The sequence below is a fragment of the Glandiceps talaboti genome, chromosome 22 (genome assembly GCF_964340395.1).
Source record: "Glandiceps talaboti chromosome 22, keGlaTala1.1, whole genome shotgun sequence".
NCBI classification, from domain to species: domain Eukaryota; kingdom Metazoa; phylum Hemichordata; class Enteropneusta; family Spengelidae; genus Glandiceps; species Glandiceps talaboti.
In genome coordinates, this window is record NC_135570.1 from 10,298,084 (window position 1) to 10,586,441 (window position 288,358).

The 288,358-nt window shown below is 35.2% G+C and overlaps 8 protein-coding genes across 16 annotated transcripts in view; 5 read left to right on the forward strand and 3 right to left on the reverse strand.

Moving 5' to 3' along the window:
• Nucleotides 1-780: 780 nt before the first annotated feature.
• On the reverse strand, nucleotides 781-42,350 carry LOC144452001 (uncharacterized). Its single transcript, XM_078142972.1, has 15 exons — nucleotides 42,117-42,350; nucleotides 34,246-34,364; nucleotides 26,608-26,713; nucleotides 25,178-25,317; nucleotides 23,760-23,884; nucleotides 19,743-19,824; nucleotides 19,017-19,149; nucleotides 16,378-16,481; nucleotides 14,741-14,832; nucleotides 13,817-13,989; nucleotides 12,673-13,462; nucleotides 11,853-11,941; nucleotides 10,772-10,867; nucleotides 6,254-7,321; nucleotides 781-3,087 (listed from the first exon to the last, which is right to left on the reverse strand). Exons 1-15 carry the CDS (start codon nucleotides 42,208-42,210, stop codon nucleotides 2,468-2,470), a joined length of 3,831 nt encoding a protein of 1,276 aa, XP_077999098.1. The 5' UTR covers nucleotides 42,211-42,350; the 3' UTR covers nucleotides 781-2,467.
• Nucleotides 42,351-42,693: 343 nt separating this feature from the next.
• Nucleotides 42,694-54,135, forward strand: LOC144452114 (set1/Ash2 histone methyltransferase complex subunit ASH2-like). The gene is made up of 14 exons (XM_078143134.1): nucleotides 42,694-42,703; nucleotides 43,843-44,343; nucleotides 45,260-45,349; nucleotides 46,044-46,132; nucleotides 46,791-46,978; nucleotides 47,931-48,020; nucleotides 48,583-48,688; nucleotides 48,959-49,052; nucleotides 49,425-49,636; nucleotides 50,643-50,810; nucleotides 51,367-51,560; nucleotides 52,484-52,576; nucleotides 53,055-53,153; nucleotides 53,875-54,135. The coding sequence occupies exons 2-14, from the start codon at nucleotides 43,847-43,849 to the stop codon at nucleotides 54,055-54,057; spliced, it is 2,103 nt and encodes a 700-aa protein (XP_077999260.1). The 5' UTR covers nucleotides 42,694-42,703; nucleotides 43,843-43,846; the 3' UTR covers nucleotides 54,058-54,135.
• A 1,293-nt stretch (nucleotides 54,136-55,428) lies between these two features.
• Nucleotides 55,429-72,195, forward strand: LOC144451955 (uncharacterized). 2 transcript variants are annotated; one of them, XM_078142880.1, is made up of 10 exons: nucleotides 55,429-55,480; nucleotides 61,425-61,499; nucleotides 63,427-63,559; nucleotides 64,110-64,279; nucleotides 65,107-65,212; nucleotides 65,670-65,840; nucleotides 67,047-67,082; nucleotides 69,150-69,264; nucleotides 70,794-70,880; nucleotides 71,294-72,195. In XM_078142880.1, the coding sequence occupies exons 1-10, from the start codon at nucleotides 55,440-55,442 to the stop codon at nucleotides 71,416-71,418; spliced, it is 1,059 nt and encodes a 352-aa protein (XP_077999006.1). In that variant the 5' UTR covers nucleotides 55,429-55,439; the 3' UTR covers nucleotides 71,419-72,195. The 2 variants fall into 2 exon arrangements, with proteins under 2 accessions (XP_077999006.1, XP_077999007.1); XM_078142881.1 differs by lacking the exon at nucleotides 55,429-55,480 and adding an exon at nucleotides 57,955-58,061.
• Nucleotides 72,196-74,828: 2,633 nt separating this feature from the next.
• LOC144451931 (uncharacterized) lies at nucleotides 74,829-113,719 on the forward strand. 2 transcript variants are annotated; one of them, XM_078142843.1, is made up of 17 exons: nucleotides 74,829-74,992; nucleotides 75,625-76,403; nucleotides 93,059-93,113; nucleotides 93,762-93,891; nucleotides 94,655-94,726; nucleotides 95,292-96,238; nucleotides 98,752-98,867; nucleotides 100,273-100,394; nucleotides 101,224-101,296; nucleotides 102,390-102,620; nucleotides 103,108-103,201; nucleotides 103,531-103,677; nucleotides 105,587-105,671; nucleotides 106,491-106,653; nucleotides 107,316-107,489; nucleotides 108,162-108,303; nucleotides 109,336-113,719. In XM_078142843.1, exons 2-17 carry the CDS (start codon nucleotides 75,792-75,794, stop codon nucleotides 112,311-112,313), a joined length of 6,141 nt encoding a protein of 2,046 aa, XP_077998969.1. In that variant the 5' UTR covers nucleotides 74,829-74,992; nucleotides 75,625-75,791; the 3' UTR covers nucleotides 112,314-113,719. The 2 variants fall into 2 exon arrangements, with proteins under 2 accessions (XP_077998969.1, XP_077998970.1); XM_078142844.1 differs by having other exon boundaries at nucleotides 95,292-95,380.
• Nucleotides 113,720-119,896: 6,177 nt separating this feature from the next.
• LOC144452245 (paladin-like) lies at nucleotides 119,897-171,614 on the forward strand. The gene is made up of 19 exons (XM_078143298.1): nucleotides 119,897-120,003; nucleotides 138,358-138,624; nucleotides 138,830-139,009; nucleotides 140,346-140,513; nucleotides 152,563-152,802; nucleotides 158,299-158,444; nucleotides 158,929-159,040; nucleotides 160,010-160,114; nucleotides 160,602-160,697; nucleotides 161,439-161,573; nucleotides 162,821-162,937; nucleotides 163,448-163,627; nucleotides 166,258-166,311; nucleotides 167,434-167,583; nucleotides 168,114-168,263; nucleotides 168,486-168,566; nucleotides 168,821-168,961; nucleotides 169,713-169,868; nucleotides 171,340-171,614. The coding sequence occupies exons 2-19, from the start codon at nucleotides 138,367-138,369 to the stop codon at nucleotides 171,490-171,492; spliced, it is 2,622 nt and encodes an 873-aa protein (XP_077999424.1). The 5' UTR covers nucleotides 119,897-120,003; nucleotides 138,358-138,366; the 3' UTR covers nucleotides 171,493-171,614.
• A 9,100-nt stretch (nucleotides 171,615-180,714) lies between these two features.
• LOC144452246 (uncharacterized) lies at nucleotides 180,715-198,261 on the reverse strand. Of its 2 annotated transcripts, none has more exons than XM_078143299.1 (8): nucleotides 198,094-198,261; nucleotides 190,883-190,984; nucleotides 190,126-190,593; nucleotides 188,494-188,558; nucleotides 186,408-186,565; nucleotides 184,604-184,636; nucleotides 183,898-184,033; nucleotides 180,715-183,370 (listed from the first exon to the last, which is right to left on the reverse strand). In XM_078143299.1, the coding sequence occupies exons 2-7, from the start codon at nucleotides 190,955-190,957 to the stop codon at nucleotides 183,906-183,908; spliced, it is 927 nt and encodes a 308-aa protein (XP_077999425.1). In that variant the 5' UTR covers nucleotides 190,958-190,984; nucleotides 198,094-198,261; the 3' UTR covers nucleotides 180,715-183,370; nucleotides 183,898-183,905. The 2 variants fall into 2 exon arrangements, with proteins under 2 accessions (XP_077999425.1, XP_077999426.1); XM_078143300.1 differs by having other exon boundaries at nucleotides 190,567-190,593; nucleotides 198,094-198,256.
• A 6,665-nt stretch (nucleotides 198,262-204,926) lies between these two features.
• LOC144452563 (uncharacterized) lies at nucleotides 204,927-222,154 on the forward strand. Of its 2 annotated transcripts, none has more exons than XM_078143672.1 (4): nucleotides 204,927-205,137; nucleotides 209,793-209,905; nucleotides 220,141-220,235; nucleotides 221,558-222,154. In XM_078143672.1, exons 2-4 carry the CDS (start codon nucleotides 209,824-209,826, stop codon nucleotides 221,699-221,701), a joined length of 321 nt encoding a protein of 106 aa, XP_077999798.1. In that variant the 5' UTR covers nucleotides 204,927-205,137; nucleotides 209,793-209,823; the 3' UTR covers nucleotides 221,702-222,154. The 2 variants fall into 2 exon arrangements, with proteins under 2 accessions (XP_077999798.1, XP_077999799.1); XM_078143673.1 differs by lacking the exon at nucleotides 204,927-205,137 and adding an exon at nucleotides 207,499-207,645.
• LOC144452562 (zinc finger MIZ domain-containing protein 1-like) overlaps nucleotides 217,939-288,358 on the reverse strand; it is a 127,907-nt gene continuing 57,487 nt past the window's right edge. Inside the window, exons 3-22 of one of the 5 annotated variants that reach the window (XM_078143667.1) lie at nucleotides 282,144-282,272; nucleotides 281,294-281,407; nucleotides 278,341-278,446; nucleotides 239,255-239,390; nucleotides 238,079-238,203; nucleotides 236,262-236,409; nucleotides 234,930-234,968; nucleotides 234,158-234,377; nucleotides 231,576-231,761; nucleotides 230,544-230,813; nucleotides 229,218-229,395; nucleotides 228,570-228,708; nucleotides 228,113-228,323; nucleotides 227,603-227,708; nucleotides 226,992-227,217; nucleotides 226,487-226,641; nucleotides 225,980-226,117; nucleotides 224,353-224,678; nucleotides 223,537-224,007; nucleotides 217,939-222,118 (exon numbers count right to left, since the gene is read on the reverse strand). In XM_078143667.1, coding sequence (XP_077999793.1) covers nucleotides 222,002-222,118; nucleotides 223,537-224,007; nucleotides 224,353-224,678; nucleotides 225,980-226,117; nucleotides 226,487-226,641; nucleotides 226,992-227,217; nucleotides 227,603-227,708; nucleotides 228,113-228,323; nucleotides 228,570-228,708; nucleotides 229,218-229,395; nucleotides 230,544-230,813; nucleotides 231,576-231,761; nucleotides 234,158-234,377; nucleotides 234,930-234,968; nucleotides 236,262-236,409; nucleotides 238,079-238,203; nucleotides 239,255-239,390; nucleotides 278,341-278,446; nucleotides 281,294-281,407; nucleotides 282,144-282,239 — 3,507 coding nt within the window. In that variant the 5' untranslated portion in view covers nucleotides 282,240-282,272 and the 3' untranslated portion in view covers nucleotides 217,939-222,001. Of the gene's footprint in view, nucleotides 222,119-223,536; nucleotides 224,008-224,352; nucleotides 224,679-225,979; nucleotides 226,118-226,486; nucleotides 226,642-226,991; nucleotides 227,218-227,602; nucleotides 227,709-228,112; nucleotides 228,324-228,569; nucleotides 228,709-229,217; nucleotides 229,396-230,543; nucleotides 230,814-231,575; nucleotides 231,762-234,157; nucleotides 234,378-234,929; nucleotides 234,969-236,261; nucleotides 236,410-238,078; nucleotides 238,204-239,254; nucleotides 239,391-247,621; nucleotides 247,752-262,458; nucleotides 262,662-269,582; nucleotides 269,716-278,340; nucleotides 278,447-281,293; nucleotides 281,408-282,143; nucleotides 282,273-288,358 lie in introns of those variants that run through there. The other 4 variants (XM_078143669.1, XM_078143671.1, XM_078143668.1 and 1 more) reach the window with 4 other exon arrangements.

Sequence of the window (288,358 nt, forward strand, 5' to 3'; positions counted from 1 at the left end):
GAACCAGACAGACTCTAGTCTAGCACTGAACCAGACAGACTCTAACCTAGCTCAGCACTGAACCAGACAGACTCTAACCTAGCCTAGCACTGAACCAGACTGTAGCCTAGCACTGAACCAGACAGACTGTAGCCTAGCACTAAACCAGACAGACTGTAGCCTAGCACTGAACCAGACAGACTCTAGCCTAGCACTGAATCAGAGACTCTAGTCTAGCACTGAATCAGACAGACTGTAGTACTGAACCAGACAGACTCTAGTCTAGCACTGAACCAGACAGACTCTAACCTAGCTCAGCACTGAACCAGACAGACTCTAGCCTAGCACTGAATCAGACAGACTCTAGTCTAGCACTGAACCAGACAGACTCTAGCCTAGCCCAGCACTGAACCAGACTCTAGCCTAGTACTGAACCAGACAGACTCTAGCCTAGCACGGAACCAGACAGACTGTAGCCTAGCACGGAACCAGACAGACTCTAGCCTAGCATGGAACCAGACTCTAGCCTAGAACTGAACCAGACTCTAGCCTAGAACTGAACCAGACAGACTCTAACCTAGCCCAGCACTGAACCAGACAGACTCTAGCCTAGTACGGAACCAGACAGACTCTAGCCTAGCAAGGAACCAGACAGACTCTAGCCTAGCATGGAACCAGACAGACTTTAACCCAGCACTGAACCAGACTCTAACCCAGCTATGTACACGTATGTATGTATGTATGTATGTATGTATGTATGTATGTATGTATGTATGTATGTATGTATGTATGTACATATACAGTATATACATTTTGTATATATAATGTACTTTTCTTGCCTGTCTGGTTGCCAGTCTGTCTGACACTATCTCAGCACAAAGCAATGTAAAATTTAACTAAAGAAACAAGTTTGAGCGACAGAATGTAACTATGTATACATGGTAGTACACTACAATGAATAACAGAGGGAAGTTTTGTTCTAAAAGTTTTAGCAAGAACAAATCCCGACTAACAACTTATTGCTACAGAGTTTTTAACATCAAAATGATCTGCAATTCTTGACTCTAAAGCATTTTTGGTAATTTCATCACAACTGGATTTAGATATCCTTAGAAATCTACTTATTAGTTGGTCTATACAGTTTTTGAATTTTATTTACAATACACATTATCAACATATTGACTCATCACAATAAGTCCATTTGGCAATTTGCATGTCATGTGATCAAACAAACCAATCGTGTGATTGCTTGGATGCATACATTAAGAATGTGACATCACAGATACTGCAGTTGTCATAGGTTACCTGTATCCACGGGTAACCAATCAAATAGTGTATCTGCAAATATCAAAGTTACACAAACATTTTGCACAAATACAGCAAATTATTAGTGCCAAAATGACTACATAGAATTTACATTTTTACACATCTAAGGCTTGTTAGTTGACAATCAAGAAACATGTATTTCAACTCCAGGTTCAGTGGTCTGAAAGACTACAATATTTGTCAGCTGTAAACTTGTGTAATCACTTGGTACAAACATGTGTTTAGCTTATGATTACAGAAGTGTTAACACCAATGAATCTGACTTACAAAGGTTATAACACACAAGCAGTTCAAATTTCTTAACTATGGAATATGTCATTCTGATGAGGCTCATCGACCAAGACAGATCATACTGCCACCTAGTGGGTCAGCTGTAACTATGGAATTTGTCATTCTGATGAGGATCGTCAACCAAGACAGATCATACTGCCACCTAGTGGTCAGCTGTAACTACGGAATTTGTCATTCTGATGAGGATCGTCAACCAAAGACAGACTGAAAGCTCAATGCTAAAATACTTTGAACTGCTTGAGGGTTATAACCTGTATAAATCATTTTATCTACCAAGTTGATGAACTTTTTTGGTCAACAATGAATCTTTCTTTTTCACTGAGATGATAATTCTGAATTACACAATGGTCTCATCAGTACAACCTCCCACATCTTTGTCAAATGGAACAGTCCTGTACTGACAACAATAGGACTGTTCCATATGTTCACAAATATAGGGGTTGGAATGGATCTTGATATTGCCATGTGTCAATCAAGTGAAGTCCTATTGGGTGATATTGCAGGATGCCAACAATTTGAACATATTGTAACATGCTAACCATTACTCCCCCAACACCTTTACAGTAAACAGAGCAGCCTATGAGATGCACACCTAGCATGATAGGAAATGATAAAAGTTTAAATGACCAACAAGATTGAAAAAAGAAAAATTATTTACAGTTTTTGTACATACATACATGCAGACTCCCTTCTGGCAATGTTAAATTGCATCTATTACTTTAGTAGTACCACTGTGACAGTATATCATTTTGTTTATTCTAAAAAAGCATGCAAAATCCTCAAGTTGATTTTTTAAGTTGTAAATTTTAGTTCATAAAATGTGTGAATTGATAGGGCAACGAACGTTTCCACAAATTGTCTACAAAATATCTCATTTCTTTCTCGGCACTGGACCTCTTTTTGCTAAATCAAAGGGTTTGACATCTGGGGTAGGAGGAAGTGTTCTACGTGTTCTTGTCCCAGTTGTGGTTTTCTTGGTGTGATGGGCTCCTGCTGGGTGACGTTTCATTGCATTCTTACGTTGAAATCTGTAGGTACCTGGGTTGCTATGGTTACCTGGTACATTGATTTGGTATGGAACGTTTTCATCTGATGGCACAAATGGTGTCAGACCAAAGGCATCGGTATCTAGCACTCCACGGTTTTCAATCACTTCACCGCTACCAGTACTATACACTTGACAAGATCCAGCATTGCTTGCACCACCAGCATCACTAAAATCTAGACTTATTGCACTTTGTTGGGGTTTTCCTTTCTTTGCTTCTGAGGCTGAAGGATTGTATATTTCAGATTCAAGTTCATCATAGTGTTGGGGTTTTTGTTGTTGACTTGGACTAGACTTTGAGCTGCCAGAATCAGAGCTTGCTGAACTCTTCAGACTACCACGTGATGTATTACTGCCACTACGTTTTCTTTGTCTTGTTGTTGTTGTATGTCTAATTCCCCCTACAGTACTAACTACATGCAATCTTCTAGAGACACTAGGATTTCCTGAAACAAAAATTACACATATATTGAAATCATATGAATAACAGCTACAGCTGGAATGTGTATAACATTTCTGTAAATACATACATCACCTTTTTATCTGTGTATTATCACCTTGGATATGAAACCCAATCTATTAATTTGATATTTAGGTGTACTTCAGAGCAGTGTGCCCTCTAATGATAGCCAAATTTTATTGTTGTGAGTCAAAATGAAAAAAAAATGGCATTTCTTGTGAGTCATTACATAGTTATAGTAAGAGATAGAGAAACATCAAATTTTGGTGCGTCGCTCAAGAAATTGTGTGCATCAGTGATGTGTACCTTACTTTTTGTATTTTTTTACATGTAAAGATATTTTAAAGATATTTTAACACAATGAAAAATGTTTGCAAGCTATTGGTATCACTTCAGCTCAAATACATTTTATCATGAAAATAATCAAACATTTATATTACTTGAGCTGATAATGGTGAGAATACTTTTCATGTTAAACCATAGACAGTGGAAAAGGAAAGGTTTCCTTTCTACTGCCCATGGTTAAACTCTACTGATTGCTTGTGAGGGTTATAATATCAAAAGTTCCTTAATTCCCAAAATGAAAACATATTGCTGACATCTTTAGTTGTCTACCTAAGAAGACAAGATATTTATGCAACAATAAGGATGAGGATTTGGTATTTATTTTTAATTTTTAATTTATAAAACAATTTTAATAATATCTTCCTACATGAAAAATCAATGTGAAACAACATATACCAAGTCTGTGTTTGTAACTAAATAAATTGCAAAAGATTAATAAATGTGTAAAAAGTTTGATATTGTACATACAATAGCAAACTTTTTACAATGTTTTTTTGGCCTTTTTGCAATTTACTGAGTTACAAACAAGGACTTGCCCTATGTTGTTTCACATTGATTTTTCATGTAGGAAGCCATGATAAAATTGTTTTATAAATTAAAAATCAAAAATAAATACCAAATCCTCATTGATATGGTCACTTTAAGCAACTAATCTTTCTGATTTCTTCTGTGGCTGAACAAGCATAAGTTTTTACTACTTATGTGAAAGGACATTGTGGACACTTGCTAATTTTTATAGTGAATTGGTGTGATCAGAGATGGTAATGGAAAGGAATGCTATAACACCTCAACTGTGGGTAGAGTGAGTAAACTCAGGTATACAAAGGCTTTATACACCTCATACCTGGGTACTTTGAGAAATGAAGGGTTAATTACCACAAATGATTTTTAAAACACTGAATAGCTATTTTGGTTGTCATGCAACAATTAACACAAAACTTCACAACAGTCAATCCTGGAATTCTAGCATGGCATACAATATAGCAGCATGGCATACATAGCAGCATGCTATCCATCAAAGGTTCAAGGTCAAACAACTTTACACTTTCGTTGGTTCTTGTTTAGTTTCTTAAAGCTCCAGTAGCTGTAACTTAAAAACTATTTTTATCATAATTCTTGTCCTTACTTTCATCCTATGGTATATTCAACTTTATGAAGTATCCCAGTAATCAAAACTAACCCGTATCAACAAAATTCCAAATATATGGACAAACTGCCATCTAATCTAATATTGTTTACACATGGACATCAAGCCAGTGAACATAGCACCATTAATCATTAGATAGGTTATTCAGCTATTACAATTGAAATGTTTCCAGTAATGTTTTTTAGCATAATTTTTGAGTCAAAAAATCATGAAAATAGTCCAAAGTTACAGCTACTAGGGTTTTCATTTCAATTCATTGTAAGTCATTCTAGTTTGTACATGCTACTTGCATAACTTTCACTAGTTAGTGGGTAAAAAATATAAATGGTACGGTAGAATTATTAAGGTGATTTTTTTTGTCTGAAAATAATATATAATTGATAACATGTAACCTCTCATGACAGATTAAAGCTCTGTCAGCAGCCAGCATAATAATGAGTATGGTATGCTTCAGGAAGTAGACTAACTGTACATAATATGCCATGGTCCAGTTATCAGAGATAAAAGAATTTTTTAGTATGGCCACTGGGGGCACTGTTCAGAACACATGGCCTAGAAGTAAAGGTGAGTACTCAATAGTGTCGTTTGAACTTTATCTTTTCCAAGTGAATATGTCATATTTGAATAACATACAAATGATTTGAAATAGAAAGTGTAAAATCATGGACCTAGTTCCTTTATTAGATGACCTGGGATATCATGCATGATTGGTGATCTTATTCATGGCTGTTCTGTGACCATCACCTCGCACAGAAATTGATTTTAGTCAGAGAAACATGGCCAAAGAAAATCACACAATATGTATATGTGCAAGCACTTGTACGTATAATGCATAATCATGTTTATACATGTATGTATGTGTGTGTGTGTATCTATGTATGTGCATGTGTCTGTATGTATGTATGTATGTATGTATGTATGTATGTATGTATGTATGTATGTATGTATGTATGTATGTATGTATGTACATACGTAGGTACGTATGTAATGTATGTATGTATGTATGTATGTATGTATGTATGTATGTATGTACATACGTAGGTACGTATGTAATGTATGTATGTATGTATGTATGTACATACGTAGGTACGTACGTACGTATGTAATGTATGTATGTAATGTATGTATGTATGTATGTATGTATGTATGTATGTATGTATGTACATACGTAGGTACGTACGTACGTATGTAATGTATGTATGTGTGTGTGTGTGTGTAGGAAGGAGAAGGCGTTTTTATTTCAAAATGTCAAACACAGGGTTCAACTTGACGTGAGTTTTACTAAATTGTGAAACTGAATTTGATTGGTGAAATGAAACCATAAACTTAACTGATATCAAATTATAACCAAAATGTAGATCTCAACATAAATTATATACTGGCAATCCTTTTTTTTTAAAGTTGCAAAACAAAACCATGCAAGAACCCAAAATAGATAGACACAGAGTTTGGACTGTGTAGATAAGGAACCCAAAACAGAACAAAGACACTGCAGATTTGTGTGCAGAGGGTATAGTTAGTATGCAATGGTACAATTCCAGGATAACATTGACAAATGACCATATACAGGACTACTCACTGTTACAAACCAGCACAGTACATCATGGAAGTGAATAAGGATGTTGCAGCAATACCTTTTGGAGGGTGAGGTTAGACGAACCTGAATCCTTTTGACCTGGCCTTACAGCCACGCCTATTTCTGGTTTATCCACCAACTCTTTGAATGGCACAGCACCAAACAAATCTGGTTGGCTACCACTGTTCTCACTTTGCGCTTTCATTTTTTGGCCACTGAACATGTCCACTTCAGTTGGTGAGATTGGTGGAGTGGGATTTGCCATCGCCATTGCTTGATCCTGGGACTGTTGCTGTTCTTGGATAGGAGATGTCTTAGATTCACTTTTAGTTTTGGTTCCTTTATTCATTTGTTTACCAGGGAAAGGAGCTTGGGCAAAAACGTCCACAGAACTGTCAGAACTAGAATGTCTGTGTTGTTTTTGTTGTTTGTTGGTGTATGTGACATCACTGTCTTTATTTGGGGGAGGGGACATGGGAGGAGTAAGAGTGCAACTGGTTGTAGAGTTCTGACTAACTGCTATGCTATGCTGTGGTTTCTTTAAATGAAATGGAGCCTTTTGGAATGGATCATCCTCACTACTAGTTGAATGTCTCATGTGGCGCCCAGGAGTCAAGTGATCTTCAGTAGGAATGCTTGATGACAATAACTCCTCGTTGTCCTCATCCTGTAGCGCGTGAAACTCATTATCTAAATCGGAATCGCTACTTCGTCCATCGTCACTGAAATCAGATTCCTCTCCATCCTCCTTTGCATACTGATGTCTATTGTCACTAACCATGTATCGAACTCGTCTCTTAGCATCCAGGATTTCATCATCAAAACCTAAATATGCAAACTGTTCAGCTCCTGTGTGTTGTGTCTCCCTAGACTTAGCACCATGTTCGGCATGACCAGTGACACGTGTAAATGCTGAACGGTTTTTGCTGCGTGCACCGATAGCATCAAATTCCAGGTTATCAAAGTCATCTACTGGTAATGGTATATCAGTTGATGTCTCACTTTGCTGACTCTCACACTGTAAATGTGAATCACTGTGTGTCCCGACAAAGGGAGTGGTTCCAAATAAATCAGAACTTGCACTGACTGGGGTTCCAAATAAATCAGAACTTGCGCTGACTGGGGGCGCTGTATTGGTACCGGGTTTGGATCCTGTCAAATAAAACAGAAAGTAATGAGACTGGCAACACATACAACAGTAGTTTCACATGCTTTCTACAGAACTATCCAGGTCCTATACTGACAAATTAACACCTCCTCCCCCACATAACCCCCCCCCCCCCCCCGAATAGTTTCTCATATTCCACTATTTAGTGGTTTAAGGTTTTCAAGTCAGAATTGCTTAACTCATGACAATTTCTGTACTGCAGCTACTGCCACATATCACCTACTGTGTACACACACATGTGCAACTTATTAACCTTCATTGTGACTTCACTGCATTAAGAATACCCATAGACACTAATTTGGGGTCAAAGGTGACTCGGATGACAATGCACATCCTTGGCAGTGGCTACTTGTGTAAATATAACACAGACAGTTTCAACTGTGCATTATGGGAGATTACATGAGAGGAAATTAGCATTCAAATATTCCTGTTTCATTTCTAAGTTCAATTTGTTGGGTTCTCTCAAGCCATCTTATCCCTTGTAAAACCCATTATACAAATAATGGACTATTCCATGACAACCAAGACAGAGGTATGGAAGTTCATCAGTGAGGCAGAACAGCAAATACTTTTCAGCAACATACAAGTATAGCATGCTTAAGTTTAATCATGCATTATTCAAAATCTAAACAAAGCTGCAAAAAATGGCAAAAAAATGATGAACAACATACATAACTATTTATTACAAAATTATGAGGTGTCAAGTGCTAATAAGGGGAGTTAGGTATTCTTTCATATTTAAGGTATGAACCATAGCTGGGAATACAAATGGTGTACACACAAGAAGCCCTACAGAGTTGTTCTCAATTTATTTTTTTTTAGTGAGTGGTTAACCATTTTAGAATTTCGTAGTTCACATGATTGTTAGTGGTCAATATTTTAGTTATTACCAATGTTTATTCATTTTATGAACAGTTCTCTCTCCATTTTGTCTTTGAGTATGTATAGAATCTTTGTCATGGAAATTTCCGTAATATCTGAACTAATATTTCCTGTCGCTAGTTTTCTCTACAAAAAAGATTATTATGAATCCAATATATGCATCACCAAACTACACTCATACTTTTTCAAACAGCAGTAGAGTCATGCCTTGAAAACAATATGTAGTCGATATGGACCACTGTAAATTGAATTTAGGAGTCCAAATCGAAATTCTGTGTTAATATCAGTGTCACTGCTAAATTGAAACCCTGTACCTGTACATATACATACAAGTAGACATCATTTTGTGATGGAGGCTAAAAATGTAGTCTTGTTATTTCAATGGCAAATACTAAGTGAATCTCCTTGAAATGTGGCTGTGGAAAACAGACATTTAACTTGATATTTCGTTTTGGATTGATGTGGAGTTATGAAATTCTTGGTACATATCATTGGGTAATACTAATACTCCCTGAAATGTGGCTCTGAAAAATACATTTAATCTGATATTTCATTTTGAATTGATTTCAAGGCTATGAAATTCTTGGTATAATGTTGATGTTATGAGTTGACATGGAGCTCATGAAACTCTAGGTAAAGATCAATGGAAAAGTTGTTTTGTAATGGTAGCTGAGTTTTGTCTGCAGACTTACCAACTAGTCTAGAGGCTATCCGAGGCTTTGAATCTCGTCTCATGACATGGTGAAGAGATATCTTAAGATTGTAAGCCACAGACAGCCTCTAGACTAGTTACTAACAAACTGTTATAGAGATATTGTGATTGATATGAGAATACTGTATGTCTCCAGTATTAACACTTGGTGCTATAAATTAAAAACTCATACATGCAACTAGTAGATAGCCTTGAACCAGGCTTGACTTCATTTCATAAACTACAAGCAAATGACAGCATTTTGTGTACTCTTTGCTTTCATCCCTTTTACTTCGGAATATTATCAATGGTAAATATCTTGACCTAAATTTGGTACTTTTCAACATTTTTAACGACAACTTCTTATGTCTGCTTCTGCTTTGAACTCTTTGGCAACAAGCTGTTATTAGGACACCCGTACTTAATCTTTCTCATCGTAACACCTTAAAAAAGATGGGTTGGACAGTGGATTTTTAAAAAATGTATGACTATGTACATGTTGGTGATACTTTCAAGTCATAATCATATTTTAACAGTCTGAACACTTAGAAATGAAAATTAAAGCCAGAAGGAAACTTTGAACAATATATTTCATTTAAAAGTTTCCAAAATTTCAGTAGTAAATAAATAATTTTCAATCAGGTATAATGTACTAGTGGGGTCGTCATCATATACAATCAGAGAAGTTATGATTTTTTCTAATCCTGCCATGTCCCTCACCAGGGTTAAGAAATATGGGGAGAAACCTAGAGTTAAGTATGACCACCCTTATAGTTGACTGTGCATTATAAATCTAACCTAAATACATATTCTATTCTTTGCTTCGCCTTGATTTTGCTTTGTTACAACAATCAGTCGTACAAAGAATGTATCTCGAACTTTGAAGTACATCTTAGTTCTTGATTAATGTTCTCCAAAGTTACACTGTGCCCCTGGGTGCTAGAATTTATCATGCGATTACAAAGTGACATTGGATACATACTATAACCCTGGGCTAATGGTATTTTCAATACTCATTACTCAAAGTGATGTACACAGCTATCGGAAATGTCAAAACTCTCGAGTACAAAAAATTATTAATGAGATCTACCGGTGCATGTTTTTTCCTTCTTTATCTTTTCCACATCTGTTTCCTATTTTAAGCTGTGTTTAACATTTGATGATTCTGTTTAGGGTGGTTGTTAAGCTGATTAAAATCTGATGTAGTGAATATGGCGCAATATCTTTATTTACCTCCGTTTCATACATTTATTGTTGTTTGTTCTGTGAGTGTGTACCTTTTTCCTACATCTGACACAATACCATAGGAGTTCATGTTCAAATTCTGTGTATTGAGTAATCCATTCAACCAATGAGAATGCATCTGAAGTTAAAAACTTACAGGTACATTACTTCAGAACACTCTGTTTGAACAGAGCTTCAGTGCAGAGAGCAGATAACAGTGTTGTTGTTATGGTGAATTTGTTCATTTTACAACTTCAATCCTGGAGTGTTAACTGTAAAGCATATTTTGATTGCCTATGCGTACGTGCAAGATTTGAACATGAACTCCTATGGTATTGGGTCAGATGTAGGAAGAGGCTCACTCACAGAATGACAAAACGACTATAAATGAACAACATAAAGGTAAATAAAGAAATCAAGCCATACTCAATACATCAGTTTTTAATCAGATTGGACTTTTGTAAAAGTCTAAATTTTAGACTATTCTGGCTGGCAGCTAACTTATAAATTTTTTACAATTTCTTGGATATTTGAGAGATGAAGTCAAGCACTTTGCAATGAGAGTAAAATACAGAGAGAGAGAGATAGAGTAAGTGAGTAAGTAAGTAAGTAAGTAAGTGTTAATATGAGATCTCACCAGTACTGAGACTACGGGGTCTCATGTCATTAGATTCTAATATGGCTGCCTTTACAACATCACTATTTGCACCACTGCCATGACGATTACGATTACCTAATCAAAGTACATACAATACTAAATAGTATTAGACCCAATTAAACTAAATACATTCAATCTCAGGTGCTCCTGCATTTGTGTTCACATCACATATGTGTTTACTGTTATGACTGAGAGAAGAGTGCATAGAATCATTATGGTATAGGTTAGAATAGATGTAGATGATAGTGGAAACTTTTTGGGCAATAACGTATCATTCACGATCAATGAATTCATCGTTTATCTCAATGACTGGACCATAGATCTACATATAGATCTATGCCTGGCTAATAATAACTTTCAGCTTTGTTCACTGTTTCATGAAATGGTACAGAAAATACATAATGACATGACGTTTTAATACTTTCTTTGTAGGAATAGCAACTGCAAAATTAACATGCAAGCAACAACCAAATCACTCAATACATGCTGAGTTTTGCTATTTGATTCAACATACATTCATTGCTACATGGTCTTGTCACAGACCCAACTGAGGGATGAATACAAGACACATTACTGACCTGACCTGACCTGACAAGGATAAACCTAGCGGTATTACATATGATATCTAACAATGACATGTGTAAAACTGTACATTGGGTGATTGTGGACGTCCCAAAATATCAATATATGAGTTGTCATACATTCCTCTATTGATTTTGCACTTTTCTAGCAAATTTCAATATACAAAATTTTCTATGTTGCTACAATATCTGCACTTGGTTTCTCCATTGTGTAGTGTAAGTGGAAAAATTTAATGATAAGTACTCACACACCAACCCTAATTTCATTTTTTAAGACTCGGCCTAAACTAGTGATAGACAATGATGCCGTAGCACAAATGCCTACTGTAAGCTAGGAGTCAGTTATGCAATAAAGTGAAAATTTTGCAATGAAATGACAAATTTGTTGGGGGAGATTACGGTAAAGAAAACAGACTGGTTGAGACAACATGGAAAGTCGATAAATTACTATTTAACAAAGATGTGAGTACACTACTTACCTTCTGACGAGAATGGTACTGCTCCAAACATATCTGTTGATGTATGGGGTGTGTTAGATCGACTGCTATTGCTACTTGTACTACCACCACTAACACCTGTTTAGTAAGTAGACAAGATATAGGACGTGTTATTTAGGTATCATTCATAGCTATGGAGTAGGTAGACAAGAAGTAGGACATGTTAGAATGAATTAATTATGGGTAACTACCATTTATACCTAATAGTTACAGAGAAAACAGCGTGTTTAGTAGATGAGCTACTATCTACATATTACTATTACCATTACTGACACAGTGTGAGCAGAGGATATGTAAGAATGAATGAATTACTGGTAGCCACCATTTACACCTATATAGTAGACACAGAGAAAACAGTGTGTTTATTAGATCAACTGTATTGTATCATTACTACATTGTACTTCAACTATCACTAAAAACATGTTTTATAGCAGGTATCTGTAGGAACAAACATGTTTTAGTACATATTGATAAAGTCACTAATGTGTTTTCAGACTATGCAGAAGGCAGGGAAAAATCTGGACGAGTATAGTAGTATGTTACTATATCATTTTATCATGTTTTTTGTTTTTTTAACAAGGGAACAAAGTAGTGTACAAATGTAACAATGAAATCACAAAATTATTCATCATCACAGTGGTCAATGCATCACATAATTTGCGTGTGAATTAAATTGTATATTATGCAAATTAGTTTATTGTGTTTTCCTCAGTGACAAGCATATTGTTTGACATGCTTAAATTGATCTGGGGAGAACACCACAGCATCCGAATGGAAAAGTGAGAAACAGTATAGAAATCACTTACTTGTTGGTGGTTTCCTGAGTGCATCAAATTCCATATCTACAAACTTGTCTTCTGTCATTCGACTAAAATCATCCTTATCACCAAATGGATTCCACTGTGACATATCAGACAATGGAGGCTGGGGACTTGTAACCGGGGACTGTCCTGGTGACGAGTTTGATGACTTTTGCTCTGGTGCTAAAAATTTTCCATCAGCCCTTGTACGATTAATAATATTCTGTTGTTGACCTATGGGGTTGAGATCACTTTGATTTCTACGCTGTTGTAAGCTTGGTGATCCTGGTGGTGTAACAGACACTAATGTATCAGTGGGTGGGTTAGCAGGCTGGCGAGATTGCTGCTGTTGTGCCATAGCTAGTAAGTTCTGTTGATGTTGTTGCTGCTGCTGCTGTTGTAAATGTTGCTGTTGCTGCATCATAGCATATTGTTTAGCTGATACTGGTGTTTTCATCTGATCTTGTTGCTGTTGATACTGCATCTGTTGCATATACTGCTGTTGTTGAAGATACTGCTGCTGCTGCTGCTGTTGTTGTTGTTGTTGTTGTTGGAGATATTGTTGTTGCCGTATATATTGTTGTTGTTGGTACTGTTGTTGCATATATTGTTGTTGTTGCTGGTATAAGGCCTGCTGCTGCTGTTGTTGTTGCTGCTGTTGATACAATGCTTGCTGTTGCTGCAGTTGTTGTTGCTGCTGCAGTTGCTGCTGCTGTAACTGCTGTTGTTGCTGCTGAAGTTGTTGCTGTTGCTGCTGTGCAAGGGCTTGTTGTTGCATCTGTGCAGCGGCAGCTATGTGTACAAAATAAAAGTGAGAATTTTTTGCTCCAATTTGCCATGACTAACTATTTTTATTTATTTATATATTCATTGGCAAAATGAGTGAGTGTAAAACTAGTCTAAGTGATTCAATATAAATATACATTTGTACTGTTAAACAGTGCTAGAAACTTGTATGAAAACAAAGTAATACTATGGATTTTAAAGTAAAAACAAATCCATGATAAAATGTCAATATTTTCATCATTTCTGTTTACTTTAGCTTTAAAAACATCAGGACTGAAAAAGTTGCTATTTCCTCCCCCTTTTTTGGTGGGGTTGGAGGTGGTAAGTAGGTACACTAAAGATTAATTGACAGCAAAATACCTGAGCTCTGTGTCTTGGCCTGTGTGATAGTAGCCTTGGGTCTATCTCTGGGTGTAGCTGTTGTAGAAGTTGGTAGTTGAAGTCCACTCTTTGGTGTCATATTACCCTGTCCAACTTTAGGCCGTTGTCTTGGAGTCACAGATGTACTAGTGTCAACAGTTGTAATTGCAGCCCTGGTATAATACAAATAAAATATACACATTTAGATATAAATCATATTATTTGTATGAATCATAAGTAATCACATTTTTATAGATGTTTGGCAATTTATAAGGTACTTGTAACCATGCTTACAGCACTTGTTGAAGTACACAAATCGTTTTATGATCTGTTCTCAGTATAAAGACTGATAAGCTGGTACATCTGCTAAAAAAGATAATATCTTACAACATATCTGGCGTTAAATTTGATATAACAGACAAGACCTGGTGTTACATTTGATATAACAGACAAGACCTGGTGTTAAATTCTGAAGGCTGAGGCTACTTTGATTTATACTGCAGTACTACTATGTGTCACTTCTGCAACAAATGTCATGGATATTATCTTTTTGCAGACCTGATGGTACTATATGAAAAGAACTGAAAGCTAGTCAGAGTTGTATTTTGTTAAAATAATCCAGTTTCCTTGTTTCTATTTATAATCTTATATCAGTTGTTTCAGTATTGATTGAATATACATATGCTAATAATAACTATATTAAATAGAGCTTGTATATTCATTTGTAGTGGTTGTATTCTAAGTTGTTCTTCAATTCAGCATCGTCAACTCTCATTTTGAAGTAAAACGTGCAAAGTTCTAAGCTTTGCCTCAATACTTACTTAACGTTGGCGTTGAGCAGTTGAACAGACACGAGTCATTTCAACTTAAAACAGTAGCAGCAAGTAGTTCTATGTCAATATTACAATGTTATTAACTAATTACCTGGCCTTCTCTCGTTGTCTTTGTTGATGTTGACGGAATTCATTTTCTGTCATAGCTTCTGGTAGCTTGCTTATGTCTGGTACAGTTGAATTCTGTAAAAATAATAGTCAAAATGAAGGTAGTATTTTGATATATTGAAGGGAGAAGTCCGGTCAGACTTATTTCTACTTTAGTACACTTACATTGATTGTTGCTATCAACTTACAGGAAAAGTCCAGTCAGACTTATTTTGTCTTTAGTACACTTACATTGATTACTGCTATCAACTTACAGGAAAAGTCCAGTCAGACTTATTTCTACTTTAGCAGGCCTCGAAATTCGGTTTTTTTCCCACCTGCCCATTGGGCAGGTGGTTGAAAATTTTACCTGCCCAACCAAAATTTTACCTGCCCAATTCACCTTTCACTAATTTTGTTACTAGTCCTTTAGATCAAGTCTTCTACGGTAAGTACCACTATTGAGCCACCTGTCTAATGCCCTGATCGCAACATAGCCTCACTCTCTGGCCCATCCAATACAATACGTAGTAACGCATCTAATGAGTCGATACTCAGTGAACTGCGCCAATCGTTCTCTTCTCTTTTCAACCATCTATATTCTTTCTCCCATTCTTCACGGAATTTTCGCTTTCTTTTCCTTTCATCCTGCTTCCAAAACGTTGTTGATTTGCTATCTCCGTCATCATCATCTTTGTGTGACTTTTCAGTCTCTTTCGATGTACTTGGTATTGCCACTAAATTATCACTCTCCATACGCAACTTCCCAGCTTTCTCGCCGTCACCACCCTCACTTTCTTTTCTTTCTTGCTGCTTCTTCTTTTCATTTGGAGTATCATTGTTTGAAGACTTCGTAAATCCAAACTTTAATAAGCTCATGTTTATTCAACAGCTTTCATTTAATAGTATACGTAATGTTACTTCGAGGTCAGGGCCCGCTGAGGTAAATACTACTTCATGAACACATGACATGGCTGGTCACATGAGTGAAACACATGGTTGCTATTGATATGCAAATCAAACCAATACGTGCCTATGACGCGAATGTCCATATATGGAGAGGTTGAAAGGTCATTGCATTCTGGCATTAGGCAATGCGGAAATGAAGAAACTTAGGTTTGACCGAAACAAGCTAAGTTACAAGAGACAAATCGACAAAAAATAAAACCCCAAAACGATTGCGGTAACAATTATTGACCAAATTAGAATAAGCAGTTTATAATAAAGTATTCCAAAAAAAAGCGCCGGCCCAACTGGGCAGGTGTGCATAAATTTTACCGGCCCAGCACCACTTTTCACCTGCCCAGGGCCGCTGGGCCGGCGGGAATTTCGAGCCCTGTTTAGTACACTTACATTGATTACTGCTATCAACTTACAGGAAAAGTCCAGTCAGACTTATTTCTGTCTTTAGTACACTTGTAGTGATTACTGCTATCAACTTAAATATGAGTTTGAGTGATGAAGTACAAAATAATGTAGTGCCTCGGTAACTTACTCAACTTTGAAATCTAATAAAGAAGCCCTACTGCATATGATATGCATTCAGCCATTATGGTGATTTCTGATTTCCGTTCATAACACCACCACATACAAACGTATGTCTAGAGTACTGACAGAGACTGTAATGACTAGACTACTTACATGGAGATTTGGTACGGCTGTTTCTTTCCTTACAATCTTAAATGCAACACAGGAAACCTGATATATATCAGGCCGTACATCAGTTTCAACCTCTAACATGTATCCTGTAAACAAATACAAAAGAAAGTAAACACATGATTTGTCTAGTACAACTAGAAACCTTTTGGTTTTACTTTTAATATTGTCATATCAAAGTACCATTAGATCTAACCTGAAAATGTGCAAGCAAAAGTAGCTGTAACAGATCAGTATTTTCGGTTAATTTTCCCCACTGGATATTATAAATATACTAGACTTTACTAAAATAAAGAAAGTTTAATCTTTCTGATTCACTGAATTGCAAATCATTGATAGCATTGTGTACAGTAGTCTGTAAGGTATGCTGTGATTGGGCACCTTCACACATTGATCAACCCCTTCAACAGTGGCTTGGTGTCTGTATGTAAACAGTCACAAATCAGGTACTGATCCCATTGCCTTTTTTGTCAACAACAGTTCATCGTTTGATGACAAGGTGATATGACAGAACCCAATGACACATGACTGCAAGTGTGGCGTACTTGGGGATATTAGCGCAAGTGCTTGCAGTGTTCTCTGTGGTTTTACTTTCATGAGAGTAACAAGTGAAAGTGCAGCAGGAACCACAGGAGTGCAAACACCACTGTGTATACCTATACTGGCACTCAGGTGGTATGGGGTGCAAATACCCCTGATACTGCATGTAGTTCTGTTATGTTTATCCAAAACAGCAAATTTCTGTAAAATCATAATGCGATTTCTTGTGCCAGGGAATGAGTGCACCCACATTTACATACAGATATGCAATAATGTTTTCAGTATTGAAGTGCTCTGCAAACACCACTAGTGTGTGCACCGGTTCAATCACTGATACATACACAATACATGTTTCTACGTGTACAACCATAATAAATTGAATATAAAAACAAACATTATGGAAAATGTTCCAGTTACAGGTACTAGGACTTTAAGTTTAAACATCCAATCAGAAAGAGTAAAAAACATCTTATGACAAAATAATGTACATGTATATTTAATATTATGCTCTGCCTACACACAATAACAATATTGAACCTTAGTTTATGCCTTCAATGACAAAATGTTCTACAGAGACACAGTAAATGCTATCTAGAGGAAAACGTTGTCCCAAAGGCATAGGAAATGTTATCAACAATTCTGCCTACAGCAGTCATGGGAATTGCTGTATTATTTATAGATAGCAAAAACATCGAATGAAATCTATAACCAGATTACTCAGACTTTTTTCTGCAACGCAAGATTTACTGCATGGAGTGCATAAAACACAGATAATCAGTCTAGACCTTAATTTTGACCTGGGCTTGGGTTTGAAATGTAATTCTTAGTTTAACCTACAAGTTGACAGGCATAGTAAGCACACACGGTAAATCCTCTACAGATCAGATAAAGTTTTGATCTATAGATTACATTCTACTTTTAGACTTGGTTTAAGTATTGTTACCGCTATGCCTTGTATACACAACCATGAAAGGGTATAATGCAGACTTTATAGAAACCAAGAGCTTGTAGCACTAAGAATGGTAAGTAGAGATAGGGCAGAGCTACACTTATTTCTTTGGACTTTTTACCTCTCATCAAATTTTGACACGAAATGTACACAAGATTACATATGCAAAGTCTATCGAGGATTTGGAACCTATTAGTCTAACAATTTCAATGAAAGTGATGATGATTATCATTACTAATTGAAAGGAGATGATTGAAAGACCTAAGAAGACCAAAGAAATATAAAATTTGATTTAAAATTAGATATTCTTGATTTTGGTGAGAAATGTTTAAGATTAGTTGATCTTTGACTAAACCTCCTGTTAATTCTGAACACAGGAAACACAAGTCACATTGAGGTAAAAAATATTACAGACAAGTTGACCTTTGACTTAAGCCTTCCTTGGCTACTTTTGAATACAGGAAAGTCGGTTTGCAAGTCTGACCTAAATCAGTCAGGTCATGGTCTATTAATATCATATCAGTACAACAGCCAGGAAACAGACAGTTTAAAGATGTTGGTAACACTGATTGAACCATATCATAATACATATATGATGTATGTTTCAGCAATTAGTTGGGGAAAAACCTGGGGGCTCAGAAGAATTTATTTTAGAAATCTTTCATCCCGTCATTGTTAAGCTTTTACCTATGGATTTACATGTTTGAATTGAGACTTGGCCATATTTGGTAATATTCAAAATTCTCCCCAATGTTATTTTTGACAGTCGCTTATTGGGAAATTTTATTCCACACATAATGTATATCTTGTTTTATCCTCATAGGTATTATGAGCTGGTGTCACGTGTCAGAAATAAATTTCAAGGATTTTAAAATGGACGTGTGTGTGTGTGTGTGTGCGCGCACGTGCATGCATGTGCGTGAGTGTACATGTGTATGCACCCATGTGCCCATACATGGGCATATGTACTATTACTGGGGGAAAATTTAGCTGTATAATATTGCTAAATGTTCATAAACTTGGTATTAAATGTGCCTCCGATCTTAAAACAAATTTCCTTGCACATCTCAGTTCCTGTACATCAGAGCAAGACTTAATACTTCTGATAAATTAACATCAAACCACAGTTACTTACGTATAAGTTGGTGTACTTCTTTTGAATACCTAGAGTCATCTGGGATAGTAAAATTACCACTTTGAATTGCTAGAGCACTCTCCCCAAACGGCAGTGTAAAGTAACATAGCTTATATAAGAGACAACCTAAAGCCTGTCAAAGGACAACAAAAATCATGATATTAGCAAGTAAATTTACTACAATCCCGGTAGACTATTCATTAAAATTTCTTAATCACAAAATAAATCATTAGTTCTGACTAATACCTAAATTTAATTTCTTTAATTTTCATTAAAGCAAATTTCCAATGAAACGTATGCAAAGATACAGATAAATATTTCATTCTGAAAAGAACATGTAATCCCATAGAGGCAGTCTGCTCCAAGATCTATGATAAACCCCTTGATTCAGTCACTGAAAATTTGACCGTCTGTGACTGTGGGCTATCATTAAAGAATTTCAATACAGTAAGGCATGGAATACAACGACCACTTTTCTGAATACTGGCTGGAGATTTGGATAAGAAGGAGGGGCAGTGACACCCTCCCTTCCCCAACCCCCACCCCTATCCACATCTAGAATGTACAGGGCTCTTCAGATAGTATTTTGCAAGTTGACACTGATTGAAGTCGTTTGGAAACATAAAGTTGTGTTCTTTACCTTGTTTGTGTAATACCACTTGAAATATGAAATCAGGATAGCTGAGTGTACATTTACACTGAATGGTAGATGTAGACATTACTTACCCATATATCAGACTTTGTTGTTATTTGTTTTCCACTATAAACATCTATCATTTCTGGAGCTCGATAAGATAATGTGGTATATCTATAGTAAAAAAAAGTTCAAAAATATATCAATCACATGGAATTGTAATAATTTTGTTGGTCTCAAATGTTATATTTGAGATTTAAAAGAAATATCATTGTATAGAGATGGTGTACTTAGTCTAATGCTATCCATGGCATTGAATCTTAAGATCTCTCTTTTTTTCGATAGCATGGGTAGATCTAGACTATGTTATAATTGATGAACTTAAAGTGTAAATCAGACTTCTTGTTTTGTAGTATCTGGGCTCACTAAAGGTGGGGTAATAATCATTGGTGATGTTTTAGTACCTGGAATAGAAGTTTCTTAAAAAAACTCCTTTTCTGTGAGATCACATACTTATCTGTCACTCAATGTAACTAGACTCAACTCATTGTCTTTTCTGATATTAGGCAACAAAAATTAAAGTCTCATCTACCCCTCTCACAACCTACTAGATAGTCTGTAAGGTATGCCTTGACGGGGCACCCTCACACATTGGTCAGCACCTCCCACTGCCGGTGAGGGCAGAATAGCATGGCATATCTTACAGTCTACCCACAAGACTACATTCTTAATACTCAGCTGGAAGTACAACTTTGAAGTGGTTGTTTCACATAAGTACCAAAGGATGCTTGACAAATAATCTGGCCTTAAGTAGTATCATGATGGTTGTTAGAGTGGCCAGCTCAGAATCAGTAAGTTCTCAGATTGAGCCTAACTACTTCCGTTTGTTTCTGAATGGATGAAGACCAATCAATGTATTATGTCTACTTCTACACCACACAGCAATCTACGCACTTATAAAATAGCATTTAAAATATAATTCTAGCCAATGAATACCATGGCATTGCATACTTTACTTCATCATATTGTGAAAATAAGTATCTATTTAAGGATGAGATGCAGGTTCGTTGGTGAATTTTGGCCTTTTTTTTTTTTTTGCTCATTATGAAGCTTCATGGTATGTGCCATCATTTGGTTAAAAGATTTTTTGAAAATCGTTCATTTTTTCCATTAATAAATTTGAAATGAAAAAACTCTAACGCTATATGTGTTTTATATGGTTTCATTCCTGAATGTTTATGTACAAAGATTTGCATACATAAAGAAGATTGACAGGAACGTTGATTACAGAAGTGTCTTTTCATATGCAAATGAGCCATAGCTGGTAGGCATCTGTGCAATGACTGACGTGACATTATCTCTTAGCTGTGTTGTTGTACAAAACCAATAAAACTCGGTAAATTTGGTTATAACCAATAAAAAGTAAAAAAATACCTCCTTTGAACCTGGACTTATGCACGTTGACTTTGACCAGTGCATCGGCTAAAAACGTTACAGTGAAGCGGCCTACACTGCACTACAGCCGCACAGTCGCTTGTAAACTGTTACTCCTTTCCTAAATGGTACTTACAAGTTACATACAACACGTAGGGGGAGAGGGGGGGTATGACATTGCTACCGATTTCATAAGAATATCGCCAATCCCCATAATAACGTCATTGTTCTGTATTAGGACCGTTATAGACAAGAATAAAACCATTTAGGAAAGGAATAACAGTTTACAAGCGACTGTGACTACACTAGTCTACAGCCTTCAAGTGTACCCGACGCGACGGCGATGTATTAGATGACGGTTTTCAAGTACCATGCATGTAAAAAAAAAACATACAAATCTCGAATATCTAACAGTATTGCAGGCTAATTGTTTTAGCCGATCGAAAAAAATTGATGTTTACAAAAATAAAACGATTCAACACGTTGGCGCATCGAAAATGAACCACGCTATCTTCGAGACTTGAGAGTTCACGTCAGATGCGTGACATTGCATCGGCGATTTCCGGGTATTACATTTCTGTTTCTGTAAGATTCACAGAACGTGGCCGTAGACTAGCTTTGAACTTTCGCGTTGGTGGATTTTGACAACGTCCTCTTCACATACTATATTATATTATTAGGGTTAAGGTCCTATAAATTGAGTGTGGCAACCACACTCTAACGATCGGCTTATCACGGCTCGATCCTTCGTGAACTTTCGAGACACGTCGACACCGAGTCACATGTACTGTAGTAGTATACGTGCGTTGCGTTGTTTATTTGCGTCTACGATGACGCTGTCTGAACGTAAACGGCAAAGAATTTGGCACCGAGCGATCCTCAAGGCTATTAAAGTTATAAAACGGAGATTTTGAAGGTACAAGTAGTTTAAATAAATGAGGTAATGTCTACTACGACTCCGAGTATCATAAAACGTCACTCGCAGTGGAAGAAAAACTGTTGACGTGAGTTCAAGTACCATTATTTATACCGTAGTTTTGTAACACTCCTTACAATTTGTATAACATTCCCGATGTCGTACGGTGTCGTGGTGTGGAAATTTGATTTCAGGGAAAGGATTAACTTTTTTTATTGTGTGTCTTCAACGAAACACCAACAATGTAGCAATGCCTAATACATGAGCAGGAATATGGAACGTAGCCCATATTCGAATCAAAACACGAACACCAACTGCGTAGAGCAAGAGCTTCGAATCCAAACCAGAAAGTATACTCGAGAACGGCACGCGTACCGTATTAAAAGATTAAACCAAAGTCTCCACCCGTAGATGAATAATAGATGACTTGACACCTTTATCGCGGGAAACAAACACGTTTCTATCTGTAGCATTTCATGACCCTCCTAAAATACCCGATTTTCTTCATGTCTGTAGCAAAGCAACGTACACAACCAAATGGCAAGGATTGAGTAACATATTTGCAAGTCACAGAAAACAGCTGTTGCAATGTCTGTCGAATTTGAAAGCTTTTGTCGGGCGGAAGGAGTCCAATTGTGTTAATTAGCATTTTTCTACGTTCTTTATTTTGTATACTGTGTGAAGTTCAAAGCTATTTAACTTTGCGTCAGAACGTCCCAGCTGCGTCAAATTTGGAGACAATACTCGGAGACAGTGTGTCGAAAAAACGTTCCTCCGGATTGTTTAGTTTTTGAGGGAATCAAGAGATATTGCGTTGAGAAGTGTGAAAAGCGGTAATTTATGCAAAAAACACAAAAATACAACTTTGGATGATTATAACAAGACAATGAGGGACAAAATAAAAAATCCGGAGGAACGTTTTTTTGTTTATGTACATAGCTTTCATTTGAAGTCGAAAAGAGGACTATATTCAACTGTTTGTAAAAGTTAAATAGCTTTAAGTGAAAATCGTCAAAAAACACAGTTTTTGGGTACAGATCAATAATATGGTTAAAAATGTAAAAAATCACCACAGAAACCACAACTTCATACAAAGACTCGACATAATTAATGAAAAAAATGGTATATTTATCTTGTCTTTACTGTGAAATGTGATGGAGGAAAAATGAGCTAACGAACCTGCATCTCAACCTTAATATTGATTAACTAGTTATTTTTCTTTAATTTATTCATTTACTCTAAGCCACACTTGTTGATTTTCACTTTCATTTTCTGTTGTGCACACAGTGGCAAAACCTTTAACATGTTGAAGGTGGCCAGTCATAGAAGATGACTGCAGGGTTCGAAATTAACTTTTCTATGGCAGTCCTAGTGGGCTACCAATTTCAGAAATTGGTAGCCCAAGAATGGTGACCACTAGTCCCATATTCCTGAACTGAAAACAGAGTTCCTCTATTGGAAATATGTTTGTAATCAAAATACTTTCATGTCCATAAATCTTCCATCCTTTAAATCATTGCATAATCAGTGGTAGCCTGAGTGGGCTACCAGCTGCAAATTATGGTAGCCCCTAATACAAGAATTGGTAGTCTATGGACACAGGACTACTGTTAATTTTGAGACCCAGCAGACCTGACTGGCATTTGCTTTCTATTCCATTCAGTTTTTACCTAGCCTGGAATCCATGTGGCTTGAATTCCAGGCTAGGTTTTACCCACTATATGAGTTATGGGCAGGAAGATAACAACAGAAGACTAACTTTTCAATTTCTTCTTTGCACTTTGCTGCTCCTTGTGTGAGTGGGTTAAGTACTTTGTGAGTTGCACTACCAAAATCACATAACATATAATTATTACTTTCTGTGTGCAGTAAAATATTCTCTATCTGTAAGGAAAAAATAAGAAAAATGTATAAGTTTGATATAATCAATACAGGATGCAGAACAAGAATAGTTTTCTTTCATAGATAGACAAACAAAATGTATGCAGTGGTATGTGTAACTTCTAAACACAGCATCACTACTAGTATAGTAATAATTGTATTTTAAAGGTTAGATCAGCTGATGTCTGTAAAACTGAACTGTTGTGATGCCCTGCCTTGTGACATATTGTCTAATCAGATTTTATCTTTGACATCACTGAAAAAAATATCTGGTACATGTATGGTTGAATTTTGATTTGATCATAGATTTGAGGAGAGATGCACAGATATCCTGAACTTAAAAGTACTTTTGACTATATATGATGACAGATGACAAATTTGCAAATAGTATTTTCAAATAAATGCATTCATAACTATTAGATAATCATTGTTCATAGCAAATAAACTGACTTCAGCCATGTTCATCTCTTGGATAATTAATAATTCAATATTCACAACAGGAAATCTACTCACTATAGTACATACATGTAAGTTTAGAAATCTATTGCCAATGATTACATTACTTCCTGTCAGGATTTACACAATGTGTTAGCAAACTGTCCTTGAGACACTTCTGTGGACAGGTGTGTCTTCTAAGTTCTACTCAGATGATATAATTTATTTTACTGTAGTGTTTAGAAAGGATGTGATATGCATATCAGTGTAATTGTTTGGTTAGTCTAGATGTTATCCATGGCTTTTAAATCTCTTCTCACGTCTAGCCCAATGAGGTCCGGAGATGAATGAAGCCACCCACACAGTCATTAATATTGTGTCTTTGTTAATCAATCACAGAATTCTGCCCAAAAGGTTGATGTTTATTGGGGGCTGTTACTAAATGTCCAAACATGGTAAATTTGTCATATCAGACATTACTTTGGTCTAGTCCCTATACTAGTTCGGATGCCAATGTGGTCTCTGTTAAACTAGTGAAGGTGTAAATCGCACCGTTACTGTATAGGGACTAGACTATCCCTATATGTAATCGTAACAATTTATATCTCCACTTGCACCACATTGGCATCCAGACCATCATTACTTATACACTGTTCACATCATTCTAACAACTTGGAGGTTTACTCATGAACATGATTATGGCCATGGGGTGTCACGAGATTGTGAGATTTGAAACCATTGACAGTCTCTAGACTACTGATTGGTTTGTCGAGTTATTCAGTCTATTTGTCACAGTGGGCCTTTAAATATGTTATTGAAATATATGCCCTTGATCTGGTATATGGTCTTGATGTTACTTACCTTTAAGTCTCTATGTATGATAGGAGTTTGACAATGATGTAGTCTAGATACAGCTTCACATACATCACAAAATATACGTAGAATTTCTCCTTCTGTGAATCCTACATTCAGCCTCTCATTCATTAATTGAATCACACTCACTGAAAATAAAAATATATACAAAACATTCATCCTGGACTAAAATTGTTTGAACTAAATTTTATAAAATAACGCTAAAGAGACTGGACTGAAAGATTCTTTATTGTGGGTACATCACCCTCGATAATTAAATTGTTAATGAATATCATAAAGTACATCCCAAGTTTTAAGAAATGATGTCATCTCAATCTTATCTTATTACTTTTACAAGGTCTACATACTAGAAGTCTTTCTTGCCAAGCTATAGTGTTTAACTTTAAAGGACCATGTTTCAATCCCGGGTCATCACATTTGTGTTATCTTATAAGAATATTACATTAGTCTAGTTCCTATACAGTATCGTTACGATTTATACCTTCACTCATGGAAACCACAGTTGGCATCCAGACTAGAATTACATGGCTTCATTCTTTTGTTATGGGCCAACTTTTTCTATATCTCTGCCAGATGACTGTTTTTCACACCTAGATTTAATCCATAACGTGAACTGGGCCTTTCACTTTAAGAAAACATGTCAGACTCAAAATGTTCCCATATATCTTAAAGGCCAAGGTTTCAATCCCAGGTTCTCACATTAGTGTTCTCTTATCACTGGAGGTATAAGGATTACATAGGATTATTCTTTTGTTCTGGACCAACTTTTTCTACACCTCTACTAGACATATGTTTTTCAGACTAAAATGTTGAATTCTAATCTGAAGTGGGCCTGTAAAGCTTGAAGTAGTTGTGACTAAAACTAATTTTCTCATAATTATTTTTTCTTGTGTTTGACTATAATCTATATGAAGCATATATGGTTATAAATCTAGAGGCTGTGCATAGCTTTGAATCTCTAATCTCTGGGGTGAAGTGAGATCTTTGAAGTCAAGGATAGCCTGTGGACTAGTATGGCTCAAAAACTATAATTCCCACAATTTTGTATTTCATTGAGATGCAATGTGGTTCAGACCATGTATGGATGCCATGCAGTGTTCACACAGGCATGTCAAGCCAACTTGTACACAGTACTAACAATCAATAGGTAATCTTATAAGGATGCATGTATTTTTCGATCGGTGAAAAAACGTTCTTTATAATCTCATTAGGAGGATAGAAGTTTCCAGTAAGAATTGATGCATTTTTTCAATAATCAAAAGAAGAAAATAGTGAAACATTATCGATGTAATCTAGATACAGCTTTCACATCAATTTTTTAAAATCCATACAACAATGTATGAAATGTATCTCTCCAGGCAATAGAGATTAGGTACTCCCTTGTCAGTTATTACCTTCGAAATGAAATATCTACTTACCTCTACACATTTCCATTAATATGAGTACTTCAAAGACATCACTACTAGTTCTGGTGATACTAGAATCTACATATGGTATTATATTCTTGTGTCCTGTCAGAGACGACTGCAAAAAAATGGGGAGAAAATTTCAGTTAGACAAATTTCCTACAATTCATGGATTGTTGGGTTCAGATTTACAATACTAATTTCTAGTCACTGAGTCAGCTTTTATTAACAACGGAATTCTCAGGCTCATGATGCTTACCAGATGCAAGGATAAAATAAAAAATACTAGATTTACAAAAAAAATGTAAACTCTTAAAAAATTCAGATTTTACATGTAAATTAATTTTGAATTTAATTAAAGTTGGAATTTCATTTTTTAGCAGGCACATTTGGCTTTATTTATGGGTATTTATCCTTGTTTGTTAAAAATAAAACTGTATTTGTGGCCTAGTTCTCCGGGATAGCATCCTCTGGTGTGAAACTAGGTCAGACATATATAGCTATTTTGTAGTAATTTATCATGTTCAAAGAAACAAGACTACGTAGCCTTCATTAAGCTGTATATTATTATTCTTGACATGATCATAATGCATCATAATTTGTGACAATTATGTTAAGATTTTGTTATACAATGGAGTTTCACTAAATTCCATTATGCAATATAGATACATAGTGCTCTCTCAAGTAGAATATTGTTATGAGAGCTCAGAGACCTGTATTGTAATACAACCTTCTGTACATTGCAATTAGCAATTATATACAAGGACAGAATGAATATTAGATTTTGTGGCTGTGTTGCTACCATTTTTGCAAAGAAATGAAGGGTTTTGAAGTATGATTTCCATTTAATTAAGACTCAGAGGGTACTCTGCAATTATAAGAGGGCTTGGCTTTGAAGATCTCTCTAGTCTAGAGTCTATCCCTCGCTTCAAAGATCTCTCTAGTCTAGGTGCTATCCATGGATAGTGGGGAAGATTCGATGCTATGGATAGCCTCTCGACTACTTTGTTCAGGGAAGAACTCTGGATGTTATCATTTTATTACAATATATTTACATCAATCATACTGTCACATTATAATATCATGTAAACATTTGTTTATCTTGTTTTTCTTATCCTACTAGAGAATCATAATACAGAGTATGGTGGCAATTTCTATTTCGGCTTTATACTAAGATAGACACAAACTAAAATTATTTTTGTTCGATGTGATAGATGACACAAGTTATGATAGTATTAATGTCTTTGTTGTGTAGATACATCAAGCCTGTAATCAAGATAGTGTAAACACTGGAAGTCCCAAACAATGTACATTGCAAGATCATGAAGTTAAAAGAGATGCCACCCATTGGGAACAAAATCAAACTAATGACCAATAGCTTATAATAAATATAATAAATAAACATGTTGCAACATTAGTTTCAGTTTGTGGCTAGCTTTAATAGTGAGCTGAAACCTCAACTGCTAATGTCATAACAAGACAGGCTGACACATACATAACAAACTTCTGATCAATGGTTGCATTTTGAAACCCATAAACACACATCAATAAATCAATTTAACCAATATTTACTTTGATGAACAAAGAAATATATAAAAAATAACACCACTTTATTTTACTGTAAGTGTTAGAATATTGATCTACTGTAAATTATATTTTGATGAAGTGATACACATAGCGGTTAGAAGTAATTGAAATTAATTGTAAATTGTATTTAAAGCTATAAATACAGTTAGAGTGTGAACACTTCCAAAGAAAGGACACAATCTGATATACAAATTGTACAACCTTTGCTACATTTTCTAATCCTGAAATATAATATATAATATTTGACCTAAAACATGACACCTTTCAATTCCCCCAGGATAGTTGCAGTAGCATGTGATGACAATATTACTAAGACTTCAAATCAATTGATATGAAAATGTATACACCTTTTTATAGGCCAATTAACGTGTAAGAAAACATTCAAAATTGCACAATATGAACACTCCAAGGTATTTTTTTTTCAATATTAATTTATATTATAATGTGGTACATGTAGAGATGTTGGCCTAGGTAGCACAATTGGAAATGTATCTGGCCAGTGATTGGAGGGTTCTTGGTTCAAGTCCTGGCTCTGGCCATCTTTTCGCAATCTAGTTTGCTACATTTGGCAACTAGGACAACTGGGCGTGTGTTTGCATATGGTATCTGCAGTATTGTACTTGTGGTTTGGGTTGGGTTCCAAAAGTTGAGAAGGGAAGAGAGTGCAGTAGAGTCAGTGGACATTGGCCTGGGTAGCAAGGTTTGTAGTGTGACTGTCTAGTGATCGGAGGGTCCCAGGTTCAAATCCCAGCTCACACCAACTTTTCGACCTCTCATTTACTATAATAACAATATATTCTGCATATGGCACCATGGTACCAGTTTTTACAATACTCTGCAGATCAATTGACATACATACACCTTTTTGTAAGACAAGTGATATATAAAGCATTCCAAATTGGATAATATAAACACTCCATGCCATTTTAAATATTCTATTCATTTACAAATAACATTAATTCTTCATTTGCATATGGGGCCAGTTTTTACAGAACTGTAAACCGTTTACAAACACCTTTTGACAGGACAGGAACCGAGAAAAAATTACTATTTACAAAAAAAGATAATGCTAGCATTATGGGGTACTTTTCTCAATATCTATAATAACATGTATAGATAATATTGAGCACAGATAATAACAAAATATGTTTTTTAAATTAAATATTCCAGACATGCCATTAAGCTGTAACATTATGTAATTTCATCACAATGGGTTAGATATGAATTGATTGAACAACTGTAAATTCAATTACTGACTACACTGACAAGTGGAGAAAATGTATTACATGGTTGTGACACTTGGTAAATAAATCAATAGTCAAGTATAGTGATAAAATAATCAAATTTAGGTATCACAACAACTGATTCAATACACTATTTCATCATACATCTTTCAAATCTTCTTTTCCATGGATCTGTTTCCTTGGTTACCATGAATGCTGTGCAATATTTTAATTTCACTGATGTGGAAAATTCTGTTTTTGCACTAGTCTGTTTCCTATTAGACATAGCCCTAATACCGGGGTACTGAGAATTGTCATATATCTATTAATATTTATGGAATCTGTGGAATAAAATTGCAGTAGAAATAATTGACCAAACTTTTCAGTGGATATGATATAGCATTTTTCTTCATGTATTTTGATTCACTTTTCTTTGATTTCTTAAATTGCTACTATTGTTACTGCATGAGTAGTCTGTTTACGACACTGTTTAGATACATCGTTAGCTCTCGTATTCTCCAAGAATACAAGGGCTAGGAGGTACAATGATTGTGAGCTAACAATGTATATCAAGAGCACCATAAACAGGCTGGTTATTGAGACATTTTATCATCAAATTAGAATTCTACAGACAATCCCCCTTCTTGGTGTGATGTTGACAAATCAAACAGCAAGTTCCAGGTCAAATTTACATCTACTTAAATCAAGCCAAACCTTAGAACAACCTTGGCGAATATGACTCAAAATACCATGTCAATTTTATAAATGAAGACACCATGCTCTGGGGTAGTAAACATAGGAGCAATCAAAGACAACCATTATTATCTAATCAGTGATTTTCACATCAATGACATCCAAGTCTCTGCACTGTCAATGATAAGTAAGTCACTAGTGTATGGTATTCCACTGGATGTAATGTTCATTGACTGACTCTAAATTGAGCCTAATTAGTAAAGACTTCATTTGTGAAGCATCATGACAAACTGTCGATATGCAAGGAAATGCCATTCTCACAAGCCAGAACACATTTTTCCACTGACGCAACCTTTGCACAGGGCGTCTGTTAAGCACTGCCATAAAAAGGCTTGTGGTTTACGATGATTTGAAATCCACAATACTTATTCTTTGAAGTATAGGATAGAGGATATTTTAGCAAAATCTTCATTTTAGGAGATCTCCTGTAGGTGTCCTAAGTCAGGATGGTTTACTGTCAGGAGATCTCCTGTAAATGTCCTAAAATCAGAAAAGTTTCAGGACACCTTTGCATTTACATGGAAATCAAACCATCCTGACTCATAGGATTTGGGATAGTTTTTCGTGACAGTAAATACTGACTTCACCTACAGAGAACAACGCTCTCTGAGGCAGTAATCAAAGAATATGATTGAACACAGGCAGATTAATATCTACAATCATCTGAGATTGACATCAGTGTCAGCTATTAAACCTAAAAAATCATCTTATATACTTTCACTTTCATCAAAGGCTGTGGGTACATGTAATGTTTTGTAGGAAACGATATCCACCCTTGATTTAATTTCAGTTTTAACTAAATCTAATTATCAAGGGATTATTTTGAGTTCAAGTAATCTATGAAGTTCAACAATAAGACAACAAAACCACAATTTTATTCAGTTAATGTACAAATAGAGTTTTATCAGAGATCAATCTATCAACATTGATGTAACAAATTAAAAAGTTCAGTAGTGAGAAAGTAATCACAAGAAATGATGGAACAAACAGAGATTGGTATCTATAATCACAATCTGATTAAAATCTGATGTAGGAATAGGCTTGAGTACTTTATTTATCTCTACTTCCTTTGTACACTCTTATTTGTTTGTGATTATTTTGTCCATGAAGTGAGTGCCAATCCATCCACTCCGAAAAAAAAAAAAAATTGAAAAACAAACAAAAATATAAAGGAAATTGAGGTAAATAAAGCAAGTCCATTCCCACATCAGAATTTAATTAGATTGCTCTAATCAGAGATTAAAATTTAGCACAATCTGGTTCATTCTATAATTACTAAGGGAGTGTTTTAAAAAGACTTCCTACTGTTTTAAAAGGTATTAGTATGAGACATCAAATTTGATTTTTTTCCTGTGGCATTATTAATGTCACTTCATATTCATTTCAGTGCTTTTAGAATTTTGATTGATTGCACTTTCCATTAGCACAGTTTTTGCTGGATATCATAAAATTATGTACATGTACATTCTAAATGATGATATATTTTCAATGGGATTTATGTAATATTAAATTCTGACTCGTTCTCTTTGTACCAACCAATCTATTTTCACTAAAACAGATGTACTGCATTTATAGCCATAGTCTAGATGCTATACCTAGCTGTTGACGTTCTCTATCCTCTCCATGGGTGGAGATGATTGTAGTGATCACCCACATATAGAAAACTAAACTAATTTGGCCAGCCATACCAAAATAACCCTACAAGGTAAACATGTTTATACATGCATTTGGTATTCATTTAACTAGATGCATAATTTACCATTTATGTTAACTATTAGCTATATACCAACATACTAGTATTGAGCATTCATTTTAATTTTAAATGACCATTGCTTGAATAATGCATATTATTGCCATGACTTATTGCCCAAAAACTCTGACTCAGGCTTGGATGTTTACTCTGCAGGGTAACAGTTGAACAAATTTATGATATTTTTGTTAATACTTAATCTGTAAAAATCCTTCGGCGATCACCCGGAACAATACAAACGACACAAAATGATGGAAATAGATGTACATAAAGACACTTTACATGTAAAGTTTCACCACATCAGATTTTTAATTATCAGATTGGTTAATACTGTACGATGAACTTCATAACAGATTAATCTACCTTTCAAAGTCAGCATTGATATCAAAATTTTGTCCACCATGTACTCTGAACTGAGTCTATACATTGAGACATATTTAGCTTGGTACAAACATATGATATATACAACAATGACTTCCTTGAAATGGCCATATGGTTCCAAACTATAACATATTTTCCTGACTACCGGTAATCCTCTTTCTCCCAAGGAGGTGTTATTTGTAAACAAGTAATTACTATTTTAGCCTGGAATCCATGCGAATGGGGATTTTGAATTCATTATTTCAAAATCAAAATCAATATCAAAATTAAAAATTAAAAATTCCTATTGGCCTGGTTTCTATTGCTATTTGGGATAAAGAGGATTACATTGTAATATTCTTTGTAGTTTGGATGCCAACATGGTGTGAATGGAGGTGTAAATCATAATGATACTGTATAGGAACTAGACTACATTCTTTGTACATTGTGAGGACTGCTATATACATGTAAGACTTCCAAATGATATACCTATATTGGATTAGCATTAGATGTTTGCTGAGAAAACAGTTGTATGGCAATTTGATTAAAAAAGTTGGTTCTGAATAAATTAATGAACCTATCTTTAATTATCCTAATGGCTTCCCTGATTGCACAAGATACATATTGCACTAGTGTATGTGAGATCATGGCAATAGAAAGCATTCTACCTCCATGGTGAGATTCATACATTGGGTCTGTTTCACAAACTAATCATTACTAATACTTCTGCTGTTACCTAGTTTTGAATAGTCAACAAAAATACAGCAAAATAAAAGAAAATCTCAAAGGTTAATAATTTACATAACTGTGACAGAGAGTCCCATGTATCTTCACTTTGCTATTTTAGTACAACTGTACAAATTGTTATTCTTATGCTAACAAATACTGTGACGTTTTGAGAACCTGCTAGTCACATATCAACACTAAACATAATATCATAATTGTTGCCATGGAAACTGAATAGAAACTGTTTGCACTCTTTAAGTGTCTTGTCATTGAATAATCAAATTAATAGATATTGAATCAATCCACAAGGATTCACAGACAGGAAGTGGCAAGTCACATGTCAAAGGTCAGTAACCTCACATGACATATTGCATTGAATGACCTAAAGACGATGAGCATGTGCTCAGAATCAGATTGGAGGCCAGCTTGTCACCGAGACATTCTACTAGATTAAATTGATGTGTTTGCTTGTAGGCATGGGTTCCAACAATGTCAGCCTACCTGTAGACTTGAAAGACTATCATTACTACACTACCTGCTATCCTATTAACTGACATTTTATTTTTTTTTTAAATTTGTTCACTGGGAGGACAAGCAAAAATTCAAAATATTAAAATGTCATCAGTTATGATAGCGGAATAGTGTAGAAGTAGGTAGTCCTTCAAGTCTACAGGTAGGCTACAACAATATATCATTCTGTAACACCGCCTTGTAGAAAGATTTTAATTTTAATTAAGTGTATATATATAATGACAATTTTATAGTGGGCATGAAGTCAGCCCATTTCCTGTAGTCTAAATGATAGTATTACTTGTTTGACGAGTTTTAATGGATGTCTAATTTTCCATATCTGAGACTACATGAGGCTGAATCTGAGGCTCAATATAAAACTCTCCTCAGATTGGCCTCCAATCTAAATCTGATTCTGAGACCAACTTCAAATACATGCAAAGGCTAGAAGCTAGGTGTACTCTGTAACAACAGAGTGAGTTTATATGCAGGCAGGTGGAAATATAGAACAGTAATTTACAGTAATTATGTTGACCTAATTCTGGTAAGTTACTCACACCTAATGGCTCACTATATCTATACAACATAACATGTTAATCACTTCTATAATCAGCTGATATCTTTCAACCATCCATCATACAACTTAAATGCCCTAAAAGCCGATCATATATTAAAACTCATTCTATCAATCAATACAGTATTTGAATCTTTTGAGTCTATGAAAAAGAGGAAAAGACTTACCATAATCTTAATTTCTCTCTGACAAATCTGTAAATCATGTTCTTCATTGACATACATTCTCTTCAAGGCATACTTCCTACCCGATACACCTTTGACAAGGAAAACGATGGCAAATCCACCTAAAGAAGATGATAATTATATAAAGACAGGATTGATCAGTACTAGTACTATTCAAAATATCCTTCAGATATTCTACAAGTTTCAGGTTTCTAATTATCATAAATGTTTAGTATAAAATTGTATTCACTAGAAAGGATTGTGTGCTCAGTGACAGTTTCACAATGACCACTTCCATACTGACTGACGATTAGAATTTAGTGTTTTGCAAAGGCTAGGGAGATTCGTTATGGGAGCAGAGGGAATCTGGTAAAAAATTCATAGATTTCTACAACTACATTGTACATTTGAAGTACCACAAATTTAGAAAGGAAAACAACCTTGGAGACTTTACCTACATGTCTTGCATTAAGAGGACTTCCCTCACAGTGACTGCCTATTAGGCTAGGTGACTGACAACATATACTTTTATTTTGACATGTTGTAAAGTGATTTCAAATGTACATTTCATCTTGTCTGACAGGAGGCTTTAACAAAGCATTCGTCCATGCAATATTTCGATAGGATATTTTGGAATATTCAGTTTCACACAACATCCTATGTGGGTGAAGAGATGATTCGATACCAAGGGTAGATATTTATTCTAGACTATATACAAAACATGTATACAACCTGGCCTGCCATACATTGTAATAGGCTTGCTTTGTATGTTAGATGATATCAGATTAGAAGCCAATGCATGTGAACTCTATGGTTTAGTGTAGGAACCATATATCTGAATTCAATATGTTGGCCTGGACACACATGCAACATTTCATCCTCTAGCACTGATTGCATGCAATAGATACCCCCACCCTATGAGTAATCACAGCTTTGTCCAGATAAAGAATACTAAACATAACTCTGTGTGGTAATCACCACTAATTTGATACTTCCTAATTTGGAAACCATGTTGATATGTTGCTTTGGACTAAGAGTCCATCTTTTCACCAAGGTTGTGTTCTTCAAATGAGATACCCTACACTCACTTCATTTCAAAAGGTCAATGTCATTCTACATGTAAATGTACTACATACATACATGTACCATTAGGGCAGAGCGACACGACATTTCTTAGTCTAATATGTACCATGATTCTGACAGATACATGCATCATGTACATAAATAAACCTTATACATTTGTTGATTTTCTTCATAAGATTTCAGTAATGTACAACACACTTGAATGGAATGCTAGAAATAAATTCACATACATTTCATTCAGCAATGCTCAAGACAAATTTTACAACATATATATATATATATATATATATATATATATATATATATATATATATATATATATATATATATATATATATATATATATATATATATATATATATATATATATATATATATATATATATATATATATATATATATACACCACTGCTTTTTGTTTTGATTTCTGGTCTTTTCATTTGATCTCTAGGGTTCACAACTTTATATAAAGTAACAACCTAGTCTAGTGCTACCCATGGCATCAAATCTTAAAATCTCCCTTTGGGGTGATGAGATGATTCCATACCACAGGTTGATCTACACGATATAAAACCTGGTCTGCCATAGTTATTTTGTGCATATCCAATGTAAAATAAGCCTTACATTTGTAATTTTGTTAGAGATAATGATTTACTTGTAATATCATACACCCTGAACAGTAGTGAATCACCAGTGGGTAAATGTATTTTGCAGCTGTACACATATTATGATACAATAAAATCGATTTTTGTGTCGGCATCCTAAAATCAGCAGTCCAAGCCAATGCTATTATAATTTCAAATTATTACTGCACTACTTATTGATAAATTTGACCTCTACAATATCTAATTATTGGTATTTTAATAACTTTCAGAAAATATATTTGATTGTCTGATTGAAATACTACTCCAGTTACAGGAAGTGCAGCTTTAACATTTTTATCAAATTTTGCAAATTGAGTTGAGAAGAAGTCTTTTAGTTGTCTCCTCATGAAACAAATCTTTTGAAAACTGACATTTGATTCCCATTAATATGAAATACTTTTGAAAGGTACGATAACCTGCTGAATGACTGGACTAAATCTCTTGGGTCATCATTGAAAGAAAAGTCCAGTCAGACTGTCTGAAATACAGTTAGTATTGATTACTGCGAGATGATTTTGGGTGATGACGTAGTGCCTCAGTAACTAATGATGATTTCAACAGATTTAATTCTACAGATGTTGTTATTCAGTTCAATAGATGTAATTCTATAATTGATGTGATTGACATTCTTCAGATACAGTGTATGTTGTGTTCATCTTTTTGTAAATACTTTATAGAGTAGAAACTATCAAATCAATATAAATTCCTTCATCTCAATTTGAAAACTTGTAAAAAAAAATTCTACTGCGCTTGACATGTTTTCAGCCATTTTGGGGATTCCTGGCATCAAGAATGCCTTTAGTTTGTAAGGTACGCTGTGACGGAATGGAACATCACAACGTATCTTACAGTCTAGACTACCCTAATCCCTTTCTCTTGACACCCCTGGCTTATATTTGTTAGTGTACAACTACAGGTAATAATGCGATAAAGAAACTTTCATATCTGCACAATTCTGAGTATGATTATGAAATTATTATAAACTTATTCTTATGATTCAATGAAAAATTTGATACACAAGTAATAACTACCATCAGGAGCCAATGACATTTAAAATAAGTCATACAATCACTCTGAGACCAAAGTTTGTATTTTGATCACGCTAATATATGTCCTTGCTATGTACTTACTGTGGTCAAGTCATTGACTGGTGATTTCACACTGTGCATGTAAATATAAAGCCTTGGACTGTATCCATTGCAACACACTCTAAGTCTCTCCATGGAGTACACAGGCAGGAAAATATAAGGTTTCACAGAAGATAGTGACATGACCCTGATCTGAAGGGAATCGGTTTAGCTGCAGTGCTCTCACATTCATACACTATAGTTAATGCTGAATATGACTTATTGGTTTACATAGCATTGCCATATTGTATACTGAACCAATAAAGATTATTGGTATAAACTGCAGTGCTTTCAGAATCATAATATACTGTTATACATGTACATATATTCTAGAGTCAGTGTGAAAAGTGACTTACAAATAATCATGTCATTATTGAGTAGTGACTGAATAAAGAGTGCCTGTAAAATTACAATTGAAAGGAAAAGACATGCATACAAGTACTTGAATGTGAATAAACTCAAGTTCATAATAATGTCTTTCTGATGTAATTAATTTGACTGTTAGATACTGTAATGTCATGAAATGTCATATACAGGAGAATTTCTGTCATTCTATTTTTTGAAACCTAGCAACCCACATACTAATATCTGTAATAGTGTTCCTACATCAAACATACTAATTGCATTGTCTGTTGTTTACATGTACTGATAAAGACCATGGTTCTAATGATTTAGGGATTAAATTTCATGTTCTAAAATGCTACAACAAAGTGCCTGGAATACATTGTAAACTGAAATGTGTGGATATATGTAAACTGAAATGTGTGGATATGCATGTTACACAAATGTAAAAGTAACTTGGTTAGTCAGTCTTACATGTCTTGTCTGGTGTAAGTTGTGATGGAACTGAGACTTGAGGACAGCATCTGACATCATTAAGTTAATATTTAACATAATTATATTTGTGCAAACAAGATTGGAAACAGGTCATACCTGGCTGAATATGTACATGTACTTGACAAACTGGCGATTTCAGTGTAACCTCAGCCAGAATGCAAAGCTGGAGTATTGTCGCTAACCCAATTTATATTAGTTGTATATTGCATTACTCTAAGAATATTTAGAAAGAGGATATGACTTGATACATACTAGACAGACTGACGAGTGTTTAAAAAAAAAAAAAAATCTTTACTCTTCCAAATAAATTCAGAAATTTGTTGAATGGTCACCTCAGAGCAGTACACTGGTGCCCTGGTATTATTGAATCAGGAGGAAACTGGAGTACCTGGGGAAAACCTGCATTGTTCGACAGCGTCTAACTGGGCCAGGCTGACGATGGGCGGGTTTGAATTCAGACTGTAGACGGTCAGAGGTGTAAAAGCTACATGTAACCACTCCACCAACAACCCAAGCTTTGAGTAGATTTTAATTTTAAAAAATCTTTAGCAAAAATTTCCAGGACTGAGGTTTACGATATCACATATGACAAGCAGCATGTTCTTCAAGAATTGTCAAGTTAACATTGGTAACTGAAAGGAGAAAATAAATCTGGTGAAATCTGTACACTTGACTTGCATAAAATATTAAATTTGACTAGACCAACTGAAATGCAAGATCAAAAGCACAGAATTATTTTACAAGTTTTGTTATTTGTTATTGCAATGGTTTTAATAATATCCATATCCAAGCTGTAAATAATGGTACAACTGAATGCCACACCCCCTAAAACACATCCCATCCTGACACTGGTACAATGTACGCCATGTGAATGATGTCATCTTTGATAAGTTGCCAATGCTGTAGTAACACAATGTGTGTCTATTTAATGTTACATAAAACACACAGATAAGATCAGCACTTTTCACATTGAATTCTTCACCACACCCAATACATGTACATGCCATAGTGTTTAATTCTGACCTTGGAAATGATTGACTTTGGGGCAATTCTATGCAATGATGAACAGTGTGACCATGAACCACACAGTTAGGGTTAGAATGTGCAGCTATAATATATTTGTCTTACTTAAGTTCAGACTGTCAAAGACATTTTAGAAAACTTTCAACTTTTGTGTTCATCTGTACACATCCTAGTCTGGATGCCAACATGGTATCAAATCATATCTAATGTCTTTAGATTCAATGAAGGATAGCACTAGACTACACACATCAATGTGTATGTTTTGTCAATCCATGTTAAATACACTGCCTTGAAACCATACCCTTGTTCTGATACTATCTTTCCTACAGCTATAAGATATGACAAATGTATCTCCCTAATCGTCATGGGTGCCTGGTCAACAAATGGCATTTAATACATTTCCATTACTTACATTTAGATTGTGTCAATATTATTGATTCTAAATACAATGCAATTATCAACAGTGAGTTTTACTTTTACAGACATCATTCAGATTTTCAATAGAGAGAGAGAATGATATGAATTGTAAATATATATATACTCTACCCCCACTTTCTCCAAATTCAATATACACGGGATTGTACATGTAAGTCTTGTTATTTTGTATAGGGCTACACCCACTGTATCTATTTATCTATGTTAGAACCTTCAGCAAACAATACTGATAAATAATGTTACTTTTACATTTTAAGGTCATAGACTATCAGATCAGTGTTGTGAGAGGCTCAAAGGATTTTCTTTACCATCACTTAAAATCAAATAAGTTACATTTTGTGACTTGTAGGAATTAGTAATATCACCTGAGTGATGGAGAGAGAGGTGATCAGACTTCACGATTTCTATGATGGTTTTCCAACCACTTCATATGCATAAATATTGTAATTTGTATAAATACTATGTTATTATGTTCCAAGGTCAATTAAAATGAATTTCAACATTTCAATTATAGAACGGGTGTTTTTCTTTGCATTTTAAATTTTATACGTCATGTTTTAAATTATGATGATCTTACTCTGTGGTAGTTCCTTCTAACTAGTACATAATCCAAAGCAGGAAACAACCTTTTTGGCTGTAATTTGATCGTGATATGTTCTTGCCTATATACATGTAGTACGCATGAATTAACTGTTGTTGTTTTTTTCAAGTCCAAACATCAGATAATATATTTATCTCTTCCTAAACAATGTTTTCCCAAGAATCCACTACTCTATACAAGCCTTAGGGGAAATCCTGGAATACCATCAACATCATGCATTGCAATGAACTTCAGTTACAACAAGTACACAAACATTATAAAAGGACAATTATAAAAATAGAATGGCTAGGCAAAATGGAACGAAACAACTACAAACTATGGTCTGTGGTAAAGATATACATTATAGTAGGGTTGGAGACCATCATACAGAAATATTGCATTGATCTTGGCTGATTGTGTTTTAATATGAGATAAGGGTGGTGAGTGTCTAAAATCTACCTGGGTTCCCCATCAAAATTATGATAAGATGATATGCGAGCTGTACTATATATATATATCCCAATTCCTACTGGAGTTCCAACCCCTTTGCAAAAACACTGTCTGTAGACTGTACTCTGCTGAAGATCTTTGTAAAATTAATTTATTACATACATAAGCTTCACAACTGTAGTTACTGATATATACCCAGATACTGTACAAGACAACATCATAATGTCTTTCCTGGTTTTATCATCAACAGGTGTTCTAACATAACATTTAAATTGAGCTCCTACTTGTTGTTTTCATATATCTCCTTTTACAATGACAGATGTTCATGCAAACTACCTTGATTTCACAGCTGTTGGGTCTTTTCATTTGCTGAACCTAGGGGTTATGACCTCAGATACAATAAGAATTTTAAGGTCATCTTTCCTGATTCTTGAAGATCCTTTTGTTCATTCACAGTCCTTATCAAACACATATTCTATCATCTTTAATTGATTGTTTCCATATTATATATTAAATTAAAAGTATCGATTGGGTTATTTTTTTTAAAGTGTTTCAATACATGAATGTAAAAATCAAATATACAGTAGACTGCACATCTGTGATTTCTACTCAACTTTTGAAAAATCATTACTAACTCACTTTTGATAATTGACCAAAAAAAATGTTACCAGATGTAGAAAATGATCAGAAAAGGCTGGCAATTTTTGTTTATGTGCATAAAGAAAAGGTAGATGTGTGTTGATCAAATGTACCAAGATGACAGAAAATACAAAAAAAATATGAAATAAACCACCTTATGAAAGTATTCATAGATCTTGGAGAGTTCCCTCCGAGATCTATGACATATTACACCAAATTGAACTTCATAACTTGTATGCTGTGCATTTCAATGTTTTTTCATTCATTGCTGTGAGCATTACATATGCTATTGTCATCCTTTTCTTCAAACCTTCTACAACATCATATCTATCATAATCTATGACTTTGATCCAATCCTTTCATTGATCATACCAAAGTTTTCTCTACATGTACATGTATGACCACATAGTGGCAGATCTAAGCTGTCCTTTCCACTCTTACTTGTTTTGTTAAATGGAATAATGAAAGATCATCTAACCTTGAATCAAGACAATGGTATACCGTATACAATAGGTTAAGGGTTGTGAGAATAATAGTGTCTGTTAATTAACTGTTTTCCTCTTTGAGTGACAAACAAGTAGTGTTTACCCTCCTATAACGGTAATGATTTCACACCTATGGGTTTTTAGAAACATGTGAGTCAATCATACATGTGATTCACGGATTATAGTCTCAAAAGCATAGTTTTGCACAACAACTGTACCAACCGACAACCCTCCCAATTTACAAGGGAATGACGCATGTTGTTGTGCTCTGCATTGATAGATCTAGATAACGTTCACAGCTGTTTCGTGCTCAAGAAGAATTTATAGAAGGGTGGGTTACAAACGTATACTATAGATCTCGTTGTATGAAAAGAAGATGCCTCGAGCTCCAAACATGAATTTCATATTAGATCTGGTCGATTGATACGTGAAGTCACTGGTGATCAAATAATTTTGATCGCATCGCGCATACTCTATTTGTGGTAAAAGAATCGCACACCGTAAAGATAATTAACATCTACAATTGTTCATCATGCAGATTTTGAACACATCAAAATTTTGTACACTATACCTTCTGCGATCGTGTCATCCACCGTAACTTGGTGTCGGCCCACCGTGAATACACGACCGACGAAACTAGAACCAGATGAAAACAACTTCTTCATCGTTCACTGCAACAAACTGGCACACGGGTAAAAATACTGCAATTGACACTCGCGATCAAAGTTGTTAAAGAAAATTCATTACACGAGTACAGCCTAGACGGGTTCTGCCGAAACCGGCTAAATTTTAACGGGAATCACAGTTCAGACTTCCGATCGTCCGAAAATGGCGGAAATGTACCACAATGCACCACCTCAGATGATATCATTGCAGGAAGTAGTGAGTGAAATCAAATTATAAAATTGGAGCTCTTTAATGTTTGGTATTACATTATATCTTCGATGTTTTTATGGAATTGAATATTTGATATTTCAATTTCTGTAAAATTTAAGTATAATTTTCTGCATCAATTATTTTAAATGTTCCTAATACGATAAATTTTAACAATATGTAGTAGTTAATCAGGACCTAGTTCGGGCTGCTTATATCACGTTGGTGGCGAGAAAGTGAGACTTCTCGCGATATTTTATCCAAGATGGCGGAAGACAAAGCGAGGTAGGTTTGAAATGTTACAAACTCATAAATATATTGCCATTCTGCTGGCAAAGTTGTGATCAATGTACAAAACCCTAATAGTGAAAGTGTGTTTTACTGGCTTGTAAATGAATTTGCATCTTCAACACCAAGTTATTTTGTTTGAAATATAACATGTATGGGTATTACCACAACATAACGCGTGTACTACTACTGCTGTGTTTTGGGTCATTGAATGATGACAGCTGACCGAATGGCGAATACTCCACATGTGATGATAGACGAAAGGATATATTATTAAGAAAAGTCTTGCAAATGGAAATTAATTATGCACATTTTTGTCTAATTCTGTGGCTGTCATAAAAACTCTACAAAAATATGAACTCACATTTTACGGGAGGCATCTGTGATGATACGAGGAGAAAGTGGGGCGTGTACACAGTCACTTGTGAGCTAATAATATTGTATTCAAGGATGATCATAATACAAAATAATGACGTGATTAGGGATTTACGAATATGTCAAAGATACTATCACCAGTGTCTGTTATTAAATATTTAATAAAGTTTTTATTTGTATTATGACCATCCTTGAATAGACTATTAGCTCACAAGCGACTGTGAGTGTGTAGTAGTCTCGATCTACCCATGGTATTATAGTCTTGTCCTATACCTGTTACAGTTGTCTCCTTAAAAAGAACAACTACGCGTATAGTAACTTGACTAGTGCATCTCTTTAAGAGAGATCTTGAGATTCGATGCCACGGATAGTGGTCTCTAAACTAGACGTGTAGTGCTATTGATGTATGAGTTGAAAATCTGCTAGCCTCACAATGATCAACTTGACAGCAACCCCCCCCCCCCCCTCAATCATTTTCAGTTCATCATAGTTTCATTTTTTCCATTGAGCAGAAACAAATGGACAAATGCAATCACAAGTAAATTTATATACAGTGTATGAAGTTGATACAAAAAATACAATAGTTACATTATGTGTAGAGACACTAATTGCAATCTGGCTGAAAATCCAAAATACAAAGATGTAATAAAATGTCTTTTTGACATGAGACAGATCTAGATAACTTGCTGTATATCCTGTTTTCTTGCAACTTGGGCTTTAATTGTGTAATGTCACCTCAACATGTTAACTCTCTGTTCCAGTGAAATGCCAACAGAAGACGTGGCAGCGAAGGAAGACAAAATGGAGGTAGATGAACCATCAACTCAAAGCGATGTGAAAAAGGAGGATGAAAAAATAGAAACATCTGATACACAAACATCAATAACAGATACACCAACAACTGTGAGTACAGATACCACAACCACTGATGTGACAATGACAACTACCACCACAACAACCACTGTAACATCAAGTGATGTACCTGAAGCTAAGCCAAGTTCTGTCATTGAATCAGAGACAGTGACATCAACAACACCAGAAGGAGAAACAGCAACACAGTCAGAAAGTGCAGCAACAGATACTGTTGAGTCAACCACATCAACAACTACACCTGCATTAGCATCAACAGTTTCAACAACATCTACTACAGCAACAGCATCATTATCCAAGTCTTCATCAGCATCATCCCTAAGTCCATCAGAAAATGCCCCAGGCATAGAAGAGTTACAAAAACAGTTGTTGAATACACAAACTACCTATGGGTATGTAATTAGATATCAGTCTTCATTTAACCAAGGAAATACGATTGACTTAAGGGGTCTTGTCACTTTGCAAAGTGATGTGACAAAGCCCCTAGGTCACAGTAATTTTCCAACTGAAGGTAGAAAACTATTGTGGAATGTTATAATTGTAACTGACCTTGCACAAACATAGTTCATGAAAAACCAGAAACATTGTTAATGGCAACTTTGAACGGTTTGACTCGTACTTCAAACAGAGCAGAATGGAATACACCACCTCACTTTCTAGAACAACCAGGGCATACATGTACATCCCCCTATTTGATTCGAACACATTCAACTAGACTTTTGAGTTGTGTGCTGGTAATTGTTACAATTTACTACATGTATATACAATGTACTGTCTTGCACTCATAACCATCACAGTGTATTTCATATACTGCAGCTTTGATTCAAGTCTATATTGCTATCTCACCATTTTATAGTTTTCTTTCCAAATTCCAAATTGATGTCCTTTCTTTTAGGTTAATGTGAGAGAGAGAGAACCTTTCTGTAGACATAATGTTCCATTCTTAATACTTTTTGGAAAGTATTGACTACAGAATTGCAACACAATGCAATAGAATGAGTCACTTGGTGGAAAGCTTTAAAAAATGTGTATGTCAAGTTTGTACATCCCATCGCATCCATCATTTACAATGGCTATTGTTGATCTCAATATGCAGTGTTTTTGCTAAGGTTGGGGAACCCCTGTAACAGAAAGGGGGAATATGGTAAAACTGGCAGAGTTTCCAATACATTGTATATCATTTTGGTGGGGAACCCCAGTAAAACGATAGAGGAGTACTCAGGTAGATTTTACATGCTTACTACACTTAAACAAAAACACTGGTATGGTAATATTAGGTTTGACAATATCTTTCCTTTCAATTTACAGGAGTTATGAGCATACCCTAGCTGGCATTGAAGTCCAGTGTGCTCATTGTTTGAAGTGGTTCCCAGAAAGTAAACTTGAATGTGATCTTGGGTAAGTGCCCTATCAAAACTATCTCATGGACAAACTCTTTTAAAAACTAATGTTTAGCTGCTATGGGCATAAACACCTGACATGGTCAGCCAGTATGAATTTGGAAAAACAAACTTATGTCTCTCAAGTGAGCTGTAACAATCCTACTGAAGTAACCATGTTCTTTCATTAAAAGGAAAAGATAACAAACAAATTCATGACTCCTAAGTGCTTATTACCTTTAGATAAATAGTCATGACTATTCAGCATGCATCTAATACATATGGAAGTCTGTTAAGTCCCATGATGCAACAGTGGGTCATTGTGAGAACAATAGAGGTGACAAAATGTTTCAAATTGGAGTTTCTTGGTAATCCAGCAAAATTTATGTGATGTGAAATCATGAAAATATTCTCCAGAACCCAAAGTTTATTGAAATATATTATTTCCTGATGTGGCATTCCCCTTTACAACAAGCTTACATGTGATACATAATGCCTGCATAATGCCAACAAAAGATTCAATTTATGGATAACATAATATGTTTTTCTCATCTTCCACCTCCACCTCATATATAGTTTTATCAACCTTGCAATTTCACTCTTCTGGCCAGCAATCCTTATCTAATCTTATTGACTGATAAAATTTATTGTTTAGTTGTTGCAGAAAGTAAATGTCTTTTATGACGGATGTTTGTTGTTGTTTATTTTTACAGGAAGTGTGTGCCATTCATGACCAACTATGTATTCTACTGTCGATTCTGTAGTGTAAGCAGAGCTGAGATTTTCTCAAAGAAACAAGCCAGTAAGTTTGAATAACATGTATCATTGTACGTACATGAACCAGTATTAAAACACATCCATTCCATTACAATGCAGTATTTCCATTCAGTGTGAAATAACATAGATCTAGTCCTTGTTTGTAACTCAATACATTGCAAAAAGCTGAAAAAATATGTAAAAGTTTGTTGTTGTACGTACAATAACAACAATTTTACACATTTATTAACCGTTTGCAATTTATTGGGTTACAAACACAGACTTTGTCTATGGTGTTTCATATTGATTTTCAAGTTGGAAGCCATGTTAAAATTGTTTTATGAATAAAAAATCTAAAATAAATACCAAATCCTCATCCATATGGCCACTTTAAAATTTTAAAGTCAAAAACCACTTGGAAGATTAGTTTGATATTTGATGGGGATTTTGCTTTCAGTCTCTAGTTATGAAATTGCCTAGCAACTATGACCATGCCCATAGCAACAGCCAAATGATGTATATTGCAAAAGCGACATGAATTGGTAGACAAGGTGATAAACAATGATAAAATGATCATGTATGCTTAGCAACAAGACCACACCCATAGCGATGACGGAATAGTTCTGATGGTAAACACTTCAAAAATTAATATAATTTGTACAGTTGTGCTACAATGCCATGGGCACTATTTTTGTATTTGTCAGGTTTTAGTCAGATGTGCCAAACTGCCATTGCCAACCTTGTGGTACAACATCGGAATGACAACCCACCAAAGACTATGTTTTCCAAAGACAAAGAAATCATTCCATTCCTGGAGAAAAACTGGGAAATTTTAACAACTATGCCCAGAAGAGTGAGACAAACATGGCACATTACAATGGTGAAAACAATGGTAGGTCAATGTTACTTGTGTACCATATTATTTATGAGACAAACATGACACATTACAATGGTGAAAACAACGGTAGGTCAACGTTATCATTTGTACCATATAATTTATATGAGACAAACATGGCACATTACAATGGTGAAAACAATGGTAGGTCAATGTTACTTGTGTACCATATTATTTATGAGACAAACATGACACATTACAATGGTGAAAACAACGGTAGGTCAATGTTATCATTTGTACCATATTATTTATGAGACAAACATGACACATTACAATGGTGAAAACAATGGTAGGTCAACATTATCATTTGTACCATATAATTTGTATGAGACCAACATGACACATTTGAACATGCACAAGCCAAATACGCCATATACCGGTTACTGAAGTTCCAGCCATTTCAAGAGGGTGTACCTGATTTGGCAAAGTGAGGGATAAAATTTGTGTCATGGCCACTGGTTACATGAAGCAGTGAATGAAATGTGTGTGAAACAACTCTGAAAATCCACAACAAAGTATTACAGTTGTGGTTAGGCATGTTTAGATTACTGGTAGTCGATAATAAAATAATATTGTGTGAAAAATATAGAGAATCAGTGTGTGGTAACTTCATGTCGACTGTCTTTATGTGTCAGTGTGTGGGATGTGTGTATGCGTGTGTAGCATATATGTAGTGAGACCCGAGAGAGTGACAGAGAGATATCAATGCTGAATAACTAAATCATTGGGTGATCAAGGTCTGTAGTAGACGGATCGAAATGTTGCATTTGTGTCCAATTTACCATTCCAAAGTATCTATATTGTACTGTCCTTTTGATTCTTGGAACCATGAACAATATATTCACCATAGCATGTATGTATTTCTGTACACATATACACATTCGTTTTTGTTTGATGATTATTTTGTGATTATACAGACAATTATAGACATTCTGTTATTTCATTTCAGATCAAAGACAGTGATGTATTTCTGTGCAAGGAAAGACCAGATGATATGGCAGATGAAAGTGATTATCCGTTGTTTGGTTTGGTAGACCAGGTAAGTAATCTTACCACATCAATGTAAGTTCACTTACCATGTTATTGTAAGTGATTTGTAGTCACTGAAAATTAGAGTAAGTAGTTAGATATTTTCATGTGTTGTATGACTGGACACAAAGATGAAACAAAAAAATGAAAAAGCTCACACCTCACTTACAAGTCATACTATGACAGAACCTCATTACACTTGAGTTCAAGTGTGGTGTACTTGGGGTATTTGCATGAATGGTTGTCGAGTTCTCTGTGGTTGTACTTTCATGAGCATAGCAGGTGAAAGTGCAGCAGAAAACATTGCAAGCACTCATGCAAATACTCCTGAGTACCCACACGGGCACTCAAGTGGCACAGGGTTCTGTTATCATTATATATGTTTATATGAAACAACAAATTTCCATAAAAATGACAATATATATCGTGTAGAACAACGAGCATGTCCTCATTTGCATATCATTTGCATGCAGGACTTGAGGAATTGTTATTATCAACAGATATCATTCTCTCGAACTCAACTCAACTCAACTCAACTCAGATGAACTAAACTCAACTTTTGTATCTTTCAGAACTTGGCAAACATAGTCCCACATTATGATTCCAATTTGAAACTGTCCAGTAGTTACAAGGGAGTTGAAAATGGCCAGAAATTATCATCTACTGTATCAACAAATGGTAAGACTACTAAGTTTAAAGTGGAATTAAATGGTAAATTTCTAATTTTGTTTCATTTCATTTCTTAAGGAAAGGTGCACAACGTAAAGATGCAACGTGTTTTTTGTCCCATGCTAATGTATTTCACAGCTCTAATGACTTTATGATAGTTCTGTTAATCAGATTGATATAAATACGATGTCTATGTACATTGCAGGTAACACATATAAATACTATGTCTATGCACATTGCAGGTAACACATATAAATACTATGTCTATGCACATTGCAGGTAACACAACATCCACTGTTAGTAAAAGTAGAGGTGCTAAAAGGAAAGCATTGGATAGCAGTACAACTGGTGCAGTCTCAAAGAAGTCAAGAGGGTAAGTTGGTCAGCTTGGTTTAACCATGTCTGTCTGTCTGTCTGTCTGTCTGTCTGTCTGTCTGTCTGTCTGTCTGTCTGTCCTTTCTAGCTAGCAAATTGTGTGAATGAATGTGTGTGCTTGCCTTCTTTGTGTGTGTGTGTGTGTGTGCGCGTGCTTACATGCTTGCTTTTGTATCTGTGAATGTGTGTGTGTGTGTGTGTGTGTGTGTGTGTGTGTGTGTGTGTGTGTGTGTGTGTGTGTGTGTGTGTGTTACCACAGTAGGGCTAGACTAGAACATATCTGGCTATGACATTGATTGACACCAAGTATGGCCTTATTTAGACCAAAAGGAATGCTGACTTTACAGTGTATGTATTGTTGTATTCACAGTGATCTAAGTTCATCACAAAGATTACCAGCCCATGGTTACCCATTAGAACATCCTTTCAATAAAGATGGTTATCGCTATGTGTTAACAGAACCAGATCCACATGCACCCAGTGCTGCCTTTGATTTAGATCAATGGGCAGGAAAACCTATCCCAGCCCACCTGTACAGAACTGCATTGTCATCAGAAGTATTACTGGCACTGCATGACAGAGGTAAGTATTGATGCAAGTTTATCTGTGTGTAGGTAGATGGTAAGATACACTGTGTCACTCCCCCCCTCACTGGCCTCCTTTGCAGTTGACCAATGTGTGAGGGCGCCCTGTCATGGCATACCTTACAGATTACTGTGCAGGTAACTGTATCAAACATTGAAATCGGAACTATTGAAACACTACAAACAGTTGAACTTGGTGGAAGCGAAACAAGCTTATGTCCATCCATACCTGTGGAGGAAAGCTTCGGTTTTGTTTTCACAATATTTTAACAGTGTAGACTAGTGTTTCAATAATGTAAAATTCCATGTTGAAGAACTGCATTGTTATGCAAAGTGTATTGGTGCTGCCTGACTAAAGCAAGATTGATGAAGCGTTCAACTTCAGTTATGCAATGTTCAACTTCGAACTTACTACAGATACTTTGATATGTAATACTTGCCATGCATAATCCAAGAAATGTTGGTTATAGAGACTGCATGTTGGTCATTCAAAGAGAACCTTCTTTCAAAGTTGAGTGTTGGGATATGTAACAATACTTCTCTTGTTATTATAGTGACCGAGTAAGTACCAGGGTATTTGAAATAAAAAGATTTCAATCTAGGACTTTGTATCTACAAATGTGATGTACCCTTGAACAAGACTTAACTATAACTGTATTTGGACAGTAAACAGAGACATAGACTTTCTCAACTAAATAAATACATACACAGTGTTTCAGAAAGTGACATAGCCTGAGTGATCCAGGCATTCCTTCAGCTTATATAATTTGGTAGTGAGTGGTTACAGAAGCAGATCAACGGCTGGACTCTTCAGACTAAAATAGACATTATAGCTGAATAAATAAATCATTGTGATATCAGGGTCTGTATAAGCCAGATTGAAACGTCACATTCGTTTCTAAGTTACCGTTCCACAGTAAATACATTGTATATTTTATTGTCATATTGATTCTTGCAACATGATATATTTTTCATATAAGTGTCTTTCTTCTGTCATTGTGTAGCTCCACAGTTGAAGATATCTGATGATCGTCTAGCAGTGACTGGTGACAAAGGTTATTGTATGGTTAGAGCTACACATGGTGTATCAAGGGGGTCTTGGTACTGGGAGGCAACTGTAGAAGAACTACCTACAGAGGCTTCATGTCGGATTGGATGGGCACAGAGTCTGGGTAAGATACAAACTATTTTGAATATCATAATAACCTACTTGGTAGTTCTACATACTAGAAGGAATGCCTTCTTTAGATTTTATAAAATATTATGAGTAACACTGAAGTAAAGCACTTTCTGTATGTGCTACACTCGTTTATAGCATTCATATTACGAGTAACACTTGAGTAATGCACTTTCTGTATGTGCTGCACTCATTTATAGCATTCATATCAAGTATAAAAATATACTGTTTCAATTGGTTTATTTACAAGCCTAGCATGTGGCCTTTCTAATGTGGTCAATTAGCAAATGAAACAGTATACTTTTGCACTTGATATGGATGCTTTAAATGGTTGTGGTACATACAGAAAGTGCTTGACTTTGGTGTTATGGTTGTAATAGTATGGATTCAGTTTTTGCACTATGCCTTTGGTGCTATTTTTACTTTCTATGAAATAGGAAAATTTCACATACCCTTAGGCTGTGCTGAATTTTAACTACATTGTATCTTTGGACAGGAAATTTACAAGCTTCCTTAAGATAAAGTTTTATGTTCTTTTTTCCTTGAAACAGGAAACTTACAAGCACCCTTGGGATATGATAAATTTGGCTACTCCTGGAGGAGTAAAAAAGGAACCAAGTTCCATCAGAGTAAAGGCAAACATTTCAGTGATGAATTTGGAGTGGGAGATACAGTTGGATTTTACATTGATCTCCCAGATATTGAAGAGGCTAACAAACTACTACCTGTAACATGCAAGGATAAGGTACATGTAACTTTAAAAGTTGTTGTCACAATGTATTGATTGATGATGTGATGAGTGGGCAGTTGCTGTGGACTAAATACTTCTTACCAATTCAAATGGGGTTCAAGCCCAGTCATGGTGTGATTGCTGGTGGATGAGCGATTAGCTTATACGCCTCCTACCACTGCAGTCTGGGCTCAAACTCACCTGATGCTGGTTGAATTTACTAAAAAATTATCCAGGTCTGTATGTAACAAGGGTGATGCTCAGTTTGACTCTACTGAATACCACAGATTGTTGTCTCCCCCCCATGATACACCAGTTCCTCCAGCTTTAATAGTAGGGCACTAGGGTGCTGCTTAAGTGGTGACCATTGAACAATTTTTTTAATTTATTTACCTGGAGAAAACCTGGGTTCTTTGACAGGGTCAAAGTGAGCATCACCCTTCTTACATACAGATTTGGTTAAATTATCAATCAAACGTAGCTGGCACCAGGAGGGTTTGCGCCCAGACTGCAATAGTGAAAGGAAGTTAACCACTCAGCCACCCAACAACCCATAGTGTGTAGTATGTAGTATGTGACTTGGTCTAATTCTCATTGGTATTCCAGTCTTTGTTCCCAACAGTGAAGACAGACACTCTCTGTAGTGTTAGGGTTTATTTGATGAATTATTACTGTGCATTGTGTTTTTATCTAGTCTGATTTTGATTCTGTTCAGAGACAATTCCAATTATTCTCCTTATCTGTCCCAATAACACTGAACCCATGAGGGATTGCCCTCACTGACTTCTTGGGAGATAAGTGTTTATATACTTAAAGAACTACTCAGTATAAAAAAAGATAACAATCATTATATTTGCTACAAATATAAAATCATTCATCTTTCATCAATAGTTTTATAACTGCTTACTTAACTTCTGTTTTGTTTTCTCCTTTTACAGGCATTAATCAAATTCAAAAGTCATTTATATTTTGAAGTGAAAGATTTTGTGCAGGAAACAGAAAAAGGTTTACAGACAACAAATGGTAGTAAGGTAAGACTAATATCTAAAAATACAGAGTCCTACTTGAGACATTTTTTATCAAAATAAATACATATACAGTGTTTCGTCATATTTCAAAAGTGTTTTACCATCCTTGAGCTTTAGTAATCTTTGAATGACAACATTATAATAATACTTTCACATGAAGAGAAATGGTTGATGACAATGTACACGTTTGTATGTTACGTTAAATATAAACATGTCAGAGTATGTCTTGATGTTGAAGACGTGCATTTTATATGCAGATATTATGCAAATCGTGACACAAATTGTTATTGATATGTAAACATCTGCATTGTATATATTCTCCTCACAGATGTTTTAAGAGAAAATTGTTTATTTTCTTGTAGATTCTTTTGTATTTTCCTGTTGTTACAGTGTAAATGATATATCTTTTAAATACAAGAACAGTATAGATTCTCTGTGTAGGTAATATTTGACAAGAATACTGTACTTAATCTCCTTGCAGATAATGTTTTACAAGAATGGTGTTCCTCAGGGTACATCATATGAAGACATCTATGAAGGCATTTATTACCCAGCCATTTCACTTTACAAGAATGCCACAGTATGTATTTTTATTATATCTCCGTTCTCCGGTCATCGGGATGGGCTGAAGTGTCCAGATGGATGTTCTGTTGAGAGTGAAACTGAACATCAAATACACTTTTTTTTGTACTTGTATTTAACTTTTATAATAGATGTTGTGGAATGAAATCTATACAGGTACTAAGGAGATTGTAGATAAAAGTTAAAAGTATTCTGATAGCACTCTAAGATCAATGGCCCACTTCAGATTATTACAATCTAGGTGTGAAAACCGGTTGTTTGGCAGAAAAAGTTTGCTCAGAACAAAAGACTGATCCCATGTAATCCTAATTGAAACTTAGCACCTTTAATTGTGTGGATAAATTACATTATCGTTTGGTGGCATACCAATAAATCTCCTCCAGATTTCAGTGAATGAAATGAAAGTGAGAGTTAGATATATCACAGCAGTGGAATTATACAGAGTAGATTGTAAAGTATAATGTTATTGTTAAATTTATGTTCTACCAACCAAGTGTTCATCAGACCCCTCCCCCTACCCGCACCCTCTTAAAGGCATAGCTCAGTTATAGATTAATGTTTAGGTATGGAAAAGAGTTATCTGGCCAGGTATGTAGCAAAAAATGTTTAATTAGCCGGGTAAAATATGAAAAGTAAGTGGTAATATCGAGGAATGTGACTCATAAATCTACCCATTGTTGTTGTATCAAAATAAGTAGTTATTTCTCCCTTTATTTCAGGTGTCTGTAAACTTTGGTCCAGATTTCAAGTACCCACCTAAAGATCTTGCCAATGAATACAGACCAATGCAGAGTGTGGCATCAGAGTCAATGGTAGAACATACACTAGCTGATATACTTTACCATGTAGATCATGAACAGGAATACATTGATGCTGCAACCGCTGCAGCATATTACATCTAACATTCACACCAATGGCTCAACTGTTGCAGCATATTATATCTAACATTCATACCAATCGCTCAATTGCTTACATTCATATCAATCCGGCAGTTTCAGGAAGTTATGTCTCAGATTCAACTTCCTCTACAAATATCTCTGTTGTTTAGATTTTGATTGAGCCAGACTCGTCTTGGAATATTTTGTTGTCTTGCAAACTATCTCTAAATCATACTAAACTCTATATTGTTGTAAAATGTGTGATATGATAAACAGATATTATTCAAGTTTTTTATTTGAGATTCAGATTTGGAAATTCTCAAATCAATTGTAAAATAAAAGTGCAAGTTTTGTAGACTAACATTTTTCTATAAGAGTTGTGTTGAAAATAGTCATTTATGTGACTGAGAGGGCGCTGTCTAATTGTGGCAGATTTCATGGTATGCAATGCAAGTATGAATGAGTGTTGTGATTATACCTAATGTGATTAAAATTTTATGTAAAAATAGTCTTAATTGATATATATACCTCTGTTTCCTTTGTATATTGTCATTTGTTTTCGATTTTGCTGTTTCATCCTTTTGGGTTAAGGCAATTGAGCCTATTCCCGGGGCCTTTTCCTACATCAGAGTTTAATCAGATTGGTTTAAAACCCCCAGGGGTGTGTGCCAAGTGTGTAAAACAAAACAGGCAAAGTACTATGTAATTTTGACTTGACTAGCTTTATAGCTTTATTGCTTTTAAATGGAGTACTGTATGTATTGGAAGATAAATTTGTAATGCGACAACAGTGGACAGACTTTTGACAAGCCTACTGATTGCCGTGGTATTTGATGATGACATTACTTTGGTGTCTAGTTGGGAAATGGCTCAAAGCAAAATGATCGCAAAACAGGTGTGTGATTTTGGCCCAAAAAATGTCATTTTTGGTCAAAAAAATTACACAAAAAATAGATTGGTCTGAAATTTGGTGAGAACATTGTTAGGGGCGTTTAGATTAAGGATCAGTCATGACATGATGATCTCATCAGTGGTATGCAAATTTGGTCTAAAAATGTGTCTTTTTTGGTCAAAAATTTTTATTTCCAAAACGACTCCTTTTTCAGTGCAAACATTGATGATATTAAAATTTGTAAATACATGTACCTAATAATGCCATCTTGAATAGAATATTAGCTCACAAGTGACTGTGGCTTAGGCCTAGGAAATATTGTAATAACAATTCAAAGTGCCACAATTAAAAAGGGCAAATTTAAAGCTTGTGTATCAAATTCTGGTATTCAATTTAAAATATGACATGGAGGTGAGATCGTCTAGTCAAGCCCGGGATTTATCCATAGGGGATTCGTTTTGAACAGCGCCCTCACGACTATTTGGTTGTGGTATGCTCTCTTTTTTTCGTCAAGATGGCTGAACCAGAAGCTAAGAAGTCGAAGACGGATATAAGGTAAAAAAATTCAATAAGTTGTCCATCATGCATGCAATTAATATCATTGTTTGTAACTCCAAATCAAAATTTATTCCGTTTAGTGAGGAATTTCATATCGGAAGGCCTGAAAGTGGTTATCATTGTCAGTCCAGTTCGGTGTGAACACGTGGTATGGCATAGTGACTTGTGTATTGTACAAAGCAATGTGACAGTTCGCTCACCGTTACATAATATGTAATGCACACACGTGGTTGGTAGTGAAATTTTCAGATAGTCCCCAGGACAACAATCACTACTATCGCTATATTTTGCATTTGTTCATGAGTTAGGTTACAACATGTTGTACGGTGTTTCCTAAACTTTATACACGTCTCTCTGAACTTCCTGTACCTCCATAATTCTACAAGTACAATACCCCTTTCTTCACCCTAATCCTGCTTGATTCTACGATCACCATCTTCTCCACGACTCGTAGTGATCGTAACGCATGTAGGCTAAGGAAACTAGACTCTCTCTGACAATGTCCCTTTCATGCAGTCCAATGCTTTAGCCCAGGGCATTTATGACATAGCCAGAATCGCGACCCGTACCGTACATCGTTTGCAACACATGAATTATGATCTGATGTGTGCATGCAAGCTGTACACAGTACAGGGTCTTTGATAAACATACCTAATAGAGGCTTTCCATTGGGTGTGAATCCGGAAGATCTATCTTCATATAATACCCTTATAAATACAGATTTTCACATTTTGGTTTGATCTTCAGATTCAAACCCAACAGATACTGTTGTGCTAGATTATTCCTGTGGAAAGAATTTATGGGAATAGTGGCCACATTCCTAAACTGTAATGACATTGTTGAAGACCTCCATTGTCATGATTGTCTGAAATAACTTGTGTGTATATACTAGGGAGTCCAATTACAGGGCACTCCGGCTCTAAATTAGTTCTGTCTAAGGAAAGTTCAAAAAATAAATAAAACAAAACAATAAATAAATAAATAAATATATACTGACAAGCATCAACAAGAGAGTAATCATTATCAACAGCAAGAATTACTATATCACGTATGTGTGACTATTTGGTATATAGGAAAACATATAGTAATTCTTGTTGTTGATGATTTGTAATTACTCTCTTGTTGATGCTTGTCAGTATTTATTTATTTATTTATTGTGTGTTTGTTTGATTGTTTGTTTGTTTGTTTGTTTTCATAAACATAACTAACTGAGCCTGAGACTAAGTCAGAGTGCCCTGTGGTCCACTGCATGCTTTTTGCATTGCAGGCTAATGTGTGTGTACAGTGATGTCATACGTATTAAAGTTGCTGTGTTAAAACTATATTGATGTAAATGTAGTGAGTTCCATCATAGACCCTACACGAAATGTAGGGTCTGTGGTTCTATAGTTTATACATGTATAATAGTAGTAGGGTTTGAAAAATAAATATACAATGGTGTAACATAGGGTAACCCAGATAACAGTGATTGGCAATTATTTTAGGGTAACCATGGTAACAGATTGGGAATGATATTAGGTTTACCGTAACAATGATTTGGAATAGTTAAGGAATGAAACTTTAGTCAAAATCACCATATGAACTAGAGTAGAATTTATCATTCAAAATGTCAACTTTGACTTTATCGTTGTAACTCCAAAATAAACATGTATTTTTAACCAACCGAATGTAAGTTGTAATATATGTATTAGACTAAAAGTATACTTTTCTTATTTCTTATCAGATTTGTTTGAATGCAATTTTGTTAACTTTATTGTCCTTCCACTATGTATATGTATATTGATTCATTTGTAAATCACTTTGTTCAAATAATTAGTATTTTTTGTGTGTTGATAATTTTTTGTGAAATACTTTTATGTGTAAACGTCATGTAAGCAAATTTATTTGTTTATTTTTTGTAGCTTTGTATACAAACCATTGTAATTCAAATTCACTGCAAAAACATGCAGTAGGTAATTATATAATAATGACATGGGCTGATCATATCCTCTCAAGGCATTGCTTGGGATGTTATATAATGGTTGATATCCAGTATTTGCTAACAGTTTAAGTCACACAACAGTTGTTAAAATCTGCAGTGAATCAATGTCTTAGTATTCCATAGAGTTGAGAGGTTGAACAAAATGCTGAAGTTTATTTTTCTGCAATGTGTCCATAACCTTGAGTGTATGTATGCACTGACTTTGGGAGTGCCCAGCATTGAGTCCAATTATTTCAACTTCAGGTCTTTATTTTTATCTCTACACAGCCTGATGGCACAAAGTAATCATCCGGACTAGTGTCTCAATATCAATACTCAATCTCATAGAAATGTCATCTTAAAATTGATATTTCTAGGGAAATTTAGAATTACCCATCTGATTTATAGTCTGAAACCCCTCTGATATAATGGAAGTTCCCACATGTCATGTGACCAACTTAGTATAAATACCCACCTTATTCATTCAATGTGTCCATTTGCACCTGACTCCTGTCACTGAACACTAGCCTACTCACTGAGGTCAAAGTTTATCACCAAGATCATAGGTCAATTAACTTTACTACTGCATCACTAAAATATTGATAAAATGGCAGTCAGGTAAGCAGCATGTGTTATTTATTTATTTGTGTAATTTTATATGTAATATTGCACCTGATGTATATTATATACACAACTTGGCAATCAGCTGGACACAAATATTTATTGATGATTTAGCTCGAAAAGTTGACGCGAAACGTTCCATATATTTAGTGAATAAGCAGATGAGTGTGATATTATATCCAGTGGCTTTGCATAGCAATATGGTACAAATAATCTGTGGTAACATATTGTTACGTACATACTTGAATTACAAAAATATGTACAAACTAGGGGTAAATGAAAAATACAGTTGATGAAATGTATCCAAATATATATTTATAGCTAAACTAATGTGTAAGGTAAAGGACAGGAATAGGGTTGAACCCTCTAACATTATCCAGATTTGTATGTCACCTACATAATGCCATTGTTCTACATTTCATTGTTCTACGAGCTACACATTGATATACTTTACGTTGGGCAAAGCATATTTGGAAACATTTTTTTTTTTTTAAAGTTGAATTTTTCAATGCTTATAAATTGAGGGGATTTGTAATTATCATTTTATTGTCAATTTTATTTATTTATTTTTTATTGGAGTGAAAATACACATGTTTGCTTAGATATTTGTACATTCTTTCAAAATTTGTGAGTAAAAAGTTAGATGTAAATGAGAAAAAGTAGAACTGAATATTTCAAATTTCATGTAGTTTGAAAAATATTGAATTTGAAGTTGTTCTCATTGATAAGGGATTCCCCCCAAAATTCAGTAAAGGAGTAAAGGTAAATTCTTTGACATGTCAAGTACTTCATAGCGGCAGCCTGGGCTGAGAATTCATGTAGACAGGTGTTTTGAATTTGTTATTATTACAGATGAGGGAAAACAAAATCCTCAACTCACCTGGATTCTACGCTACTCAGTACTTCAGATTTTGCCTCAGTTTGTGTTAGCTAGTTCTCAGTTTGTGTTACCTAGTTAGTTTTGCCTCAGTTTATGTTGGCTAGTTCATTTTGCATCAGTTTGTATCAGTTATCATTAGTTTTGCAATTGTTTTGGCGGTGATTAGTCATTTTACCTTAGTTTTTGTTAATTAATGTTCAGGCATAGAATGAGGCATAGCCAGTGGACACTCCCCTCTCTATGAATGACATAGGCTCAGACCACTAATATCTGAGCATTAGGTAACTACTAACATATATCAGCTAACAGGGGTGTTTTATCGTGAAAGGATCAAGGTATTGCCTGTATACATATTGGTGAAGTTAAAGTATAAATTTAGTGGTGGTACCATGGGATTGTTTACTATCACTGTGTACCGGCTTTTCTGGAGACCTTTTGTGAATGTGGGTTTATTTGAATGGAGTAGGGGAGGAATGAATATCCAAATTGGTGTTATCCAAAAGGTTAAAGGTCACACTGGCCATTGTATACTTCCATGCTGGTATTTAGCATTACTTGTATTGGCATGTCCTTGGCTTGATTGACTACTCACAGGTGTATGATAAGCTTGAATAAATGTTTGGTGAATTAGAAATAGTTTTATTGGTGCAGACTAACGGAATGAATCAGAAGCTGAATAAGAACGAGTAAATTTTAAGTTATAATATTTTTAAATATCTGCAAACCTGGAAAACGTTTATCAAGGACATAATTAAATTTTCACCGAAATAACAGTGTGGTCAATATTAAGATAGCATAGGACACAATAATATGAGAGTTTTATTGTCAGCAGTGATAAAACATGAAAATAGTGTGGAAGTACAGTACATACGATCAAAATGAAGAATATTTCATGTTTCAGACTGTTTTGTCAAACACCTTGTTGAAACATGATTTACTTTTATATCAAAGACTGTCCCATTGTCATGTTATGAGAGACTGTTATTGTCTTAGTTATTGTTCACTAAGTATATATTCATGGTTATTGTGTGTAGATCAATGGATCATTTCCTGTTTCATTATCAGTTCTTGATCTGAATGGGTCACTGTATAGCTATAAAACTTTTACATATTTAGTCCATAGACTATTAGAGGGTCTAATTATTGCCTGTGCCAATGCATACATACACCATTGACTTGGATTATTACAGGAAAGAATAATGTATGAAGTGTGAAGTTAACACCATGGCCCACTAGAATGGCTGCCAGTCTGGGGAACTCAAGTAAATTTTTACCACAAATTACCACTCAAAGCAGAAATACCAGTAGTAAAACCAGTAGTTAAAAACAACTGTGGAAATCTGATAAATTTTACATACAGTTGTGACAAATACAGTGTCACCATGTACTGCATATTCAGCAAGCCATTTACATACCATTCGTGTATTCTTAACTAGTATTGTTGTAATACAGCATAGGTCACACATGCCACTATGAAAAACCAGACATCGTTAAAATGGTTGGATTATACACTGTACTTGTGATAGATAAAACATTGACAACCCAGACAGGATTGACAAAAACAGTGGGTTTTAATTGTCCTATATTAATGTGTGAGCATAATGAAACTTTGTTTTAAAAAATGAATGAATATTTTGTCATATTGAATGGTATAACATGTTCAGATAGGGTATCTTTGCTTTGGGACATTGTATCATGGGAGTCAGCAGAAATAAGATATTCAAGTTGCACAGTGAATATTCGTAAGTGATGATTTACACTGAGGGGTATGCACTCAGGACTCATGAATATTCAGTGTGCAGCTTGAATATATATATTTCTACTGACTCCCAAGATGCAATAGCCCATAGCAGAGATACCCTTAATGGCACAAGATCAACTTGATGTTTCTCTGAAATTGCAAGTAATTGTATTTGATGTAAAATCATGAAATGACTCTCCAGAACCCGTAGTTTCTGAAAATGTCTTATTTCCTGGAGGGTGCATCGGTGTTCCCCACAAAGACAAGATGATCAAATACTATAATTATATGTACATGTTCATTAATATGGTATTGTTGATTCATTACTTTCCAAAGTCCCATTGTTTGTTTATATGTCATTGTGTCTGCTTTATGTGGAAGCAATTAGTCTGCAAGGTACGCCATGACAGGGCGCCCTCACACATCGATCAACCGATGGAGCTAAACAACACATCTTTTAGTCTAGATAGCAATGTGTACATGTACATACACGTATTACTAAATCTAGCATCAAACCAGCAATTGAGATTAATCAACACTATTTTGAGCTTCCCATTTGAAAGGATAGAAATATGTGTTTGTCATCAGAGTTGCCTGTCATTTGTGCCTTAAAGTCCCATATGATGCAGGCATAATGCAAAACCTGGAGGTCCGTTTACAGCCACTTGTACTTATATTTACAAAAATTACAGAAGTATGGAATTCAGCATTAAAGATTGCATTTTTTTATGTCTTGTAGTGAAGGAGTTCTTCTAGGTCTTGGAAACCCATTGTTGGATCTATCAACAACATGTGATAAAGATTTCCTTGATAAGTAAGTGCATTCATGATATACCTACCAAACACGTTATAAGTACAAAAGTAATTCTGTTTATGATATTTAATTTCATGATATTGAAATTACCTTTTGAAATTTCAATATTTCTAATATAATTATTTCATGTAAGTTGATTAAACATTCATTCCGTTTCAACAAAATATTATTTACTTCACCAGGGAGACTTTAAATTTGTAGAATATTTCAAATATTTTTCTTTGTTCAGGTGACAAAAATGAGTGACATAAAGGGCATTGTCATTACGAGTCAAAGACGAGTTAGGACACAGCCTATATGTCACATGTCTAACTGAATAGAGGAAAATATTAGAAAGTGATGATTATACCTGTGTGGACTTAGTTAATGAAAAATTTTCTAAAATGGTGACAATTTTGATGAATAGTTTGACCCATATTTCCAGTACCGAATCATTGCTTGTCGTATCATTGAGTGACATTAATATAAATCCTACATTTGTTTGAATGCGTACAACTTGGCTGCCATTTTGTTTTTAATAGTTATTGTTGTGCTTTAATGAAATGTTTATAATTTGTAGGAATTATACCCACGTCATTTGATGATATGACAACCAGTATTTATGATATTGACATGGAAATATCAATAAAATTATTCAAAATTATCATTAAACAAGTTTGTACAGGTATAATAATTACTGTATATTTTCCTTAATTCTGCTAGTTGCAGGATACAACCTAATTTCCAAACTTTTCACTTTGTCTTTCTCTGATGCTTGGGATACTTCGATTATGGCTAACATGTCTAATTTACAGCTAAAACAGGTAGTGTTTGCCAGAAGACTATATGTATAATCTACATTAGCGATCAAAGTTGATCATTTTGTAAGTTTAGGTTGTTGATTTACTTGATAGATAACAACACTTTTACTACTGAAGACAACATGGTTGTTACTGAGGAAAGTTTCATTGATAGATAACAACACTTTTACTACTGAAGACAACATGGTTGTTACTGAGGAAAGTTTCATTGATAGATAACAACACTTTTACTACTGAAGACAACATGGTTGTTACTGAGGAAAGTTTCATTGATAGATAACAACACTTTTACTACTGAACACAGTATGGTTTGTTATTGAGGAAAGTTTCATTGATAGATAACAACACTTTTACTACTGAACACAGTATGGTTTGTTATTGAGGAAAGTTTCATTGATAGATAACAACACTTTTACTACTGGACACAGTATGGCTGGTATTGAGGAAAGTTTCATTGATAGATAACAACACTTTTACTACTGGACACAGTATGGTTTGTTATTGAGGAAAGTTTCATTGATAGATAATAACACTTTTACTACTGAACACAGTATGGTTTGTTATTGAGGAAAGTTTCATTGATAGATAATAACACTTTTACTACTGAACACAACATGATTGTTATTGAGGAAAGTTTCATTGATAGACAACAACACTTTTACTGGTGGACACAGCATGATTGTTATTTAGAGAAGTCTAAAAAGCTGAATGAACATAAACAAAACTCTCTCTTCAATCACGATGCTGTGTTCAGTTATAAAAGTCTTCTTATATTTATCTAGCACATAAAACAACAATTTCAACTGACCCAATATGAAATGATCGATGTTGATAATTAAATGTATATTTTATGTATGGTCTTCTGGCACACATTCCCTGTTTTAGCTGTAACTGTATATGTTATGTACAGTCTTCTGGCACACATTCCCTGTTTTAGCTGTAAATGTATATGTTATGTACAGTCTTCTGATGAGCTCTCCCTGTTTTAGCTGTAACTATATGTTATGTACAGTCTTCTGGTTAGCACTCCCTGTTTTAGCTGTAAATGTATATGTTATGTACAGTCTTCTGGTGAACATTACCTGTTTTAGCTGTACCTTAAATCTATGTTTATTTGGTTTGATAAGGTATGGCCTGAAGGCAAACGATGCCATTCTAGCTGAAGATAAACATGTAGATATGTACAATGAATTAGTGGAAAAATTTGATGTAGAGTACATTGCTGGTGGTGCAACACAAAATTCAATTCGTGTGGCCCAGGTAAGGTTTGTTTGTTTGTTTGTGTGTTCTACTATTCTTTGATATGCTATGATTGGAGGAGATACGAGAAGGATTTTGTATAATGAATGAGTAGTAGTACAAAAATAGCTATAAACATCCAACCAGATATTTGATCAAATCAGAAATACAGAAACATCAAAACAGCATAATTGACAACATGTTGTAACACGGACTGACACCATGGCCAAAATAAATGTAGTATTTAATACTCAAGAACAAAGACATTAATTAACATTTTTATCTTTAGTTCTGCAACAAATATTTTCACGCCTAAATTTAAATCAAAATAAATTGGCATCATTAGCACTACAGCACTTGGGCGCTGTACAAGAGTTGACTGTATTTGAATTTCCGAATTTGATTTGGATGAAGAAAGTTTTTATATTATTATTACTGCTGACAGTTGGGGGTATATGATTTATATTGGGGGTGCATGTGATTTATATGGGGGGGGGGGTGTATATGATTTATATTGATAATAAATTTAAACAAACTGATTAACAGGTTCTTGGTTTTATTTTATGATCAGTGGCTTCTTGATACACCAAAAGCAACATCTATGTTTGGGTGTGTAGGAGACGACAAATTTGGTGAAAAAATGAGAGAAAAAGCTGAAAAGGTTGGCGTCAATGTCAGGTATCTTGTAACTAAAGAGCACCCTACCGGAACCTGTGCTGTATTAATCACTGATCATAACAGGTAATAAATATGTCACTTTAAATTTACTTCTGTCACTACCTTACTGGCCTTCAGAATATTGACTCTTGTAAAAAGCCTACTCAAAAAAATTGTTTGGTTCCAGTTACCCGACCCCTCCTAGTTTTTCACTGCCGACCCTAAAACTTTTTTTTTACGTATTCAAGAAAAAAATCATAAAAATCACAAAAAATTTTGAAGTGTCACAAGAAATGGTGGATGCGGAAACTGACATCAACTTAAAAAGACAATATAAAACTGTTCTTCCAATGTATAATGGCTGTACATCTGACGAGAAGAAACCAATAACACAGAGACCATATTTGGAAAACAATGGAAAACATAACTACCTGAACTAGACTCTCTAAAAATCTAGCTACCCCCACCTATTCTACAATTTAGGGTAATCGGAATTACACATTTATTTTTTTGGGCCTAATGGTCACATATGAGTTGCCGGTATTCTTGCTTGACAAGACAATGATCGTGGTGAGTCATCTGATAGTTTGTCATGTCCTACTTATTGATATAAAAACTATATTTCAATAAATTTTTTAGCTTGAACCAAAGCAGTCACAAAACTTTATAGAGTGATGATTTTAGCTTCTAGATTTGTAAAGTTGTATTTGTAGAAGGGTTTCACTCTTCCCTGGCCTTTGATGTCAGACCAGAACAAGTGTTGATTGATCTTTATGATTCTTTGTAGAGATTATCAAACACAAGAAGAACATTGAGTATTATTTAGAGTGTGAGATTGTTCATGTGCGTGCTTTATTTACATTTTTCACACCTTTGGCAAGTTATGACTTCTAACATCTTGATCTTTTCAGATCTCTGTGTGCCTACTTAGCTGCAGCCAACTCTTATAAAAAAGATCATCTTATTGAAGCTGAAAACTGGGAAATAGTAGAGAAAGCTAAAGTTTACTATGTAGCAGTAAGTCATATCTTTTGATACTATGTCGCAGTAAGTCATGTCTTGTGATACTATGTAGCAGTAAGTCATGTCTTGTGATACTATGTAGCAGTAAGTCATGTCTTGTGATACTATGTAGCAGTAAGTCATGTCTTTTTTGATTGATGTTAATTGCATGATAATGTGACGCTGTGCTCAAAGCACTTTACAAGTATTACTCAGGCATAACAGCATACTTCCTTGGGAGCATACAGTTCATTGCAGCCTCTATAAATGCATAGGATTAAAGCATTCACATTGTAACCTCTATCCTACCAGGGCACCAATTATACAGCTGGGTTAACTGGGCCAGTCTCAATTCACATCTAGTCCAAGAACTTCAACCTTCAAGTTCAAGAAATAAACTTTGGACTGTGAGGCTTGAAAAAATCCAATGCTCTGTAATACACTAACCACGTTGATAATTTCTTTACTCCAGGGTTTTCATCTAACTGTAGCTCCAGATGCCATCCTAGCCCTTGGCAAGCATGCAACAGAAAAGGGAAAGACATTTTGTCTGAACTTATCAGCTCCATTTTTATGTCAATTTTTCTGTGATCCAATGATGGACGTGATGCCTTATGTTGATATACTATATGGCAATGAAACGGTATGTGATAACATTATCTCACTATGTGTAGCTTACATGTAGATTCAAAGGACTAGCACTACCACTCTATATGTTATCCTAACTTTCATTTTGATTTCGCTGTCCTACAATGATAGCTGTTCCATTGGTCTAGAAGCCAGCCCCCCACCCCCACCCCCGGCAAACACATAACATGTGCAAAATATTAGTGACATGTAAATAGAACACAATGTACATAATTTAGAGTGAGGTCGCATTTCCATCACGACACCTAATTGTGGATTCAGCATGAGAGCTGATGGCACAATGCAATATTATGTCTTCAACCAATAACAGTCTATACAGGAATGCCATTCAAGAACAGTGGAACACAGCTATCATTGTAGACGCAGAAGGACAACAAATTTGAAATCAAGATGTCAGTTAGGATAGCAGATAGAGTGGTAGTACAAGACGTTTGAGTCTACAAATAGGCTACAATATGTGTTGTAATTATGGCATGCCTAACGTATAGGTAACCCTTGTGGGGAGGAAGGGGGTATAACCCTTGTGGGGAGGGAGGGGTGTAACCCTTCCTGTCAACCAACAGTTTCATTCTAAGGTTGACCTTTGCAGTACAACATAGTGTACTTATTTTTGCTTATTCCACTGGAGGAAAAAAACATAAAATTAAGAAGTGACTAAAATACCTTCTTGTACATGAGCACAATGTACCAGTCTGGTAATTAGTGAAAATTAGTCTTTGAGAACTAGTTGAAAAATGTAAAATTGCAAAATTTTCTAGTAGTGAAAATATGTAGGTTGACAGTAATCTCATGGAAAATATTATCACATTGAAAGTATTTGGTGAAGGTGGATACTAAATATCAAACAGTCAAGGAATTTTACTCTGTTCTGACTTGAAACGTTTTAATCCATGGAGAGTGTCATATGTATGTCAAAAAAACTGTTAACATCAGGGAAGAGTTTTATGGTGAATGGGAGTAAGACTTAGCATATAGAATTAGTTTCGCAGTCATTGTGTTTGATGTACACTGGGACAACAGTGAGCATAGATTTACATAACTCATCATTGCATTAAGATTCTGTACCCTATGTTAGTTTTTGTTAGGGCAGACTGTTATAAATTTATCAAACTTCTCTTAAGGTATGTTTTTCATATCAAACAAGTGTGTTCAAGGCTCCAATTTCTATGAATTCATAAGTTCATTTTGAATTTGTTTACAGGAATGTGTCACGTTTGCCAAGCAACACAAATTTGAAGTAAGTACTTCTCTTTCTCTCATCTTATATATATCTGCCTTATTTTGTTCCCAAAGTTTGGACCATTTTGCATGAAAGGATCACAAGACAGCACCCCAGATTTGGCAAAGTGAGGGCTAAAATTTGGGTCATGGCTGATGATTGTATAACAGTGCACAAAGCTGTGAACAAAATATGTTTGAAAGAATTCTGAGTTCGTGAAAGAGCAGTACAGTAGTTGTTGGTGATGTCTTTTTTACTGGTAGTCACTAATAAAACAAGTACAGTGAGAATAAAACAGAAAAACTATGGTAACTTAGGACGGATGCCTTCATTCTACAATACTCAACTATTCAGGCCCTCACTTCTGGCTCCAAAACAACTTGCAACAGCACTCCTAGTGGCCAAACCATGAAATGTTTTACATCTCTGATAATCAAAATATTCCATGTTAATCAAACTTGATTGTGTAATCTATAATGAACACAGGACAACTCTAAACTCACCAAGATTTCTATACACTGTCAGAAGTTTCTGGGACTTGAAAGGTTGTTTGCTATAACAGTGTCATGTACTTTTGTATGTTCTTGTGAAGAACTGTCAATCATCTTGTCATGGGGTCAAAGGGCAAGGACAAATACATTTTGTTTAGTTATAATCTTAATTTTCAGTGTGACAGACTTGTGTTTCAAGGTTACAAATACAATATATTTGAATTCAGTACAAAATATTAGAATATTGATGGATGTGTGTCAAATATGTGAGAATATATTCATAAATTTAACTTCATTTTGTGTCAAGAAATACAAGGCGCTCACCAAAGTCATGACTTCAGAAAAACTGATGAAGCCATGGTGGATACCTGGAAAAGCTTTGTGAGCTGCTTGTATTTCTTGGGGCAAAATGAATTTAAATTTGTGAACATAGACTGAACGTTTGCACAGATGAGCTTTTAATCATGTGAGAACATCAGTAAAGCTTGTAGAGTTGAATAATCTGATACAGAGGCTAGTTGACCATAGAGGGCGCTGTTCACCTCAATCCTCACCCTTGTCGGTACATGTATGCATCAGTGCGATTATAATCTGATGTAGTGAAAGCGGATAAATGCTTTATTTACCTCTATTTCCATTTGTTTTTGTTCTGAGTGATCACACCCTTCCCACACATGGGGAAAAAAAATCTATCTGCTTTCACCAGATCAGATTTTAATCAGATTGATGTATGCATGAACTGGGATCAGTTCAACTGCAGTTCCTATGCATCAAGAAAACCTGAATCCAAATTATACATTACATGAAATGGAGAGATTAATATTCCAATTTCATAAAATGTTATTTCTTGTGTCAGAAATGTAATGATTTCCAAACTGGTATTTTTAAAGAATTGAAACACACAAATATTGTTGTATAAAAGGAATTTTATTAGATATAAAGTTAAACGATACTGTCATAAAGGATTATTGTTTACTCCTACATTGCATAATCTTGACTCAAACCCAGTACATAAATTACAAACTCGACCAAACAACCCAACCTTTGTTTCCAGGTTATAGGTCTTGATGTAAACACCAACCTATTAAATGACAGTTTGATCAAATATTCTCAAATACATGTTCTTTCCAAGGTCAATAATCAACCCTACTCTGTTGCTACATTAATAGTGCCCAAGGGAAAATAGAATACAACAAGTGCAGTCTATGCAAATTAGGTCACTGTGGGTCACTGGTCCATACCATGTGATATGATCTTAGCCAATCACTGCAGTGAAAGGCTGTATAAAAATTATGAAGTATTAAGCTAGTTATAGGGGATAACAAGCATGTTGGTTTACGTACAGACCATGATAATAAGGTCTGTCGTTCCAATACACTATATTCTAGTCATTGAAAAGATAAAAGATTATATCATAAGTTTGGCCACTAAGCAGCAGTATTCAGAAGGGTATTTTCAACCAGAGGTGTTTGCCAGCGTGATGTTGTACTGTAGCATACTCTGAAAGTCGTTTCCCAAAATGAGATATGATCAGAATTCTATACATTATTTGACTTTGTCATTGTATTTCACAACTATTCATCTCTTTGTGTAGACTGAAGACATTAAGGAGATAGCCCTAAAGATGGCTGAATTACCCAAAGCAAACAAGGATAAGTCACGTACTGTGATTATCACACAGGGTAGAGATCCCGTCATTACTGTCAAAGGTAAGCTAAGTCACGCATCGGGATTATCACAAATGGTAGAGAGATCCAATCATTACTGTCTCAGTATACAGTGTTCTCCAGTCTGTTCTCGGTATACAGTGATCTCCAATCTGATCTCAGTATACAGTGTTTTCCAATCTGATCTCAGTATACAATGTTCTCCAGTCTGTTCTCGGAATACAGTGATCTCCAATCTGATCTCAGTATACAGTGTTCTCCAATCTGATCTCAGTATACAGTGATCTCCAATCTGATCTCAGTATACAGTGTTCTCCAGTCTGTTCTCGGAATACAGTGATCTCCAATCTGATCTCAGTATACAGTGATCTCCAATCTGATCTCAGTATACAGTGATCTCCAATCTGATCTCAGTATACAGTGTTCTCCAGTCTGTTCTCGGAATACAGTGATCTCCAATCTGATCTCAGTATACAGTGTTCTCCAATCTGATCTCAGTATACAGTGTTCTCCAATCTGATCTCAGTATACAGTGTTCTCCAATCTGATCTCAGTATACAGTGTTCTCCAATCTGTTCTCAGTATACAGTGTTTTCCAATCTGATCTCAGTATACAGTGTTCTCCAATCTGTTCTTAGTATAGTGTTCTCCAATCTGATCTCAGTATACAGTGTTCTCCAATCTGATCTCAGTATACAGTGTTCTCCAATCTGTTCTTAGTATAGTGTTCTCCAATCTGATCTCAGTATACAGTGTTCTCCAATCTGATCTCAGTATACAGTGTTCTCCAATCTGTTCTTAGTATAGTGTTCTCCAATCTGATCTCAGTATACAGTGTTCTCCAATCTGGTCTCAGTATACAGTGTTCTCCAATCTGGTCTCAGTATACAGTGTTCTCCAATCTGATCTCAGTATACAGTGTTCTCCAATCTGGTCTCAGTATACAGTGTTCTCCAATCTGGTCTCAGTATACAGTGTTCTCCAATCTGATCTCAGTATACAGTGTTCTCCAATCTGATCTTAGTATACAGTGTTCTCCAATCTGATCTCAGTATACAGTGTTCTCCAATCTGATCTCAGTATACAGTGTTCTCCAATCTGATCTTAGTATACAGTGTTCTCCAATCTGATCTCAGTATACAGTGTTCTCCAATCTGATCTCAGTATAGTGTTCTCCAATCTGATCTCAGTATACAGTGTTCTCCGATCCGATCTCAGTATACAGTGTTCTCCGATCCGTTCTTAGTATACAGTGTTCTCCAATCTGATCTCAGTATACAGTGTTATCCAATCTGTTCTTAATATACAGTATTCTTCAATCTGGTCTCAGTATACAGTGTTCTTCGATCTGTTCTTAGTATACAATGTTCTCCATCTGGTCTCAGTATATACACTGTTCTCTAGTCTTTGGAGCAATGGTAGCTCCCTTGAAGTTACACTGACCGATGTCATTATTGCTGTTCTGTATAATATTTCACCCCTGAATGAGTTCAAGATATATTTGGATGACCTTTTATCAAAGCTAATACATTGATACTATTGATACATATGGTACATGTCTTGTATTTCAGACGGTAAAGTAACTGAATATCCTATCAAAGAACTGCCAAAAGAGGATATAGTGGACACTAATGGAGCCGGGGATGCCTTTGTTGGTGGTAAGTTAATGGACTATTACTCACTGCAATTAGCAGTTGATATACTATGATTTATTGCAATAGGTCTACTGGACAATGAGCATACATTTCAAAAACAGAACATACATACATACGTACGTACGTACGTACGTACGTACGTACATACATACATACATACATACATACATACATACATACATACACACACACACACACACACACACACACACACACACACACATACATACATACATACATACATACATACATACACACACACACACACACACACAGCCATTTTGAATACTCATGGTGTAGCAGCCATTTTAAATACTTAGTTAACATATTCAATACATATTGTAGTGATAATCATGAATTTCAGGTTAAGTTGATGGACATTTTTCCCTGAACATTTCCTGTTTGTTCGTTGCTAGGTTACCTGTCACAGCTGGTCCAAGACAAGGATGAAGCTGACTGCGTGCGATGTGGTAACTATGCCGCCCACTACATCATTCAACAATCCGGAGTTACACTACCTGATAAACCTGACTTCAAGTAGAGTAACATCATATCTAAAATGTAGCAATGTCAAAGGTCACATAAAGGGTCATTGTTTGTGACCTTTCACCTTGCAAAAGTGAAAGGGATGCAGTCACCATGATACTTTTTCATTTCGTCTTCCTCAATGAGAGCAGGAGAGCAAACTGAAATATTTCTGTGTGGTAAAATTTAGAAATTACGAGTGCAGTGAAGTTAAAGAAACAAACTTTCTGGGGCGTAATTTGTGTGACTGATATTAAAAATAAATGAAATACATCATTTACTGATACTTTTGGTTTAATATACTTTATTTTTTCAATTTTTCATTTTGGACTCATTTTCTTGCAATAGATAGGAACTAATGCCAGTTGCTGTACGTTGATACGTTGAAGGAAATTTCCAAATAAAAATTAAAAGTTTAAATTCCCATCAAAGAATCATGTATGAGGCACCACATAGTTTTCAGATATCAGAAATATTTCTATGTACGACCGGACAACGTAATATGCATGTGCTGTATTTTATTTCTCTGCTTTTTTGACAAAATGGTTTTACTGACAGTTTGTGCTAGTTGGCATTCATATCATTTGTCTGAAGGCTAAGATTTCATGTAGAACAAGATTACCTGTAATCTGTCTAGTAATGGCTATCAAATTTGCAAACTTCTGCATTGGTACAATTTTAGTATGATACTGTCCATGATATTGTTTTACTTTAAGAACTGACCAGGTTTTTGTTGTATCTGCCAAATCTGTAACACCTGCTTGAATTGCTAAAAGAAAGAATAAAGTAGAAATTGTGACAAAAATGTGTTGTTCTGTCATCAATAGTTTTGCTAGAGTATGTTTTGTTGTATTTGTTGTTTCAAAGGATTCTTGTGTCTTGGTTCAATGATGTGTCTGTCCGTACATTCTCCAATGACTATTAAATATATTGTTATTTTTTGTTACATAGTCATGTTGATATTGATATGTAATCACATCCATGTATGTAATATTTGTCAAGTTCGATACATATTGTTTGTTTGTTTTGTTTGTTTGTTTGTTTGTTTTTTGTAAGTATAAGCAATTAAACACAAGTCCAATGTCGACGTATGTCAAAACAGTCCATTATAGCAGTCCAAACAGTAATATTGTAAATGCAACTAGATATATTTTGCAAAATGTAACCGACAGAAAATGTTAACTTTGATGAGCCCTGCTCGTGTAATGAATTGAATTGAAATTTTTCCTGAAAAAAAAAATATACATAATGATATATATACACATTGCAATCTTTGAAAGCACCTGGAAAAGCAATTCTGGTGAGGGCCATGAAAATAGTTCCCTTGGAAATAATCAAAGTCCATGGCCTAGACATGCATGTGAATTAAGACAAATTTGGGGTGCAATTTATGAAATAACAACAAATATGAGATGAAGTGTTGGTGGCAAATTACATAAATTTGGATGCTCTCTGAATTTAGGAACAAAAAAGAAATATGAATGAAATTTATTTCACCAGATACCAAAAATAAGCTACACTTTCAAAGAAACGTATGATACAAATATACAAAATGAATACAAAAGAAATAGACAATTGTTATCTGATGTGGACCATGGAAAGAGTTCAGCGGAACTAGTCTTGTCCATGGCCCGTACATTTTTTTTCTACATTTCAAATCGATACAGGACACACAAGAAATGTGAATCAAAAGTACACACACATACACTATAACTAGAAATAGATAAAAGCATACATACAAAAAATGAAATTATAGAGACAGGAAGATAGAGGTTATTCCTTCATAAGATAACTGCTTTAAGTTTGTCCTAAAATCTAAGTCTGTTGTGTGTCATTCTAATTGTCATGGGTACAGAGCTCCAGGTTGCATACTTGAAGCTGTGTTGACTAATTGTACTAGCTTAACCTATGGGATCGGCAAGTCACCACTGATTAGCTCTGGTCAGATAGCTATGGGACAACTGGTATGTAGAGCAATGGTCAAGTGCGTGTATATAGTGATCATGTTTTAACTTTTAGGTTGAATTGAAGATGAACATGAAAGTTTGGAAGTTTGCGCAAAGTGTAGATGTCAAGAATGTTAAAGAGAGGAAGTGGGCATAATAGTCAGAGAAGGTTAGGAGTCAAACAATTTTCTTATGTAGACGGAAAAGTTGGATAAATATTCCCCAGATTTCAATAAAGTAAGAAAGGTGGGGGAGAATAGAAATGGATATAGAACAGATTTTTGAACGTAGACGGAGCAAATCATATGCCAACCTTTGAAATTGAACTGATTGCTTTTCTCACTTTTTCATGATGGGACCTTGTTAAAAATGGTGTGTGGTCGGTCGGTTATTTTTTTAAAAGTAAGTCGCTGTATGAGTATATGTTGGTGAGACTCTCGATTCATAGTTATACTTGAACAAACTTTCAACCATGTATTTTAAATTGTTATTACATTTTCAGCAATAAACGATAATTTTTGCTCAAAAACGCGTTCATGAGGTAATACCATCTCAAAATCAGTGACGTTGTGATTTTTTATAATCTTGCCTACATACAGGGTGTCTATTTTATTCAATTCGCCAGAATTAAGAAATATAGGGTCGGGTTATGTCATGTCAGATAGAGACGTACTTATTCTATGGCTGGCCACGTACCGTAAAAGTTTAGTCGAGGGCGCCACCAAGTGATTCTGATGTGCTAAGAGAGTGGTTTGTTTCCTGCACTGGCATTTGGCCCCCGGACGTTATAAATCAGTTTTGTATATCTGTGGCTACACTAAGATGTCCAAAATACCATTGAATAAGAAAAAGGGTACCTTGCTGACACGCCTGAATTTAGCTTTCCTCTGTCCGCTAACAATATTCTATAAAATTTGACAGAAATATGAAGTCCCAGACACGAATAATTAAATCCCACTTAAGGCGTGTAATTTTAAAAGAAGCCAATGAAAGACGTTGTTACATTCTATTCGCCCAATCAACGCTTAGGTAACATATTGTAAGCTGTGAAATTTCTACAAGTTGTGATCTCATATTTATCACAAATTGCCGCTGTAAAATGAAAATTATTCGAAGTTAAAGTAAATTAAGCGGACTTCAATGGGGTAAATTCGGAAGAATATGCACCCTTGACGTTGGTGGCGAGAACGTAATCTTAACCGTGAGAATTGCTCAGTTATTTACAATTTTTGTGTGATTGTTATGTCAATTCTCCTAACGTTGGGGCCCTCAAAGGGTACGTTGGGAGGTGTTGTAGTGAGCGAGCGACTTATTGAATCTTTTGTTGAGTAGACTGTAGAAATTATATATTCATCAACAATTTGAGCTGAATGCGCCCAATTTTACCTGCAGAACTTATCATACTACCTGATGAGATATTCCGAAGTTTTCAGAGATAGAATTTTGCAGCTAAAAAAGGTGCACCTGGGGCCATTTTAGGGTGCTTTTTGTATCCGATGGCAGACCGTTGAACCTCGATAGAAACGTAGCTTTGTTTTGCAATCTGCGCTGACAAGATTTGCTTCTTTACAGTGATACATAGGTAATAATTTTCAGCTGTTTACTAGAGGGAGACCATGGCCGAGCACTCTCTAATATCACACGGTGAGTAGAGATCATTTTTAACCCACTTTTTCAAGAAAAAAATCACCCGGTGCGTGACCTTTGGTTGTTTGAAATGTAACAGGACTGCGCCATGTTGTTCAACGATCTGAATTTGACCTCCAAATACCAGAACCGAACGTTTGGAGAGAGGGAATCGTTGAAAATGGTTATGGTAATATGTAACCTAGTGGTTCCCTGACTATTTTATGATGATAAGTGACTTTAGATCAAATTCTTCGTGTATTTTTAATCACATATGTTTACGTTTATATATCGAAAACGACCCGAAAAGAGTGTAAACAAAGCTGAAGTCTAGAGAAGTGTACTTGGCTGGCTCCGTGATCCGTGGTCTTTGTCCCGACTCGTAAAATCTTCCACAAGTTCTCACCAAAGTTCTTTGAATTGATGCGTTGCATTTATTACCAAGCAGTGACCATGGAGTTGTCGCCACTATTGTGTTGAGATCATTTCTGGATGGGTATGTCATCAAAAATATGATGAGTCAGTGACGAGTTCATTGCGGTGCAGTGAATCACAAAACAAAAGAAACCCTATCAAGTTCATGTTGGACAAAGAAATGTGAAAACTTCTAAGAAAGTCATCAACCTGTGCCATCCGTTTTTCTCACACAGGTTAAACGAGTGAAGACCGACGAGAGAGGAAGAATAGCAGAAATATTTTGGCTTTTTCCATCTTTCCTTGCTGAATACCGACACAATAAGTACTGAATGGAGAGTATATGTCTTGGTGTTAAAACCAAACTGTGAAGTATGGAAACGTGCATATATTCATAGGCATAATGGTGAAAGAGAGAGAAACATGTCTAGCTAATCCAGATTTCACTGAATGGATTTTGCAAGCAATCAAGAAAATAAAAAAGCAGAAACAGAGGCCATCAGAGGAACGCATCTGCAATGTTGTTAGTTCAAGTCATGGTCCAAGTAAAGACATTATTCTTGAACAACTCGAATTGAGTGTTCAAGATGGCAATGTACTAAGAGTTTATAACAAGGGGGTAGCTTCGTATCGCGATCCGGCTCAAGGGGGCACCATGAAGAGTCGGACTGTACTTATCACAAAAAGTACAGAGCTCTTCCGGTTTATCAAAGCTGCTCTGAAGGATTTGCGAGATGCAAAGGGGTCGTCATTTCGTGTTATTGAAAAGTATATAAGAGAACAATGTACTGTACAACTTGCACCTGGTGTAGACTTAAATGCACAACTGAAGCTTGCTCTTAAACGTGCAGTTCAATCCGGTGGCTTGGTGAAACAGGGACGGCATTATAAACTACCACAAAGCAGAGGAAGAGCGAGCAATGGACTTGAAGCAGCTAGTTCTTATTCATCAAGCCCTGTGCATGAAAATGATTCGGCAGATGAAGACTCAGATAGTGAAGGATGGTCCCATAAGGTATGTTCTTTTATATTCAGTGTTATCCAAAACTATGGAAACATAATGTAGACAAGTAGCAGAAATATACTGATAACATTTTTCCCAATATTTTGCATGGAGAAAATGTTTGAAAGTTGTTAAAATTAAAAGTTGTTCTGCAGCAGATTGAAGTAAGGTCATGCAGGTGAGAGATGTATACAGTATGATGCATAGTTTTTCAGAGAATGATTTCTGCATATTTTCAATTTTCATGAATGGTTTGATAGTTGGCTTCTGTTATAATATAAGATGCCTGCAACCCTTTGAAATGGTGAGCCTGGAGTTAGTGTGGTTGTTGGATGTGTGTGTACATGTACATGTCACAGGAATTGCTAGAGCATGCTGTTATAGTACATGTGCTTTCATGAATGAGTGTAATCAATATGTTTGGGTCAAAGGCAAGAGTTGAAAGGGTATTCCCAAATCACAATCCAGTGCATGTATGTATGTGTTAGATGGGAGGGGCTTTCTCAGCGAGAGCTCATTTGTTCCTTAATAGCTGCCAGCCAATATTTTATTGAAACCTATTGAACTGTGCACTCAAGGAGAATTAAGTACATGCTAGTAATTCATTTTCTAAAACAACTTGACAATGGAGACACTAATAATTGCATTTGTAAGGCCTACTCTATTCAGCAAACAATACTGATAATATTGATTGCATCGTGGTAATCAAATCACAGAGTTTGATATGCATATCAGTATTACTTTATTGTAACAAAGATATTTAGATGGAGTCTTTGATCACCATTGTACATAATGTGAGTGGCTGGTTTTTGAATTTTTTGTATTTTTTATTTTTGAATGTATACTGTTTGTAAATATACTTGTGTGTGTTGTGCAAGTTTTGATATATATATGCATACATAATATATATATATATTGTATAGTATATATGATTTGTATTATATATTGTTATATGATAGTTTTCATGAGTTTTCATGTATTTTTGAATACTCAAGAGATGGATTTTGATTGATTGCTCTCAGCTATGCAAAGCTATGTCTGCAAGAAACACCATGTGAGGAGTGTTTAACAAACAACAGACACCAGACACGTTACATTATTAAACATATTAGTGTGTATGTTTTCATGATTATCTGTAGTGATGGTATGATACCTGTATACTTCTGATCTTAAACAATGTTATTGACACCAAACAACAACTGTATATCTTTCTACTGTATCAATCTTATTGTTTTGAGTTGCATAGTGTTGTTTTTCTTTTTTACCACCAAACCTAGTTTTGCTTTGTATACATATGCAGCACAAGTTAGGTATCATATTTCGTGCAATATTTGTTCTTACTCCTGTTCTGCCAGTTGGTCCTTGAAGAGTACAGAATCTACTTTGGATACTTAAATAGCTGTGTAAACAAAGTTTGTTACCACTTCTCCATTTACTATATTTATGGTTATTCTAAGGAATGGTTGTGAATACCACAGTGGATGTATAATTGAGGGTTGTGCAGACACATATATGAGATAGTTTTCTTGTGTTTGTTAACACTGTTGTGAAATGTGAGGTGAGACAGTGACCTTGTATCTGTGCTAAGTGAATTACTGACATGTGAGACAATATCCTTGGGCACCTACTGCTGTTGTATACATCTTGAACAAGCTGGGAGTCAAATTACTGAAGGAAGCCACACAATTGACAGGAAACCACAGATTGGTGGATATACCCCAGTGTTTGTTTGCACACACAATGTCCCTCTCTGACCTTAAAACTTGTTTATAGAGCTTAAACTAATGAAGAGTTCTATAGACATTGTAAGATGTTCCTTTTGTACTATTACCCTTTGCCCTTGACTACAGACAGATAAGCTACTACTTTGACTTTACCTTTCACCCACTCTTTATTTACACCTCAAGCAAGTAACAAATCATTAAAGAGGTTGAAAAGTTGTCTATAATCCCCTTGATTGTCACTTGATCTGAAAGTTATATATGGCAATTTTTTCCTTTGATGTGAACTGTATTTCTAGAGATGCCTTCAAATTTATGAAATATCATGTAATATTTTTTTATGTTGTGACAGAGAATGACATTGTTTTTAACTTTAAGGGCAATTTTTTAAAACAACTCTGTGTATGTTTTGTTTGTCTCCTTTGAGGAACATTTTGTGAATGAATTCCTCAGATTTTAAAACAAAATAACAAAGACATTGTGTATATGAGTATAATTATGTTGTCAATTTAAAAGATTGTATGTATACATCAAGAAATACGATGTGAATATGTTAAAATAAATAGACTCGTGCAAATCATGTTGAACCAACTTTTTGATAAGACACCATGACCTAAGTAAGCATTTGATGATTTGTAAAGGTAATAACTGCTATGGGAATGACTTGTCTTTTCAACATTGTAAGAAATGTGCTCGTATGTGTGTGGTGAGGAAAAGTGTTTAAGAACAGTGGCAGTCCATGCCATGTGAAGATGGAGTCCATTGCTTTGTAGAACAACACAGATGGAGGTACCTTGTCATTTTGATTAATAACTATTAGTGATATTGAAACAAATTTTCACAATTGTGTTGACAGAAAGTGGCCAATAACTGTATCATATTATTAATGGTGGCTTCACAAGTTTGATGCACTTAAAGTGTTGGTTATTTTCCCACCCAGTAGAATGTACTGAAAGCTGACTTCAGCAACCATATTTTACACTTGAGTTGAAGCAGTTAATAAAACAAGAAATGTAAAAGTACTCCTGTACTGTACAAACAGTGAGAGTAGGTAAATGGGTTGTACAGGCGATAGTTTACCTGATAATGGTAAGTGTATGAAAACAACAGAAGGCAAGATGGAAGAAGATACAGTAATCTTGTGTTGATCTCCACATAAGTCATGTACAACACTGTCTTCAAGAAACAACCCAAGATTGGGAAAGAAGCCAGCATCTTGTGTTTTGTTATGTAAATGAGAACGATCTTTGAAAAGAATTTCAAGGACGAAAGCCAGATTGTTTGTCAAGGGGTACAGTGACTCTGTTTTTTACTCATGCTGTTATGGAATATACTAGTCACATGTAGTCGTGACGACAGTCTCTGAAAAATCTGGGTTCCTTCTTGGATGATTTTCAGGATTGTTTTGAGTTTAATTTTGAGTACATGGTTTGTGTTTCCTTATTGGTATACATGTAGATAAATAGAAGCCTCATCAAGAGAGTCGCAATTATATCAGTGACAAACAGTTATGTGCTAGGTGAATTGTAGTCATTAGAGTAATTAATTTACACTTCTTAATTTTGGCTTGTACATTTGTTTATTGGATTTTAATGAGAATTCATTCCATCATCATTTTGTGATCAGACACATTGTGTATGCGAATAGCTTGCAGAATGATTAATACTTGAAATTTGGCAATTTGGGATCCATTTCGAAATGCCCTGTTGAAGAAAATCACATGCAGGACGTCATCAGTGAAAATGGTGAGATTGATTTGGTGTACAGTACACGTTACACAAGGTCAAGTAAATTTATTACACAAAGCTAAGCATGCAATTAAAAAAGAAGCCCGTATTGATCAATAAAAGAGTTCATTTTGTAGCAATATTGTGAAAAATGAACGACACTGATTGAGGTCATAGACTCTGAATAGGGCACCAAGTGTACAGATTTGTGTGTTTGTTGAAGTGCCTATCATTCATTTCTCTATGGGGTTGTATAAATGGGATGATTTTATTATCGCAATAAGGAAAAACAAATTCATCTTCCCATTCAGCTATGTCAATACCGACCAAAAGATTACCAGGGGAGGGTTTTTTATAATATAGTCCAGTCCTGAAATAATTGAGCCACTGAAAGTTAATTTCCCCAGATGCATGGATTTCCTTACAGTGGGCAATTGCAATTCATGACATACAAGATTTGTTAGGCATTGAGCTGTGATTGCTGAGTTTCATGTGAATGAACAGAACACCCAGACACACAAAACAGTTAACAGTATGCTTGACCTAGGATGACCCAGGAGAGTAAACCCTAGATTAGATGTGTTGTCAGTCAGATAAACAAAGACTCCATTACAGTAATGAACAAAGTATATATATATACAAATAAGATACACCAAGCCATCTCACTGTGTGGGTGAAATGGATTATAATTGATTTCAGGTAATAGTATTTTGCAAATGGCGTATTCATTACAAAATTGATGACATTCCCAGAATGATAGATTCTAATAGATTTGAAGAATGAAAACAGGATCACATAATGGTCGTACTAAGATGTAATGCATCACTCAAATTTCATTCTCAATTTATGGTTTGGTGTCCAATAATCTTTGTGATTTCTACACATACAATGAAAGGGGTCATTCGATATCGACTGTATTTTGATATTTATTTCAAGCTACTTTGCAACCTCAAGCCACAAGGGTGGGAAAACGTCTACAAATAATTGGAGGGTAAAATATTTAGACTTTTATTCAATGTGCTAGTCAGTTACCGTATACCCAGTATTATAAATGGCCAGCATGAATGTATTTTGATAGGTTGAATGGAACAACAAATTTACAGTGTGTTTTTTTAAGCATAACTGAAGCACATCTGGAAAGGTTACAATGGCATAATGACAGGAGTGTCGCATGTATGTCTGTTTAGAACGCTAGTCACGTCTCAATGAGACAAATACTTGTCCATGAGGCATGTACATAATCCAGTGAACAGAATTGTCTCTGCTAAGAAACTCAAGAGTTCCCTTTCACAAGAATCTTGGCAAATACCTCAGTGAAACTAGCAACAATTGATAATTTCAAAAGACTACTAGTCTAGTCTCGGGGCTTGCCAACTGTACTATGTTTGAGTCACCGTCATTTTGTTATGTCAAATTATTTTAGCACATTTTAACTCAGATGCACTGAAATATTATAAATTGTGTGAGTCACTATGTAGAAAGCAATCTAACTGATTCGGTATCTTGATTCATATTTCATTCTTGACTGAGTACTTAATACAAAAGAGTACAGATGCCCTGAATGAAGTGTTATATTTAATATAGACATGTATGCGTAGGTAGTTGTTGTGGACATATTTCAAACCATGTATTGCAAGCCATATCATCTCATTTCTACTAATTGCGTACAAACGCTGACTCCCACCCACTTGATATCAGAATAATGTTGAGTAAATAAATAGTTTGTGCCAGTGGATTTTATATTAATTTCTGTGTTCCTTGCCTCCCCCTTCTCAGCACCAATGTGAGTGAAAAGGGTTAATTAATATCAAATTGGTAATATTTTGTTGTTGTTGCATGACTGCCCACCTACTCCCCCCTAGTGTTTTAGACCCCTGGGAGGATACATCACATACTTTGCTCCATTAGTTGAAGGTGGTGATACATGCTATCACTTACGTTTGTAAACCCACACTCTTTACTCACATGCAATGCAAATATCAACCTTTAATACTGATATATATGAAGCATTTCACTCTTCACCTACTTGGTGCATGTATTATGTATGTTTGCTGTCACTCCTAGTAGTAAACAGTAAATGTACATTCATCCCTAGCAATTTTGAATGTCACTAGCAATTTTAAATGATGTCACTAGCAATTTTGAAGAAAAGAATTTGCCATAATTTTCATGTGTGTCCGTTGTAAGAAAGGAAAGATGGAAAAATATGAAATGTGAAATTATATTCCTCAAAATGTCTAGACTGCAAAGTAAAATGGTGGACATTAAAATCATATACCAAAAAATGAAAATATCACTGAAATCGTAATTCAAAATTCATTATTTTTTTTATTTGAAAGTCATAAAACGGGGACATTTCAAGTCATTTTCATTAGCCATTTCTGACAAGCCAAATGTGTTGAAATTATAAATTGATGGTACATGTATTTTGATATTGTGAGTGTGAAGTCATATTCTTTATTCATTGTTTCTGTTCTGACAAGCCCAAATTGTACTGTGTTGAAATTATAAATAAATGATTTACCTTGTTGAAATTATAATATTAATTGATATTTTAATATTGTGAATATTTAACTTTATATCTAGAATGCAATTCTCACAGTGAAAACAAAACTATGAACACACGGTAATCCAGGCCATGTTGTTATGCACTTCAACCCCTTGAGAGTGAAATTTTTAATTGCGTTTACTTCTTTCACTGGCATCATTATATTCTGACAATGATAATACTATCCTTTTACTCTAGCATAGTTAAAACTGTGATAAAAGATGAACACGAGATAATGAAGGCCATATCCAATGATGTATTGGAAACAATTCGGATTTATTATTACATTGTGTTCATCACACAAGAAAGATAAAAACAATATAAATTGCAATGAAAGGGGAGGACGTGTTATTAAATTTTATGTTTTGCACCCCAAGTGAGATATAAATGTCAAAGCTGTTTCCCTAATTGGTATTCCTGGTTGCTGTTAGCTTAGTGGGGATTATCAACAGCCATACAGCCTTCTATGGATAACAGATAGACAGCCAGTCTTCAGGGTATCATTATTGCAGCGGAAACCCATTAAATGTCACCTTTTTTGACTTGTAAGAAGTGAAACCTAGTTAAATGTCTCCTTATAGCCTTGACAGCTAACAGAATGTAATAGATATTTCTCAAAGAAAATAATCATGGGGAGATAGTCAGGCTAGCATCCACAGAGGATTAATGGAATATCACTAAGACTTCAGGACAAGTCATGTACTGGTAAAATGTGATTTATCCTCATCAAAAACGTGACCAATTTCATAATCATTTTATTTTCTTTCTTATATTTGACAGCTCTAGTCTATTGATAAAAGTTAACTACATATTCAATGTCTGAGGGCAAGGAAGGTTATTCAGTATGGCTTCAGTAGAAATATTATGTTTTACTTTCACCTAGTCAGGTCATAAAAGTGGTTTATACAGTACGGATGGTGTTCATTAGAGTGTCTCAGACTAGCAATTGCATACAAATTCCAATCTGGCCAGAGGGAAATAAAATCTTGTTTAACACATCCTTTAAATGCACCACTTAAATGTCACAGTGCATACTGCCTGTCCTTTACAACACAGTAAGTAAAATGTCAATGCTACTAGGATTGAACACACACACATTCTCAAATACTGTGCGAATGTATAATTTAAGAAGGTCCATCAGTGATTACTATCTCTGAGAAGACTGTAAAACAATATTATCTGAATACAGTCATGGATGAATTATGATCTTCTAGGTGGATATAAAATAGCACTCAGGATGTCTAGCTGACTGTATTCATGGTGTAATATGTCGTTTATCCATAAAAACCCTTCAATGTCCCCAGGGCTATACCTATGATGTCTGATTTGTAATGTTACTTTCACACTCAGAAGCAAAACAGGCACAAAGCAGTCATTAAAAGAAGCAGTATGTTGAATAGCTCCAGGCACCTGATCATTTCAGGTATCACAAGGCCTGATCTCCTGGCCAATTCTATTTTTTGTGCGTGTGTGTGTCAATTTGGGTTGAATATAAGGAACGGGAAATGCTAAAGATATTAACAGATTGTAATAATACACTGATTCTTGTTTGTATTTGATACTGTTAGTGTCACATTTAATATGCACTATTTATTGTGTGATCATATATAGCAATCTTTATTGTGATTGACTGACTAACTAACTGAGCGAGTAAAGTGTATTTTACTTCAGGCAAACGTAAATAAATATGGAAAATATAATTGATATATTGATTTCATAGTAAGTATTAAGTTTACATCTTAATTTTATTTCTGTCAAAATTATGGGATCTTTAACTAAAATAATTACATTTACAGAGGGTATGTGCCCAAGATAATTTTCCTCTAATAATTTACATTCTCCATACTGGAGCAAAGCATTATTTTAATTAATCACTTTACCTAAGTATTTTAACTGTACCGAGACACTTGGGAGCCTTAGTAATGATCTTGAAGACAAATTAGTATATCAAACTGAGATTCTAGTGATTGATTATCAGGTGTAAAGTATTATATTACATACTTTTATTTTAAATTCTGAAATAAATTTATTTCAATGAAGGTGATTAATTATCAGGTGAACATATAAATTATTGTTTTTATGTACTTTGAAAATATGTATTTGAAGGTGTAAATTTATGTTTCTTTGAATGCCTGGTACAGTTTTTATCAGCAAGGTAAATCAGCATCGAGTTACGTAAGTCAATATATGCAAGGTGGAGAATACATAAGTAAATATTTTACAATAATGAATTTACATTGTGTATGTCAAAAATAACTTTATTTCGTTATCTATTTACAAAAGTGACTTCATTCTAGTGTCAAATATTTGCTAAGTTGATATCAATTACATCATACTATCACAGTGTAGTGTCTAGAGTTTTCCTATATGTTGATGATATATCAAGATGAATTGGTCTTTGTAATGATGTATCAAATGTTGTCCAGCCACAAACATTGTTATCTGCCTGTGCATTGGCAGTAGGTAAACCATCTATTTGATATCATTTCCAGCAGCTTAGAGCACTGTTAAGCATCTCAAAATAGCTGTTAAAACGATATTATGAAACACAATCATCATAGATTTGAGATTTATTGGCTAAGCAGCAGCCACCAATGTGACATGTCAGTGTTTTCATAAATCATGATATATAAATCAGAATAGCTTGCTCTATCTCTCATTTTCACAGATAAATTACTGTTTGATTAAAGAGTAAACAGAGAATTGGTTATGAAGTTATGCATATCATTTAAATTGTATAATTAATATTGGTCTTGAGCTTTTTGTCAAATGAATTACAAAAAATTAAATGATTTCCACATATATGAAAAAATTCAACATCACTATTGTTTCAAATTGTACTAGAATTTTGAAAAAAATTTCCAAGAAATGAATAGACAAAAAATAAGTGATTTCCACATTATATGAAACATATCAATAATATTAACGTTTCAAATTTTAGTTGGAATATGTTTTTCAAATTTCCATGAAATGGATATATAAAATTCAAAAATTATAACCATTTCAATATATATGATTTTCAACATCAACGATTTCATCGTTTCAAATAGTACTAGAATTTTGTTTTTCTAATTTCCACGAAATAATAAATGATGACAAAAGTAAAAACCAAATTCAATATATGAAATATTTCAACATCAATTCCATCATTTCAAATTGTATTCGAAATTCTAATTTGGATAGATAAATAAGGTCAAAAAATAAAATTGTACTAGAATTTTGTTTTTCTAATTTCCTTGAAATGAATAAATAAATGAAGAAAAAAAAACATTCGATATATGGGAAATATTTTAATATCCAGAGTGATGTTTCAAATTGTACTGGAATTTTTTAAAATGTGACTGTCTATCACATTACTGTTATTCCATTTTTTAACTCTTTTTTTTTGAAAATGTATAAAGAGAAAGGAGCCAGCTGTAAAAACTGGGGCTTTTGATTGATGGTCATTCCACTTCAGAGGGTACCAGTAAACAACAGAGTAATTATTTGACATCACTACAATACCAGTAAAATTACATCACGCTTTGTGTGGTAGAGGTTTACGGATGAATTCTTGATGCAGAGCCAAGCAAATAGCTATCATCTGACATGTATCGTGTCTGTCTGCTTTACAACATCACAGCACAACTGGAGGAGATAGTCCCCAGTAAACATGTCAGATATTGAAAGAATTTTGTGTGTCAGCTTGAAAACAAGTGTGATGAAATGTATACGGAATACTTGGGTCATATGAAATAGAAAAAGTCTATGTTGGAATGGTTGTGTAGTATATGTCACTGGTATTAATAGATGCATGTATGTCAGATATTATGTTGCGTATAACGAGGGCCATCCCTTTTACTTTTGTAATTGCAACTAGTAGAGAGCATTTCTGGCGTCAACATGTAATAGATAGGGAGAAGATGAATTGGCCTCATGTCGTTCAATATTTTCAAATGTATCAGCTATTAACACAGATCCATTGCCTCCTGAGTTGTTATTACTGTAATGTGTTTACAAGAAGGTAATCCAAACTCAGTCAGTATTAAAGGTAATAAGGATGTGGAGATTACTACCATTTAACTCTCTTCACGACATTTTATGAAATAAAAGTGTGCTCGGAGCGGCACAGCAGTCTAATCTATCATTTTAACAAAACACCTGTGAGCTTTTGCAACAATCGGCATCATTGAAACGTCCCTGAATCTGTGGTTGCCGTGGCAACCAAGAAATTTTTCCAGAGGCCTTTGCCATTTGCTGTTCAAGGATATATAAAATTTCCGTGAACACTTATCGTGTTGAGGCTGAATACTTCATTCGGAATAAGGAGAATCTGTTCATGAAAACATTATGACATTTAAAATCAACACACACACCGATATTTTTTTCTCTGTTAAGGATGTATTTCACACTTTAATAGCGTAGGAGATGTTAGCATTATTTTCATTTCTGTCGTCCCACGAGGACATATCAGATTTCAATGACATTTAAACAAGCAGTGTGTTAGTTTGGATGATTGACTAGCAACCAGTGCAGTTTGCAAGTATCAAACCGCCTACAGCGATTTCTGTGATTGCCCACATTTAAATCACACACATAGAACACTGGAATCATAGCATTGAAGAGACAAACCTTTAACCTTTGCAATCTGAACCCCGGAGTAGCATTTGAATTATTTATATTCTCATCAGTGAAATTTTTCCACATATCTGGGAGATAGATTCTGGGGATGTTTATTTGAGAACAGTAATAGTAGATGAGCTGCAAAGTGAATCAAAGGTCCCTTTTAACATATCTGGGGATCTGATTAGATTGCCGACTCGATAACTCCTCTTTCAATTACTGATAGAAAAATATCTAATAGGAAAATGATTCATCCAATGATACCATATTTCGTATAGATCACCTGGGATCGCAGGTTGACATTTCGATGGTAATTGTAATTCTCTTTTTGGAAGAAAATAGTAAGTGGAATTGCAAATTCGCCATTAGAAGTTCAATATTGTAATTACATTGGTTATATTGAGGGCAAAAGCCAGATTGAAATCGGGTTTGGTGAGTCTTACTATAATGTAAGCGGTAATGACATCTCTCATTACTGCTGTTCAAATAAAAAGCAATAAAATGAACAAACTTAATGTTTTTTTTTTACATTTTGTGCCGTCCATATCTCTCCATCATTCAGAAGAGACGGTTTGTGCCGACAAATTCCCCTGACTCATTCTTCAATTCCTCAAATATGCTGTGAAATTCACATCAAATTTATTTTAACAACTTTTTATGGCATCCTCCTGTAGTAATAAAATTCCAGGGAAATTATATTTAGCTTTATGATTATATTTATGTAGAAGATTTTGATGTATTTTGTAATAAAATGAAGATGAGATACAAATAAAACGACCTACCGCTGTTTTTAGTTTTAAAAATGACATTTTATTTGAAATGAAATGTATTATATATACCCACACTAAGGAGCATAGAGTACATGTATGAAATAAATTGCTCTCCAGTAATACCCAAGAGAGTTCTTTCCTGCACTAGAAGCATTGTCCATCAATAAAATAAATGTCCATGTTCATTAGTTAGTTGATTAATTACAATAACATGGATTCTTGTATTATTCTGAGTACAGAGTAGAATGAATGTCCTAGCTATGATTATATAAATCAAACCAGTCAACTATATCATGTGTCTTCTGCTCAGGTAATATATTTTCATTTATTTCATTTTTTTTTTGCTCTTAAGACTTTATTCATAACTTGACATAATGTCACTGTTCAGTGAAGATATAATATAGCGATGGCATGCAATTTTGCTGAATATTTTATCAAGGAGATTTTACCCCTAGAGAATATAGACTTTTCATAGTAATTAGTTGTTTACTTTGGAAGTTATTTTTTAGAGGCTTTGAGGGAATTGTCATCAGGAAGTCAATGGTGATTAAAAAAGCCAAATATTTGATGGCTTATTTATGGGGAATCTACTACATGTATAATAGATTTCAATGAAACTGTGTTAACAGCATCCCTATGTGCCTGCTGAGTAGGAGCAATCATGTGCTAATTACCCAAACAGTGTAGCCAATTAGCAGTCTATTTCACACTTAGAGCACACAGGGGTTGATGGAAGCTGTCCAACTCTATGCTCCTGGGTATTCACTGGATTAACAAATCAGTTTTGTGGTTGTGTTGTAATGAAAAGGGGAAGCATATAGCGTATGTTATGATAACATTCACCTTAGCCACAGTTAAATATTACCAGCAGAAATTCAATAGAGGAAATGCCAGTGAAATGTATCTAAATATAATAATGTATCTGAGATTTGTCATCTGTCATCCCAAGTTGACTGGATGACCTGTGAACACAAGAGAACAGCTGTCACTAGGAGTGAATACAGAATGTATGGATCGGAGTTAATTCCTATGAAGTTAGGGAGGATGATGAAGTATTACTATCATGACGTTATAGTGTTTCCAAGGAGGCTATTTGCCTCAGCCTATTACCTGTGTTTGTGTTGATGTCATTGGATCATTGTCTGTATCAACAGTACACGCCAATAACTCACAGCTTCCTTATCTGTGATTATGATATGTTCAACTGAAAGGGGCCAATGAAAGGAGATTTTTTTTATTAAAGGTTGGAAATGTGTATATTGACTTGTGTGAAATGAATGCCTGGATGTTGAATCACTGTACCATCAGTAGAGGTGATTTACCTAAAATTAAATGATTCATCATCACTCAGGCTTGTTTGTCTAGCTAAAGCCCTTAAATTGGGTGAAGTTATTGACAAGTGTTTTCCCTAATTGCCAGAGCTATACTGGTTATCTTCATCACACTGCTTTGTTGACAGTCTCAATATAAAAAGGGGGAACTCTTTAATTGAATTTAGATAACACTAATGCTGTAGTTGTGCTGTTACTGAGTTGCCAGGGAAGTGGTATTTAATTGAGTGACAATATGGAAGGTGTGGTTGTTGTAATGGTTTTATTGATACAATGAGTGACCTTTCTAGATACTTAATTGTAAAATGATGCAGTACTTACATTATGATCTGACTCTGGCAAATTCCAAATCACTGTACAAAAATGTAGATACATTACTGAGTAATTGAAAACACAGGAGGTGAAAGTGGCACATAGAAATTCCAATATTGTGATGAAAGACATTTTTATTTACTGGTTGCACTGGAAACGTGTGAAGGAAAAAACTTGGGGGAAATTTAAATCATGTCCAAAAAATTCAAATTTTCTACCGTTGTCATGGAAAAGGTTAGACAAAATATGACACCTCAAATTCTAAACCGTGGTATTTATTTTAATGTAGCGTTTTTTACAAAGAAAAATGGATGATTTATATTTAGTAATTTACTTGTACAATTTTTAACGAGTGACATATATGATATAGCCTCAAAAATAGACCAAACATATTTTAAAATCTAAAAATAAAGTAATTTGATGTCGCATAAGTGTAGAAATAAAACTGGAAATGTGACATTTATTGTGAGTGTAGTGTTATTTTTAGTATTCAATAATATATGAGTGCATCAGTCATACTATGTACATGTATGTCATTTGGTATTAACACATTTGGATAATGGTGAAATGTCATCTCTGCTAGCAGCATGAAGTGGCTTTACCATTACTGATGTAAAAGGTGTGTTTATCACCTCTTTAGTCACACCAGACTCCGCTACTCTGTAGTCTTTTAATATCAAGTGTCATTTCACCTCAGTCTCTGTTTGTCTGTATGCTGTATGTTTAGCCACTAAAATTGTTAGTTTGTTAGTCTGTGTGTGTAAAGTATCAGGGACCTTTCAAATAAATCATGTCATTTGATGAGACAAGGCAATGGAAGGATCAGCATGTATTTACATTTGATATGTTCTGTAATCAGATTTATTAATCGAATTTATTTTATATTTTGATTTTAAGAAAAATGCACCGTGAAACTTTTAAAAGCATGTGTGATTATGCATGATTTTTCAATTTCGAAATATTTACTTAGATATGTATTCATGACGAGTTGTAATACTATAAATGTAACTATTATTTGTATCTCATTTATACATTTATATTGTGTTTGAAATTAGTCTGGATACCAACATGGTTTCTAACTAAACCATAACTTTGACTAGACTGAGTGGAGGTGTAAATGGTAACGATACTGTATAGGAACTAGACTGTGAGTGGAGGTGTAAATGGTATTGATACTGTATAGGAACTAGACTGTGAGTGGAGGTGTAAATGGTAACGATACTGTATAGGAACTAGACTGTGAGTGGAGGTGTAAATGGTATTGATACTGTATAGGAACTAGACTGAGTGGAGGTGTAAATGGATAATGATACTGTATAGGAACTAGACTGTGAGTGGAGGTGTAAATGGTATTGATACTGTATAGGAACTAGACTGAGTGGAGGTGTAAATGGTATTGATACTGTATAGGAACTAGACTGAGTGGAGGTGTAAATGGTATTGATACTGTATAGGAACTAGACTGAGTGGAGGTGTAAATGGATAATGATACTGTATAGGAACTAGACTGTGAGTGGAGGTGTAAATGGTATTGATACTGTATAGGAACTAGACTGAGTGGAGGTGTAAATGGTATTGATACTGTATAGGAACTAGACTGTGAGTGGAGGTGTAAATGGTAACGATACTGTATAGGAAGTGGGTAGTGTGAGTGGAGGTGTAAATGGTAATGATACTGTATAGGAACTAGACTGTGAGTGGAGGTGTAAATGGTAACGATACTGTATAGGAACTAGGTAGTGTGAGTGGAGGTGTAAATGGTAATGATACTGTATAGGAACTAGACTGTGAGTGGAGGTGTAAATGGTAATGATACTGTATAGGAACTAGACTGTGAGTGGAGGTGTAAATGGTAATGATACTGTATAGGAACTAGACTGTGAGTGGAGGTGTAAATGGTAATGATACTGTATAGGAACTAGACTGTGAGTGGAGGTGTAAGTGGTAATGATACTGTATAGGAACTAGACTGTGAGTGGAGGTGTAAATCGTAACGATACTGTATAGGGACTAGACTAGTTTGATATAAGAATCAATTGTTAACCGTGATTTTCTTGATATTACATCTGTACTTTATATTATCTATCTGGAGATGATATGATAGTATGTAGTATCAAATATTTTTCATGGTACTTGTAAATATAAGATTTAAACATTGACGGTTCCACTCTTTGAATTCATGATTTTGTACCGACTGTTTATTTTGAGTCAGTACCCTAATGTATCAAACATGCATGCTATTTACCTAGCTACAGTGTGTATGTGGATAAGCCAAGATTAATGTTGACTGTGTTTGAAAGTTTGAAGAGGGTATATACATTGTTGATACATTATAGACTGTGTGAAGTCTTGGACAATTCAATTACAATGAACTCCACTGATATTTGGAAAGTAATTGCCTCAACTACACTAAAACGTTGGCTTGTTTTAATAACTGCTGAATGGTCCAATCAATTTCTTGCTATTATTAAGGCATTGTACTCAATATAACACACAGGTTTCTTTCTTTCATGCAGACACTTGTCACACTATAATTACATAGAAAGAGTGGATTAAAGAAAGTGTTGTATATTGAAATTGTCAAAACATGGATGTATGTCCAGACACAGTCAAATCTGTATTTTAAATGGGGATTGTTGTATGCTGCCCTTCACATCATTTCTGTCTGTCTGTCTGTCTGTCTGTCTGTCTGGCTCCTTCCCTCTCTCTCCCTCCCGTTTTCCTCTCTCTCTCTCTCCGTCTTGTGTGTCAAGGTATGCATGCTTATAGAAGAGTACATACATAATCATGTACACATTTTTATTTTGATAGTTTGAAAATGAGTTACAACACATGTCTGGTGAATTTGAATACCTATGTCTTAGGAAATTATTGTGTGATTTTATGTCAAACGTTTTATTTTCAAGATCCACAGAAAAGTTGTCCAATTGAATTACTTTGTTTTATGCATTTATCATGGACATGGGATATTTGTGAATGTAGGGCATGTGTAATTCAAGTAACATCTGGTGTTCTCTGTCTATTTCTATCTATTTGTGTGTCTGTTTTTTCTATCATATTGGTACTTCACGGGAAGTATGAATAGAAAATATGAGTATTCTCATTAAAGTGATCGTAGCACAGACTGATAAAGACATCTCCTTTCCTAGTAATCTCTTGTGAAATAGAGCAATTGAAGGCGTGTAGTATGATGGATGGGTGGTTGTGACAGCGTGATGAGACCACTACAAAGAACTTACTTCAATCTGTATGTATTTTATTAAAGTCGATGAGAAAATGTTCTGTACAGTATCACTTCACACCCAAATTTGTCATTTATTGATTTGCTTCAATCAATATAGAAATACCCTTGTGATGTAATACGTGTATTTATGTCTCCCTGTGATGTTTTTTTTTGTACATGTAATAATTTGACATGTGGCTCGCCATGATGAAATACCTAAGCCAGAGTAATGACTTATGATGTCAAAAAAACATCAAAATGCATGATCTGAGCAAACAATTATCTGAGCTTCAATTGAGCCCAGGAGACTTTCTACTGATAATATGTCATCTGTGGATGAAAGTTGATTGATGTACCAGTGCTTTCTGTTGCTCTTTTTTATCCAGTCAGATGAACCCATTATCACTATTTACTGTATCTTCTTTGTTTGTAGGATTTGCAATTCTATGGTTCAAGTGGCCGTAGCTTTAATGTGCAATCATCAAAAGGTAAGAACACATGTAAGATTCAATGGGAGACCATGAAATCAAAACTGAAATCTTTTTTTTTTTAATGGATACTTTTAATGTTTGTTTGTGTTTCACGATTACAATTTATGCCCATTACACACAGAATGAGAGTCTGAAAAATCTCTTTCACTGACAAAGCTTTGCTAGTTTTGTAGATGCTGAGGTCACTGCGTCTGACAGTTTTTTGCTTTTGGTCATTTTGTGCTATAGAACGTTCTCTTTGTCGTAGCACTGAAATCTCTCCAGGAACTGAATTGGTTGTCTTCCCACCCCTATGTACACGTACTTGCCTTGTTATCCGTCTATGTATGATTCTTGTATGAACATACATAAATTTTTGAATATGAATTACCTCGTGTTTGGTTTGTATGGAGCACCCATTTCACTGATAACTGCCGTTTTACAGATTTTCAAAAAGCTTAGTTTCTGAGCAAGGAATGATATTGGAACAAGGCTGTTGTATGATTTTGAATCTTCCCCTTGTCGAAATGAAAACTTAACTTCCATGGTAACCCACAACCACATGGTTAGACATTTCATTTAGCATGTCCTTCACACGTCAGGATCTTTGGTGTCAGTATAGATCCTCCACAACTGTATGCACGTCATATGTGTTCTTGCAAACAGGTTCTAAAATAAAGAAGGCAGGTAGACGGCATGTGCTTAAAGCAGCCGCTAATGTCAAGAAGAGATACCAAAGTAAACTTGGAAAGAACAGTAAACTCAAAATCAAGGCAATACAAGATGACAATGCCAAGTAAGTCTGTCAAGCCTTTTTACATCAATGAGAGACCAACAAAGCATAGACCCCTCCACACCTAGGTGGAGGGTCTATGAACAAACTTGTTGAGTTTGTCAAATAAACAAAGATCAGGCCAAGTACAGAGAATGCACACTGATACATAAGGAGGCCATAACTTGAAGAATTGTACATGAGCTCAATATAAAGGTCAATATCTTGGTTCTCAATGTGATTGAATTAAATTTTTTTATTGAACGTTTCAGACCTACACAAAGAACTTTCATCAGAATTGTAAAAGCAAATACATGAGAGTAGAACCAAGATGTTATGTATATTGAAGCTTTGCCGATTCAAGTAATGTTTTGATTTTTAGTATTTTGACAAATTTCCCAAACTTGCTGCCAGAATGATAAATTTCACGTCACTGCATATATTCTTGTTTAGTGTTCACCCTCAAATTTTTGTCACAAGAAGGTGTACTGTTAATAATTATCTTTATAACGTACTGAAGATCTGATCGGGAATGATCCCTCATGAATGTTGAAACTGTATCAGTGTATATTAACCCAACATATCTGATGACGGTATTTTGCCACCATTTGACTTAGCCTTGAAGGATAAAAACGGAAATTATAATGAATTGATAACACAAGCATGACAGAGATCAGGATAATCGTACAGTCTGTAGTTGTGTAAATCTTCCCAGCAACAGTGTGTTTGTAATCTGTATTGAATTCTCTATATTATAGTTAACTTGTATTTCATCATTGGTTGTCAGGTCTTTTACGTGTCCGTACCCAGGCTGCGACGGTTCAGGCAATCTTAATGACAAATTCAAATCTCACAAGATGTAAGTATGTTTTATTGTGATAAACTCCTCCGTTCCTCATATCTATAGTAAGAAATGGGTTTGTAAGAAAGATGAAGATCAGCAAAATGATCAAGCTTTACTCTAAAACACCCTTTGAAGTTATGACCAGTAGTAGATAAAAAAGATATTCATGCGATGTAATAACTTTCTCGTTACTCAAACCAAGGGTTCTATGATTTGCCTGTTCAGGTCGACAGATAAAATAGTAAAGCCAGCAAACGGACAGTTTAACAACGCTTGTCAACCTGAACAGATGAAAGATTACTATTTAGTGCTGAGAACCCTTGGTTGTGTAACAAGAACTATTTATTACCATGATTTACCAACCTAATGAATATTCATGCACTGTTATAGCCACATTTTGGATTTACAGTACGGCTGACTATATCCTACTTAGTAACAAATCTTTGGTGAGACCGATATACCTGTCAGTATTCCATTACATGGCTTTGCTGATTCTATGGTGAATGGTTAGTTTGAACGAAATTATTAGTATCTGAAAACAGTTGTTATAACTTTATATCTTATTTTCTCCCAATACTAGGTTATATGCATGTCCAAAGTGTCCACCTGAAGAGAGGCCGCCACGTCCAAACAGCCGGAGATCATCACTACCCGACCTACAGTCACCTGGTAGGGGTCACAAGCAAAAGCAGTCCTCATCCCTAGGGAGGAAGGGGTCTGTGTCTGTGTCAGAACCTGTGACAATCAGCAGTTCAGATGAGTCCTCAGGGGAGATATCCCAGGAGGGAGACCAGAATCCTTACAATCCTAAATACAAACCAAAAGGTCTTATTGATGGCCTCACTAAATTCTTTACACCCACAAATAAACGGAAACCCCGTATTTATGTTTCTCCATTCAGTGCAACACGGAGATATAAAAAAGCAAAAGTTGTTGAAAAAGAAAGCGATAAAGACAGGGACAGGGATAGTAACAATAAGAGTACTGATAGTTATAAATCTAGTTCTAATGCTAGTTCACTGTCATCGACATCTTCAATATTATCACATCCACCACAAATGTTGAAGTCTGGTAGTGGACAGTTAAAAGGACTCTTTGATGGGCTTTCACATCTTTATAACCCTCCAACTGAAACACGAACACGAGGAGCTCCTATCTACGTAGCACCAAAACGTGGAAGGCGACGTAGTTCAGCACCAGATTACACATCAGCATTGATGCCTGCACAAGAACAGACTGCCAAATTGCCAAGTGCCTCAGGACCCGAACCTGAATCTATACCCTTGCCCGACCCTGCAGCTGTTAAAATGCAGTCCATAGAGAGTGCAATGGTCCATAAATCTGTCCCTTCATCATTAATGGCAAGGGGAAGGGGTGGAACTGCACTTCGGGGGCGCAGACCTGTAGCCCCAATCCAGCAGTTACCAGGCTACAAAATGGGTGCCAGAGCCAGTGGTACTTCAACACCCATTGCAACCTCTGCCGGTCGGGGGTCTGCTGTTCGTGGAAGGGGTCAAAAACTGTCTGGTAAGCTGCTGAGTTTGCTGATTGACTGACTGACTGACCCCACTAGATATTGCCTTCTCTGTAGAGGTAGTCACGTAGTGTAGTTTAGTCACATGCCTTGTGGTTCTTGGCCATCTTTCTTCCTATCCTCTGCCTGCCTGCCTGCCTGCCTACCTACCTGTTCACGCTAAATTTACTCCTCTGCAAACTGAGTTTGAATGTCTTCAGCGAAGTTGGTGCAACACGAAGCTCGGGAGTTGTTTTTGGGTTGATCTGGCAAGTCTACACAACATTTCATACCATCCACCCTGGAAGCAGTGGAGCACTGGAACATGTGATGCAGAAGCACAACAAGCAAGTTTGTCCAAGAAACATACTCATAGCAACAGTACAAAACAGTTGATCTTGTCATAGGATGTCCCAACATTGAGATTGATGTCCACGCAGTGCCATTGTTTCGGGGTGGATGATATAATGACATGGTAAAACTAAAACTGCTGTAAAAACACGAATTGTACAATCAGACTGACGGCATTTGAGCTCAGTTTCTGTACCAAATCTGGCAATAACGGGTGCATCTTGGCTTTTCTCTTTTCTACGGTTGTAAGGAGCACAGTGGCTGCATCGCATGTCACATCTACTGAGTCTCTTTGTTGTTGCTATCCCCTGTTCATATATATGTGTCGTGTGACTATGACCATTCCAACATAGGCCATTTCATTGGTGCATGAAACCTAAGCTGTTGTCATGCATGTATCAAACTAAAAACCAATAAATCCCCCCTCCAATAGTCTATAGATTAACCATCTGTAATGCATGATACAAAAAAAGGACAATGTAAAACCATGGTTTATGTGCTAAGCAAACAAAATGATAATAAAGACCATGGACCCAGAAAATTGGCAATGCCATTGAAAGAAGAATCATAATGTATATGGATTTGTAAACGAATCCTGTCAACATTCTCCATCTATCATGACACACAGTTTTAATTAACCAAAGACAGTGCAGATCGGTGCTCCATACAGAGACTGAGGTTATTTGGATGACCCTTCCGACAAACTTTACCCCATTTCAGAAACTATTTTAGTCTTAAAATGCAATTTCCTCATTTGGGCAAGATGTTTTTTTTGTGTGTACGTTTTGATTATCTAAAATGTATTGTGACTCAGATGTAAAGTCTGACGCAAGATGTTGAACTGTTACAATTTACAAATTGTGTTTCTAGGCTTCAAAACATGCTGATTGACAGCTTGAATTCAAGCTGTTAATCGTAGATTAAACTACTGCATTAGCTGTGTTCGATAGTTGCTCATTATCAGTAGCTGGGGGTCAGCCAACAGCTATGCCCTGTATGAAGCTCCAGAGCTGCAGAATCCCCAAAGGGAGAGGAAAATCATGACACTCAGTCCAACCTTGGTGATCTCACAACCTCAGAACAAACCTAACCTTGTTTAACAGTTTATTCCAAACCCAGCGAAAAGTTCTGTGTTCATTTGAAGGCAGATATTAAAGGACAAACTTTGAAGTGTGGCATTTTGAAATTGTAACACACATTCTCTAATTGTTATGTTTGTGGAAGCATGCAGTCGATTTTAGAGTGCTTGCAGTAATTTACAAGGCACTTTCTGATTGGCTGACCCATTCCCTAACCCTAACATACAGCTCAGTGAATTAGCCAATCAGCAAACGTCTTGTAGCTCTGCACAGGTGAGATTGACCTCTTCCATTTCCCAACAGCCTGTGGACGTCATTCATTAAAAACACAAACAATTCATTGAGCCATACTCACACACCCCCTCCCCCCTCAGACACACTTGGATGATCAAATTTGGACTGTGTATGATATATAATGTTTATGACAAAATAGACCTTTCCAACAAAGTGTGTCCTCTAACAATGAATATGGGCAGTGTCGTAAATGGGTGAAAGGTAAGTCAAACACATAGCATTTTGACAATTTGTTGAATGTTGTAGTTTATATACATACTGGTAATATAGACAACATAGAGGTCTATACACTTGTCAACAGTTTACCAAAGTAACTTCAGAGATTCTAGAGTTACATCTTTGTAGAAAAATTGGAGATAATCATCACTGTGGGGGTGCGATAGCAAAGAATTGTAATTTTCATCAGCACATATTTGAAGAGAGTGGATGGGATGATGTGTTTCTCATTTGTAATGTATATAGTTGTTCTGAGAAAGGCTTCTTTTATCTCCCAAGTGTTAAATATATTTCATTTGTACTATCTGTGGCATAGCTTCTTAGACAAGTGTTTAGACCTATCGCACCATTGTGTATTATAACTCCCAACATTTGACAAATAGTCTCAAGAGCTGTGATGGTGACCCAGGTCAACAGTTCTTGTAAAGACTTTCACTTATTTATCTCATTGCCCTACACAGTATTGAAAGGAGGCTTAGTTTGTTGGAAAGGCCTATGATATGTGGTCAGATGTCTTCAACAATGACCAATCATATCTCGCTTTCCATTTCCTCAGGCCAATGATATACCCCATTTCATTTCCTCAGGTTCGCATGGATCACCACCAATGAACAAGTCGTCATCGTCATCGTCATCATTACCACGTGGTGTAACGGAGCATGATGTCAACCTATTCAAGAAAGCACAGGAGAAAGCCTTAGCGGTAATTATGCCACAATATAAGCTTGGTGTAAGTGCCTGATTTCCAGACCCTCTCTTGCACGTACAGTCCAAACTTGCATGCAAAAAACTAGACTAGACTAGTAGACGGTTGCTATGGTAAGATTCCTTCAGTGGGCCAGATGGAAACTGTCAAGGTCTCCACCCAATTCTGAGCTCTCCATGGAGGCACAACTGTAAACCTAGAGTTATCAGATCTTGGCTAATTGACTGATTGAAGTAAGTCCGTTCTTCATGACTAGTTGAAGTGTCAACCAGGATGGATTTACTGATATGGTCATAGGTCAAATAGTGCATGTTACTTCACCTAGTTAGTAGTACCTTGCATGAAGTCACAATAAAGCATTGGAGCATTTACTCCTTGTTGACTCTGCCCCAGAAAGGTTTCTAATTCTGTGTACAGAATTGTGTGAACCTGGCAGAATCAGAACTAGGGTACTGATGTAATGGAAATCACTTTGTTTCCATATGTGGTGTTCGAGAGGGTCAGCATGGGATGTCTAACTTACACATACATTGTTTGCTTGACACCCCCTCCCCTTGAAGTAGATATGTAATGTTTGATAACAGTGCATGACAGTGTTGCATGACCATGTTGTCATAAGAGTATTAGCATGTTCCCTGATTACTCTATCGATCATCTGTAGCACAGACAATTAAGAAGATTGTCTGTGTCTGTAGTAAGATGCTGTGAACATGTTTATTTTGTCTGAATATGTGAATATTTGTTTTCCATGGAAATAACTCCTGCCAACAACTGTACATTAGGCAAATTAACTTGTTTTCATTGGCAGAGCCATGGCATCACAATCTCTCATATATGTACACGGAAATTAGAATCACAACTCATACTGTTAAATATTTTCGCAATTTAGAACTGATGGTCTCTAAAAGTTGACGCTTTCAAATGGCATAAATTTAACTTCATCTTGAGCTACAAGTATATGTACATGTTGTGAGGGTATCAACAATAGATACATGCCTTCATTTATGTTTTGAAATTATACCAGTCTTCATGAGATCATCCATTGATTGGTTAGATCATCGTGATGTCATTATTCATGAATAATTAATACCCATATCTAGCAGCCTTGATTTCTAGATGGGTTTAAGCCAGAGCTCATTTTTCGTTGCATCAGTGGAAAAATGTGCTCTCGCTTCCGAGAATGAAATAAATATGTTCACAGTATTCAATGTTATGTACCTGTACTTGGTAAGAAACTTGTGTAACTATCAACATGCTTGGCCATGACAGCTTGTTTGTTTTGGACCCAACTATACGATTGAACGAGTTGGCATCAATGAAGAAGAGAACAAGAATCCATTCTTGAGGACCCTATGCTAGTGTATAATAATGTTGTCATAACAAATTCATTACATACCAACAGAAAACTGGTGCCCAAAAAGTTGAGACTGTGGAGCCCCAGGGGAAGTCTCCAGGAGCAATTGAATTTGGTCGGTATGAGATCCAAACTTGGTACTCCTCACCTTACCCACAAGAGTATGCAAGGTATGCAACTAGATATCACACTCTAATCTACTTGCACTTTGATACGGTATGTACATGGGACTCTGAATGTAAACTGAAATGTATCCCATACTACATCAGATTTCATATTCCAAGAAGGTAGAGCAAGGAAGGGTGTAACAAACAAATGGAGTTGTATGTATGTATGTATGTATATATGTATGTGTGTGTATGTATGTATGTATGTATGTATATATGTATGTATGTATGTATGTGTGTGTATGTATGTATGTATGTATTTATGTATGTATGTATGTATGTATGTATGTATGTATGTATGTATGTATGTATGTATGTATGTATGTATGTATGTATGTATGTATGTATGTATGTATGTATGTATGTATGTATGTATGTGTGTATGTATGTATGTATGTATGTATGTATGTATGTATGTATGTATGTATGTGTGTTTGTTTGTTTGTATGTCTGGGTTCAGTGGTTAACCCCTAGTTATTTTGTACTGGTACTTCAGTGTGCATCTAACTTTGATACTAATATACTGTGATTTGAGTACCGTAATTCTGCTATTGTACAAGTCAGTGTACTTTAATGTTTGTAAGTCATTAATGATAACAGGTTTAATATACCATTTTTAAGTTGTACAGTTTTTGCATCAATATGTATTCAACTATAGTTCATTGTTTTCTGTGACATGAATAAGTCAGCGTACTTAAATGTTTATAAAATATTTATGATAACAGGTTATTATTACTCAAGTTATACCTGTGTGAACTCTGTAGTTTTGTATCAGTGTACATCAAACCATATTCATAGATTTCTGTGATTTGAATATTATCTGTAATAACAGGTTACCCAAGTTATACCTGTGTGAATTCTGCTTGAAGTACATGAAAAGTAGGAGTATTCTCCAGAGACATAGGGTAAGTCTCCATGTCAGTCCTATCTATAGTTAATCATAGTTCTGTATTCACCAAGATTTACTTCCATACCTTAGGCCAAATACAAAAAATAGTGTGTTTCTAATAACCGAACCGACCCTAGTTTATGCCGCCGACCCTAAACATTTTTTACATGCAAAAAGGTAAAATTATGACAATTTACTTCTATATCCCTGTAGATTTTCTTGCCAAAGTATCTTTGGGTACTTTTTTTTAAATCACATTTCAGAGAGAAACGATGTCATTTCAGCCTATAACAGCACAGTCTACATATTGTGTTTGTCTACTTCTGAATCACATAATTATCTTCATTTACTTCTTTTACACTTCATCATCTGTTATGGAAGTATTGTGACCAATGAGTATCTTATCTTTGCGTTGTAGTAATGAAAAAAAGATAAAATGTAAAATCAAATCAAATCCCGACCTACCTACCCTATTTTCTGAAAGCATGTTATCAGAAACAAACATTTTTTTTATTTGTGCCTTATTACCTAATGTAGACGTCGTGGTTCCCTTCCCTCTGGCAACAACAGATTTCCATCTTAAGTGTAAAGTAAAGGTCGTAGATGGATTACAATCTCATGAACTGAAATTGTCAACTTAAGTTGTCAATGTTTTACAATGTGCAAAATGTATTATCTAGAATTTATAGGAGCCTGTTCATTCGTAGCATACATCTGATTTCATACAAGCCGGAAGGGGGCTTAAGCTATGCATTTCCCAGTGAGACATGCACAACATACACTATTTACATACCTAAAGGAAAACCATGCCATGATTCAGATGAATAGATATGTACTTTCAAGCTCGTTGATCTCTTTCAGATAAGCCGCTATCAGCAGAGTATAGTATGTTTTTATTAATTATACATGACTTTATGTAAGGGTCGAATGATTTTTTAGAACATAACGTATGAACGCTGTGTGCCATTTGTTCTTATGATGCTTTTTTTTCGAGAAAGAAAGATGTAGAGAGAGAGAGACAGACACATGTAAATGGCCAGCTGAACTGAAATGTACATCTTTCCTAACAATATTATGCTCTCCCTCTGTTCTATTCATTGAATGTCCAGGCAAAATGTGGCTTATTTCATCCACCTGCAAATGAAATCTATCGTAAAGGAGAGCTATCCATGTTTGAAGTAGACGGCAATGTAAATAAGATATACTGTCAGAATCTGTGTCTACTTGCCAAGCTGTTCCTAGACCATAAAACCTTGTACTATGATGTGGAACCGTTCTTATTCTATGTACTTACTATCAACGATAACAAGGGTTGTCATCTTGTCGGCTATTTTTCAAAGGTAAGTCAACATTCAGAGATTTTTCTGATTAGCCCAAATCAAGGGTGAATGTCTTGCATCACTGTGCACTGTGTGTGTTGTGCACTGTGTGTGCACCTAGCAATCCTGCTATCAACAGATGGGGTGGGGGTGGGAGTGGGGGTGTGTTGGTTGTATTTTTTTTGTGTGAATGTCTATAAAAGGTTCCTAGCTATTGATTTTTTTTTTTCAGACCATAGTAATTGTATTCAACAGCTGATCAACATTTGATGAAGATATAATGATTTTTAGACCAAGGAAATAAGTGTGAAGCGTTCACGACACGATCTTGCTACATATACAAGTTTTATTCATTCTTAGAATTGCTGCATTAATAGTAGAGTTGTTTGTCAGTGTAGTTTTTCAACTCAAAGATTATACAGTCATGGAGTCAGGGAAACATACGATGATGAGTGTTTCTTTATTTGTTATTCCCTGTATATCTATGTATTTACTATTCACTTTGCAGGAGAAGCACTGCCAACAGAGGTACAATGTTTCCTGTATTATGACACTGCCACCTTACCAAAGGAAAGGATTTGGAAGGTTTCTTATTGATTTCAGTAAGTGTAATACTTCACGTTATCATTTCTACAATATGTAGGTTTACTTGGAAATATATGGAAACGGAGCCTAGATTCTATGCTTGTTGTTGATTTGGGTTATTACCCACAACTCACAGAGGATGCAATGGATTGTGTGTGCCCTGGGAGTTGAGGAAATACTATGGACCGTTGTGCCACTATAGATCCATGCCAGGGGCAATAATTAGCACCTGGAGCTCGTATGGGAACAAGCGCATCAATAAATGCTTAATACTGTTAATAGCTATCTGTATAGATTGATTGAGAACCACTTGATGAAGTCAGTATGTGTTTTTTGTTGTTGACAGGTTACCTGTTATCACGGCGAGAGGGACAGCCAGGGTCACCCGAGAAACCTTTGTCAGACCTTGGGAGAGTCAGTTATAATTCCTACTGGAGGAGTGTTATCCTAGAGTACCTTCACAAGAATCACAATTCAACAATAACAATCAAAGGTAAGACTTCACAGTACACAACTGCTAAGTGCTAATTAGTACCCAGAGGGACTTTGATTATCAGGTATTTCCTGAGGTGATAGGTTGCAGTTTGTTCTCTCTCCGTAGATTAATGGGTGGCTGCCACAATGATATAACATAATACTGGCAATAATTACTGTGCAATGTGACAACTAATATGGTGACATCAAACAATATGTATATAGGGAACTGTTAATAGTAAACCAGTGTACACCATGGTATTTCCTATTAGAGCAATCAACTTTCACCTTAAGTGGTCCCCAATAAAGACCTCAATTCTCATAATTTTCGTGTTTGTGATTGTGATCATGATTTCCCTAACTTTATTTCTCATTAATTATTTAATAAAATTAATCTGTTGTTAATAAATAAATAAACTAAACTCTTAACTGTTGAAAAATAAATCAAACTTTTATTGGAAACAGTTCAATTCTGATTAGGTGGGTTACCTGTCTACAAGCCGTTGATGGTACTTTGTACACTGACTTGATGTCCATGTGTAAACAGTTCAATCATTCTGATTAGCTGGGTTACATGTGTACAAACCATTGATGGTACTGTGTACACTGACTTGATGTCCATGTGTAAACAGTGTGAATCAACAGAATTACCTGTCTACTAGATATTGATGGTATTGTGTACACTGACTTGATGTCCATGTGTAAACAGTACTACTACAGTAACTTATTAGACCCTTGCATTGTTTGTCATCATATTGTGAACTGGTAGGGTGCTGATAGAACTTGATTTCTTGGTAATCATACACGGTCCATCAAGTAGAAAAACATAAATATATCAAAAAATAAGAACAGTCTTGTACAAAAAATATAGTGACATCACAAGTACTAGAGCTTTTCTGTTTTTACACGTCAGATTTCATTCATAGCCAAGTAGGGAAGTATCCTTTGCAGAATGTAAATTTAGTCTTTATTTTTTTTCATTTGGATGAACCAGCAACTGGTCTTGAGCACCATTCTGTAGTTTGTGATGATGAAATGACATATTTCCATTAATATTTGAACTCTATGTTTTATGATACTGTATTCATAGCCAGTTAAAAAAAGAAAGCCTTGCCTAAATGGAAATGTAGCGTTAGTCATGTCAGTATGTAGATTTCCTCTGAATTCAATTTCAAACAGGAAATTAAGTCTGACTTTTGTGGTAACCTCAGAAGTAGTTGTTAGTCGAGGTTGTCGTGTCTCTAGTGATACGCAAAGACAGACTTCTGGTGAGAGCTGTGTACATGAATACCTTTGATACATGATACAGTATCAACATAGAAATTGATTATTACTGTAAATTTATCAACGATGCACATCAAATACTATCCAGTAAGAACCAATAGACATGAACCAGCTAACAACTAGTGATCAACCCAACCAATAAGGAAAATAAACCTAGTTGGAAATGAAAAAAAACGGGAAGTTGTCATATATTTGTTGCAGGAGTACTTGGTTATATTTATGTCCAGTACCTGTTGCTATGCAATTTGTATGTAATTGTCTATGAATATCAAAATTTTGCTGGTTGGTGGCAATGTGATGAGTACATCCTGTTGTATATGCAGGCAATGATTATGTTGCTGTCAGAGTAAAAAAAAAAAAAGTAAAATTTATGCCACATGTTTGAGGGCACACTTTCATATTAGATATGCAGGTATGAGCATTCCATATCACTATCATTTCAGTCTGTTTTCACAGAGGTACTAGAATACTTAGTTAGGTTTGAGTTGAATTGATGTATAATATTTCCTGCTCACCTAGCAGGATTCATGGGTGCATTACCTTATGTGTATTTTTTTTTAAAACAACCACGGTGCTCATCAGAGGTGATTTTATTTGTGACTTTGTTTACTCATTTCATTGCCATGTATATTTTTTTTTCACAGCAATCAGCAGAGCAACAGGCATGTGTCCACATGACATAGCAGCAACATTACAAAATCTTAACATGGTTGCTAGAATCAATGGAAAGTAAGTAAGAACTACATATGTTGTATAGTTACTCAAAATAATGCATTTACTTAGTAGTATAACCCAGCTTTTTCAGGTGCCACTTTTTAATAATGTTGTGAATGCTATAATAGAATTAAAAACTAGAGGCTATATGTGGCTTTGGATGGTGAAAAGAGATATTGAGATTGAGAGCCACAGATAGCCTGTAGACTAGTTAGAAACTGACACACTAGCACAATGTGAATTCAGTGAAAAGTAATGGTTGGGTTGATTTACTTTGATGTACAGAAATGTGTCTATCAGATGAAGTGTTATCTTTTATTTTCAACAAACTACCCATAGTTGAGAATTCCTACACTCTCATTGAAGTATGGGTGCTGTATGTTTCTGTATCTGTATCATTGACGTGCAAGCACCAATACTGGTTGCTCTGTACATAGTCTAAGGTCATATGTGAAGCAATACAAACAAAAGAACCCTAGTATTGGTAGCATTCAGTCAGGTTTGAAGGCTTGTATGTTGGGTGCACAGCAAGCTTCTTGGGGTAGTGAGTTCCATAGTGGTAGTGTTTTGGGATATAAGTAATGTCGATAGCAGTCTTTATTTGTGGTTATCACATATTTTATGAATACCCGATTGTCTGAGTTGGTTGTGATAAAGAGGTTACAGTACAGATAGTTGTAACAGAACATTCATGGAGGACCTTGACAATTTACTGTGGATGGCCAAGTACAGTAATTGTTCCAAAGTGATCGTGAATGGTTTGAGACACGATAGCTGTAGAAATGAATTTCACAGAGTAATGTGAGAAATAAAATATGTTGTTTGTCATTTCAGGATTGTGTTGAGTATCCGTCGCAGTGTAATTAATGACCATATGGCTAAACTAAAGAAACACAAAGATAGGCGAATAGATGTGGATGCTGACAGTCTCCGGTGGTCACCGTTGGTTGTCAGTGGCAACGCAATCATGGAGGAAGAAAAAGAGGCAGAAAGAGAGGTAAGTGTAGTTGTGTTGCATAAACATGGATGCGTTATGTTACATGCTTTCACTAAGTGACAGAGTCACAGGAAAGCAAATAACAACGGGTTCAATTATAGTAATGTTGTGTAGACTGTACTTTATAAAAAAAGTTTGATCTTTGTTGTACAGTGTAATGTTGTAAAGTGGATTGAAATGAAAGGAAACCATTACTTTAAAATTTTTCCTAGATTATTTAGTGTGATTCTTGTAGTGTAGCATACTTTGACATGTTATTTTATTGGTCCTCTAATGAAATGTACAGTCAGTGTTCTTAGAAATTAGTAACAATATTGTGTAATGTCATGATAGATGATGCTAGTATACACAAACTGCAGTATATGTCCAACAGTGTGCCTGCTAATGAAAGCTAAATTTTGTTGTTGTGAGTCAAAGTGATAAGAACTGGCATTTCTTGTTAGTTGTCACATAGTAAGATATAGGGTAATACCAAATTTTGGTGTGTCACTAGAAATTGTGTGCATCAGTGGCATGTCAGGTGGCTTATAAGGCACACTGATGCCCAAATACATGTGATCCTCCAGTTTGGTTTGTTAATGAGGGGCAATTGTATGTGTACTCTACACACAGTAAATACACCTAACTCAATTTAGTTAAATGTTGTCTTTTTATCTTCTTAGGTTGAAAAAATGGGAGAACTTGTAGATGGATTGAAGGAAGATAGGGACGCAGCTGTAGCCATGGATACAAGTGATAAAAAAGGGACAGAAGCATCAACAGAGTCAACGCAAGAAAAGTCACAAGGAACAGCTGTAGAAAGCCAAGATGATGCTACAAATGGGCTACAACCAAAAGTGAGTCTTGTACAATGACATGGAGTGAAAGACAGGGCACATTAAGTGGGATCAAATTTGAGGCTAATTTTATCTTACCTGTGTTTCTTTTTTATTTATTTATTACTATATTTCAGACCATCAAAATGTCTCATAAAATAGAAAGCATGCAGATGTGTCAGATACAAAAAAAAAACAATAAATATGCTTAGGTGACCCTGAAAATAAATCGTTTTCATCAATCCTGCATTGTGCAACTTCTTTGGAATAGAGTTATAAGAATTGGTCAATCTGGATTAGAAGAGGCTTTATGTATACTAGTACTATGGTGGGGCATTATGGGAGACAAACAATGTTAGGAGCTTCTCTTTGTTCACACCACAGCTTGCCTCTGTATGTTATGGGCATGGTTTCAAGAGGTGTGAAGTGCCTAATTTGTGTGGGTCCCCTAAGATTAAAAAAAACGCAGCCAGAATAAAGTCAGTTCCAACTGTGTTCCCCATAGAGGGGGCACAATCTGTAACTGTATCATCTTTGATGCTTACTCCTGTGTCATATTGAATATACTTTGAAGAACACAATTATTTTTTCATAGTGGCGTCTATATAGCGTATGTTATGATTCATAATTTTGTATATGCATGTAGCAGCTCATGGGTAGCATGCATTGTTAAACATTCACTCTCGTTACCAGGTGGTACCCAAAAAACGTGGCAAGAAAAGGAGGCGGCGACCGACTGGCTGGGGACCTGAAACAAAGAGGCATAAGAAGTCCAAACCTAAACCATCTATAATTCCATCAACAAATGCTACAAAAGAAAAAGAAAAACAATCAGGTAAGAAAATGTATTCAAGATATAAAACACATTTAGGTGGTTGCCAAATTTAGCAGTGTTACTTGATGTCCTCAGTGGTACTCAGTCTCGAACCTTCCCAGGCTTTCTTCATATTTACTGTGAAGTTCTTTTCTACTGTTTAGGATGCCCTATTTTCCCATCCAACTGATTGTATGTTTCTTGAACTGATCCTCAAAAGAATACAAATATCGCCCTCTTTGTCCAGAGCTGAAAATACCACAACTTCACTGATACATAAAATTACATATACTATCACAATGTTTCAGCAAAGAGAGCCTTGTGAAAACTTATTGAATATTATGAACACAAATGATGAACATATAATTAGATGTTATTCCCCAATATTTGTCTTCGTTCAGCCAATGAAAATATGACTGACTTAAGGGGGCTTTTTCACTACGAGTCGCTAGACTCAGTGACAAAATCCTTAGATCACAAGTATTTTTGGGCTGAATGAAGATAAATATTGGAGAATTACATATTTAAACCAGCGCCAGTAATATCAAAGAGAAATAGGGAAAAGTAATGGCAATTATGAATGTTTTGACTCGTATTTCAAACATGGCAGAATCAGTGACGTAGACACATGTTGTTGTGATGTAAAACAACCAGGGTATAACTTCCATATTTTTTGTTCAACTTAGCCTGTGCATGGTACAAGATATACATAGCACTATTAATTCTCGCTACCTGAAATAGAATATTACTGCATAGGCGCATCATAAAAATAATTAACATTCAATTTCTTGGTCAACACCATAATTTTCACTCCATGCGCTTTACATGCAGTACTTTATGTGAGTGAGAGATCAAGTCAACATTCTTGTTCTATTTTGACCCTCTAGCATGAAATAAAATGCTATTGCAGGTACCAAGAATTGTATTTTATATTGTAGATGTATTGGAATGATTACAATAATGTAAATTTTGATACAAGTTTTCCTTAGCTTTACTTAGTTGGATTTCATAACTGTACAATGTTGTAATCTGTACTATTTCTTTGCTTTGTAGTTGAGAATGGTGACAAGCAGGGTGCAGAGAAAGATGAGATTAAGGAGAAAACAGAATCCATCAAAAATGATGATAAGAATGAAGTGGATGACAAGACAGCTCCAAGTACAGAGACTGCTGAACCAGAACAGAATGTCATTGCTGATGATCATGCAAAAGAAAATGAAGAAGAGCCATCAATACCAAAAAACGACGAGCCCATGACTCCCGTAAAACGTAAACGTGGGTGGCCAAAGGGGGTCAAGAGGGGCTCTTACACAAAAAGGCCACCGAAAAGATGTGGACGTCCTCCAAAGAGAAAACTTTCAATTGAACACAGGGAGAAGATGACAAGTGAATCACAATCACTTCCTGAAAGTGAAGGCTCTGATCCCAAAAATGATGATTTTGCAGAGACAGATGAGCCTCAAGAGAACAAAGAAAAAGCAGAAGAACAGGATGATTCCATGGTAATTGAAAATAAGGAGGAAAAATCTAAGGAAAATGAAGAAAATTCCATAATGGAGAATGATGAGAAAGACTCAGATGATAGTGATTCTGAGGAAGAGAAGTCAGAGGATCATAACGGAGAGAAGAAGATGGAGGAAGAGGAAGAGATTACTAAGAGGAAAGAGGAGAATCAAGAAGCTGAGAAAGAGGAGGAAAAAGATGATGATGCAAAATCAGATGTGCATCCAAAAAACGGGGTAGGGGAGGAGGAGGTGGGAGAGAAAGAAGAAACAGTCGATCTCAAAGATCAGGAACAAGGAGATAGCTTAAATGTGAACTGTGAAGACAAATGTAATGGTGATACTGATGGTGGTAATAATAGTTGTAAAGATTGCAGTGAAGATGATGGTGATGATGATGACAATGATGATGATGATGATGGTGTGGTGGAAGATAATGAGGTTGATGAGAATGCAGAGGACTTGGATATGCCAGAACTTGAAGAAGAGGTACCAATGGAGGCAGTACCAAAGGATGCAGACAGTGGGAATTTTCGTGGCTTTCGTGAGCCATCTGTGGAGGAAACTCAAGAGAATTGTGAAGCCGTGAGTAACTTACAGGCTGCTGAAGGCTTGGCTGAAGAAGTTGCAGAAAATGATGAACTTCAGAATGAGGAGGGTGATGATGAGACAGACGATGCGTTTCATCCACCGTCAGAGGAAGGTAACTATCATACTGAAGCTGAGAGTCATCTAAGTGACAGTATAGCAGCCCCTGATTGTGACATGGTGACAACTCAGTTTTTATCCTGCAGTAATCCTACTCACAGTCCAGTCAAACCTTGCATGGAAATTGCACAGAGTCCAGTCAAAACTTGTGTGGAGATTGCTGATATTACCCTGCCTGCAGAGACATCATCTCCACTTGAAAACAACCCAGTCAACCCTCCTCAGGTTAGTCTTGGTACAACACAGTTGCATGCAACTAGAGGGGCAGCCCCACCACCTTTGCATCATGGCAGCAGTCCACAAGTACCGATGAGTCCACAAATGCAGATGAGTAGTCCCCATGCACCAAGTCCTCAAATGCAAATGAATAGTCCACATGCTACTAGTCCGCAGTTAGCAATGCATAGTCCTCATGCTGGAAGTCCACAGATGCAGATGCATAGTCCTCATGGAGGTAGTTCTCAAGTGCAAATGCAGAGTCCGATGTCAAGCACAGCAATGCCAAGTCCAATGTTGAATACAAGCATGCAAAGCCCAATGCCAAATTCTAGTCCAATGCCTAACTCAAGTATGCAAAGCCCAATGCCATCTGGTAGTATGCAAAGTCCAATGCCTAACTCCACCATGCAAAGTCCATTGCCTAACTCCACCATGCAAAGTCCATTGCCTAACTCAACCATGCATAGTCCGATGTCAAACACAACTATACAAAGTCCAATGCAGAATTCAGCCATGCAGAGTCCAATGCCTAATGCAGGAATGCAAAGTCCTATGCCAAATTCAACCAGTCCACAAATACAGCTGCAGACTCCCCATTCAAATAACCAACAAGTACAAGTTAGCAGTCCCCAAGTGGTGTACAGTGAAGCACTGCCTATGCCACCAAACGACAACAGTTCCAATAACACCATGATGTACAGTACTAGTCCAAGGCCAGCACCCATTGAACCTCAAACTAGTACTAGCTGCAGCCTGGCAAAGTTACAACAGTTAACTAACGGCATCTTGCAAGACAATGACATGAAAATACCTCAGTCACCACATGGCCATCCAAACCTCACGCCGCCACCAAACTTAACGCCACCACCCAACATGACACCACCACCAGCATTGCAAAGGAACATGACGCCACCAATGACCCAGACACCACCACTGCAGCAAAGACCACCACATTTACAACTACAGATGCAAAATAGTGTCCATGGAATGGTTATGCATGCCCCAAATGCACCAATGCAGTCCATGCAAGGAAGCATGCAACACCCAAAACCATCGCTGACACCACAACCAGTCATGAATCAACACCAATCCAAGAACATTATGCAACAACAACAGCAACAACAACATCAGCAGCAGCAACAACAGCAGCAGCGTGTTGGTAGTGCGCCACCACAGTTCACCACCATGCAAGCACCTAATCGTCCACACTCGCAACCATCACAGTATCCACAGAGACAGAGTTCACATACCATCCATCATTACAAACATCCACAGTCAAGGCCTGTGCCACCTCCTCCTCCCCCAGCACAACATAGACAACAGACTAACAGGAATCCGAACACGTACAGCTATCTCCCGAATTACAACCATATGAATTCTGTCAATGGGTATCAAATGCATCACCAGCCTATGATGAATAATAGTTACCATAGCAACACAGGATACATTGAGCAACCTCCCGTTGCCATGCCAATGAACGTTGTCAACATGCATCCACAGCAGCCTCTTCAAAACACAAATCACTATGGCAACAGGACAGTTTATCCAAATTACACTCTAATGAATCATCAGATGGGCAGTCAAGCTGTGATGCGACGGTGAAAAATAGACACTTACAGAAATTCATTTTATTACTATCAACATGTGAAAAACTACTATATTATTATTTATTTCTCACTTTCTGATTGACAGAGCTGAATTGAGAGACAGTAATGACTAGTACAGTTGCCCACATAGTCTGTGGGCATTGAAAGATGTGTTTTTTCTTGATGTATATTTCAATCTTTGTTATCTCTCATCTTGTGTCATATTTTAAAAAAAATCTTTTTGATGAGACAAACAGTAGCTTTGTTGTAAGAGTGCTACTGCTAGCACATAGGTTGTGTATCATTTTTAAGTTGAGACCAAAAACAGAAAAAAAAAAGTCACAAAAACATTGAAGTATACATTCTGCTTTGTCAGATCCTGTAGATAAATTTTGCAGAATATTTGACCATATTTTGTGGTGCAAGAATTCCTAGCCTTATTCCTGTATATAAGTGTTGTAACTGTGATGTGGATACAAAATACAAATATTTTTAGTGTGTCAGTAGTTTCATTTCTGAAAAATTTTGAATTTTATAGATTTGTGATGTTCATCTCCTGTGTCCTGTATTTTGTGATTTCAGCATTTTTTCTGATACTTTTTATGTGTACTCCAGGTTTCAAATCACAGCAGAGCTGTTCCTCTAATACTCTAGTGTAGGTCTATCCCGTTTTGTACACAGTTTCCCTGCCTCCCTGCTGTAAATTAAGTTTGTTCTCCTACTCCCCCGGCCCTTTCAAGGACTGCAAAGTAATATGTAGTCATCCAAGATGCTGTGTAAAATTTATTTTTCTGGAAAAGTATTATAGATTTCAGTGGATGATGCATACATTTTAAATTTAATGTTAAATTGGAATTGTTTTTTTTTTAATTTATCACATTTTTCTCTTCTTGTGAGTCCCCTAAACTGCCAGCTAAATAAAGAAAAATCCATTATACATAACATGTAAAAACATGATTTGCATATATAAAGAGTTTAGGAAACCTAAAACTAATTTCCACTTTTTATCAGTATTTGTCTGGATTCCATGCATATTAATGAGGTCTATTTGCATAAATTTTGTAGTATGTTTCAGGATTACTGTATCGCATGATGTACAACATGACATTCATTTAAAATATGCAAATATGTAATCTGCATAATATATGAGAGGAAGGGTTATACTCAATATTTATACAAATAGACATTCAAAATTCAAGTTCTGAATACAACATAAAATTCAAGGTTAAATTTACAAAACATGAAAAAAAGTTATTATAGGGATTCCACTCACCAGTCTAAAAGATTGCCATCCATATCTATTGACTAATGGAGTTATGTTTTGATAGTTAGTCAACTATTTTTTTCTTTTGTCTTTAAGCCAGAAAAAAAAACACCAGTGCTGTCATCTGCCTTGTAAACATATTGTTTATTGAAATAAATTATATACATTCTTAAAATGCAAGACATTGACATTCTGATCAGTCACTTTCCTGATTCCCAGAATGCACTGCACATTACCAGACAACATAGGACACATTTCTTGATATGAGTCCTCTATGGCAACAATTTATTTTTGACACTTTATGGTTAATGTCGTATGATTTTCTGATAAAAACAAAAGATTGTACTGTTTGGCCACTAGGGGCAGATAGATTTGGACCAGAAATGAGGGCTATGATAGCCGAGTACTCTAACCTTTGAAAAGGATATTATTTTTCAACCTAAATTTGGTGCATCCTTAGCTAGTCAAAACATTCTGCCAGCCCTGTTTCATGTATATTTTGAGTTTAAAAAGATACCAGAAAACATCTTTCTATTGAACTACAGTTTGTATCTCAGACACCGGACACAGTTTGTTTTGACAGGCTGTGTATGATGACAACATTTACTTTTGTACATATTGTGTCATTATAGTCCGAAATTGTTATTCAGCATACAACCAAACTTGTTCCCAACTACAGTTTTGTATCTAAAAGAAAACAAAAATCCTACTTTCACAAACTTCATATAGTGATGAGTTTATCATTGTTTATGACACTCAAAAGGTTGATAGTAGCTATTATTTGAGTAATGAGAATTGGTCAACCCAACTTGTATCCATAATGTTAAGTAACCAGCACATTTGCATTTATTCTCGCATACAAAACAAAGTGCAGTGCCTCTGTGGAACATGGAAAAAAAAAAAATCTGCATTTGTATGTTTAAATCTGGTTTTGAGAGAGATTAATAGGGCTGTTGATGGAATGAGTGAGCTATGTGGGGGTGGTGTGTGTGTGTGTATTCTCCCTTTGACCTTGATATTAAGGTAATATCAAGGTCAAAGGGAGAATACACACACACACACACACACACCACCCCCACATAGCTCACTCATTCCATCAACAGCCCTTTTAATCTCTCTCTTATTTTCAAAATGTGCCAAATCGATGCCTCTCAGAAAGTTTATAGCTATTTTATATTATACCTGTCCATCCAGTATATTGTTGGCGCAAATGGAGAGATCCGATTGGTCTAGACATCAGACGGGCTCGTCTAAAATACCTGTCCAAATCGACAGATCTGATTGGTCTAGACATCAGACTTGCACGTCTAAAATACCTATCCAGTATGGTGATGGCGCAAATTGAGAGATCTGATTGGTCTAGACTTCAAACTAGCACCTCCAGCATGTCTAAAACTGTGATAATGAAAAGTGTTGGCACGCGTCCAAGTTTTGATGTTTACAAACAACTTCCCCTCCATATGTTCAATGTTTGTCGTCTGCTCCGAAAGTTGCAGTGATAGAACTGTCGGCTGATTGTCAGAGGAAAAAGTTTATGGGAAATTATGAAAGAAATTTTGAAACAGCCGAGTTATCGCGTATTTGTACAAATCACCGTCTACTATACTACTACTGTGGTCAAGGCATGCACGGTTCTCGACTCGGCAGCTGCAGAAGTGGAAGCAGGTAGTGAGGTACGTACGTGTACATGTAATGTTATGAATAGAAGCAGGTGTAAGAGCTCACACTGACCTCACGACTTACCATTATTCAAATAAGAAACTTGTTTGGGACCCTGTCCTGGAGTATCAGTCGAAGGGCCCAAACCTGAAAGTCTAAAATTTATAAAAGAAGTAACTCCCGTAAATACACGTAATCAACTGAGTCGCGAAGCAGCAGTGTATACAACCCATTCGCGTAAGGGGTACACCATTTTATTTCGGGGGGATGGAGGATTGTTGTCTGCCAAAAGTACGGACAAAAAATATGCTCAAGACAGAAAAGTAGTGAATACATCTTTGGTTATATGATGAAAAAAATGTCCCAGTTGCAGCTTGTCCAGGTTTAAAGGCAGGCACACAGCTTCACAGAACTGTCAATAGACTGACAAATCAGCCGTTGTGGGCGCGGTCTACTCTCTCTTTCCAAAAACTACTAGTATTACATCTACAGCAGACTGATAAGCCCGCACCGATGACGTCTAAGCTGTCACCTGTCCATAATGAAACCTCATAAAGTAAATGACATAATGTTCGCGCTCCATCGTATATTTAGGGGTGTGACTGGATAGGGCTGTAGGCTCATGCATCACCTTTTCAACCCCCCAAAAAACTAATGATCTAGTGGCAAAAAAAATGTCGGGTACATATAATTTACCCTTACTCACTGAATCAACCACTTTCTTGGCCTTGTTGTGTTGTTTGTATGGATGAGTATGTATAGAAACATAATACCGATGTATTATTTCAATAGTATACAGGCCAGGCCTATATACACACATACACATGTATATACTAATATTCCATTTACTCATGCATAGTGTGTTTGTTTGTTTGTTTGTTTGTTTGTTTGTTTGTTGGTTGGTTGGTTGGTTGGTTGGTTTTTTGCTTTGTTTGTTTGTTTGCTTGCTTGCTTGTTTGTTTGTTTTGTAACATGGTTTCTGGGCTCCCTATGTTCTACTCAGCCATGCTGGGGTAGTCTGGTATGATATTAGATAAATAAGCTTACACGTACCAGTTGTCACAACACAACGAGACGTAACCAAATATTATTCGTATAACAACATACTGATATCTAGGCACAAATAACTGAAGTTGATAGTCACATTTTTCTTGTGATACTACAAATGGTGCCATTGGTATTACAAACTGTTGTATTTGCAACCAAGAAGTTATTATGGATGTTGGACGAAGGTGCTAGGATATTTAAAAAATTGTATTTATTTATTTATATGAAATTGGGCATGCTGTGTGGAAAAGTTGCCAATAAGACTGGCTAATTGATTAGATTGTGGTAGAGATCCACCGGATTTGGATTTTGCGAGTGACGCTGTTACAGTATCGACCACTGCACTAACCTTTATGATGCCCTCAACGTTGATGATGGTATTCTCACGTGTTCGTTTGTTTCTGTTAGATGAGGCGTTGTTATGGTTTGTTCCTGTCGTAAAAATAGACGTGTGTAGGAAATGAGGGGACGGGAGGGGGCCGGGGGGGGGGGCAACTGTTTCGGGTTCATTTATCCCCATGGTAATGACATCGATAATAAAATCGCTACGAATTATAACTGCTTATGACATGAAGTTTTTCACCTAGAAAAGTTCCCCAAAACGGGTACAAGGGCAATCAGCCTTCCTACGTTCATTGACCCTTCGGTCGTTTACCGTTGAGGATGTTACATAACTGAATAACACACCTCATTTCACACACGTGTGAACTTTCATGACGTTATTGATGTTGAACATTTGTAATATTTTCTCAGTATATTTAACGACTCGCACTCAGAAGAATCAGTTCAATGAACCTTCTGTCATTTTAGAATTATTATAGGCCTAGAGACCTCGTCGAGTCTAGACTCTCAACTGTCGTCTTTACTTTTTTTGTAATTTATCTTTAAATATTATTTGTTGTTGATGAAATAGTATTAAAACATGGCAGTTTTTAGAACTCGATATGTACTACGCGTTCGATGTTTACATACGTATGTGTGTCCGCGATCCGTGTACGTTCGGTAAAGTTAAGACGACGTTGGATTATTGTTTCATTGCACTTCGTGTTTTAGGTTATGTATGTAAATATTTCAGAATTCTTTTAGGACAAAATATAATCCGCTCTAAAAACAGGGTAAGTCGAGTCCTGTAATCCCACATACGAACTAGCCTAGTAGAATCCAATCAGTTGTGCTCTAGTTTTTCAATTCCCCTACCAACCAAAGGCTTACGCGTATACGGTAGAGGAAAAATGAGAGCATCATTCCCACTCGGCTGGAGTCCGATTCCAATGGATCTAGTTCATACAAATTATCTATTTTGCTAATTATAAAGATGTGTAACAACATATAGTTTGATAGAAACATTATATTCCTAACATCTTACTTTACATACTTCAAAATTAATAATTTCGTGAAAGGGGAAACATTATTACTAACAGAGTCCAGTTCCAGAAAGCTGGAGGCGATAAATTATAGTCAGAATTAGAGTGACACGAGACCAGCACGATTTTAAAAGCGGCGTCGAAGACCGGCATGAGAACGAACAGATGTTAAATTTTATTGCTATTTTCTTAGCCTACTATTCTTTAGATTTCAGACTTTTCATTTATTTTTTGTTTGATCGTTATTGGCTAATTTAAGATAATCTTAGAACGCTGAGTTTGTGGTTTAGCACAGACTAAAGTGATTAAAATGGGACAAAGTGACCCGGCGAGGTGTTTTCCTTGTCTTGGGTGAAAACAAATAGTGTGGTCAATCTAGATAATTATATATCGAAATTGTCAACTTTGAAGAGAAAGACATTGGCGAAGTAAGGAAATTGCAGATGGAATAAGTCGTCCCGTCCTTCTTGTGCATCGTCTGCAAGCAGGACTAAACTAGTTTATGTAAAAAGTGTGTCATCCGCCCGGCGTTGCCTAAGCCCTATCAAATGACATTTCTTGGTCGGTTGTAAGTGAAATGAAGGCCCGGATATTTGTATGTTTTATAGCATTTATACAAATGTAAGTGGATCTCTATTTATCTTTACAACTCGTAACACAGGGCACTCAGGCTTAGTTATATTTACGAAAACAAACAAACAAACAAACAAACAAACAAATAAATAAATAAACAAACAAACAAACAAACAAACAAACAAACAAACAAACGATAAATGAATAAATAAATAAATAAATAAATAAATAAATAAATAAATAAATACTGACAAGTATCAACAAGAGATGGTGTGTACAATTGTGACAATTTCGCATATAGGAAAACATATAGTAATTCTTGTAGTTGATAATGATTTGTAATTACTCTCTTGTTGATGCTTGTCAGTATTTATTTATTTATTGTTTGTTTGTTTTCGTAATCATAACTAAGCCTGAGTCTCCTGTGCTCGTAATACCCAAATAAAACATTTGCATGACTAGCTTAGAACACCGATATGAAGTGTGAAGTATCGTGACTTCATTTGTGTGGTCATCAGCCCAATACATATTACAGTATGTGGTATCACTCAATGTAACAATATCTGGCCACATACTAGTATTAGGCTTTGAAAGAGTAGATTTTTACACTTGAACAATATAAATGAGTGCAGCAAATAGAGAAAGTGTTTTACTTTAAGGGCATGGACTGTGTGCCTCCTCAGCAACATCTACCTCCGATAGTGTGTGTATACTGTAAACCGCTATATTTTCGGAGTGTGTATTTTTTAGCGATTTGGTATCTTGTGGCACTTTCGCGACGTTCATTTTTCGCGTATTTGTGATCAAACACATCTCTAGCCTACATCATGTCATCATGACAACCAACTTTCCATCTCTGCTGACAACGTGTGATTAACCGTAGCCGCTAAACGATACCCAATTAGATTATATAAAATAAACGTTAATGAAACGAAGCTCAATAAACGAGGTGTTTTGTCACGTTTCTTTGTATGGCTGTGTTGTAAATGGGTTGCTAGACGTTCAGGCTTTCTTCCGATACGATCCACGATAGCGATGTTCGGTCGGGTGTCGTATTGTATCGGAAGAACATCCGATATTACACATCATACGTATTGTATATAAGCCTACACGATTACCAACCGTACCCACCTCTTACAACCCATAAAACCAAAGCGTTTTCTGTATTTACCATAAGCTTAGACATTTATAACATCCATATAAAGTGTAAAAGTATACTGTTTCATTTGCTAATTGACCACATTAGAAAGTCCACATGCTAGGCATATAAACCACTGAAACAGTATACTTGGACACTTGATATAAATGCTATGAGTGGAGCAAGTGCATTGCTTCAATGTTACCTGTTGTAATTATTTGGCTTTCCATCCCTGACTGAAAGATGTAATCGGTTGATCATACATAAAACAATTATGTTAAATATATTCGATAATAAAATATTGTATACATAACTATTAAAACCTCGTTACACGTGAAGATTTTATAATTAAAGGTTATGAATAATTCATATATTATTATGACTGGGAGGTTTATTCTCTCTGCTTTGATTGGCTCTTGTATCTGTTTACAGAGACATGAGATATGTTGCCAAGTGAATGTACGTACGTATGTGGGCGCTGTGAGCCTTGCACATACAGACGGCGGTACGGTGGATATGTAGCGAACTTAGTGCACGTCTAATATTATACGAAATCTAATCGCAGCATATCGGATTCATTTGTGTGTCAGGATTATCACAGGGATGGTTGGATAACATTGAAAGAAGACTTGTGACTGCGTCGAGTTGAGAACGTTCTAAGGTAAGCAAAATATTGTAGGGAGAAGATGGATGACTGTTGAATGTTTAGGAATCGAAGAGATGGCGCTTGTATGTATGTATGTATGAGTGAGACTGAGATTCATTCCACGTACGTACACGTCTCATAACACAATACTGAAGCTCGTCGTTTCCACGAAACGCAATTCGTAATCACTAGGCAACGCAGTTTCCAACGCCTTTATAGCACATCACAGTTTAAACCACAGTTTAGCTGCCGGTTATTTTGTATCGTGAATGTAATTTTGTCGACACAATGTAGTGCTGAAGGGAAGAACGCCATGTCAACTACAGCTGCTGGCGCGCGTTTTATATGTGTTTGAACAGTTCCACATTGAAGGTCAGAACTTCTGCTCTAGAGTTTGGTAGGGTATCCTATTAAACTAGAAATATTTTATCTATAATTTTATCAAATTAACCAACGCCTTCGAACTTTACGGGGAAAACACCAAGCTTACCAATACTATACATAGAGAAATAAAGAAAACTTCTTTTTTTATATCTTCACTGACTGTACAAAATATAACTTACTTACAACAGAATTACAAAATACAAGTGCATACAAGTTTCTTTCTTTGACACATTGTTGTCTCATACCTTTTCACATTGGTGTTACTATTTTCTATTCAAATTATATTGATGTACATACTATTGCTAAATCATAAATTGTTCATTTGTAATAGGCATTTTCCGTTTTCCATGTTTAGGAGGTATTTTAGGTCTACCAATACCATAGATCCATAGAGCTCACATACCGCTTTCCAATTCACTTTTATGGAATTCATAGCATTTAATGAACTCTTTGTAAATTCAAGTGACGTTTTATCATGGTTTGCTTGCAAATTTGTTGATTGAATGACCAATGCAATTGGATGCAGCGAGGAATTGAAGCAAACGTTGTCAGTCCTGCTTGCAGACTTGATTCTAACCATGTCCTTCAACCAAGGAGAGTCCAACATTGTCTGCATTCCCGACTTACTCCATTGGCACACGGGACTAACTTCTTGTTAGTCTTCAAAAGGGACCCCCTCCCTGGGTTTTAAACTGACCATATGGATGGGAATTTGGTATTTATGCTAGATTTTTAGTTTATAAAAACAACTTTACTATGTTTTTATACTTAAAATAACAATGTGAAACAACCTATACCAAGTCCTTGTTTGTAACTCAATAAATTGCAAAACATAGATAGGGTAAAATGTTTTTTATTGTACATAAAATAACACATTTTTTTTGCAATATATTTAGTTACAGACAGGACTTGGTATTAAATTTCACATTATTTTTTCAGAATTTAATTGTGTAGTGTATGAAAATTTAATTTTACCAGATTTCTTTGTCTCATAGTTATGTTCTGAAATTTGAAACTTTTAACAGCAACAAATTTATTCTCTTTTTTTTTGTGGGATGGGATGGAAATGTTTCTTAGAACTAACAAATTACTTAAATCTTAGTGGTGCAGTAACATCTATGGTTTCTGTGTCATATTTGACATAAATATTAACATAGAAAAAAATCACACCCTTTGTATTACAGTGCTGTACTACAGCATATGGGTGTGGTCATTATATGAATGTTATTATATATGTACCAGAGATTACTTGCGCCAGTGTGCACATATACTAGTGGAATTTGCACTGCAGTATCGAAAATATTATTGTATATCTGCATGCAAATGATATACAAATGAGAACACAATCGTTCATTCTACACAAAAGTACGTGATCGCATATTGTCATTTTTACAGAAAGTTGTTTCGGATAAACATATGTAATAATAACAGAACCCTATGCTATGTGAGTTCCAGTATGACGTACTCAGGCACATTTGCACTTGTGCTTGCAGTTTTCAAATACCCTGAGTACGCCACACTTGCACTTGCGTGTCATAGGGTTCTGTCATAGAATTGCAAATTTAATAATAACAGTTATATAATTATATTTATAGAGTTATGATATCCATATTTAGTATAAAGATATTTTTATTGTCTATTGTATTGTATTGTTCTTTGTATATATAGAACAAGTCATTAGTCTTGGAGAACTAGCTAAAGACTGTAAAATCGCAAAAAAATTTAGTGGCAAAAGTATTTAGGTTTACATTTCTTTGTAAATATTATGCTATGTGCAAGCAAATTTTCACAAAATATATGGGATTGATTTTATGGTTGTTTTGTCATGACAATATGGTACTTCATCTCATCAGATTCTGCATTGCTATGACAATACGATTCATCATCTTGTCAGGTTCTTCATTCCTTGAAATATGAACCATTATGTTAAGAAATTATCATTCTTTCATTTATTTTTATTTTTATTTTTATTTTTAGATTATTCTTGCAGTTATTATAATTAATGTTATGCACGAATGGTTTTCTTTCAGTCAGCGTGACAAGGGTTTTCATGCGACCCATCTTCGATTCATTAAGTAAGAAACCCTCTGCATGACCAGTGTGCACTGTATAAAGCCAATTTGACGTGCCACTGACACACTCAATTTCTAGTGGCACACCAAACTTTGGTGTTCACCTATTTCTTACATGTGGTAACTTACAAGAAATGTCAGTTTTCATCATTTTGAGTCCCAACAGCAAAATTGGCTATCATTAGAGGACACACTGCTTATGTCCATGTGTCATTTCTTGTTTTCCTTGGCAAAATGAAAGAAAAATATTAGAGAATAAAGTAAAATCAATTTCAAATTAACAATACTGTACTATCATAAATTTAGATGCCTTGTAGAGAAAACAGTTTATTAGAAAGTAAAACTGAGACCATGTATTTTGTCTTTACACATAGTTTAGCTCATTTACGTGAATACGGTTTCAATATGAATCAGTGTAAAAATGGAACCCCTTTTACCGCTAAATTCTGAATAACCAGAGGCAGATTTATTTCAAATGAATACATTTTATACACAAATCTGATGTGACTGTAAGTTCACTGTAGTTATAACTAGTATAACTGTTCACATGCCAAAATAAAGTGGCACCAAAATGAGAAAAATTGTATTTGTACTAAATTTGTTAAAATAAACGCATTCACAGTACATGTATACTATAGTGTAAAGTAACTAGTATAGCATAGACTTAGTAACCTGATAGTTGTAATGTCTTTTATTCTAAGTATTGTGGTTACCAGCCTAAAGGCAAAATAAAAAAAATGGTATATTTCTGATAACCCATCTGACCCTAGTTTTTAACTGCTGACCCTAAAAATTTTTTTAAACACTTAGAGCAAAAAGATAAATTCTTTGTCTTCTTGACCTTCATGCACGTCTGTTTTCTTTCCCTAGTGATGCCTGTACAGATTCAGCAAACTATCACATGTACAGAAGGGGTATCTAACCGATAGTTCATTTAGTTTGGCTCGAAGCAATATTTTTCAAAAGTAAAACAATTAAAATGATAAAAATAAAATAAAATCTCGACCCACCTACCCTAGTTTTTGAGGCCATGTTATCGGAAACACACAATTATTTTTTTTTCACCAAAGGTACAGAAATAAATATATGTATAAGATAACTGCTAATGTAGAGGTCAGTTTTCCCCTAAAAAATAAACCAAGTCCGCATAACAGAAATTGTCCCGTCAAAATTTTGATATAAAGGGAACGCCAAAGTATAAACTTTGGTAAATTATTCAGTGTATTAACATGATTAGTTCTTATCAACAAAATAAAAAATTTTATTCACGGAGGAGGCTGGAAGAAAATTATGGGATATATTATAATTCACTCAGTTGTTGATATTTAGAACAAATTTTAAAAAATGAAATTGTAAATTTTAAGCAAGTGTGAAATTTATACAACTTTATTTCCTTCATTAAAAAATGGTGTAAAAACTGCTAGTTTAGTCTGATAATATCACCATGACAACCGTGAAGGAGATCTTACATCTTCCCTGATGACTAGATAACTTGAATAAAAACTAATTTGTAAACAAATATTTGTTTCCATTGTTTCTAGGCAACAAGATACAGTAGACATGTAAACAAATAATTCTGATAAATTTTCATGTTAGTTATATGTAGTACATTATTGGTCAGATATATGTATTTCTGAATTCTTGTACGTTTGCTGTCTACAATAATCTTTCAAAAGCTTGTACGTTTATTTCACCAGTATGAATTTAATCTACAGTTTGATCACCGTGCCTAGAGATCTGGTTCTATGATATTGTCATAACATGTATAGCTACTGTTCCTGTACATGTATATTTGTGTTATCAGACAATATAGGCAATATATAATCAACCATATCAAATATTGACATTTCATCTTACACTATGTTTTAACTTATGACAAGCCCTTAGACTGCAATGGCTGATAGTGTATATTCATCACCATACAAAAATCAGTCATGGCAAATCTAAAGAGAGATGGCTGCACTGAAATTAACAATCGCCATAGTAACATAGATGTAAATAATTTGTAAATTGTAACTGTCAGTATCCAGTTCGTTGTACTAGCTGATATAATTGTAACAAAACATATGGAACAAAATACTAGTGTAGTTATGTAATGAGCTTTAGATTGCCCAACTATCTATACTGTGATACTGTATGTATGAATAGTTGGTTTTTGATATTGTATTTCACAGAGTAGCTGGTCCATGTTGTACTTCATGTTGTCTATGAGAGTTACAGTCAAGGTCAATGACATCCTGCAGTGAGTTAAATCTGCAATTGGTACCTTTTTTTGAACCTTTTTGTTAGAAATAATGATATCGTACACACCCTGAACAGTATTGAATCACCTGTGAGAAAACATATTGATGCAGCTGGATACTTAGTGTGGTGCTATATATTCAAATTGATTTTTGGGTCCGCACTCAAAAATCAGCTCCCCACTGAATCACGATTTAAACTCATTACTATACTACTTATAGATAAAAACCAACCTCTAATTAACATGTACAATGTCTAATTATTGGTATTTTAACAATTTTCAGTAAATACATTGTTGGTTGTTTTTACATTTTCCCTGCTAGAAAATACTGTGTTTGACTTAGGATAATATTTTGTGTGTAATTAGTGTTGTAGTATATTGTTTTAATGTGAAATTGTGGCTATAAACGATGTTGAAGACACACTCTTGTGTTTTTCTTTATGTAAGTGAAAATTTGTCTTTGACAAAATTTATTGAGCATTTGGAACTCAAACTCCAATTCACAAAATACCTTAAAAGGACCAAAATTTCTGTAATGTTTTTGCAATTTTTAGATACTTAGAATAATGTAAACATATTTATTTTGGACTATGTAAAATTTGACAGAAATGTGTTTTGGTTGGCTTCATGTAGACCTATAACAAAATGCCAACTATTTAGATTGTTTGCAGCCATCCTAGACTGTCTACAGTTGCTCGCGCCTTTTTGTCCTACGTTTTATCTACACTTAAGTCGTCACTGCGCTCCGATCCGGCACAATACTACTATAATCGCATACTGATATCGAGGACTGAAGGCTTTCAGCCCTAGGAAAAAAAAGGCGCAAGTGACTGTCGACAGTCTACAGCCATCCCAATGTACTTAATATCCACCAAAGTTTTCAGTATTCAATGCAAGGTCTAATTTTGCGGGAATTATTTCCATGGAAAATTTTTCAACATGTGTTCAGCTAAACTAAATTATATCCAGCGTAGAAATAACTATGTTCACACAGTAGCTTCATATATCTTTGTTTAATTAAAATGTTAATTTATGATTATAAGTATTATACACAAAAGATATGGTAACAAAATTCTAAAAAAAACTCTTAGATCAAGAAAAAATGACAACTGATATCTGCAAATGGAACACTAAGTTAGGGAGTCCACTGAATATGGCCAGCCCAAAATATGACATTTATTATCACAAAAACTCTAAGGCCAAGTAAAAAAAATTGTGTGTTTCTGATAACCTGACCGGCCTTTGTATAAGCCCCTCGACCCTGAACATTTTTTTTTGCATGCAAAAAGGTAAGATGGTAATACTTTACTTCTATTTCCGTGTACACCTTCATGCCTTTGCTTCATCTGTTGTCACTTTTTAAAAAAACGTATTCCAGAGAGAAACCAGGTCTATTTAGACTAACAGTACAGTCTGCATAATGTGTTTGTCTACTTATCTTTTATAACTGTCTTCATTTACTTCGTTAACACCTCATCAAACTCTCATAGAAGTAATGTGACCGATAAGTACACATGTATATTATCTTGGGGTCGAAGTAATTAAAATTAAAAAAAAAATAAAGTGAAATAAGATAAAATTCCGACCACCTACCGTATTTTCTGAAGTCATGTTATCGGAAACAAACATTTTAATTTTATTTTGCCTAAACAGCATTTTTCTGTGTTTGTAAAATACCCTGGATACATTTATGGCAGTCAGTATCAGCTATTGAAATCCCTACAGCTACTGAACTACATGTAGGACTAAATCTAAACACAGACAGTAAAATAATGATTTATTCATGACAGTTAATGTCTGATAGTTCATACACCGATAAATAAATGATATGTCTGATATGGTATCTGTTATCAATGCTACTGTTATCAGGCTAAAACCTTACAGGCAAGTCTCTACAAAGTGATTTCAAATGTACAAAGACAGTAATTAATGACATAAATCACAATTCAGCTCTGTAATAAAACTAAAACCTGTCCTAAAACTCTAAGTGGTAACTATAGTATTGACAGGATAAGATGTTTATACTGACTTGTTTATTCCAACACACTGCTCTACTGACAGACTGACAGTGCTGTGTGTGAACACTTGAAAGGTATTTCAAAGGTCGCATGTCGCAGTGTATGTTACCACTGTATGTATGTCAGTTTTATGTCCAAGGTTTTGTAAGAAGACTGACCAATATACAAATCTTGTACCAAGAGTGACCAACACACAATCTTGACTATCTCATGACAAGAATGACACATACAACTGGTTTATGACAAGATTGACTGACACACAAGATTTGTTTGTGGCAAGACGGCTGGACCAGACTGGTGCACAAGACTTTGTGACAAAACTGACCGATACACCATCTACAATTCTGTTTACCTGTAGTATATGTGAAGGAATTGAACAGTCAATCACATTGAAGTAACTAATTGGTATCGTAATTTGTGGAAGTGAAGGTAAGGTATACGAATGACATTTTGGTTAATGTTGGTTGTAGTGATTTCTCTCCTTCAGCTATTTATTCATTTGGATCTATGCAGACCATGGCAGAATACTTCAAGATTTAGGCACCTGGCAACTTTTAAAAACTAGTTATCCACTTATTATCCACTAGTATTTCATTCATTTTTAGATTCCTGAACAAGGTCCTTTGTGCAGGACCAAAACGACGTAGACAAAAATGGATTTAAATTCAGCCTGATTGGGAGCAAGTTGTTGTCATTTTATATCCAACGAATATCTATTTACTAAGGTTACAAAGCACAGACAAAATAAGTAAAATAAAAGAAATTTAAAGTATACAATAAAAAAAGAAGTTAAAATTAATAATGTAGTAACAATAATGAATAAATAATAATCTATAATAAAATTGAAAGATACTAATGTGTTAAATGAGTTATAAGAGTAGGTGTTGCTGTCTCATGTCTGAAGATATGTTGATGTATTGTGTGACATAAATAAAATTTTTATTGTTAGTCATTAAAGATTATGAATTTTAAATCATCAGCTAAATTTTCCAATGTAGGTACATAGTACATACTGTAGTTGGACTGATCTTCCATTTTAATATTCAACTAATTTTATGACAGGTTTGACTAATTTTATGACATGTTTGACAATGGAAACTGGGTCACAGTGGGAATTATGTGGCTTTAAACTATGACATACCCCCCTCCCCCTCCCTAGGTTATCAAACTATGTACTACTTAGCTACAGAGGTTAAGTCAGCAAGTACCAATTATAAAGACATAAACAATAAAATTTAAACCAATATACACAATGTACTATTGATAAACTGAGAGCTTGCGACTGCAAACAGTCAGTCTTTTCAATCATGATAGATGGTGCTATTTGTGACATGATCATGGAGAATGCTCCCATATATCTTAGGGAGAAAGCACAATCCCTCATCTCTGTTCAGGCTGTTAGAGCAGCTCCTGATATAAATGGCATCCTTGATGCCATACTTGTGCCAGTTAAACTCTCTAAGACATGGATGTCATTCCAATGGATCTGATGTCTATTCTCTTGGATGTGTCGTGCTACTGGCGATATATTGGATGTATCGGTATACAAAAGCAACTTTATTATTTTGTGGAGAGAAATTGATATTTAGCCTAACTGGCACCAAACCCTTGGGGGATTTTTTCAAGTCTCATAATCTTCAAATGTTTTGAGTTTGTTATTTATTAAGGGAATTTTTTTTAGTACCATTTTGTTGTATTTTTACCAGTTACAAGTAATTCACGTAACTGTTTCACTACTCAATCATTATTATTTCAGAGAAACACATTCAAGTAATTTTTTTTAAAAAGGCTTTCTTTTTATACCTTGACCTTTGACTTTGACCATCATATTCAAGGTCAAATAGCAACTTTGTCAATATATTATAAAGTTTTGTATCTACGTCAGACACTTCAAATTTGCATAATAACTTCGCCATAAATCATGCCAGTTTGGAGGAGGGGGGAGGGGTGGGTGGGGTCTATGTCTTTGATTGACGGCTTGTTAGTTTTCATCTATTGGGTACTTTAACATTAAGTGTGTTCAACTTTGCAAAGGCTGGTTCAATGAATTGTTACAGCCAGTCTGACGGTTTAAGTGTGTTCAACTTTGCAAAGGCTGGTTCAATGAATTGTTACAGCCAGACTTAGATGACATAAAACATCTGTTTGCTCTTTGTAATCCTAACAATTTTCAGTAGTAATCAAAACAATTTCTTTGAAGGGTACCCTGTGTATAATTCCATAGTATCTGACCCTGATAAAGACTGCTGACTATCTGCCACTTTTTTCAGTGAAAATAAAAAGCTAGCCGAATAAATGGAATATTCATGAACATTAGAATAAACTAAAGACAAATAACAACATATAGCAGTGTAATCGTGATCTGTAACAGTATGTTGTACGTTATATCATATCGTTTTCGGTGATTGGCTTAAACCAGGTCTTGTGGTATTGACTAGTTTCCCATAGTGAACTCAATTTGCATAGAGTAAGTCACTAGTCATGTTCTATTTCATAGGGCACTAGTCAAATAGCATGGGAGTTGTTTCAGTGATTGGCTTAGACTGTGTCATGTGGTATTGACTAGTTACTCATATATACTGAAATCAATTTGCATAGAGTGAGGCACTAGTCATGTTCTATTTCCTAGGGCACTAGTCTGTCATGTAGCATGGGAGTCTTGTTAGTGATTTGCTGTGACTTATGATAGAAAAAGTAAATGTGCCTAAGAATGTGATGTGTTATAAAACACTTATTGCCTGGCCTTATTTGGGCACTAGTAGATGTTGTATTACCCCTTGTGCTGTAATGTAGAAACTATGTCCCTCAGCTTTCAACCTTGGAAAATAGTTGCTGCATATCAACCCTCAGGGTAATCGACATCTACTCATGCCTGAATAAAGCCAGGCAATAAGTGTATAATACTAAGTATCTGTGAGGTTGTTTTATGATAACGAAACTCAAAAAACTGCTAATAAATTAGATGGATAGAGATAGATAGACAGATCCGACAGACATACAGATAGACAGATATAGATAGATAGACAGACAGACAGATAGGCAGATATAGACAGACAGACAGACAGATATAGATAGATAGATAGACAGACAGACACACACACAGACAGACAGACAGACAGACAGATATCCTGACTTTTTAAAACACATGATGTCAGTGATCACAAAGATTTTCTTTCATTTTCATTTTCACCAAATGCAAGATATTGGCAAGAGCTAGACCTTATAGACATGATGATATATGATTTTAATGCGACATTTTAATTTATAAATTTAATTCAACAAATACAAGATAATAGACATTAACAAATAACATACAAATATATACAAATAAAACATCTGTATTTGAGAGATATATAGTTTGAGAGCATGTGGAAAATAGAGTAAATCGTCATGGTATTTGGTGAAGACCTTGGAAATTGTTTGGCAGAACCTACTCGTGTCCAATTGGCTCGCGAAAATTTACGCAATTATGTCACTCACTGATCACTATGGTAACCATAGATGAGTATTTCAGGACTATAAGTTAAGATGCTCCTCGTGATATCCGTTACCATAGTCATCATTTACTTGTATGTTTGTATAATTTGGTTACCATAGCAATGTAACCTTCATTGAACCTTGTTCCATTTTATTCATGATAAATTGCAGTTATTGAAATCCAATCTCTGGATTGAAAACATTATTATAATAATGGTCGTTTTGTTATCGCAATATGGTGTCTGTAAACTTCCATTGGTCTGTACCAAGCTTTGATTCTTAGTTTGTAGCATTTTGTTGTAATTTATGGGCAATCAGACAATCAAGCTGGTATAAATCCTTTTTCGTACACAAAATCTTGAAGATGGATATCTAGATTGGTAGTATTTGTGAGAATTAAAATGAAAAAAATTGTGCAATTACATTTTTGAATCAGTTCTGAGAAATGTATAATTCAGTACAAATGTATCTGATTTACATTGTGGTTTAATTTGCTATCTTCTTGCAAGATTCAGGTTTATATTATGTTTTATTCCGCTTAAATTTAAGGTTATCAGTCAGAAATGCCCATGCGAGGTCCTTAGTACAGCAACCTGCAGCGTTGACTTCACAGATCATTTCATATGGAAATTTACCATTCAATTGACATGATACTTTGAATACAGACTTAAAAATACCATGTATGGAAAAATTATTGATGGTTAGAAGCAAGATTTTGGACACAAACATCAAATTTGGTGGAAGTTTTTATTTGATGAAAATGTTGCTGAGCATTGCCTGTAGATAGTTTCCATTACATGTACTTCAACATAAAAAATCTATGAAAATGGTTCATTTTAGAGCTAAAACTGTCATTTTCAAGTACTGGGTAAAATTGTGTAAATCGGTAATGAATAGTCCAATCGAACCACAGAAATGTAGAAATATCGATAGGTCAGATATTTGAAGAGTTACCATAAAATTATGTTTAGCATTTGGATACTTCAAAGTTGGATGAAACTTTAAAGTTTGTGTGTTGGATTACTCTGAATTTGGAAAAATCGGGACATATGATGCCAAAGATGGCATATTTTAATAGATATTTATGAACTATTATGGCTGATGCCATAGCCAGGTGTAGGGTATTATGGAAGTAGCCATGTGAATGACGAATTGCATGTACAGTCTAGGAGTTGTTTATGTGGCTTTTCAATCGTAACATCTTGGGAATCCCAAAAGTGTTGTGCAATAAATGAGATTTTTTGGTCGTGAATCATAATTCTTGCGCATATTCTGCATCAGGAACATTGGAATATCTGTTTGTCCTCTCTGACTGTGTGCCGGGCTAGCTGGCAAAAAGACAATTGACATATGCAAATGACAAGTTCAAAGTTAGTCTCTCGCAAAACACTTCACTGAGTGTCGTATTACATTGGAATCACTTGAGTCCATCGCAGACTGATCACCTTTTTTCAAAATCTAATTAATTAATTAATTGCAATATTTATTTAATTATAATTAATTCTATGTATTCAATTATTTACTTAAGAACTGATAAGCAACATGGTAACTTGTCTGCTTCTATATCCCACTGTGTGCGGCCTTTCTAAGTGTTTCTTTTGCATTTGGAGTTGTCTGAGTGTGTGTAAAAAAAACATCCCATGAGTGGAAAACCAAGGCAACTTCATTTCTCCTGTAATAACATGACTACTATGAGACTTCATATCAAGATGTCACAGCAATTCTACAACAATACAAAGAACTTATCTCCACAATAGAACTCATTATTATTACTGTTATTATTATTATTATAAAAATATCTTTATTCAGGGTAAACTCACTAAGCATTACAAACAACGCAAATCATTTAAGGGTTGTCTTCTTTCCATTGGACCCTCACAATATAAATCGTCAATCACGCAAGAGTCCACTGTGGATCATGCAAAAGTCCACTGTGGATCATGTAAAAGTTGTCATCATGTTTGTTGCATTTCATTTCATTTCAGTTTAGGTTAGAAACCTTGAGAAAGCTGTAGATGTAAAATGCCAGTGAAATGTCAACATACTTGAAGGTATAGATTTGTGGACTGTGCAGTAATTGGAAATGGTCCATTTTCATATCTGAAACATTTCCGCTTCTATCAAGATGGCTATATCATACATGCTATCATTGAGTACTGCACTGTATAGTCTTACTGTTGTAAAATGTAGCCATGCTGGTGCTGTGGCTTATAAGCTGGCATGGATTTGACAACTTTGTTTAAATGTCACATATTTATTTTAAGTCTTTATTGTGCTAGACAGTTGTAAAGTATCTATACATTTCATAGTATTATGTTTCATGGTTTATTTCCAGTTTTATAATATGCATGACAGATACAGAACAAGCACCTTAAATATTTGATAATTTAGAATAATTGCAATAATGTTGGATTACAGTTATTGTTATTGAAAAATGTTTTCATTGCTGGAGTTATTTCAAAATGTGCATTCTCGCAGTATTGCATTACTTGAGTTTTGTGTTCAGGCAGTATGTCTGTTGCCATAGGAACAAGAAAATCAAGCAGTTTATAATTCATAGCTGTTCCATAGATATTGATACAGTAGTGGTCTGTTTCCTACTTTTAGATTTAACTACAAATTTAGGGATGATTACACAGTGTCACACAAGCTCAATAGACATTCGTTTGTCTAGGACAAATCCCCCCTCCCCTCCTAAACAAACATGGCAAGTGCGACATCGGCATGTTTATATATGATGTAAACTATGATGAATGTGGCACACACCAATACGATTGCTGCAATGTAAAACATGATGGTAAACATGCTATAGTTATGGTAAATTTTTTCTGTCTGTAAACATTTTAAAGTCAAAAACTTTTTGGCCGATTGCAGTGAAACTTGGTGGTGATGTTACTTTAGGTTTCAATTTGGGAAATTGTTCAAATCAAAACGATAGCATCACGTTAGTGGGATTGATTTTTTGGTAAAACATTTATCCTAAAAAAGTACTGAGCAGATTGGTCTGAAAGTTAGTGGGGATTGTGTAAAGGATGTGCAGATGAATTATTCATGACATTATATCATCAGTGATATGCAATTTAGGTCTAAAATTGTGTTTTTTTGGTCAAAAATCTTTAATTCTGAAACTATTTGGCAGATTTGGCTGAAATTTGGGTGGTATGTTTCTATGGATGTGCAGATGAATTATTCATGACATGATTTCATCAGTGATATGCCAGTTAGGTCTAAAAATGTGATTTTTGGTCAAAAATTTAAATCTTGAAAAATACTGGTGGATGAGGCTGACATTTTCTAGGGCTGTTTTTGGAATGTTATTCTGCAGATTTTGTTCAAGATATATTTACACAACTGGCCTTAGCAATCATGATTGTGCCCTTAGTAACAGCGAAATGCCAGTATATTTAGCGACTACATTATTGGACAGGCAAGTGAATAAACCTTTTAAAAAGCATACGTAAAATATGCTTAGCAACAGACCATGCCCACTGCAACAGTCACTTGATGGTTTATATTTCAAAGACAACAGAGATGGGTATAAACATCCCAACAACAAGACCATGCCCAAAGCAACAGTAAAATGGTGATGTATATTGTAAAGATAACAATAGAGATACTTAGGAAAGTTGATAAACTTTCAAACATTTGAAATAGAATCACCAAGCAACTAAGATACTGCCCATAGCAACAGTAAAACAATATTACATAACAACAGGACTGGATTAGGATATGAATAAACATTTTTTTAAAAAGCACATAAACTGTACAATTGTACTACAATATCTTTAGCGCTATTTTTTGGACTTTGGGACAAAACAAATTATTGATTCAAAATATATTTTGTGAAATTGACAACCAAGAGAGTTATATCTTTTACTGTAAATAATAGAGTATGCTATCATGTGACAGATTTGTCTAGAAAGCTATATATGTGTTCACTTGACTAGTCAAGCTGTAGTCGGAACTTTGTGTTCTCTTCAACTGATACTTTGAAATGTTAATTCATAAAAATTTTAATATCATGCACTTCTGAAACTGATATTTATGATTACATTTTGATAAGCAAACTGAACCATTTACCATTTAGTTTTCACCTTCAAAGTCAATACAAATAGATTGTTACCATAACAACAGCTACAAACTGAGTCACATAAAAAGCTTGAAAGGAGATACAGAACATTTAGATAACTGATTGTCATGACAACTGTACTATTTGCATAACCCAAGGGAATTAAATGAGCAATCATATCCACAATGCCTAATACTTAAAGGAAGTAATACGATCTTGTATTAAATGTGAATTATGGATTGATATCATCTTTTTTATATATGAAAGGGCGATGTACAGATGTAGACAATGTGTATAAAAGGACAGTGTGCAGATGTAGACATTGTGTACAAAAGGGCACAGTGCAGATGTAGACATTGTGTATAGAAGATTGGTCCTTACAGTGAACTTTCGTGTATATTGCATTATCTATTTAGATTTGTATAAATGTCTATCTTGAATGAAATTGTCCTTTCATGGCATGAAGATCACATTGTATGATTGAAATAAAGTATTGATTTGTAGTCATCTATCATAAACTGATAAAGAGTACAAAAAAATGGCCACTGCTTGATTTTCTGTCAAGATTTGCACATAAACATTCTTGTCTAAAAGCAAACTCTAAATTGAAGCTGAAAATATGAATGAATAAAGATAAATTTATGAATTTTTTTTTTAAATTTCATGCAATCATCTATACATCAAAGATATACCTCGGGGACAAAATGATCAACATAATATAAATAGTCACTAATGTTTCAGATGGGCAGGATCGTGTATTCATTTTTATCTCAAGTTCCCTAGGGAAGTATAATGTTATGCTTCTGTGTGTGTGTGTGTGTGTGTGTGTGTGTGTGTGTGTGTGTGTGTGTGTCTGTACTGTCTGTCTGTGTGTCTGTCTATGTATCTATGTGTTTGTATGCTACCACACATAAGTGTTTCACAGTAAAGAGCCTTCATTCATTTATTTCCACAAAATATGTATACATTGTATGAAATGAAATTGAAGGTGAAATTGTGTTGGACTCCAACCAGCATGCCTTGAATTCATTGCAATTTTACTAAGCTAAGATTCCATGCATATCCTGATGCATACTTCTTTGCTAGGCAGTTGCATAGAACCTACTAGTGGATACATTAGCTTAGCTGATCAAAGCATTCTGACTACATTTCTGAGGACGTGGGTTTGACTGGACATGTACTAACTCAATTTTCTGATGTGATTAAAATGTGATGTAGGAATTATGTCTAAATGGCTGTAGTTATCTCAGTCTATTTCCTTCGTACGGCGTCCTTTGTTTTTGATTTTGTTGTTCTCGGAGTGACTGCTTCCTTCCCAAAGATATTAGGTGATCACTCCTGGCACAAAAAACAAGGAACAACAAATGAAGAAAATGGAGGTAAATAAGGAAATCTAGGAATATTTATGTGCCACAAAGGATTTTAATCAGATAGTTAATTTTCTTTTTTCATAATCATCTTTTTATAAAAGGGACATGGTCTGCGACTTGTAAGTATTTTTTGTCATTTTTGTTTCCAAATAAAAGGTTACTTATACCGGCTCCTGTAGCGTAGTGGTTAGCGCACAGGATTAGGAGTCGGGAGCTCACGGGTTTGAATCCCACTGGAACTTGAACAGGGGATTTTTCTGTGACCGACCCAAACCCAGGGTGAGTGTTCTACAGACTCAATGGGTAGGTTGTAACACTCAGCTGTGTCTCACTCACAAGACGAGTGTGAATTTGGGGGGACTCCTGGAGTAATGACTCGAAAAGTCGAGGACGATTACTCAAACGGAGCCCGCAGGTCCTATGTTTGTCGGGCCTGGGTGACTCTGGGATAGCCTGTGGACTGACTGGGAAAGCCTTGACAGTTCCACAGCAATGTGATATAGAGCGTGCAGTATAGCCCTGTCACATAGTCCCAAACCTGAATGGATCTCTGTAGCATTTGTTTGTGTTTGTTTGTATTTGTCTGCATAACAGAAAATCACTGGGAGGAATTCCCAGCACAAAAATTATATATACATGTATATATATATATAAAAATTATATATAGAAAAAAAAGGTTACTTATATTTTACTCTTCACTGTCACTTAATTGTTAAAAGACTATTATAGTAGTCACTGGCAGAACTCCTACCATACAAACTACTGTGATACTGTATTCTTAAGTAAATGAATAGTATGACATCGTTTTATTCATATATATTACAGTCTAATTAGACTACAGTATCACAGCAGTTATATAGTAAGAGATTTGCCAGTGACTGCTGGTTTTTAGACAAGTGATGGTGAATGGTAAAATATAAATAAAATTTTATTTGGAAACAAAAATGACAAAAAAAACTCAGGAGTTGCCGAATTTGTTTTAATTTAGTGGAACAATGTGAAAATTATGTGTTAAAGAGTTATGTATGTGTGTTATCAATATAAGATATGTATATAAAAACAAAATACTGAAAGACATAGTATTAAAACTGAGATTTTTGTTTGTGTAAATTTGAAAATATAGTTGTTTATTGTGCATTTCATTAATACAAATGTAGATGGTGTAAATGGTTGTTATTGACTTAAGGAGTCACTTGTTACTAATAGATATTTTGTAAGAATGAGATGAAAAAAAATATGACAAAGGGGTATACACATGGTTACCATAGCAACATATGCAATACAGGCTTTCTAGAGAGGTGTCATTTAGAGGAATTGTTTCTCCATAGTGTTGTCATGACAATTGGTGTGAATCTTCAAAACATATGAAAAACAGGAAGCGAGTTGTTCAGAAATAGGATGCTAGAGCTAATTTAGGGGTTTGAATAGCAAAAAGGCTATGTACACGATACAGAGATTACATACAAAACCTGTAAAATTATCACTAGAATTAGAACTCAAAAATAGGACAATCTATACAAACACGCACATGGATATAGTCTTGAAAAACAGATGACAAATGTGTTTGCCTGAACATTTCTGTGTTACTTATTTCCAAGGTAACAAATTGTAGTTACTATGTCACCTGACAATGGTGATGAGACAGTGAAAATTTTGGATATGTTTCCAAAAAATCTTTTGACTCTGGATGGATATTTTCATTGCTAAGAAATTGTGTTTGTGTGTCATGATGAATATGCTAATCCATTCATTGTGATAAGTTTCCATGGCAATGGTACTACTTATCAAGTCTGATCTACATTTAATTCCATCTTCTGTAAAGTAATAGGAACAGGTTCAGTGACTGGAAATTCTCATTTCGATGTGTTTAGGGATGGCTGTATATCTTCAGGTTCCTAATCACATAATTCTTAACTTTTAGAATTATTTACAAGTACAGAATTACATAGGCTGTTGCTAAAGGCTGTAGTAAAGATAGTGTGAACTTGTGGAAAAATGACAATTTCAGTCTGTTGTGGAAGGGAGCTTATGGTGTATGTATGTATGTATGTATGTATGTATGTATGTGTGTGTGTGTGTGTGTGTGTGTGTGTGTGTGTGTGTGTGTGTGTGTGTATGTATGTATGTATGTATGTATGTATGTATGTATGTATGTATGTATGTATGTATGTATGTATGTATGTATGTATGTATGTATGTATGTATGTATGTATGTATGTCTATCTTGAATGAGACATTTTAGGGGAATTTCAATGTTTAAAATATCTTGATCATATGGTGATTCAAGTTAGATCTGTAAACCAAAGGCATTGCTATTATCCACTTGTGTAGTTTACCACATGAAGCAACAATAGCTTTGGTATTATGTATATCTTAGTAACGAGACCTTGATTGCCAGAGTAGTATCATGTCAGGGCAGGGGTGAACAAATCATTTTGTGAACTGGTGGTCCCCAGACCAATGCCTTAAATCCAGTGGTCCTGCTGAAAGAATTAGTGGTCCCAGGTCCCACTAATGTAAAACATTAAATCTTACCAATGAATCTGTATATTCAGATGACTTTTAAACATAGTTATTAACAGTAAGGTATTGGTCCGACGGACCAGACAAGGTAAAATTTGTGTGGTCCGCCTAAAAAAATTGTTAGTCCCGGACCCAGGACCAGTGGATTTGTTCACCCCTTCAGGGTATTGCTATGTTTCTTTTATTCATTAATATGTGATTCTTTCGTTTATAGGCATCCAAGATGGGAACTGGAGCAAGTTCTTCAATGCCATTGGCAACGCCAGAGCCAAGAGGATTTTCTAATAAATTACACGAAAGGAATTCCAAAAATGTTTTTGAGAACAGGAAATATGACAAGGGCAAAAATGTGATCATGAACGAAGTAGCTCCAATTATAATAAAAGACAATAATGAGGAATATCAGTGCAATACTAAGAAAAACTCTCTAGCTGTCAAAGGACGGATAAAGGAAGGTATGCCAGAACACAATCTTGTACAGGTATGCATAAATTATATTGTCTTGTTTGATTGGCTATCATTCGTGTACAGGTGTGAACGGATAATATCTTCTTCTTTGATTGGCTACCATTCTTGTGTAGGTTTGAATGAATTATACCTTCTTCTTTTGATTGGTCATCATTCTTTGTTGCGAAAGACCACTCACTATCATGGAATTTGTTTGTATGTTTGTTTGTTTGTTTTAGAACAAATATTTTATGGTGAAAGACCACTATCATGGGATTGATATGTTGAACACCATCAAGAAATATGGAGCACCAAATTTACGGAGAGCACATGGAGGTTATCCTGTATATGGAATGGGCCAACCAACAAGGGAAGGTTTACGACAGATACTAGAAACGCTTTTAGATGATGGTTATTCGGTAAGTCAAAATGATTAGTTTTTTAATTTGATATTTATTTATTTTTTTAATTTATTTATTGCATCCCATGTTGGGAGCAGCACAGGTAGTAAAATCAAAATATATACATTTGAAGACTTATATTCTGCTGAACTTGATAGTAAATCATTCTAATAGGGAACTTGCAAACCCGCCATGTTGAATGTTGCATCATGGGAAATGTGATAATAAATACTAATGAATTAGCATTGTAAACAATATTGTTACATTGTTTATAACCAGGAATGATCAATTCATAGTCACCCTGATGTTTTTGGGAGGTTAATTTTATCAGTAGCTCCAGATTAGGTATTACGATAACCACAGATAATCCCATAGTCCTTTGCATCTGAGCATGCTCAGTTTGGATTGCATGTTCCCTATTGATATATACATAGACACTAAGTCTGATTTTTTAGCACAACTAAACTTCTTAGGTTCAGCAGTGCTAGAGGAATGGAAAAGTGTGTGTGTGTGTGTGTGTGTGTGTGTGTGTGTGTGTGTGTGTGTGTGTGTGTGTGTGTTGTGTGTGTGTGTGTGTGTGTGTGTGTGTGTGTGTGTGTGTGTGTGTGTGGATATGGGTATAAAGAACTTAAATTCATAAAAACGCTGGACCAAATGCCATGATATTTGGTGCAAATATTTTCACATTTCCTTTAATTTTCATTGTCAGCATTTTAATCTGATCAATTTCACAACAAAAGTACAAACGATGACATGGTTATAGTGTTTGAATGTGTTTATAAGTGATAGACACGTTAGTAGGGTTTGAATGATAACACACTCTAGTATCCAGTCATTTCATAAAATGCAAAGTCAGCTAGTCAGCTAGGTTTGTCAGCTCAGTTTCCATCCGAAAACATCCTCTGAAGTCACTTTTCCCTTTGTATTTACAACAGATAGCAGACGTTATATGTGCCTTACTGATCTTTCAGATAAATGTCTGTAAAAAAGATAAGATTGAAAGTGTTTTGAACTTTTTTTTGATTTCTGGTTTCTAGTTGGATTCGTTAGAGTGATATAAGGTATTAATGGCTTTATCCACTTTTCAAATCTGTTAGATCATTGTTTTGTCAAAGAGATTACACATATGCACTTTTTGAAATTGTTAATTTGAAAGCAGAGCATACATTTTTGTGTTTCCGTTTAATGCCATATGTTGTTTGACAAATTGTGTTTTCAAAAGTATCAGAAAGAAGTGTAATGAAAAGTGGTAAAGATAAGATATTTAATTTCCTTCTGGTGATGAGTTCAATATATCAGCACACTCAGTTACAGATTTAATATGTATGTTATCGGGATACTATTGATACCGTAGGACATTGTGATATGCAATATGAGAGAGGAGCCCGTTATATTTATCCACTGTAAGGATGATATCATTCCATATACGCCTAGAGAAGCTGATAACTTGGGTGAGAACATTTCAACAGAGGGGAGGACAGCTGTGCAATTAGGAGAACTAGAAGTTGAAATCCGAAAAGAGGTAAGCGTTAGAATAATTTTATTCACTGTGTAAAGTTCTCAACAAAAGTTGATTTTGATCATCAACAGTGCAATAGATATAGCAGATACTGCCAATATGATGACTGACAATCACCTTCATCTTGGAAAATACTGGAAGTGTGTGATATTCTTACTGCACTGTTGGGTAATGAAATTATGACTGGTATTAAACGAAACCTTCCGTTTACTAAGATAGGCGCAAACTAAATATATTGTTCTTCAATGTGCTAGATTACACAAGTGGGTGATAGCAGTTCCTCTGTTGCGCAATTCTAATCACCCTGTGATCAAGATAGCGTAAACATTGGAAGTCCCAAAACAGTACACTGCAAGTTTATGGAACTCTAGCAATACGACACCAACCTACTGAGATTATAATTAAACCAACATCCATTCAATAGCCTGTCACTTTTGTGACTGTATAGTTTTAGTTTGTGTGTATCTTAGTAAATGGAAGGCCGAATTACCAGACTTTTTGTTGAAATAAGGTAAAGATGAATAAATTTAAGGGTTTGCAATGTTTTCAAACACTTGGGATAAAGAACAAATATGATTTCTTGTGGACTGACAATTTCTTGTAACAAAATATCTAAACATCCAAAATTGTGTCCAAAATCAAATAAATTAAAAGCATATTTGTCAGCTTCAATAAACAATTCACTGCAAAGAGCTATAAAAAGTTTTTAAAAAATTTAATTTCAAAAGAATATAAAATACAAAAAGTACTGAGTGAAAATTGTTCAAAATTTGAAACAAGTGAAAGCATTTGAGAAAGTAAAGACTATAAAAAAGGGAGATTTGATGAGATACTGTCGAAGTTATAAAATGAGAGATAAAATGAACACAAAAGTAAATAGTAAAAGGAAGAATCTCGTGTGGAAACCATAGATGTGTTTTTCATTATATGGCCAAATTAACTTTCTACAGCATTTGTATTTCCATCAGAACTATCTAATTGATAGGGGAAAATGGAGACTTTTTGACGAAGTGCTTTCAAGTTTTTGCTCTCATGTGACCCAAGTACTATCAAGGTCATGTGACTCAAGCACTATCGAAGTCACTCATATGATGAAGGAAAATACTTGACTGTTTCCTGTCATTTCCAAAATTGCTTTACAGAGTTGAAAATAAGCGATGCTAGTCTGAGTTGTATAAAATCAGCATTTATTGAAAACATCTCAATATTTTACCAGCACCCAAACTGCCTTTTTGTCAAGGACTTTGTTTTAAAAACTACAGTGACAACTAAAGATACATATACATATAAAATCGACAAATTATTCAACAGATAAAAAAGTAGACCTTCACTTGAAAATACTGTTTTGAAGAGTGTGTAAAATAAACCAGGTTGATTTCAAACCCAGGCAAGCAAGCTCCAACAGCAGAAACAGGGTTAATGACAATTGGCATTTCACTCATGGAACGCTACACTTTTTGCATTTATTCCAGATTATCAATAACAGACACCACACACATTGCAGGATATTTACGTAGTCACATATTGAGCTAGTGCTGTGGATGACTCACAATAGAAAAGGGGTTAGGAAAACAGCAGTAATAGAAATGACAATACAAGCAAGTAGTAGTATACACTGGGAACTCAGTTCTTTATATGGACGTGCACTCCAACTTGTAACTGAAACTTACATCACACAAGAAATTTTGATTTGATCGTCTGCCTTATCGGCGGGCTGCATGCTGATTGGTTGATTATGTATGACGTATGACTATATAATGAGTTCATCAGAAACGGCAACAATGTTAACAACAACAACAACGTATAATACAAAATATGAATCAATAAATGTAATTCACGACATGTGCATGTGTCACAGTGAAACAGGTGTCTACCGAAATTAGTATATATAGATTACAACATAAAGACTTCAAATTTACACATTTATACATCACCTCTAATTGGCATCATTCTGCCTCAAACAGGCTCCAACTCACCTCAACTGGCACCATGTTTCATATTCACCCATTTTGCCATTGGCCAGATCAGTAGTGTCCTCTGCCCACACAGTATTTTTGCTTTGCTGTAGATTTATTTGATTTGTAGTTATTTTGCACTCGTTATTTCATGTCTTGTATTATCGTATTTTATTTTTCCGTAGTAAACATGATTTCTACCTTATTTTTGGATGTGTTTGTCAAAATGATTTTATAACGTAATGACTTTAATTTTACATATTTATTTGACATATTTCTGCTATGTGCATCCCAACTGTACAGGGAACCTCAATAATCAGTAATTTTGTATAATGAAAAAATTCACGTTCCATCTGTGAAATGCCATACCAACTCAATTTCTACTGTAACATAACCAAACTGAAAAAATAGGTCAAGCCATTAAAACTGAAGTCAGGTAGAGAAAGTAGGCCACTGCTTCTATCATTTGTTTGTCTTTTAACAGTTAATGGGTCATATCAATAAACATTGAAGGAACGCCACTCCAGGAAATAGAGGAATTTTCTTAAACTATGGATTCTGGAGAGTCATTTCATGATTTTACATCACCTACAATTACTTGCAATATCAGAGAAACATCAAGTTGATCTTGTGCCTTTATAGGGTATCTTTGCCATTATTCAATGGTTGAAGATTGAGTATTCATTACAGCTCTTCACACTGAAGGGTATATATAGCATTTTGTACTCATGAATAACTAATGTTCAACCATTGAATAATGTATTTCTGCTATCTCCCATAATGCAATAGCTCATAGCCATGATACTCTATATATGCACAAGATCAACTTGATGTTTCTTCGCAAATAGTTGTTGGTGATGGAAATAAACCTTTGCGACATCTCCCTACTGAGATTATAATTAAACCAACGTTAGCTTGTCACTTTTGTGACTGTATAGTTTTAGTTTGTGACACATACTTTATGAAAGTATCTATTTCCTGGAGTGGTGTTCACCTTTAAGTTGTTATCTCTTGATCAGTAGGCATAAGATAACAACTTGTCAATGCCAGACATTATGAGGTCATATAACAGAAAACCTGTACTTGTAAGTTATTACAAGTACATGAGCCAGATTTGACAACTTGAAACTCTAATTTTATCTAGAAATTAAATATACATGTGTATTTTCTCTATGATTCTGATGATTTGTTTTCATAGTTTCATCAATTTTGAAAATATTCAGCAAATTTCTATCATTTACTTCATAACAAAATAATGCCAAGACAGAACTGCCTATTATTATAATCATGATAATAAAAATACAGTAGGGGGTGCCAGTGTATGATGGAATAGCAAGACAGTAGGGGATGCCAGTGTATGATGGAATGTATAGGTAAGCTGATAGTATGTAGAAGAGGAGATGAGAAGAAATTAATTTTGTATGTATATGATATATGAATCATATTTGATTTTAATAATGCCATTATGATAGTAGCTATGTCTCATGTTACAGTTACCATACTACTTTTATTTCTTTCAAAGAGAATAAAAAAACAAATACAATTATCAATTATTGATACTCTTTATTGAAAATGAATAATAGAATATTATAGTGTTTTTTTGCTAAGGCCTGGTAACCCCCGGCAACGGAAAGGGGGAAATCTGGTAAAGCTGGCACAGTTTCCAATATATTATATTGGTGGGGAATCCGAGTTAACAAAAAATACTGACAGAGAACCCTGGTAAAATGACTGGGGAACTCAGATAGATTTTAATTACTTACCACCCACTGGTAGGTAACCCTGGTAAAATGACCAGGGAACTCAGGTAGATTTTACCTAAATGCCAGGGTTTCAATCCCATGTTCTCACATTATTGTTATTTTATCAGTAGAGCTATAAGGATTACATAGTTAGTTCTGGACCAACTTTTCCTGTAGTCCGTTTTTTCACTCCAAAATTTTCCTATAATCCGTTTTTTCACACCTAAATTTCAACCCTAATCCAGTCTTAGCCTTAAACAAAGTACAATACTACTATATATTATATCACGCACAAGCTAGGTTCAACAAAAAATATGGACTATATTTATACTCTGGTCATTGTATGTCACAATAGTGCACGCCTATGTCACAAGTGCACTCCTATGTCACAACAGTGCACGCCTATGTCACAACAGTGCACGCCTATGTCACAACAACAACAGTGCATGCCTATGTCACAACAACGCATGTCTACGTCACTGGTTCTGCTGTGTTCGAAATATGAGTCAAAACATTCAAAGTTGCCAGTACTTTCTCCGTTTTTCTTTGATATTACTGGTGCTGGTATAATTATGTTAATCTCCAATATTTTGCTTTATTCGAACTGGAAAATACTCGTGACCTAAGGGTTGTCATTATGAGTCTAGCAACTTGTCACAAATGTCATTTGTATTTTCCTTGGCTGAATGAAGAAAAATATTGGAGAGTAATATCTAAAAATTTATAGGAATTACACGTAAGCATTTCATACTGTAGTACAGTAAATACACAGTTTTGTATATGTAGGGTTCTTTTTGATTGTGCATAAGTTTTCATGGGATTTTTACACAAACTATATACAACCATTTATACCAAATTGACAAAAATGTAATGTTAGGAAAAAAAACTAAAGGGGTCGTTTTTAACTTTTACAAATCTAGGATGCCATTCTTTTATCACATGATTTCAGTGATGAGTCATGTGACCAACCCAGAACATCAAACTGGTGAACAAATCCACAAGTTTGGATGAAAGTTTCAGTTTTGCTTTCACTAAATATCATTTTTGTGCAGTGTCTCAAAAGTCTAAATGTCTATATGGATACAGTAATTAACCTACTGAGATGAAGTTGCATCAGTAAAGGAATTAATAAACATTATTTCTCAAAATCTATTCTTGTAAACAAAAGCATAATTTTCAGTTGACACTATTAAGAATGATCTTGACAGTTATTGTGAATAGACTAGTCTAGAATCCGGACATGACAGGATTTTTTTTTTGTGCTTTTCCGCAACCACGCCTTACATTTTGCTATAAAGGTCATATATTAAAACCTAAAATTAGGTTACGATTTCCTGCAGTGATGTTGAAGATGATAATCATGTTTACGTCATAAAAGTAAGTTAGTTCTAATCACATGGTGACATGACGTCATCTCAATGTGGGAAGAATAATAAACTCGTAAGAGTTTGTGTTTTCTGGCCGTAGCTTCATTATAGCAGTAGGTTGTAGCAAAATGCCAGGCGTGGTAACGGAAAAGCGAGAGCAAAATCCCCAAACAACTGGATTCCAGTCTATAAATAGACTTGTGGTTTTACAACAATATGCAAAATCAATCTACTGTAACATTAACAGACAATTGTTAAAGATATGGATGCAACAGATGCTGACTAATCTGGTTAGGATTTATGTAAATTATGTTGAAAATTTAGGACCTCATATTATTTATTGCCGTTATGGATCAAATATATATTTGGGAAAGTGTTGTGATGCTGCTACAAAATATCTCTGTTGCACGGTATTAAAATGAGTTAAACATTACAGATATTCAACAGTCACTGTCAGCTATTCAGCAAATGATTTCCATCCTTGCAGACATATAATTTGATAATTCTTACCAGTGATATTTGAATTACCATACATTTTGATAATACTCGGAGATAGGATTGGGGGTTTGGGGTTGAGGGAGGGTGGCAGGTATAATACCTACTAAAAGAACATATTAGACACCGTATAACAGTAGATTTTACTTATAATACTACTGATTCCATCAAATCCTTCTATATCGCTCTTTAAATTCACTCCAATGTTAATGAAAATAGACGTTTTATAGGTATATAAAGAAATCCTTCCCCATTACTGATTTACCAACGGACCAGAGTGTCTCTAAGGGCATATGCTTCTGTACTCCTGTGTTTTTTCTACAAAGATAACAATATAGCCTAATCTACCACATGAGATCATTGTTACCATAGCAACACAAGTAAACATTGATTTTACACTTCAATAACACTTTACATGATGAATAAAGAGCTATGTATCCATAGCAACCGACACTAACAGTAAGGAAGTCTAAATCAGTGTAGCTGTACTGTTTTGTTAAAAACCCTCAAGATTTATAATTATACTATAGACGATGAAACTGAATTCTGGTGAAAAAAACTGTTCAATTGTTCAAAGTAAAACGATATTTTAGTCATGATTTCTGTTTGTTTTAAGAATGATTTCAGAATTGTATTTTAGATATTGTTGTGTATGGTGGCCTAAGGCTGCCAATGATGAAAATCGTTATAATCGTTAAAATTTTCTGGCGAAACTATCTTTTTTAAGGGAAAGGATAAAAATCTTATCGAACGATAAAAAATTGACAATTTCTGTGTATGATGCCACAGTGAACTCATCTAATTTTGCCCCAGAATAGTTCTGAGAAGAGTTTTAGAAATGATATCGTGAGTGAATAATACAATTGATATTAGTTCCAGAGTGTCAATAATACAAGTCTTGAACAGAAACTAATTTTCTTTAATGGAAAAATACCCCTTAGGGAGCTATTTTCCTGAAAATCAGAACTCTTCAAATTTCTCTAACCTTTACCAAAAGAAATCTTGCTCAATGCCCTTATGAAATAACAGAAATTTATTGGTTTATCGTCTAGTTTTCAAGATTTATTTTCCCATAGTGCTAACATGTAGTATTTGGCAGCCATATTGGATTTTAAAATATGTCATATTTTGACCTCTATTGCAAAAATTATATTGTGACTCTTGATTTTTATTTCTTAATTTTAATTGAGAATAAATTTAGGTTTTCTTGACCAAAGTAACAGTAAAACTTTTAGATTTTTATTTTGTGAGGCACATGCTATAATAATAACAAAAATAATAACTTTTATTGCCTGAAATTATGTTTATTAAATACTGCTATTAAAATGAATAGTGCAAAAGGTCTATTGAAATGAATATTTCAAGAGGTCTATTGAAATGAATAGGGCAAAAGGTCTATTGAAATGAATAGGGCAAAAGGTCTATTGAAATGAATAGGGCAAAAGGTCTATTGAAATGAATAGAGCAAAGGTCTATTGAAATAAATCATGCCAAAGATCTATTGAGAAATTCAAAAAGTCTGTCAAAATCAACAGTTCAAGCACAGCACTTTCTGTAGTAGAAGAATTAACACAGTAAGCCAGCAATAGTTGTACTACTACTAGCTGTTTTGTTGCATTTAAATGGAAATGATTCAGGATGTTTTGCACCCTGAAGCGTTCAGTCAGAATCATGTTCTATAGTTGAACTTGCTACAGATGCACACAGTATACAGCATTATACTAGCTTAGTCACTAGGCTATGAAGGCTATATAGATTTTTGAGGTAGATCTGAGGGTGATTTATTGGACATGTAGTAACAAGTATGAGAATAAGTGATTACGATTACATAACCAGGGACATTTTATACTGTAAATCTGACATTTTTGCTGAAGATTTATTTATTTGTTACTCGATCGGTTCCTGGGCTTACTGTGGTTGAAATATTCAGCCAGTATGACAGATGGGCTGAAAATCTGTTTGTCACTTATTAGTTTTACTTTTTGATGAACGTATATGCTGAGAAGAGGTGAATGAACAGATGGCCATGCAATTCTCATGTACGTACATACCACTAATGAAATACTGCCAGTGTTAGCTGAATTGGAAATAGAAATTATTGCCTTAATTAACAGACAACAATTTAATTATAGTCTGAAAGAACAAGGTCAATTTGAAGGTCAAAGGTGGAGATTTGTAGTAACCTTGGTCTCCATGGAAACGTACATTTAAGATTTGTATAGTTATTCATTTTCTCTAAATATCCGTAAAATGGTTTTTAATCTAAAGTGTAAAAATGTAAGAAAAATCCGATTGAATTTCTGGATAATAAATTTTTCTCTAGAAAACAGACACTATCCAAATCAATATATGAGGTTAACTTGATAATATATTATGGGTATCACAGAATGAAATATATACTTAGATAAAATAATAATACTTTATTTCCACTAGATTAAAAATTACACAACCAAAACTATAAAAAAAAAAATGAATGAACAACAAAATACGAGGAGATGTTACGACAAAAATACTGATAGTTGTCAAAACAACTAATCGAGTTTGACCTCACTCAGTGAAGAAAATTGAATGAATATATGAATTTACAACCAGAAAAACTTACAAATGATAATTAAAAAATATGGCATCTATTATTAGATAGCACTGCCTTATATAGGCAGTTGATGTCAACCTTTGAAAGAACAAGGATGTATTGAACTACTCAAGCATAGAGGTTAGGCCAAATAAAAAAAGTTGTTTGGTTCCCGTTACCCGACCCCCACCTAATTTTTCACGCTGACCCTAAACTTTTTTCACATATTCAAGATAAATAATAATAAAATCGCAAAAATCGTGGTCGCGCAAGAAATAGTGGGTGCGGAAACTGACATCAACTTAAAAAGACAATATAAAACTATTCTTCCAATCTGTAATGGCTGTACATCTGATAGGATTAAATAAACAACACAGAGACCATTTGGAAAACAATGAAAAACCTGAACTAGACACTAACATATGAAAAAAAAATATAATGAAATAAAATAAAAAATCTACCTACCCCACCTGTTTTAAAATTGAATGTAATTGGAACCACGCAATTTTTTTACGCCTTAGGGTTACCCTGTTTTTTAATGAGAAACTTTTTTATGGCAATTTAAAAAAAAAAGAGTATAAAAATCATCTTCCTTATGTTTCTCTGCCCCTCCTTTTCCTCCTCTCTATCTTCTTTATATTGGATTCCTGGTAACAGGTCCTTTCCCAGCTTCGCTACACAATTTACATGTTCTCAGCCCCCACTACTTGAATAACTTGTGTCATGATAGAAAAATACTTTGTTCGTGAACAAGTGTCATCATCGCCACCATGACTGTAGATGTCAGACATTAACAGCCAGAGAGGTTGCTTTTCTGCAAAATATTAAGGACGAGTGCAAATCAAAATATTTTTTTTTAATTTTGATTCTTGCCAGAGAGGATACTGTTCTGCAAAATATTAAGGGCCGGTGCAAATAATTTTTTTTTGTATTTTGATGTCGGAGCTGAAAATTTGGGTTGGTCGGGCAATGACAAACAGAAAAAAAAGGTCACCCTTAGTAGAATATCTATGATACAATAATGAGAGTTGTGAAAGTAGGTTTGGTGGTGGATAAAAGGAATATGAAACTAGTCTGTCCTTAATTATTTATTAGGTGATAACATTTTCAAGTTATTATGTATTTATGACAAAACGAATTCTGCAATTTTATCATTTATGTGTTTCTGAATTGTGATAGCTCAGAGGTATGTTCTCACGTTAGCAAATCGAACTGTTATCATAGTTTATTGTAATGTATACCAGACAGCTACTTTCTGTTTTATATTTTAATACAGTGTGGTTGTCTCATTTCACTGTTTGACATTTGTTTTGAATTAGCCACCAGCATGTCAATGGAAACTGTTCAATACTTTGAATTATTTCAATTACCTGTCTACTAGATATTGATGGTACTGTGTACACTGACTTGATGTCCATGTGTAAACAGTAGCAATCAACTGAATGACCTGTCTACTAGATATTGATGGTACTGTGTACACTGACTTGATGTCCATGTGTAAACAGTAGCAATCAACTGAATGACCTGTCTACTAGATATTGATGGTACTGTGTACACTGACTTGATGTCCATGTGTAAACATAACTCAACTGGATTACCTGCCTACTAGTCATTGATGGTACTGTACACTGACTTGATGTCCATGTGTAAACAGTGAATTGACAGAATTACCTGTGTACTAGATATTGATGGTACTGTGTACACTGACTTGATGTTCATGTGTAAATCATATTTAACCATTCATCACTCGGTCGCTTGTCAACAAATTGGTCATTGAAAGTACACAATTGTTGATTTGTATAATATACTGCTAGATTGTGTTTCTACTGTTATTGGGTGGTAATGGCTAGATACAACGGCTGACATCAGATTGTGGATAAATGGAACCTGCTACAAAGTAAACAACTGAATTGGATTATAGCAACACTTAGCACAGCGTGTTGGAAATACAGAGATTTATATTACATTTCATAATTTAATAAAAACAGTTGTGTATGGCCTCTTTACATAATAGTTCACATTCACAAACAAATTTCAGTTTCCCTGGCATTTCATGTACACATGTACACATAAAGAGGTCATAAAACCATGAAATGTACATAATACAAGTCTCTGCTGTTCCAACATGCTGTGCCAAGTGTTATTAATCCAATTCATTTGTTTACTTTCCTCATTTGTAACAAGTTCATGGTCTGATGTTGGTAGTTGTAGGATCAGTGTCCATATATAAATGCAATCATGACTAATGTTAGATGCTGAGAGTGCACACGCACATGAAATGTTATATTTTATCTCACTGTGAACACAAATAAATAGTTTTGTGTTTGTATCTTTGTTTCATCTAACAGTGATGTTTTTTTTTGTTTTTTTTAATTTAAATTTTTATTACTGTAAAGATACAAAAAAAACACAAGACAAAGGAAAGACAAAGAAGAAAAAAGCCAAAAACAGCAACAATAGAAACGAGAAGTTGTTGATGTTGATGTTGATTTGTGTTTACAGTAACAAAAACTCTTTCTTCCAATGTTTTGACTGAGTAGAAATCTCACGACTAAGTATGAATCTAAAGTCCATGGACAATCACTCTTGTATAATTTTTTTCTACATTTTGCTGTGTAGTCAGTAATATTATATGCATGATCCTCATGTGTCTCCAAACTATGTGACTTACACATGAACTTAATAACCATGTCCAGGCAAGTGATTGTTAAAGTAAAGAATGTTTGAAATCTGTACAGCTGTAGACTGAAGGTTATTAGATCAAAGTAATTGTGGTTTCAAGTTCCTTTTACTTGGATCTTCTTGCACATCAAAATATCCAAAGGTTGACTCACAAGCTTGATATCAGAAACTTGGCTAACTTAATAACTGGGTCATCATTCGTCAAAACACAAGGGGGGGGGGGGGGGTACTCGGCTTGGTAACCATGGGCACACATGTACTGTGGGAGATTCAAATTACAAACACAAATGCTACAAAAATCAAAAACTAGGGATCAAAAGCTTTGAAAAAATTAGAAAATCAGCAACATGGAAAATATGTTTTCGAAAATCTCACAAGAATATTTAAATCGGCAACTTGCAGACTACATTATCCGATATGTTGGGTCAAAGGTTGTACATGTGTTCAAAGTGGGAGGTAGACTAGTGATACCAATCCCGTGGGAGATTTTTTGTTGTCTTATCATCTTCAAATGTTTTGAGTTTGAGTGGATGGGTGAAACTTCTACATGCTAAAAAAATGAAGTCGAAAGTCTATGCAAGTCAAAAAAAAAGGGGGGGGGGGGGGCAGTGTAAAAAACCACAGTATAGGTATGTACTCTTACTATGTACCTCTGCTGAGAACATTAGCCAACATGTTGAAATACATTCAGAGTTTGTTATTACTCACCAGTGGTTATTGTCGTCATTGGTAACCAAGCCTTTGGATTAAGATTGTGTATTATATCCATTCTCAAGTTTGTTATTTAAATTTTGAATTTCAATCATTACTATAAGTTGATTGTTTGATTTAATTATTACTCAGAACTTTTCAATTTTGAATATTTTGCATGTGAGACAAGGGTCATGAAATGAGGTCAAGTGTGAATGACTTGTTTATTATTTATTATTTGTAAGAAAATGCGCAACATTTGCGTCTGAGCGTGTTGTACAGACTGAAGTTAAAAATTGCAAAAATAAAGAAAATAACAGCACACAGAGGGACTAACTATAAAACCAACCCACAAAAATAATTCACAATGTATAAAAACTAACAAGTTAAAATCAATCATTTCCAATAAAACTGACCAGTTAAATTTGACTTTGTTTGACCATAAAAGTATCACTGGTAAGTAGACATTTGAAAAAAAACAATCATTTTGAGAACTACTGTGAAAAAGATTAAAGTATTGAAAACATTTGCTTGTATTGTTTATTATAGGTGGTGGATTTTGCTTCCTTAGAAGAACGCAATCAATTTTATTTCTATGATGATATAGAAGACTTCGCTGATGATCCTCACATGTATCATCTAGAGTTTGAAGAAGAGCTGACAGTGACAGAAGAAGTCTACTCTAGATACAGTATGTCAGTACCAGGTGCTCAGTATCTACGGTTACCGATGCCATCTGAAGGATTCTTAGAAGAAAGAGATATTGACGCATTTGTACAAACATTGAAGGTTGGTTAATTTCAATATATTTTGGCACTATTTGCAGTGTGTGCTGTGGGTTTATCTAAGGGCCTCTGTAGATGACCTGTGATTCCTCCAGGGTTGTCTATTTGGCCAAGCAGAGCACTCATACTCATTTTGCCATTGACAGTCTGGGTTCAAACCCTTCTAGTTCCAGCTGGGTTTGATTTTAATTGAATCAGGTCTGTGTATAAGAAGGTTGATGCTGACTGTTATCCTCCTAAACTATGCAAGTTTTCTCTGGGTATTCAGTTTTCCTCCTACTGGGGCACTAGGGGCTTGTTGAGTGGTGATGTTATCAACAATTTCAGAATTTTTGTGGACTCATAAAGACGATAATGATGATGATGGTGGTGGTGGTGGTGGTGGTGATGGTGGTGGTGGTGGTGGCAGTAGTGGTGGTTATGGTGGTAGCAGCAGCACTAGTTGTGCAGTGGCTGTCCTTTTTCAGCGATCCTTCCACATTTTGTGCATTTAGTCCCATCGTAGGTGGCCAATCATTCTTTCTGATTTTCTGATATGAGTGCTCTATTAGAAGATATCTGTATTTTGAACTTAGTGGTAACATAGCAACACACAGAATATTAGAGTTATGATAATGTGATAATATCATATCAAATTTGTTATCAAAATGTATCAAGCAAATGTTATCCTAAGATGAAATTCATCTAAAAATTGGAAGATTGGCCTGTCAGGCTAAAATTATCTTGAATAAAATAAAGTTACTAATAATGATAATAAAAATAATGCAATTAAAGTATACCAAGGGTATTGCTGTTGATAGAAACCCTAGTACATGTAGTAATAATGATATCTGTCCAGAATTGAAACATTCTGCAGGCTAGGCTAGGCTGTAAGATTTGCTGTGTCGCTCCATCCTCACGTGAGAGGGGTTGACTGATGTGTAAGGGCGCCCCGTCATGATGTGTAAGGGCGCCCCGTCATGGCATACTTTGCAGTCTACAGTCTAAGCCTTGGAGGATGAGATATTTATATATTAAGGACATAATCTATGGTGTATACTTTGATGTGAACAGTTTATCAAAGCTGATAAGACAACTTTAATTAAATTCTAGTGGTTATCCTTGAAGCTGTCATCAAATCAGGTGATCAGGAAAATAGGGATTATATAGAAATCAGAACAACATGTTTTGTTGCTAAAGCTCCATCGATTAAATACTTTAGTGTGCCATCCTTGAATTTCCTCAAAACCTAACAGGCAGACAGGAAAAAACAAATACAGAAAAATCCACAATGCTAGCTTGTCATGTAAAATTCACTTTTATGTTGATTAATTTTCTGTTTGTAACTAAATCTACTAGACTGGTGAAAATGTAGATGTAAAAATTCAAAGTTTGATTGTCCTAAACAATTATTTAGAAATATGGGTAGTTGTTCTGACGATATTTGAATGGTCTTTCCATTTACAATAGTATGAAATATGGCCTTCCATGGACATTTTGAGCAAAACAAAATGTTGTTTTTTCTAAATCTACAGACAAAACTACTCGCATGTGAACAGCAAACAAGGAATTCAGATTGATGGTGCCAAATGTAATGTTTTATCTTTTTTAGTTGATTGACCATCAAAGTCTCTGTATTCTTACTTATTTTACTCAGTCTGTTGGATGGTAAAACAATCAAAGTGAATTCACATACAATATCTTTCTGTCAAAGAAGTTATATGAAATCCAGTGTTTTTTTTTACATAATTATTTTTTACAGAAGTAATAGTTGTATTTTCAATTTTTTTTTTTTTTGAGTGACTTTGGATTTTTGTCATCTTCTGATAATATTTCTGCAACAGGCTGATGATTGGCAGTTGTATCTGTCTCCAGTGTCAAGCTATGGCCATTGATGTTTAGGCCCAGCTGGAGCCCAAGCTGACAATGTCCTCTCACTGGCTGTTTGCAGATTATTTAAACAATAATGTACGCCCTCCCAGCCCATAATGGACGAAAGCAAACTTTGAACGTCATAATGTCGCCTCGCCCATTATGGAGTGCAAAGTTTGCTTGAGTCCATTATGGACTGGGAGGGCATACATTATTGTTATTATTTTATAGTTTTGCCAATTCCAGTGAATTTGTAGACCGAGAAACGCAAAACAACGTATAATATACACAGCGCTGAACATCGTCTGCCATGTTCGGCCCGGAAGCTGAATACTAATCATAGCGACACATGTACGTACACGTACACACACATATACACTTCAATGAACTGCTGTGAACACAAATTTGTTTCATGAATGCGTTGTATTTTTAAACAGTGGAAATGACAATCATAAGTAACAACATACATTTCGAAAAGATACCTAGTCGTATGAAGAAACAGAACAAATAAGCTTGTATTGTTATACTTGTTCTGGGGCCTCGATGCCCAATAACGGAGTACATTATCAGTAATAATGTACAGCGATGACGTCACAAAATTCACTGGAATTGGTAATGCTATAATATAATCATAGATATTCGCTGCCGTTGCGATAGTGTAGAGGGTGCGATGTCATACTTCTGATATTGAGGTTGATGTATCTGCTGACGTTTTTTAAACACTTGCAGAGAGTTTCTTGAGAATTAGATCACTACGAATCGCTATTGAGACCTCTTAACCTTTACAAAATGGTCAACTGAAAACTCAGTAGTACACATCATAGAAGTGGGAAAGCAGTATGCTAAAGGGCCCTTTACACTATATTAAGGTAATACTGAAGTTCCAGCCATTTCTCAGATAAGCACCACAAGAGGGTGCACCAGATTTGGCAGAGTGAGGGCTAAAAAATCAATTTGTGTCATGGCCATTGGTTGTATGAAGCAGTGAGTGAAATGTGTATGAAATAACTCCGAACATCCACAATAAAGTAGTACAGGAGTGGTTAGGCATGTTTAGATTATTGATAGTCAATAATAAAATATTGTGGGAATGTTTGGTAACTTAGTATCTGCTGTCTTTATGCTACAGTACTCTACTAATCTGACTCTCACTTCCTGCCAACAAATAATAATAATAATAATAATAATAATATTTATTTCTTTAAAAACGCTTTACATGTAAAACAAAACATCTCAAAGCGCTTCACACAACTTTGTAAAAAGAATTAAAAAACCATCAATAAAATACTTTCATTCAATAAAAAGGTGTGTCTTAAGATTTGATTTAAAAACATCAATATTTGCGCTAAGATGGATTGAAACTGGTAGCCGATTCCAGAGACGCGGAGCACACACCGAAAAAGCCCTGTCTCCATAAAAAACCGTGTTGGCAATTGGCTGGCGAAGTGTATGAGCACCTTCGGTAGAGGAATGAAGGGTACGACCAGAAGACCGGATTTCTAACAGTTCTCTGAGATAAACAGGGGACATGTTACTTAAAACCTTGTATGTTAAACATAGAATTTTGAACTTTATCCGTTTTTGTATGGGCAGCCAATGTAAATTATGAAGTACTGGTGTAATATGGTCTGTTCTGGGTGTTTTCATGACTAGGCGTGCAGCAGCATTCTGAATTGACTGGAGCTTATGGATTTGATAATCTGGCAGGCCATAAAGTAGAGAATTACAGTAGTCAAGACGAGATGTAACGAACGCATGCACTCATTTTTCTGTGGACTGTTGATCTAAAAGATTACGGATTTTTCCTATTTTCCAAAGAGCAAAGGACGCTGACTTACATATACTAGTAATGTGAGATGTCATTGTCATTGATGCATCAAGTGTGACACCAAGGTCTCGAACAATCGAAGAAGAATGAACTATGGCACTCCCAACTTGTATGTCGCACTCCCGTGGCCCGTCCCCATTTCCAAACTTCGAGGAGAATTTTATTACCTCTGTCTTGCCATCATTAAGTGCAAGCATGTTGTTAGCCATCCACTGACGAATTTCGTAAATACATCCCTAAATTTGTTCACTTGGGACGCAACCACCGGGGCACACGACATACAGTTGGGAGTCATCAGCGTAGAACATACTTTCTAAACGGTGTTTACTGATGATGTCCTCCAGGGGCGCTGTATAAAGACTAAATAATACTGGTCCAAGGACAGAACCCTGGGGGACCCCACAATCAAGTGACTGTGCTTCCGACACCACCGAACCAATATGTACTTTCATTGTTCTGTTCTGTAAATATGAGGTTATCCAGTCTAATACTGTACTTTGAATGCCAAACCTATGGCGGAGTCTGTGTATCAGAATGTTATGGTCGATGGTGTCGAACAAGCCAAGATGTACACATTTAAACAGAAAACACCAGAGTTATTTACTGTTGAAAGAAAAATTAATAACCTGAACCAGTAGAGGTAACTTTTGATCGAGAAAGTTTCCAAAAAAATGAAAATTGTGGATAAGAATTATTTTATTTTGTACATGGTTACATTTCGGTGTCACTGACATACATTTGTACGACAGTAGATAGGCAAAAATAACAATAAAAATGTTTGTTTCTGATAACACGACCTCAGAAATAGGGTAGGTAGGTCTGGATTTTATTTTATTTTACATTTAATTTTTTAAAATTACTTTGACCCAAAAGATAAGATGCTCGTTGGTCACAATACTTCTGTAACAGTTGATGAGGTATAAAAGAAGTACATGAAGACAATTATGTGATTCAGAAGTAGACAAACATAATATGTAGACTGTGTTGTTATAGGCTGAAATGACATTGTTTCTCTCTGAAATGTGATTTCAAAAAAAGTAACCAAAGATACTTTGGCAAGAAAATCTACAGGGAAATAGAAGTAAATTATCATAATTTTACCTTTTTGCATGTAAAAAATGTTTACGGTCAGCGGCTTAAACTAGGTTTGGTTGGGTTATTAGAAACAGACTACTTTTTAATTTGGCCTGATCAGATCAGTATGTAATATTCCTGTCCAGATGTTCAGAATATAACCTTAAGCAATATTGGTACATGATATGTTAGAGAACTAAGAATAGATGTTTAACTCATATACAGTACCACATGGTAATTTCTCACAGTGACATTTAGAAATGATGATGGCAAAAACTGCAAACTGGGAATTATGGCAGCATTTTCAGCACAGTGTAATGAAACATTAATGATCACATAATGGTATACACTGGTGAATTAATAGGCCTTTCTAAAATTTGCCATGGCGGTGCTCTACTTGTCTGTGTGTACCTTACGGGTATACATGGTATAGGTTACTTGGTTAATCATAGAGCACTGCTGCTTTCCTCAATGTCTGAACAATATGAAAAACATCCCTGATTTATACTTCTACAGAATACCAAGGAACAAAGCTCTTAAGAAATGGTACTATGGGGTGATGATACCCCCAATTTGAGCGAGGGCGCTGTATTCTCAATTTCCTGTTTGCAGTCTGGAATGGCCTATTGTGTGCAGATTTTCAGAAAATAGATTTAAAAAGAATGTAATATTACTGAGAATGTTTTACTTGTATGATTGTATTCCTACATAATACTGAGAGTACATTCTTCTTAATTTATTCATTAGGAATACCCAAGGCTCTTTGACAAAGACGATTCATCATTGCCTGCCTTTGCTTTTAATGGTCATGTTGGCGTTGACAGGACAACAGTTGGCATGGTGATGGGTTGCCTGGTACTTTCACACAAAAGAGGATTTCCACAGGAAGCTCTGTAAGTCACAAAGTCTTGTTTCAAAAATTATCATTTGTCTGTTTATCCTTCTTCTATAATTCATCGCCCATAAATGAAATGTGTTGATGAGAATTAAAAATGTAAACCTGAATTATAACCAATACACAACATAATTTGATAAACTGACAGCTTTTCACTACATCCTATCAGCGTTGTTCACTTTGATAGAGGGCGCTGTTCATAATGACCATATCATCGATGATCAGGGCGATTACATCTGTCTTATTGGACAAATAACATTCCTTGTTTTTCTATGTTTGCAACAAATTATCAAAAATTATAGATGTGATCTATTATTATTAAAAATACATTAATCTTATTGTTGAGTAGATTTGAAACAAAATAATCAGAAATATGGTACCTGTTATTCATAAATTATTTGTAAATTTACAATAAGTTATTCATTTTAAAGAAAAAATCCTGCAAGCTTATTTGACCTTTGACATGTGACCTTTCTTTACAGTAAATCTGCATATCCCATCAATGAAAGAAATCCTAACTTTGAGAAGGGAGAGTTCCATATCGTACAACAACTTCTAGAATATCTACCAAATGGTCCACAGATCAAGCATGAAGTAAGGGATGATGGCATATTTGCAATAAATGCTCAATAAATGAACTTTGTTTGTTTAGCATGAAACTCCTTCTGCCCTTCCCCAAAACAAATGTTCACAAATGCAACATCAGCATTTTTACATATGATGTAAGTCATGGTGAAAATTGTAGCAGTTACAACCCGTTGACCGATATAGTGTAAAAATATAGTAAACACATATACTAACCAGAAACCCAGCACTGTATATCACATTGGAAGTAAATTTTAATCAACTTATCAACATCTCAGTACTAAATTCTGAATATGTTATTGTTGAAGGCATGCAAGTTTTTTAATTTGGTGAGAAGTGCGAAAATTCAATAACAGGCAAGCGTTTGCAAATGAACTTGTTACAAACAGGGAAGCAAATAAATGAATTGGAGTAAGAACACTTGGTACAACATGTCAGAAGTACAAAGACTTGCATTACATTTCTAGTAAGAACAGGTTTTTGGTCTCATTACACAATAGCCCTTATGTCCACTGGTTGTTTAAGTTCCCCTGGCATTTCATATACACATAAAAAGACCATAAAACTGTTCATGTCAAGCCATGAAATACAAGTCTCTGAAGTTCCAACATGTTGTGCCAAGTGTGTTTTTTTCCGTATTTGTAACACGTTCTGCTTGTTACTGCTTGCCTGTCACTGTTTGTAACAAGTTCTGCTTGTTACCACTTGCCTGTCACTGGTTGTAACAAGTTCTGCTTGTTACCGCTTGCCTGCCACTGGTTGTAACATGTTCTACTTGTTACTGCTTGCCTGTCACTGGTTGTAACAAGTTCTGCTTGTTACTGCTTGCCTGTCACTGGTTGTAACATGTTCTACTTGTTACCGCTTGCCTGTCACTGGTTGTAACAAGTTCTTCTTGTTACTGCTTGCCTGTCTCTGGTTGTGCTCTGACATGTGGGATGTTATTTTAGTAGTTATTATTTTATTGTCTCTTGTTAGGTTGATGTAATTATTGACCTTTGCGATGATCTTGGAAATCTTCGAAAAGAAATACATGAATGTAAGAAAAAGCTAGAAGGAATTAAAGAAGATTACGAAATTGATGTAAGTAATCCTATCATCAACTCTCACAAGTCTGTTGCAACACTTCAAATATATATAAAATATTTAACATACTGTAAGTAAGACGAGCGTCTTTCAGTTTGACTCTACTGAACTGGGTATTCCAGATTCCTCCTGCATTAATAATATTGAACCCATGAGGGATGGCCCTCACTGGACTTCTTGGGAGACAAGTGTTTATATACTTAAAGAACTATCCAGTATATATAAAGATTAAATGCAACATTGATCTCCAATCCAGTGCATATTGACCTTCATTCCAGTGAATACATGCAATATTGTCCTCCATTAGTCATTAAATGCAATATTTACCTTCATTCCACTCATTAAATGCAATGCTTACCACCATTCCAGTACAATATTAACCTTTACTCCAGTCATTAAATGCAATATTTACCTCCATTATAGCCATTAAGTCTATTATTGACTCCTTTCCAGTCATTAAATGCAATATTGACTTTTCTTACAGGGTTATAGTGCAAAGGAATATTTTCAGAAGAAAGGACTAAAGCACCTAGAGAGATATTTCTATCTCATAATTTTCAACTCATATCTTCATGAACAGGTAGGCTTTCTTAGATGATTTTAGAAATGTCAAATTTCAAAATTTCAGAACACAATGGCTATAATGCACTGATCATATTGCTAAGTCTGACCTTTTAGTACCCTGAAGAGGGGACTATAACAATGGGCTCTGTCTGTGCAGACATGCACTATCTGATTTGAATTACAACACATAATAACTAAGTATTAAAAGCATTTTCTGTATGTACCACAAACATTTATAGCATCCATATCAAGTGTAAAAGTATACTGTTTCATTTGCTATGACCATATTAGAAAGACCACATGCTAGGCTTGTAAATAAACCAATTGAAACAGTATACTTTTACACTTGATATGAATGCTATAAATGAGTGTAACACATAGACAAAGTGCTTCACTTCAGTGTTACTTATTGTATTAGCAAATGAAACAGTATACTTTTACACTTGATATGAATGCTATAAATGAGTGTAGCACATTAGAGAAAGTGCTTTACTTCAGTGTTACCTGCTGTATATGGGGTTAGACAGATAAATAGACCTGTGGAGAACACTGATTTGCTGCCAGCTTTTCAGTCGTGTTCACAGGTAATATAGAAGGAAAGAACAAATATACACAAGGATTACTTTTGGTGCTCATATAACATTTTAATGAATGGTGGCCATATTTGGAGTAACAGATCAATATATTACTGCATAAAATAAAAAAGGGTGCTTAAATTCTGTTCTCGAATCAAATTATGCAATGTTTTTTATTTCAGTTTCCTGTCACCTTTAGTCAGCCATTTACTGAATGGATGTACAGACGGCCATATTTGTACAGATTGCTAAGCAATATTGATATTTCTGAAAGGAAAACTTCAACAGAACTTGTAGTGAAAGGAGTAAGACATTTGGTGAGTAGAGTGCCCTCTAGTGACATGTTGTTGTAGAATCTACTCCATGTGTGTAGTCAAGAAAAAGTGACTACTTCATGTGAATGAGTATTTGGCCTGGTTTATATCAAGTTTACTCAGTCTGTTGTATTTTCCTTTTTGATTACACAAAAAAAATCCTGTCTAGTTTTAAATTGTTCACTTTGACTCATGAGACTGAAATATTTATAAAACTATTCGTGTGAATGGTTTAAATGCCCAAGTGCTATCTTATCAGTAGTTACGGGAACGTCGCTAGCAGAAAGAGCTGTTTTGTATAACCGATATCTACCATATAATTGTACTTGACTATCCTTGTACTGTGTACCCTCATCGACTTTATAGGGCTAACCATTCCTTGACGTGTTACTGTGACCATTCCCTCAGGGCTTCATGATAACATGGAGCATTGCAGTAACATGTCAATAAATGATTAGCCCTATGTAGTTGATGAGAGCCCACAGTACAATTATGCAGTAGATTATAGATATCGGTACATACAAAACAGCCCTTTTAGTGAAGCAAAGCTCCGTGGACTGTGAGAGAGTCTATCTTATCAGCATAGCCATAATGATTCAATAGAAGCCTTCTGTTTGTAATGACTAATTTTTTTACTACTAGTATATAAAATATGCAAGATAACTGTTTTTCTGTGTCAAATATTAATCCTAATCTGATGGGCCTGTAAAGGCCAATGTTGAATTAGTGTAAATATTGGAGTGTAAAAACAATTGTCTGGTAGAGCTTGTTCTAAGATTATACTAATCCAATACCATGGGATTCAAACTTTGGCATTTAAGTTGGACAAATGACAAATATATGAAATCTGATAAATTTAAAGAATTATTAATTTAAAGTAGCCATATGAATGAGAATTTGGTATTTATTTGTCATTTTTAATTTACAAAACAATTGTATTATGGCTCCTACTAATGTGAAACAATATAGACCAAGCCTGTGTTTGTATTTCAGTAGAGAGTAAAAAGTTTGTTAATGTACGTACAATAACAAACATTTTACGTATTTATTAATCTTTCGCAATTTATTGAGTTACAAACACAGACTTGGTCAGTGTTGTTTCACACTGATTTCGCAAGTTGGAAGTTTGATAAAATTGTTTTATATGCAAATAGAAGGTGTCATCCCCTGGCATTAACAGTATTGTGACTATGCCATAATCCCAAAATCATTAATGTCTGTATTTTATGTTTATACATATAATTATGTAGGTTTCCGATGATTTCATTGGTTTGGATGTTCTGAGCTCAAGTCGTGAAGTCAACGTATCGAATTTCAGAAAAGTACCAGGTTTGAATGTGTATGGAATGGCACAGCCAAACAGAGAGGTGAGTTGAAAATAAATAGATATTCCCCAATATTTGTCTTCATTCAAAGTGGCCTAAGGGGCATTGCCACTATGAGTTGGTAGACGGGTTGAGTATTTTCTGACTGAATGAAGTAGAATATTGGGTAATAATAAAATTATACCTCCTCAAGTATAATTTATGAAAGTATCAGGTAAAATAATGGCAATTTGGAATGTTTTGATTCATATAGTTGGATCACCGCAGAACCAGTGACATAGACATGGGTTGTTATGACTCAGATTAACCAGGGTATATAATCCATATTTTCTGTGCAAAGACAATAACTTGGCTTGTGCTTGGTGTTATCTCATGTGTATGGTTCTATAACTTTAATATCAAGGAAAGTTAATCATTCCAATTTGTATGACGGCATCCAATCCATGAATGGTCACCTCTTCTAGGTATTAAAAAAAAGTGTAATAACATCTTGTGTACTACCTGATATCATTCTTTATTTATATATAAATGACTTCGTTGATTTCTTTGCAGGGTTTATCCAGAGTTGTACAGACTTTGATGGATAAAAAGCATGGCCATCCTTTAGTACTTTCCTTCAACCTCAGAGAAGATGTTGTTATTGACGGAGATGGGGAGACATACACACCAAGAGAACCCTCTAACTTAGGTGAAAATATCTATATGCCAGGAATAGATGCCAAAGAAATTGAGGTACGGTTTTCCTGGAATTTAGGAAAAGTTGTTGTTGGTGATGTTTATATTTGAAAAGCTACCATTCCAAATCTGTCACATTTATCATCTCTTTCTTTGATGCCAGAAATATAACCAATCACCAAACGTACACTTCATTACAGCGCCCCCATAAGGCCTTATAACAAATTACAAATACACCTGTTGCTAGTTCCAAGATGCACCATGTGCCTCACAATATAACAATATGTATTATATACATGCAGGAGTGTTGTTTGCACACGCTACTCAGGGGAATGGTTGTCACATGACCGTACCCTGGGTTTACCAGTAAAATCCTCCTGTGTCATTCATGCTATTTTATGTTTTATAAAATCACTCATAATTAAAGTCAACTTGCCCTTCCATCATTTCAGAGTCAACTTTAAAATACAGTACAGTTTTCGCCTAAGCTCTCGCCTCAATTCGCGTTCGCATCGCTTCAGCTTCGCTTTCGCTTCGCCTCAATCTCAAGTTTACGGGAGTTCGCTTCAATTAAACATCGCTTTCACTTCGCTTCCTTTTCGCGTTGAGTTCGCATTCGCATCGCACCCCATTCGCATCGCGTCAACTTTGTTTCTGAATCGCATTGTGTGGAACACGCGCTATTATACCCACATATTTGCATGATAAAGGATTTGAAACGAAAAGTATAGATCATTACGGCTACTAAAATTATGCGGGGTTGTACTTTACTTTTCTGTCTACGGCACGATAACCCTTTTGGTTAAATTTGCGTTAATAAATCAGGGCATGCCTTTTGAGGCGAGCGATCACTCCGCTCGCCTACCGCTCGCGCAAATTAAAATCCACGAGAGCGATTTTCCACTCGCGTGGGCCTCAAACAACCTGTACAACAGCCTGATGTTATTTTATATCATTTTTCAATATGTGGTTACCATAAAAATCAACGTTTATTCGGTAAAATTACGTGGTGGGAGCGTGGAACACTTCCGTGTTCATAATCGTCGATCTCCAGCTGAAGTCAGCGCTGTCATTCATGACCTATTTATGTATCTGAAATTTGCATTGTACTACCCTTATATGGGAAAAATAGTGACGTATTCGAAGCGGGACATGCATGATGTCATGGCATATCATGAATATTGATCAGCTCAGTATACAGGGAGATTTCAACTTTCGCATCATTGCAAATTGCGCAATTACGATTGATACGATGACTGTTTGGAGTTCTCGTTTTCAGCAATCCATCGATGAGTTTAGTTTTAAATTCCGATCGGCCTAGTTTTGTTAGAACGTGGTTTTGGAGACCATCCTACGTGAATGTCTCCTCCGGAACATGAACAACAACTGCGATTTATAGTTGCTACACAAAGTACATGCCCTGAGTTCAGACAATAGCTTGGCGATGTTTTGGAGTTTTGAAAGAATGACAATAAAATATTATACGATTGATTATTTTACAAAATAAAAATAAAACTAATCTGTCGATATTTCTCGTGCAGTTTTCAGAGAAATTCCCGGGCTTTTATTTCATAATCTCCAACACGCAGTTTCATTGTTTTTGTCCGATGATCTATTCAACTGCCGACCACGTCTGTTTTACCTCCATGACTTTATCGACTGCTGTAACATATAAAATATTTGCTCGAATTTTCGCCTTCTAAAACAAAGTAGGTCTGCTGCTCAGACGTGATAGGATCTCGCATCTTTAGTCGGCGACACCGGTCGTCCGTGTGCAGGTACTAGGTGGGGTTACGTGTGTTATTGTCTCGGATCGAGTGAATGGTTACGAAATTAGTCAAATTAGCAAGCGATTTAACGTCGCATTGCAACTTATACAGATGACAGCATTACGGTCGTTTCGATAAATTGTCAATTTGGTACGTAGTTTGGCGTTTCGCTACATACTGTTGGACGTTTCACTACATTATTAGCCCATTATATATTGCGGTGTTCGTGACCTATGAGGAACGTAGGACATCGTAGTGTACCGGGTTTTCTGCAAAGAGGACTTGTGTTTATCACCACTTTATTTTTGCTCACCACTGTGCAATTGCTTTTTCTACATTTGTTAACATGTGTATGTTAGTGGTTTGTACAAAGGGATCGTCCCGTTTGTAAAATCGATTTGACTGGTCATTCCATTTAATTGTTGTGACAGTTGTGGCCGTGTTCACGGCACCGGCCGACCAACCCTAGCGGGGACGATTTGGTAATTGGGGACAATATAACGCACCACCCCCTAATAAATCCATGCATAGAACCTCTCTCAGAATTTTGAGTTTTAGGTTTGTAATGTGCGTAACAGACAGAATTCACGACGTACAGCAGTGAAAACAGATATGCAAATACTGTCACACCTTTCACAGTATCGCTTCACCTTCATTGTTGTTTGACGTGAAGCGACCTTCATTGTTTTTTGATGCGATGCGAACATGAAGCGAAAGCGAAGCGAAATGACTGCGATGCGAATGCCGTCATGAAGCGATTCCAAGTTACGAAGCGAATTGATTGAAGCGATAATGAGGCGATGCGACTGCGAAGGCGAAGCGAAGCGAACGCGAAAAATGCGACAGCTTAGGCGAAAACTGTACTGTAGTTGGACAGGTCCAAATTTCCCTCAGCATTTGTTTGTTTTCTTTTTACAGAGAAAAGAAGCTCTTCTTAAAGCAGAAATACTCAAAAGTGGGAAGACCCTTCAGGTAGGTTGGTAATGATAGATAGATTTTGACACAGTCTGTAACTAAGACACTTTTTTGGGGGCTTGATGGGGGTGGGGGAGGGGGCTGGCTAAAGTTCTTGTCAGATTTGGATTAAAATATGGGTGAGATAAAGTTAGTTCTGAACAAAGTAAATGATTCTATCAAATCCTTATGAGTCATTTGATAAGATAACACTAATGTGATAACATGGGATTAAAACATAGGGCTTTAAAGTCAGAATACCAACCTTAGAATAGGGAACTTGCAAACCTGCCATGTTGAATGTTGCATCATGGGAAATGTGATAATAAATACTAATCTATTAGTATTGTAAACAATGTTGATATTGGTTGTAACTACATATAACCAATTCATAGTTACCCTGACAATTGTGGGAGGTTAATTTTATCAGTAGCTCCAGATTAGGTATTACGATAACCACAGATAATCCCATAGTCCTTTGCATCTGAGCATGCTCAGTCTGGATTGCAAGTTCCCTATAGGATGTTTTTTAATTTTGTGGTACTCCAAAAAATTATGTTTTGATGTTGTTTTGATGTCATGTCTGACTACATGTGTAGCTGATGTAGCTGATGTGAGCTTTACCAGTTAATAAGTATATTATAGTTCAACATATTGGACATGTGTCGTGATCTAATCGTAGTCTGGAAAGGAGCTAAGATCTTGGACAGAAAGGAGAGAGGATTTTGAAAGGAAAGTGTATGGAGCAGCTGATATATATCAAAATGAAACCAGCTTGAACAGAGATAGAGGACAATACTGAATACCTGGGATCTATGATCATCTGTTATGGCTCACCAAACGACATCACATTCAGTCCCGATCTGCTACTACACCCCCTAGTGGCAGCAAGTGAACAAGGCTAGATGTTCTAGGTGCTTTTGTGTTTGCATTTTTGTGAAATTTTTTAGAAACAATTTTTAGAATTGTTCAACATGATTTAATAACTGAAGAATATTTCAATATAAAAGTACTCACCGAGGACCCTAAAATTTCAGACTAGACATTTTAAGGAGACATTTTCTTCCACATAACTTTATAGATATGTGTCAAGGCAAATATATTAAAATGAAGTGTAACTCAACTTTGGAAATTTTGCAGGTATATCAAGAGACAAACCAACCTAGGGAGCCTAGGGAGTTCAGTAGTATACTGACAGTAAGGGAGATGTATGAACTACAGATTAATCAGACCCCTCAACTTAGGTATTATAGAATGCCAATGCAGGATGAAGGATCACCAGTTGAAGAGGTAAGTGGTCATGCATACACAATTGCTCAAACTTGACTTATGTGCCATGTGATCACCACATGATGGGTTTAATGGTTTCTGATTGGTTCTTGCAACTTTTAATATTCAACAACCACAAGACACACAATGAGTTTCTGATTTGCTCGTCTTGCAACTTTTATCATGTGATTGACAATCATATGATGCGCCTATAATGGTGTCTGATTGGTTCTTGTCTTGCAGTTTTAGTCATGTGACGATCACATGATGGCCATATCGGTTTGTGATTTGTTGTGTCTTCCTGCTTTTCACTTTAGATATTTGCAAACACATGATTGGGCTGACGGTTTCTAATTGGTTCTTTCAACTTGAAAAGTTTTAGTAATGCCACAAAAACAAGACAAGTATAATGGTTTCTGATTGGTTCTTGTCTCACAGCTTTTTCCAACTTTAATCATGTGACAATCATATGATGGGCATAATAGTTTCTGATTGGTTCTTGTCTTGCATGTGATGGGCATAATAGTTTGTGATTGGTTCTTGTCTTGCAGCATTATGATTTGCTGGTGTCAGTCATCAAAGACTTAGATGAGATTCATACAGATGAGGATGGTCCAGCGTTAGTCTTCAATTGCCATGATGGCAAGGACAGAACAACCACAGCTATGGCTATTGTTGGACTGGTAATGTGGCATAAAAAGGTATGTTGTCATGGTAACCACATACCAAAATCTTTCTTTTCACAGACAACTCGTTTTTTGTATTTTTTTTGCTTGCATCATCAGCTTAATACCAGGAGTAAAAAATAGTATAATAAAATTATGATGAAAAAAAAGTTGAGTTATGCAAAAGTGATAATTCTTGTGATCCAGTTCGTAGATGTTGTCTTATATTTGATCATTTTGTTTTATTAAATCTGACAGGGTTTCCCAGTTGGATGCAAACTTGGTGAACAAGAACATGTGAGTCTGCCAAATGCAGAGTATACCAAGGGAGAATTTGCTGTAAGTTAATGTTTCAGTATTGTAAAATTGTAAATTAATAGATAATGTGTTAAAGGGGCACAAGCTGAGTTTACACGTGTTTGGACATAGTTTATGCTACATTTATGTAAGGTACTCGCAGTATTGTACTTATTGAGGCACACATAACCACCGCTTGCAATTAACTGAATTCAAACCTAGTATTAAAATATAACTTATGATTACAAATCTTTAAAATAGTTTTATCTGAGTAATTATTTGGTTTATTTTGACAGTGTGTACTGAGGTTGGTCAGGAGACTACCAAATGGAAGTCAACTCAAGAGGGAAGTAGACTTTATTCTAGATAAATGTTCTGAGACAATGACCCCAATGCACTACCATGCCAGAGAGGTCATCTTCTCAACATACAACAAGGTTGGTCATGTGATAGTCATGTGGTCACCATGTGACCTTTTACACATTCTCTAAGTGCTGTGATATGTATGTTTGTGTCAAGTAATCATATGTTGGTCATGTGATCGGCGACTGATGATGTGGTGTGAAAAGTTGTGTGATTACATGAACTTTGAATGTGTTGAAAATTATAAGCAATTTGACATGACAAGAAATACTGAGAGTTTTTGAGTAGAACCTCTAGTGTTGTTTATTCACTGCCAGTAGATGGTAACAGATAGGGACTGAATATGCTGTAATTGATGTAGTTGAATTGGATACAACAGGTGATCATACATCATAGCTCGTACCCCAGAACTTGAAAATGTTTAATACCTGCTTTTAGCTATGTCACAAATATAATGCAACCATGTGATGAGCATGTGATCTTATGTAAAGTTCTTTGAAATTTTGTAAATGTGATGGATGTGAAGTAGTCATGTGATGAGCATGTGATCTTATGTGAAGTTATTTGAAATTTTGTAAATGTGATGGATGTGAAGTAGTCATGTGATGAGCATGTGATCTTATGTGAAGTTATTTGAAATTTTGTAAATGTGATGGATGTGAAGTAGTCATGTGATGAGCATGTGATCTTTGGGTTGGCCTAATGTATAGCACCCTCAACATAGTTGATAGTTAATTTACGACTTTTTTGACTAAAACACAAACAACATTATCATCACTTACAGTACTTTTAAATCTTTATTTTGTAATTTGAAATCCATTTCAGATAAAGGCTGCCAAAACTGAAGAAGATGGGATACTGTATCAAAGACAGAGTATTCTTTATCTTGAGAGGTATATCTATTTGATATTGTTCAATACATACCTACATATGGAAAGGATGGATAATTGGGAGAAACCATTCACACAGTGGATGGAAGAGGTATGTAACGTGATTGGAAAGATTTTTTGAAAAGTCCAGTCAGACTTATCAGTATACTTGTATTGATTACAGCTTCAAGGAAAAGTTCAATCAGACATATTTCTAGCTTTAGTACTTGTGTTGATTACTGCCATGAAAAGGAAAAGTCCAGTCAGACTTATTTCTGCCTTTAGTACACTTGCATTGCATTGATTACTGCTATCAACTTAAAGGAAAAGTCCGGTCAGACTTATTTCTGCCTTTAGTACACTTGCATTGATTACTGCTATCAACTTAAAGGAAAAGTCCAGTCAGACTTATTTCTGCCTTTAGTACACTTTCATTGATTACTGCTATCAACTTAAAGGAAAAGTCCAGTCAGACTTATTTCTGCCTTTAGTACACTTACATTGATTACTGCTATCAGCCTAAAGGAAAAGTCCAGTCAGACTTATTTCTGCCTTTAGTACACTTGTATTGATTACTGCTATCAACTTAAAGGAAAAGTCCGGTCAGACTTATTTCTAGCTTTAGTACACTTACATTGATTACTGCTATCAGCCTAAAGGAAAAGTCCAGTCAGACTTATTTCTGCCTTTAGTACACTTGTATTGATTACTGCTATCAACTTAAAGGAAAAGTCTGGTCAGACTTATTTCTAGCTTTAGTTGCATTGATTACTGCTATCAATTTACCTGTGTAAAGGAAAATCCAGTCAGACTTATTTCTACCTGTAATACTCTGTGCTCAGCTTTCATATGATTTACATGTAAGGTGAGAGAAGTATCACTTTGGTGCATTCTCGCAAACCAGAGCCTTTATTTCTATTTAGCTGACACTGTGAAATAAAGCTTTGGTTTCTTAGGGCTATGAAAGTGTTATTTCAGCTTTATAAATATTCATAAGTAATGATGTCATGACAATCCATACATTCTGTAGTCAAGCGTGTTTACTGTAAGCGTGTATTTAATGCTGATCGACAACTATTTATACTTATTCTCTGACTTATACCTGACTTGTCACTGTGAATGAATGTCTATGTGACTAAATATACCTGTATATAGGGCCATTCCCTTGAAGCAAAAGCATTTTCTGACCGTATACAGCGCAGCAAGTCTAACAGGTGGACATAACGTGAACCATCCTTCCTACATGCACTGAGTGAATGTGTACGTGAACGGGAGATTCAAAAGACCCATGTAAAAATTACTAGTCTCACTCAAGAAGATATGGTACATCAACATCTCAGTAGTAAATACAAAAGCTGTTATCATTGAATGTATGAAGTTTTCAAAATTTGGTTAGAAGTGCGAAAGTGTAGTTCAGCAATTGCATTGACGCCATGTGTTTAGGGGATAGGGGAAAACAAAGTTTGTTTATTGAGCTTGTGTGACATTGTACAATCTTCTCTAATAAACTTTTCTTCTTGGTTTTCATAAAGTTTGGAGGAAACCATGGCAACACTAATAGACTTTTCTGGTTTTCCCTACAGTTTGGAAGGAAAGTCAGAGTGTATGAAGTACTGGATAATCTTGATTTTACAGAAGATTTCCCGGAAGACAGTGGAGCTGGTAGATACAGTCGGATCAGGTGGAGGTGGTTATTTAAACAACCCAAATTGATATTCAGGGGATTATTTGTATAAATATGTTAGTTGGCTGTACACATGTAGTGTAATTTAGAAGTTTTTTGTCACTGTGAAAAAAACTCTGCTTGTAACATCACATATGATTTGTGAACATGAAAGTAGATTTTCACCAATATTTCATTTTTTTTTCATGAATTGTACCACACCACACTCTCTGCTAGTGTGTGTTGAGTATAATAAAGATTGATTGATGGAATATGTGATTTGCTTGAAATACAACACAAACCTGAGGTGCCCTTTTGGTGCACCTTAGCTTGATTTAGCCAGTTTTGGTGTGTTATATTTTTGGTTGTTGGGTATTGAGTTTTGACTTTTAGTAAAGATGAAATTACTCCTTGACCAACATCAAGATGAAATTAATTGTATACCTGAGGTGCCCTTATGATGCACCCTAAGCTCTTGATATTTTGATACATTTGGGGCACTGTGTGAATTTTGAACTCTGTAATTTGAATGTTGATCAAGTTTAACTAAGAAACAAGGGCAGGTGCCATGTTTTTTGAAATACACATTTATATTTTACTCTGCTGTATACATATACATTTCTAATAGCACTGTAAAAGTTATCATGAAAATTAGGAGAGTCTGACACTTTTCAGTCGATGTGTGACAGCTCAATGTATTGAACGTCAACAAAAATATATACTCACTTCAATAACGAGACTGAAATTGTGTCAAGTAACTTGTATGAAATCATAGTTACTATAGTTTCCTTAAAAAAAGGCCAGGACAAGTTTGAAGCTAGTCAGGCATTTCATTCATAATCATTGTTTCACTTGGTTACTACAATTAATAAATAACATAGAGGTGTCCAAAGGTGTCCAACATGTACAAGTATCTTGGTTAACACATTTAAACAGTAACCTAAGGTGTCTCGTTCATTCAAGTATTTTGATACATCTGAACAGTAACCTAAGGTGTCTCATTCATTCAAGTATTTTGATAACATCTGAACAGTAACCTAAGGTGTCTCATTTATTCAAGTATTTTGATCACATCTAAACAGTAACCTAAGGTGTCTGAGTCATTCAGTCATACTGTTTCGCCTTAGTAATCAATGTATTTTGTTAATTCCCATATTTGTCGGGACCATGGACAAGATTAGTTTCAAGTGAACTACATTGCATTTCCATGGTCCTCACCAGAACATTTTTTTATTAGTGATATTTTCATTTTTGTATTATTATCATCTTATGTTTCTGGTGGACATGAATTCAATTCAAAATTCAATTCAGAGGGGAACCATACAAATGCACAAACACAAGGAATCATTCATTTTTTTTATTTTTTATTATGGCATATGGATTTTACCACCATTTCTATCTTGTGAATGTGTGTTTTAAAGTTGTTCTTTTTAAGTTGAAATTTGCAATCGTGTAGATTATTATTTTATAAAACTTGTATGTTTTAGTAATAAATGAGGGTGATATATACCTTAACCCATAATTGTTTTTCAGCATATCAGACAGCACTCTAAAACTGTAGTAGCATTTTTTTAAATCTGGTGAGGGTGTAAACACAAACAAACACACTGAGCAGAAATTCTCATGTTACTGTACTTCATATTTATTTTTATGTGCAATATCATTGATTTTGTATTTAAAGACATTTATAGATTTTGCTAATTACACTTGAGATTTTATCATCTGTTTTCACAGCATGTATAGGAATATTCATTTTAGAACATATTTCTTTCTTCATTTATTACAATATACGAGGGTATCTTGGCATATCTGATAACCAACCTATCATACCCATATTAGGCATGTTTATTTGAATAGTGTATGAATGTTTAATTACCTTTCCAAATATGGTCAAATTGATTTTATCACCACCATATTAGGCATGTTTATTTGAATAATGTGTGTATGTCTAATCACCTTTCCATATATGGTCAAATTTCATCACCACCATATTAGGCATGTTTATTTGAATACTGTATGAATATGTAATTAGCTTTTCATATTTGATAAAATTTGGTATCACACCCTATTAAGGCTTGTTTATTTGAATATTGTATGAATATCTAATGAGCTTTCCTTATATGGTCAAATAAATGCCACTTAAGTTAATGAAGTTTTTGTGAACATTGAGAGAAATCAAAAAGATTCATTTACATATTTTAGTTCTTTACATAAACACTTTTCACTGATATGTGTTGATATTGTAAGTTAATATGTTTTAAAGTCAAATGTAGTAAAATCTTTATGGTTCTAATTATGTAAGTAGTAGTTTTAAGTTATGTTATTTTAATAACGGTGAATTTATGATATAGATGTAATATTTTTATTTCTGTGTTTTCATGACTGAAAAGGATCCTTTGTTTGAAGAAGTGTAAATATTTCTATAATAACAAGACATCATTTCTTTTAAATTTCAGGTTTTGTACTTCTAGCTGTCCTCAGTCTCAGGGACGTACTTTAGGACACAAGTTTTAATCGTAAATAGGCTGGGCCATAAAATTAGCATGTACTACTCTCATATGACAACAATTCTACAGCCATGTAGTATTGCATTATGACTCACATTTAACTGTCATGTGACATTTTCTTACAACACAAATTTTCATGTAATGTTGCAAAACAGAATCTTACCTTTAGCCTAGACATTTTATCTACCATAATTTATACATGTTGTGTTGCATTACAGAAGGAAATCAAGAAAATGAAGGGAAAAATATGAATATACTATATTCTACACTATGTATTAACTTACTATACCTGAAATATGGTGTAGACCACCTAAGTGAGTCAAGTAAAAGAAAACTATTCAGTTTTGACTGCTTAGGTGACCGTATAAAACGACTCTGCTTTAAACCACCGAATGGAGCCATGTATTAGAAAGAAAATTTTCAGTTTAGACCACCTAGGTTGGTGATATAAAAGACAGTTATATGTATTTAAGTGTTGCCCACCTAGGTGAGTGACAAAAGAAAATGCAGTTTTAGACCACCCAAGTAAGTCATGTTAAAGAAAATTTCAGTTTAGACCACCTAGGTTGGTAATATAAAAGACAAGTATATTGTAGATGTATTTACTGTTTGTTGACAAGATGACTTGTAGATTTGTGTACTCGCTCGTACCTCAAACCACTACAAGAAACAGAATGGTAATTTAATGCCTGTTCAGTTGCTGCTTCAAGGATATATATGTCTTGTTTGATGTTGTCATGTCAACCTAGACTCTCTCACAGTCTCGGAGCTTTGCATAAATAGCTACTCGGGCTTTGCCTAAAACGTCGACAAAAGTTTAGCCCTATGTGATTGATGTACAGTACAGGGCTAGGGATACTGGGATACTAGTATACGAGTACAATTAGGCAGTAGATACCGGTACATACAAAACAACCAAAGTTTTAGCTATTTATGCGAAGCTCCGAGGACTGTGAGAGAGTCTAATGTAAACCCAGCTGTGCAGGTTTGTGTGTTTTTATGTTGAACTTTGTCTGAAGTTAACTGATGGTTTGCTTAGATACATGGTTGTGAATTCCTAGCATTGTGTGTAGTCATTCCTACTACATGAACAGAGTTATACTGAGCAGTTTTCAACTCATATTTACTCAACATCACATCAGCGTAAAAAGCAAAAATTGAATTCATCTAAGACTTTAATTATTAACTTTATACACATAATGATAGTGCAAGCATTCACATAATGATAGTGCAGGCATACACATAATGATAGTGCAGGCATACACATAAGTACATGTTATTTGCCAAATACCGTTCCAATCTTGCTGCAGGAGGTGATTTTTCCAGTAATAACGGAGAGCCGGAGGCAAGCCGTTATACGGGAAAAATTACCTCGAGCAGCAAGATGTGGAACAGTATTTGGCAAATAACATACTTATACATCACCTGCGACTATGAAATTCAATTTTTGAATGTCTAAAAATGCTGTTTCATTTTAAAACAAAAATCATTTCCACGTTATACTGTTTAGCGTAGTATCACGCACTTCTCTATGACTGCAGTGCGGTTGTTTACATCTCATCCTTAACTTTATCATCCAATCAGAGTGCGCATTTGCTCAGTAGTATGATGTAATGTTTACTATTTCCATATCACTCAAAGATATATTCAAACTTATAAACCTTCAGCAGAAAAATGAGTGCATCTTTGTTTTGTGTACTGCATTCCATTAAATGTACAGAAATGTTCGTGATATACTTTGTTGTTCTAGTTAAGCAAAAATTGCACCCTCTGTGGCGGTAATTTTGATATCCTTCATAAATTTAGGAATTCATGTTCACGATCGCGTGACGACCATGCGTTCGCTGTATCTGGACTATCACCATTCTGCATGGAATTTTGTGACAGTTTCCCTTTGACACAAAACGATGATATTTCATACGGTTGACAATAAATTTGGCATTTGGAAATGTTGGTTATAGCTGTATTTCTAGTTGTCTGCTCGGTTTGTTTACAAGGGGACGTCCAGTGATCATATGATACAACAAGCAAAAATATGGTTGTTGGTGAAAAATACGCCTGTGTATCTGCAGGGCTCTCGACCAATCAGAATGCGAGATTGGTGACAGGTGACGTATAATGACGTGTACAGAGTTGTGTTTAGCTGTGCGTTCAGGACTCAAACTTGGAAAAACAGTGGAATGTACTCACGCATGTTTGCATATTCTGCATGCTCAGTAGGCAAAACACATTACTTTGTTTTGCAAACTTGTCTATATTTACAAGACATTGTTCATGCAACAACCCAAAGGAAAACCTAACAATTAGTTTACAGTTATATTTCTGAACTTTAACCAAATTATGACATTTAATAGATGAAAAATGACAAAAAACTTAACACATATTTACAGTTACATGTAGACTGCCCTTTTGACATACCAACATTTGCTACAGAATGTGTGGATTGAACAATATTAATCAATCACAGAATTTTGTCCAATAATTTAGTTACATAATGTCCATATATGGTACAAATGTCATATCAGCTAAGACACAATAGTCTATACATTGTTTACACAGTTGTGGTTTTGAACAACTTTTGGTTCATGACTTCTGATTACTGCAGATGTTTTGCTCTTGGGAGCAAAGTCACAGCTAGCTACTAGACCATCCGAGATAGTGTCCAGCTTCAATTTCTAAAGGACTGGTGGTATTTTTTGTACAAAACTATCAATAGAACGTCAAACTAGATGATATTTAAGATTCAGATGTAAATTTTTGTACATTCAGATCATGTTTTAAGGATTGTTTATCATAAATAGTAATTTTGAGAACGTTTTGTGTAGGTGCAATATAGGCATTTACGTGTCTGATTATTTTCAAAATTTTAACTAGGATAAACTCTCCCACTGCATGAGCTCCCACCTTTGCATTAGTGCTATTTTGGAATGTTTCACTGGCAGCATGTCCACTTTTTGGTGGTTAGGGATGATTGCACTGTTCAAGATGCACTGCTTATTTTGCAGTGTCGCAGAAGAATAACAGCTCTGGTTTGTAAGAATGTAAAACATTCTGAAATAGCACTAGTACTTTAATTGGTATTACAGTTCATTATATGAGGTGATTTATTTAATACAGATGGAAAATTGTAAAGATGTGTATGTTTTAGTCTCAAAAAACAGTGAACAAACAAATAAACGTCCATGCATCTGTAATGTAGTAATGGTATCATTGTCTAGTCTCCGGTTACTTCAGTTAAATTTACTTTCTTTTAAATTATTTGTTTACATTTTTTAGAAAATAATAATTTGGGAAAACTTTGGAATTTTCTTTTCAGAGAATGAAAATGTATCAATTTTAGTGTTCATGTTATGTGCATCTTATTTTTTCATCAGCTAAAATAAATAATCTTTATTAAAGTACGGAAGTCCAATTTTGTTTCTTAGTCCAGTAAATCCACTAATGAACACTTGGGGGGGGGGTGTGTGTGCTGTATTCAACGGTAAAACGGTGAGATACATGAACTTGGAATCAAGTTTTTAAAAAATGGTGTAAATCACTTGTCATACATGTATTTTATCATTTGATCACACCTTTCCTTAAATGAAAAAGTTTAAAGATGGAGTAACGATAAGTCACATTGAAAGTTACAAAATAAGATTGGTCAATCAATTTTCAATGAAATTCAATATTCAAAAACAGTTTCTCAGTGGAGTTAAGTGTGTGTTCTATAACACACCACATTCCCAGGCATGCATTCTTTCCAGAGTGAAAAGAAATTACCTGTAGAACTGTAATAGTGCCCTTGGGAAAATAGAAAGCAAATAGTGCACTTTGTATGCAAATTGTGGTCACCCTGGGCATGGATGTATACATCCATGCCCTGGGTCACTAGTCCATACCAATGTCATGGTCTAAGCCAATCACGGAAGGCTGGATGAAAACGATGTGTTATAAAATACCATAAGCCAGGCTTACATCACTAGTATTCTGGCCTGCATACTAAATTGTTTCTATATAGCACCACATAAACCTCATTTTGTATATAGAGAAATATAGTAACATAGTTTAGTATACAGGCCAATAGTAGAAGCTATGCTATGGTAAACAAGAGAAGGGCTATACTGCAGATATTGCACCGAGTGCATATGACTGACTTGAGTTCATTTTAAGCCGTTTACACCATGTTTCAACCAATCACATGTTTACAAACTCGTTTTTTGGCCCTGTCTATATAGTTAAATGCAGTGTGAATGGACAGCAAACAAACACACCTGTGTGTGGTCACGAATAGGCCAATCAGATTTGAGGATGTGTAGCAAGTCATTGCGTGCAACAGGTCAGTGATTGGCCAATTTATTTCAACCATTTGGCACTCAATGTGCGCTCGTGGGACACGTATTTCTATCAGTTTTGTCATTCCGGCATAATATTTTGATGTGAGACGACAGTCATGCCATGGGTACTATACGTAGTGGGGTGTTTGAAGATTTGGCTGCTCCATGATTTCGGCAACAGACTGGTGAGTAAAATGTACATGTAATCCTCGTCAGGCTCGTGTCGACATGTCCTCCAAATGTTTACGCGACATTTTGTGATTTTTTTGTTTTTGTTTACAAATCGGCTCTGCGTGCCTCAAAATCTTACGTGATTTCACTCTGGCACATCTGTAACTTGTAAGTCTAATCGTTCGCTGCAGTCTTTACTTATTCACTGAAGTTATTTGGAAAAAGGACGACTTGCGACTACTTACTCCGTATGCAAGCAGGACTATATTATAACTACAGTAACTGTAACGGTCGCTCTCGGTCCTCCGCTAGAATCTTTGTTTTTCTTTACAAAACTCGTAAGAAAATAAAAAGTAAAACGAAAAATGTCGAGTCACACAAAATAAAATATAATTTAAAAAAAAAAGTGTGTTAGTGTATTACAAATAAAAACAAAGCTAGCAGGACTTGAATAATCAGTGCAGTTCTGGTGATATGTGCCAATTTTGGTGCGTTTCTCAAAATTTGCTTCGTACTCGCATTTTGTCTGATAGTGATTAAAAGTTCTCTCTATTTATCAGCTGCAGTTTCTATAATCAAAACCAGATCAAAACCGACCAAAATTATCAAGAAGTCTAGTATAGTAGTGGCGACTTCTGACCCAGTTCTCTTTGAATGACCTGTGTGGTCTGATAGATCATAGATGTTTACTTCCTCTGATCGCAACCTTAAATACGGAGTTTTCTATTGGTTCACACGAATTGCCTTGAGAAATTGCGGATTTATCGTCCAACCCGGTATCAGTTAACAGAATGACAGAAGACACCAATCGGGTATCTGGAGATTCCACGTAGCTACGTTTACTAAATCGATGTGCCGCGTACAAATGCATAATATACGTGGTTATACATGTTATTGACTCTACAAATCACCATGTCATCAGATTCCAGTTTTTGTTACACCACAGACAAGTTTCTTACTTGTCTGTGGTTATACACCTGTACCATTATACCAAAGTAAAGTTAGCTCTACAGCAAACTGACTTTACTATCTGCGCAATGCCATAATACCAGTGTTTTAGATATTGCAGTTTTTATGTGACATGCAAAACTTACATGATGAATGGGAGATACTCATTCAACCAACAATCAGATGCACCAACCTTTTATTGTGATGATGTTTCTTGAATACTTTAACCTTATGCATAAAGATGTTAGATGGTGCTGTCTTTTACAACTGTGAAATTATTGCTTACATAGTCAAAAAATTAGTTTAGTTCCTATACGGCTAAGCATTACGATTTACACCTCTACTCACACACAGGTTTAGTCTAAAAGACCACGTTGGCATCTAGACTAAATAAAATTGTCTGAACAGACTCTTACATGTAAAGTAAAAACTCTCCAACACTCCCAAATAAATGAGGTAGACATATCCTCGTCTCAAGATCCCCTCAAGATGACATTAAACTTTAAAAAAAGAAGGACCTATACTACTAGTTATATGCATCATTATACATCACCGCCCTCTATGGCGAGTCTTGCAAGCCAATGTGTCAGCTGGGAAAAAATGTTCTGGCTTGCGAGAATGGTTATATGATGGTGCTAGCTGTCTTGTAAAGCTTGGAAATTATTGCCCAAAATATTTGAATAGTTTAAAAATTGGCTTCATGAGTCAAAATTACCTCCAGCTCTTCTAGGGTAAGACCCCCCTCGACCCCCCCCCCCCCCCCACCGATGTAATTTTTTCCATCCAAGCTTTCCCCCAACCTTTTACTGTCAAGACAGCAAGACAGTGATATTAAACTAATTAACAAATATTTCATATCTATATAGTCGCTAATTACATGATGGTGCTCACAGTCTTGTATTTGCGAGACATCCCAACGCAAGCACTTCCACTGGTCAGGGACTTTTTGTCGACCTGACAAATATATACTGATACAGGCCGGAGAAACTGACTGGTCCCGCACATACATACACATCTCTAGTGTCTAAATGCCAACTCCATACAATGTACGTAATGTTAACATTCTATTAGGCTTAAGTCAAACTATGACAAAATTGTATGTTTGATATTGGTGAATTTACACAAGATTTAGATTTACTGGTCAATGGTGAACTACTTAATATTTGGAGAATGTGAATTGATATCTGAAGATACTGGTGAATAGTGAATTAGACCTTTTACTTCCAGTTGAATGGTGAAGGGTCTATACATAGTTTTTAAGAACATTGGTCTGAGCATCTTCTCAGCTACATACCCCCACAAACCAAAGGCAGTTGAAGGTGCATACACAATGAGACTAGATAACCTCAGAGAGAGAGTGGTACTGTCATTCAAATTTATTAATCTGGGATCAGTATTATAGTATATGATTACATCATCAAATAAGTTTTTGGTTTATGTCTGAGAGTGCCACAATGATTGAAATCAAGCCGGTTTTATCACATCAAATTGTAAAAAAAGTAAAAAAAACAATCTTCAATACATAGAACGTCCATTCAAGTGTCTAACACCATATATTATGCAAGCTCTCTTGTAAGAAAGCGACCTTTGACCCAAATCTTGACATTCTGCATCAGTTATCAAAATCAAGCTATTTCTTACACATTGCAGAGTCTGTAGCAGTTATGTATGGCCAGTTTCTTTAAAACTGATGTCTAGAGGTAATATGGAACAAGAACCCCCCCCCAAAAAAAAAAAAAAATAAGATAAAATAAAAATTCTATAGTTTGAATAAGGAATAATAGACTTTACCATATGTAAAAAAATATATCAAATATCTTAAAATTTTTACTACTGATTTTTCTTTTTGAAATTTTCAATATTTTAACCCAAATTTTTTTCAAAATTAAAATTGCCATCTCAAATGTAATGACAATCGTTAGATTTAATGTTAATGCAAAATTGGTTTATAAAATGTTAATTTTCTAAGAAACAATGCACGAAAAAACTTGTTTCTTTAATGTCTTTACAGATTTTGAATTCTTTTAAATTTATACGGTAGTATAATAGACTGAGCTGAGCCCCTTAGGTCACTCATATTTTTCTTGGCTGAATGAAGAAAAATATTGGTGAATAATATCTAACTGTTCTTTATTACATATGTACCAGAGATTATTTGCACTGGTGCGTGAGCTTAGTAGTGGTATTTTCACTGCAGTGTTACCAAAAACATTATTGCATATCTGCATGCAAATAAGGACTAAATCGATCAACTATACATTTGAAATGGTGTACATTATTGTGGCATGTGCTGTAGATTTTTTTGATTTTATGGAAAGTGCTGTTTCAGATAATCATATAATATAATAACAAACCCCATGCCATGTGAGTTCCAGTGTAGGTACTCAGGGGTATTTGCACTCATGCTTGCAGTGTTTTCTGCTGCACTTTCACTCGCCGGGCGCAGAGAACACTGCAAGCATTAACATGCAAATAGTTCGAGTACGCCACACCAGCACTCATGTATTCTGTTATATTACTGGAAAAATCAAGCCTTAAAATACAATAATTAAAATATCTTTGAAACCAAAGACAAGTTTCCATTTCAAACACAGATGGACAAAAACACACAAGAAAACAAAATCCCGGCAAAGTAAGGTTACATTTCATCATATCTACCACACAATAATTAAAATAATAAAGGGAGAAGTGTAACAAAATAAGATCAAATGATTATTAATTATGCATTTACACAGCAAAATCAGGCATTTTGCCCCTTTATCGTTGAAATTAAATTGTAACTAGTTTGGTACCTGTTTAACCTCTAATGATTAAACATTGGTCTTTGTTTTTTCAACTTAAAATTGTAAATAATTTTTTTTTGTTATAGTTAATAGTAATATGATTCAATAAAGTTTTCTTGCTTAAAATATTTTATTTAGATGAAGGGACCCTTGAACAATTCAAAGCATTACACCAAGTGTTAACCAGGTCAGTCCAGATGGCTTTCACAAATTTGACAAACAAGTACACCAAAGGTGTTCTATGACAAAATGTATAAGAGTCTGTATTCAGTAAAGATGATTTTACCTTGAAAAGCATTGAGTTTGTATATAGAATGTTGTGACTTTTTTTCCATTGAAATTCATGGAGTATTACTAAAAATAGTAATGGTAACTTTGAATGGTAAAGTAGTCCCAATGGTAAATGAAGTCCCAATCAAGGCCCCCCCCCCCCTCCCATACAATCTACAAACAAAATTTAGACTCTTTGTGGAACAAAATAATTTTTTGAAACTAAAGTGCGGAACTGCCTAGGACATGCCCTGAATAACACCAGGGATTCCTCCTTACAGTAAACCATAAATGTGTTTTCTGGTCTTAGTGTACACAGACTACCTTGTATTTTGTTCAGTTAGGAGGCATCAAGGATGTCATCCCCTGCCAACGTAAGAGCTCATTATGATTTATCCATGAATTGTGAAAATAATTCCAATCTACAATTTACCATCTCTGGTGGAAATATCTGAAATGTTAACACTTAAGTCTTAAAAAAATCTTTCAGAAAAATACTTTTACCTTGAATGAGAATATGTTTGTTGTTCCAAATAATTTCAAAAGGTGATGGAGTCTATCATGGTTGTTTAGTGAATAGATAATTAATTTTTTATCACTTTAATGTACATTGATAAGACTAAGAATGTAGAGTATTTTAATACTAAAATTTTAATAATTTTAACTCTACCGATAATGGATAAGTTGCGATTCATCCAGCAATGTAGTACATTTGATAACCCTTTGGGTAGTGCGGTAAGATTCATTGTAAATACATATCTCATAATACATTATAAATAGTCTTACTAAAAAGTAAAAGTGTAAATGACAATACTAGAGAAATGTACAAAATCTGTAAAAATGATGTTTCCTTTATAGACCTTTCACATATATCAAATCGTCTTTGTAAACTAAAAGCATCCATTTTACAAGAATTTACCAACCATCCTTGTAAACTACTACTTCCTCAGCACATTCTGAAATGAAATAATTTTAGAAAAGTTGATCATACCAAGATATAGATATATATAAATGTATAAATTAATTTTTTTGAAATGTTTTTTTTACACCTAACTTTAGCTGAATTGTGACAACAATTTCAATTTTGTTATCTTAATTTGAGTGGAATATTAAAAAGTTGGTATTGAGAGTGTGTAAGATAAATTAATGTAACTACAATGAAGTCAACCTCAGTTTAAATGCATTGTACATTGAAAGAATTTTTGTTATGGAACGGAAAAATTAATATTACAATAAATGGAGATGATAAAATACAAACTACATTTTGTAACTACAGGTATATCAGTTAGTCTGAAAGGTCCAGCCATTTGTCTGCTTTATATGTAACCACTCGCTAACCCATCACTTTATATAAGTATAATCTTTCAGGTTAGTGTATCTGTGATAGATCACCAAATATAAATAGTGTCCGTCAGCAATGGTTGTATTTTACAGCCTTTGTGGTTGGAATGACTAGAACTGAAGAAAATTAACAGCATCTTACGTGATAGCTCATCCACTCCCTGCCCCGACTACAGCTTTGGCACCTGCTTTTTTAACACAATATATTATAACAGTCACACATACTGGGATGAGACAAATGACAGCGATGGAACCAACTACAATACCCACAATGGCACCTGGGTGGTAACAAATAAAATACAGAAACATCATCATTTACAAGAACATGAGACAATTCATGCAAATTTAATGTGCATATTAACATATCAATATGTCAAATTCCTTTCGATTTGCCACACACACAGACAGACATACATACAGACCGACATACATACTCATGCAAATACACACTCAGACATGTATGTATGTATGTGTGTGTGTGTATGTGTGTGTGTGTGTGTGTGTGTGTGTGTGTGTGTGTGTGTGTGTGTGTGTGTGTGTATTTAGAAATATTTTTTTTTTATTTTAATACATGGTATGGAGATTTGTTGTGTTGAATATGATAAGACTTTGAATTTCACAAATTGTGAATGATATATTTGGTATAATACACCTCAGATACATATTTGTATAATGCTTATGTATACTGTTAGTCTAGAGACTATCTGTGGCCTCTAGCTAGACTAGCCATACTAGCCAAACAACATGATTTGTACCCCATGTAAAAATGTAAATTCATGGAGATCAGTTAGTTCACTCTAACACACTATCTTAATTGTTCAGGGGTAAAAACCACCTTTAAGGCCTACCTGTTTTAAGTCCTTGTGGTCCTGGTTCTGGTTCTGAAATATACAAAGAAACTATTATAACCAAGGTAACAATGACGTCATATTAAAGAAAATAGTTTCAGACTTTGACACAAACAGATGGATTTTTTGAGATCCCAATGTAACAGGCTACACCTAGGGTAACAACTAATATGTATACATGCAAATATTCTGTTGTTGTTTGCTAAACAGTGACTTAGGTTATACCACCTCTAACATGATAACATGCTAAGGGTAAAACCATTTGATTAGGGGGGGGGCTGGAGGATTTTTGAGAGAAAAAAATTGTCACTGGCCAAAAGTAGGAATAAAGAATTTGTTTCCAGAGCATGGGCAGCTACAAATGTCAAATTCCCAGGTACATGTGTTTCTCCATAGGTGGCGGCACCTACCGGTAAACTTTTAAACTGTCTTGTCAAAAGTTTATACTAACTGTTGGCAAATGCTGAAACAAAACATCATCGTAAGCAAATAACAGCTCTTGTTTGCGAGAATGAAACAAAACAAAAATGTTACCATCAAATCAAACCTTGAATGAATCCTGTAATTTTTCATTATAATCATGAAAATAGTTTTAAATGGCATGGAACAGTGCACTTTGAGATTTGAGTCTTAGTTTTCTGAATTCAAATTAAAATTGTGGTGGGTATTGTTATCACCTTGACATGTAACAATAAAACCAGATAACACTCTTTTAGTCCTTAAATTTTCACAAATTTCTAGGGCCAGGAAGGGGGAGGGAACCCCCTCCCATACCCATCCCCACACTGTTCTCTAGAATTTTGATTCAAATTTTAACTTGTATTATTTATACTACCATGACATGTTAAAATAGCATCAGAAAGCATTCTTTTGGTCCTTGATTTACGTATGTACGTACATATGTATGTATGTATGTACCGGGTATGTATGTATGTATGTATGTATGTATGTATGTATGTATGTGTGTGTGTGTGTATGTATGTATGTATGTATGTATGTATGTGTATGTATGTATGTATGTATGTATGTATGTATGTATGTATGTATGTATGTATGTAATAGTGTATGTATTTATGCAACCATCAAAGAAATAATAAATATTGCTCGACAGAAACTGGACAAGTGATATCAGTACTATTCTACACAACATGCCATGATGCAATGCAGCAACCAGTCAAATTTAAAGCATATATTTTTTTTTCAAATTTGCTGTGGCCCTACTTGGACTCGGCAAAAAAAAATTTGCTCTCATGGTGGCTGAAACAAAAAAAAATCTGTTGTTGGGTTCAAATCCTCTAGCCCCCCCCCCTCTGAAATCAAATGGTTTACTCCTAACAATTCATATTTGCAACAATGTTAATGTTGTATATCTAACTATTTTGTGGCCCTTACTCTGTATGCTATAGATAGCTTTGAATCTCAAAATCTCTCTTGAGAATTAAGAGATTCAAAGTGACGGATAGTCCCTAGAACTAAAGATTTGCTCTCATGGTGGTTGAAACAAAAAAATCTGTTGTTCGGTTCAAATCCTCTCGGCCCCGACCCCCCCCCCCCCCTGAAATCAAATGGTTTACTCCTAACAATTCATATTTGCAACAATGTTAATGTTGTATATCTAACTATTTTGTGGCCTCTACTCTAGATGCTATGTATGTAGAGTAACAAATTTCTGGCTATTGCCCCCCCCCCCCCCCCCCCCCATATTGAGATAACCATTGATAAGTTTAGGATGCTTTATTCCAGTACCTCCCTCTTATTGTATTCCATATAGAACTAGAAAACACGATGATAACGTAATACATACCAACATTTATAGTGATGGATTCCAAGTTAATAGTGTTGTTTGTTTTGGCAGCACCATCAATGAATGCTTTGTAGAGTTCATCTTTTGTAATTGTTTCACCACTGAGTAGATATAACTCTACCTCCACTGCCACATTCTCATTGGTAGAGATTTTTGATCTGCAATGATGGCATTGAATCCGTGTCACAAAAGTGTATTTCGGTTTTTATTTCTTTTGTATTAATTTATAATTTTAAAATATGTAACCTTACTATAAAAAAAAATGAATATATAATTACCATGATATTTGGTCGGTGTATTACCTTGGGTGTCTAGTTTGGAAATGTTCAAATCAAGATGATCATATCACCAGTGTGTGATTTGGGTAAAATAAATGTAATTTTTGGTCAAAAAATTATTGAGCAGATCGATCTGAAAGTTGGTGGGAACATTCTTAAGGGTGTTTAGATTAAGAATTATTTACAACATGATCCCATCAGTGATATGTAAATTAGGTCTAAAAATATGTGTCTTTTTGGTAAAAAATTTTTCATTCCAAAACTACTGAGCAGATTGGGCTGAAATGTAATGGGGATGCATCTTGGGATGTATAGATGAAAAAATATTGAGCATATAATGATATTATGAGAGATATGCATATTAGGTGTAAAAATATGAATTTTGGTAAAAAACTTATATCTAAAAAAGTACTTGGTCAATGAGACTGAAACTTGGTAAGAAGTGTAATTCTGCAGATTTTGTCAAAGATTTTGACACAATTGGCCCTAGCAACACGACCATGCCCATAGCAACAACCAAATGGTAGTATATTTTGATTAAATGACAATATCTGGTAGGCAAGTGAGTAAACATTCAAACAATGTATGCAAATATCCCTAGCAACCATGACCACACCCATAGCAACAGCCAGATGGTGGTGTATTTCACAAGGATAAGTCAACAGGGATTCTTAGACAAGTGAACAAACATTCTAAGAGTATATGCAAAAATGCTTATCAACAAGACCACGCCCATAGCAACAGCCAAATGATCAATTATATTGCAAAGATAATAGATTAATAGACAAATTGATAAACATTGAAAAAATGTATGCAAATATACCTAGCAACCATGACCACACCCATAGCAACAGCCAAATGATTGTGTATATTGTAAAGATAACAACAGGGGTGGATAGGCAACTGGATAGTCATTCAGCAAATGAACACCTATACCTAGCATGGATCAGCATGTGGTAAACATTTTTAAAAATTGTACAGTTGTGCTACAACACCATTGCCACTATTTTCTTGTATTAAATGTCTAAAAGTCAGCAGTCAACATTACTTCTTAGGGCTCAAAATTAACAGTAGTCCCATGTTCACAGATTATCAATTCTTGTCATGGGACTACCATAATTTGCAGCTGGTAGCCAACTCAGGCTACCACTGATTATGTGATGAAGATGGAAGATTTATGGACATGAAAGTATTTTAATAACACATATTTCCAATAGAGAAAATCTGTATTCAGTTCAGGAATATTGGACTACAGGTCACAATCCTTATTCTGAAATTGGTAGCCCACTACTGGTAGGACTACCAAAGAAAAAGTTAATTTCAAACCCTGCCTCGCCATACAATAAACACGTTCATCCACATCCACCCGCACTGTCATTAACATCATGTCTTTTTTAATCAGTCACAAAATTCTAACCAATCACAGTCTTGCATATAATGTTATTGTTTATTGGGGCAGTATGTAATGTGAATTTACAGGTGAATTTATGTGTAGGAAGCCATTGAGGCTTTTAAAGACCCCTTACTGTTCTGAGGTGGTTATCAAGACACACTTTAAAATGTGGTAAACTGTTCCAAATGTCTATGACACGTTGATTGAAAAAATAATGTCCAAATATGGTATATTTGTCAGCTCAGGATGCTACTTATACACTGTTTACATCACTACGGTATAACAGTTTGGGTTCTCTTGATTGGATGAACACCTTTTTGTGCTGATTGAGGGACTTTGACTAGCCGTGGTTCTAAACCACATTGGCAGACGAACAAGTATACGGTTCACCTTATGACATGACATTGATACCTACCTCAGATGTTTTATATCACAACACTGGAATATGTCAAGGTCAACTGATCGAAATATGGCAAACAGCTGTAAGGCAGAAGAAAAGCAATTAATATTTACTTTCATGGTGACTTTTCGAGACTAATTCAAATTTTTGGTTCAGTAGTATTATCAGTCACCTGATGATTGCTGAGGAAGCATAAAACTCTGAGTAACGACTTATTACATCCTTATTCTTTTTTAATTATGTCTATAATGCTCTGTTCCTAATATTACATTGAGCACTGTTATGACATTTGTTAAATGGTCGCCAAAAGAGCAGCGCCCTAGTGCCCGAAGTGTTGAAGAAGCAGGAGGAAACTAGAAAACCCGGGGAAAACCTGCGTTGTTTGGCAGGGTCAAACTGAGCATCACCCTTCTTATATACAGACCTGTTAAATTTTAAATCAAACCCAGCTCTGACACCTGGCGGGTTCGAACCCAGGCTGCAGAGGTAAGAGGTGTATGAGCTAACCACTCAGCCACCGACAACCCGATATATAGATAAAAATATATATTGGGGGTGATATGCATATTACATGACTTATTTGCATAATTGGTGACATGTCATCAATGGTTGTTCTGAATTTATTTCCTCTAATTTGGTGAATATACTGATGATACTATAATTCCAGATATGGATTTTGTTTTAATATTTATACATGGGTAATTAGCATAATGATTTATTTTTATCAGTCAGGGGATTTATCATCTATAGTTCTGAATTTTGTCAAACTTGATGACTATCTATCTATAATGACTCTATCTAATACCCAGTTGTCATTTTGATATGATCACTTTGATTTTCACTACTAATTTGCATCTAATCTTTGATACTATACTTGCATTGGAATGCCATTCACATATTCATGTATTATGCTTGTGGTTAATGATAAAATGGACAATTATTTGCATTCAAAATACAAATGTACTCTTATTATATTCTGACATAATATCAGGTTTTGTCGAGAGATGGTGCTGTATACATGCCTTAACACTTCAAAGACATTGCAATTTCTTTACTAGGTAATGCATGCTGGGTCACAAGAAACAAAATACTGGTACTTCTTTTTGCAGTTCTTTAACAACATAACAACAGCAGATTTTATTGTACATATGGTACACCCAATCCATGAAACTGCCCAATTCATGAAATGTGCAATGTAACTTTGTTGCCCAGTTCATGGAATGGTCAACCTAATGCAAATGAGAGTATAAATTACGATCTAAAAAGGGCAAATTAAATTTTTGGGGCAAGTGTTTTGAACTGGGGTGTTGATCATTGAACTTTATTAAAAACACAAGCTACACTGAATTATAATAAAATAAGAATTGTGAAGTGATGAGTTTGTAAATACATGATAATAAAGTTGTTTGATTCTTATTCTTTTTTGTGAGTGTCCTATAAAAGATGCTCATTTCATGTACTGGGCATATCTTTAATACAATACCCACTTCATAACCTGGGCAACACGATTGCTTATTTTATGAACTGGGTACAGTTACCTACCCATTTCATGAATTGGACAATTTCACAGATTGGGTGTATATATAGCTAGTAACATTTGGAAATTGGAAAAAATTGAAGTTTCAAATGGAGTGTTGTTCAACTTACCATATCAGAAATATCAGCGGCAGTATTTTGATAAACACAGGATGATTGGTTTTTAAAATTTTCGTTCCATATTAAACCCATTTCAAACGTTGTGTGGCTTTTCTGTCCATGGAGATCGTCAGTAGCGTTGCAAAGGGTTTGTGTTGATATCTCAACACAAACAATGACACATGGACCTGGGCAGAGAAGCCGAATAGCATAGTCTAAACATTTACTTCCACCCTCCTGTTTATCATGGAAACAGGTGAGTCCAGCTGACGATGAACATGTTACTTCCACTTGATTTGCTTCATTGTATGCAGTATTAAGATCATTTGCAAGGGCACATTCAATGTCGGACGGCGATTCGCAAATACTCGGGTTTGCAACGCGCAACTGTGATATGATCTCAAACTCGCCTTGGCCAGCTGGATCAATAGGACCCCCATTCTCATCACTCACCCAGTCTGTCCAGCTTCCACATGGTGTCTTCAATGAAAAAGATAAAAATCATTGTTACTGTAACACCAATATCAGCAAAACAGTTATTCAGAAAATTATTATGATTCTCTTATGGAGATGATATATTGTCAGAACCTGATATTTTAACAAATTCAACTATTGGGTTAAATTTATGAAAAATGAGATCACAATATTCAAATCATTGAACAATGTCCATGTAAACATCTATATAGTATTCACAACAATGAATGAACCAATATAAATTTACAAAGAGTATAATACCACCAATAATATCTAGTCTTTATAATGTACGTACCTCCGCACTGTCCACGCCAACAAGTTGACTACATAACAATATCAACGTAAACATATCACAAAGACGTCGTCCCATTATTACATATTGTGACACACATATAATCTGAAAATAAAGTCAATCATATACTATGATACAATATATTATAATTAGATGTTATTCCCCAATATTTGTCTTCATTCAGCCAAAGGTAAATATGAGTGACCTAAGGGGTCTTGTCACTATGAGTTGATAGACTTAGGTCACTAGTATTTTTCTGGATGAATGAAGACAAATATTGGAGAGTAACATAAGTATACCACTGCCAGCAATATCAAAGAAAAATGTTTTGAGTCATATTTTGAACACAGCAGAACCAGTGATGTAGACATACGTTGTCATGACGTAGAATGCCCAGTATGTATTCCATATTTTTTTGTGGTGAATCTGGCTTATGCATGGTAAAATACTATTATTCTTTATTCTATTCATGGATTTGTATTGCAGGTCCAGTTTAGGGGTAATGTGTGCATTCTCAATTGTAATTTACCTATTATACTACAATGCCAGCTGTTCTGTGCAGTGTCTGCTGTACTTTCACTTACTGTACTCATGAAAGTACAGCCACAGAGAGAAAACTACAAACATTCATCATGCAAATACCCTGCGTACTTGAGAACGGCACAATTACACATGAGGCTCTGTCTTATTTCTAGTGGACAAAGGTATACTCATATCTCATTGTACAATTGTAGTACATAGTACATGTAGTAGGAACACAGGGTGCTCAGGCTTAGTTATTTATGTTTACAAAAACAGATAAACAAACAAGCAAAACTAAACAAACGAACAGATGGAAAGACAGACGAAAAATAAATGAATACTGACAAGCATCAACAACAGTCCAAATCAATATCAACAACAAGAATTATAGATATATTATTTGGCCACAATTGTAACCATTTCGCATTAAGGAAAACTTATCATATGATAAAAAACTTTTGATATAGTAATTCTTGTTGTTGATAATGATTTGTAATTACTCTGTTATTGATGCTTGTCAATATTTCTTTTGTTTGTTTTCGTAAACATAACTAACTAACTAAGCCTGCTCAGTACCCAGCGGTACATACATAGATATGTACATTGTCCGTCACATAAGGGGCGAGATTAATAGTTCAGTGTAGGATAAAATAATAAATTCTTATCGTAATAGGTCTCAGGTAGACTAGTTCCTATACAGTATCATTATCATTTACACCTACACTCACAGTATAGTCAAAGTTGTTACTCTAGAAGTCCTGAGATGCATGAGATGCAATTTAAAATTCATCCACAGCCACCCACACAGTCATTAACATCATGCCTTTGTTAATCAATCACAAAATTCTAACCAGTAACACAGTCCCTCATAAGTTGGTGTTTATTGGGGCAGTTACATAATGTCCAAATATGGTATATTTGTCAGTGCACTGTTTACATCACTCGAGCAGTTGGGGTTCACTGATTGGATGAACAAATTTTTGTGCTGATTGAGGGACTTTTACCAGGTGTGGTTTAGTTAGAGACCATATTGACGTCCATACTAGGCCCCAGACCCCCACCTCCTTCTAACTAAATTGGCCAAAACTGAAAATTGATAATCAATTTCAAATCTGTGAAGGAGTAAACTTATGTAATGCTATGAATACAAAGCCAGTATGTAGCAAGGAAAAAAAACAGCTCTTTTATTGACACTTTAGTAATATGTTGGTGCCTTGTATGGCCAAAATTCTTCTGTTTCTCAATTTGACATTTTTTAAATGAAAAATATTTGTATTTACTGGTACAAAATAGTCTGTAAGGTCTGTACAAAACAGATCATGAAAAGTAAAATCGTTTTTGTAGGATGAGAACTAAAATTATTCAAACTCCCCACCCCCTTCAAAGTAAAAGAATTTGGTGTGTTATCCTACGTTGAATTATATTGATCTTACCCCTAAAGCTTTGAAAATATCCACATTAACTCTTCCATCCTTGCATGAAGAAACAACACAGTTCTACTGTTCTTGTTCAGTTGACTTGAATGATTTATGAGGCGTACAACGAAGCACACCCACAACTTGAAACAAGTTTGAAAATAGCAATACAGATGAGAAATTAGTGTTTTAGATTTGTAAGAATCGAAGCAACATAACATTTTTATACTTAGGAAAACAAACATGAAACAACACATATCAAGTTCTGTATATTCTAGTACATTATATTGGATGTAGAGTGTGATTACTTGAATGTGATTTCTTGTCTCCACTCAGTTTCTTTACAGATCTATTCCTGTAGTACAAGGACAAAGTTTGTACACATCTTTTAGTTTTTCACTATTTACTGAACAGAACTACAAACACGGAGCTGGTCAATGTTTCGCATTCCTTTTCACATAACACACATTTCATATTCATAGTATGGCCTCTTGGCTGTGGTCCAGTGTTAATATACAAGTATTACACAACTCTATACATTGTACATGTGAACATTTCACTTCATCTTTTCCATCATGCTTGACAAAATCGTGTATTGTTAACAGCCGTTCACGATTGAAATGTCTCTCCTAAAATCCACAATAAATCCCCACTCCAGGTTGACCCCTCTTGGCCTTAATTGTTATGGTTTTCCATACCGTGGCACTATTTACACCTGTATCTCTGACGACCAGTTTGTTTACTCTTACGTTAAGCTTATTTTATATAGTTATTTCTTTTTAAGTTTCTTCAAGCTCACCTGTGATGTAAATACACAAGTAATATGATATCCTGCCGAAATATTTTAGATTTTTCAAGGACAAAGATATCTAGAAAGTGGTAGTACTAAATCCAACGTCTGTCTACTACCTACATTTTATAACCATGGTGGACCTTTATACCTTGTTGCTTGACATGTCCATATACATAATGTTGTTATCTTTAGCTTTCTCAATAAAGGGTGGCACCATCGTTGTAAAAAATCGGTTTTGAGCCTCTTTACAGCACTGTCTATGACAAATATGTTTTGTTGTTTCAGCGGAGATGTTTTTGTCTCATAATCTTCAAATGTTTTTGAATTTGTTATTCTTTTCAAATTTTTTAAAAAGAAAATGTGGTAAACTTTTTTTTCCCCAGTTAGTAGTAGTCCCACAAGGCTATATGTGATCTCTCCACTGTTTTGCAAAAACTCAAGTCAGCTAGGTGACGATTTCACACTATAGAAAAAATGAACACATTTGCGTTTTAAATATTTTATTCAAAATTAATAAAGATTGCTGTAGTGATTGGATTTTTTGAGATTACAGACTTTGTAACCATTAATTTATTTGTAATATATTTTGAATCTACATTTTTGTGTAAAGGAGATAGAATTCCACCACAGACAATGAAATTATTTTCCTTGTTTGTGATTCCGCTAATAAGGGGTGAGATCAATTGTCCAATGCAGGATAAAAAAAAATAGATTCTTAAACTTAGGCCTCAGTGCCCCCCCCCCCCCCCCCCCCCCCAGCCCCTTCAGCTTCTAACAAAATTATTTCAGGCGCAATCAATTTCAAATCTGTGTAGTGGTATGTAGTGCTATGAATGCAAAGCCAGTATGCTGAAAAAAACTCACCCAAAGTAAAATAATCTATTTTTTTATCCTATATTGAACTACTGATCCCTAACGTTGCTTGTAATCTCGATATTAGTCTAATATATCGATCTAGAGCTGTGAGAATGGATCTGTCCGATGAAAAACACGCGCCATTTGTTTTTTAAAAATGGTTATGTCACATTTGATGAACGCTATCACGATACAGCTTTGAATTCCTTTTAGGTTTGTTGATGTAGAGGTGCTTCGACTCCTCCTTTCGTGTTTCCTATTTAAAGTCGTATGAGATATCTCCATATTAAACTGTTTGCATTCGTTGGAATAGTTTTCTCCCGCAAGCCAGATTAACACATATTTCTGCTGATCGCCTTCTGGACAGTGCCGTAAAAGAGGTTGTGGTTTACGACGATGTGATGTTACAAATATCGATCTAGTACGCATCTTGTTCAGTTTTTTGTCGTTTTTTTCCCTGTGTGGTAAACTGAAGTTTGTACCATCAATATTTGGTGTATCCATTCATTCTTACTAATATCTGAAACTTGCGACCCCCAATGACTGGCATGGAATTACATTTTTGTGATGTCAAACGTCAAGGAAAACATTAAAGACGAATAATGGTTGAATTCCCTCTTTCCATTCCCATTTTGGCGGGAAGTTAGAATTGATTCCGATTCGTTTTTTTAGCCCGAGTCCAAATGTTAGTGTTCTACTTTTGTAGTAAGCGCTGAACTTTTCAAAGTCCGGGTAAAATGTTCGCGCATGGTTCTACTTGAGTGTGGATTCCTTCGAAATACTATAAATGAATTATGGTAAAAATAGTCTGTAATATCGAAAAATATGAAGCCTTACAACCAGAAAATGAATAATATTTTTGACCTATACAATCCTCGCTATAATTAGAATGGGTGATTCTTTTCGCGGCCTAACACAATCTTTCTCGTACAACTGTTTTCAGTTGACGCAAACCTTCTTGGTACATGTTTACGTTTTTTTAGTAGAGGAGGCGATCAGGCTAAAAAATGTAAACATGTACCAAGAAGGTCAATTCAGGCAAAATAACGAATCAAGGTAAAATATCAATGAACGATTAGCCAACATCTACTGTAACATCGGATTTTAATCAGATTGTGTAGTACGTAACATTTCTATGAAATGTTGATCACAAGGAATGAATGCATTTGCAAGAGACAAACTTACATGTATTAAAATGTATCTTTTGGAAATCGGACCGAGGTAGACTGTTCCCAATCTGGGGCAATGAAACTCTTATGACAATAGTGGATTAACTGTCTCAATCTATCCCCGACCCAATATATTGTAGTTGAGGATTGCAGTTTTAGGAGCCTGTTTACATGGCTTTATATGTAAAGAATATGTATTGTGGTTGTGTTTAGGTGTTTTTTTAGTTGTTATTGGTTCCAGTTGAGTGGACCCCTGTTGAAAGCAATTAAATGCTTATTTTAGCTGATCGATCGATTGTCATTATTATTTAGGTTGGTGGATTTTGGTACTTCTGTTCCCAATTATCGATAACCATTAGAGTCTAGAATTGATACTGTCGATATATTAAACAATATGTCATCAGTATCAGTTACAGCCTCTTCTAGATAGTTTATTAGTTTTGTTATTATTTTCCTTTTATGTTTTGTACCATTAACAACTCCCCAGGGTTTTGTTACGTGTACTCAAATAAAGGATAAACGACTGTAAACGCCTACGTCTGTAGGGGGGTTATTTTCTGTGGTCGAGGAGGCGGAGGTTAATTTCAGAGGTCGAGGTAAAAAGATATAAAATCCAAATTCATGCAGTGTCTACCCTATGCCTATATCATATGTAAGGGTCCCGAAATTTACAAACTGAGCGCAACAGTGCTCAACACTCACTTTGTCAAAAATGGCAAAGTGACCGTCCAATTAACTTTGGTGGAAGTGCTCAAGGCTCATTTTGAATATAAAAAAATGACACGACAGACAGTAAAACACACACGATACTAAAATACAATATTGAGACAAGTTATAATAAAACAGGCGGTAGATGTCTATGTTCGGTTTAAAATACGGATCGCAGATGGATAAAAACTCTTCCCAAAACGTTCTGTTCTTGTTCTGATGGTCCTATACCACCTACCAGAGGGTAAAACGAAAAGTCGCAAGAATGACGGCTAGGTTGAAGTTTAAGCTCACCTATTCTGTTCCTTACATCTAGTTGTTCACGATCATAGACGGAGGAGGTAGAAAAATCAGACAAGAGTACAAGGATAAAAACGACAAAAAAGACCAGAGCACGACGTGAAGTGTCGCCATGTAACGGCGCCATCATTAGTTTAAAAAATATAAATTCTGAATCAACCTCATTTTGTGTCTACCCTATACGGGTACTGTAGTCACATGACCAAGACACCAATGTCGTCTGCTTGTGTACTATATACTAGTATACTACATGCAACAATAATAGTTTTAGTCTCTGTTTATTGAAGTGCATTGTTCTTAGCATTAAATATATGCAAATTAGAAAGTGGTTTAACCAAAACTACACTCTGTACGAACAGAAGCACTGTCCATGAAATAAACCAAGAACAGGGCATTATCTGGAATGTTTTAGAATTGAAGATATCATGTTATAAATAAATCTCTTTTCATTTTAAAATAACAAGAAAATTTTAAGTATTTGTCACAATACAACAGTCCGATTCATGATTGTGTTAACTGAATACCAAGTCTTGTCGTCGGTATGTCCTTTACCGTTAAAACACAAAATGGCGAAGTTGGTGAACCATGAAATATAGAATGTCAGAGGTGTGACGTAAAACATTGACAAACACAATACCTGTTCAGATATTTTCTCAGTAAATATTGTTGTCCCGGATGTGTTTGTGTTATTATTTGGTTCAAGTGTATCCCCATGTACATTTAATTTCTATGGTAACTATAGGTAGTGTCATCATAACTGCTTAGTCATAAAGTGGTCGCACCAGTTATGCTTTAGTGGTCACGTTGTACTCCGGCATATAATAGACGTGGAACAAATACCATTGTTCTGTGCTCTTACACCGTGTACAATAATTTCTTATCCGGTGCAGACAACGAAGCCGTTCCAGTTACAAGCTCTTCATACGCAATTTTTCAGTGTGGGCTGGTAACATTTTTTCGATCGGTAGCGGGAGGGGGCAAAAAAGGAAGAATTGCGGCTCAGAAGTCTTGATTTTGATTCAGTGGAACGGGAAAACATATGGGAATTATGAGGGAGGGGTGCGGGGGCACATTGTGTACGCTAAAATTAATTGTTGGTATAGAGGAAAGCATAAACTGGTAGGGAGTAGGTAAATCATTCTCAATATTTGGTGAGCAATGGACTGGCTGGCAAGTTGAAATCCAGTGGGAGGGAGGGGGGGGGGCAGATATCCTTCACTACTAATGGAAGGGCATATAAGAACAGATTAACATCCTCCCCATTTTTTGGGGGGGGGGGGCGATTCTATTAAAAACCATCACTTTTTGGTCTGAAACAACATACAATTAATGAAAACCATATATCTGCCCGTTGTTGTATCTGTGTTATCTGAGAACAACGAATTCATCTCCTCCAATACATTTTCAAACTGATAGTTTTACAGCTGTAAGTATTTAAGTACAATATCTTACCTAGAATCTTTGTTTTGGGTTGTCGACAGGTGTATTTCGGCAAAGTACAGCAACAAACTGTTATCAGATTCACTCAGTACACGGTTAGTTGTGGCTCGATGTTTTGACACTATCAGACATGGTCTGTAGTAAGCTTATAAGTACAGTGTTATTTGTGTACGACTCGATATAGTTGTGACCTTATATGACCTCCGATAGGTGATAACCAATGAACGTTGAATCTAGTTTTTAACGGCGCTTACGTCACCGTGCGTAATTTGGCTGTTTACCAAGTATTCTTAGGAAAATCGATACAAAATATTCGACATTAAAAAACATAACCACAAATACGTCAACGAAAAAAATAAACAAAACAGAGACACGCCTGCTTGGAAAGAATTCCAATCCGGTGACTTTTGGGTTATTGTACGTACCTTGATACATACAACCCATAACACCAAAATAAAGCGTGTTCTGTAAATCGTCTATAGCGTCCATACCAAGTGTACAAGTATACTGTTTCATTTGCTAATTGACCACATTAGAAAGGCAACATTGAAAAAGTACACTTTTACACTTGATATGAATACTATAAAGGAGTGTAGCACATAAAGAAAGTACTTTACATGAAGTAGGTGTGCCCAGTGTTGATATATTACACTACCTATAAATAAGAATGCATGACTATGCAGTTTCCATGTGCCACGTTGCTATAGGAGAAATAATATTAACATAATTATAGTCAAGTGGTTCAACTGAAGAAAAAACATTAGCTAGGAAGACTCGACGGTTGTAGATACGTTATTTATTGTACCAGTTATCAGTAGTTGGGAATACACGAGTTATGATTAGTTGATACAAGGGGATCGGACCACTATAGCACCCAAACACTTATTGCAGAAAATCCAATGGAGAAATGTCGTTTTCTTAACGAATGCAACATTCTATTCTATTCTATTCTATTCTATTCTATTCTATTCTATTCTATTCTATTCTATTCTATTCTATTCTATTCTATTCTATTCTATTCTATTCTAGCCTGTATAGGAATCTTAAGTGCTGTCCGGGAAGGTAGCTAGGGCCAGATTTGACATGTCAACATAGTGAAATATCGTTACCATCAACCACTTCTAAAGTAAAGTGAACATACAATTATAAATGTACGTAGGTGCAGAGTCATACACAAGGCTGGGAGTATTCTTCTATACGTCATGTTTGTCGGTCACCGTAAGGTCGCTGACAGCCCTGTATCTACAATACCATACCACCCACACCTACACTGCTTTATTGTTCGTAGACGGAGTATTGACAAACAGGTCATCTGGAACACAAAGTTGGTCCATGTCGTCGTACTAGAAAAGTCTGCTCAGTAATGTCGTTTAGTTAAGATGGCACGCCATTGTTGAAATTGCGCGTGGTTGTAGTAATTTTTTTAATAGACTAAATCGTTATAAAATAAAATAAGAATAAAACTCGTGACAAATAAATAAACGGAATGAATGATATTTGAGGAATTTCGCCTGACTTTTCAATGGCAGATAATTTTATGTCAAGTATATGTGTAATAAAGGAAAGTTTGTGGAATATTACAGATCTTTATTTTTCGCACGGTTACAGCCGCATTCTGTATGAGTCTGCAAACAATAAAACTAGTCACGTACGTTGCACTCGCCACACAGAGGGGTGGGGGTGGGGGTCCCTGATGGGGTTCGAGTCACGGACAAGTCAGAATCGAGTCACGGACCCATCACGGATCACATGCCATGCAAGCAGGGCTACAAATATTCAAGTTATCGGAAGTATCTAATCTGATGTAGTAGACACGGCGTGATTTCTTTATTTACCTCCTTCTTTATTTACCTTTATTTACCACCTTCCCACGGTCAGCGATCACGCCCAGAACAAAAGGACGAAGGAAATTGAGGTAAACACGTCTTGAGGTATACAAGTGTTCCTAAAACACATACAAATGATACATGTACTTTACTTCTATGTGACTGAATGGTAACATGATTTAAAAGAAATTAGTGGCAATAAACAGATACAACAAAGTGTCTGTAATATAATATGCTGGAAATGGGTGGATTTTGATAATTTACCCAGAAAGTTAAAGTCAAGGTCTCAAAAGAAAGCTTAGACCAAATATAAATATGGGGATAGACACTTGAATGGAGTCTCCGTGTATTAATGTTTTTGCAGCATACGCAAATAATGATTGTTCACTACAAATATGGCCACCATTCAGTGTACAAGTTATGTGGGCACAAAAAGTAATAAGTAATAGATAGTCAACTGGTTCGGGAGAGGTTATGTGTCAATAAACCGGCGGCGAGGGGGCGTAGTCCCTGAGATTTTGGCACATAGCCTTACCGAACGAGTTGTTGGGTTATGGCGCCATATAACCAACTGAAATCAAGGCCTCTGATTGGCCAAGTCGGTCTAGCTGTAGTATGATCCCGGAGTATAATATATTGTACATGTAATTCTCTTCTTCTGTGTTCTGTTGTACTTCATCCGCCATAAGTTGACGAATCACACGGTTTGAAGCCGAGGAGTACTTGCTGTGTCAAACTAACATCGAAGAAATTGTTGCCCAAGGTCCACTATATAAAGAGGATTATGGGTAATGTATGCATATGCGGGAAATTCAAACTGCTGTAAGGAGCACTGACTTTGCCCTCATGTCTTCATCCCATTTTGCACTGAAAAAGTTTCACATGGCTCTCATATTTCATATATACTGTTTGTAAATATATAGTGATGCAACATGAGTAGAAATAACTGACGATAACTAAGTTTGGTAGCCAATATAGCAGGTTTACCGTCAAACTGACCCAAAATTTGTTTCAAATTTGTATAGTAAAAACCGTTGGCCAGTTGTCAATTAGGCTTATAAGTTACACAAAGCATGATAAGACACTGTGAATGGTGCAAATAAACAACGTGCGAAATGCCAAATACCGAATGCAAACAATAAAAGCGAACAAAAGAGTCTGTGTGCACTCTGTTAGCCCTTGGAGGAATTATACTGTCAGTATAATTCCTCCAAGGTTAGCCCGATATTTTGCCTAAAATCAAGCTCACATGTGCGAACGGTACGTGAAAATGATACATTGTTACTGAAATAGAATGACATAAAATGAAACCAAAATGTTTCTCAGTTTGATCGATGTACGTTCTGGGTTGCTACACTCCTTAGTAAAATCACAATTTCATACAACTTTTTGTGCGCGCGACAAGTGTTTTCTGTCAAGTAGTTGTGTCGTTGACGTACCTATATACCTAGTAGATAGTGATGTAGATAATAGCCGGTTACCTACCGGTCACAACGTCCAGCTATAACTTATAAGTATAACCACGTACAACAGTTTAGTTGTGGGACCGGCTAAGGAAAGTACTAAAACCTGACGACCATTGAAAAAAATTCTAATGTCGGAAAATTAAATATGAGTTTCCCAGAAGTACTAATAGCAAGTAAAATATCCAAAGTGTAAAAAAAAGAAATAAATAAATTCATAATTATTTGGAAAACATTTGAGGATTACGCTATCGCTAGCGAAAGCCTTCGAACTAGTTTCATAGGGACCTGGACGTTGAAGGAAGCGCGAAGCGAAGTGTGAGGTCAATGTGACGTCTCATGATGTATGATGCAACAACACGACGTTTACGTAGAGTAGAACTAAATGTTTTCTAAACTTCAGCGGAAAGAAATTTTGTTGATCGGACACTGACTATTTTCAAATTCTTAAAACATCTGAGAAAAATGAAGAGAGGAAGCAAAATGTAGCACTGACGGACAAGATAGACGTACGGTACGTGTACAGGAGGCGAGGCACACCATGTGGTGCAAACTGGACAATGATCGTGCGTGTCACGTGTATGGCATCAGATGTAATACATGTAGCTAACCAAATATTCTTGGAATGCAGCCTTTCTTGTAACAAGTATTGGAAATTGTCAGAAACCTGAGGATTTTATGACTGAATATATTTCGATCAAGAATTCCCATACTTTCAGTTAAATTTTCTGATGACCCCGAAGCAAGACATGTTTGAAACATTTAGTGCGACATTTGATACTGATAAACGAGTGATATAATTCATAAACAAATCTAACGTTGGCAACTCTTTTATTTCTGTAATGATCATCAAATTTCAAGGACAACTGTCTATGTTGTACACATAGATCATGCATCACTGCCTAGTCAAGTTCCTATACCTGTCGACTGCTACGATCTCTAGCTCTGTGCATGTTGTTGAGATGAACGTAACGCGAACTGACAAGACTACAAAGTACAATCATGGAGGCATCATAAATATTTGTTTCATTCAAATTTGAAAGTTGAGAAATCGTATTAAATTCTTTCCAGATTTCTCAAAAATCGTTTCCATATGTTTTGGCACTATCCAGCAATAATCCTCGTCATGTAAATGACATCGACTGACTTCGTAGTCAAACATACGCACGGAGACAGAGCGGAGACCAAACAAGAGTCCGTACTCACCCCATCACGACGTATGCATTTATGCGTTTGTTTTGAAATAGCTGGGGTGGTACTCGTACACATCGGGATAACTCGGAGAAGCACATGTTTGTGATTTTATTGACTGTTTTCTGAGATGGGACATTGGGTGTGGAAATACAAGTTTAATCAATCATAAAACAGCCATAACAGATACTTTCAAAGAATTAGAACACGGAAGGAAAATAACGGGAACATCGATGACATTTCTACCAAACTCGAGATCGCAGTAAATATGGAAGTGCAAAGCTTAGTCCGCTCTGACCCGTGCGATACTTGTGAAGTTAATTTTGAAGTTTTCACGATTATGTTGTCAAAACACGACCTACATGTAATCTGTAAAAAAAATTCTCATCTATCTAACGATTTTGGTGTGATAACGATCGACCAAATGCCGACGCTAGTATGTACGTGTGCAACTGTAATCTAGTACCTTGTACAAATGATACAAGTAAGTAAGTTTGTTCGTACCCAAGAATTTCAGTTTACAATTTCAATGATACAAATTGTCACTGTGTAATAGTGTTTGGATCGTGTTAGAACAGGTCCCTCAAAATATAATTTTTCGGGTTATAATTTGTATGTATAAGTTTATAGAAATACGTGTTTCACCCAGACTGGGTGTCTGGCCGTACGAACGCACCGGAAAAAAACATAGCAGAAACACTGCCACTAGACTTGAAAAAAAAAATATAACAAGGGACTCTTCGGATTAGGCAAGAACTACATGTAACCAATATGTGTGAACAGGCACTAATATGTTGATAAACTACCTGGGTCGGATTTACCAAATGCTCCTCCCAGATAAACAAACGCATTCCGTTGCACATGCGCAAACCTACTTCCGTAGCGTGGGCACATAGCCTGTTTGGACCTTGGCCTTTAAACATTTCACATTTAAGTGTCGCCGAGAAAAAAAAAATGAAATTATTATTATCATTATCTTTATGGTCATAAGTATAACAATAAACACCGGAATTCGCTTTGGTTATACGTAGCTCGGTTAAAACATGAACAGAGTGGATATGAATAACATTAAAAGTGGTAAATGTGTACATACGCTAAAACGCCAAAACAAAATACGAATCATTTAAAATACGAACTGACAGGATTAAAACTATTTTTGAAGCGATTTGTTTTGGTTTTGATTGAGCTATATCGTATAAAAAAATATTGCAACATTGTATGTGTTTGCAGGGGATCATTGCCCCACATGAATGGCCTATATTGAATGTGTCAGGTTGAGAGAAGCAGAAATTTTAGTTCTTTAGTCAAGCAGATCGAAATAAGTTGAAAGACCGAACATTCTGGTTATTTATGTGTATTCCGATTTCACAATACTAACTCTGAAGCGCCGAGGAACCCCCCTTCCGTGTCTCTCCCCTGTGTCTCGCCACAGTGGAAGTCAGTAGAAAGACTGAAAAGTCGAACTCCTGATTGTTTAGACTGATCGAAATAACCCAAATAAATAGAAAGAAAGCCCCCTTCCCTCCGCCGCCCCATGTGTCTTGTGAGAGTATAAAGCAGAAAACCTCCGAAATTGGATTTATTGAACATGATAGTGCTCTTGGTACATTTTTTTCTTTTCTTTATATTTGTTAATTTGGAATCTATAAAAACATGTATTCTCATGGCATTTCAATACACAGCATACATGTAAATCTCTGTATGACCCATTTACGTACATGCGGTTCACAGTTGATATAACTATTGATATGAAAAACACAAGTTTAGTAAATTATGCCTCAAGGATTAAACCGCCTAGGTTTTTTCTTTTAGCTTTTTATCATTCAGGCCTTGCAGTTGCATTTTTAGAGTGCAAGGAAACCCTTGGTAAAGGGTGTTAGATTTATTTTAAATGTAGATTAGAGTCATTAAGTAAGAGAGAACCACCTCGACCTAGGAATTTTTTGGTTGAAATCTACCCTCGGCGAGTCCAACCAAGAAATTCCGAGGTCAAGGTGGTTCTCTATCTTAACCCACGCTTTAAATTGATATTGTTATAAATAAATAAATATTTTTTTATTTTCATTTTTTGGGGTAATGAGCCACAAGTAAATGACAGCGTTAGATTATGTGAACACGGAGTTTCTCTGTGAAGACGGATTTCACTCTCATAAAGTAATGTGCTCATTACAAAATGTAACCATAACCCCCCATATCTCTAATGGTCTAACCTATGAATTTACAAAGTAGTTCTTTCGGAGAAACAGGTGCTAAAATTCCTTGACGTTCATATTACCTCGTGCTCTGAATATAAATACTTTGATTTACATTGAAATCACAGGTGTATGAGGTAACGAGACACCAATTTCAAACAGCAAAACCTTATTTGAGTTGGGGACGTGACGCTGGTATGTCCAATGGCGATAATTATTAGAATTTAGAATACTGTCTTGAAGACGTTAGTAAAAGTCGTACCAAGGTGGTTTTGTAGAGCAGAAAAATACGACCGAAAGTTACTAGAGTGTACGAAAATATCGGCAGGCAGGAAATATGTACAACTCACGAACGCGACAATGCATTGCGACACAGACATTTCGGTGAGTAAACCTTCACTTTCGTTCCCGATCCATAGCAATGGCAAAAGATTTTTGAATTTCAAGGAAATTGTTGCAGATTGTGCAGATTTTGGAAGATGCATGTTAATTTGACCATTTAGTGGTCATTATTTTTTTTAAAGACCTGGACTGTAAATATAAAGAATCGTGATTACATTTGATACTGTGACTGCCATCGAAATTCTGCCATGAAAACCCCAAAAAGTACATCGTGACTGAACTCAAATATTAGCATATCGCAATAACAACGTAGAGAGTAGGGACAATAGCCTACAAGGCAGACACGTGTTATTATCACTTGAAAATCATAGGGTACGGATTTTAATGAAAAATCTTACCCACCGTACACTGAAATGCGCTCCTTAGATCAGTTCATTTTTATATCAAAACTCAATTTTTGAGAGGGTTCCAAGAGGGTTTCTTCGGGCTTCGGGATTTTGAGTTCTCAGACGAAAAATAAATATATCTAGGACCATACTTTCTCCCTTGTTCTAGGATGGCATTGTAGTTATCTCTTTTGAGAGCAGTGTTCTGCCAAGGTTTCCAACTAGTGGGGACAAAGGCCCCCTGGTTGGAAAAAGTGGGGTCATTTGACAGGGAGTGGGGTCTATTATTTATTGTCTATGAAATTATATATATTACCTCAGACCACTATGGAGATACCGTGGTCTGAGATATTCCATTACACATAGACTATTACCTAACTACATAAAAAAATTCCATTCATAATAACAGTTCCCAGTAAGCTATTTTGTGAAAACTGTGCACTACACATTACACCTTAGAAAATGAAGGCAATTAAGATTATGTAATTTTAAGTCATTTCTACAGAGTATATTATATATTGTTTAGAAAGATTGGACAGCCAGGTAGTCACAATTTTTAATCTGAATATCAATGAATAGCAGTGCTCAAATTTATGATTCCTTTTCTCAGACAAGGACAAAGAACAACTTCAAAATTAGAGAACATATGATTGATTAAAAAATTTGAGAAATCCTAATCTTGTAACCACTTGTTTCATTTTTACAACTGTTACATTGCCATGTTTATCATTCCCTCTTCAAATTCATGACAAGAGTTTTAAAAAAAAAACATTTTGAAGAAAATAAACTCCCTAACTTTAAAAAGTACCAAATGTGAACGAAAAACTTACAAATAATACAGTCAAACAAACTTTCAAATAATTTATTTTTATTAACTACCATCACTGGCTGTGTAACATGGTTTGGTCCTGCTATATCAAATGACAGCATTAGTTACATACATGTATTGTAAACTTGATACGGAAAGCTGACATTAGGTGTCCTTGAAACTCAGAGATCTTGAACTAAAACTATCAACAACGTCAAAGTTAGGATGCTTTGTAAATACAACTGTAATTATTTTCTGATTTCATCTCTGAGTTCATTCTTCATGTCTGACCGGGCGCACATGCATCGGCCGTCTCGAGTGGTTATGCCAGTGATCACTCATTGATTCAGTGCCCAACATTCACATGTGTCACTGTCAACATCATGCAATACGATCCCCTAACACAGCTTTGTCGGAATCAAAATACACATGTACTCATTTTGTTTCCATTAATTTAACCCATCAACAAATGAAAATCACAACCTGTCCCATAAAATTTGGTTTCCTAAGGCTTATGTGGCAGAGAGATGTTCCGATTTCCCGTAGCAAGTTCAGTGTTTCACACACGTCAGTGAGTAGGTCAGAGGTCGAGACAGTGATGCGTCGGTAGACAAAACATGTGAAGAGAGACGTCCATTTCGGCGCCTCATCTACTCCCTCTAATGTTTCAATTAAAGATTATGTTTTATCAAAGTTGGATCTTTTTGTTGCATTTGTTTGCATGTTGACAATAGAACTGCGCGTTGTCACTGTATCTTATATGATGTCAACAAAACTGTCGCTTACGGAGTCAGTATACTTTTTGTGGTATTGACGCCGGCCAGGGCAGGGGCTTGCCCTGGACTTAGGTGTCTGCCGTATTAAAAATGAATGCGCCAAATTGACGCAAGGTGGGAAAATTATTGCGCCATTTGTAATTTTAGGGGGCCAATGTCGCAAGGCCGCGGCCTCGGCAGAACACTCTCAGAGAGTGATCATCTCCGTGTATCTTTAAAAACAAGGATTTCTTTGGACACTTTTTGGTTCAAATGGCCGCTTTTTAGCCGAAATTATAGCTGCAATAATTGTAGAGTTTGTTTTGATTTTGAGTTGTTCTCTGTTTTTGAGGTTTTTTTTTTAATTCAGCGAAACAAACTCAACTCAAATAGACGAGATCACGCCGAAAACGTTCACGCGAGATGTCAGCAGACTACCGTACGATAACCGTTTCAAAATGCTGTAATAACATTACAGTGCGTTGCTACTTTTGCCGATTTTGACGGGATTGGGGTACCTCTCGTCCTCTGAACACTTCTTGGGTAGTGAAGGCTCTGTAATTATGTGGGAGTTAGGAAATGTCCGGGTTTTTTTTGGCAGGTAAGGCGTATTTTACTTTTAGCAGAAAAATCCACTCAACTGTGCGCGATTCAGATCTGCTTCGCATCTACCACTTGAACATCGCATCCGTATATTTGCGTTAACGTTACCGGAATTGTAGCATTCGTTGCCAGTGAAACGTCGGAATGAAAAAAAGGCACAAAAACACCCAGAAAAAACAACCCAAAACCGAAACAAACGGTACATAATTTTTATTGCAACTATGTTATGCTTGCATACGGAGTAGGTCGTCCCTTCCGGTTTGAGCGAAAAGCGAGCACAGTCCACTGTGTAACTACGCCAATTTACAAATCTTCGATGTTTTCTGCTGCATTTTTCAACCGTCGTCGTCACTAATTTATCAATATTTTGAAAAAAGGACAGTTTGAACACTTTTGTGAACAGTTGCAATTTTTATTGTCCCCCCCCCCCCATGTGTTGAAATATGTTGTTTTGCCGCATCATTGTAATACTGTAACGTGTGATAGAATAGGAAGATCTAATGTGAATGGAACTTCTTCATCGCTAAGATTTTATCTGCAATAATTGTAGCGTTTATTGTGATTTTGAGTGTTTTTTCTTCTGTTCTGTGCTCTTTTTTCGTTCCTATGTTAAACTACAAGTCCAGTAAGGTTAACGCAAATGATAGACGATATCACGCTGAAAACGTGAGTGAGATGTCAGCGTACTACCAATTTCAAAATGCTGAATTCTGCATGCGTTGCTACTTTTGACGGGAGTGGGGTACCTCTGAGCATGTCTTGGGTCTTTATTCTCCGTAATTAATGTTGGAGTTAGGAAATGTCCGATTCTTTTTGGCAGGTAAGGCGTACTTTTGCAGAAAAATCCGCCCAACTTTGCGATTCAGATTTGAATTGCTTCCGTCTATTTGCGTTACGTCATCACAGGAATTGTAGTGTTTGCTTCCACTGGTTCCAGTTAAACTTCGGAACGAAACAAAAAGCACAAAACAGAAGAAAAAACCTCAAAATCACAATAAACGCTACAATTATTGCAGCTACTAAGATTTTATACTATTAATTTGATTAAAAATTATTATTATTAATTGTTATTGTTGGAATCTAAGGATGGTTTGCAATACTGTTTTGAACAAGTTACACAAGTTTTGTTCAAAATGGAAAAACTACAGTCAATGTTTTCAATTAAGAGTGCTCTTTTTAAAAAAAATGGATTTAGAATTGATAATGTGAAGGAATATTGTTTATATTCGGGTATTGTAATTTCTGCTAAGGTCTAATAAAAAAAATTGTGTGGTTCCGATTAGGTGTAAAAAAATGTGTGGTTCCGATTACATTAAAATAGGTGGGGTAGGTAGAAGGTAGATTATTTATTTGATTTTATTATATTTTTTTTTCATGTTTGAGTGTCTAGTTCAGGTTTTCCATTGTTTTCCAAATGGTCTCTGTGTTGTTTATTTATTCCTATCAGATGTACAGCCATTACAGATTGGAAGAATAGTTTTATATTGTCTTTTTAAGTTGATGTCAGTTTCCACATCCACTATTTCTTGCGAGACTTCATGATTTTTGCGATTTTGTTATTTTGTTCTCAAATATGTATAAAAAAAGTTTAGGGTCGGCAGTGAAAAACTAGGTGGGGTTGGGTAACTGGAACCAAACAGTTTTTTTTTTTAGGCCTAACCCCTTGTTTGTGTTTTTGATGATTATAAGTGTAACAAGGAGGGCGCCCTCTCTGTTGAAATATGAAAACAACAGCAAAATGCAATATAATCCATATTTGCTTATTACATAGTTAAGATATCCAGATTAAAGGGTCACAAGCCTACACCCTCTTTCAGAGTGACCAGTTATGTCCAGTCAATAAAAAATGTTGTATTTAATCGTCTCAGAAGCAAATTATGACACATTTCGCTTTATTATAGTTGAATTGCAACAGAAGTAATATGCCATGGTTATTTCTTTACATGATTTTAAAAAGCACAAAATAATAAGTAAAGAGGTGTTGTTGCTTATTGCTTATGGCAGTTGGAGTTGCAGAAGGGTTGGATGCTATTTGTCACAGATTGACTTTTGTTATTCCGACTTTAATATCAAAGACACAGATAGCTGTAGTAATTCAAGAATATTCATAGTGACACAGTTTTAATATATTTTATGTTTCCCCAGCTAACTGATCCGAAAATTCAATACTGAGAAGATGGGCCAAAGATGTGATGCTGAACACAACTACAGACACACTTTCGAGATTCAACGACACAGAAGTTGGCAACTATTTCAAGGTAAGGACAAAACGCTTTTGTTTTCTGTTTGATGACTGATAAAATATTGGCGTTTCTGAATGAATGTAAAAAGTAGATGGTTTATAAAGTGTAGGGGTTTGTGTTATGAGCAGAAAGACTTATTTATCATAAACATAGCTCAGCTAAAAGGCAGATAATATATATGATACTTAGATAGGAAACTTTAGGATGGAAAATTTAAACAGTTTTGTATTGAGATTTAAATATTTCTAAGTAAGGATTAGCATTCCAAAATTCAAGGTAAACTTTCTAAACAGGATGATCCTCAATTAATGTCCCTTGTAACCAATACTCCTTGCCACCCATTTTATTCCCCATCTTTTTGTGGCTCTCATTTTAAACTTAAAAACACTTTTTCAACATTTTAATTGTCAATGACTCAGTCTACTGTTCTCTTCACGTATGCGAACTTTAATAACTCTTGCTACTCATTACCCTTTAATAGCTTATATTGAAACTCCTGCTGGGATTTTTTTTAAATACCCCCAAAAAGTTTACGCTTGGCAGTGAAATTTGAGGTTGGGTTGGGTTACCGGAATCAAACAAGTATTTTTAGCTATAAAATAGTCATATGGATGAGAATTAGGTGTTTATTTTGGATATTTAATTTATAAAACAATTTTATCATGACAATTTTATCATTTACATTGCAAAAAGCTAAAATATGTGTAAAAGTTAAATTTTACACAATCATTTATTAATCTTCTGCAATTTATTGAGTTATAAAAACTCAAGGACTTGACATATGTTGTTTCACATTGATTTTTCAAGTAGGCAGCCATGATAAAATTGTTTTATAAATTAAAACTCCAAAATAAATATCTAAGCCTCATCCATTATTGCCACTCTAAGAAGAAAATATCGGTAATAACATTTTAAAGTTAGGTATTACACATTGCCAAAAGCAATAAAAGTGACAGCAAACAATGACCAGCACTGTCAAAAATAAATCCCTCCCTTTATATGTAGTGTTAGTAGGAGATATATCAGAAACCAATCCCCTCACTTTATATGTAGTGTTAATGGGAGATATGTCAGAAACCAATCCCCTCACTTTATATGTAGTATTAGTGGGAAATATGTTAGAAACCAATCCCCTCACTTTATATGTAGTGTTAATGGGAGATATGTCAGAAATCAATCCCCTCACTTTATATGTAGTGTTAGTGGGAGATATGTCAGAAATCAATCTCCTCACTTTATATGTAGTGTTAGTGGGAAATATGTCAGAAACCTATACCCTCACTTTATATGTAGTGTTAATGGGAGATATGTCAGAAATCAATCTCCTCACTTTATATGTAGTGTTAGTGGGAGATATGTTAGAAACCTATACCCTCACTTTATATGTAGTGTTAATGGGAGATATGTCAGAAATCAATCTCCTCACTTTATATGTAGTGTTAGTGGGAGATATGTTAGAAACCTATACCCTCACTTTATATGTAGTGTTAATGGGAGATATGTCAGAAATCAATCTCCTCACTTTATATGTAGTGTTAGTGGGAGATATGTTAGAAACCTATACCCTCACTTTATATGTAGTGTTAATGGGAGATATGTCAGAAACCTATACCCTCACTTTATATGTAATGTTAGTGGGAGATATGTTAGAAACCTATACCCTCACTTTATATGTAGTGTTAGTAGGAGATATATCAGAAACCAATCCCCTCACTTTATATGTAGTGTTAGTAGGAGATATATCAGAAACCAATCCCCTCACTTTATATGTAGTGTTAGTCGGAGATATGTCAGAAACCAATCCCCTCACTTTATATGTAGTGTTAGTGGGAGATGTGTCAGAAACCAATCCCCTCACTTTATAAGTGTTAGTGGGAAATATGTCAGTAACCAATCCCCTCACTTTATATGTAGTGTTAGTGGGAGATATGTCAGAAACCAATCCCCTCACTTTATATGTAGTGTTAGTGGGAAATATGTCAGTAACCAATCCCCTCACTTTATATGTAGTGTTAATGGGAGATATGTCAGAAATCAATCCCCTCACTTTATATGTAGTGTTAGTGGGAAATATGTCAGTAACCAATCCCCTCACTTTATATGTAGTGTTAGTGGGAGATATGTCAGAAACCAATCCCCTCACTTTATATGTAGTGTTAGTGGAAAATATGTTAGAAACCAATCCCCTCACTTTATATGTAGTGTTAGTCGGAGATATGTCAGAAACCAATCCCCTCACTTTATATGTAGTGTTAGTGGGAAATATGTTAGAAACCAATCCCCTCACTTTATATGTAGTGTTAGTAGGAGATATGTCAGAAACCAATCCCCTCACTTTATATGTAGTGTTAGTGGGAAATATGTTAGAAACCAATCCCCTCACTTTTTAGTGTTAGGGAGATATGTCAGAAACCAATCCCCTCACTTTATATGTAGTGTTAGTGGGAGATATGTCAGAAACCAATCCCCTCACTTTATATGTAGTGTTAGTGGAAAATATGTTAGAAACCAATCCCCTCACTTTATATGTAGTGTTAGTCGGAGATATGTCAGAAACCAATCCCCTCACTTTATATGTAGTGTTAGTGGGAAATATGTTAGAAACCAATCCCCTCACTTTATATGTAGTGTTAGTAGGAGATATGTCAGAAACCAATCCCCTCACTTTATATGTAGTGTTAGTGGGAAATATGTTAGAAACCAATCCCCTCACTTTTTAGTGTTAGGGAGATATGTCAGAAACCAATCCCCTCACTTTATATGTAGTGTTAGTGGGAGATATGTCAGAATCCAATCCCCTCACTTTATATGTAGTGTTAGTGGAGATATGTCAGAAACCAATCCCTCACTTTATATGTAGTGTTAGTGGGAAATATGTCAAAAACCAATCCCCTCACTTTATATGTAGTATTAGTGGGAGATATGTCAGAAACCAATCCCCTCACTTTATATGTAGTGTTAGTGGAGATATGTCAGAAACCAATCCCTCACTTTATATGTAGTGTTAGTGGGAAATATGTCAAAAACCAATCCCCTCACTTTATATGTAGTATTAGTGGGAGATATGTCAGAAACCAATCCCCTCACTTTATATGTAGTGTTAGTGCAGATATGTCAGAAACCAATCCCTCACTTTATATGTAGTGTTAGTGGAGATATGTCAGAAACCAATCCCTCACTTTATATGTAGTGTTAGTGGGAGATATGTCAAAAACCAATCCCCTCACTTTATATGTAGTGTTAGTGGGAGAAATGTTAGAAACCTACCCCCTCACTTTATATGTAGTGATAGTGGGAAATATGTTAGAAACCAATCCCCTCACTTTATATGTAGTGTTAGTCGGAGATATGTCAGAAACCAATCCCCTCACTTTATATGTAGAGTTAGTGGGAGATATGTCAAAAACCAATCACCTCACTTTATATGTAGTGTTAGTGGGAGATATGTCAGAAACCAATCCCCTCACTTTATATGTAGTGTTAGTGGGAGATATGTCAGAAACCAATCCCCTCACTTTATATGTAGTGATAGTGGGAAATATGTTAGAAACCAATCCCCTCACTTTACATGTAGTGTTAGTGGGAGATATGTCAGAAACCAATCCCCTCACTTTATATGTAGTGTTAGTGGGAGATATGTCAGAAACCAATCCCCTCACTTTATATGTAATGTTAGTGGGAGATATGTTAGAAACCAATCCCCTCACTTTATATATAGTGTTAGGGAGATATGTCAGAAACCAATCCCCTCACTTTATATGTAGTGTTAGTGGGAGATATGTCAGAATCCAATCCCCTCACTTTATATGTAGTGTTAGTGGGAGATATGTCAGAAACCAATCCCCTCACTTTTATATATATAGTGTTAGTGGGAGATGTATTAGAAACCAATCCCCTCACTTTATATGTAGTGTTAGTGGGAGATATGTCAGAAACCAATCCCCTCACTTTATATGTAGTGTTAGTGGAGATATGTCAGAAACCAATCCCTCACTTTATATGTAGTGTTAGTGGAGATATGTCAGAAACCAATCCCCTCACTTTATATGTAGAGTTAGTGGGAGATATGTCAGAAACCAATCCCCTCACTTTATATGTAATGTTAGTGGGAGATATGTTAGAAACCTATACCCTCACTTTATATGTAGTGTTAATGGGAGATATGTCAGAAACCTATACCCTCACTTTATATGTAGTGTTAATGGGAGATATGTCAGAAACCAATCCCCTCACTTTATATGTAGTGTTAATGGGAGATATGTCAGAAACCTATACCCTCACTTTATATGTAGTGTTAGTAGGAGATATATCAGAAACCAATCCCCTCACTTTATATGTAGTGTTAGTCGGAGATATGTCAGAAACCAATCCCCTCACTTTATATGTAGTGTTAGTGGGAGATGTGTCAGAAACCAATCCCCTCACTTTATAAGTGTTAGTGGGAAATATGTCAGTAACCAATCCCCTCACTTTATATGTAGTGTTAGTGGGAGATATGTCAGAAACCAATCCCCTCACTTTATATGTAGTGTTAGTGGGAAATATGTCAGTAACCAATCCCCTCACTTTATATGTAGTGTTAATGGGAGATATGTCAGAAATCAATCCCCTCACTTTATATGTAGTGTTAGTGGGAAATATGTCAGTAACCAATCCCCTCACTTTATATGTAGTGTTAGTGGGAGATATGTCAGAAACCAATCCCCTCACTTTATATGTAGTGTTAGTGGAAAATATGTTAGAAACCAATCCCCTCACTTTATATGTAGTGTTAGTCGGAGATATGTCAGAAACCAATCCCCTCACTTTATATGTAGTGTTAGTGGGAAATATGTTAGAAACCAATCCCCTCACTTTATATGTAGTGTTAGTAGGAGATATGTCAGAAACCAATCCCCTCACTTTATATGTAGTGTTAGTGGGAAATATGTTAGAAACCAATCCCCTCACTTTTTAGTGTTAGGGAGATATGTCAGAAACCAATCCCCTCACTTTATATGTAGTGTTAGTGGGAGATATGTCAGAATCCAATCCCCTCACTTTATATGTAGTGTTAGTGGAGATATGTCAGAAACCAATCCCTCACTTTATATGTAGTGTTAGTGGGAAATATGTCAAAAACCAATCCCCTCACTTTATATGTAGTATTAGTGGGAGATATGTCAGAAACCAATCCCCTCACTTTATATGTAGTGTTAGTGGAGATATGTCAGAAACCAATCCCTCACTTTATATGTAGTGTTAGTGGGAAATATGTCAAAAACCAATCCCCTCACTTTATATGTAGTATTAGTGGGAGATATGTCAGAAACCAATCCCCTCACTTTATATGTAGTGTTAGTGCAGATATGTCAGAAACCAATCCCTCACTTTATATGTAGTGTTAGTGGAGATATGTCAGAAACCAATCCCTCACTTTATATGTAGTGTTAGTGGGAGATATGTCAAAAACCAATCCCCTCACTTTATATGTAGTGTTAGTGGGAGAAATGTTAGAAACCTACCCCCTCACTTTATATGTAGTGATAGTGGGAAATATGTTAGAAACCAATCCCCTCACTTTATATGTAGTGTTAGTCGGAGATATGTCAGAAACCAATCCCCTCACTTTATATGTAGAGTTAGTGGGAGATATGTCAAAAACCAATCACCTCACTTTATATGTAGTGTTAGTGGGAGATATGTCAGAAACCAATCCCCTCACTTTATATGTAGTGTTAGTGGGAGATATGTCAGAAACCAATCCCCTCACTTTATATGTAGTGATAGTGGGAAATATGTTAGAAACCAATCCCCTCACTTTACATGTAGTGTTAGTGGGAGATATGTCAGAAACCAATCCCCTCACTTTATATGTAGTGTTAGTGGGAGATATGTCAGAAACCAATCCCCTCACTTTATATGTAATGTTAGTGGGAGATATGTTAGAAACCAATCCCCTCACTTTATATATAGTGTTAGGGAGATATGTCAGAAACCAATCCCCTCACTTTATATGTAGTGTTAGTGGGAGATATGTCAGAATCCAATCCCCTCACTTTATATGTAGTGTTAGTGGGAGATATGTCAGAAACCAATCCCCTCACTTTTATATATATAGTGTTAGTGGGAGATGTGTTAGAAACCAATCCCCTCACTTTATATGTAGTGTTAGTGGGAGATATGTCAGAAACCAATCCCCTCACTTTATATGTAGTGTTAGTGGAGATATGTCAGAAACCAATCCCTCACTTTATATGTAGTGTTAGTGGAGATATGTCAGAAACCAATCCCCTCACTTTATATGTAGAGTTAGTGGGAGATATGTCAGAAACCAATCCCCTCACTTTATATGTAGTGTTAGTGTGAGATATGTTAGAAACCAATCCCCTCACTTTATATGTAGTGTTAATGGGAGATATGTCAAAAACAAATCCCCTCACTTTATATGTAGTATTAGTGGGAGATATGTCAGAAACCAATCCCCTCACTTTATATGTAGTGTTAGTGGAGATATGTCAGAAACCAATCCCTCACTTTATATGTAGTGATAGTGGGAGATATGTCAGAAATCAATCCCCTCACTTTATATGTAGTGTTAGTGGGAAATATGTCAGCAACCAATCCCCTCACTTTATATGTAGTGTTAGTGTGAGATATGTCAGAAACCAATCCCCTCACTTTATATGTAGTGTTAATGGGAGATATGTCAGAAACCAATCCCTTCACTTTATATGTAGTATTAGTGGGAGATATGTCAGAAACCAATCCCCTCACTTTATATGTAGTATTAGTGGGAAATATGTTAGAAACCAATCCCCTCACTTTATATGTAGTGTTAAGTGGGAGATATGTCAGAAACCAATCCCTTCACTTTATATGTAGTATTAGTGGGAGATATGTCAGAAACCAATCCCTTCACTTTATATGTAGTATTAGTGGGAGATATGTCAGAAACCAATCCCCTCACTTTATATGAAGTGTTAGTGGGAGATATGTCAGAAACCAATCCCCTCACTTTATATGTAGTGTTAGTGGGAGATATGTCAGAAACCAATCCCTTCACTTTATATGTAGTGTTAGTGGGAGATATGTCAGAAACCAATCCCCTCACTTTATATGTAGTGTTAGTGGGAAATATGTTAGAAACCAATCCCCTCACTTTACATGTAGTGTTAGTGGGAGATATGTTAGAAATCAATCCCCTCACTTTATATGAAGTGTTAGTGGGAGATATGTCAGAAACCAATCCCTTCACTTTACATGTAGTGTTAGTGGGAGATATGTCAGAAACCAATCCCTTCACTTTACATGTAGTATTAGTGGGAGATATGTTAGAAACCAATCCCCTCACTTTATATGTAGTGTTAGTGGGAGATATGTCAGAAACCAATCCCTTCACTTTATATGTAGTGTTAGTGGGAGATATGTCAGAAACCAATCCCCTCACTTTATATGTAGTGTTAAGTGGGAGATATGTCAGAAACCAATCCCCTCACTTTATATGTAGTGTTAGTGGGAAATATGTTAGAAACCAATCCCCTCACTTTACATGTAGTGTTAGTGGGAAATATGTTAGAAATCAATCCCCTCACTTTATATGAAGTGTTAGTGGGAGAGATGTTAGAAACCAATCCCTCACTTTATATGTAATGTTAGTGGGAGATATGTCAGAAATCAATCCCCTCACTTTATATGTAGAGTTAGTGGGAGATATGTCAGAAATCAATCCCCTCACTTTATCATTAGTGGGACAGGTACCATGAATGTGGCGGAGAAATAAATATATAAACGAGTTATGCTGCTTACAGGTTTCTCTTACAAGGGTCTTCAGGGATAGTGACATTCTAGAATGGGGGGGGGGGGGGGATTTACTTCAGCCATCCCTTTGGACGTGTTTTCTTGCTATTTGGTCTAATATGGGGTCTGTTATCTTATAAAACCTGTAATGGTCTACAGTGGGGTATTCAAAATGATTCTAAAATGGGGTCTGGGGTTTTAAGTATTGGCAGCACATATCCCACTCCTGGGAATGAGAGCAATAAAGAGACTGAAAGAGAACTATCATGTAAAACGTATATCATGTATTTTATTAGATAAATATTGAGTTACAAGTTGATAATTGTGTCTGTCTACATTTACATTGCTAGTGTGACTAGGTCAACAAAATTGCACCAAGTACAATGCATCATGGGTAATGACAAAAAAAAAACATAACAAAAAAAATCAGGGGACATCTAAACGGAAGACATACCATGAACAAGGTAATGGTTTTACACTGATTGTAGTGGGATATTTACAGTACAAAATTCGTTTGCATGATGGTGTCTGATAAGGAAAGAAAGTTAGAGCTTCAAGAATCGGAAACGCAGGTGTAGATAAAATAGATTGTAATACAACAAAGCCCATTTTTTTGCTGCTAGGTCAGCTGATCAATGCTGAATTCTTGTGTTCACAACAAAATGGTGGACATTTTGAGATGGTCAATGTTCTTTTTATAAGTAAACTATGAACATTTGTAAGTACAATAGGTTGGTACTGTTTTTACTTGACATTGACCCTATATTTCTACAAGTGGATCAACCTCACTGTAAAAAACAATTGGGAGAAACCACAGTTAGGTGGAAAACAGGGGTGTCAATTTATCATATGACTAAAAGAACATCAGATCTCTTAGGCTGTACAAACAAAATGCACTAGGCTGTTAATGCTGTATTTACATTTTTATGGGATTTGGTGATCTCTTATTTTCAAACTCCAACATACTGTCACATGGTTTTGTTAAAGATTTACGTGGAAACTGATACCACTAAATGGAAATATTTATCGCAAGTTGGATATTCCTTAAGTAGTTTCCACAACAAAAACAAAATGGCTGCTACAAAGGACAGGAATTACAGTACTGATGGTACAGGGAAATATGTGTTAATTTTATAGTTCACAGAAGGTTGGAGTTTGAAACCACCAGTAAGCAGACAACAGGAGTACATCTCACTCTTTATAAAATGCCTCATCTTGGCCTGACTCAAACTTCAACTCATTCCTTACCATTGTCTACAAAAAAGTGCCTGCCTTCCATATTCTAAAATACAACCCTGCATACCTCCCCATATTATTGAAAATGTGTTCTTTTTCTCCAACTTTGATTTGGAAATTTCCCCCTAAAATGATCACAATATGTCCTTATTGCATCACATTGGTTCAAAAGTCAGGTTTCATAACCTTTGTGTCCCTGAATAAAAATTTAGAAGTCATACAAAATTTGTAAAAAATCCTCAAACATAACTCCCCAGCAATGAAGTCACAAATCTGAAATTGTCATTGCAGTCATCCGCATGTATAAAAGCTCTTAATGTGGTATAACCCTCCCGGTGGACAGTGCACCAAAGACATTGGGGCGAGTCGGAGTCAGGCAAAGTAGAGGTACGAAAAGTTAGAGCAATATTACATAGATTTACCATCACTTGTTGAAGTACGATCAATTATTTTAAGATACTGAAAAACACTGTCTGATCGAGCAGAAGTTATTGGGTCTGAAATTTTGTTCTCTTTTAGCACTCTTTTGACAGATCTTTTATAAAATTTCTGAAAATAGAAATTTAATGAGAATTAACAGTAATTACAATGGTGTAATATACATCAAGTTAAAAGTACAAACTGGTTTGAACCTGTTAAAACTGGTTTTCAGAGCTACTACAGAACATATTTCAACCACTGTGTACTGGTTTCAACTGGTTATGAGGGGAAACCATTTCATCCCTCACACACTCATGATTTAACTTCTGCAAGAATTACAGAAAATGCTTTTCTTGTACATCTACTACAAATTATGATATATAATATTTTAGTCAGCTCTGACTCTACTCTACTTCTTTCACTGTAGACTGGCCAAGTGTTAACCTTTCATAAGATGTGATTTTGTCCTCTTCACCCTCCCTCCGTACACCCCTATGAGCCACAGAAAATAGAATAAGCCACTCATAACTTAGGTTCATAGGGCAGATTGCAAGATATGCCAATGCCAATACGGGCACTTCTTTGTTAATGTCATAATGAGAACACAGATATTTTGGTATCAGATAGTTCACATCTAAAATATGGTGTAATGGGATTGTGAAGTTGTTACCATGGAAACATGCTATGTAAATCATCAGAACAATCTAAGATGTCGTTTGCAAGTGATAAACATTTTGATGTTTCCAAAATTTGAATAATTTGTGATTTTCATCGAAGTTGATCATTTAATTCCAATTTTGCTTTCACTTTTGCAGGCCATCAGTGTTTGAGAAGAAGGATGCATACAAGTTTCCATGAAAACCATCCTATGAAAAGTTACTTGTTGTCATGGCGACATATCTACTGGCAGGTAAGCATCACTATGACTATATACTTCAGCATGTATTGGAATAATAACATCTGGAATAGGATTTTGAATTTTTTACTTTATCAAAAATTATGCTCTAAAATCAAATTTCTGATTTGGTTTCGAAACAGTCTTGATAAAAACGGTGCAAAACTGGGACTTGAAAGTGCTACATAATCAGATATTGAATAAAAACTATTGTTTTTGACCCATACAGTTCAAGAAAAAAGGAAGTATATACAAAGCACAGAAAATACAGTTGGAACTTACAACTACGGTTGTGTTTTTTTTCTACAGTTAAAAATACATTTTGTATAGTTGGACTCAAAAAGAACACTAAACTACAAACAGTATTTTACAGTTTTGTCTACAATGACTGACTCTGTTGACTTCACAGCTTAGAAGGTACTGCCCTTTCACTTTCATCTTGCTTGAAATTTCCATTTTGTGAAAAATCACAAGTGATGTGCCAAAACACCCCTATGAAATCTCATTAGATGTGACATTGTTTTGCCTACTCACAGCCGTCAGAATCAAAACATGAAAGGGGTGAAGTTGGGACCATTTTTTTTTTTTACATTTTAAGAGAAATTTGGAAGGGGGATGGGAAACAAATTGGAAGAACAAACAAAATGGCGGTTGTGAAATATTTCAAAAACATAGGAGTAATTTGAAAGAGAACCTTCTGAACTGATTGTCTACTGGGTAAAGTCTAACAAAGTATTCCAAAAACCTAATGTCTTTTTCACTTTTTTTTCGTTTGTTTGGTAGAAGCTATGGGTATATAAGGTATAAATATTTTATTTAGCAATATACAGTTTCAAGCACAAACATTCTGATATATTGGGTGACCTCTGACCCTTCATTTGTACTACTCAAAGTATTCATAAATAACTGCCTACATGAGAGACTATCGTCTGTCAATGAATAAATCTCTTCCTCAAAGATAGATTTAGCTCAATCTGTCAAATCTATAATCTATTTTATTTATTTTCATTACAGTTTTGTAAGTATCTCTTCTGCGTCAACACTTAGATGATTGCGTTTATGTACAAGAAACAAAGAATTGTTAGTTGGCCTCCACAGGAGGAAAGAGTTTGCCAATAAACAAATTCTGGGCATTTCATTTTAGTCCATTATGCCTCACAGGCAACAACTTTTTTTTTTCATTTGAAACATTACTCTTACCTGTATTGTTTCATACGCGTCAAACACGACAGTTTTGCCTGTATTTGCTTCTCTGAATTTCGATATGTTGGCAACATCTCTTTGGTGGAGTTGCCATAGTAACACAGTCTCACACTTTGTTCCTTTTCTTCTTATAGGCAAACTTTTCTGCAGCAATGTGTCCACATCAACTTAGCTGTTTTGTAGCAACACAGTACACAACAACCAGTAGTAGTATCAAGGCACATAACATGACTAGAGCTTACCACAGGAGCACCACACACACACAAAAGTATTTATGATACTTAAAGTTTTGGCTGTCAAAGCCGTTATGTACAAAGTTAAAGTTTATCTTGGCAAGCTTTACTATACACAGCCATTGCAATATTTCCATAAAAGTGTGCAACAGTGCCATAAAAGGAGTTAATGTTTCCATAAAAGGGCGCAACCACTTCATAGAAGATGCGACATTTCCGTAAAAGGGCACAGCTTTTCCATAAAAGGATGCATCAAGAGTCTTGCACATTTGCCGACTGACGAATCACTGGCTGCTAGGACAGTCTCTAGCAAAAGTTACAGTCTGGGTGTGTGGTTCATCTTTTTTATGATTCAAACAAAGAGAGCAAATCATCACTGTTATCGCTGTTATTGTTTGGTGACTCAGGTGGCCCAAGGTAAGACAGCAACTCATTGGGATCACAAACATTCTCCTGAAGTAACTGTAAGAAACATACAAACATTGCCTTTGAGTTGTTTGTTTGTGAGGACAGATTAAAAGTAAAATTGTACTTCATAAGAAACCTGAACTGTTGGTGTTATTTGATGGAAATTGGAGGAAGAGCGCACAACGTCACACAAACTTCGTTCATTGGGGTTGGGGGTTCCAGTGTCAATGCAATTGCTGAACTTTATTTTCCAACTGCTAACCAAATTGTGAAAACTTTCTACCTAAATTGCTTTAGTTTTTTATCCTCCATTGAACTATTGATATCACTCCCAACAAGTTCTTAGATGTTGCAAGTTGATTAAAATTTACTTCTAATGTGATTAAAATGCAATGCATTGATTTTAGTGGTTTGCCCACTACAATTTTCATCATGGTTTAGGAAAGGGGTTTTGTCCTACACTTTGTTCGTTTATTAAGCTTGTGTGACATTGTGCGATTGTCCCTGGTTTTCACAAGAGGACTGCTATTCCAGGAAACGATAGTATTTTCATACACTTTGAGGTCTAGTTAGTAATTTCATGATTTCATATCAGATAAATTGGCTTTGATTGCCAAGAACCACCAAATTTGAATTCTTTTTTACTATTCTTACAGTACAATTGTGAGTCTCAGCAGAAATGAAAATGTAGCATAAAATGCATAATGCCTATTCATGATGATTTATCTATACAAAATAAGTATGACAATACCTTTATTTCCTGGAGTGGCACCCCCCCCCCCCCCCCCTTTATTTTTTTGCCCAAGAATTACTTTCTGTTGATTTGATAAAGATGGACAAAACAAATCTTCACATTATCACTTAGTGGTATATCAGTATTGAACAAATAGTCCCCAAATTGTGTTTTTTTGGCAAAGTCATTGGTTAAATTTGACTGTTGCACCGAGATACAAAATTTCATAAAATATTGGCCAAGTTCCTATTTGACCTTTGAATGTGGCATCAAAGGCAAGATATATAAAAAAAGCTGACCTTTGGGGGTTATACAATGTAAATGGATTCAACTTCTTGAGTTAACATAGAAAGAAAATTTTTGGGTCATTTCACCTTGAAAATGTTTGTCAAGGTCAAAGTTTCATTAGAAAGCTTATCATTGATAATGTGGGGTTGGGGTGACCATATCTATCAAACTTTGGAGATAACTGGTAAAATATGCTTGTTTATCACAAACATGGCTGCCATTTTGTTATTCAGGTCAAGGACACACAATTAAGTGACATACATTTGCCTCACTTAGCAAAGTTATGATGCATATTGTGAAATTTAACAACAAATATGGCCGCCTTTTGATCATATTTGATTGTGACATGGATGGACGAAACCCAATGTACAAGTCCACTCCGGGCAGTGCCCGTTGGGGACTAAAAAGATCAGGAATAGGTATCTTAATAAAGTGAAGTCTGATTACTTACATCTAAGTTAGCGTCAAAGAGAGGCTCATCACTTGGGGGAGTGTCAGTCGTTACAGTTGCATTGTTAGAATTGTTGGCTGCATTGCTGCCTGGGTTACTGTTATTTCCTCCTTGTGAACTAACAGTTAGGCTGGGGTTCTGTTGCGGCGGTGGCGGTTGTTGCTGTGGTTGGGTTGGTTGAGGAGTGAGGGGAGTATGTGGCGTGAGGGGTTGCTGGATGGTTAGTTGTGAGCTTGGTGCCTGCGGCGTATGTGGATTTGGCATGACTGTTGTACTCGGATGCTGCGCTTGTGGTGTCTGCGGCGTTCTTGGACCATTAGATTGTTGTTGCTGCTGCTGTTGCTGTTGTACTGACTGTTGTTGTTGTTGCACCACCTGTTGGGGTGTAAGTGGTTGCTGGGGTGATGGAATCGGCATATCTGGGGGGTGCCGGAGTGGTTGTGTGCCCTGATTACTCCTTGGACGCCTCATCTACGCAAATCAAGAAATAGAAATACAAAGCAGTGTTTTAAAACCATTTGATCATTTGCCTCAAAACTAACTACTGGTAAATATAGATGATTGGTATACCTATCATATCAAAGAGTTGCTAAAAGACTACACCTGTTTTACTCAATATTTCACCAATCATATGCCGATGTTTGAGTACACAGGTATTGTTTTATTCATTTTTTCACCAACTGTATATCGGTAATTGTCAGTCACATATGTAGACATGTGACTAACAATACCCAGGTGTCCAAGTTTCAACACAACAACTGTTTGTAAAATAAAGAAAGTATAACTAAATTATACGATATTGTCAATATTACTTACCGGGTGAGGAATGCTGGGGTTAATTTGTTTTTCTACTGCCACTAAATCATTGGTTGCAATACCATCATCAAAATGGGACAATGTGCTTGGCCTTCCAGGCATACTGGGAAAGTTATTAGGTTGTGGGCCTCCAAAACTTGCTTGCGGCATAGGCCCCTGGGGTAGATGTGAAGTAGGACTGTTGAACTGGTCATAACTGCTGGGATACTGTGGACCACCTGGGCTTGGCCCCCTTGGTACTGGCTGACCACCAGGTGGACCTGTTGCTGGTGGTGGTGGTGCACCTGGACCTAGGTTGGGAAAATTAAAATCATAATTGCCTGGACCTGTCCATGAAAGAAAAGGAAAAAAATGCAGAAAAAAACACAAAAAAAACAAAACAGTTACTTAGGTGCAGACTACGGATGATAATGAAATTTTGACAAGTGTGAGGAGGGTGGACATACTCTACAAAATGACAGACACATTTTGGAGATTTCACAAAATTATATACAGAAGTGTATGAAATTTCTCTTATTCATATTGGTTGAAAAAAAAGGTGCTTTATCTACAAAACTATTCGCAAAACATGAACTCAAGAGGGCGCTATGTGGGTTCTCAGTGACTGGATTTTGTTCTTTTTCAGTTGATGGTTGACCTGTACCTACAGTGGCTTTCTTTGCCAATTTATCATAGTCGTCATCATAATACACTTTGTTAATATCTTTGTGAGGGGTTTTCAGTCATGGTAATAAATAAAGCATCAATTAAATGAAAACCAATCAACTGGCAACATTTTATTTCCTCAGTTGTTGTTCTATTAGAAGCAGTTTTACTGTCTGTACACAGTGGGAGTATAATTGATAAGGGAGTCTTGTTATGTTTGGCCAGGAAGCTATTTACATATTTAGTTGTATCTACCCAAACAAGTTAAGTGGTTGTCTTAAAATAGTAAATGAATAAAGCAGATACGCTGTTTTTGAACTACCTGTTGCTTTGAATGTGGCTAAAATATATATTTATTTCTCTATCTCAGAAGTATGTATTGTGGTTAAATCCTTAAGTATGATGTAAATTAATATTTATCTTGACATGGATGTATTTGTGATTATCCATGGTCTTAGGTAGACTTGTTCTCAGTGCAGTCTGTGTAGTCTCAACAAACACAGAAAGCTACTCAATATAAACAAGACTCCAAAATTAATTACATTTCCATTGTGTCCAGAAAATTAAAGTTTTGCTATCTACTAAAACAACAACTGTGGCAGTAATGCATGCAGGTTGATAGGATACCATTGAAACCAAATGACGATAATTTGTTTCACAACGCAATGTTGCACATTTTACTGGTATGTTTCAAAGATTTTGCCTGCAATTATTGTTTGAATATCGTTGTTGAAAAACAATTTCAGTCTTTTAGCCTGCCACAGAAGAACTCTTCTGGATTAGAGGAGAGGGGAAACTTGATAATTTCTGAAATTTTGTGTCAACTATGGAAGTATGAGAAATGGGACAAATTGGGTATTATGGAATGTTAATGTTAAATGATTTAGTTTGATAAAAATGGCAGACAGGTTTTTTATTGATAACATGCAATAATCCCAGTGGGATAGATGATGATAAGTGGAATGGCAGAACACTATCGTACCTGGAAACTGTTCTGGTCCTCCAGGGGGTGGCGGTAATGACGGGAATGGTGAATGTCCCATATGGTCAAAGTTATGCATGTTCATACTTCCCGGTGACATGGTATTATTTTTGAAGCGTTTGGCCCCCTGACATGGATCTGTAAGAAATTAAAAACATTAAAAATATACTTTTCACAGTTTTTTCTTATGCAAATGTCTCTCCACTATGTACACTACAATTTCTCCTTCTTTGGCTACAAAGTTAAGTGATTTTTTTCCAACATGGATATCACAGAAAGAGCTGACTCACAATTGACCCATGAACAGTCACATATTAGTTGAATGACACCGAACTAGATATCAACATGTTGTTCCTGGGCCAAAATTTGTACAGTTCTGTTGATTGGCCGTGTCCCTCAACGATCGACTTTTTTAATCGCACACAAGACCGATTGATTATATTGCACTTCGTTTGCCTAACATTACTGAGCCAAAATTATAGCATAACTATGACCTTGCTAACATACCTGCTTCTTCTTCTTTGATATCTGGTTTGAGTGGGACTGGTTTCCAGGCAGCTGATGCATCAATGGTGACTTCTTCAAAGTCAGCTGACGACACAGCGGTCAGAATACCCCACATGAACTGGTCTACTTCTAAACCCTCTAACAGAGCAGTTTTGCTGCAAGTAACAAGACATACAAAATTTAAAATCTCAGAATTTAAAAAAAAAATCCTCTACTTTTCAAAACATGATGATTTTGGATGTAGTGTTAAAACTGGGTATCAAAGATCACATGCACAATGCATCCTATATAATTCAAATTGATTGGTTGAAATGAATCACATGACTTCAATATGATCTACTAACATGTGATTGGTTGAAATATGTTTGATGAATACATCACAATATGTGAAATTCACTGCAATTGGTTGCAATGACTCGGTGATACAAACTCTACACTGATTGGTTGAAATAAATCACATGATCAACATGTGATGCAGACTGTGAACATTATTGTGGTTACTTACTTGCAGACAGGACACCTCCATGAACCCCTCTCACAGTTGAGTTGTAAGTAAGACTCCAAATCAAAGCACTGGATATGTTTACAGTCATGACCTCTAGCTGGCAGTGTGATTCTTCTGAAAGTGATGGGGTCTTTGAGTGACACTTTAATTGCTGTTTGTTCTACGCCATCCTCCCCATTCAATGTACTGTTGCTCGATGCTGCAACACTTGTGAAGTTACGTTTAACTACAGAAAAACAACAACACAATCCAAGATTTATCTACTTGTAATAGCAATGTTGCAATCTTTTTTTCCCTAAAAGTTGCTAAAAATAATAATGACTCAAACTTGCATGACAAATCCTGCAACTATTGATAACTTGCAGACATAACTCGAGAGGGCGCTATTTACTTCTCAATAATGGCAGTATTTGACCAAAACATCAAGTACCATAGAGGGCGCTGTTACATGAATGTCATTTCATTGCCACTCCTACAGCATAGAAAGACTACGTTTTGATAACATCTGTGTTATAAAAGTTGTGAGAGTAAGAACTGCAGAAGTCGGTGATTACTTAATCGCCTCTAGTGACAAAAATGTGCTTTTCCATAAATAATAACACCATACTTACTTTTGGTGATACAATGCTCAGCTGGTAAAAGACGTTTCCGAAGTAAGCCCTGTAGTACTGACCGAACTGTTGGTCTGTGTACCAACTGAAGTACAAAGAGGTGTGACTGAAATCAAATAAAAAACATGGTACAGTCAGCATCTTTTTATTACGTAATCTCCAGTCTCTTCTTTTTTCTTGTTTTCCACTCTTGGTTTGTGTATTTCTCTCAATCAAACTGGAATAAATCACCTTGACATACAGTCTGCACAAGCCAAATTTCCAACTTAGCAGACATACTTTGGTAAATAGTTTTGCCAAAATTTGGTGGGAAATTACTCAGCAGATGACTGTTTCATACAAGACAAAATTTGTTCACAGTTGTACTTGAAAATTATGGCAGGAAAATACTTGGCAGAGTACACTATTTTATAGATAGACAAACCTTTCTCAAAAATGTTGCAAAAATTTTTAGCGGGAAAATATTTAGCAGACAACACTTCAATAGACTTATCTAGTTCTTGTACTTACACAACAACATGCCGACACTGTTATTTGAATTGTATTCCTTCCTGGCTGACACACTTCTTTTAAGTATAGGGGCTTATGTGATGTTTTATTTTCTCCTCTCTCAATTGCAAGGGGATTGGCATTAACACTGACAGCTACTGACGCTGGCCAGTTCGTGTGCATCTGTCTGTCTTCGTGGTGATAACACTTGAACTGTAGCTCTAAATCCGACCTGTGATAAAAGAATGGAACAGAGTTTAGTAGATTTAAAAAACAGATATACACTATCTAATAATTTCTTTTCGCAATATTTTTAATCTAATTACATTTTAATTTTTCACCTAAAACCATGATTATCAACTCTATTTTTCAAAACTTATTGATGGAATACATATAATTTTTCTGTGAAATTACTCAGCAGACAGCTAGTCTTTGTAGACAAGTTGAAAAAACATAATGTTAGTTTGTTATGACTTACCTCCACATCAATGTCTGATGAACTGATTGTCGGAGGTGGAAGACGTGATTACTAACTGCCAAGTTGTGTTCTAAACGGAACGGTGCCAACACTACGCCATCGCGAACCGGAAATGTCAATCGCATCTCATCATTTAGTCCTGAAAGAAATATACAAAGTCAGAATTATTATCCAACATGTAAATATATGACCACAAAAAAATGACAGCAAAGTACAAACTTGTACTTAAATATTGTAAACTATCATTAGGGGTTTATAAATATGTGAGGGACAGACCCAGAATGGCTGTAAACCTATTTCCAGACCCCCACTTACCCACTGTTATATGTATTTGGGGTAAATATACTGATCACTATTCATGGCTTCTACATTATAGAAAAGTGACATCAAAATGAATTGAAATGAAACTCATGTATGAATCATACCAGAAGTCAAGGTCCTGTAGATTAACAAAAGTAGCTTAACTTGTAATTTGCCAGTAACAATTATCATCCAAAACCCAAACTATGCCACGGCAACCAATAAATCAACAGTAGCTCATGAAAAAATAAGATTTTTAGCAAGACTTCAACTAGTAACATGTAAATGTATATAACACATAGAACACTAACATGCAGTGGGGTCACAAAGAGTTTAAAGGTCACTGACCTGGTGGCATAGGAGGGGGCTTGATATCAGGAGGCTGGAACTTGACCTCAGCCCCTGGTGGTGACATTGAGATAAACTGCTGTGCCTGCTGCATGCTTGGTGTAACAGGACCCATAGGTGGCGTGCCATTATTCGGCATCCCAGGTGTTGGCTGATAGTTTATTCCATTCCTTCCTCCCTGCAATGATAAATACATAATTACTCACAGGCACAATAGCTTGTCCTTGAAGTCAAATAGCTCTATTTTTTCACGTCTTGGATAATATTGTTTAACTTTTGAGAAGTATACAGTTCAAATCTTCTAATTACCTGTCTTTTACTTGGTCATGGTACTATGAATTTTGACTAAAGTGTCTTGTACTTTCTCTCGTAAAAATGATAACAGAACTATTGTAAGACATACATTAAACATACGGTATTCACAGTCCATTGGCTATTGTGTAAAGTTACTTCCATTCACTTGTCACTTGTCTGTATTCAGACATTATATTGTGTTGTATTCCTTAAACGCTCTTGGAATATTATTTTATTTATTACTAATTGTGCATACATTTATGTATAACCTATAATATGTAATTTAATAATCTGAATGCAATCTACTTGTGTACATAACACTTTGTGTGCCGAGTGAGTAGAATATATTGACTAGAACTCCACATACACATACTACTCTGGCAACCAAGGTCTCGGTTTACTATTATAGATTGACACAATCTAAAACTATTGTTGTAAAATGTACATGTAAGCTATTGAATTGACTCTTGATAACTTAATTCCATGATCCTGCAATGTACATTTTTGGGAATTTTCAATGTTTACACTATCATGATCATGGATGGATTTGAGTTAAGAGTTGCAGAGCGGATGAATCACAAGCACTCGATAGTGTTAGTTTGTGTATGTGTATTAGTAAACTGATACCTGGGTTGCCAGAGTAGTATATATACAAAGTTCACTGAGAGTTCTAAAAACTACCATGTTTCAATTCTGTTTCATCAACTAAAATAATATGCAGAGAGATACAAACAAGGTCAGGACAACAACTGTGGATAGTCTAGTCCATTTGTCAGAACAGTGAAAGGTTACAGATATGTGCAAAGAAGTCATCAACTGAAAACATAAATTTGGGTACACTAAAAAAAGATGTAAAATCATGAAATCATAAAATAATATAGATACAATATATGGAAATATCGATTCATAAATTGTTACAGATGGGTTCAACACAAAATAAAGTGGTCATTTTCAAAGGAGAGAAATTTGAGTCAACTGTTGCCAAAAGTCATGTTGATGTTACCATACATAAAAAAAGGCGGGAAATCCTACCTGGCTATATCCCTGTGGATAAGACTGTGCTTGCTGCTGCTGCTGATATGATGGACCCATCTGTTGTCCACTACTGTAATTACCATAGTACTGGTTGGCCTGGTTCCCAAAATTCCCTGGTGCTGTTCGCGGTCTCTGCCCGGGGTAATTTGGTGATGGCATTGCCTGTGGATTTGGGTAGCCTCCTGGGGGTGATGGTTTTTGATATGGAGGTTGTATTGGTTGCATTTGTGGAAGTTGTTGTGGGAGATACGGACGATTACCATACTGCTGGAATAGAAAGTCCATGCTTAGTGAGAAACAATCATGTCAGAGAGATGAACAGCAACTGCAATCGAGCCCATCATCATTAAACCACAGCCTCTTTTACGGCGACGTCCAAAACACACGGTCAATATTTCGCAGTGTTGCAAAAGAAATAACAGCTCTGGTGTGCGAGAATGTCGAAGCCACCATTACAGTTTATTACAATAGAATGTATTGTAAAGATTTAGTAAAATTATGAAGTATCGTCTGTATCAATCTGATTAAAATCAGATCTAGTATACACGGTGCAATTTCTTTTTGGCTGTTACCTTTATTGTCGTTTGTTCTTTTGTGAGCACTCGCTACATACATCTCAAAGAAGATTGGGTTTGGGAAAACCAATGGTATTGTGTCAGATGTAGGCAATGGGCACTCACAAAAGAACAAACAACAGTAAATATAACAGCCAAAACAGAAATCGTGCCTTGTACACTACATCAGATTCCATCTCTATTAACTTATCTATGCTTCTAAATCATAAAGATATATAACCTTTCTATCATATATCATTTTTTAAAATGATTTTCAGAGTAATTTTTCAATATAACTATTCCCTCACAATTTCTCTTCCTATAATATACAAAACTTTTTACAAAATTTCTCTAGCATTTGATCGACAGAAGTCAGAGTATTCGAGGTATTAAACTGCATGCCAATGAACATGTCAAACAAACAAACAAACAAACAAACAAACATGACCCTGTTGGACAGGACAAGTGACCTCACCTGTTGTGGATAGCCCTGTTGGGATGGATTAGGTCTTTTCATAGGATACTGTTGTTGTGGACATGGCTGTCGTTGAGACATCTGCTGTGGGTTGTAGTAGGGATGGTTCTTGTTGAAATTAGACGGTATGGGACCTTGTTGATTGGGACCTGGATACTGTGCATTATAACCCATCTGGCGAGCCATCTATAGTGCAAACAAGAATGAAGTGAATTTATAGACAAAATAAATACCCACCAAGTCAAGGTTTCTCCAAAGAGACAGAGACAAAGATGAACACACACACAACCTGAAAGTCAGCCAAACAATGATACATACATGTACACATACAGGTAAACAGACACATACATATATTGCATGTACAAATACAGTCACACTCAGGCACATCTGCAGATCCACATAACAACTCAAACACACACACATACAGGATATATATACTCGGACACACAAACATGGACACATATTCAGATATACTCTCAGACATCTACAGACAGACACATGTATAGAGATACAGACACAATAACCTGCCAGACTTGTAAACACTCAGACATATCTACAGAGACAGACAGACAGACAGACACGGGCATATAGAGATACAAACACACAAGCTGCTAGACTCACATATTGAAACTCGGACACATCTGCAGATACAGACAGACAGATGCACCTATACAGATAGACACACACTGTCAGACAGATTCAGAGATAGATACATCACATACACTCACATTACCACACTGCTGATATTACCAATACATAATTTAAAGGCTAAATTCTACTTGTTTTCTCCATGTGGTTGTAGTATACAAGGTTATAACTTCACACATTTCACCACACAATTTATCTACACACATTTAACACACTGATACCACACGGTTAACTCACACAATTCACATGTACACATTCACATGAGGTAATTACCGTCTCATATCACAACAGTACTTCATAGCTGTCTAGATAGTAACACACTGTCAGCAGATTGACACACATAAAGAATGGCTGCTAATTAAGGTTTATAGCTTCCAAAGCTTATTGCCGTAAGCCAATATGTTAAACACTTTCTACTTTGTATAAAAAGCAAAATAATTCATGACCAGATTAACGTCAGAACAACACAGAACTTATTTTACAACATTTTTCATATCAGCTCCATAAAATTTGTACATTTTGCGACATTTGTCATTTTAAATCTGAACATAAACGGACATTTTGTTTGATCTGCCTCCAGATAAGTATACAGCATTACTAGATTTAAATCTACTACACTATTTCAGTGACCTCGCTGGGTCAAGGTCATGACCTTACCCATAATTCCAATGGGTGCTTAGTAGCTGACTGCTGACTCAGTCAAGCAGAAAATGTTTTATTGCAGTCCGTTGTACAGTGTGCATCATAAAAAGAAACATCTCAGGGACGTATTTCCCTTTTCATTTTTTACTGTTCACTTTGTTCAACTGCCGACATTTTCATCAGGGGTACTGTGTCGAGTTCTTTCTTTTAAGTAGGTCGGCTGAGATCAGCTATTAAGTGAAACGGATGGCTGTATATTTTATTTTCAGTGTTTTGAGTTGACATTGAGGAGCTGGCGGTCTAAAAGATCTCAAGGCTGTTCTCTGTAAAGTGATTGTCCTTTATAGAGTGAGGAGAAAACTATCAAATAAATCACACTTTATTGTATCACGTTTTACTAATGCTGTTCCATATTTAAGTTTAGACTATTTTATCACCATAACTATCACATCAAGCTGAAATATCACAAAGGGTACAACAATGGGTATGGTGACGACAGCACATCAGTTTTGATGTCTTTTATTTCTGTCAGTTGTACATGTACACCACACTGTGATTATTTTTAATATAATGCGCTTTAGAAGAAATGAAGATTATGATTAAGTATTAGGTTAGGGGGTCTAATGCTGATCCTACTGTAACCTAAACTAATCCTGACTCCCTAAGCTTTGATAAAAATTGTATATTTTATATTACACTTTTCAATATTCTTGCTATCACAAACAATGCAAATTTTTCTTGGTTTCAAATGATATATTTTTCATGTAGCTTTGTTGTATATGTATTTTTTTCAAATTAACATATCTCAGAGGAAGTGATTTTTTGACCCCTGTATTTAACATTGTTTCTCATTAGAGAAGTGAAAATGACAGGCAGGTCAAATATGTTTTCAGGTAAAATAAAATCCCATAAATAACTAGAGAGCAATCTTTGTCACCTTTGGGATAGACATATTGAGGTACACACACGTACACACGCACACACACACACACACACACACACATACATACATAGATGGAGAGAGAGAGGAGAGAGACACACATACACAAATACAATTATTCTTAAAATTCTGAAGTCCTGTATATTAGTTGTGTGACCTCTAATTAATCAATGCCTACTACAAATATTGAATGTATAGAAATAGTTCAATTTACGTCACTGAAATGGACAGAAATGTTCACCTTTAGTATTTGTTACATTAAATTGATGACAAGTGCTGACAGCTGAGTTACAGTGACTATATTTAGATCACAAAACAATCGTTTGTATTTACTAATTTTACAAATACTAACCTGGGGTCCATATTCCTGTTGTTGTTGTTGTTGCTGCTGCTGTTGCTGTTCTTCCTGTTGCTGGCCTTTCAATGCTGTCACTGTAGCTGTGGCCGTTGCTGTGGCTGTGGCTGCAGCAGCAGCAACAGCAGCTGCTGCCGCCGCCGCTGCAGGTTCAGGAAACTGGTTGTTTCCTGTTGTCGGTACTTGTCCTGGGTTGTTTGGTCCTGGCATATAGCCACTGAAAAGATACAATTGAAAATAATGTGTAACAGTTATTATGCAGAGAGGCAAAGCAAAAGAAATATCAAAAGTTGTTTTTTTTTTTTACAAAAAAAGGCTAGCGAGTATCAACTCAAAGGAGATCAGAGAATCAGAATTGGGAATAACACATCATTCAGTACTAAACAGAATAAAAGACTTTAATATGAAATAGAAAATTCACAAAAAAACAAACTAAAAATCATGTTTTTGTCATTGATATCATTCTTGAATAGAGAATCATGCATGAACACGATTTCTTATATTACCCATCACCCACTGGATCATTTACAGACATCCCCATTTTACTCATAGTCTCTTCCAAATTCAAAAGGTAGGACGGCATCATTACTACACTTAATGCTTTAGCAGGGGCGGGATAAGGAATAGTTTTGTTACAACACTTATAGAAGTGTTAGAATCTCTATTCTACACACCCCATCACAGCAATAGAACACTCCAGTTTCTAAAAGATTAGAAGAAACCATTTTTGCTTGGAAGGGAAGGCAGCAGACGAGTTGTTATATCTCACCTGTCAAACCCATCATGCACATACTGCATCAGATCAGCCCTAAGTGTAATGGAAAATGCCAAATAAATTGAATATGGTTATTTTTCACTTAGATATTTTAAACATAATAGTGTCTCTACACACACAGACTATTGTGTCGAACAGGGCATCTCATAAAGAGCAACTTTCACACATATCCCACAATGCAATGTAATATGCAGATTCTGTGATACTATGATTGGCATGTTGAAGTTTGCACTGCAAAAACAGCTCTTGACAGGCAAGATGTTTGCAGGAAAATAAATAGCGCCAATGCTGTTGTAGCACAACTGTACAGTTTTAAAAAATTGTTTATCCACATGCTGATCCACACTATGTATACATTTGTACGTATTTATTTGCTGAATGTTGCCTATCGACCAAGTACTTTTTGAGATACAAGTTTTTTACCAAAGTTCTCATTTTTACACCAAATTTGCATATCACCGATGAGATCATTATATCCTTAACATTTCTTCATCTATACATCCCCAGATGCATCACCATCAAATATCGGCTCAATCTGTATCGTAGTTTTGGAATTAAACCTCTTTGACCAAAAAGTCACATTTTTAGACCTAATTTGCATATCACTAACAGAATCACCACATCATATATACCCCTAAGAATGTTCCCACCAAATCTCAGGCCAATCTGCCCAGTAGTTTTGGAGTTTCAGTTTTTTGACCCAAAACACACATCTCTGATGTGATCAGTTTCATCTATACACCAAAGTAATGTCCCCCCACCAAATACCAAGGTAATCGGTCCAACGGTCATTTACACACACACACACACACACACACACACACACACACACACACACACACACACACACACACACACACACACACAGACAGACAGACATTTTGCCATGCCTATAGCACTCTTGAATCACAGTTCAATTGTGCTAATAATTTCTTATTTTGAGATTGTACTTAATTTAAAATTTCTAGAATGGTACCACTGTTGGTGACAAAATTGTAGAACACTTGGTGATCACGTGTATATTCTGTAAAGTGCATCAAAGAAGCAATTTTCCGATAAGAATTATTTCTAATTGTGCATAGAGTGTAGTGATGCTATCACTTTTTGGTTGGCTGCTAATGATCCGTGTAATTCATGTCATGCCAGAGTGTATAGTGTGTTGTGATTCCCGTTTTCTGAACTAAAAAAAACACACCGTTTTTATCCTAAACCATGCTGTCAGTACAGAGTGGTAACAGTTTAAAAGTCACCCTGCAGCAATCCCAAGTCACAGTGCATTGTAGGAAATGTGTAAAAGTGAACAGAAAATGAACTTGTTGGTTTTACCTCGAGGATCTACCATATGGTACGCTTTCACGTCGGTTATATGCCATCGTCTGGGGGTTGAACTGTTTTTGAGAATTTGTAGCAGCTGCAGTAAAAGGATGGTTCTGTTGTGGAAATTGGTTTGACATACTTGTTGTTGTATTGTTTCCTAAAAAAACAAAAATATAAAAATTGTCATAATTATATCAAATTTCCACCACATAAACAAAAGTGTGACTATTTTATTGAAATTTTAGATTTATGCCGGAAGGAACATTTCCTATTGTTGTTGGTATTCTGGTCCATTCACGTTTGTTACTGGTACTACACTGTGTACTGTTGTCTGAGTCATTTTAGTTTTATTGTCCTCACAATATGTACACTCAAAAATAAACATGGTACAATTCTAATTTTACAATGGACTCACACCACTTTGAACACGTTTGACATTTCAGCATACCTGAAAGAACCTGGGCCGAGCTTTGTAGGAGATAATATTTCTGTTTTGGGTAAAGTTCTAAACAATAATCTTTATCAATGTAGCCTGTATTCTAACATTTCTAACTCTAATGTTAATGGCCTTCTACATTTTGATTGGCTTATAAAACAGACTAGGGTACACAACATATATACTGGGCAGTGTTCTTCTGTTTTGTCATGGTGGGTACTCTAACATCCCTAACCTGGTTGTTACTCTTGTCTCCTTCACGTTATTGGAGTTACAAATAAAGTTATGGTACATGATAAATATTGTGTCTATTGTTCTTTAATTTTGCAATTATTTTGTTCTCTTGATTTTACATATTATTATTGTAGGTTTTTTTTTGTACTGATCACAAGAGCACGTTTTATTCACTTAACACAGTATAATTACTGTTATACATGTTTCAAAATTATCCGTCATGACAAATTTTGAAACTGAAAATTTATCAAATATGATATTTTTGACTGGGATATAGTTTATTTCAGAAGTGAGGTTTACATCTGACACAAATGAGTTTCTAGGACTGCAATGATTATTTACACCAATGTGGTACTTTGTATGACTATATCCCATAATAGTATGACAATCCCATCATGCAGTAGTGCCAGTGTGGTACATACACTTGAGGTATGCAAGATACAACATTACAGTGGCCATATGGATGAGGATTGGGTATTTCTTTTGGATCACTAATTTATATATTTAAACAATTTTATCATGGCTTCCTACTTGAAAAATCAATGTGAAACAACATTGACTAAGTCTGTATTTGTAACTCGATAAATGGTAAATAGCTGAAAAAATGTGTAAAACGTTTGTTATTGTACGTACAATAACAAACATTTTAGACATTTATTATGATTTTGCAATTTGTTAAGTTACAAACACACAAGGACTTGGTATAATGTATGTTTCATATATATAGCCACTCCAATGCCAGGCTATCAGCCAGCTCTCATTGTTTAGAAGCCTGATTGAGCTGAACAGCTCAAGGTATCTTTCTGTCTATTGATGCATTCACAAGAGTGTTTGCAGTGTTCTCTGGGGCTGTACTTTTCAATGGAAGTGCAGCAAAAACGCTGCAAGCATGACTGCAAATATTCTGAACACCAACTCTGGCACTCATACGTTGTTATTGTTACATAATTTTATCTAAAACAGCAAAATTCTGTACACCTTTTTAGTGTATTTGTATGATTTTGTATACAAGTCAAACACACTCATCTGCATACAAGTATCTGAGAAATTAAAGGTTTTTGGTATTGCACTGCTATGCAGATACAAATGGTATGCGAGTGCATCGATACAAGTAATTTCTGGTACATATATATAATAAGTACAAGCATTGTCTTACCTCCTGGTGTGAGTGAGTTATTATTCATTGGGTTGGAATTATTCGGTTGTACAGAACCCCATACAGTTGTGACAACACTTAGAGACTGTGCCTGTTGTTGCTGCTGCCATGATCCTGAAGTATCGCTGTAAACAATAGAGCATGACACAACAATCAATATTTTGACACAGACAAATGTTTCACTGGAGACACACAAGACAAGTTGGAAATTTAATCAAAGTACTCCACCCCTTCCCACCCTCCCCATTTCTATTTGTAACACAATCCTATCTTCTCCCCTCATCATACTACCTCCCCTTCTTAACCTCATGGTGATGTATTCCCTTTGTCTTCCTCTCCCTCCTAGTATCTTCCAGTCCCATTTCATCATGTTGAACCAAACTTGTGACACAAAATACATCATATTTCACTTTCCTGTAGACATAACATTTACCCCAATTACCCCTTAAAGGATGAATCACTGGCAAATATCAGATTCCATGTGACCTGTCCTGACCATGATTGTAAACTCCCCCCTTCCACCCCCTCTCAAGAGACCCTCCCTTCCCTCCAATCTCACTTCATCTTTTTGAACTGTCCCGACCTTACATTGTCTGTAAACTCCCTTTCCATCCCCTCTAAGAGACCTTCCCCTCCCTCCAATCTCACTTAATCTTCTTGAACTCTCCCCTCACCTTCAACCTCATTTTTTCACATACACACAAGACGAGTTTCTGTCTGACTTAAATGTGACCTTGTCTGACCAAGTGTGACCTCAGTTGAACTAACTCACAATCTATTTCCAAATGACCAGTATAACCAGTTTTTAATGGTTGTACAAAGCCCACTTACTCTGGCATATATGAAAGCTTGCATCAATTTATGCAAACACCCACACTTCAAATCACCTATGTCATCATTGGGGTTGCAGCACTCTGGGTTGCAGTGTTTAGTGTTTAAGTAAATGACAGAAGACAGTCCACAGATTGAAACACCAAAATTATACATATGATGGTTGAGGAAAACCAAACTGAGGGTGATTCTCTGTTCATTGTTCTCGTCTGAGGTGTGCAGGTATATTGCTGTCTCTAAGGTAGTAACTTGGACTATACCATTTCTCTGGGATGAGAAGTCAGTATTGCTTGGATTGTTCCATTTCTATTGGGGAGAAAGGAAGTTTTAACTTTGTATACTCACCTCGGAGGTACAGGAGGCAGATTCTGTTTCATTGGGGCATGCATGGAGCTAGATTTACCAGAATCTGGATTGCGATTTTTCTGGTGTCGTAACAAAAGTAATCTGCCTAAGTCCTCGCACCATAGGGATAGCATAGCTGTCAAATAAATACAAAAAATATGGTCAAAATTTGGTTGAAAGATTTGCAATTCCTTCTGATCCATGTGCATACATGCATACATACATACATACATACATACATACATACATACATACATACATACATACATACATACATACATACATACATACATACATTACTTAAGTACATGCATACAAATGTACATACATACATACATACATACATACATACATACATACATACATCCATACATACATACATACATACATCCATCCATACATACACACACACACACATATATACATCCATACATACTGACCTATAATATACATACATACATATTTCATACATACATACATACATACATACATACATACATACATACACACAGACTGAGAGACATACACAGAGATTGACATCTTGTATATTATTTCATACATACATACATACACACAGACTGAGAGACACACACAGAGATTGACATCTTGTCTAATATAAGGTATAACTCATATATTTACTCAGAAATCATGTAAATCAGATAATGATTAAATGAATGTGAACTGGCACAGGAACTGTTGATTCACCATCAATGTACATTGTAGTATTCATGTAACATATGGTGATCAAAGTAATTATATATTCTCACTAAATTATAACACACTGACATTTATACAAATATAGAATTTAAATCAGCTATTTTAGACTCTGTAATACGATATCATCTCCATTTCATGCGACACCCTTGTCATCTCTCTCAATTTACACTTTGAGTCCTCAATTTGACCTTGGCCTTGCCTGCCGCCACCAAATGGATATCTCATTTTAAACACATGTTCAATGTCAAGTTGATGCCGTTCAAGGCAAACACCTAATGAAATACATGTACCAACAAAAACTGGAGACACTGTACACTGAAGTAACTATTTATGCCTTGCGTTAGAAGTCACATTTAGGAAATAATCTCACTTATCACTATTACTGTGAATGTGACATGAATATTAAAATGAATGAGAGTTAAAGAATTGACCTTAGTATTCTGGTCTCTTATCTGATCACAATATTTTCTGTTCATTTGACAAAAGAACTCCATGTCATTGTAAAACCATTGATGTGAAGGCACAATAAAATACAATGTATTTTCAAAATCTGAGTCAGATTTTTGATATTTGCCAAACTTGTTTAAGAATTGGACATAATTTTGAATTCATTTTATTTTTCATCCCAAAGATAGAATTTGTCACAATGAACAAAATTTTTGACAACACAGAATAAAATATTTTTTTTGAAATTCATTTATTTGGGGTAGGTACAAAATGAACAAGTTGGAGCAGAAAGTAATCTAATTAGAAGAATGTGTGGTTTCATGGCCTCTTTATGTGTGCATGAAATGCAAGGGCAACATCTAATTTGTTTGTGAAAGTAAACTATTATGTAAAGAGGCCACATAGTTCTTCTTATCAAATTATGGAATGTATTACAATATAAGTCTCTGTACTTCCAACATCAGTGTTATTACATGTAATCCAATTCACTTGTTTACCCCCCTTCCCCCACCATTTCTGACAGATTCTGTTCGTCCACGGTCTGATGTTTGCAGTTGTAGTATAATTGTCACTAACAAGTGAAAGGTTGTCTCCCTCACAACAGTACAAAATTAGCATCGGACACTGCTTATCAAGGTTTTCTGACTCAGTCACCTCTGTGTCTCACTTTATTATGGCTCAGGATTGGAACATATTTAGTGAATCACAATAAATGTATTATCTCAGTTGTACCATGTAAACATAATCTATTATTACCCCATAAGTCTGCTTTCCCAAATACATATACACCTAAAGTACCGGTATTACAATTTGTACATCTACCATACAAGGGAGAAATATGTGATGATAATAATTTATAAATTTTTACTGAAAGTGGTGATGAATGCATTGTTAGGTCAACAATAACATGGTACCAACTACTCTATCAATTCTAGAGGCAATATGGCAAGACTTTCAAGGTTGCCATAGTAACAACAGAATGTAGAATTAGTATGTGCAAATAATGTTATAAAAATACGATAATACAAATACTGACTTTATTCATATTTCTTTTCACAATCTATCTTTTGTATAATTCCTGCATATCTTTTTTAATGTCTGTCATATTATTTCAAGGTTCAGTACTTTTTTCAAAACAATGGTTACAATTTTTTTTCCCAAAAAGGCTAAATTTGCTATATTTTATAAATAATATTCAAAATCTTCTGTCAAAAAAGTGTTCAAGAAATTCTGCACAAAATACAGACCATGAAAAGTATAATAACTATTAACTTGAGATTCACGACAATTTTGAAATTATTTGATGCAAAATCACCTTTTTTTATATTCAAAATATTGTATCAACAACTTTCAAATTGTGACGGTTATAATGAACAGAAGTAAACCACATATTTCGATGTTATTCCCCAATATTTTTCCCTCATCCTCACTAGTCACTAGACCAGTAGTGACAAAACCCTTAGGTCACAAGGATTTTCCAGCTGAATGAAGAAAAATATTGGAGAATAACAAATATATCAGCACCAGTACATAAAAACAAAATAGGGAAAAGTAATTTTGAGCATTTTGACTCATATTTCAACCACAGCAGAACAAATGACATAGACGCACGTTGTAGAACCAGGATATAAATTCCATATTTTTAGCATAATGATTGTAGGCACAATCAGTAAACCAAAATTAATTAATTCTGTCCACAATTAACACAAATTAAGATAAATGTAAAATACTGTTGCAACATAACCACACAAAGGCGTACACGATGACTTAACAATAGGAAATTAATATCTAGTTTAGATTTGCACATAACAAAGAATGTATGATGTAATCATGTACCTTCCTATTCATACATCAAATGAATGGTATAATAACTCATGAATATATCATACATAATTTCTATCATATTAAATTATTTGTTGTCTTTTTCAACACACAAACAAGTCAACCCATCACATTTTCTCTGACAGAAAATTAAGTTGACACGATTTCCGATGACAAAAAAAATTAATGAGCGATATATAGTTATAATGAATATCACACACATGGTTTTCATCCCGTTTTTTTTTAAAATCAAAATATGTCTTTCAGATTCGTTTTCTTAAGACAAAAAATCTGATTTTTTCGGAAAAAATCTTTTGAAAAAAATCCTTCAAAGTGATGCAAGAACTGGACAGCAGGATTTAGATAAAAACTTGTGAGCTACATCCCTTTTTTCTTTACTCATTAAGTAATTGACAAATCAAATACATAAAAATAAACCAAGGGTGCCCTTAGAGAATGATAAAATTCTAGACTATTTATTTCATTACAATATCGTATCTCCACAAGTGCTTCCTTCCAAGGGGTTATTTAGTTTCACATCAAGAAATTGATTGACAAAATAGATGATCATTCTGTTGAATCACCGATATGTTAATTTGAAATGTACACATAAAATTCATCCCATATCATATCACACATAATACATATTCATTACAATTTATAATATGAACTAAATACATAGACTGAAAGATCCATTACTGTTTCACACTATAAAACCACAAGTACCAACTCAATGGATTCTTCTCTTTAATACGCACTAAGCTACACCCCCAAAAATATGTTGAAGTCCAAAGCAGCAAAGATGACATTTTAAGGTAATAACAGATATCAAATGTTAGTAATTTATTTGACAAAAGAGGTCACATGACAAGGGGAAAGCTGACCCTGCAGAATGGGGAAACAGCAACATGTACTGTTATGCAGTCACAATAATTTCTAAATGTACCAACTACCTCGGAGTTGCTGGTATCTCCATTTCCCTTCACAATATTTTATAATAATGTCACAGTTTTTATGAACAGATGGTGGAAAATACAGACTGGACTTCTCTACTTCATTGTTTTCGGTTTTCAATGACTTTGATAATAAAAATAAGAAATTAATATATTTACAAAATTTACAAGTTTAGGGCAAAAAAAAAAGAGAATTGTTTCTGGTCAGTGTGCACATCACTTCAATACCCCTGTGTCTATCCTTTTTTTTATTTGTTTGTCCAGCCCATGCAGAGTGCAGATCTGGGGGGAAACACAAAAATAACCCTTCCTACATTAATTACTGCTTCAGTGGAGACAATTGCAGAGCCAATCATGAACAAGCAAATGACATCTTGCATCCTTGTTTTCAAGTACAACAGCATTGAATCTCTGGATCACAGAACACAAATATTTTATGCTATTCTGACAATGACTATTAATTTTGTAGGTTGCAATTTTGGGTCAAAGGTCTGTTTAATTTGTCTGCAAGGCTGAATATTTCTAACCGGCCCATGGATATGAGCACTTTACAATTTAAAATTCAAAATATTTCTAAAATGGCCAATATTTTGACCAAGAGTTCTGCCATTTTGTCGGCAACGTACTGCCGTACATTTGTAACATGTGACTAGTGGATTGTACATAACAATGAATCGTTCAGTCTGGTTTATACGAGTATATGTATGAGCCAACCAGTATATCACCTTTGTACAGGGTTTGTATGAGCCAACCAGTACATCACCTTTGTACAAGGTTTGTATGAGCCAACCAGTACATCACCTTTGTACAAGGTTTGTATGAGCCAACCAGTACATCACCTTTGTACAAGGTTTGTATGAGCCAACCAGTACATCACCTTTGTACAGGGTTTGTATGAGCCAACCAGTACATCACCTTTGTACAAGGTTTGTATGAGCCAACCAGTACATCACCTTTGTACAAGGTTTGTATGAGCCAACCAGTACATCACCTTTGTACAAGGTTTGTATGAGCCAACCAGTACATCACCTTTGTACAAGGTTTGTATGAGCCAACCAGTACATCACCTTTGTACAAGGTTTGTATGAGCCAACCAGTACATCACCTTTGTACAAGGTTTGTATGAGCCAACCAGTACATCACCTTTGTACAAGGTTTGAAAGAAAGCGCAAGTAAACACATATAACTAAAGCTTGAAAGGTAGAAGTTTGTTGACTATAAAAAAATCAATTTTTATTTTACGTGACTGAGGAACATCAAACACATCTAAATAGTATCTAGATTGCACATTGTATATTGATTTGTAGAAGCCTCTCGTCATATCACAAATGCTCTTCTTTTTTTAGACATCTTACAAAACAATCAATAGCAAGATAGCTAATAGTGATAGAAATTGAAACTACAATATTCATTCTCGTTTTCTTCAGATTTTAATCTTTCTCTACAATATTTGGTTCAGATTTGAGATAACTAAACCGTCAAATTTTCCAAAACATTACTGTGTAACGAATCAGATATTTTTACCAGGTGAAGAAAAATACATTAAAAAAATTCTTAATGTTTCGAAGTCTATATGATTTTAACTTGTTACCAAATAATTTGTTCTGTAAGGACATGTTTTTATGAGAATTTTGAATACATTTGAGGAAAAAAAGTTTTGAAGTTGTCGAACATTTGATATGCAAAAAAAAAATTTCATGAATGATTACTGACCAGGTTATCACGAAATTTAGCTGTTTCAGTGCAAATATTCAATGTACTATCAGAAGGTTGGTATAAACAAACAATCCTTGCAAAATGATGAATTTGTTTTCGTTTTTATGGCTTACGATAAAAGCTATGTTGACACACTTACATATAGTTGGATGAAAACACGATGGCATTGAGATCTAGTGGTAATTTAGTGAATCTGTGACTTTCCACCAGAGACAAAAGCTGGGACGGTATCCCTGGAGACCCGACACTGTCATCGTTGAAATCTGTACAACTACAGTACATGCCTGCTTGATGATGGATCTGAGGCATAAACTACAAACAAAGCCATCACTGACAACCCATACAACTGTTTCCTATTCTCCATATTTTTATTGTTATCATATTACTTTGTACCCTAACCAACATAAAATTGCTTCCATAAGATCAAGTCACCAAAACCTGGTTTTCAAAGCGAATGACACACAAAAATTTTCCGTTAAAAAAAATCCACATCAATTTTAATTTTCAGTCATCGTTTTAGTCATATGTCAATATTAAAATTTTTACGAGAATAAATTGCGACGTTTTCAATTTATGTGTATGTCAATAAAAATAATTTGAAGCGAGTTTACCTGATGGGACACCGAGGAAAAGTAATGACACCACAATAAATAATTTCATGCGATAATAATTATAATAGCATAAATGCATGAAGGCATGTTATATATTATACAATTTTGTTTCACAATCTTCAAATTCTGTCTTGACTTTCATCCTACCCTCGCAGGAAAAATTGAAAAGCTGTGTTGAATTATTGATTTGCTTGTGACAGATCTAATTTCACAACTATCAAATGTTAACATTCTAAATAGGATCTCAGTGAAAGTACCATACACGCACACAATCACACATACAAAACTGTAAATGCAAAGGACAATTTTACAATCTCTTTACTATACTCCTATCTTGAAAACCACACAGTGAGGAAGAAATGGGGAAAATATACTACTCAGCGGGAATTGTAGCGGGCCTCTCATTGTTTCTATGGCAACAGTAAAGGTGGTGATAAATTTCTCTAAAAAACATTGGAGAGAGAGTATCTACATACACTCAGGTGGGTTTAAGCATTAGTATACTCCTCTCAACATGATACACTATACACCAAGACCTTTACAATGTGTGTCTATTATGAACACTATTATGTACTTAATCAATTGCTTACAATTTCTATCATGATCAAAATTACACTATTTAATAAAGTGCAGTCATATTTCTTACTTTCTTAAATTTTGATATTTTGAAAGAGGAAAATAATTATATAAAGATAGAACTTGGTATATTTCACTATTCAAGAATACTAAAGGCACTGTTGTTATGGCAACACATTTTTTTTTTGCACCTGACTTGGCAGTAGAAAATTACTGAGAATGAGCAACACTTTTTCGATATTTTGTGTGAATGAAGAACACTTTGTACTATACTAGTATCTTAACCCTATGAACTACAAGTACATAACAAGGTCCCTGCATGAAAAAATCACACTGGAATATTTTTGTGAAGCTTTAGTACTGTCAATTTCACAATACCGTGCAGCTTTTCTGTTCGATACAACCACGCAAAAACCAATCAGAAACTGGACAACTTTAAGATAGCAAGATTGAATGAGTACAGTCTCTTGCTACATTTTGTCTAAAGTGAAATGAACTACACATGCCACCATACGACATCAAACGAACACCGCAAAGGACATTTTACACGCCCATCATCGGGTGTTTGATACTAAGAAAAACATTGGTACCCGAATGTCTGCATGGAGTTGCAATATATTTAAATGGTTTATTTCATTTTGACTAAATGTAGCAATGAATACAATCTTGCTATTGAAGCGTGGTATATGTAGTTTCTTGTTGGTTTTTACATTGTTATAACAAACAGAAATGTTGCACGGTATTGTGAAATTCACTGTACATTTTGTTCCAAGACCCTTGTAAAGTCATCACTTTGCTCATTTTCGAATTGTCCAACGAGTACAGAAATTTATAATTCTGAAACAAAATACCCCTTTTTATTCCATTTATATTTTTAATAAATGTTTTTTATGTTATAAAATGTAAAATTATTAGGATCAGTAAAAATGTTGCCTCAGAAATATAAAATATTCAAATTTATATTATTACAGATATAACAAATTAGAAAACTATATGAAAAGTACAAATTTGCATGTTGTATGATATACAAAGAGAGAGATATCATATGACAAGTTTATGCTATAGTCAACAGATGGCAGAAATTGACACGGAGACAGGAACACACAATAGTGTATCATAGCGTTATTAACAGGACACAAGTGATTAGTCATATTTGGATAATAGAGACACACTATGAACTATTAGTAAACATAACCACATTTCAACTTAAATTATACTTTACCAAAAAAAAAAAACACAAACAAATTACACAGGGTCCACAAATTCATAACATATATTCTTCTAGAGACTGCTTGCCTTGTTCTTGTGTATAAATTTGAATGTAATCAAATAAATTATTTGGTGTTATTTGTAGGCGACACCACCACTACCAGACAATATGACACATGTAAAGTGTTTTGATGGTGCTTAATGTGTCAAGTGTAATTACAGAGAAGTAGTCAGTGTCAGTGGAGTGGTACTGATGATGCCAAACACAGACAAGATGACAAGTCACTCTGTTATATTGATAGCGTTGCGTTACTTACAACAACATGTGATGACACCAATGGAAGTCCTGTTCTTATCACATGACCCCAACGAAGAGTTGCTAATATCCCATTCACCACGGCCCACTGTAACAATCTTTCACAATATGACCCCACTATTGCACTTCCATTTTTCCACCTGCTAGTAGCTCTTCCATCAACTAACATACCTCCCTATAATCACCACCTTGCACTCTCCACCACCTCACCGAATGGATGACCAGAGTAATAATAACTGAACCGTTGTAAGAATCACATTGTTACTTCTCTACTTCAGATAATATTCAAAATTATATGCAAATATCCTAGATATAAATATGTAAAGATATGATGACATTTTAGAGGAGTGATGTTAAGTAATGCAATAGCCAAATATAATTCAATTAGATTGGTGGAAGTACAGTATTCAATAAATACTTTATTGGTGACCACTTCACACTGATAACTAAATGTATTCCTCCACATTGATAACTCAGCGTAAACCTCCACACTGGGCACATCATATGAGAGCATTAAAATTTGAATCACAAAAGAAAAATATTGTAATTCCACTCATAAAAAGTATCATTGTGTAGTTTATTCCATGTATATACATGTATATGACCAAGATAAAACTGCAGACTGTATTTTGAAATTGTAAATAGACTGTCGGTATCATCAAATCATCAAATCATCACAAAAGCAAACCAATGCCATTCTTTCCAATTTACAATACCATTTCATCAAAATAACACAAAAACTGGGATGTCCAGTTTATAATTTTGTAATTATAAAATAATTTCAAAATTCTGTCACACTTTTATTTTCAAGATATTAAGATTGAAGTTGACATTGAAATAAAAATAAAGGGACAAAAAATTCCAATTTTCAGAGTCTGGAATTTGTAATCAACTGCACAGATACTGGGATTCAGTCTGAAACATACGTAAGAATGTGGGGGAGTTGTTACGAAATATACACATAATGACATTCTGTGAAGTCTAATTAGGATTGTATACCGATATAAATAGTGTATATACACAATTAGAATGACTGAAAAATTTCAATATCTGGTTTAACTGAAATTTAGGAGTACATTTTAGACATCTAGAAAGACTTGACGATATAAACCTATACAAGTGATAAATTATGTACTAATACAATGGTAAACTGCGCCATTTAAAATATCAATTTACTTAGGGGGCACTCATCACATTACTTTTATTTGTTAGTTTTTTACTATATATGCCCCTTGGCAAATATCATTGGAAACTTTACCCATAATCCAATGCTGTGTCAAAGGTCAACACAAATCATTTTGTTTGTTATCAAATTTCACATCTATAAATCTAGGTAGAGTTACTACTAGTAACCTATATTCCAATTTTTTGCACACAAAAAGATAAAATTCGGACACATTAATTGTAATAATTTGATTAAAAATTCACTTATTTACATCTATTCTCTAATAAAAATATTGTTTTAAAGTGAATCCCAGGTGTAAAGTTAACATATTTATTTATTTACATAATAAAAATATAACCAGGTGTATAAAACGGTGACAAATCAATTTCAATAAATTGTACCAACTCCACCAACCATTGAACTTTCACCAATATTACGTTTTTAAAAAAAAAAAATTTCTTTATCTTACAATTAGTTATGGAAGTGTCTCTACATTGAGCTGCACTTTTACAGCAAAGACTATCACTACTGTATTGGCACAAGAAAATTACTATTTTAGTAGTTCTCAAGTCATGACATTATAAGTAATACTTACACACTCAACTAAAATTCAAATTCTCTTAAAATAGAAAACTTGAATTTGTCTTATTTGAAAATTTTCTCTTCAGAAAATAAATCATAGTATTAAATCTCAAAAAGTTTGTGATATTTTAATTTGTATTTCTGTTTTGCAAACTGCATTTTTTGTGTATTAGTCTTTCTTGTTTGTTTTGGGACGCAACAAATTAGGTGAAAAAAAAATTGTGTCTTGGTCTAAGAAAATAGAGTAGACAGGTTGTGAATTTATTTTATTTTCTTGCATCTTTTGAATTGTTTTATTTTTGAAAAATACTGCTTTGACCCAAAACAAACATAATGTCGGTCAGAATACCCCTTCTGTGATAGTTGATGAAATATGTACAAATATATATGGGAAATGAAAACAGACTTGCATGGAGGTCAAGAAGACAACAAATTTCTAGTCTTTTTGTTGTAAAAAGTAAATAAAAAATTATGTTTAGGGTCGGTGGCTTAAACTAGGGTTGGTCGGGTCATCGGAAACACATAATTTTTTTTTTATTTCCTCTTGGTAACTATTCATAATAAAATTTATACACAGAATAAATAATTTAAGTAGAACACTAGAAGCAAACATTGGTATTTTACAATGCAAAGTAGTAGGCAGTTATTGTCTGTTGTGAAAAAACTGAGAATATTAATAACGTCTGACATGAAGTCCATTGGGCAATATTGATTTACTTCAGATATCAAGGTCTTAATTATTAAATCCAAAGTCTGTCTATTGCTATACTCAGCTCACATAATCATTCATTAAGTTTGACTTATGGAGCATTCTGTTTTTTACACGGGAGGAGTAGGTTAATTCTGAGGGGCAACATTTAGATTTGTGTTGATACTTTTGATGTGATCTCAGTAGATTTGTAATTAAGTCACACAATTGTCATCTGTGATTAGTTCTGGATTGACTCATTTACATATCATTACCATAAATTAACCATTATACCATGCACAAGCCATTTAGAACAAAAAATATGGAATATATAATCTGGTCGTTCTACGTCACGACAATATGAGTCGATGGGTATCTACGTCACTGGTTCTGCTGTGTTCGAAATATGAGTCAAAACATTCAAAATTGCCATCACTTTCCCCGATTTTTCTTTGATATTACTGGTGCTGGTATAATTATGTTATTTTCCAAAGTTTTTCTTCACTCGGGCGGAAAATACTTGTGACCTAAGGGTTGTCATTATTTGTCTAGCAACTCGTAGTGACAAAACAGCCCTTAGGTCATGAGTATTGGCTGAATGAACAAAATATTGGGAAATAACACCTAAATATATCAATGAGAACACATTTTTATAAGAACACAAACAATTATTTACAGTCTACTGAGAGTTTTCCACATCTTGTACTTATAATAAATACTTGCTTACTGTTTCTACACAACTATACAATATTTTTTAATAGATACAAATCTTGTCAATTGCTATTTAAATTTGCTGTTCGCTTATTGAAAACCTTTCAGTGGTCATGTTGGGTTTTAACAATAGAGTTACGAAGTCCTAATTATGGTACATATGTTGTAACCATGTAAAGTCACTTCACATGGTGAGAAAACGTGTGTAGAAAACAGACAGAAGTATTCAACAAACCATATGCAATAGACGGAATAACAACGAGGTAGTCACACAAACATGAGGGTTTGTGAATATCTGATCATGTTTCCTGTCTTACTATGGATATGGTTGATTCATAGAGCCTAAGGGACTAAATGACTGCTAACAACCCTGACGATCATTTATTACCGCTTTCTATCCACTCTGCATTTTTCAAAATTAATTTCTCTGACGTAGACAACGTGACGCTATATTTTTATTGAATTGTTGGTGGCACAAGAGCACCAAGTATTAAATCCAGGAAATGCGAAAAAATCTATCATGTAGAGAGGCCTGTGCATAAGTCAATTTGAATCGTTTTTTTTTCTTTGAGTAAAATATTGTCCTGTGGACCTACCATTCAGTAGTGTTTGTGGTTTAAAATAATGCCTTTTAATACATACTGGGTCTCTTTTTATTGCTTTTTTTTTCATTTTATGTTCTGACGTACAAGGACACTTCAAAACAGATTCCTAACAATATCTATAAATAGAGAAATTGCTTTGTTCAAACTAACTATAAAACCATGTACAGCCTTCATCTACAATGTCATACGACATACACCATTACACAAAAATATTCAAAAAACTTTGTTCCAATTGTTCTTCCGTGATATTCACTTATCCTTTTCAAGTTTATATTCCAAATTCTCCGTATCTTGTATTTCTGAAGGCCAAGTTCATCATTTCCTTTTAGGAGTCCAAATCAGTTTTCTGGCAGAGTTATCATAAAAGTTTAAAATTCCATGCTTGGATAACACTGAACCTGGGATTGAAACCTTGGGCTTTAAACAGTATGGTATCTCAACCTGGGGTTGTCAATTTAATGAATAATGGTCGCATCATTTCAATTCTAACATGATCATATTTCTATTTATAGATTGACAATATTGATATACATGTATTTTCATGTTAAAATATGATAAAGTGTCAATCATATACACAACAATAACTGTCAATGTATAAAATACCCATCCCCATCAGTTTTAAAAACAAATTAAAAAAAATTTTGATATTGATTTTATTTGTAAGTATTTTTGGTTATTGAAATATTGTCATGTTCTTTGTTGTAACTACTCTATATTCTGTTGTCAGCTACGCTATATGTTTCACAATCTGAACAAAACATTGAGAACAGCTACATATACAGTATGACTATCTACAAAATACAGTCACTGTTTTTGCTAAGGTTGGGAACCCTGGTAACAGAAAATGAGTAAAAGTAGCATAGTTTTCCCATATGATATACCATAATTTTGTTTGCGTACACTGATAAAATAACAGGGGAACCCCTGTAGATTTTACCTGTTTCCTGCCCTTAACAAAAACACTCAATATAGAATTAACTACCAGCAGAAAACTATGACTTCATTTGTGTGAAAATAACTCAACACCATATGAGAAAGAGAAAATTAAGCCATGTAATTGTTCAGGTATTGTCTTTAGATAAAAATTAATATCAACTAATATAAAAAAAATATGAGCAAAAAAAAGCAAAGTTGATCATTTGATACCTAGTTTATACAAAGACACATACAATGACAGAAAACTTGCGATATTCCAAGCTATGCTTGTTTTCATATGACAAATATTTTAAAATCTGCAACACTGTCAGCTAACACAATTTGTACAATCTCACCTCTATACACACTGTACAAGTAGTATCATAAAACATCATTTTATCCTTGGTTTGTACAAAGAACCAAAAAAACCCCCCAAAAAACAGTAAACCTGCGATATTCTGAGCTATGCCTGTTTTTTACAAAAAATTATCAAAATCTCAAGGACTGTCAGTAACATAATTCTTAAAATCTCACCTCTATACATAATACAAGTAGTATCATAAATAACATCATTTTTGATATTTAGTTTTCTATCATGTACACCGACCCTACGGCAACTTTGTTAATAGCGCTTTGAATTAACCTATCGTGTTACGCAGAAAACCAAAACGAAATGTGAAAGGGCAATTCAAAATAATATGGTGGATATTTTCTTCAAATTTCCTGACATAATGCTATTACTGAATGGATGAAACAATATTAAGACTTGTGTTTCTTTCAGAAAATGACTTCCTTAAGGGCTAACGTGTTTGACATGTTTGTGCGAGATGATGGATCATATTTAATAGTAGTTACTTCGGCGCAAACTAAAATTGACGTGAAGAGGTGGGGTTGAGGTGCTAAGGGGAGGGGGCTGAGGGAGAGCGTGAAAAGGGGGCAGGAAGAGACTAACATTTATAATTTCAATGATTGCAGTTTGAATTATAGAATTCTCCTTAAAAATATGAATAGTCAAAGGGAATTTACGTCATGAAATTCTGCATTGTGTCATTCTGTATTTAAACATCAAGAATGTAGCATAGGGGCTACAATGATGATGACAGAGGTTTCTTTACATTTTGTCAATTTCATACACACATACAGCCACTTTATTTGTCTTAAATAGCAGTGAATATAAAACAGGCCAAATGCGCCAGGACAGTGAATTACATACCACACCTATGAAATACAAAAGTGGCAACTGGATGTGATATAATGTGTACTTTTTTTCAGTGATTTATGTCAAGTCTGTGTGTAACCGTCATCATTTGTGAACTACTCTAAGGTCAAAGGTCGTTTGTACCCACTGTGCAGGTCAGAGGTCATACAGAAATGTAATGTTGAGTATGCTGTGAATCATTTATTTACCCTTCAAAATAAATTTACATGTTGACATGGCTAGACATTGGTAGTAAACGTGTGAGGTTAATTTACATATTTTATCATGTAGTGTACACGGCAAATGAATTTATCGAGTTCAAACTAAAGGAAATCATGACTATACCTGTATGTATTTCTTTCAATGTTATCAAACATGATTTTCCTCACATTTATTAATTTCAAAGTATGCTTGGAATTTTTATCTCATTTATATTAAATTAAAATGTTGAAGTCAATTATATAATATATAAAGTATAAATGTGTTAGTAAATGAGAAAGGTAAGTACTTTATTATTTAGTATATTTAGTACCATATACTAATTTTGCCACTATTTTATTATTACTCCTTCCCCAAGTCACTTCACACAGTTTTTGCTCCAATTACTCTTTCACTATCACTACCCCTCCTCATTTGAGTCACTTCATACACTTAACAAGTTTCTGTTCCACCTGTTTCATTACCCCCCTCCCTTTGAGTCACTTCATACATGCCTTTCTGTTCCAATTGTTTCATTATTACCCCCTCCCCTTTGAGTCACTTCACACACTTGAAGCAAGTTTCTGTTCCAACTGTTTCATTGCTACCCCCTCCCCCAAGTCACTTCATACATGTGCGTTATTTCTAACATTGTATTTGCACACTTAGCGAGTACTTCAGACTAATATCCTGACCCCGAATGACCTGCACCATGCTTAGCTATCTTGGAATTTCAGACGCTTTGTTTATCAGAGGAAAACTTGAAATACTACAAAGGGTTACAGGATAATTTATGGATGCTGCAAGCTGGGATGTAATGAACAAGGCAGATGGGGTTCCCAAAATTATTACTATTAGGCCAAAAAAAAAAATATGTCTGGTTCTGGTCAGCGCGCGCGTGCCCTGAATACCCCCGCGTCGATCCTTTTTTTTCCGATAATTTTTGCTTTCCCGTTCCTTATTTACAATTCCCCGTCGATCAACACTGTATGCAAGGCTAGCGGAAAAAATTTAACTCGTGTGATGGCGCACTTCTATTTGGTAACGGGTACCCTTTTCTTCTAGTACTGTTGCATACCCATAATCCCCCGTACGATATGTGTACGTAATATGTACGATGAGCGTGGTTGATGGGAATCACGGGAAATAGTGTGTTCACTGTGCTAGGTGGTAAACCGCTCACATGTTTCGAAAATGTCAGAAGTTTGAGTACGTCGTGAGCAATCGAAATGTTGATATCAATTCAGCTGACTTTCGAGGTGTTCTTAGTTCTGGTGATCGTTTCGTTCTGCCTTCTGAATACAAAGATTTTCCTGTAGCGTAAGCAGTTAGCTCTGGATGTATGCGCTACGATGTTCGACACGTCTTTCCATCTGCGATGAGTTGGAAAGACGTGTCAAACATCGTACCGTATACAGACTGCGTATCAGACTGATGATGGACGGTGCTCGAAAGAAAACACTGCCTCCTCTACGTCCGTTGGACAGACCTATTTCTCGTTATTTAACGTTGCAAGTTGCACAATGACATTATACAGTGGTTGCAAGGCAAGACTCATTATCTTGGATGGGATTATAACTGCAAATCGGGATTATAACTGCAAATCACTGGGCGATAAGATAAATTTGTAAATGTGACTAGTGATGCCCTGATGGATGATTGATCCGCATCGTATAAAACTTGCCATACAACAGTGCCAACTTCCAGAGTTGTATGACATCTTCCGAGAGCATGTAAAGTGTCAAAAATGTGTATTTACTAATTTGCCAAAAAAAAAAAAAAATTAGGAAAAAAAAAAAAAAACGCGCGTCGTCGCACCACTTTAGAAAGTTTATCCTGACCAGAACCAGATTTTTATTTTTTTTTGGCCTTATCATAATAAATTTGATGGTCTGCTGGGAGATTTGATAATAATTCATATATTGAAATCTAATATTTCAAGTACTTGACATATTTACATCGGGTGATGACTGGATTTTCTGTCATTGCATTACGTGACTGTTTGCTGATCAACTGCTCTAGGGGTGAGATCAATGGTTCTATGTTGTAGGAGAACAAAGTAAATCTGTTTAGTTGGGCCCCCTACCCCTACTTTTAACTACACTGGCTAAAATTTAAATTGTTTCAGATCAAATCAATTTCAAATCATATAGTGCTATGAAACTGACTACAAAGTGACAGTATGTAGTGAGGAAAAAATAGTTCTTTTGTTGACACCATTTCCTTTATGAAAATTGCCATACATTTACTATAGCTAAAATTCTTCCATTTCTCAGTGATATTTTTTTTAGAAAGATCTGTATTGAGGGGTACAAAACAGACCGATCCATTAAAAGTAAAATTGTTTTTTAGTAGAATGAGAACTAAAATGGCTCAAAACCCTCCATCCCCAAAGTAAAAGAATTTAATTTTTTTTATCCTGCATTGAACTATTGATCTTGCCCCTTACATGTAGTGGGTGAACCATCCTGTAACAGAAAATATGTCTTTGACTCTGTTATGAGAATTTACATCTGAAATGTGCAGTGTTATGAAATATACAAGTGTGAGCCTGTATTTCAATGTGTAGAAAGATTTCATGCACATTATTTTTTTTTGAATTTTGAGGTAAAAAGGATTTTATGAACATGATTTTTTTGTTATTACTTCTTTATGTGTGTAATCACAGAAAAATTACATCAAATTACAAGGGTGAAGAAAACGTGACGCATATCATGGTGGAATTCTGACCTTATTTTTTTTGGATAAAATGATGACCTTCAGTTTGTAGGAGTGGAATTTAAGGGATGGGTGCAGTGTATAAACATTACTATATTATGTGAATTTTTACATTTTATCTAAAACTGAAAAAAGTAACACGCTGTGTATTATTTCTGCTGATTTTACAAATTCTGCACAATAACCATAAGTGTGTAAATATATACATACATGGATAACACTTCTATCAATCTTGCACAGTTTGCAACATTTTAGCAACGTGTTGGCACAGAATGTAGGTTTTGTAAATCCTTTTATTTGATGCAATATGCCTACGGGCAGAACAGCCTGGATTGCAGTCCATCCTGCGGGAGTTTTATAGTTTCAATGCCGAGAATAAATGTATTATTATTACAACACACAACCTATAATTTTACTGCCAAAAGAATTTTCATCAATTTTTCTTATCATGGATTGTAACTGCGGGCCAACATAAGCCCTAAAAAAATAATTGTTTGGTACCAGTTACTCGACCCCCACCCAGCTTTTCACTGCCGACCCTAAACTTTTTTTTACGTATTTGAGAAAAAAATAATAAAATCGTGAAGTCTCATGAGAAATAGTGGATGCGGAAACTGACATCAACTTAAAAAGATAAAATAAAACTATTCTTCCAATCTGTAATGGCTGTACATCTGATAGGAAGGAAGAAATAAACAACACAGAGACCATATGGAAAACAATGGAAAACCTGAACTAGGCACTCGCACAGAAAAAAAAAAAAAAAAAAAAAAAATCTACCTATCCCCCCCCCCCCCCCCCCCACCCACCTATTCTAAAATTGAGTGCAATCGGAACCACACAGTTTTTTTTTCTGGGTCTTATGTTGGCCCGCAGTTACAATTTTTAGGCCTAATAAATATATATTTTAGGCGGGAAACTATAGAGTATGTATCTAAAAAATTCACTACTGAAGGAGACTATTTGTAATAAAGTATTTTTTGACTTTAGAAAAATGCTCTAATTTCTTTTGTTGTGGAGTAACGATAAGGCATTTGTTGGCACTTCTCCTTTTTTTGTGGGTGAATTTTTCCACTGAACTCCCTTCTTGTTTGTTTACATTTCTTTTGTGTTGGATTCGTATTCTATTCTCTAACCGACCAAGGAGTTAGCCTCCACTTGCACAATGGTTGGATTGTCACTGTTTATAGCAACATGAATAATGGAGGGATAGACATTACCATACCGCTATAATCTACAGCTTAAAAGGTCATTCTCTCAATAACCAACTCATCAAGTGAAAAGGAAAGCGCTTTCATTACAAAAGTAACTGTATTGTTCACAGAAAGCCTTCAAAGAGTTAATCAAAGTCGTACAACACCTAAGTCTTACCTTTTACACACACAAAATGAAGGCTGAACCCACAAACTTCAATCTAATGAGTCAATAACCTGTGCTCAAACTTTTCCCTCCAGAAAACTACCACAACAAAATTAGAGATTTTTTTCTCTAACTCTTTTTTTCACAATTCTTCTATTCTTTTCAATTAATTCTGTACAATATAAACATCTGTATATGTTATCATTGCACAAAAACTTACTGGCCCACTAATTTTATGGAGGTTTTCTCCTGTTTTTTTTTTTATTGGTGGAGGTAAACAGGTACATGTAAAATTTACAGAGTTTCCCACTTAGTATGTTACTGGGTTTCCAATGGGGTTTTTCTTACTTCTTTTTATACTGACCGACTCACAGTCCATTTCCACACTTACTCTACACAGGTTCACCATTTCCCAAGTGCTTTTATGGGTGGGTGGGTGGTCGGGGGAGATTGCCACTGAAATTTACCTGACTTTGTGTCATTGTCAAGAATACAAATTTTACTGGGTTCTTGCTAAAACAGGGACTTCTTTTAAGACCAATCTTAAAACTCACCTTTTTAACAGGCCTACAATGTATGACCAATAAAATAAGTTGGTATTGACTTGTTCATTATTTATCGAACCTTATTTTGTGTTTAATATGTATCTCTTGCCATTTTAACTTGCGCACAGTTGCTTTTTTTTCTAGATAATCACTAAGTTTTTCATGAAGTGTTTTTTTTTATAGTTCCTGTGCCTATTAAACACTTTCCAGATATATTGCGCTCTATAAGTCTTTATTTATTTATTCTTCTCCCTGTTCTTTTACAGGAGGAGTCCTACACACACCTGACACACTTTTCATCACATCACAGCACATGGTAATTGGTAAAATGTGTGAAAGAATGAAAGAATTTTAACATGTTCCTTGGTGTATGCTGTAATGTTATGTATACACAATTGATATTTGAGATATTGTGCTTGGTAGGAACGCTTAGCAGGAACTTATAAACGGATGGACGATTGTTGCAATATATTTCCTGTCATGTTGTTACTGTGTAAACTAATCTTACAATTATGATCTAACTGAAAGTCCAATATCTACCATAACTGTGATATCAGGTGATAATGACTCATGTACATATTTTACATTCCTAGCACCCCACCTATTGTAAAACGCATACATTTCTAACACCTCCTTCTCCCCCTGAATAAGATATTTTGACAATATTAGCACCTCAAATACAAGATAGTATTACACACTGTTGTTATATTCCTAATACTCCCAACTATTGTGCAATGCATATATACATCCCCCCACACTTATTAAGTTTCTAAACATTGATAAATCTACGAACCCCCACCTACATTTTGTATTGTACAATGCATTTCAAACACCCTCCCCATACAGAACAGTTTCTAAAAAAATTTGACAATTCTAGCACCCCATCTATTGTGTAATGCATAATACATTTCAACCCCACCCCTCCTAACATAAGTTTCTACACATTTTGACAATTCTACAAACTGTAACTCCCCACTAAAGATACAACAAGATGAACAAGGACATGATATGAATAAGCAGTGCAATCACCACACCTACAATACTTGATACCCAGTATTTGTTTACTAGAGCTGGCTTACTTCTTGATAAGACAGGACAAAAGAATATATTCAACTCACTTCAAGGACTCACTATGAAAATATTCACATTAAGGTCAAAACATTTCAACAATTCAAAGAATTAAAACGACACAACAAACCGTGACACACTTCACAAATCAAAAACAATTTCATGTAAATATTCTGATTTTTGATGACATTTAATTCTATCATCCTGTATCAGATTATACCCTACAATCTACGTTTACTAGGAGTTATTTAAGGTCAAGATTTGTGTGGGGGATGTTCTGTGTAATGTTGAAAGCTCCATTTTGTAAGAAGACACCTCTATGTTGTCATCTTGCCAAATTTCCACAGCTAAGTTACAACAACAAAAGACTTACCTGCCAAACTAATTTTTTTTTTGAATTTTTGCCAAATATTTTTTCGATGATGTAAGTGGTGCATAAACTTAATAATATTTTTCTGTATTCTGGTCTTATACTCTTATTTTTGTGCGTACTGTGTTTTATACTACTCTGGCATTTGGGGTCTCAGTTTACCAAGATAAACACAAACTAAACTATTGTTTCACCATGTTGATATTACTGTCGAATATTTGGGTTTACTTGTGCCCACACAAGGATGGCATCAATGATGACATTCGTATCTTGCAATACACATATTTTTGGGAGTTGATCACAGGGTGACAAGATTCGCAGAACAGAGGCACCACTATCACGCACTTGTATATATACTACATGGAAACCGATAGTTTTAGTTTGTGTCTATCTTACTACACTGAGACCTTGGTTGCCAAAGTAGTATATATCTGTCAACGTATGTGACCACACATGTATATGCATGCGTGTACACACACCATGTCAATGTTACTGTGTCTATATTATGCTTATATATATATATACATTGCATGTTTGTTTGTATATGTGTGCATATGTGTGTCTCTACATGTTAACACACACTACATTTAACCCTTAAGATTCCTTCCCGTTTATGATCTCACATGCAAGTGAGGTCACATGCAAATTAACTTTATCTATGTGTGTGTCTGACCCCACTACATGGTGTAACTGTGCGGTTGTTGCATGTACGTACATGTATCAACATAAACCACAAGCTGCATAAGATATGTTATTGGAAGACTGTGAGTGGGTCCTCAACTCATAACCACTTGACCCAGTTACTTTGATTACAAATAAATGGCCAAGCACTCTTTCATTTTATCTACATTTTCCATCAAATTCTTCATGATTTTAGGACATTTTGGTAAACCTCTCATTTGTAACCATTCTTCTCGTTATTTTACATTTTGATTTAAACTTACAAACTAGAGTTATAAAACTAGTCTACTTTTATAATTTAAAACTAAACCTTTGACTAGAATGTGATTTTCTAACTACATGCAGTTACAAAGTACATTTTGTACAAGAAGTGGATTCTCAATTTCAGGAATTACATTATATATTAGTTTAGTGTTATCCGTCATCCAATCTCAAGATTTCTCTTTCGAGATGATTTGATACCACATTGACAACACACACACTATATATATATGTTTTTGGTTCTGTATGGTGTGTGTGATTTTAAGATCTTTCTATGCATACTTTACCATTTATTAGAACTTGTGGTGTATCATTCCTTTTCAGTTACACAGATGTAAGTCAGACTGTGTCCTACTTTACTTATACTTAGTCTGGATGCCAACTGTGGGTTTTTTGTTTTTTGTTTGTTTGTGAGCGTGAAGGTATGAATCATAACGATACTGTATAGGAACTAGACTAACTTATATCTTGCCTTTATCCACTTGTTAAAGAATATTAATTCGAAATATCAGATTGCATTTGGTAATCGGGACTGTTCCTCATTCCTTGTGCACATATACATATACATACATACATATATATATACATATACATACATACATACATATATATATATATATACACACACACACACACACGTATACATACACACACAGTGAAACAGAGCAAGAGTAAGTATGGTCCCATACATCTTACATTACACTCTAAGCACTGTCATTACAATTACAGATTGAAGTAGTTATATCAAACCAAATTGAATTCTCAATTTCAAACTATTATTTATATCTATTATTTATACACTTGGTATACACTTTGAGAGATGTTATAAAATGCGATAAACATCAGTAATCAAGTACCTCACACTCACTACAATATTGATGAGTTTACAAGCTTACAGGTATTCAAGTAGTTATAATTGGTTTTTAATGACATCATCAACGATAAACCTAACATATGAATAGGTGTTGACAAATTCCAAAACATGTCAATTTTGTACATGTGTAGGTGTTCGGATTTCTACTATGCGTTTAGTGGTGAGAGGGGAAGTCAGACGACAAATTTGATTTCCTTGACATTTCTAGTATTTGATTTATGATGGTAACACCTGTACGAAATGTAGGGACCCAATAGACCTGTTAACGGTTCTAAGATTTTTCTGTTTAATTAATATCCAAGATTTTTCCGTTTAATTAATATTTCTTTTTTATTTTTTAACTCTCTCACTAATTCAGTACAGTAAGCCAGTCACTTAAAAATAAATATGGCGATATTTAATTTGATACATTCATGGAATAATGAAACTGACTACCTACATCTAATACACCTTGATAAAAATAAAGTCTTGATGACATTTACCAATAACATCCTCTGGAAATATAATACATTATCTAGGATATATGAACACCAAATTTCCTTTAAATACTTAGAAAGAGAGCCACAGAGTCAAAACATTTCTTGGTAGGTGAATCCCAAATTTTCACCAGTCAGGGTGAACTACAATGGTCTTTTCCTCTAAATGCTTGTTTTTTGACTATTAATACGAATAATTACACAATTTATAGTCTGAAGTTGTTATCCAGTGCTAGCACTGAGTGACCTAATATCCTAACAAAGCTGACACTTAGCTTTTCTAAAAACCCAAACACACATATAAAACATTTGTTTTGTCACTAAAGTGTGGCTACATGTTAATGACATACCAAGGGAAGATTAAAATGACACTAAATGTTACAATGTTACAACTAAACACATAATTGCCACAATGTATACTTACTTTCTTTGCCTTCCACATTAATCAGAGAATTGTGTCACCAAACAATAAACACAAAATTGACCACTTTGCAAAGTCATGCACTCACCATGTTACAATAACAGTAGACAAAGAAACAGTTCTTGCTCACTAATCTGTAGAACTTTCCAAATGCAAACAAAATTACCACCCAATGGTTGCTTCCACTACTTGAATGTCACCAACACAAAGCCACTACCCTCCTCCCTTACACACCAATGGTTTCTGCCAACACACTATGATAAACTACACAGAGGGGCAATGTCCTTCTCTCCCTATTTGTAAATGGTTTATGCCAGCAATGCATACAGGAAGTGGTGGGACCATACTTTAGAGTTATTCAATTTTCTAAGAGGTGATGTCAATGACTTTGTTACAGGAAAATACAAGAGTGAATTTGGTGATGCACTTCCTGTGGTAAAATGACATCATCAAAGTCACAAATAGTACATAACTTGTTTGTCTACCCATGACACTTGATGACATACATGTGGGAACATATTAAGCTATTTATGGACACCTCCTCTCATTAATATAATAAATGCAACCTACACATTTTGTGAATTTGACAAGTATTTCAATTTGGCAAATGACAAAAATCTGGTTTAGTTCAAGAGCTATCAAACATATATTTTTCAAAACGTACAGACTTAATTTCTGGAGAAATGAGTGAAATTGTCCATCTCAGAATTTCTTTGAAAGCAAAAGTAAAATGTACATCATGTTTCCTCCCTGTACAAGGATTATCACATATTATAGCCATGAGTGTTGAGTCCGCTAAAGTGACCTATTAAGGTCATCAATGTTTGCGCTAAGTCAGACTTCTAGACCAAAAGGTAGATGTGATGACCTATATAATATATTGACCAATGATATTTCTAGTAGTTTAGTAACACAGTACAGACCACCCACCTATCTATTGAAACTGGTTACAAAATGACACCTACTCATGTACAATACCTGTACACGTATAAACTTGCATCCCATCCCACACACAGCAAGACACACAGACAGTATGTATTCATATACAACTATTAATATTATACCCCCTTTGGCCTACTCATCTTAAAAGGATACGTGTACCCCCCCATTCTAATTTATACAACATCTGCCTTTAATACTTACCCTCCCTCCCAAGTAGTATTTAACTTTACAACTATATTTACCCTCCCCCATTTACTCAAGCAGTACACAACCTCCCCACAACACTCCTAATTGCCCCCACAAATTCATACACTGTACATGTACCTTTAAAACTATACTTGCCCCCTGTTTATTCACTCAGTGTGTACCCTCCCCCACTCCTTCAAGTAGTATGTCCCTATAATACTTAGTAGCCTAGAATCTATGTGAATAGGGATTTTGAATTCCCCAAATAACAAAGTCAAAAAAATTTGCATGGATTCCTGGCTAAAAACTTAGCCACTCACCGTTCCCTATTTGCCTCATTTTTGTACACTACACATTTTTTCTGATTCAATGAAAAACAATCTGTGGTGAATCTCAGACAGTATTGTTCAGAGCCCTGTGGTTTTACTACAATTTAATTGGACTTTTAATTAAAACTATACACTCGCCTCCCAGTTTACTCAAGCAATCACTATAACTGCCTCCCTTGCCACCAATTCAACCAGTCACAGATGTACTTAAAATTTATACTTCAATCTCACTCCCAACCCATTGATATGGAAATAGTACACACTGAAGTCTGTAAGTACACAGTACCTGATAAGAAATCCTCACAAAGTCTTAGGAAATCCTACTGTTGGCAACTTTACAGCACAAAATAAGCAGAAAGAACTGTTTCTAGTTGTTTACTGTTAAACAGTTATCATCCCCTTGTCTATTTTTATCATCAAATTATTTTTAATTGTGATGTATTACACTTTTTAGTTGTCAGCAATGTCTTTGTCCTTTACATGTTTTTAAAGTAATGTACCCTTCATTGTAATTTGACCAGTAGGTCACAACATTTGGAAATAAACCGTTATTATTATTATTATTACCTACCACCTACCTCTTCGGTAAGTGTAGTATAGCACAAGGTTTTTAAGAATTATGTTCCATTTAGTGATAAAATGGGGATATAACAACAATATTACCAACAATGACGATTTACTATGAATAATCTCTCTCATCTTTATAGTTTAAGTTTATGCCCATGTGCCTGTAAACAGCAGGTGGACCATTTCTTTTTATTGTGATCAAATTAGGATATTCTCAAAAATTCACAATTTACTATTAATAATCTCTTGACTGTCGTACGACAAATACTCCATTCTCTTGTGGGGGTTGATCGTATGTGTACAATGAAATTTACTAGAATAGCATCTTTGTATCCATGACAAAATAAAAATATTGCAACAAGTCACTGGACGGAGGCAAGCAGTGAGGAAGTCTTTGTTCGAAAGAAAACACTTGCTCTTTTGGTGCTACTAGTATAAAAACTGAACACAGACTTTATAATCCAAAGATTGCAAAGAAAAAGAGTTGTAAAATTCTTCTGAAAACTCACTTATCCCCCTCCCTCCCCAATAAATATATATGTTTTGTGAAGTGCACTAATATCATAATAATAACCTATCTGAGGCTCAAAAAACATTTCATTGTAGATTCCCACTACAATTTTCATAAATTGATCAGAAATTGTGTCAAGTTATCCATGCGGGTACTGCAGACTACAGTTGACTAAGTTGGACTAAATTTTTGTCATTTTTATTACACACAGTACAGTTTACTAGGTTGGATCAGTTCTGTCATTTTTACTGCAGACTACATTTTACAAAGTTGGATTAATTTTGTCGTTTTTTACTGCAGACTACATTTTACAAGGTTGGACTAAATTTCCATCATTTTTACTGCAGACTACATTTTACAAGGTTGGATCAATTTTGTCGTTTTTACTGCAGACTACATTTTACAAAGTTGGATTAATTTTGTCGTTTTTACTGCAGACTACATTTTACAAGGTTGGACTAAATTTCCATCATTTTTACTGCAGACTACATTTTACAAGGTTGGATCAATTTTGTCGTTTTTACTGCAGACTACATTTTACAAGGTTGGATCAATTTTGCCATAGACTACGTTTTACAAGGTTGAATTAATTTCTGTCGATTTTACTGCAGACTACATATTGCTAGGTTGCATCTATGTGGTCCTCACATCAAACCCACATGGTCATTTACCAACAATTGTCTAATCCTGGTCAATTGAACAAAGACAAGTAAACCTTCTCAATGGCAGGGTCAGACCACACACCTTTGCCTTTCTTTTGGTATGAATTGTCAGCCATTAGTCCAAGTAGCCCTACGCCCTGTTGCACTTAGTGTACCTACATGACTATACCGTACGATCATGTAGAACTAAACCATCAAAGCATGACTAGTAGAACAGAGACACTCAGACCACAACCTCAGTTGAAAAAAGACCAACATACTATATAGGAACTTCTTCACAACCCCGCTGTAACTCTAAAACTGTTCAAAGTAAAATTAGAATTCAACTTTATCTGTTTCATACCCTGCCAATTCTGAACCTTATTTCTACATGCTATTCTATGCTAATCATTGTTAGTACCTCACCAATGTCTTTTCATCCACCTAAACAAGTCCTTTTTCTGCATATTTTTATGACACGATGAAAACAACATTTCCACAAAATCAGGACTATATATAATGCAATCGCGAGAAAATTAAATCTACTTGAGTCTTTATTAGAACAAAAGTAATTCACATGAAGCTTTTTGTTTAATTATTAATACATGTCCTTTGTGTTGACTTCAGTAACTTGTACAAGAGATATAAAAAACTAGTTTAACAGCAGTACATCAGTCTGTACATGTAGTTCACTGCATTTTGTCTTTATTCTTCACTGTCTGTGTCGATGTATAAATTGCCTATTTTAAATAAGAAACACCCCAAAGTGAGACATAAAAATAAACATTTGTGAACGACACAAACTAGTACACATTCTGAACTGAACACAAACCACAACAACAGCCATATTAGAATTTTGTTGAATTTTTTAAAATTTTAGGTATAAATTTACATATTTTGAATGTTGACATTTTGAAACAAAGTTATATACCATCAATATATTGACATTTTTCAAGAAAAAAAATATCTATGAGATATTTTATTGATGTAATGTGACTGCTAAACAGCATCTAGCCTGGCATGTACTTGAACAGAATTCAAAACCACAAAAGTACACCAAACACTACTGAGTTGTACGACAAGTAACATTGATGGATAATTTGTTCTCCATCAAAAATGTTGTCAGTAGTCAATAACAAATATAAACTTGGTAGACTTCACATAAAAAAATATATTCTTCAAACATTACATCTACAAAATGGTGTGACCTTGCATAATTACTTCTTCTGTGACACAACTCTGAATGAATTTTTACTTCTATAAAATCAGTTTCAATTTTTCATATTACTACTTCTCCAATTGTATGGGTTTTATTGCTCTTTACTTTCAAAATCAAATGACGATAAAATTTAAAGATTTTGGAAACACTGAGCTCAAAATAACCTGGCAATCAAGAGCAAACCAGACAAGCTGTGATATATGGACACTCCAAACTGTCTTTTGTGAATCCTTTATGGTTAAATACCTCCAGGTTACAAAAATATATTTATATAAGTTATTACTCTATAGTGTTGTACATACAACAAAAAGTACTCTTTTTTGCCAAACTAGTAATTATTTGTGTACAAACAAATAACCCATGGGAGAAAGAGGAATAACACATGTATCCTGTAATTTTTCAAAACAACAATTTACAAACACAAACAATGATAGTTTATTCCTAGTTAACACAACACTAATTTCAACCACTATGCTTCACCAATTTTGATATTGCAATTTATGTATTAAAATATTGAATGGTACAAATTTACCATCACTAAAATGTTACAACTGCTTGTATTGATTTTGTAAGTAAATGCTTTTTATCTGTCAATTTTTGGTCTTTAAAAAATGTGAATCTAATCTTCCCTCATATTATTTTGTTCACATTCTGTAGTTATGATGGATAAAAACTGTTCTCACCACTTTCATGTTCTATTTACAAGATATTTTTAATGACCATCTGAAAGGTTTACTTTCGATAAACTTGATTTGTTGCCTGCATGGCTGTGTGTTAGCTCCTGTCTATTCTTGTACAAAAAGTCGTATGTTGAAGTTTCCCTCCAAAAGGAAGTAATCAATTGTACAAGATTTCACCATCCCTCTTAGCAAGATTTTAACACCTTATCAAAAACACCATAAAAGTGCCAGAACCACCTAGTTTACTAGCCTTGATAACTAAATAAGGGTACTTAGAATTAAAGCATCTAAATAAAAACTAAACACACTCGATATTAGCATGTACTTACACTGTTGAAACAACAGCTCCTTTGGCGGCCATATTAAATCATTCTTGTAAATGTCTTAATACCTCACTGTATATCAACAGACAAATATGATAAAGAGTTCTTTTTTTGCCTGATAGGTTAGCATTTAGAAATTCTAGAAATTTGCTGAGTACAGCATGTATATTTAAATAAATATAAATTATTTCTTAAATAACTGCAAGAAATATGAAAAAATGAATTGCATTGAAATATTAGCACAGAAATTTTGTCAACCAAAACTTTAAAGTTTTTTTGTAGTCAAAAAATTCACCTGCCTTCAGTCAAGCATATCGAAAGCAGTAGACTGGCTATTATATTTATCAAATACACACACTGTTTTTATACACACGTATCCTTCAACAAAATCAACAGTTTGTATTTGGTCAAAATTTGTGAGTATTTTGATTGAATTTTGACTAAGTCTTAATGTGAATTTAAAGTCACAGTTCAACTGTGTACTTTAGCCTTCACTGCCCTATAACTGAAAAAGACTAGTTTGTTATTTGCATGGGTCACATTTTTTGTCATTTGTAACAGTTGCAAGTTTAACACCTCATGTGTGTGAGCCATTCACTGACCCTGTGAATATGCAAATCACAAGTCAAGGTAGAACCTCCACTTCTTTGTTTAGAAATAATCTTACAAAAAGTTGGGATGTTCACCAAAGGGGAGCCGCCAAAAGAATCAATCGAAGTTGACCTTTTGTTTGAGAAAAAAAAACCAGAATGGTGTCTGACTTGCGATTGGGTTTTACTGACGTGACCTTTTTTTGGTGTTAACAATAAACCAACAGGTTGACAGAGAAAGACTGGCATTTAGCTCTCCACTGTGTTGAATTGATCTGGACTATTTGTAACAATGGTTTTCTTTACATTCACACTAACCCATTGTAACACAATGTGTATGCAAAATGGCTTCAATATACTTGTTCTAGCGTTGCACAGTGGTATACTGTTCCTGTGTGTATACCCTGTATATGGATTCGATGTAGCGGCCGGCCAAAGAGACTTGTGACCTGCCAATTCAAGTCGCTAATCAAGTATCTATATAACTCAAAGTCTCATCTTATCACCCTCTTCAGTAATTCAACATGAACTCATCCACTACCTTGGAAAGTATTCATACTTGACATTAATGACTTCAATAAACAACATACAGCGAACCAAAAATGTACACCAAGGTCAAGCCCACAATCAGACGAAAAGAATTCTACCACTTGTCCAGATTTCACAAAATAAATACTGGCCATCAAAAACACAAACCAGATTTGGCCTTTCCTCTGGTATTACCATCTCAACTGTACCTATTAATTAAAGTGTTTTCCTCTCTAACATAGTACGGTGGATGACTATGTTGCTGTCAGCTCCGATACACATGCATGGACGACCTGACGACACATATTGTCACCCACCGTACACCTAAATAAAATCTACTCTCACTGTTATAATCACGCTAAATCACATGGATGTAATGACATGACTTGAACAGAATAACTATTTCACAATCTAGGTACACATGTGGAAACAAGTAAGGGATAAAAACAATAGGTTGATGGGGCTTCCCTAGTGTGTAGTGTATGCATGGAGTCAGTCCATACAGCATACACACACTGCATTGTGTTCGTACCCAATACAATCACTGTCCACATGGTACTCTACATAATATGTTGCTACTAACGCTAATATTTATACACTTAGTAACTTACACTTTTGCCAATTTCCACTCGATGCTAGTCTTCACTTTTCTAAGCTGCTGGGGGAATCTTTTCCTGTCTGTAGTGTCCACTAATTCTGGCTGTTACGTAGTCCTTCTTTTACTTGGCTGTCTGTGTCAATGGACAAGCTTTTGTTGAGTGATTTAACCTCTTTACTGACTGATGATATGGCAGAGCCTAATCACCTCATAGGGGTGTGCAGCTTTAGTGTGAGGGACACTGAGCATGTATCAACTTGCTGTCTTTTATTACTTTCGGTTTTACACTTTATATGGACAGAACAACATGAACCATGATGCAGGCACACCTTTGGTTTACTCTTGAACAGATTCAAACCAAAATTTGAACGCATTATTTTAGCCATGACCCCTAAATACACAATACTCTTGTCCACTCACACTGCTCTTGTCTATTGTGTATCAGTATCAGAACAAAAGCAATTCCTCATGAATATTAATGAACTACCTATAATTTGCATATCAAGGCACTGACTTGTACCTTTGGTTAATGATTATGATAAGGCAATGTAAACATATGTACAAACAAGACAGAATAGTTCTTTTATTCTACTGGCACACAGTGTCAAAAGATACACCAAGAACAAAAAAAACCCAAAAGATCAATAATGAAGTCATTTGCTAATTACAACTATCTTATTTTTGTAGCTGTCTAATTGAAGGTGAAAACATAGACGGCGAAAAATGTCACTACTTGAACACTTGTCTGAAAATCACCAGACCGAACAGTTTCTTTAGAGAGAAAATTGGTAGAAAGTATAGTATATAGGAAGCCCTTTGACTGACAATTCAGGCATGTTTCTTACTGCGAACTCAAGTGTAGATCATGTTTCAACAATTTGTTCAATTTACAACTGTGTGACTTCAGACTGAATCAGACATGCAATAACAGCCAAACTATCTACAACTTTCAAAGTATAATATTTACAGCTTTATCACAATTTTGGGGGCAATCAGTGCTACGACACAGTTTGTATCACTAAATCACAAAGTTCTTGAATAATATCAGTTTTATCATTTGGGGTCTTTTTGTTGATAATTTCTTTGTTTTGCTGGTTGAAATTTTGCCCTAGAAAACCATAAATAGATGTATACAGTTTACAACGAAGCACAGATCGATCGACCTGGAGGGACAGATATTTTAAGTCCACCACGATATTTTAGTTGAAATTTCTCTTAGAATTCACATTTTTGCACTTTTTAGCAAAGTCTGCTTTCAGTTTGTTTGCCTACACTACACTTTGGATATGTTAGAAAAAATTGCATCATGTGAGGAACATGCAAAAAAGTCAACAATTTCATACATAAATATACATAAATAGAAAAAAAAATATTTTAAGTTCAAATCAATTCTAAACTTCATGAAAAATTATAATATCTTTTTCAACTTTTTTTTGTTTTGAAAACTTCAATAATTTTTTTGTAAAAATTTCTGTAAATTTCTAAAAATGTGTAAAAAATTTTTGTTAACATCATCATGCGTGAACAGAGACCACACCATTTTGGTCTTTTGTATCTAAAATGTTGTGAAAAATTAACAAAAAGCTGTAAAAATGTGCAAAACTTCGGAGTGTCAATATGATGATTGCATTAGTCATACGGCCTACAGTCATAACTGGATAGTCTGGCAGTTGTAAGTAGATTAGAGCATTGGAAATTAGTTGTCGAACCATCTGATTGTAAGTGTTCAATTAACTGGAAAAACGTTTCCTTTCCCATATGTAAGTAAGGTTTCACAAGTCTCGGAATATTACATGGAACACGGGAAAATTAAAAGTAAGCTTAGTTTTAATGTTTTAGTGTCATGTCATAAAAATAACTGCATTTGAATTGCATCAAATCATGCAAAGATATGAGAAAAATGGAAACCCTTGTGTGGTTAAAATGATTTTACAATATAGGGGAAAGGTGACACAAAAGATCGAGGACAAAGTATAGTGATTTTTTTTGCACTATTATCCAAAAATGTGTCAATCTACTTGTTTGTTTATTGCAAAAAAGTTGCACCGCCATATTTCACTGACACACGCAGCCAGGCCAGGTATGTAGGTGACTCTGAATTCTTTGAATATGGAAATGAGAAGGATAATAGGGTTTCATTCTCCACTGGGTGTAACCAGTTCTGGGTTGTTATTTTGATACGAGTAACAAGTACACAGTTGCTAGCCGTATGTTCAGAACATGACAGTTACATTGTATGCGTCCAGTCCACCGCAACCCAATCCTACTCTTACATTTCAAACCTACAATAAACTGTTGTTCCAGCACCACAGCGGTTTCATACGTATGTCAATTTAAATTCTTCAAGACTGTGGAAGAGAACTCCTCTAGGATAATCCTTACCTAGTAATCTCTGAAGGATTATTGCAAATAAAAAAGAAACTCTGCAAAAGGAATCCTTTAAAGACACCGTTTTGTAGTCCTTGTTAGCTGAAAACTAAGACGCCCGTGGCATAAACACTTCACTTGTAGATGGTATTCACAGCTTAACTACCGACTGTTAGACATGTAAACAAAGCTACCAAAAGGCAACAGAAGGCTTTAGAGTTAGAAACCCAGCTGTACAAGGAATCAGACTATTTTTTGACAAAAAAAATGTTCGCAACGAAAGATGTCCAAGATATCTCAAACATCTTACCACAGAAACTAAAATCCCAAATCTTGAAATGCAGTCATTGCTATAAAATCTGGTACCAGTAAAGAGACAACTGTTTAACAAAAAAACGTTTACAACAAAATATCCATAAAACTGCAATATTTTACTTCACTAACCAAAAAACTCAAATGAATTCAGTGTTAGAAACTTGGTTGTACAAAAAAGAGCACCTTTTGACAAAGAAGTGGACAACGAAATCACTTGAAGAAAATTGAAGTAATGGATTTCCTACGGATGCATTTGATGTTAGGAACATGCCTGTACAAGAAGCACAACCACTTTTTGACAAAAACGTTTGTACCTTCAAGAGATTTGGAATATTTCACATCACTGATCAAAAAACCTCCAATACATTTGGTGATAAAAACCTAGCAAAAAGAAGATTACTTTTTTAAACCAAAGGGTTCAAAAGGAACAGAAACATACTACTCTGGCAATTGAGGTCTTGGTTTAATAAGATATACAAACTATTGTTGTTGCTTGACGTGGTAGATTACACAAATGAGTGATAGCAGTTCTGTCATGCGAATCTAATCACCGTGATCAAGATAGTACGAATATTGGATTGTGTCTACCTTAGTAAACTGAGACCTCAATTGCCAGAGTAGTAATGCAAATATTGGATTGTGTCTACCTTAGTAAACTGAGATCTCAGTTGCCAGAGTAGTATTTTTGGCCAAAAAGTGTAGAAATATTTTATTACACCTGTCAAGATCAATTCTGAATTCTGAACATTTTAACTCTGCATTTCAGTACTTTTGTTTCAATACTTACAATATCTTCAAATTTTTCACGGATATAATTAATTTGAAAATAACAATCATTATCAGAGACTAAACAACTAGTTTAAATGCTGACATTAAAGAAAAGATAAAAATAAGACGCTACTCATGAAAGTTATATTCTAAACTTTCAGTCACAAATTTTCAAAATAAAAAAATTCAAGAGAATTTCGCCACATCAGAAGGCAAGAGGGCAACATCATGAACATACAGGGATGAGGGGGCATACCAATTACATCATCTCTATGATCACATCATTGTCACAACGCCACCTACTGGTAAAGCCAGCAAACAGACAGTTTGACAAAGCTTGTCAACCTGAACAGGCAAAATGTTACTAGTAAATAATAAGAACCCTTGGTCATGGTATAAGAACTTATTATTACAAACTTTAATATCCTTAATATTTTTTTGACAATAATGATAAAGTGAAAAAATATCAATATTAGGAATGGCAAAAACACAATAATATACACTAGGATCAGTTAATTTTTTGTTGTTGTTGATTTTTCTTCTTCTACAACACTTAAATATCTGAGTGACAATTTTGTCCACAAACTTGCAAAGAATGCATTCTGTTTATCACCAAGAATTAAAACCATAAGCTGAGATCTGTTCACTAATTATAATGGCATTGGAATCCAGCTTCTATCCTTACCCCAATGCATAGAATCACTTTAACCTCGTCTATTTTTAATCATATACATGTATCTTGTTTTGGTTTTTCTCGGAAGAATCCTGTGAAGGAGTTATTTAGCTGGAATGGTTGCCATAGTAACTTGTACACTGATTTCACTCAAAGTGTATACTTTGCTTTAAAATGTGGTATTAGGTATACCATCAAACTAGGTGTATGATCAAAAACAGAATGACAATAATATCAAATATAATACAAATATGAAATTTATATATTTATATGATTTGACTTTACATACCCAAATGGAATTCATTTCAAAGAGAGTATATAAAGTGATAAATCAACACATATATTGATAGTTTGTTTTTTCCCTTTGATACTCTCTCAAAATCTGTTAGTTAAACTTCCTGACATTAACTGTGAAGTACTTGTTGTCATGGTAACTGAGCACTGGTAATTCATCTTTTCACAATTTTTTTTGCTCTATAAAATAACAATAGGATAACTACGTCATATATTGTTACTAACATTCCTACAATGTATCGTCTGGTTTGACCATTTTTGTTCACTAACATTGCTTCATTTCATTATTAGGCTTGACAAAAATTCTGACAACTACTGCTACATTTCACTGTTTGTTAAAAACATCTTACCAATATTGCTACATTTTATCATCTGGTTTGACAAAAATCTTACCAATATTGCTACAAAAATCTTACCAACATAGCTACATTTTATCATCTGGCCATGCTTGGCAAAAAATCTGACTAACATTGCTACATTTTATCACCTGATTTGACACAAATCTGACTAACATTGCTACAGTAACTGTCTGGCTAATTACAATCTTACTAACACAGCTACATTTCATTAGCTGCCTTGACAAAACGAGAACACAATACTACCCGGTAGTACTTATTTTATTTCTAGTCCTGATTAAGCCATTTCTTCATAAAAAAAATTTGTCATCAGTCAGGCACATTTTTTTTAGTCCATAATGAAGTCCCCTCTGATGTAAAACGTTGGTAGCAAGACCTACGACCATTTTCACTGTTTCATTCAAAAGACGTCTGCAAAGTTTGTCCTTTTCCTTTTCAATAGGTGTATACAAAATGTTATATACATGGATATCTGATTTTGTATTTAATAAATGTCATGATATTGAATGTCTGGAATCAGCTGTTATTTTTAGCATTCACATCTGTCCAGCACTAGTGAAATCACTGGGTGGGACTATACCAGTAAAAGTTCCACAGTCCCATGATTAATATACATATAAAGTACAAAAATACAAACTACGCAACTAAAAATCTAAAATTAATCACAAAACACTCTATAGCAACTGGTAAACAACAAACAGAACACAATACAAACAAACTGAATACAGGGTGCCTGGATCCCACAATGCATTTCAACATTCTGTTTATGACAACAGCTATCCTTTACCACAGAAATAAACAATTGAATACAGACATATTGACAGTAAGAGAGTTATGCCAGAGATGTCCTTGTGCATAAGTTGCCTAGTTCTTCATTCAATGAAGCACTTGTATGTACCACTCTGGATTATACAAGAGATATCCTCAGACAGTTGGGGGCTAATATAAAAGATATCCCCAGACAGTTGGAGGTTAATACAAGAGATATCCTCAGACAGTTGGAGGTTAATACAAGAGATATCCTTACAGACAGTTGGAGGTTTATACAAGATATATCCTCAGACAGTTGGGGGCTAATATAAAAGATATCCTCAGACAGTTGGAGGTTAATACAAGAGATATCCTCAGACAGTTGGAGGTTAATACAAGAGATATCCTTACAGACAGTTGGAGGTTTATACAAGATATATCCTCAGACAGTTGGGGGCTAATATAAAAGATATCCTCAGACAGTTGGAGGTTAATACAAGAGATATCCTCAGACAGTTGGAGGTTAATACAAGAGATATCCTCAGACAGTTGGGGGTTTATACAAGAGATATCCTCAGACAGTTGGAGATTAATACAAGAGATATCCTCAGACAGTTGGAGGTTAATACAAGAGATATCCTCAGATAGTTGGGGTTTATACAAGAGATATCCTTTCGGACAGTTGGAGGTTAATACAAGAGATATCCTCAGACAGTTGGAGGTTAATACAAGAGATATCCTCAGACAGTTGGAGGTTTATACAAGAGATATCCTCAGACAGTTGGAGGTTAATACAAGAGATATCCTCAGACAGTTGGAGATTAATACAAGAGATATCCTTACAGATAGTTGGAGGTTTATACAAGAGATATCCTCAGATAGTTGGAGGTTTATACAAGAGATATCCTTAGACAGTTGGAGGTTTATACAAGATATATCCTCAGACAGTTGGAGGTTTATACAAGAGATATCCTCAGACAGTTGGGGGTTTATACAAGATATATCCTCAGACAGTTGGAGGTTAATACAAGATATATCCTCAGACAGTTGGAGGTTATACAAGAGATATCCTCAGACAGTTGGAGGTTAATACAAGAGATATCCTCAGATAGTTGGGGTTTATACAAGAGATATCCTTTCGGACAGTTGGAGGTTAATACAAGAGATATCCTCAGACAGTTGGAGGTTAATACAAGAGATATCCTCAGACAGTTGGAGGTTTATACAAGAGATATCCTCAGACAGTTGGAGGTTAATACAAGAGATATCCTCAGACAGTTGGAGGTTAATACAAGATATATCCTTACAGACAGTTGAGGGGAGGTTAATACAAGAGATATCCTCAGACAGCTGGAGGTTAATACAAGAGAAATACCCACAGACAGTGGGACATTAATACAAGAGGTACCCTCACAAATATTAAAGTTGTTCATAGTATATAATACAGCAAACAGTATGTAATAGTACAACATGGCAACTAAGCACAAAAGGTTCAGTCAGGTCAACTCAGAAGTGTGTCCGAGATGTACAGTTTGGTTTATGATTCCTTTGACATTCAGAGTACAATTCTGCATCCATATGACAATTCTGTACTATTTATGTGATAACTTTTGTACATTCACATCACTAGAAATGCTAGAATGTGTCCTACTTTAATACTTGTTATGTTGTGTTTATCACTGACTCTGAGGTTAAAGGGCATCAAGGCAGGGGGGTAACTCCGGTCATTTTTATCTCCAACATTGTCTGTTACTGTGCTGGGGTCCTTTGGTGTGTACATAGGACTGTAATGTACCCAATACATCATACAGACATGGTAAGATAGACAGGGGATGGACAAAGAAGGACAGACATACAGAGAGATGGACAGATGGACAGACACAGAGATGCACACATAGATATTATCTGAGTAAAGAAACAAGATACAGAATTACCTAATGCCACTTCCACCATCACAACCCAGTCACTGGTCACTTCCATCATCACTACACAGTCATTGGTGAACATTGAACATACACTATCACCATCACTACCCACTCATTGGTAAAAATTGAATGCACTTCCATCATCACTACCCAGTCATTGATGAACATTGACCATACACTTCCATTATCACTACCCAGTCATTGGTGAACATTGACCATGCACTTCCATCATCGCTACCCACTTCCATCATCACTACCCACTCATTGGTAAACATTGAATGCACTTCCATCATCACTGCCCAGTCATTGGTGAAGATTGACCATACACTTCCATCATCACTACCCACTCATTGGTGAAGATTGACCATACACTTCCATCATCACTACCCACTCATTGGTGAAGATTGACCATACACTTCCATCACCACTACCCACTACCACCATCACTACCCACTCATTGGTAAACATTGAATGCACTTCCATCATCACTACAGTCATTGGTGAAGATTGACCATATACTTCCATCATCACTACCCCACTCATTGGTAAACATTGAATGCACTTTCATCATCACTACAGTCATTCGTGAAGATTGACCATACACTTCCATCATTACTACCCACTCATTGGTGAACACTTAACATACACTAGGTCAACAACAATAATACATACTTTTCACTGTCTGTCGGTCACTTACACCTGTCTCATACTAATTATATGCAAATTATGTAAATACATTACAAGTAATATGCAGATTTACGTATTGTCTAGTTAATCATCCAAAATACAACTATAAGGCTTTGAATATGAGCACATATTGCATTTTGTACTACAGTAACAAATACGATGAACTTTGACCTCTGTTGTTTTAAATGTTAACATACCCGATTGCTTCTATAAACAGACTACATCTGTGTAATAAATCATCTACATATTCTGTATTTTTCCAAGAAAAATGTCAATTTTGTTTATTCCTTTCAACTTTTTATTGGCATTATACTTCTCACATAAGTTGCTGACATTCATGTAGCACATGGCTAAAAGTCTAACTCAGGAAACATTTGTTCCTTTATCCTGCCTATCTGACATCTGTCTGTCTGTCTGTCTGTCTGTCTGTCTATCTTATTCTCTCATTAATTGTCTCTCCCTGACTGTCTCTATCTGTATTTTCCCAATATATATCTCTCCATATGTCTCCTTGTCTATCTATCTATCTATCCATCTGTTTGTCTGTCTGTCTGTCTGTCTGTCTGTCTGTCTGTCTGTCTGTCTGTCTGTCTCTCTCTGTGTTTCTCTCTCACTGCTCTTTCACACATTACTAACCTGCAGATTTGGGTGAGAATTTATCTCGATGAGCTGCACACATGGCAAGAAGTCTGTACCCCAGATCTAAGTCATAACCTTGCTGGGCGGCAACTCGACTGACAACCTGAAACATACAAACAAACAAACAAATGATACAACTGTACATCACATACAAATTTTAAAACAGTGAAGGGAAAAACTAACAAGTTCTAGTAGATGACACTGTCCAGCCCTTAACAATGTTATACACAAATTCAATTTTTATATTTTCCTCAAATATTTTTAGCTCAGAAAACATATATTTTGTTCTTTACAATATTCTACAAATTGTGAATTTTTGAGAGGTTTGAGCGACACTGCCCTTACTTCTCTATTACAAAGTCTCTTGTATACAAAACTCTACAAATTCAACCTTTGACCCTGAATTTTGATGACTAATTTGCATATTCTCAACCTTTGACCCTGAAGTTGGTGACTAATTTGCATATTCTCAAATGAAATTCAATGATCATTTTTACCAAAACTGAAGTCATGAAAATTTAGATAAGGTACGGTCTAATGCACGTCTATTTCAAATCATCGACCAGAAGATACTAAGAATAGAAAGGAATGTATGTTATTATAGACAGCTTTGTAAATCTACGGTCTATTCCAAATCGTCCATCACCTTGTAAGTTTAATCACTAGAATCACTATTAATACAACATACAATTTCATCATCAGACAAATTCATTAAACTCATAAATTATCGTGTAAATTCATCAAAAATTTGCTGAAATCATTTAAATTCATATTCTGATCCAGAACAGATTTTTTATTTCTGATAAACTATGATACTATTAAATTCAAAATGTTGTCATTTTAATGTTCTTGATACATTTGGATACAAGAACATAAGGTAGATTGGATGACTACGCTTGAGGCACAATTCATTACGTATGCAACGAATGTTCACCAAAACATCTTAGGAAACGATTGGGTGACTTGATAAAGACATTTTAAATATTCACTAGCCTGAAATGATTTCCTTAGCAATTTCTTTGTCTCCCTATAGATGTTCTAAAGATATATGCCACAATCTTTGCAGGGATCTTATTTTCAAACCATATTCTTCTTAAACGCTTGACTGAACACAAGAAGTAATTTTTGTTGTATTTTAATTCTAACATGTTATACGTATAAAGCACAAAGGAGCCATGCAGCACACATGGACCATGGCATGAACTGGTCAAATGAGGGCGCTGTTGCCCCAAACTAGATTTGCAGATATTACATAGCTCTTAGGATGGTTACAAGTCCGGAAAGTTTATGTACCATAGCAAATCACCAAGAATTAATGCTCTTACGTCTCTACTTAGACCACAAATAAGGGGTCAGGCCTCAAAAAAATTGTTTGGTTCCGGTTACCTGACCCCAACAAGTTTTTCATGCTGACCCTAAACTTTTTTTACATATTCAAGAATAAAAAAATAAAATCAGGAAAATTCTGTAGTCTAGCAAGAAATAGTGGATGTGGAAACTGACATCAACTTAAAAAGACAAATAAAACTGTTCTTTCAATCTGTAATGGCTGTACATCTGATGAGAAGAAACCAATAACACAGAGACCATGTGGAAAACAACGGAAAACATAACTACCTGAACAAGACACTCACATATGAAAAAAAAATATTAAAAAAATAAAATAAAAAATCTACCTATCCCACCTATTCTAAAATTAAGTGTAATCGGAACCACACAATATTTTTTGTTAGGTTAGGCCTTAGCATAATCTTAAGTTTTTGAAATAATTTTTTGTGACCTGATGATGCTCTGAACAAAGCAAAATTTAGTCAGATTTTTCAGAAGCCTGTACAGTTGAGTTTTGTTCAGACTATTTGGATTTATCCTTGTAAATGTTCATCAGGCTTGGTAAAACCATAGTAAATTAATGGTTCTTTTCACACGACCAAAACATTCAAGTTACCTATCCGTTTGCTTGTCATACCACTTGGTGGCATAGAGAATTCATCCATATCAGAAGACAAGGGGCATCCATCATGAACAGAGACAAAGGAGCATATCAACTTCATCATATTTACAATTACGCCATCGCCACTATGCCACTAAGCAGTATGACAAGCAAACAGATAGTTTGACAAAGCAGGTCAGACAAAACACGTTACTCGCAGGTAACTAGAATGTTTTGGTCGTGCGAAAAGAACACTTATAGTACTATTTGGTTTTTGGGTTTCTTTACATTATTTCTTATTATTATTTATAATATTTGTCCTGAATTTCCACCATTTTGATACAATTAACAAGAAGGGCTATCCCTTATACTGTATTCACCATATCTTCATAACATACATAGCTTTTTGACCAACTGTATCTTTTTATTCCTAAGGTACATTTCAGTTTGTCCATGAACCTACAATGTCCAGTTTTAAAATTTGTAAGTTGAATGTTGTCTTGAATTTGTCTTGTCTTTTTCACACTACATATCAATTCATTAAAGCTCCCTTAGACTGCCAAATAGTCTCATTAAAGCTCCCTAGCTTGTTAAAGCTTTGTAATTAAAGCTTTCCTAGTTTGATAAACTTTTGTAAGTTCTCTTAGCGAGCCAAAATTGTCTGATTAAGTTCTAAATTATCTCACTAAAGCTCCCCTAGTTTGTCAAAAACTTGGAAAAAATGACCCCTTAACTAATATCTGGGAAAACGACTTTCTTTAAAGTGACAGTAGCTGTAACTGGGACTACTCCATCCAACTATTTGTTCTTCTTATTTTTTGATGTCCTTTGTTGCTTGTATGACTACAAACATGATCTAAGACTTTAAATGACATTTTTTTCACTTTGCTGACAAATAATGAAACACATCGTCACAAACCACGGTCTGTTTTACAGCAAAGTTCTTAACTCTAGCTTGCGAGAATGATGAAACAGAGTGAAAAAATTACAACTACTCAGTTGAGGAAAGATTTCACTCACCGTTAAACAGTCCATCAGACTCTGTTCAAACGGTCTCTGAAATGCCCGTTTATCTGTGCACCATTCGTACAGTTCTTGTGCTGCACTTTGGAAAGTGGCTGGGTTCTCCAAGTGCTGTATATAAACAGAAACATCATACTATAAGCCTAATCAACAAACTGAACTTGTAACAAGTTTGTGGAAAAAATTTCAAAATGAAAACTGCATGAATCAGTTGAAATCATTTGCAATGTGATGTGTCAAACACATAGCAACAATCATCTGCTGATTTACACATAGCAACAGTGGGGTAGGGTAGGTTGGGGTGGGCTGGCAATGGAGTATGGTAGGATGGGGACTGAACAGCATACTGACGGTACAAAAGATGTACATTTGTAGCAAACTAGGGAGTTAGGGTAATTAGTTACGGTGACATTTGGGATGCAAATAGGGTTAAACTTCACACATGAACTTGATTCGAGTCAAAAGAAAAAACTAGAACAGAGTACAGACTATACTGTATACATTGATGTACATTTTGTACAAAGCTAGGGAGTTAGGGTTAGAATAAACAGATGGCTGAAACTTTAATAGACTCCCTAGTACATACCTAATTTGAATTGTGTTGAATGAGTGGACACTGAATATGTCACAAAAAATGACCATTGATAAAAAATTCTCATCTGGATATTTTTTTTTTGACTTTTGCCTTGGTGAGATGTGAGAACAACATAAGAAGCACAAAATATTCATAAATTGAAACAAATGTACCATCGATAAAAATGTTTGTCTAAAACTTTTCTAACAACTACAACATGCAGAAAATATAAAGTGACACAGGTGTACTTGATACATCTATTTTAAAACTTACGTGCTTGATGCACTGCAGTCTGTCATTGGTTTGTTGAATGTGTCTGTCCATAGCAGGGCTTGGCAGGGACGACAACAAATCTCCTTGGTGGTACATTTAGAGTTTTTTTATTTGCACTTATTCAATTATCTGCAACAAAATATAAAGAAGGAAAAACATTAATTCTGGTGAACAGTTATAATAAATGTTTAGGCAAGAGTTGATTTAAAGTAATTTTACTAGTTTTAATGGCTTTGAATGGTAAAGCACCTTTGTATATCCAGGATTTGTTCACACGTACCAACAATTCTCGTTACAATTAGCGCAACGACTGTAGTCAAAATCTTGTTGTACCTCGATCATATAATACTGTACAACTAAATGACAGAGTGCTTGCCATGTGCAATATACTTCAAATATCTGAGGAAAAATATGAAGAATCTTCACTGAAAATAATGCTTTTAACTAAGCACATAAATCATCAATAACTGTTGCTTTTTTCATCTTGCCTAATTTATTGCCAGACTTTTTTTTAACAATTTCAGATCTACAACTCTACATATAGAATTTCAAGATCAATAGTTGAGGTTCTGTATGTACCATTGTACCAAATATAAGACCTCAGTGACCTTTGAACTATGACCTTCAGTGAACTGTGACTTTCTAAAAAGTTCAGATACTCTATAGCACAAGATTTCAGTGACCTTTAACCTATGACCTTCCATGAACTGTCGACTAGCTTGTGTTAAGGTCAATAGTATTTTGTATATGACAAATAAAAAATAAAAATATCACGCTGACGGACTGGACCTACTATGACCAACATGGCAAATTCTGATAATCCTAAAAAAAATTATATTACCTGTTAAAAGGTGCAAAGAGAAGTTTACAAAAAATTTTTTAATAACATGAAATATTTCACTTGTTTCTATATTCATAATAATTGATTATAACTACCCAATATATTTCACAATTCCAGGCTTTTTCAAGGAAACTGTTATCTTTTTATTCATAATTGTTTTTTTTATCAATCCAAAAAAGTGAAATTTGAAACTCCACATATATAAATGTTACTGATGCATGTAGTACCAAGATAATAGTTGTACTTCTTACATTTCAAAAATCATTACAACCAGAAGTAGTCATATCACAAACAAACTATTCAATTGGCACCTGCCCCATTTGGCAGTTGTATAATTGCATTTGAACATATCTTTTTTTTTCTTTTCCGGAAATGTTTCTGAATTAGGTTCTATAACACGCTGATATCTATAAACTGATAGCATACACATCCTGTAGAATAAATAAATTCAACAAACAAGGTGATTTTTTTATTGCTCTCGCTCATTTTTTTGTTCTTTTTTTTTTTTGTTAAAGCAGACGACATGACATGCTTCAAAAGACAGGATGTGGATCTTTCCTGTGAATAAACTCATTTTTTCATTCAAAACATTTTCCCTTCTTTATTGAAAGTTTACAACATACAACAACGGTACAGAAATCACTTTATCAGCTAAGTGTACAGAAGTTGCTGCAATGTCTGAGGTCAGAGGTCAAGGTCAATGCTACCCTAAGGTTTTATAAATACTCTAGCTGTCAACTCCTTTTAATCTTAAATTGCAGTGTTGTTTTTCTTGCACACTTTCCGCTCTTTGAAGTTATTGAGGACACAATAGAATACTTTCCCTTTTCACCACACACACATTTCAAAAAGCTAAACGACACTTTGGGAAGTCACCTGCAGCTACGTAAAGTACCTGGTCTATAAACTCACCTTTAAATTTCAGTTTTTTAAAACATTTTCTGTATTATTGACCTGGACACACTATGGAATATAATTTTTTCTCAAACCATTCATATTTAAAAAGACTCAATGATACCCTAGAAAGGCACCTGCGGCTAGACAGACTACCTGTTCTAACAAAAAAAGTCACTTTTAAAATTTGAATTTGTTTTGCCCATTTTCTACACTTGACCAAATTTGCCAAAACTGGGAACAAGATAGAACCATAGTTTCTATCCCCTCACCATTTGCATTTTGACAACCTGGACTACATAGCACCCTAAAATCTCTAATTTGAGCTCTGTCACAAACACTGAGAAGAGACATGGGAATCACCATATATCATTTCAAATTCTTCAAATAAACTTAACCCTGTACTAGTTGCAATTGAGACACTTTGTTCATCAAATCAGTCAATTAATTACTTAAAACAAGACACTGTCTCTGTTAAAGTGGCCATATCGATGAGAATATAAAACTATTTTGTCATGACTTCCTCCTTCAGAAATCAAAATGAAACAACACTGACTAAGTCCATGTTTGCATTACCATTGGACATACATACATACATGCATCCATGCACACATGTATGCACGCACACACACACACACACACACACATACATACATACATACATACACACATACGTACAATCTACATACACACATACATACACATACACACACACACACACACACACACACACACACACACACACACACACACACACACGAAGTGAATATTTTAATGACAAAATTACAACATCGACAAATACTACTCACCAATCACTAAATATTTTGTTTTACAAATAATTATGTAAATACCGACAGAAGGTGGCCTCACAATGACTTTAGTCAAGATAAAACGAGGTCAGGTTATTTACATGTAAGTGTATGGGGTGGGAAGTAGTGACGTGAACAACGACATATAGTGACATCACTCTACGTAACATTTTATATACTCCCACTCAGAACATACACAAAGAATGTAGCCATCTCTTACAATTCTCAGCATTGCTATGGCAACACTGATGATGCACTTCTTTTGTTACCCTGACGACATATTAAATTGAAATACAACTTCACAGTATCCTTATTGTTATTGAAGCTAACATCACTCCTAATACTGCAAGTAAATGTCAATAGAAGTCTTTTTCATTCCACTTTGTATTATGTTTCCTATATCTCGCTAAATTTGTACAGACATTTATGCAGGATTTGCTTTAGTTTGACATTTCAATATGTCCATATCAACTCAGTTTTTTGTTGAGTTGTATCGTAATACAGTCTGACCTCCAGTTGTTGCAATCACCTTATCACTAGTTTTGTTTGTGCACCAAACTATACAGATAGTTCCCAAGGGAGGTGACCAGGTCAGTTGCAATTCCAGAACAGCCAGAATCCGGGATAATTGGCAACATATCAGACAATATTAATATGTTTCCTTCCCGCTCTGTATTCAATACATGTTACTTATTTGTTATCAGTTTTACGATTTGTCGTCATCGGATAACAGCAAAGTGAAGTTATAAACTAGAAATATTCCCATTAGATTTCCGTTTATTTCATACTCTCTCTACAATCCCTTAATCGACAATACAATATTTTTTACTTCTTTTTTAAGATTAATGCCACTATATTTTTTTTTTCATATATTTTAAAAATATTTTAAATTTCAATTAATTCAGATGCTAATTTATATTCATGAGAAAAAGGTTATGAAATTTTTTTCTTATATTATGAAACTAGTTTGATTCAGTCATTTTACAAACCAATTAGAGGTCAGATTTGTTGAGATTATCCATTGTCATTTTCTGTTTTAATTTTGATTAGATGCCACTTGAAACATTCATTGAAAAGAGCTAATGGTAACTGAACTATACCGATTATCAGTCAATCCATTTTTGCTTGACCAATGATGCTTTAAAAAATCTGATTAATTGGTTTCAAACATGTATACACATATATGTAATGAATATACAGACATACATACATACATACATACATACATACATACATACATACATACATACATACATACATACATACATACATACATACACAACCACACACACACACACACACACATACACGCACGCACGCACGCATACATACATACATACACACACACACACATACACACACACACATACATACATACATACATACATAGTATACATACATACATACATACATACATACATACATACATACATACATACATACATACGCACACATACATATACATACATACATACATACATACATACATACATACATAGTATACATACATACATACATACATACATACATACATACATACATACGCACACATACATATACATACATACATACATACATACATACATATACATACATACATATACATACATACATACATACATACATACATACATACATACATATACATACATACATACATACATACATACTATGCATGCATGCACACACACACACACACACACACACACACACACACACACACACACACATACATACACACTGCCTAATTGTGTAATCTGCCACATACAAGAATACTTTTAGTGCAGGTTTATCTTAGTTTCTCAACAGCTGGCTTTCCACTGTAGTAGCTCTTCCAAGAATACTAACTACAGCTTGTCAATTATGCTTTGTTTTTACCTTAGTTTGTCAATAGCTGGCTTTCCACTGTAGTAGCTATTCCAAGTATACTACAGCTTGTCAATTACACTTCGAAATTTCAACTGATGATGTCACATGTCTTACAGCAGAAAAGTATCAAAATGGGGGTCACTGAAAGGTCACACGAATGCTTTCTCTGGCTTGATCATTTCATGTAATATTCAGGGAATCTACTTTGTGTAACTCTCTATAGAATACATTGATTTATAGCCACAGTAAATATTTAATAACAAAATAATCATATACCGACTCACAGTATATATTTTGTGCATGTGTGTAGAAGGGGGGGGGGGGGGAGATTCTTTAATGGAATGAATATTGTATATTATGGGCATTTTATTTGTATTTGTAGAGTGATGAAGTGTGAGTGGGCAGGTGTCCTCAAATCTACTTCATATGGGTATTTCAATTGTGTGTGTGTGTGCGTGCATGTGTGTGTGTGTGGGGGGGGAAGGCAGTTGTCCTCATGGAGTGGGCAATGGCATTTTATTTGTGTGTGTGTGTGTGTGTGTTTGAGTCTGGGAGGGTTCTTATTGGATGGAATGGATATTTTATAATATTAAATATTACCAGTATTTTATTTGCGTGTGTGGGGAAGGGGTGTCATTCAATGCAATGATTATTTTCAAATACTGAATATCATAAGTACTGAATGGGAGGGGGGAGGAAGGTAGGGAGGAAGGAAGGTTGTCATTTGAAGGATTGGATGTTTTGATAGATACTGTTCACGAGAGTGATTACATATATGTGACCTGTTACCTGTACCTTCTATTTAAAGCCCTACAAATCACATATATCAATTCTGTAAAGATATTATTGTGTTGTGTAACATTGATGATACTCATACTATAACTAGGTGGTCACTTATGATAATCATATTTTTTGCCAAAAATCATACAAAAAACAATGATTTCTCTTTTTTAAAACACAATTTAGACAAGAAAATGACAATTTTTATTTTCAATATATTTTTTGATTGGTATTATTGTATGGCATGAAGTTGGGTGACAAAAGCTAACAAAAATACAAACACACAATTAACACAGACATAGACATGTATAAACATTGGTATATAGACAGAATCAGAATCAGACAAACAGACAGACAGACAGACAGACAGACACACATACTCAGAATCAGACAGGCAGGCAGACAGACAGACACAGACATACTCAGAATCAGACAGACAGACAGACAGACAGGCAGACAGACACAGACAGACAGACACACATACACACAGACATATTCAGAATCAGACATAGGCAGGCACACACTTAGACATACTCAGAATCAGACAGACAGACAGACAGACAGACAGAGACAGACAGATACATACAAACAGACATACTCAGAATCAGACAGACAGACAGACATGCATACACACAGACACACAATCAGAATCAGACAGACAGACAGACAGACAGACAGACAGACAGACAGACATGCATACACACAGACACACAATCAGAATCAAACAGAAAGACAGACATATTCACAGAATCTGACATGGACTAGACATACTGAGAATCAGACAGACAGACAGACAGACAGACAGACTGCCAGACAGACACTTTTAATTCCATGTTACATGTAAGTGACTATATATATATATATATATATACATATATTGAACAAATCCATCATTATTAAGTTGTGTAGGATTTAGAATTCAACGTAGTGAAATGTTAGCATCTGTTACTGAAAAAAGAATTGAATTCTTCTTGTTAATATGGCCATCAAATCAGTGCCAGTATTATGTATGGATCATGGCC

Bases quoted from the DNA above. Each gene is read 5' to 3' on its own strand.
- LOC144452001 (XM_078142972.1), bottom strand. From the start codon at position 42,210: ATGAAGAAGTTGTTTTCATCTGGTTCTAGTTTCGTCGGTCGTGTATTC. The intron at 23,885-25,177 runs GTAAGTAACATC...TTTTCCTTACAG, and splicing joins TCATACATAGAGACTTAAAG to ATAGAGAATATTTTACTGCA. The intron at 7,322-10,771 runs GTGAGATCTCAT...TTTATTTGACAG, and splicing joins ACCCCGTAGTCTCAGTACTG to GATCCAAACCCGGTACCAAT.
- LOC144452114 (XM_078143134.1), top strand. From the start codon at position 43,847: ATGCCAACAGAAGACGTGGCAGCGAAGGAAGACAAAATGGAGGTAGAT. The intron at 49,053-49,424 runs GTAAGTTGGTCA...TTGTATTCACAG, and splicing joins GTCTCAAAGAAGTCAAGAGG to TGATCTAAGTTCATCACAAA. The intron at 51,561-52,483 runs GTACATGTAACT...CTCCTTTTACAG, and splicing joins CTGTAACATGCAAGGATAAG to GCATTAATCAAATTCAAAAG.
- LOC144451955 (XM_078142880.1), top strand. From the start codon at position 55,440: ATGGCTGAACCAGAAGCTAAGAAGTCGAAGACGGATATAAG. The intron at 65,213-65,669 runs GTAAGTCATATC...TCTTTACTCCAG, and splicing joins CTAAAGTTTACTATGTAGCA to GGTTTTCATCTAACTGTAGC. The intron at 67,083-69,149 runs GTAAGTACTTCT...CTCTTTGTGTAG, and splicing joins CCAAGCAACACAAATTTGAA to ACTGAAGACATTAAGGAGAT.
- LOC144451931 (XM_078142843.1), top strand. From the start codon at position 75,792: ATGGTGAAAGAGAGAGAAACATGTCTAGCTAATCCAGATTTCACTGAA. The intron at 76,404-93,058 runs GTATGTTCTTTT...CTTTGTTTGTAG, and splicing joins GTGAAGGATGGTCCCATAAG to GATTTGCAATTCTATGGTTC. The intron at 98,868-100,272 runs GTAATTATGCCA...ACATACCAACAG, and splicing joins CACAGGAGAAAGCCTTAGCG to AAAACTGGTGCCCAAAAAGT.
- LOC144452245 (XM_078143298.1), top strand. From the start codon at position 138,367: ATGGGAACTGGAGCAAGTTCTTCAATGCCATTGGCAACGCCAGAGCCA. The intron at 160,115-160,601 runs GTAAGTAATCCT...CTTTTCTTACAG, and splicing joins AAGAAGATTACGAAATTGAT to GGTTATAGTGCAAAGGAATA. The intron at 167,584-168,113 runs GTAAGTGGTCAT...CTTGTCTTGCAG, and splicing joins AAGGATCACCAGTTGAAGAG to CATTATGATTTGCTGGTGTC.
- LOC144452246 (XM_078143299.1), bottom strand. From the start codon at position 190,957: ATGGGACGACGTCTTTGTGATATGTTTACGTTGATATTGTTATGTAGT. The intron at 186,566-188,493 runs GTAGGTATCAAT...CCATCATTGCAG, and splicing joins TGTGATATAAAACATCTGAG to ATCAAAAATCTCTACCAATG. The intron at 184,034-184,603 runs GTAGGCCTTAAA...GTTACCACCCAG, and splicing joins ACCACAAGGACTTAAAACAG to GTGCCATTGTGGGTATTGTA.
- LOC144452563 (XM_078143672.1), top strand. From the start codon at position 209,824: ATGGGCCAAAGATGTGATGCTGAACACAACTACAGACACACTTTCGAG. The intron at 209,906-220,140 runs GTAAGGACAAAA...TCACTTTTGCAG, and splicing joins AAGTTGGCAACTATTTCAAG to GCCATCAGTGTTTGAGAAGA. The intron at 220,236-221,557 runs GTAAGCATCACT...TTCTTCTTATAG, and splicing joins GGCGACATATCTACTGGCAG to GCAAACTTTTCTGCAGCAAT.